Raw genomic sequence first — 273,946 nt, 5'->3', positions numbered from 1 at the left:
TCAGCGTGGATAGACAGACTGGCTTGAAAATCGCTGGGAGACGTCGGGGCCTGAGGCAGCTGGTGAGCTCCAGCCCCCGCCCAAATGATCTGCCTTTGAAATGTTTTATTTAGATGCCCTAGAGAAAACTGTGGCCCTGAGCCTCACTAAATGCCCATCCCGGGGCTCCCCTGAGCTCAGCTCTGCACCGCTGGCAAGGACACGTCTGGCTTCCCAACACGACGTCACACAAGTCCCCGGGCCTTGGCTCTGTGTGTGGGGCAGGACGCCGGGAGGTGGCACCTCTGCCCACGGACAGTTCACACCTCTGCGAGCCAGCAGCACCTCAGGGCGTGACACGCCGAGTCCCACACTCGCTCAGCAGGAGAGGCTGCAGCCTCCGAGCCCCGGGAGCACCCGTCCGAGCCCTGTCACCGAGGGTCCCTGCGGCTGGGAGCTGTGATCGCCGAGGGTCCCTGCGGCTGTCACTCTGTCGCGAAACGCACCTGCCCAGGCAGATTGCCCCAAAACTAGCTCTGCCCCAGCAAGGGGCAGGGGAGACTTTGTGGTGCAAATTTGGGGGCAGGTGGTTAAGGGGTTCCTGAGAGAGTCTCCCCCAAGGACCTTAGTGCTCCCGCACCAGACACCCAGCGCAGACCCTGGGCCGAGCCGCTGAGCCGCGGGGAGCTGGGTCTGTCCCATGCCCTGGGGCAGCGCTGGGGGGGGGGGCACTATCTTAGCGCTGCATTTCCTGCGCTGGGGTGGGGTGTTTCGCGGTTTGCAGAGTGTCGGGTTTCAACGTTCGAGGACAGGTGGCCCCGGGAGCAGCCTACACGCTCCTCTGCTGGGACACGGGGCCTAGGGCCCGGGTGAGGGGCTGGGACACGGGGCCGAGGGCCCGGGTGAGGGGCTGGGACCCAGGGCCTTTCCCCTCCAGGGCGCGCAGGCTACAGGCTGGCCCCAGAGCTGGGGGACGGGCTCCGTGGGGCAGAGAATGGGACATGGGGAATGTCAGCTTCCGTCCCCCTAAGGGGCTGGCACTGACTGTTCTGCCCTCCCGCCACCCCGCCAGGACACACTCAGGCTGTGGGGAGTGTGTCCGTTCTCAGCCCTCTGGCGGGGAGTGGGAGGGACCCCCCAGACCCTCCTTACTCACAGCCCCCTCCTCCATCCTGAACCACTTTCTTCACCAGACGGAAGAAGTCGGCCAGGTAGCGATGGATCAGCAGCTCCAGGTCCTGCCACCGCTTCGGGGTCAGGCCCTGCCGGGCCCAGGGCTGCAGGAAGCGGATCTCGCAGGTGCTGCAGGCCAGGGAGTGGGTCTCCAGGTCGCCCAGCAGGGCCGTCCCCCACATGTCCGTGGAGCTGGCGTTGTGGAAGACGGTGGTTTTAAGCACCCGGAAGGTGAGAGATGCTGGGGGGAGATGAGGGGAGGCTGCGGGGAGGCGTCAGGAAACAAGTGGAGAACAAGAGAGAAATTAATGAGTCTCCCGGGCTCCAGGATCTCCCCCCTCCTCCTTCACCCCCAGGAAGGGTCACTAGCCCAGCGTGGGGCCGATCCACATCGGCCCCAGTAGGAAATAAGGGCAGGGGGGGTCCCCACTTACCGGCCAGGGCCCCCCATGCCCAGGGGAGGAGCAGCAGAGGGAGCAGCAGCCTGGCAGGGGAAGGGGGATCCGGGCTGTGGCAGGCGTCAGGGCAGCGGGACGAGGGACCCGGGGTCGCCCACATGCTCGTTCCTACCCAGTGCACACGCGACTCTGCCCACTTCTCCCTCTGTCTGTCTCCCGCTCAGCTCCGCGCCCGCAGCTGCCAGCCCCGAGCCAATCAGGCAGGGTGAGCCGGGGAGCGGGGGCAGCGCGGGAGGGGGAGCCCCGGCAGCCAGGTCAGAACCAGGCCCTGTCCCAGGGTCAGTGTGTGTGAGACCCCCCCCCATCTCCTCCAGCCTGGGGTACCGCTGCCCCCCCCCCCGCAGCCCAGCCGCTAGCGCCGCCCTGGGGCCATGGGGAGCCCTGACTGCCCGGGCAGAGCCCCCTGCTGCCCCCCCCCTGCAGCCCAGCCCCTAGCGCCGCCCTGGGGGCTTGGGTATGGCAGACCGCCCGGGCAGAGCGCCCTGCTGCCCCCGGCTGCCCAGCCCCTAGCGCTGCCCTGGGGCCATGGGGAGCCCTGACTGCCCGGGCAGAGCCCCCTGCGGCTCCCCCCCCTGCAGCCCAGCCCCTAGCGCCGCCCTGGGGCCATGGGGAGCCCTGACTGCCCGGCAGAGCCCCTGCTGCCCCCTGCAGCCCAGCCCCTAGCGCCGCCTCTGGGGCCATGGGGAGCCCTGACTGCCCGGGCAGAGCCCCTGCTGCCCCCGCAGCCCAGCCCCAGCGCCGCCTGGGGCCATGGGGAGCCCTGACTGCCCGGGCAGAGCCCCTGCTGCCCCCTGCAGCCCAGCCCCTAGCGCCGCCCTGGGGCCATGGGGAGCCCTGACTGCCCGGGCAGAGCCCCCTGCTGCCCCCCCCTGCAGCCCAGCCCCTAGCGCCGCCCTGGGGCCATGGGGAGCCCTGACTGCCTGGGCAGAGCCCCCCACTGCCCCCCCCTGCAGCCCAGCCCCTAGCGCCGCCCTGGAGCCATGGGGAGCCCCGACTGCCCGGGCAGAGCCCCCTGCTGCCCCCCCACCCCTGCAGCCCAGCCCCTAGCGCCGCCCTGGGGCCATGGGGAGCCCTGACTTCCCGGGGACAGCACCCCACCCCCACGTCGGGCCAGATTCGTACATAGCCAGACTAGGCAGGTACCCAGGACTCAAATCTGGGGCGGGACCCAAAACGGTTGAGCCAGCGCCGTGGAGGGAAGGAGGCTGGGCAGCCGCAGACAGACCCACGCGTCCTGCTGGAGGAAGTCACGTGCTGTCCCTGTATCTCCGCCGTGGGGCAGGCACAGCGGGTCCCTGCACAGCGAGACAGCAGGAGACACTGGTAGCCGCCCCCGGAGCGCAGCGAGGTGACTGCAATGGGTTTCACACCGGTTTGCCGGCGGTGGTTGCACCACGTGTGCTCTGCAATGCTGATGCTGGGGCTTGTCTGCTTTTGCAGCAGGGGGCTTTGTTGTTTTGTCTTGTGTGGTTTAGGGTCGACACTGGAGCTCGGAGGCAGCAGGCAAATGACCCTCCTGTAACACACCAGCGTGTTCGGTCCCTGGCTCTTAGTGACAATAAGACGACACGGGCTGGTTAGTTCTGCAGTATCACTTGTTAGCACCAGGGCCGTGCACATTCTGGTTTCTCACCATTTCCGCACGTGGTTTCATGTTTGCGCTGACAGTTAACCGCCAGCCAGGCAAGCCAATACCCTTCGCCCCTGCTGCAGAGAGAAGGAAACGGGGAGGTGTCGTGACCTGCCCGAGGTCCCAGCAGAGGTCCCAGGTGTCCTGCTCCAGGCTGGCGTGGTGGCTGCACCACCGTCCCAGGCAGCCCCTGCACTGGAGGCTCTGGCGGCCTCTCCTTGCGCGCCCCTGCTCTGCAAGGGGAACCCTTCTGCCAGGTGGAGTCGGCAGCAAGACGACCAGGCTCCACGTCTCGGGGTTCCCCTTAACAATCCAGCCCAGAACCGGCTCCAGCCCCACCCAGATGGTGTGACGTTATTGATATAAATTGGGACCATATAGAACATGGGTTGCAACCAAGGTCCTGTAGTGGCACCAAATCTTAGGTAAAGGGGGTCATATAAGGTGTCTAAGACCAGGTTCTGGGTTGCTGGTTATGATTATGCTGTCTGTGTGTCTGTGTATCATTTTGTAGTTGAAGTTATAAGTATTGGCTCTGTACTGTCTGTATTTTGTATTATGCTCTGCCTCTGGGAAATATCCCAGACAAGCTGGTGTTAGCCCTGCCTAGCTGGCTTGATGGCCCATTAAGGACCATCAGCTACACAATTGACCCATGGAGAGAAGGCAGACACGCCTTGTGACTCAGCAAGGTATGCAGGGACTTGTCCATGTGACTGCAGACTCCATTTTGCTGTAATTTTCCACAGTAAGGACAAAGAGATTCTTACACCTGGAAAAGTCTATATAAGGCTAATGCCTCATCTCCATTTTGGTCTTCAATCCTGCTTCTGATCTCTGGAGGGACTTTGCTACAAACTGAAGCTCTACACAAGGGACTGAATGACCCATCCCAGCGGTGGATGTATTCCAGAGACTTGATTTGAACCTGCAATTTACTCCATCACTGCTGCAAGCCTGAACTAAGAACTTTGCCATCACTGTATGTAATTGATTCCATTTAACCAATTCTACCTCTCATCTCTACCTTTTTCCCTTTGTAAATAAACCTTTAGATTTTAGATTCTAAAGGATTGGCAACAGCATGATTTGTGGGTAAGATCTGATGTGTATATTGACCTGGGTCTGGGGCTTGGTCCTTTGGGATCGAGGGAACCTTTTCCTTTTACTGGGGTGTTGGTTTTCATAACCATTCATCCCCAGGACGAGTGCACTGGTGGTGATGCTGGGAGACTGGAGTGTCTAAGGAAATTGCTCATGTGACTTGTGGTAAGCCAGTGGGGTGAGACCAAAGTCCTTTTTGTCTGGCTGGTTTGGTTTGCCTTAGAGGTGGAGAAACCCCAGCCTAGGGCTGTGACTGCCCTGTTTGAGCAATTGGTCCTGATTTGGCTCTCTCAGTTGGGTCCCGCCAGAACCGCACCGTCACAGATGGGAACGTTCTGAGGGAACAGGGGGTTGGGGGTTGGTTTTGGTGGGAAAAACTGGTTCAGTCTGGTTTGAGCCAGGGAAATCCAGTGTCTTTAATAGGAAACAAGTCTGCTTCCAAAGATGGAGTCCGAGGGGCGCAGATGATGTGCTCCATATTGGATTTCATTAAAGCCAGTGACGTACATAACCTTTGCCTTAGACACCCTATGAAAACAGCGAATTAAACACATTTAAACAGGCCCAACGCAGGGAGCAGGGGGGTTACACTGGGGATGGGAGACTGCCCTTGCAGGAAGCTCCCTGAGCTGTAACCTGAGCCAGGAGGGGGTGGGGAGAAGTGACACTTTCTGCCTGGAGACTGAACAAAGGGAGGAGGAGCTGGGGGGAGGGGGGAGAAAGCGAAGAGAGGAATTTTTTTAGTTTCAGGTTGGGCTGGGGGGTGCAACGCAGGGAGCCCCAAGCTGGGCTCTAAGCTCCTGAACCCCAGAAGGACTCGATTGAGGGGTCCTGGTTGTGCCTCCAAGCTCTGCTGTAGCCTGCGTTCCTGTCGGCTAATAAACCTCCTGTGTTCCTGGCTGGCTGAGAGCCGCGGTGAGTCCCAGGAAGTGGGGTGCAAGGCCCTGACTCCCCCACACTCCGTGACACCCAGAAGCGCCTCTACAGCAACACTTAGTGTAAGGACGTCGCTCAGGAGCATGGATTAGTCCCAAGTCATTTCGAGTGTCGAGTTGGTCTCAGACAGAATCCCCGCTGGATAGAGGCTCCGCTCCCACCCTCTTTCCCATCCCATAGGGATTTGGCACCCCCACCGCCTGCTTAGCGAGTGCAGTGCCAGGTCTGCTCAGCAGAGATCTGCTGCCCTTTATCCATACCATATGGATAACCACACTGCAGGACCCCTGCAGTCAGATGTAATTGGTTTTATTAAAGCTAATGCTATAATTATCTCATACACAGGTTAAGGGAAGAGTGTGGGTACATCTGGGTGTGGTGCTTAAATTAGCCAAATGTACAAAGTTTGCTTTAAAAGTCATAAAACACATAATCTGCAATATCCCAATTAAGGTTCATGCATTTACACATCAGCACCCGACTCTTGGGGTACGTCTCTCCTAAGGAGTTTTGCTAAGAGTGGCTTGTGGACAGGAAAGGCAGCAGGGCGCGTAGCTTGTCCCTTGGTAACGGAGAATTTAGGGCAGGGTCTAGATGCCAGGGGGGAGCTCGTTCAGACCCGGCTCACACAACCTGCGCAGAAGCAAACTGTGCCCACAGGCAGGACTCTGTCTAGAGGGTTTTACTCCTCGGACGCGGGGATCGGTGAGCGGGTGGCTGAGGTGGGCAGTGACCTGCGTGACCGGCCCCTCCCAGCCACTCACCTGGTGCAGAGGGAGCAGGAGAAGCCGATTGGGCTGAGCGAGGAACAAGGGCTCCCTAAAGCCGAGTAAAGTGGCTCCCCCGTGTCTGCTCCCCTGTTTTGTCTAAGGAGCCCGTGTTGTACCCAGCCCGCAGCACCGCTCCTGGGAACCTGCCGGTATCTAGGGCCTGTTCTGGGGAGCCCCGTCCCCAAGGCTGCTGGGCTGCATCTTGACCTGCAAGTTATTACACGTGTTTTCCTGCTTTAGCTCAAAGGGAAGCCGCTTGGAGAATCAGAATTCAGGGTCAGGAGTTCATCCATTTCGGGTGCGTTTCTCAAGGGAGTTTCTCTCCATAGTTTGAAAAGGGGAAGTGGATTTGTTTCGTAACTAGAGGGGCAGTGACTGATTTGCAGGCACTTCACTCTGTGTCTGCAGCTCCCTGACGGTCCAGGCGTGTGTGGGACTAGCGAGGAGACCTCGGGTCTATGGGGGGGAGCCAGGGGCTGGGATTAGCCCCACACGTCCTGGGCGTGGGCTGAGAGAGGGGCAGGAAGTTCCTCCGTCGCTGGAACTTCCTTTGTGCCAGAAGGGGAAGCTAAAGTCAGTTGTGGTGAATCAAAATTCGAGTGAAACCCTCCAGTGCCCCTGGGTCATGGCCCCACTGGGGATCGTTTCCTGGGCCGCTGGCCCCATCTCGGAGCCGTTCACCTTTCTTAGTCCTCGGGCAGGTGAGGAGTCTGGGCGCCGGGACGATCAGCCCCAGCACGAAGGCCCCGACCCCCGTCAGCATCTTGCTCCTGGCGGAGTCGGACTGCGCCTCTGTGAAAACAGGAGCACGGGCGGTTTGGGCTGAGCCCGGCCTCTCTTTGCCTTTGTAATCATGTCCCTGCTCTCTGCCCCCAGGGGCTCTGACCCAGGCCCATCCCCCGAGGGGTGCCCCACACCCAGAGGCTCTTACCCCAGTGCACGGCGAGGGGCCCCCGCAGGCTGATGTGCTCCACCTGGCAGGTGTAGACGTCCCCGCGCCGGGGGCTCATCTCCAGCATCACCAGGATCTGGAAGGTCCAGTCTCCGTTCTGGAGCAGCTCCGTGGACACCACCCCGGCCGTCTGCTCCTGCCCGTTCTTCAGCCACTGGATCTCGATCCCCCCTGCCCCAGTGTGGGGGTCTCTGCTCACCTGGGGGCTCCATGCAATGAGCCAGGTGGGTTCTCAGCACCGTCAGTGTCACCAGCAGAGCCCCAGCCCCCGGGACCCAGCCAGCCCCCAGGGCTGCTCCACAGGGAAGGGGACAGGGAGACTCACCCAGCCCGAGAACTTCTCTGCCCAGCTCCGAGCACCAGCCCCCGGACGCTGCTCATCACCCCGGGGGGACCCCCAGCCCCAGGCAAGGGGCCAGGCAGCACCGGGCTCAGCTGCCCCCCTCCCCGAGTGTAGTGGGGGGGAGGGGACACAGGGTCCCAGCAGCCGCCGCTGGGCCAGGGTCCGGCACGGACAGGGCAGGAGTGAAGGGAAGCAGGGGAGACGCCAGGCGGGTTGGGTTAATTTAACCCTTTGGGTGCTGTCTCTGCCTGATCCACTCGGCCCCTCCCGGGCAGGCGAGGGGCCCAGACCCCTGGGCAGAGGGGGGCCCAGCGGATGGTGCAAGGGCGCCGCCCAGTGGACAGTCCCGGGAATGAAGGTGCTGCCCTGCCCGGGAAAGGCTGGCTCCTGCCCCAGACGCAGAAGGGGCTTCGTCCCTTTCAGACCCCTAGATCCCCAGGCCGGAAGGACCCTGTTCAGATCTGGGGCAGGCCCGGCTGGGCTGGGGGCCGATGGAGGCTGGAAGCCTGAAGTCTGCCCTCCCCCCGTCACCCACCAGCACAGCCCCCGCAGCACCCACGGGGGGAGTACCCGCTGGGCCAGAGGGGCCTGTGTGCACAATTGGGAGGCCCCCAAAAAAGGGTGCCCGGGCCCCGACCCTGCTCCCCGCAGGCGGAAGGGGTGGGGTGGAACCTCTGGCAGCACCACGGGCTCACGGCACTGACAGCCAGGCCGGGGGTAAGGGCGGGTGCTGGGCTGGTCACAGCCCCAGCGACTCGCCGGGGCCCTGCGGGGTGGTTAGTTCCCGGGGGAGCTGTGGGGACCCCCCGGGGCAGAACACGCTCACACAGACACACACAGAGCAGCCCGCAGGCCAAGGGCCCCACAGACCCTGCTGGGGGGGTGTATGTGTCACACCCGGGTGCGTGCAGGGGGCTGTACAGGGGCGGGGCCCTTCCCACACACCCCCCCCGCGCTGGGCACTGGGGCCCCACAGACCCTGCCGGGGGGGAGGGGGGATGTGTCACACCCCGGTGTGTGCAAGGGGCTGTACAGGGAACAGGGCCCTTCCCACGCTGGGCACAGGGGCCCCACAGACCCTGCCGGGGGGGGGGGGTGTACGTGTCACACCCCGGTGTGTGCAGGGCGCTGTACGAGGAGGGGCCCCGCGCTGGGCTCTGAGCTCAGCAGCGCTGGACCCCCGGGGCAGCCGCACACGGGGGCGGGGGGGGGCCTTTAAATTGTCCCCCCCCCCCATCAGCCGGCGGCTCTACAAAGGCTCCCGCGCCCCCGCCAGCTGCAGCCGCCCGCAGGCCGGGGAGGCCGGGCCCAGCCCCGGGACCTGGCGGGGGCGCGCGGCGCGGAACAGCTGGGGCCGGCCAGGGCAGGGGCGGGGCCGCGTGAGCACGTATGCAGATCTCCCCGCGAGCGGAGCATTGTGGGAACGGGAGCAGGCTGCCGAGCAGGGCTCCAATTGACCGTGCGGGGCTCGGCGGCGAGAAGGGTCCGAGCCCGGGGCCTGTCGGGGCAGCTGGCGGCGGCGGGGCCTGTGTGGGCGGGGCCGGCGGTCGGTCCGAGTCGGGCCCCACCGTGTGTTGAGAGTGTGGGGGGAGCGAGGGCGGGCGGCGGGCGGGCGGCAGGAACTCATACTTACCTGGCAGGGGAGATACCATGATCACGAAGGTGGTTTTCCCAGGGTGAGGCTCATCCATTGCACTGCGGGTGTGCTGACCCCTGCGATTTCCCCAAATGCGGGAAACTCGACTGCATAATTTGTGGTAGTGGGGGACTGCGTTCGCGCTCTCCCCTGGCCTCGCTGTGCAAAGACAGAATGAACATAGGAGGTTAGCGTAAGTGTCTGACTTTTTTACAGGCATTTTTTTACTGTTTGTTTGTTTTTTCTGTTTTGCTTTAAGACGTTTTCGACGCCTGCTCTCAACTTTTCCTGAACTTAAATCATTTCCGTGCACCTGCTGTCTTTGTTTTCAAATTGGGGGCTGGGATCTCTTGGGGGTTGTGAGCTGTCAGTCTTCACCCCAAATTCTGCTTTGTACCCAGTGTTTATAACGGTGTTAAATATACAAAAAAGTGTTTTTCGTTTCTAGGGGGCTCGCACTGAGACGTTTGCTGTTTGAAAGGGGTCACCAGTACAAAGTCTGAGACCCCCCTGCTTGTACCGCTCCCTGCCCCTTGCTGCAATGGGGGGCTGCGTACAGTGAAGCACAGACAAAGCTCGGAAGGCGGGAGGCGGTGTGTGTGGTGCGCTCTCATCTGCTCTGGTGCCTGGTGGGGGGCCTGCAGCTGATCTGTTCCTTTGCAAGTGGTTCTGGGTCCCCTACCTTGCCCCCCAGTCTGTGCACTATGGGGACTGACCCGTGGCCTCGCTCGCCCCAAGGAGCCCCAGCTGCTCCTCTGCCCCCTTCCCTGCCCATCCATCCCTCTTGGGCTCTCGCCCCTCTGGCAGAGCAACAGCCCCTCCAAACCCCGTCTCACCTGGCACCTGGCAGCTCTGCTCCAGGAGGGAGGTTCCCGGCCTGCCCCGTGCTGCCCGTTCTCTCTCGGGGCACGGTGGCGCTATGGAGACTGGGCCGGCAGAACCCTGTGGCGCAGGAGGTTTGTCTGTCTGTCTGTTGCTTTACCCCACCGCCTCCCCGAACACTACGCTGGGGGTGAGGCCGGGTAGCCGTGTCGCCCAGGAGCGGGTTTATCTTTTTCACACCCCGGCCGGAGGGAGCAATGTAGACGTGACGGTTCAGCAGGCACCAAGCCTCCGGGCTGGTCTCCTGGGGGGGGAACTGACATCAGCACAGCTCCGTCTGCCAGGGGTGCGGAGGGGAGAATTCTTCCATCGACCTAGCTCCCGCCTTTGGGGGAGGTGCATGTCCCACGCCGACGGGACAAGCCCGGCGAGCGTCTAGACTGGAGCACCGGGTTTCGGCGCCATCTGCCCTCCGCAGGGGCTGCTTCCCTTGAAGAGCGCCGGCCTGCGGGCCCCTGGCCGCCTTCGAAAATGTAGGGAAGGAACTGGAGGGAGAGGGTGACGGGTGGATTGCGAGGGAGGAAAAAGGGCCGGATCCAGGGCAGAGCAGGCGGTGGTTCCGGGTGGGGGGCTGCCCCCCCCCCCGGGGAAAAACCGCTCTGCTCCGTTACATGTTTCACAACGTTATCGCTGAACATGGATTTTTAAAATTACTCTAGGGAAATGTTTTCTTTCCAAACAGACTCCATCCCCAGCAATGGTGCAAATATGGTCTCCTGGCGCCCGGCTCCCATCACCCCAGTACCCGAGCATCTGCCTGATCCGCAGGGGAGTTCTCCTCCCAGACTCCTGCCAGGTCGGCAAGCGCCACCAGCCCCATGTCCAAGAGGGGGAAACTGAGGCCGAGAGAGACCGAGGCAGGGGCCGGATGCTCTCGCCCCCCTGGTCTGTCCTGCTCCTGGGTCGCTCCTGCTTCCCCGTGTCCTTTGTGCCCCTGCTCTGCTCGGGCCGCCGAGCCCGGTTCGGAACCGCGGCTGGGCTGGGCTGGGCCAGGGGGTGATGGAGGCTGGAAGCCACGTTGGTGCCCCCCGAGTTCTGGCCCCGGCACAGGCAGCCCCAGCAGCTTCTTGAGCTCCGGGCAGCTTGGAGGGGCCCTTGTGCTCCGCGCTGCAGGCCGCAGCCGCCCGGGGAGAGCAGAGCAGGCCCCGGCCCGGAGCTCGCAGCGCGGAACGTTAGGGGGAGATGCACGTGGCGGCCACTCCCCGCACTCCCGCCGGGCAAGGTGGGGAGCCCCTGCCTGGGGGCACTCAGTGGGGATCAGAGTCTGTGCTCTGTGGTGAAGGGCGCCAGAGGCAGGGAGAGAGATGGACAGAGCTGGAGACAGATGGATGGACAGAGCGGAGGACAAATCCTGTTAACATCTCCCCAGGGCTCAGATTCCCCTCCCCCCCACCCCCGGCTGTTTGCAAGGGATCGTTGCTCTGGGTGTATTTTAAAAGCCTTCACCAATCTCCCCCATGGGAGAAGCCGAGGAGCGAAGAGACGGACGCTGGCTGGATTATTTTATTTTAAATTAATTCTATTATTTAAGGTGTGGAGACACACAGGGGTCTGGGCCCTGTCGCGGGGTTTGAATCCCACACGAGCCCAGCGCCCCGGCGACGCTGCCCGTCCTGCAGCTGGGGACTGGGGGGGGGGGGGTCCAATTGATTTTCTCAGGGCCGCCAGACACACGTTTCATGGGGCGACTGTCTTGGCTTTTCGGGGTCTGACAGGCGGCAGGCGCCCCCGGTGCTGAGCTGGCGGCCAGTGGAATGTTTGTAAGTAATGTTGGAACTTGTGTTAATAGATCAGCTAGAATTTTGCTGCTTTTGGGGGTTGTTATTTTTGGTATCCTGCCCCCTTGGCTCCCCCCAGCCTCGGTCACCACCACCCGGTGCGTCATGCAGCCAGTTACACGGGGGTGGGGGGCGAGTGCTTTGCACCTGTTTTGTGCCAGCGAATCCGGTGCGGAGCTGGAACGCTGAGGCCGGTTCTGGTCCCCCGGGGCCGAGCGATGAGCCCCAAAGGGCTGCTGGGCCGGGCGGGGGCTGGAGCTGACCTAGAGGAGGCCGGAGGAGCTCGGCTGCCAGGGGCCCCCATCGCTCTGTAGCCAAGGGGGGTAAATGCCTGGCGGGGGGACGAGCTGCCGCAGTTATAGGCCAACGCCCGAGAACCAGTGGGGGGACCTGGCCAGGTCCAGGCTGAGGCCGGCACGTAGCCCGTTTCCAGCCCCCAGCGGAGGGAGGGGCTGGCGCAGCCGCCCGCCGGCGCAGAGCGGGGCAGAGACGTTCCTGAGTGTGGAGATGGAGCCAGACACGTCTGTGGCCGGGACGCTCCTGTCGGGGGCCTGGCGCAGGGATCCCAGAGACCCCGTCCCGCCCAGTGACAGGGACACGTGAAAATGGCCACGTGAGGGTGAATCGGGCCCAGCTACTCAGCGGGGTAAATCAGCAACGCCCCCCTGAGGCAACGCTGGTTTGCACCCGGGCAGGAGCTGCCCCAGAGGGATCCACCCTCAGCGTGGCGTCCAGCAGGGGCCCTGGTGCTGCATCCAGGGCCGGAATAACCTTTTGTGGGCCCAGCACCAAACCTATTTGTGGGCCCCCTTGGGAGCACTGGTGCTGGGGCGGGGGGGGGGGGTGGGGGCAGTCCCCAGAGCAAGGGGCCGGCCAGTGGCAATGGGGCAGGGCAGGGGTGGCCTCGCTACACCCAGCCCAGCGCAAGGGCACTAGTTACAAACCAGCAGTTGCAAGGCACACAGGGGCCTGCCCGGCCCTGTGCTGCCAGCCTGCCCTTCCTCGGGGTGGGCTATGCTGTGCCACACAGCCCCCCACCCCCTGCCCAACACCCCCCAACTCCCTATGGCCAGAGCCCCCGCAGACCCACTATGGCCAGAGCCTCCCCAACCCTGTCACAAATGCACAGCGCCCTGCGCCCACTGCCCTGCCACAACTGCCCAGCACCCCCACAGAACCCCGCTCCTAGTGCCCCAACACACACCTCCCGCCCCTCACAGCCCAGCAGCACCCCAGGCCCTCCAGAGACCCACTCCCACAAGCCCTGCCTCCTGGCCACACCAGCCCTGCTGGGAGGCGACTATCTGCCGGGCAGAGCCGGCAGCACAACCAGGGCTGGTTCCAGGGCGGGGAATCGCTCCGGCCCCGTGGGATCCCTCAAGACCCACTTCCCAAGCTCCTCAAGACACACCTGGCCGAGACTGGCCAGGCTCCTGCACCATCCCAGGCGGCTCCGCTCTGGGGAGGCAGGTGGGGCCCCACAGGTGGTGGGAAGCAGAGACTGCCCGGAGCTGGAGGTGCCCTGGGGTCCGGCCAGGGGGCAGAGAGACGCAGGGGGGTGGGACGACAAGGCAGAGAGGAGCTCTCAGCTGGCCGGCAGGCAGGCCGAGAGGAGCAAGTGGTGGGCGGGGGGGCAGGGAGCCAGCAAGCTGGCAGGGTCTCGGGGTGCAGTGCAAGCGGAGCAGGCCGGGGCTCCTTCTGAGCATGGGCCTGGCTCCATGGCGCCATAGTAAACCTGGCACTGGCTGCGTCAGACGGGTGCGAGGCCCAGGCAGGGCCCGCCGGGCATGTCAGAGCCAGGCAGCAGGATCCTGGTAATCCTCTGGGGGGCGCAGGTGTGTGCAGGTTGGCGGGGGTGGGGGCGCAGCTGCCTGGAGGGGTGGGGGGAGAGTCAGCCTAGGGTCCCCCCTAGGGAATATACACACACACACAGGGGCGGCTGTATGTATTTTGCTGCCCAAGCATGGCAGTCAGGCAGCCTTCGGCCGCACGCCTGCGGGAGATCCACTGGTAACAAGCCTTCGGCGCCCCCACCACCGAATTGCCGCCGAAGCCGCAGGACCGGCACCTCCCGCAGGCCCTCACAGCAAGCGGCAGGCCAGGCCAGGCACGCGCTGGTGCCTGGAGAGACCGACAGACAGACAGACGCCACTCTCTCTCTGGTGTGCTCAGGCCTCAGGTTGTGGGGACACGCCCGGCCGTGTCCCTGTTCCGGCACTGGGAGGAGCTGGACCGAGCTCCCGGAGGCTGAGAACGGCGGGGAGGGGATGCAGGCAGGTCACTGGGGGCTAGAGGCCCTGATCCTGCAAACATGCCAAATGACGAGCTGGTGAGCGACCCTGAGTTTGTGAGATGCCGCGTGTGCTGACGTGCTCTGCTGGTTTGGGGTCAAACTGAGCCCTCCATGCTACGTCCCCACGCCCCAGCAAGGGCCCCCCAGCTGGGCCCCGGCTGCCCCATCGCTGTGGGGCTTGGCGCTCTCCAGCTCTCCAGTGCCACCCCTTCCCCAGGGGTGGGCGGGGGGCGCAGGGGCTCCCTGGAGGAGAGGGGCCGACCGGCCGAGGAGCTGGGCTCAGAGGGGGCCAGGCAGGCGCCCAGCGCTGGTTGCGGTAGCAGCCCGGGGAGGGGCATTTGTAAGGGGTGTGAAATGTGACTGTTAATGGTCTCTGTGTTGGGGAGCTATGGGCCTGGGGCCAGGGGATCCCCGGAATCACATGATCCAGGGCTCTGGGGGGTTGCAGTCCCAGGCCTCTGAAATGTCCCCCGGGTTCTGCTCAGCCAGCCTGGCCTCCTGGTAACTCGGCCCTGGGGATTTCAGCCGATCCCTGCATCCGGCCTCGCGGAGCTTGTCCTGACTGGCTGTACGTCCTGCCACGTCCCAAGCTGGGCCCCCCAGACCGGCTGTGACTCGGCATCGCACCATCGGTCACTGCGGAGTGACCCCCGGCTGGGGACCCGGCCCTCCATAGCCAGTCCCTACAGCCACCTGGCACTGCCCTGGGCCCCGGCCTGCCCCCTGCTCAGCCTGGCCCCACCAGAGCTCCCCCCCCCATGGGCCCAGGGGACCCTGCCCTCTGTGACAGGTGTGGAGGTGGGGGAGCAGGGCTGTGTTTCCTCCTGGGGCCTCCCTATGTGTCTCCTCCCTGGGGTGAGGGTCTGTTCCCTGGCAAACGCCCAGCTATCAAGACAAGACCTTGTGGTGGTGACAGCCCTCACTGGGTGTGTGTGAGCTGGGTGGGCAGGGGGGAGAGCGCCTGACCCCCCCCCCGCCCCAGGGGGAGCAGCTGGTTTTTGCAGACCCCCCCCCGGATTCACCCCATGGCTGCTCACCCCCGTCCAGCTCTCTGGAGCCCCGTGGGGCAGGCTGTCGGCTCTGGGATGGGATTCACTATGGGTGTGGGACGGGGCAGGGGAGGTCCCTTGGGCTGGGAGCAGGGAGCAGCATTTGCTGACACCGTGGGGCCAGGGAGCGACCCGCGTCTGTCTCTGAGAGCGTCACCAGGGGCTCGTTCACACCCGCTCCATATAGCGCGGGGGGGGGGGGAATCCAGCGGGGGGGGGGTGCAGGATGGGCTGGATTGCTTGGGAAGTGCTTCACTCATGAGGGAGGGGAACGTGTCCTACAGACCCCCCCACACCCTCCATACACAGCCACAGAACCGGCCCTCAGGGAAGCCGGCCACACAGGGTCCGGCTTGGGCAGGGGTGTCTGTATCCGTGACCCGCAGCCTGTCCCTCCGTCTGCACCCCGAGCCTCAGCACCCCCAAACCCCCATCCTCAGCCAGGACCCCTCATTCTGCGCCAGCCCCACTCCTCTGACTGAGCACCCCAGACAGGCAGTCCCCATCCTTGTCTCTAGCACGTGGGTGGGGGGGGGGCTGGGAGCCAGGGCTCCTGGGTTCTCTCCTGCACTCTGGGAGGGGAGTGGGGGCTGGTGGGTCAGAGGAGGGGGGCCGGGAGCCAGGACTCCTGGGTTCTCTCCCCAGCACTGGGAAGGGAGTGGGATCTGGTGGGTCAGAGCAGGGGGGGCTGGGAGCCAGGACTCCTGGGTTCTCTCCCAGCTCTGTGGTTTTTGACAAGTTCTTCTTTGAGTGATTGCTCCTATCCATTCCAGTCAGGTGTGCGCGCGCCACGTGCACGTTCGTCGGAAGATTTTTACCCTAGCAACACTCGGTGGGTCGGCTGGGCGCCCTGGAGTGGCGCCACTATAGCGCCAGATATATACCCCTGCTGACCCATCCGCCTCAGGTCCTTCTTACCACCCGTGTCGGTCGTTGGAACAGTGGAGCGCGGCTTAGCTGACCTCCACTTCCCTAGCTACTCATAGTTTCTCTCGTTAATTCTTGTATATAGTTGTAGTTAACTTTATTCGGTTGTAGTATAGTTAGTGTATATAGTTCACAGGGGTTTGGGGATTATCTCCTTCCCTGCACCCGGTGCCGGGGCCTATGCCCGGTTCACAGGGTTTCAAACCGTGCTCGGCCGGCCATGAGCCGATGCCGACAAGAGATCCTCTTCTAAGTGCCTTGAGGAATCTCACCTAACAGATAAGTGCCGCATTTGTGAGGCCTTTAAGCCAAGAACAAAAGGGGAGCGGGACTTTCGTCTCAAGCAGCTCCTGAGGGAGGCAGCTCTTACTCCTCCGCTCTCGGCACCGAGCGCTGGTCAGTCTTCAAAGCGCTCCTCGGCACCGATCGCCGGTACCGCCCAGGCCTCTCGGCACTGGCTGTCGCCGCACCGACCTCCGCCGCACCGATCCTCCTGGAGGATGAAGAGGCACAAGACTCCTGCTGTGTCCGAGCCGCTTGCCCGCAGCCCGAGCGCCTACTAAGTCGGACCGCCCGCACCGATACCTGCCGTGGCACTGACAATATCGGCACCGTCAACGCCGGCCACGCAAGAGCCGTCGAGTCTCCCCTGCCCCATAGCCCAGCTCACTGACAGCCCGGCCCTGTCGCTGACCCCCAGGCTGGGGTGTCTGTGCTGCTGGGCTGCAGCCTGGGCTCACCGGGGGGACGGGAGCATCTCCCCCTCTGCAGCTGCCTCTCCCCTGGGACAGGGGCTTGGGGCTCCGCCCCACGGGCTCCTCCCTGTTGCCCCCACCCTGGGGAAGGAACCGGTCTGCACTGGGACTGGGAACCCACAGCCCCCCCAGGCGTCACCCCCACCCCCCGCGCCCCCCGCGGGGGTCCGGGGCGGCTCTAGGCATTTTGCCGCCCCAAGCACAGCAGGCAGGCTGCCTTCGGCACGGGGGTCCCCGGTCCGCGGATTCAGCGGCAGCCTGCGGGAGGTCCCCGGTCCGCGGATTTGGCGGCAGCCTGCGGGAGGTCCGCCGAAGCCGCAGGACCAGCAGACCCTCCGCAGGCATGCCGCTGAAAGCAACCTGCCTGCTGCCCTCGTGGTGACCGGCAGAGCGCCCCCCGTGGCTTGCTGCCCCAGGCACGCGCTTGGCGTGCTGGGGCCTGGAGCCGCCCCTGTCTGGGGTCCTGCCCCCCACCTCCCGTCAGATCCGGCCCGGCCCAGGGCCCTGCCCAGCACAACCCTGATCCCTCCAGCCGCTAAATGGCCCCACGCTCCCCCCAGCCAGAGCCCAGAGGGCCCAGTTGCCCCAGCCCTGTCCCGGCCCTGGGGGAGCAGTGAGCATGGAGCCGGTGGGGGCTGGGATGATTTATTAGGGTGCAGCAGTTCTAACAGCGCCGGCCTCTGTCCGGCTCACCCCAGGCTGCGGAACAGTGTCTCCCAAAGCTTCCCCGAGGGCCGCGGGGTCAGTGAGAGGGAACGTGGGGCTGGGCTGGGGCAGGGAAAGGGTTAACGCAGGAGGGGTCACCCCGGGGCCCTGCTGGGACTGAGGGGCAGGGACGGGTCCCCAGGCGGGGGCAGCGTGGGCTGGAGCCAGGCAGAGCGCGGGGAGCAGACGGGGACAGGAAGGGACCGGCCCCAGGTTCTGCATTCTCCGGGCTGGGCGAGGGGCTGGGACAGACGGACGGAAACTCCTGCCGGCCGGGGGATCCGATGCCCAGGATCTAACTCAGGAGCCCTGCAGGGAGAGGGGGGAGAAATCAGCCCCTGGCCGTGGGCCTGGCGGGACGGACGGGGGATTTTCTCTGCCAGGCCCCAGGGCACCCCAGGGACTCTGCCCGGCAGCCGCAGGGCTGGGGGATGCTCAGCAGGACCCAGGACTCTCTGCCCCCGGGAGCAGCTTGGGGATCGGTGTGACGAAGTGGGGCTGTTCTTACTGGGGGTCTGTGAGTGCTGTGTGCAGATCCTAAGTATCTAGCAGCAAAAGGCCGGGGCAGCCGAATGCCTGACACTCTGTCTCCTAGCAACTGATGGCCGGGCCCCTCCCTGCAAGGGTGCATCTAAAGGTGTTGGAGACAAAGGGGTCAGGTGACCTCCTGGCCCGGGAGAGAAGCGGAGCAGAGAGGAGGGGCCGGAGGGGGCTGGGCAGACTGGAGTTGGCTGGGGATAGAGGGGAAGCAGGGAGAGAGGGTCTGATCCCCGAGGGGGGCTGTGGGGCCCCAAGATGGACCTAACCGGGGGGATCCTGTTATCTGTGCCTGCAAGACCTGTGCTGGGCTGTGTTCCTGTCGTCTAAATAAACCTTCTGCTTTACTGGCTGGCTGAGAGTCCTGGTGAATCGGCAAGGAGCCCGGGGGTGCAGGGCCTGGCGCCCCCACACTCTGTGACAACGGCCTGAATGGGGACCGAGGGAGCCGCAGCCTCCTCCTCCACGGTGCCAGCGCCCCATTGCCCAGCTGCCCAGGGGCTGAGCCGGGCGGGTGTCACGGGCCGAGGGGCAGAAGCAGCCGCCCCACGGGCGCCCCAGGCAGCCTGTGCTCAGTGTGGGGGGAGGCGGGTGTAACGGGGGAGGGGGATTGAAATTACCTGCAGGTTGGGGAACGGGGCGCCCTGAAAAACAGAGAGAAACATGGTCAGAGCCCTGGGCGGGGGGAGCCGGTTCCTGGGGGTCAGAGCTCCAGCCCCTGCCCCATGGCATGGAACGCTCCCCACTAGGAACCCAGCCCCCCTCCGGCCCCAGACCTGGGGTTACCCTCCCCTGTTATTACTGTAAATCCCTGACCCACGATCCCTGCCCGGGGGAGGGGACAGAAACGCTCTGAGCCCCGGGGCAGGGGCAGCTCCCTGCACTGCGAGGGGTCGGGGTCTGTCCCACCCCGGGGGCTCGGCCGGGGGAGGGGAGAGTGGGAGCCCCCAGCCTGGCCCCGGGGCCCCGCACTGAGATCTCCCCACGGCCCCTGCTCTGTCCCTGCCCTAGGAGGGGGGAGGGTCTGACCCAGCCCCGGGCCCAGGAGAGGAGAAGCCGGGAGGCCCCTGCCAGACTCTGAGCAGCCCCTGCTGGGAGCCTGCAGCCAGGCCCGGATTCCCCTGAGCCCCCCCAGCCCCACCTCCCCCCAGAGACCCCCTGGTGCCCCGCCCGGAGCCGTTCACCTTTCTTATTCTTCAGGTAGATGAGGAGTCCGGGCGCCAGGAAGATCAGCCCCAGCACGAAGCCCCGACTTCGTCAGCATCTTGCTCCTGGCGGAGTCAGACTGCGCCTCTGAAACAGGGACATGGGACGGGCCGGGTCAGAGCCAGGGGCCCCCGGGCTGGGCTCCCGTCCGCACCAGTGACCGGTGCTGGCCGGGGCAGAGCCAGGGGCCTCCGGGCCGGGCTCCCGTCCGCTCCAGTGACCAGCGCCGGCCGGGGCAGAGCCAGGGGCCTCCGGGCTGGGCTCTGTCCGCACCAGTGACCGGCGCTGGCCGGGTCAGAGCCAGGGCCTCCAGGCCGGGCTCCCGTCCGTGCCAGTGACCAGCGCCGGCCGGGTCAGAGCCAGGGCCTCCGGGCCGGGCTCCGTCCGTGCCAGTGACCAGCGCCGCCGGGTCAGAGCCAGGGGCCTCTGGGCCGGGCTCTGCCTGTGCCAGTGACCAGCGCCGCCGGGCAGAGCCAGGGGCCTCCGGCTGGGCTCCCATCTGTGCCAGTGACCGCACTGGCCGGGTCAGAGCCAGGGGCCTCCGGGCCGGGCTCCCATCTGCCCAGTGACCGGCGCCGGCCGGGGCAGAGCCAGGGGCCTCCGGGCCGGGCTCCAAACTGTGCCAGTGACCGGCCCTGGCCGGGTCAGCGCCAGGGGCCTCCGGGCCGGGCTCCCATCTGTGCCAGTGACCGGCGCCGGCCGGGTCAGAGCCAGGGGCCTCCGGGCCGGGCTCCCGTCTGTGCCAGTGACCGGCACCGGCCGGGGCAGAGCCAGGGGCCTCCGGGCCAGGCTCCCGTCCGCGCCAGTGACCAGTGCCGGCCGGGGCAGAGCCTGGGGCCAGGGCCTGCAGGAGCAGCTGTGGGACAATCTGCCCCACCTCAGGGCTCCTCCTGCCCTGTGATCTCAGAGCTCTGCTCAGGCCCTGCAGCGGGAGGTTTCAGATCCCTGCCCATTGTCAGCATGAACCAGTCTAGCGCTGGGTTGTCTTGTGAGCCTCAGAAGTGGCCAATCCCTTTGTGTCTTGCTCAGTTCTTGGGCTCAGTGACACCCTGTGGCAGTGAGTTCCACAGGCTAATCACACAGTGTGTGGGAAACGTCCTTCCTTTTACCAGGTGTGAATTTGCCCCTTTCCATTCCACTGAGTGTCCCCTTGTCCCATTGCTGTGAGACAGGGAGAACAGACGCTCCCGATCTCCCTTCTCTAGACCAGTCGTTATTATGGAGACTTTTCTCCTCTCCCTGCCCCGTCACTCCCCCACTCAGGTTGTGTCTCCACGGCGTTTTGCAGCCCGTGGACGTGATCTCCCAGCCCAGGTTAATATATCATTTGCGTTAGCAGAGCTTGCGTGAGCATGTTAAAAGCGGAGTAAGTAGCTCTTTGAAGTTGCACCTTGGGCTGGGATCCAAGGGGCGGCTGATCCCCCCACGTGTCCCTGGAGATGAGATTCCCCTTCACTTCCTGTCCCAAGCGGCAGGGCAGTGCTGCTGTGGGGCTGTTAAACAGCGGCCGTGCCCCACCCCAGAGGGGGCTGCATTGCAGTGGGGGTGGGGGGCCCTGTGTTGGCTGGAGGCTCAGGCTGGGAAGTGCTGGGGGCTGGGGGGGCTGTAGAAACGTCCACTCAGTCTCACTCCCCAGGGCCCAGTGCTGCTGTGAGGGGGGGGCAGGCTGGGGGTCACATCCCAACTCTCTGCCCCAGGGGCTCTGACCCAGGCCCATCCCCCGAGGGCTGCCCCTGTCGGCTCAGGGGCTGCCCCACACCCAGAGGCTCTTACCCCAGTGCACGGCGAGGGGCCCCCGCAGGCTGACGTGTTCCACCTGGCAGGTGTAGACGTCCCCGCGCCGGGGGCTCATCTCCAGCATCACCAGGATCTGGAAGGTCCAGTCTCCGTTCTGGAGCAGCTCCGTGGACACCACCCCGGCCGTCTGCTCCTGCCCGTTCCTCAGCCACTTGATCTCGATCCCCCCGGGGTAAAACCCCGTCACCGAGCAAACCAGCAGGTGGGGGTGGGGCTGGGACCCCGATTTCGTGGGGGAAACTTTCACCTTGGGCTGAACTGGGGGGAGAGAGCGAGAGGGGGGCTGGGAAAGGGGCTGGAGACGGAGCAGGGCTCTGAGAGAACAGGTGCCCCCCTCCCCCAGGGCAGGCCCCAGCCCCCCTGTGCTCCCCCTTGTGGGCTGGTTCTCTCCTCCTCCCCATTGCCCTGGGACGGCTCCGGCAGAAAGGGCCTGGGGGGAGTCGTGTCCTGTTACCCCCCTGGGGACAGAGCCAGGGACTGTCTGATCCCTGGGGCCCAGGCAGACGGGGTCTCAGCCCAGGGACCAGGGGCTGCCCCCACCCCCCAGCCAGGGGACCCCGAGAGATTGGGTTGGGGGGAGGGGAAAGTTCTGCCCTGTTGCCTGGCCCCCCCCCAGCCCAGGAATGGGGGGTAGGAGCCGCAGCAGCCCCCTGCCCCGGGGCAGAGTTGAGGGTTGGGAAGCTGGGGCTGGGCCTTGGGGGCCTGAACCCCTTCAGAAGGGGGGGGCTGGGAATGGGGTAAGGGGCAGTGACACACCCAGACCGGTACGGGGCTGTGCTCTCTGCAGACAGGGGGTGCCCAGGCAGACCCAGGCTGGAGGGGTGGAGACACCCCCCATTACCCCACCCCAGCCAGTGCCTGGGCCCCTTCCCCACCTGCTGCTGAGTGACCCTGCCCCTGACCCCGCCGTCTGCTGCTCTCTTTGCCCCCCAGCGCAAGAGGAGCAGGGCCCTGCTCCCCCTTCCTCATCCCCGGCACAGCTCGGGAACATGGAGATAACGGGGGAGGGGCAGGAGGGCGGAGTGTCCGACCCCCTGGCCCCGCCCCCAGCTGCGTCCCACTCACCTCTCCTGTCCACGGTGAAAGGTTTGTCCACCCTGTAGTTGTGCCGGCACTTGTCCACTGCAGTCCGCGTGTCTGCCAGGATCGCCGGGTCCTTGTTCCAGCCCTCGGCCCAGCGCCGCCCCACCTCCGTCTCCCCCACCCACACCCCCACGTCGCTGTCGAACTGCACGAACTGCTGCTGGTTGTAGATGCAGTGGCCCAGGAACCGGACTCGCTCGGTGCCGTTGGTGAACTGACACTCAGCCTTGAACTGGAACAGGAACCGCTCTGCAGGGGAGGAGATGGGGATGGAGACGGGCTCAGATCAAAGACCCCCCCACCTGCCCCTCCTCCTGCTGCCCCCAGGGCTTGGAGCCCAGCCAGGACTGGGGGGAACAGTCAGAGCCCCCGAGACAGGGCCGGCTCCAGACCCCAGCGCGCCAAGCGCGCTCGTGGGGCGGCATTTTGCCGGGGGGACGGCAGGTGGCTCCGGTGGACCTCCCGCTGCCATGCCTGCGGATGCTCTACCGGAGCCACGGGACCGGCCCCAAGCACGGCCAAATTCCTAGAGCCGCCCCTGCCCCGAGAGCCCCCCACCAACCCTCCCGGACCCAGCGCAGCTCAGCAGGTGAGCAGGGGCATGTTGGGGGAGGGGAGTGACAGTAACACGGAGCCCAGACTGGAGGGCGGGGACACAGGACAGAGAAAGGGGGTATGGGAGACACTGAGCAGGGGTGACACCGGCACAGGCAGGACGGGGCTCCCCGGGGTGCTGGGGTCTGACCCCCCCTGGATACACCCAGCGCTGCCCAGGACGGGGCTCCCCGGGGCGCTGGGGTCTGACACCCCCCATACACCCAGCGCTGCCCAGCACGGGGCTCCCCGGGGCGCTGGGGTCTGACCCCCCCCATACACCCAGCGCTGCCCAGCACGGGGCTCCCCGGGGCACTGGGGTCTGACCCCCCCCCCGGATACACCCAGCACTGCCCAGGATGGGGCTCCCCGGGGCGCTGGGGTCTCTACTCACTTGGGGGCTCCGTGCAATGAGCCAGGTGGGTTCTCAGCACCGTCAGTGTCACCAGCAGAGCCCCAGCCCAGCGGCTCCCGGCCCCCAGGATCCGACCCACCCCCCACGCTGCTCAGGAGGGAGAGACCAGGAAACTCGTCAGAACCCCCAGACTGAGACCTTCTCTGCCCAGCTCCGAGCACCAGCCCTGGGACGCTGCCCACGGCCCCGGGGATTGGGCACCCCCAGTCCAGGGGCCAGGCAGCATCGGTGCTTGGCAGCATCACCAGTCGCTAGGCAGAGCCGGCACCAGCAGGGCTCGGTTCCCTACTTCGCCCTCGCAGGCAGGGCCGGCCCAGACCCCAGCGCGCAAGCGTGTGCTTGGGGTGGCGCCCCGCGGGAGGGCGGCAGGCAGCTCTGGTGAACCTCCCGCAGACGTGCCCACGGAGGGGCCGCTGGTCCCGTGGCTCTGGTGGACCTCCCGCGGGTGTGCCTGCAGGAGGTCCACCGGAGCCGCGGGACCAGCGGACCCTCTGCAGGCACGTCTGCAGAAGGTCCACTGCAGCCACGGGACCGGCGACCGGCAGAGCGCCCCCCCATGGCGTGCCGCCGTGCTTGGGGCAGCGAAATTACTAGAGCCGCCCCTGCCCGCAGGGGGCAGAGCAGGGCCTGGGGTCGGGCTGCAGGACCCGCCCGGCGCCTGCCATGGCCCCGGGGCAGCTGAAGAGCGGGGCAGGCCCAGGGACCAGCCCCCCCCAGAGCAGGGCCCCCAGCAACGGACCTGGGACCCTCCGTCCCCTTCCCCGGTGCCTCGACTCTCTGCTGCCGGCTGGGGTAGGCCGGGTGTGTGGGACATCCCTGGGGTTTATGTGTAAATTTAGTCCCAGGAAGGTTCAGGCTGGTCCCACAGGCCGAAGTTTTGAGCCCCACCCCCTCCACAGGCCTGAGCCCTGCCCCCAGGCCCCCCACCAGAGCGGGGGCTCAGTCTCCCTGGGTCAGGCACAGCTCAGCCTCAGCTGCTCCCACCACTGATCTCCTCAGGGCTTCTCTGCCCCCAGTCTCTGGAGCCCTCCCCTCTCTGCTGCCTTCACCCCCCACCCCGTGGGGCAGGGCTGGGCCAGTGTCCCCACGGCCCAGCTGGGGAGGGAGGCCCAGAGGAGTCAGTGACTGGCCCAGGGTCACACACAGTCTGTGGCAGGGCCGGGAATGACCCCAGGGCACTTGGGTCCCAGGCCAGCGCCTGAACGGCCAGACTGGGTCAGACCAAAGGTCCATCTAACCCAGTGTCCTGTCTGCCGACAGTGGCCAGTGCCAGGTGCCCCAGAGGAAATGAACAGAGCAGGGAATCATCAAGTGATCCATTCTCTGTCGCCCATTCCCAGCTTCTGGCAAACAGAGGCTACAGACACCATCCCTGCCCAGCCTGGCTACTAGCCATTGATGGACCTACCCTCCATTAATTTATCAGTTCTTTTTTTAACCGTGTGAAAGTCTTGACCTTCATAACTGTAACGAAGTGGGGGATTTTCTTATTTTTTTCTGTTTTTCCAGTGGTTTGCATGCAGATGGAGTGGGACTCAGTTTCCCTGAGTGTTACTGGGTTAACAAGGGAGAGGGACCTTAAAGACTAACAAATTTATTTTAGCATGAGCTGTGAGCTGCAGCTCACGTCTTCGGAGTTTGTTGTTACAGAGGCCAGTGGGAGGACAATGGGCTGCGGGGAGAGGACCCGGTGACCTGACCAGCTGGTTCCAGCCAGAGGGGCCAGAGGATGGAAGAGCGGCGAGGTGGCCCCAATGACCCAGTTTACGACCCTGTTTCCCTGGAGAGAAGCCAATGGACAGGGGGGGCCTGGGGCCGGGGGTATCGGAGGCCCAGCTGGGAAGCAGGGGGGCTCTGGGCTGGAGAGGGGGAGCAGGCAGAGCCCACCTGGCTGCAGGGGGACTGGGATGTGCTGGGCTGGGGGAGGCCAGGCCTGAGGCCGGAGAGTTTCCTGTGCTGGGTTCAACGCTCAATAAACCTCCTGTGTTACGCTGGCTGAGAGTCACTCTGGGCTAGAGAACAGGGCGGGGGGCATCAACCCCTTCAGGGATGGAGGCCCGGGGGGCCCAGAGCGAGGGGATTCCCTGAGGGGCCCACGGCAGAGACAGACATGCTGAGGCTCAGAGAGAAGCGGCTCCAGGAGGTGGAGGGGCCTGACCCCGGGAGAGAGCGGCCCCCCGAGAAGGGCTGTTGCACTGAAAGGGGCACCCCCATGGACCGCACTGGCCCAAGAGTGGGCACCATCTGTGAGTCCGTGACAATAACAACTTCTGGCAAGGAGTTCCACAGGTTGACTGTGCATTGTGTGAAGAAATACTTCCTTTTGTTTTAAACCTGCTGCCTATTCATTTCATTTGGTGGCCCCTAGTTCTTGTGTTATGAGAAGGAGTAAATAACACTTAGTTATTCCCTTTCTCCACACCAGTCATGATTTTATACCCCTCTATCATATCCCCTTTTAACGGAGTCCCCGGGCGATGCTCTGGAACTGCTCCCCACCAAGCCAGGCAGGACTCTGGGGAGCCTCCTCTCCCTCGGAGCAGCCTGTCTGCAGGGCAAGAAGCTCCCACGGCTTCACCTCCTGGGTCTCTCCTTGGAGCATTCAGCATCCTCTGCCCTCCGTGCGCTTCCCCCAGCGAGTCCGCCCCAGCGGGGTCCTGGGGGGGCCACAGGGTCCTGCCCCCCCACTTCGCAGTCAGACGTGACTCTCAGCCAGCCAGTAACACAGAGGTTTATTCGATGACAGGAACAGGGTCTAACACAGAGCTTGTAGGTATCGCAAACGGGTCCCCTCGGCCAGGTCCATTCTGGGGGGCAGTGAGCCAGACCCCCACGTCTGCCCTCACTCCTCGTCCCCAGCCAGCTCCAGACTGACACCCCCTCCCGCCCCTCGTCTGCTCAGCCCCTTTCCCGGGCCAGGAGGTCACCTGATCTCTTTGTTCACCTTTAGCTATTCCCTTGCAGGGGGGAAGGGCCCCGGCCATTTGTTGCCAGGGTGATTTATGCACACTGGCCTTTATCCCACCACCTAGAGACTTAAGAAATGCATTGGGGAAACTGAGGCACCTACACAGTATTCAGAGGAAACATTAAGAACAGTCCCACTTCGTCACACACCCCCTTAGTCGTCTCTTTTCCAAGCTGAAAAGTCCCAGTCTTATTAACCTCTCCTCATACAGCAGCTGTTCCATACCCCTCATCATTTCTGTTCCCCTTTTCCAATCCCAATACATCTTGTTTGAGATGGGGGCGAGCACATCTGCGCGTGAACACCGAGTGTGTTAGCCAGAGCGGGAGAGTTGGTGCTGCAGGGGCAGGGGACACAGACCAACGCACACACACGGGGCCCAGAACAGACCCCATCCCAGTCCCGCATGGATGGTCCCCCTGAACCCTGTCTGTGACTTGATGCTTATCCCAGCAGAGCTCTGGGGGTCAAGGGTGTGACACACACACCCCCCCGGGCCCAGTGCAGAGCTGGGTCGCCAAGCCCCCCAGGTGCATACCGTCCTTCTGCAGAACAGGGCATGTGTGAGCCGGGCGAGTGCCGTGCGGGGAGGTGCTGGCCCCACACTGGGGATAAACCCCTCCCGGCAGCGCTGCGTCCACACTGGGGCTGTGCAGCTCTGGGAGCCGGCGCCTGGCCAGGAATTTCTCCATCTCCTCTCAGAGGGGCTTGGCCCTGCTGCTCTGCCTGGTAACAGCCTGGTCGGTGCAGGGATTTCTGCCATTGGGTGCGGGCCCCTGGGCCGGGCTCCCCTGGCCAATGCCAGGCGCTGCCCCCCCCCCTGAGGGTGTGACATGTGCCCCCCCAGCCCCCCAGTGCTGCCGGCCCCGCGCCCAGCCCAGTGCCCGGGAGAGGAGATGGGTGCAGGACGGGGCGTCCCCATGGCCCTGCTGGCCCTGCTCACCCTGCTGGCCCTGCCGGGCACCGGGCGTGAGAGGTACGGGCGGGCGGGGCTGGGACACCTGGTTCCAGGGCGGGGGCAGCTTTTTCAGATCGCCCCCACCAGGGAAGGGCATGGGGAGCCGGATTGGGGTGGGGGCTGCAGGGAGGAGGGTCTCGCCTCACAGAGGGAAGGCTGCTGCGGGGGCAACAGGGTGATCGTGGGGAAGTTGCTGTGGTTTGGTGCAGCACAGCCCTGCCCATAGGAGTGCAGCCCCCCTTCCCCACAGGGACTCGGGGGCTGATCCCCCCCAGGGAGGGGCACCATGCACAGAAATGTCCTGCAGTTACAACCTCTAACTTTCCCCTGTACCACTCTGGGCTGGGGTCATGTCCCCTTCCCAAGCTAAGTGGGGATAGGCCTGGCCACTGCTTGGATAGGCCACCCCATAGTGAACAAATGAGCCAGGGGTGGGGGGCACAGTAGGGGCACTGTCCCCTCCCAGGCAGGACTGGCCCCAGTGCACCAGCGTGATGCCAGGGGTCCCTGTGCTCCCTGCGGCTGCTTTCCCCTCACACCGGGCATCCTCGTTTGAATGTCACGGCTGGGGGCTGCAGCCTCAGGGGAGGCACTCAGAGACCCGGTCCCCAGGAGTGGGGGCTGGTGCTGTGTTGATGCCCCATCTTCCCCACAGTGGACCACGTGCACTTCCAGGCGGAGTTCTACCAGCGGACGGACCAGTCCCAGCAGGGGTCAGGGGAATTTGTGCAGGGGTTTGATGAGGACGAGATGTTCTACGTGGACCTGGAGAGGAAGGAGACCGCCTGGCGCCTGCCCGACTTCAGCAAGTTCACCAGCTTTGATGCCCAGTTCGCCCTGCGCAACGTCGCCATAAGCAAGTACAACCTGGAGCTCATGATCGAGAGCACCAACCAGACGCAGGCCCAGAACGGTACGGCACCTTCCCTGCCAGGCCCCTCTCCTGGAGCCCTCCACCCCGCTCACCCATGGACCCACACTTCCTCATGCAGGCCTAGTACCAGCCCTCACCACAGACTACGCGTCCCCTCCCAGCCCTGGGAGGGCTCCGGGGAGCCAGTCAGCCGGGCCAGGGCTCTGCAGGGCAGGGGGCCTGGGCAGTTCTCACCCTCCAGGCTGGGGGCCCAGGGCAGCTCCTTTGCCGAGGGCTGTTCGTGGCCCCTGCCCAGCACCAGGCCCTGCCCCTGGGGGATTCTCTCCTCTGCCCCTGGTGCCCCCTGAGCCGTCAGTGCAGGGAGCTGGGACGGCCCCGGTGACACCCCCACAGTCCTGGGGAGAGACCCTGAGCTGGAGCCTGAGCACCAGGGACTGGCTGGCTCAGGGGGGTGGGGAATGGGGCAGGGGCCTGTCCCCTCTAGGGGGCGCTGGCTCCCACCCGGCCCCAGGGCGGGGACTGGCTGGCTCACGGGGGGGGGGAATGGGGCGGGGGCCTGTCCCCTCTGGGGGGCGCTGGCTCCCCCCCGGCCCCAGGGCAGGGACTGGCTGGCTCGGGGGCAGGGAATGGGGCAGGGGCCTGTCCCCTCTAGGGGGCGCCGGCTCCCCCCCGGCCCCAGGGCGGGGACTGGCTGGCTCAGGGGGGCAGGGAATGGGGCAGGGGCCTGTCCCCTCTAGGGGGCACCAGCTCCCACCCGGCCCCAGGGCGGGGACTGGCTGGCTCAGGGGCGGGAATGGGGCAGGGCCTGTCCTCTAGGGGCGCCGGCTCGATCCGGCCCCAGGGCGGGACTGGCTGGCTCAGGGGCGGGAATGGGGCAGGGGCCTGGCCCCTCTAGGGGGCGCCGGCTGCCCCGGCCCCAGGGCAGGGACTGGCTGGCTCAGGGGCGGGAATGGGGCAGGGGCCTGTCCTCTAGGGGTGCCGGCTCCCACCCGGCCCCAGGGCAGGGACTGGCTGGCTCCGGGGGGCAGGGAACGGGGCACGGGGCCTGTCCCCTCTAGGGGGCGCTGGCTCCCACCCGGCCCCAGGGCAGGGACTGGCTGGTGTTACCAACTTTCTAATTGCACAAAGCTGAACGCCCTTGCCTGTGCCTTGCCCAGAGGCCCTGCCTCTGCCCCGCTCTGAGGCCCTGCCCCCACTCACTCCAGCCCCCTCCTCCATCGCCTTGCCCACCCTCACCACTGTCACGGGGCTGAGGCAGCGGATGGGGTGTGGGCGGGAGGACTCCAGCTGGGGGGCAGGCTCTGGGGTGGGGCCAGAAATGAGGGGTTCAGGGTGTGCGAGGGGGCTCAGGGCTGGGGAAGGGGGCTGGGGTGCAGAAGGGTGTGGGCTCTGAGAGGGAGTTTGGGTGCAGGGGGCTGGCATGTCCAGCCTTTAGGCCGAGGTAGGGCCAGCCGGCTCTGAGCAGTGCGCACTGCCTGCACCCACAAGCACCCCCCCCCCCAGTTCCTGGTGGCCGCAGTTCCTGGCCAATGGGAGCTTCGGAGCCGGCACTGGGGCAGGAGCAGCACCCGGACTCCCTGTATCCACCCCTGTGCCTAGGGGGCCAGACATGGCAGCCGCTCCTGGGAGCTGCATAAAGCCAGGGCAGGCAGGGAGCCTGCCTAACCCCCGCCGTGCTGCCGATGGGACTTTAACGGCCCGGCAGTGGTGCTGACAGGAGCCGCTAGGGTCCCTCTTTGACCAGGCGTTGCAAACGAAATCCGGACACCTGGTCACTCGATGCCAGGCTGAGGGGCCGGCACTGGGACCCACTGATCCCAGTCTCCCCAGTGCCCCCTGAGGTGACCGTGTTCCCCGAAGACCCCGTGGAGCTGGGGGAGCCCAACGTCCTCATCTGCTTCGTGGACAAATTCTTCCCGCCCGCGCCAGCGCCACGTGGCTGAAGAACGGGCAGGAGGTGACGGGGCGCCTCCGAGACCGACTTCTACCCCGCCAGGACAACTCCTTCCGCAAGTTCTCCTACCTGCCCTTCCTCCCAGCCAGGGCGACTTCTACGACTGCCGGGTGGTGCACTGGGGTCTGGCCGAGACCTTCACGTTGCACTGGGGTGAGGCTGGGGCGCCGGGGGACCCTGATGGGCACAGGGCTGGGAGCCAGGACTCCTGGGTTCTCTCCCCGGCTCTGGGAGGAGTGGGGGCTGGTGGGTTAGAGCAGGGGGCTGGGAGCCTGGCCTCCTGGGTTCTCTCCCAGCTCTGGGAGGGTTGGGGTGTCTCGTGGGTAGAGCAGGGGGGGCGGGGAGCCAGGACTCCTGGGTTCTATCCCAGCTCTGGGAGGGAGGGGCAGGAACAGCCCCCCGCACCCCAAGCCCAGTCCCACGACCCCACTCACCAGAAACCCAGGTGGCCACCCCCCGCCCCGAGGCCCCCAAGCCCCCGGGGGGCGCCCAGGGCCAGGCCGGGGGCATCGCCGGCATCATCGCGGGCACCATCCTCATCATCAAGGGGATGAAGATGAACGCCGCCCGCAACCCGCGGGGCCCCTTGTGAGTAGCTGCTGCCCGGGGAGGCACCCGCAGCCCCTGGGCCCACCCAGCACCCACTGGGGAGACCCCCCACCCTGCTGTGCCCCACCCAGCCAACCACAGCCCCTGAGCCCACCCACACACCCTGGGGAGAGCGTCCAGCTCCTGTGCCCCCACAGCCAGCCACAGCCCCTGGGACCCCCCCAGTCCCACCCTGTGTCAATGGGAGACTCCTTGGGGTGCTGGGGAACGGCCCCGATCCCTGCCAGCCTCACGTCGGAGCCCAGGGCTCCTGGTAACTGACCCTCTTTGCCTTTCAGATAAACGTGGGGAGGAGCCGGGGGCCCCGAACCTCCCAGGTGCCTTTGTGGGACCCACTCGCAGCCCCCCCAGCTCTGCCCCCAGTGTCCCTGCTCCGTGCCCGTCGGTGCCAGCTGCTGTACCCCGGCAGGAGCCCCACGGCCCCGTAACCACGACACCCAACCCGTTAGAGACTCAGTGGGGAGCCGGCCCCTCGGGCTGCCCCTGCCTCCACTCTGGGCTTGGGGGGCACCTATCCCGGGAGAGGGCTGCTGCCCATGGGGCTGGGAATGGGGGTCGCCCCTCGTCAGGGGCCAGCAGGGGAGAGGGCTGCTGCCCCGTGCGGAAGGTTTCTCTTGACTCCAGTGGGCTCTGGGTTGGGCCCCAAGCCCGGCCCCTATTGGCCAGAGGCTGCTGTCAGTCACCCCAGGTAAAGCCCCTCCAGCCATTACCCAGCAGGCTTTGGCCCAGATTCGGCCATTCCCGGTCAATGGGGTCCCTGTGGGGCAGGATCGGGCCCATGGCTGGGGGTGGGGCAGCCGCAGCGCCCGGCTAAAGGCCCCATCGCCCCCGTGTGCGGCTCCTCCAGGGTCCAGCCCTGCTGAGCCCAGCGCCCAGCGCGGGGTCTGTGTGGGTCGGGCCCAGTCCCTGTACAGCCCCCACCCTGCCCCCCGGGTGTGTCACAGCCCTGCGCCCCCCCCCCCCATCGCTCTGCAGCTTTGCCAACAGCAAGAACGAGGGTTTGGGACGTGTCTGGGGTGTTGATCCGGAGTTATAATCTGGTCAGTCTGGGCCGTGCCCGCGGCAGCCTGTGTTATCCCAGCCCAGCCCCCGTCTGTCCAGGGGCTCTGGGGTACAACAGGAGTTAAGGGAGTTTGGTATGAGAGGCAAGGAAGGAGCCAGGACTCCTGGGTTCTCTCCCAGCTCTGGAAGGGGAGTGGGGTCTACTGGGGGAGAACTGGGAGTCAGGCTTCTGGGGTTCCCATTGCTGACACTGACTTGCTGCAAGTGGTGACACATCCTGAGCCTCAGTTTCCCCTTGTGTGACATATGGCCAGTTTCCTTATGCCGTAGTGGTGGGAGCTCTGGGGCAGAAGGATGGTCCATGGAGCACTTTGAGATTGTCCCTGTCACGGACTCACAGATGGTGCCCACTCGTGACCCCGTGCGGTCCGTGGGGGTGCCCTTTCAGTGCGACAGCCCTTCTCGGGGGCCACTCTCTCGGGATCAGGCCCTCCACCTCCTGGAGCCGCTTCTCTCTGAGCCTCAGCACGCCTGTCTCTGACGTGGGCCCTCGCTCTGGGCCCCCCGGGCCTCCTCACCCCTGAAGGAGATGATGTCCCCCCCCCGCGCCCCGTTCTCTAGCCCGGAGCGACTCTCAGCCAGCATAAAACAGGAGGTTTATTGAGAGTTGAACTCAGCACAGGAAACTCTCCGGGCCTCAGGCCTGGCCTCCTCAGCCCAGCACATCCCAGTCCCCTGCAGCCAGGGGCTCTGCCTGCTCCCCTCTCCAGCCCAGAGCCCCTGCTCCCCAGCTGGGCCTCCGATACCCCGGCCCCAAGCCCCTCTGTCCATTGGCTTCTCTCCAGGCTGGTCAGGTCACCGGGTCCTCTCCTGCAGCCCATTGTCCTCCCAGTGGCCAGAACCGGCTGTGTCACCTGAGCTGGGTCTCCGGGTCACCAGGTCACCAGTCACCGGGTCTCCGTCCTCCAAGCCATTGTCCGGGTCCCGAGTCCCTCTCCGGTCCTGTGTTCCAACAAACTCCCTCTCCTCCCTGGTTAAACCAGTAACACCCGGGGACACTGAGTCCCACCCCCTCTGCATGCAACCCACTGGGAAAACACAGAAAACCCCAAGAAACCCGCCCCCACTTCGTCACATCTCTCCCCCCCCTTCGTGGCTGAACGGAGCAGGGTCACTTAGCCAGTGACCTGGGGCATAGGCGGCAGGTTTGTATAATTTTTGGTGGGGCCCAAAATGGTGGTGCCCCCCCGCTCCCGCCCTGTAAGCCGATATAAAATGAAGCTACAACGTCAGTGCCACAAGATTACAAGGGTCAATTAAAAGTGGAAAGTCAGAAGCAGCACTTGCCTGCTTCAATATACAGTATTAAATTTTGTTGCATCTGTTGTGATGAAGTGGGAATGTTCTTAATATTTTCTCTGAATACTGTGTGGGTGCCTCAGTTTCCCCTGCAAGATGCCAACTGAAGGTGTTAGGGACAAAGAGATCAGGTGGCCTCCTTGTCCAGAAGAGGCACAGAGGCCAGAGGAGGGAGTGTCAGTTTGGAGCTGGCTGGGGAAATTGGGAGAGACCCAGAACTTGGTTCTGGGCTCCACCCCAAGATGGACCTGACAGAGGGGTTCTGTTTTCTGTACCAACAAGCTCTGTTTAAACTGTGTTCCCGCCATCTAATAAACCTTCTGTTTTACTGTCTGGCTGAGAGTCACATCTGACTGCAGAGTTGGGGTGCAGCAACCTCTGGTTGCCCCAGGACCAGCCTGGGCAGACTCACTTTGGAAAGTGCATGACGTGGAAGGGCATGCTGAATGCTCCGAGGTCAGACCCAGGAAGGTGTAAGCTTCTTGCCCTGGAGACAGTATGCTCCGAGAGAGGAGGCTCCCCCAGAGTCCTGACTGGCTTTGTATGGAGATGTTCCAAAGCATCACAGCATCCCCTTCCACACTGTGCACTTCCCAGAAGTCCGCACAGGCACTGACACTCCCTCCTCCGGCCTTTGTCTCTTTTCCAGGCATTAGGAGGCCACCTGATCTCTCTGTTCTCCAACACCTTCAGTTGGCACCTTGCAGGGGAAACTGATTTGGGAGAAATGAAGTAAAAGCTGCCCAAACCGAGCTTGAGCACTCCTGAATTTTGAGGTGTTCAAATCTGGAAGGCAGGTGCTGGGGGTGGGAAAGGGCTGTGGGCTCCATGGGGGAGCATGGCAGCAACTGTCTGGAGCTGCATGGAGCCAGATACGCTGGTCTGAGTGGCACAGTAAGCAGTTTGGGGGTTGGAGAAGAGGTAGGGAGTTCCGGGGGGCAGTCAAGGGACAAGGAGCAGGGGGAGTTGGATGGGGCAGAGGTTCAAAGGGGCAGTCAGGGGACAGGCAGCAATTGGATAGGCATGGGAGTCTAAGAGGTTTATCAGGGGACAGGTAGGGGTGCGGTCCTGGGGGAAGTTGGGTGGGGTCTCAGGAGGGGCAGTTGGGGACAAGGAGAAGGGAGGCTTAGATAGGGGCTGAGGTCCCAAGGGGCAGTTAGGGGCAGGGGTCTCGGGAGGGGTAATTGGGGAACAAGGACCAGTGGGGCTTAGATAGGGGTGGAGGTTCTGGGGGCAGTTGGGGCAGGGGTCTGGGAGGGGGCAATCAGCGGACAGAGGCTGGGATTCAAAGGGCTCTGGGCTGCTGGCAGCCGGGATCCCAGAGCCCTTTAAATCCCAGCCCGGCTGGGAGTCAGAGGACTCTGGGCTGCCTGCAACCGCAGGGAGCCCAGAGCCTTTTAAATCCCAGCCGGGGCAGGGAATCAGAGGGCTCTGGGCTGCCCACTGCGGGGAGCCCAGAGCCCTTTAAATCTCAGCCGCAGCTGGGATTTAAAGGGCTCTGGGCTGCCTGCACCCGCGGGGAGCACAGAGCTTTTAAAATCCCAGCCGCAGCCGGGAATCAGAGGGCTCTGGTCTCCCCGCTGCAGCAAGCAGCCCAGAGCCCTCTGATTCCCGGCCGCGGCTGGGATTTAAAGGGCTCTGGGCTGCCTGCAAACGCGGGGAGCCCAGAGCCTTTTAAATCCCAGCCGCAGCCGGGAATCAGAGGGCTCTGGGCTTCCCGCTGCAGCAGGCAGCCCAGAGCCCTCTGATTCCCGGCCGCGGCTGGGATTTAAAGGGCTCTGGGCAGCCCTGGCGGCGCTCCAAGCAGGGGAGAAAAAACATTGGTGGGGCAGAGCCCCTGCTTGGGATTTATTCATGGGGCTAAAGCCCCAGAGCCCCATATAAGTCGGCGCCTATGACCTGGGGAAGTTCAGGGCCCCGTCCCGTGATAAACTGTCGGCTATAACATTGGCCTCCCCCTCACATGAACCACCTCTATGTCGTACCCCTGGAAGAGCAGGTTCCAGCTCAGCAGCTTGGCATTAGCCCCTTTCATCTGGTGCAGCCACGTCAGGGGTGAATGGTCAGCGTACACGGTGAAGTGCTGCCCAAATAGACACGGCTGCAGTTTATTTGAGGGCCCACCCCATGGCCAGGCCTCCCTTCTCGATGGCTGCATGGTGCTGCTCCCGGGGCAGCAGCTTCTTGCTCAGGTACACGACGGGGTGTCTCTCCCCCTTAGTGTCAGTTTGCATCAGCACCGCCCCCAGCCCGGTGTCCGAGGCGTCGCTGAACACCAGGAAGGTTTGTTAAAATCCAGGTTTACCAGCACCGGGCCCTGGATGAGTGCCCCCTTCAGCGCACAGAGAGCCCTCTGGCCCTGCTCGGCCCAGACCACCTTGTCTGGCTTCCCCTTCCGACACAGCCCCGTGAGGGGAGCCGCCAGGGAGCTGAAGTGCGGCACAAACCTCCGGGAGTACCCGGCCATCCCAATGAAAGCCTGGACCTGCTTCTTAGTCTGGGGAGTGGCCAGTCCTGGATCGCCTCCACCTTGGCTGGCTCTGGCTTCAGGTAGCCACCTCCCCCCCCTTGTGGCCCAGTGTATCTATTGGGTGTCTGGGAAACGGGGCGGGCGAAGCCTGCCCCATGCTAACGGATCCCCCCCCCAGCCTAAGGGGAGGTTCCACAGGACCTCAGAAACCCACTAATTGCGGGGGACAACTAATAAAAGAACAGGGACAAGAGTGCGGTCAAAGCAGGGTGGACCCCTGCTCCTGCCCTGAAGGGGTTAAAAACAGCCCTGGGACGGGGCTGTGGCTGGAGAAAGCAGCTTTTAGGCTGGGCTGATTGGGGAAGAGGGTCCTGCCCCACTGCGCAGTCAGACGTGACTCTCAGCCAGCCAGTAACACAGAGGTCTCCAGCACCTTTAGCATCCCCTCGCAGGGGGGAAGGCCCCGGCCATTAGTTGCCAGGAGACAGGGCGTCGGCCATTTACGCACTGGCCCTTTGCTCTGCATCAATCTCACCCCCTGGGACGCCCTGAGGAGCCCCGATGTCCGTGTGATGCCCCAGCCCCTCCACCGGGTGCTGCTTGCCCCCCCCCCATCGCTAGGCGCTGCTGGAGTCTCACCGGCTCTGTGGTGCCAGGAGGGCCCTGGCTGGCGTCCCCCCATCCACAGGCCGGTGGGGGGGCTGCAGGGGGAGAGGCCAGAGGGAATCGGGGCTGGTTGGTCCCCATGGGGCGGGGGAGGGTTCCCCACACTGAGCCGGAGGCAGCCCCAGAGCCAGACGGGAGCTGGTAAAGCTGTGGAGACCCCTGCCCGGGTTCGACCAATCACCTGGGGAGAATGTTGTCATTCCCCCCCCCCTCCCACAGCTGTTCTCACCCCATGGAAACTGGGGGGTGGTTTTTGCTGGAGTTCAGTGCCAGTGACCCCGGCTGGGGACCCGGCCCTCCATAGCCAGGCCCTCCAGCACCTGGCGCTGCCCTGGGACCCGGCCTGCCCCCACTAGAGCCCCCCATTGCTGGGTGGGTGCAAGCTAGGTGGGCAGGGGAGAGCGCCTGACCCCCGCCCCAGGGGGAGCAGCTGGTCTTTGCTGAGCCCCCTGGATTCACCCCATGGCTGCTCACCCCCCGTCCTGCTCTCTGGAGCCCCGTGGGGCAGGCTGTCGGCTCTGGGATGGGATTCGCTATGGGTCTGTGCCGGGCTGGGATGGGGTGGGGGGGTCCCTTGGGCTGGGGTCCCTGCAGGGAGCAGCATTTGCTGACGCCCTGGGGCCAGGGAGTGACCCGTGTCTGTCTCTGAGAGCGTCACCAGGGGGCTCCGTTCACACCCGCAGCAGCACCCGCTCCGTAGAGCTGGGGGTGGGGGGGAGCAGGAACATGGTGGGGGGAAATCCAGCGGGGGAAGTGCAGGATGGGCTGGATTGCTTGGGAAGTGCCGCACCCATGAGGGAGAGGACATGTCCCACAGACCCCCCCCCTACACCCCTACACCCCCCATACACAGCCCCAGAACTCCCCCGCAACACTCCCAGAACCCACTCGCAGGGAAGCCGGCCGCACAGGGTCCCGCTTGGGCAGGGGTGTCTGTATCTGTGACCCGCAGCCTGTCCCTCCATCTGCACCCGAGCCTGAGCACCCCAAACCCCATCCTCAGCCAGGACCCCTCATTCTGCGCCAGCCCCACTTCTCAGAGCACCCCAGATGGACAGAGCCCCCAGCTTTCTCTCTAGCATGCGGGGGAAGGGGGACCTGGGGAGCCAGGCCTCCTGGGTGCTGTCCGGGCTCTGGGAGGGGAGTCGGGTCTAGTGCGGGGGGGGGGGGGGGGGCTGGGAGACAGGACTCCGGGGTCCAAATACAACCACAGCGAGGGGAGTGAGGGGTAATGGTTATAGCTGGCAATCCAGGACCCCTCGGTTCTCTCGAGCTCTGGGAGGGGAGTGGAGCTGGTGGATCAGAACAGGAGGGGCTGGGAGCCAGGACTCCTGGGTTCTCTCCCAGTTCTGGGATGGGAGTGGGGGCTGGTGGATCAGAGCAGTGGGGGAGGGAGGGCTAGGGGCCAGGACTCCTGGGTTCTATCCCAGCTCTGTGGTTTCTGACAAGTCCCTTGCTCTCAGTGCCCCCCCCTGTACCATGGGGTGAGGACACCGACCGGGGCTGCATTTCACTCGCAGTTTACTCCTCTCCAGTGCAGGGGGGGGGGCAGGGCCAGGCCCCGGGTGCCAGCCAGGCTGCAGGCCCGGGGGGGTTTCGGGTGGAAAGTCCCTGGCACCGCAATGACGCCCACCCATGGGAGCTGGTGTCTCACTGACGCACAAACAGGCAGCGAGGCTGGGCCGGGGTTAGCGCCTCCGGGGCTCAGCCAGTGGCAGCGCGGTGCCGACCCGGCATCACCGGGCGCTGGGCAGAGTCGGGCCGAGAGGGCCGGGGAGCAGAGTGAGCTGGATGCGGCTGGGGCCCTGGGGCTGGGGGCTCAGAACCATCCCCGGGGAAGTGAAACCAGGTGAGGGGAAAGCAGGCGTCAGTCTGTCCCTCTGTCCACCCACAGGCGGACGGGGTGTGAACCGACGTGGAGCGTTAACCCTTTCTGGGTCGCGGGGCCGGAGAAACGTCTCCACTGGGCTGTGGGCAATTGCACGGGGACTTTCACGCTGACACCGGATTGACGGCCCTGGACTGCCAAGGCCCCATGGCCCGGCCCCGGCCCCCTAAGCCAGCCAGTCCCCTGCCCTGAGGCTGGATCCGAGCCCCCAGCCCCCAAAGGGCAGAGGCCCCGTGTCCCATCCCCGACCCCCTGAGCCAGCCAGTCCCTCCCTCCTCCCCGGCCCCTCAATGCAGCCCCAGCGTCCATGATAGCTCCATGATAGTTAAGCTGTGACACAGACTGTGGTTAGCACAGCGGCAGGCGGTGAATAGCGGGGGGCTGTAGAGGGGGGGCAGAAGCAGGGCCGGGATGATCTGTGTGGGGCGCTGGAGGGGAGACTCCACGGCAGGGGGGCCCTTGGCCAGCAGTAGGAGCAGCAGGCCAGGCTCTGAGTGACTCACACAGATTCACGCCTCGTCCTGTGTCCTCCCGCAGGGACAGCCCATGGGAGCAGCTGACAGGACGTCCCCACGGCCTCGTCTCCCGCTCTCGGGACGCCTCCCCCAGGATCCCGGAGCTCATTGCACCCGATAGCACTGGGGCCAATTCCCACCGCAGAAATGCAGCCACCTCTGGAGTGGGGCCTGGAAGCTGGGAAACAGAACATGGCACTTTGGGACAGGAAGTGACGGAGACACCAGTACCCAATGGGAGCAGTGGGGGGACGGGCCAGGGGAGCATTAATGGCCACATGGGGGCTTGGGCTGGGGTTGGAGTCTCCCCTGCAGCCCTGGGGCAGGTGACAGCGATAGAGCAGGGCTGGGCTGCAGGGAGGGGGAATGTGAGCACCCAGCCCACACATCGCCCCAGAGGTTGTGGGATCCCCCATAGCTGGGACCCCACAGGATGTGGGCTCTGACTGGGATGGGGCTCTGGTATCGCTGGTGAGTCTCTGGGGCCCTGGGGGGACGGCGCTTTGACTCCCTGGGGGGTTCGGACCCCTGGATAATAACTGCCTTGCCCCATCCCTGAGCTGCTCCCCTGCCCCATAGCCCAGCTCACTGACAGCCCGGCCCTGTCGCTGACCCCCAGGCCGGGGCGTCCGAGCTGCTTGGCTCCCCTCCTGCAGCTGCCTCTCCCCTGGGAAAGGGGCTTGGGGCTCCTGCTCCCCATGGCCTCCTCCCTGCTGCTCCCACCCCTGGGGAAGGAACCGGTCTGCACTGGGACTGGGAACCCACAGCCCCAGGAGTCACCCCACCCCAGAGCCCCCCTCTGGGGTCCTGCCCCCTCCCTCCAGTCAGATCCGGCCCTGCCCAGGCCCCTCCCCAGCACAACCCTGATCCCTGCAGCCGCTGAATGGCCCCACAGTGTGTCTGGGGAGTCCCCTCCCCCAGGGCAGCTGCTGTGTGCCCTGCGTCCCCTCCTCCCAGCCAGAGCCCAGAGCCCCCAGCCCTGTCCTGGCCCTGGGGGAGCAGTGAGCACAGAGCCAGTGGGGGCTGGGATGATTTATTAGGGTGCAGCAGTTCTAACAGCGCTGGCCTCGGTCCGGCTCACCCCAGGCTGCAGAGCAGCGTCCCCCAAAGCTTCCCCGAGGGCCGCGGGGTCAGTGAGAGGGAACATGGGGCTGGGCTGGGGCAGGGAAAGGGTTAACGCAGGAGGGGTCACCCCGGGGCCCGGCTGGGACTGAGGGGCAGTGTTGGTGTCATTAGGCATAAATCTAGGTAACTAGGCCTGAATGAACCAAAGTTACCCCATGCCCTTCCATGTTTAAACTTTAATCAACCTAACAGGCCAGCAACAGAGAATGAAATGTGTAGCATCCTGCTTAGTTATCAGTTGCAACACTGCTTAAACCGGTACCAAAAGGTGATAATGAGGCCTGCATGGGGCAAAATAAAAAATCAATAATGAGGCCTGCATGGGGCAAGATAACAAATCGAAGAAAATAAGACAAGATAACGGTTCAAAGAAGAGTTACTTGTAGTAAGAGGAGGCCCTAAGATATAAACCTTGGTATCAGAGGCCTGGTATGAGGCCTGAGGCCTAAACTAAAGTAATGGTCAAGACTTTGCTAACATAAAGCAAAGTGAAGCTGTGAGCCAGAGGCAGGCCCTGCTCACAGAAGCTGGCAAGGAAAGGGCTGATGCTGCAAGAAGATCAGTACCTTTTAGGTACGTAACATTCACATACTTGCACATTCCACACAGATAACAAGGAACAGGCTGGCCCATCCCAATGACAGGGGCAAAAGGGTAAAATGATGGATAGAGTTGTGTCATAGGTCTCACCCCCACTTGGAGCTGTTGGGTTCCAATGTGGGGACCTGCCTGGTTTCCCTCTAAACTAAAATCCTAGTTTAGATCTAGTAAAAGCTGCCACCACTCAATCAGGAAATGTGGATTGAGACACAGTCCTTCCCCAAAATCCTAGGGGATTCCAAGAGCCGCAAATCCATGGAGTTCTTACACCCAGGAGAACTAAACCATTCCCCTGCTTCCTCCCCTCCCTTTTCCTAGGAGAGACACCGGGATTTAACTATAGAGGGAATCCTCCCCCTCCCCTTTCCCTGAGAATCCACCCAAGGAAAGACCAACCAAGTCCTTAATAGAAAAGAATTTATTAAAGAATAAAAAAGAAAAGTCACTGTCTTTGTAACCAAATTGGAACAATACAGGGTCTAAACTTATCAATCTCTGGAGAGAATTCCCCCTCCTTTCTTTCTCAGTAAAAGCAATACAGTACAGACTTAAAGAAATTCTATAGCAAAACACAGAATTGCAAACACAGAAATAAAAGTATAAGAATACTAGTTCCTGGCTAATACTCACTAGCTTGAATAGAAGAATTTGTTGCAGAAACCTGGGAGGACTTGATTAAGATGTCTGGACTCTCTTAATACCCAAGAGAGACTCTCTAAGAAAACAAAGAACAGGAAAAAAAAACCTCCACAGGGATTTGAAAATATTTGGTCCCTGATTGGTCCTCTGGTCAGGTGTCCACAGGTACTGCTTGTTAACCCTTTACAGGTAGACAAAAACCTTAACCCTTAACTAACTGTTTATGACAAGTTGTTTTGATCGAACCAACATGTACAAGGTAAAAGGCGGCACCTAAATACGTAGAAAGGTTGAACCGTGCTGCGTAGAGGGGTGGCCCCTCAATACATCAGGTGTGATGTGTAACTTGTTTGTACCTGTGTATAAGATGCATCCCTGGGGCGGTGTCTTTGTCCAGCCGAGGGGGCAGTGGAACGTCCCGCCACTGAGCTGGGTCCATTGCCAAGAGGCACTTTCTCGTAGTATGCCCTGAGTTAGGCTAAGAAACCTACAGGGAACTGCCATTGTGTCCGAGTTCACAATAAACCTAGTCGACGTGACTTTGCATCTTACTGGACTCTGTGGTTATTGGGGGTTCTCGTCGGGTCTGCTGGGTCAGCTCTCTGCAGAGCTGGGGCAGCACACAGAGGGAACTCACACACGCAGCCGAGTGATATCAACAAGGAGAAAGCAGAGCACCACACCGGTACCGCTCTGACAACACTGGTGACCCCGACCGCTGATCTGGTGAGTAAGCGAACCTGCCATGGTAAGAATCGCAATCCAACATGGCAGCAAACCTCGTGCTAGGGAGCCCCCTGACCTCCTCCCTTTTGAGCCCCACGGAGTTTGATAACTCCTGGACCTGCCGGATTGCCAGTAAAGGGGGTCCATATGAATTTAAAAAAGAGAGTGGGGAAACATGAACTGGCATATGTAGAGTGACGGTACAGACCGAGGCTCTGAGAAATAGTAATAAAAGTAAAAAAGCAAGAATTTTGCAACTCCTGTCTATGGCAGTGAAATGGCTTAAGCAGCATGCTGGCATGCTGGCCAAGCAAGTAACAGTAACAAAGAAAGAGTTAAAAGAATCCAAAGAAGCTACACAGCCCTGGAATGCTCCCACCCCCCTTGCAGGGTGGCAAGCAGCCCAGAGACAACCAGTACAGGAACAGAGTGAAACACTGGAAACAGCTGTAAGGAACCTACAAAAAATACATGTGCCGTCCCCTGTTATAAATATTGGTGGTAAACAGCAGGCTTCAGGTAGCTACTCTCTGCCTGAAGAATGGGGACAGAAATGGAAAAAGGTGGCCCTAGTAAAATTAAAACATGAAACAGGGTCCACTGCATTGCAACCATCACCTTATGATAAAAGCCAGGTTCCAGTTAAACTTAAACCGGAACCTAGACTGGTGCCTGTCAGAACGGGACAAGTAAGTGTACGGAAGGAAAGAGTAGCAAACAATACTCTCATTGAATTGGTAAATCAAATGAAGGAAAAAATGGAACAGTTCACAGAGCACATTAGAAGACAGGAGCTGCGACTCGATTGCAGGGAGTGAATAAAAAGAATTTCAAAGTAAAAACTGAAATTAAGTGGGTTAACACCTAAAATTGATGCATTAACACATGGAGCTGCCCAGAAACATTTAATTGCAGCAAAAAAGGGCACTCTTACTATCCATTTGGCATGCACACAAAAGCAACAGACACTGTGGGAACAAATTCAGGTTTTACAAGAGCAGGTAACTACCCCCAATCTCCTCTCACAGCCAGGATAAAAACGAGTGGCGGAATTCCCAACTGTGCAGGTTCCCAATTGCTTTAACCCATGGAACCACACTCTGCGCTCATATCTGAAAATATAACCTTCTTTTTCATATATTTTTACATATCCAGGGGCGGCTCTACAAATTTGGCCGCCCCAAGCAGTCATGCCCGGGAGGCGCCCCGGAGCCGCGGGAGCAGCGGACCTCCCGTTGGCTTGACTGGTGAGGGTCCGCTGGTCGCGTGGCTCGGCTGGCCCTCCCGCTGCTGCGGGCGGTTCTCTGGTCCGGCTGCTCCGCTGGAGCTGCCGCCGACTGGCCGGCGGGAGGCGCAGCGGAGCCGCGGGACGAGCGTCCGCAGTCATGCCTGCGGCAGGTCCACTGCTCCCGGGGCTCCGGTGGACCTCCTGCAGGCATGACTGCGGCAATTCCGCTGGCCCAGCCTGCCGCCCCCCCTGGGAAAGGGCCGCCCCAGGCGGGTGCTTGCCCCGCAGGGCTCTGGAGCCGGCCCTGTACATACCGGTTACGTTTTGTCTTTATATGTTTTCTCAGTTTGCTAAATTTGTTGCTGCTGCTTGTACTTTCAAATACCTTGATATAGTTAATCTCTCTTGGCTCAGGTCTCGCTACCTTCCTCGGTTGCTCTTCACAAACCCCCTTACCCCCCCCTCCGCCTCGCCTCACTTCGGCTCTCTCTTTTTGTTTTAAAATTTAAAAGTTATAGTTTTTACAGAAACCTCCAAAATATAAAGCAATTGAAAACAGAACAAAACAAGAAACAAAAAGAAAACAAGGTAAAAAATTTTACTTTAAACAAATCCAGTAAATTAATTATTTTAACCCTTCAGGAATGCAACAGCTGCAATTATTCCTAACTTTCTTGAAGATATGGTTGCCAAGCAACAAAAATGCACTCTCTGCTAACCACTAACTAATATTTAAAACTTGGGCTTTTCTTATTTCCATATAGCAGAGTTTTAAAATAATGTTAAATATAAAGTAATGCAAATTTCCTTGTTACCAAATTAATATAATACATTTGGCAAATATTAATTTTTTTTATCAAATTTATGCTACAAGTTTTAAATAAGGTAATAACTTGTTTATTCAACTGTTTAACCCTTTTATATTTTATTTTTGGTTGTGTTATTTTGTATAGTTATGAATAAAATTTTGGTGCCATTTGTTTTTAAATTGTAAGTTTGTCCTGTATGTCATGTGTGTGTCTTATGTCTATGTTGTGTGTGTCACATGACTATTTTTTTTTATTAAATTATTTTTATTTTGTTGCAACAAAAGTCAATTTTATACCCTTTTAAAAATATATATGAGATGTGGTACCACACTATTTTAAAATCATGGTTGGGGTGTAATCATAGTATTATTAGCACCAATTTTTTGTGCAAAGTTCAAAAAGGTTTCAGTTACAAATATATGTACATATATTTTTGCCTCAACAAATAATGCAATTGCAAACAAAAACAATTCTCTTTTATCAATCACAGTTTTGTTTTTTAAGTTTTTTTTATTGTTATTCAAAGAAAAAATGTAAGGGGAAACCTCAACATTAAGGTAAAGATAATATTAACAAATGTTAATTTCTTGTTTGGGCTTTTTATAAACTTGTTTGCTCTTTTAAATATAGTTATAAGAATGTCATAACCAACATGTTTTAAAATAACAATTTATTCATAAAGCTAATCAAACAATTTCAACAGGTTTCCACATTTTCAACAGGTTTCCACCTTTGGCTCCCAAACATAACAGAGCATCATGAAAGTATACCCTCAAATACTCTCAAAGTATTTGCATGTATCTGTATTTAAAATTTGTTTTGGTTTAATTTTATAGTTGGTTTAGTTTTATATACTTTTCTTTTGTTATGTTATGTTAATGGGAACAATGGTTGATAAGGTTTGTGCTTCTAAACAGTTAACAAGAGTGAAGTTGGTATCACAAGCAAATTAACTCTAGAAAGCTTGTTAAAATTATGTTACTAACTCTTTTGCTGAAACAAAGTGTTCAGCAAGGGAAAGCAATATACCTTCTTATGGAAGACTGTAAGCATTTGTTTTAGCTGTTAAGCATTATATTTACTATGAAATATTAGTAATGCACCCCAAATAAAAAAGAATGTCTATACAACAATTGTAAAAGTATAGCTTGTGTTATAAAAGACTAGTCCCTATTACATTGTTCTTATTACATTGTAAACAAAGTAAGTTAAAACTGTATATTAAGTTTGGGTTATTGAAAACAAAAAACAACAACAACAACAACAAAACTTTATTGTTAACTAACAAAAGTTGTTTAAGTTGCATCCCACAGACCAAAGACACCAGAAAATATCACACCCTGAAGATGCCAGTTCATATCTGTATACAGTGAAGAAACCCCCAAGCATCAAGAAAAGAAAAATGAAGTGTTTTATAAATAAGAGACTGGTTAATTACACCTCTATCTACAATATATGGACAATTAATTTAACAATCAGCTAAAAACCACTAGCTGGACCAGAAAAACTGTCATTTAATTTCAACTTGGTTACTGTGTAAAAACAACTGTATTATTATTATTATTGCTGTACTACTGCATTGTACTGGGGGCTGTACAGGGATGGGCCCCGCGCTGGGCTCTGAGCTCAGCAGCGCTGGACCCCGGGGAGCCGCACACGGGCGTGGGGGCCTTTAAATTGTGCCCCCACTATCAGCCGGCGGCTCTGCAAAGGCTCCCGCGCCCCGCCAGCTGCAGCCGCCCGCAGGCCGGGGAGGCCGGGCCCAGCCCCGACCTGGCGGCTCGCGGCGCGGAACAGCTGGGGCCGGCCAGGGCAGGGGCGGGGCCGCGTGAGCACGTATGCAGATCTGCCCGCGAGCGGAGCATTGTGGGAACGGGAGCAGGCTGCCGAGCAGGGCCCCAATTGACCGTGCGGGGCTCGGCGGCGAGAAGGGTCCGAGCCCCGGGGCCTGTCGGGGCAGCTGGCGGCGGCGGGGCCGGTGTGGGCGGGGCCGGCGGTCGGTCCGGTCGGGCCCCACCGTGTGTTGAGAGTGAGGGGCGAGCGAGGGCGGGCGGCGGGCGGGCGGCAGGAGCTCATACTTACCTGGCAGGGGAGATACCATGATCACGAAGGTGGTTTTCCCAGGGTGAGGCTCATCCATTGCACTGCGGGTGTGCTGACCCCTGCGATTTCCCCAAATGCGGGAAACTCGACTGCATAATTTGTGGTAGTGGGGGACTGCGTTCGCGCTCTCCCCTGGCGCGGCTGGTGCAAAGACAGAACGAGGATTTTCTCTGTGAGCTTCGCTGAGAGCGCGATGGCAGGAGCACGTCGCTGCTTCTCCTTAGAGCTTCCGCTCTCGGCGCTTTTCTCTCTGTTTCTGCTTACGCGACGTAGCATTACGGTGAGTGGCAGGATTTTTGAGGCGAGGGGGCCGCTTCTTCCACGGCACTAGCCGGGACAGGCGCTGCTCTACGGTGCCTGGCTCTGGCTTCTGGGCTCCAGCTTGGGCACGCTGCGGGGCGGAGGGGGAGTGAGGCACTTTCTAGAGGAGGAGGAGAGGGCAGGGCCACGCAGAGCGGCGGCCTTATGGTGGGGGCAGCACCCCCCAATTGTCCGGCCCAGGGTGAGCGCCGGGCGCACGGGCAGGCTCGTGGGCAGAGGCAGCAGGAGGGGGAACTCGGGGGTGGGCGCGCCAGGGGCGGAGGAGCAGCAGGAGAGGGGAAGCGGGGCGCTCCAGGGGCAGAGGAAGCAGCGGGAGGGAACTCAGGGGGTGGGCGCTCCAGGGGTGGAGGGAGCAGCAGGAGGGGGAGATTTGGGGGGGGGCGCTCCAGGGGCGGAGGGAGCAGCAGGAGGGGGAGATTTGGGGGGGGGCGCTCCATGGGCGGAGGAAGCAGCAGGAGGGGGGGATGCGGGGGGGGGCTCTCCAGGGACGGGGGCTCAGGGGAAGCTCAGGAAGTGAGAGCCGGGCCCCGCAGGGGCACCCTATGGAGGGCAGATTTCTGGTGGGGGGGGCGGGGGTGAGGGAAGGTCCCTTATAGAGGTGGGGGCCACCAGCGCCCGCCCCCGCCCTCCCTGTCCGCTCTCGGACTCTGCTGCGCCTTTGGCCATGGAACAGCGCCACCTCGTGGCGGTTTGGGGGCGGGCGCTAGGCCGGGAGGAACCCGAGGGCGCTGCCGGGGCGCCCCAGCCGAGGGGAGGAGGGAGGCGCTGCGGGAGGGGGAAGGAGCCTGGGGGTGAACCTGGCGGGTTGGTGGGTGTGGTTGGGAGAAGAAACCAACAGTTTATTGGGTCGGGGGGGGGGATTGTTAGGGAGTTGAGGGGCCTCCCCTGTCCCCACTGTGATTAATTTCAGCAGGGGTGTTGTTAAGCTTAAGATGAACAACAGTATTGCCGGTGTTGGGCCTAATCAAATGAGCTTCGCAAAATCATCTTTAAACCCTTTGCAAAATTAAGCTGCAACTTGTGGTCAAAAGATGCCTACAACCAGCCAACATTTTCTGTGGACTCGTATATGGTCTAGCAGGCCATGCCCCCGGGGACGGCTTATTGAAACCACCTTTGGAACTTGTGGTTCAAAAACACTGCACCAAAAATCTGATTCCTATGTGGGTTTGATGGGCGAGGCCCCATCGAGATCACCTCACCCACAATCAAGCCACTAACCCAGCGGAGACGGTGGGCTATCGAAGGGAGCTCTCTCCTTGAGCATCGTTTATAAACTAAAACAATAATTGGCTACAAACAAAGGAAACTGAAATTATACAGCCGTTACGCTGGGATTTCCTACCGTTAGTGTTTGACTTTGCAACCTTTTAACCTGATTTTGGTTGCCCTGCTTCAAAGCGCGGCGGGCAGATGAGATTCAATGTGTAGAACCTCGCAGGGGGGGGGGGTGTGTCTTGGTCTAAGAAGTTATTCTCTTTGATCGGTCTGACCCGCACCCCCTGAACCGAGGAAACCTGAGCTGCACCGACTATCTGCACCTGGCCAATGCAAAGAGCGGTCGGCTAAAGGGTAACGTATTCTCGGCCGGGTAAGGTTTTAAAGTCGAGTAGTCTGGCTGCATGGAGTATAAGGTAATGGAGAAGTCTGGGTTGCTCAAGCTTTTTTGATCTCAAGTTGTACTGATACTATAGTATTAAAAAATGGAGTGTCGGGATAATTTGATCTCGGATTATATTAATGCTGCAGTATTAAACATAGTAATAAAAGTTTACTTGTACTTGTGCTTGTCTTCTGTGTTGCATTTCTAGCTGTAAGTCATTCAAAGCCTTTCTTGAGGAATAATCAGTAGTTTTCATTTCTTTATACGGACACCACTGAGCCTCATTACATCTGTGTTGGGTGGTGGGAAGCAGCGATCACCCAGAGCCCCATTTGGGCCTTGACGTGTGTCCCCTTCTTCCCATATCTCTGTACCCATGTGGCCCAAAGTCCGTCCCCATCCCACCCCATCAGCCTCTGGCTCTAGGCATCTGACTCAAACCTTCCCCCGATCCTATAAACGATCCCTAGTCTCTGGGAGAAACAGGCACAGAGCCTGCTCCCTACGCTATAAAACAGTGGTAATTTTCTCAAGGGGGGAGGAATGGAAATGTTTTTCCTGAGGGGGACACTGATGAGAGAGCGACTGACCCCAAACCCTCTTAGGGGCAGGGCCCGATTCCGGGGAATCGGGGGAGTCGACTGAAGCCGGCCCTGAGTGCTGAGAGAATGTGGAATTGGTCAATGCTACTCCTGTCTGATGCGACAACGCACGGGGTCAGATGCCATCTGGTGGTTGAGGGACATCTACACAGAACACATCACTGGGCATTGGCAATACCGGGGGGGGGGCGTGATCTGGAATGCTGATGAGAAGCACGGCAAGGAAAGGTTTCAGTGTGGTAGCTGTGTTAGTCTGTATCACCAAAAAAACCCGAGGCGTCCTTGTGGCACCTTAGAGACTAACACATTCATTTAGGGATAAGCTTTCATGGGCTAAAACCCACTTCATCCAATGCATGGAGTGAAAAATACAGTAGGACGTGTGATAGACCCAGGCCAGTTGGGTACAGCAGAATAGCAGAAGGCAGATACACTGGCCACTGGATTAACAGTTTTCTGTTCCCTGACTGACCAGAGCAGGGACTGCTCCAGGCTAACGAGAACACCTGACTCTAATTAACCTGCAAATAGTCAGGTGAGGCCATTCAGTTAATGTGACCACCTGACTCTAATTAAGGCCCTGCTGATACTATAAAAAGGGCTCACTCCAGTCAGACAGGGGAGCCAGAGGAGAGGAAGTGCGGCTGAAGGGCCGGTTACTGAAGACACCCTCAAACCATCGTTAAGGGAGCCCTAAGGTGAGGGTGAAGAAGGGAGAAGCAGGAGAGCTGTGGGGAAGTGGCCCAGGGAAATGTAGCAACTCTGGCAGTGAAAGGTTGGCTGCCAACAACTGCTGCCATTAGGGTCCCTGGGCTGGAACCTGGAGTAGAGGGTGGGCCCGGGTTCCCCCCAACCCACCACTACAGGAACAGGTCCCGGGAGGGGAAGTCAGGTCCCTGTCAGGACAGGAGGCTGAACAGAGACTGTGGGAGTTTTCTCACCAACCTCCTTGCAGCCTATGATGAAAAGGGCTCAGTAGACTGTAACCCTGGCCCCAGAGAGAGAAGGGCTACGGGGAGGGTCACAGTGAGCCACTGAGGCAGCGTAAACCGCCTAGAAGCGCAGGTCCCACGGGAGCAAGGTCCGAGCTCTGCCACACAGGATATATATAAATACACAGAACATGAAAAGATGGGGGTTGCCTTGCCAACACTTAACGAGACAAACCAATTCAAGTGGGCTATTAGCAGCAGGAGGGACGATCACTTTTGTAGTGGTAATTGGGATGGCCCATTCCAAAAAAATTGGTAAGGCAACCCCCATCTTTTAATGTTCTCTGTATATATATGTACCTTCCTACTGTATTTTCCACTGCAGGCATCCGATGAAATGGGTTTTAGCCCACGAAAGTTTATACCAGGGGTCGGCACCTTTCAGAAGTGGTGTGCTGAGTCTTCATTTATTCACTCTAATTTAAGGTCTCGCGTGCCAGTGATACATTTTAACGTTTTTAGAAGGTCTCTTTCTATAAGTCTATAATATATAACTAAACTATTGTTGTATGTAAAGCAAATAAGGTTTTTAAAATGTTTAAGAAGCTTCATTTACAATTAAATTAAAATGCAGAGCCCCCTGGACTGGTGGCCAGGACCTGGGCAGCGTGAGTGCCACTGAAAATCAGCTCATGTGCCACCTTTGGCACGTGTGCCATAGATTGCCAGCCCCTGGAAGCCTTATGCCCAAATCAATTTGTTAGTCTCTAAGGTGCCACAAGTTCTCCTGGTCTTTTTACAGTAAGGAAAGTAACTAAAATACTTCCCTGATAAACTGTATTTTCTAAGTGGACACGTGACCCTAATTCTCAGTTACTGAGGGACACGCTCCACTCATTGATATATTTTGCTCTCTGTAGAACTCTTCATGAGCGATGTACCGGAGTATTCGCATTCTAAACTGGACTGTTCAATTTATTCACCCAAATGTGGGTTATTGCTGATTATGTTCTGTGTGTATCATGTGAGTTCTTAAAACAAACTTTGTATTGTGGATGATCTAATCCGACGTACGGCTACGCTGTTCTCAGCCTATGTATTACATCATTATTTTAACATTAGCTTTAATAATGTTTTACAATCTGTCTGGTAAGTTTAATATCTGATAGGTTCTCTAGCTGAGAGCTTTATATTAAACGGATTTTTTTAAACAGGGAGACAGAATAGGAGCTTGTTCCATCCACTCCGCGCAGCAGCCTGGGTTAAAAAGAAGAGGAAAAAGGGTTGTCACTGTTAGTTTTTAACATGACTCTGCGTTACTCTGCGTTGTTCTCCTAATGTGTTTTTCAGTGTATGGGGGCTGCTTCCCCCTTCTACTTTATGGCTGTTTGCAGGTCACTTCAGTGGCTGGTTATTCGTTTCCAAGCAGGTGCCCACCCCGCTCTCATCAGGGCACCTCCAGACGTGTGTGGTTTGGGGTCAGTCGCTCTCTCATCAGTGTCCCCCTCAGGACAAACATTTCCATCCCTCCCCCCTTGAGAGAATTGCCACAGGTTCAGCGTAGGGAGCAGGCTCTGTACCTGTTTTCCCCAGAGACTAGGGACCGTGTATAGGATCAGGCGGAAGGTTTGAGTCAGATGCCTAGAGCCAGAGGCTGATGGGGGGGGGGGCTTCGGGCCACACCGGGACAGGGGAGGACCCCCAGCCAGGGCTGCCGGGGGGGAGGGGGCAAGTGGGGCGATTTGCCCCTGGCCCCACAAGGCCCCCCCCTGAGAATACAATGTTCTATAGTATTGCAATTTTTTTTATGGAAGGGGCCCCCCAAATTGCTTTGCCCCAGGCCCCCTGAATCCTCTGGGTGCCCCCCCCCAAGAAACTGTTCGGTTCTTCTCCACCCACACCCACCAGCCCGCCAGGCTTCACCCCAGGCCCCGTCCCCCTCCCGCAGGGCCTCCCGTCGCCCCTCGGCTGGGGCGCCCCGGCAGCGCCGCCTAGAGTCAGCGAGGCCCTCGGGCTCCCTCCCGGCCTAGCGCCCGCCCCCAACCCGCCACGAGGTGGCGCTGTTCCACGGACACAGGCGCAGAGCCCGGGAGCGGACCGGGAGGGCGGGGGTGGGGGCGGGCGCTGGTGGCCCCCACCTCCTTTAGGGACCTTCCGTCACCCCAGCCCCCACCCCGCCACCAGAAACCTGCCCTCCATGGGGTGCCCTGCAGGGCCGCTCCCAATTCCTGAGCTTCCCTGAGCCCCGTCCTGGAGCGCCCCCGCATCCCCCTCCTGCTGCCCTCCGCCTCTGGAGCGCCCCCACATCCCCCTTCCTGCTGCTCCCTCCGCCCCTGGAGCGCCCCCATTCCCTACCCTCCTGCTGCTCCCTCTGCCCACGAGCCTGCCCGTGGGCCCGGCGCTCACCCTGGGCCGGACAATGGGGGGGGGGTAACTGCCGCCCCCCCCCCCGCCCTGTGGCCGCCGTTCTCTGTGCAGACCCTGCACCGCGGCTCAGTTGCAGACCCGCAGCCAGGCACCGGGTGCAGCGGCTGCTCTGGCTGGTGCCGTGGCGGGAGCGGGCCCCCCCGCCACTGGCCGCCAGCACATCGGGAGGGAGACGAAGAAAAGCGAGGAGGGAAAATATTTCAGGAGAAAAGAGCGACGTGCCCGCGGGTCTGTAACTAGGAGACAAGCGCTAGCGCGTAACGCGGCGAATCTCCTGATTGTGTCTTTGCACCGGCTGAGCCAGAGGAGACCCCGGACCCCGCCCTCGGGCCGCCGTCCTGCGCGCAGACTCTGCCCCGGCCTCCTCCCCCGGGAAGTGCCCCCGCACCCCCCCAGGCCCCGCAGCGCGGCCCGGCTGGAGACCTGAAGGCAGAGCCAGGCAGCCTGGGGCAGCGGCTGTTCCGGCGCGTGTCGTGGGGTGGAGGCCCCCTCCCTTTAATAACCCCCCGTCTCCTACCACTAGTTACCAGCCATAAAGCTAAGTCGTAAAAAGAGAAAACCGCGCACAGCAAAAGTCCCAGGGAAAATGAGCGACGTGCACCCTGATACCGCACCGGGGAGAACCCTCGTTCTGTCTTTGCACCACGGAGGCCAGGGGAGAGCGCGAACGCAGTCCCCCACTACCACAAATTATGCAGTCGAGTTTCCCGCATTTGGGGAAATCGCAGGGGTCAGCACACCCGCAGTGCAATGGATGAGCCTCACCCTGGGAAAACCACCTTCGTGATCATGGTATCTCCCCTGCCAGGTAAGTATGAGCTCCTGCCGCCCGCCCGCCGCCCGCCCTCGCTCGCCCCACACTCTCAACACACGGTGGGGCCCGACTCGGACCGACCGCCGGCCCCGCCCACACCGGCCCCGCCCGCCGCCAGCTGCCCCGACAGTCCCCGGGCTCGGACCCTTCTCGCCGCCGAGCCCCGCACGGTCAACAGGGGCCCTGCTCGGCAGCCTGCTCCCGGTCCCACAATGCTCCGCTCGCGGGGAGATCTGCAGACGTGCTCACGCGGCCCCGCCCCTGCCCTGGCCGGCCCCAGCTGTTCCGCGCCGCGCGCCCCCGCCAGGTCCCGGGGCTGGGCCCGGCCTCCCCGGCCTGCGGGCGGCTGCAGCTGGCGGGGGCGCGGGAGCCTTTGTAGAGCCGCCGGCTGATAGTGGGGGGGGGGACAATTTAAAGCCCCCCCCACCCCCGGGTGCGGCTGCCCCGGGGTCCCGCGCGGCGGAGCGCCGAGCCCAGCGCCGGGCCCATCTCCTGTACAGCCCCTTGCACACGCCCGGGTGTGACACATACACCCCCCCCCGGCAGGGTCTGTGGGGCCCTTGTGCCCAGCGCGGGGGTCTGTGTGTGTGTGTGTGTGTGTGTGTGTGGTTAGCACACATACAGATCCCCATCTCCTGGCACTGAAGTGTGTGTGTGTGTGTGTGTGTGTGTGTGTGTGTGTGTGTGTGTGTGTCCCCCATCTCCTGGCACTGAAGGCTCCAAGAGCACTTGCTGGATGCTGCCAGCCAGAAGCTGGGCCTGGCCGACCGGGGCTGGGTCCCTGGATAATCGCCCTGATCTGTTCATTCCCTGCGAGGTGCCTGGCACCGGCAGTGTCGGCAGACAGGACACGGGGCTAGCGGGACCCTTGGTCGGACCCAGTGTGGCTATTCCTAGGATTGTTGGTATTTTTCTACCCTGGAAAGAACTGTTGTGATCCACCCCATGCAGCGTGGGGCACTGCCCCCCGCCCCCAGCCCCAGTGCTGGCTGGTACCGGTACCTGGGCTTGGAACAGACGAGATTTTTTATCGGTAAATGTCAGTAAAGGTTGATTCTTCCCCCGCCCACCCCACCCCCGTGCTGGGATGCTGCAGGCTGGGAGCTGTGAACTGGCTGCACTGGGGGGAGATGGGAAATAGCTGAGGAGCATCAGACGGGTTTGTCCTGCGTGTCAGATGCCCCCCGGGAGGGAGAGGGGTGCCCCCGATTGCCATAGGCGCCGACTTATATGGGGCTCTGGGGCTTTAGCCCCATGAATAAATCCCAAGCAGGGCTCTGCCACCAGTTTTCTCCCCTGCTTGAGCGCCCCCGCGCTGCCGCCGCGCCAGGGCTGCCCAGAGCCCTTTAAATCCCAGCCGCGGCCGGGAATCAGAGGGCTCTGGGCTGCCTGCTGCAGCGGGAAGCCCAGAGCCCTCTGATTCCCAGCTGCGGCTGGGATTTAAAAGGCTCTGGGCTCCCCGCGTTTGCAGGCAGCCCAGAGCCCTTTAAATCCCAGCCGCGGCTGGGATTTAAAAGGCTCTGCGCTCCCAGTGCAGGCAGCCCAGAACCCTTTAAATCCCAGCCGCGGCAGGGAATCAGAGGGCTCTGGGCTGCCTGCTGCAGCGGGAAGCCCAGAGCCCTCTGATTCCCGGCCGCGGCTGGGATTTAAAAGGCTCTGGGCTGCCCGCCGCAGCAGGCAGCCCAGAGCCCTCTGATTCCCGGCGGCGGCTGGGATTTAAAAGGCTCTGGGCTGCCCTGGCGGCGGGCGGCAGCGGCGGGGGGGCGCTCCAAGCAGGGGAGAAAAAACATTGGTGGGGCAGAGCCCCTGCTTGGGATTTATTCCCGGCCGCGGCTGGGATTTAAAAGGGTCTCAGCTCCCCCCGGTTGCAGGCAGCCCAGAGCCCTTTAAATCCCAGCAGCGGCTGAGATTTAAAGGGTTCTGGGCTCCCCGCCGCAGCGGGCAGCCCAGAGCCCTCTGATTCCCGGCCCCGGCTGGGATTTAAAAGGCTCTGGGCTCCCTGCGGTTGCAGGCAGCCCAGAGTCCTCTGACTCCCAGCCGGGCTGGGATTTAAAGGCTCTGGGATCCCGCGGCTGCCAGCAGCCCAGAGCCCTTTGAATCCCAGCCTCGGTCCGCTGATGGCCCCCTCCCCAGACCCCAGCCCCAACTGCCCCCCAGAACCTCCACCCCCTATCTCCGCCCCACTGGTCCTTGTTCCCCAATTACCCCCTCCCGAGACCCCTGCCCCTAACTGCCCCTCGGGACCTCAGCCCCGATCGAAGCCTCCCTTCTCCTTGTCCCCAACTGCCCCTCCTGAGACCCCACCCAACTTCCCCAGGACCGCACCCCCTACCTGTCCCCTGATAAACCTCTTAGACTCCCATGCCTCTCCAATTGCTGCCTGTCCCCTGACTGCCCCATCGAACCTCAGCCCCATCCAAATACCCCTGCTCCTTGTCCCTTAACTGCCACCCGGAACTCCCTACCTCTTCTCCAACCCCCAAACTGCTTACTGTGCCACTCAGACCAGCGTATCTGGCTCCATGCAGCTCCAGACAGTTGCTGCCATGCTCCCCCGTGGAGCCCACAGCCCTCTCCCACCCCCAGCACCTGCCTTCCAGATTTGAACACCTCAAAATTCAGGAGTGCTCAAGCTCGGTTTGGGCAGCTTTTACTTCATTTCTCCCAAATCAGTTTCCCCTGCAAGGTGCCAACTGAAGGTGTTGGAGAACAGAGAGATCAGGTGGCCTCCTAATGCCTGGAAAAGAGACAAAGGCCGGAGGAGGGAGTGTCAGTGCCTGTGTGGACTTCTGGGAAGTGCATGGTGTGGAAGGGGATGCTGTGATGCTTTGGAACATCTCCATACAAAGCCAGTCAGGACTCTGGGGGAGCCTCCTCTCTCGGAGCAGACTGTCTCCAGGGCAAGAAGCTTACACCTTCCTGGGTCTGACCTCGGAGCATTCAGCCCTTCCACACCATGCACTTTCCAAAGTGAGTCTGCCCAGGCTGGTCCTGGGGCAACCAGAGGTCGCTGCACCCCAACTCTGCAGTCAGATGTGACTCTCAGCCAGACAGTAAAACAGAAGGTTTATTAGATGACGGGAACACAGTTTAAACAGAGCTTGTTGGTACAGAAAACAGAACCCCTCTGCCAGGTCCATCTTGCGGGGTGGGGAACCCAGAACCAAGTTCTGGGTCTCTCCCAATTTCCCCAGCCAGCTCCAAACTGACACTCCCTCCTCTGGCCTCTGTGTCTCTTCTGGACAAGGAGGCCACCTGATCTCTTTGTCCCCAACACCTTCAGTTGGCATCTTGCAGGGGAAACTGAGGCACCCACACAGTATTCAGAGAAAATATTAAGAACATTCCCACTTCATCACAACAGATGCAACAAAATATAATACTGTATATTGAAGTAGGCAAGTGCTGCTTCTGACTTTCCACTTTTAATTGACCCTTGTAATCTTGTGGCACTGACGCGTTGTAGCTTCATTTTATATCGGCTTACAGGGCGGGAGCGGGGGGGCACCACCATTTTGGGCCCCACCAAAAATTATACAAACCTGCCGCCTATGCTGATTGCTGAGGGCCTGAGCTGTGAAGGGAAGGGGTGGGGCAGCCCCCAGGCTGGGCCTGGAGCCGGGCCAGGCCCCATGGCTGAGGGCTGAGGGGGAAGAGCAGTCCTCCAGCCCACCCCACAGCTCCTGGGTGGGGAGAGCAGGCACTGAAACGGACCCCACCCCAGCACCCCCAGCCCAGCAGGGGCGTCTCCAGGGGCTTCACAGCCTTTCTCTGGAGAAGAGGGGTGCAATGGGGCTCCCATGGGGCAGAGGCTCCCTATGGCCAGGGCAGTGACCCGGCTGGGATCCCTGGTGGTTTTCTGCTCCGGGCGCCCCCTCGGCACCGTGAGGTCACAGGCCCTGAAGGAGTCGCCCCACGGCTGAGTTACTGACGCCTCCCCCAGGCCTCCCCGGCTCAGCCCCCCCCCCCCCACCGCGCTGGCTCGGGAGTCTCCTGCTCGGCACACGCCCAGGGCTCCCCAGCCGCCCACGGCCCAGCGGGGTCCTGCCCAGCCTCTGTGCCCCCGGCCCCTGCACAGGGACCCCAGCACCCACCCACCAGCTGCTCCAGCACCCACCCAGCCACCCTTGGCACCTCTTCAGCTCCCTTCCCTGCCCTCCAGAGAGCTGGGGGCTCGGGGTGAGTGGGGGCCGGGGCCCAGGGGGATTGTGGTGATGGGGGAACAGGCAGCCGGGGGCCCTGTCCCCGCTCACGGCTTGGCAGGCCAGTGGGGGACACAGAGACAGTGGCTGGGGTGGGTCTACGCGCCCCTGGCTGTGCCCGAGTGTAGACGCTGCCTGCGGGGAGGGAAGGGGTGTTTCAGTCAATGGCAGAGCGAGGGCTCTCGGGGTGCCCACGGGGGTGGGGTGAGTGATTGTTCCCCCACCCCAAACACCAGCTCCCCCTCCTGGCCCCCTGCAATGCAGGGCATCGCCCCCCATGCCAGCCCTGTCTGTCTCTCCCCTGGGGGGCAGGAGGGGGTGGGGCCGGGCTCTGGGACACCCCCTCCTGAGCCAGGGGCGGGATCGATGGGGAGACCCGGGTGCTGACTCTGCACAAAGGGCCCGTCTCCGCCTGCCCCGCGCCCCCAGCCCTGCCCCGAGCGCACTAGCAGGGGCCGCAGCCCCGGGTGTGCGACGCCGTGTAGCCGGGCCCAGTCTGTCCCGCTCCCCTCCCGGCAGCGGGGGCGGGTCCATTGGCTCTCCCCGCCCCCCCGGGGGTTGGGCTTCCTGGGTCAGCGCCGCTGCTGCGTCCGCGCCCCGCCCGCTGCTGCTCCCGGCCCGGGCGGGGGGAGCCCGGGGGCCGCGCTGGGCTGGAGCCGCCCCTGGACCGGGCAGCGCCGAGCTCCGCCGGGGGAGGGAGCTGCTGCGCCGGGCCGGCAGGTGCGGGAGGGGCCGGGCCGGGCCGAGCCGGGCGGGGGGGTGTGTGTGGGACGGGTGGAGGTGTGGGGGGGCTGAAAGGGGGGCGGGGAAGGCGCAGACCCCCACCCAGCTATGGAGAAGGACCAGCAGGCAGGGGGGTGACTAAGATCTGAACATCCCAGAGCCCCCCCCATGCCCCCACTGCCCTGGGGGTCTGGAGTGGGGCCAGTGAGACCCCAGGGACTGTGGTACCCCCTGGGGTGGTATCCCCTCCCTGCCCCCAGGTCACCCCGGGCCCATCCCGCCCGGTATCCTGCCCCCTCCCTGCCCCCCAGTCAGCCCCATGGGGCCCATCCCGCCCGGTATCCTGCCCCCCGGGTCAGGCCCCGTCCCCCGGAGCAGGCCGGGGCTGGGTTCAAGTCATGGGCCGTTCCCTGTAGCCGATATTCTCCTGCCGCGTCCCCAGCCCTGATCTCGCCTGTCCCGGCCCCCGAGCAGGATTTCTGATCCCTGGGCCGGACGCTCTCCCGGATGGAGCGAGGGGCAGAGCCGGGGGTCCCGGGTCCCCGGGGCGCTGAGGAGACCCCGAGAGACGCCCGCACAGGTGAGGAGTCGCTTAAACCAGCTCAGAAATTCCCCCCCGGCTTCCTGGGGCCTTTAAATCCTGGGCAGTAACAGAAGGGGCTTTATGGCCCGTCAGGGGCTGCCCCGGCCCCCTGCCTTTCCCCAACCCCATTGTATGTTTGTAAGTGTTTTTCTCTGCCCTGCCCCCGTGTGAGAGACCCGCACACCACAACGGGCAGCCGATTGTGCAGGGGCCGCGGCGACGCCGACTGGGCAGATGCTGCCGCGGGCGCGAAGAAAACGGGCTGGGGACACGGTTAGGAAATGCGGTTCCTTCGCTCATCCGGCCGGGACTCCCGCCCGGTGGGGCCCTGCAGCCAGCGCGGGCAGGGAGGGGATTTCAGGCTTCGGGGAGTAAATGCGGCTGGGGGGTTAATTCTGTATTGAGAGCAAAGCAGCTCATCAGATCAGATTAAACCCCAGGCCGCCGTCCCCCTCCACACGCACGTGCACAGAGGTGTGTTTACGTGCATAGTGCAGGGCAGTGGGACACGGACTCACACGCAGTGTCTCACGTGGTGAGTGTGTGCGCACGAAATCTCCCCACACAACCAATATCTACCACCTTACGCTCCGTTCTTTGTTGGATCTTATGACCTGGTTCCCAGCCCCGCCGCCTCCTTTCCCATTTCCGTGCCTCGGTTTCCCTGTTGTTAGGCAGATCCTGCACCGTGACCCATCTTTGCACAGTGCCTTGCGACCTCCAGAGGAACAGCGGCTCCGGAGCAGTCACAGAATCACTGCAGAGGCCTCGCGTCCTCCCCAGGCCTCAGCCCAGGGTTTGACCTCACCACGTTCCTTGCTTTCTCGTTTTGTACCTTATGGAGAACAATAACGTTTTGTGTGACGTGAGCATTAGCCCGGCCTGAGCTCAGGAGCCCATTGTGCTCGGAGCCGGACATACGCCTAGCGAGAGACAGTCCCTGCCCCGGGGACCCGGCCGCGTGAACGGCCAGCGAGAGGAGGGGGGTGAGAGCAAACAGAAGCCCAGGGAGAGGACGTAGCAGCCGGTGGCGGAGCCGGGAATAGAGCCCGGGACTCCAAAGGTGGAGGAGTGACTTGATCGTGGGGTTTCAGTCCCTGGGAGGGGGAAGGTCGCAGCTACTAAAGGGATCTCTGTCCGGGTCCGTTCTGGCCGTAGGCTCTGTGAGTCTGACCCACCAGACCACGCTGCCCCTCCGCACCCCTCACACCGGTACTTCCCCTGGGGTGACGCCTGGGGGTCGCTAGGACACTGACTAGTCACCCAGCGTCTCTGTCCGGCTGTGCCTGGTACCTGGCAGCGCGGTCGCTTTCATGGATCGCTCCCACACCCGCCCCGCCGACGTCCTGGGACTTGCGGGGGCGTTTTCTACGTACGGTACATTTCGAAAGCGCTGACATCTGCGCGTGAAGCTGAACCGCGGGGACTCCTGCAGCGCTCCAGTTAGGGGTGCGGGGACCCTGGTAGCCACTCGCTGCAGCAAAGGAGACGGGTCCAGTCCCATCCCTAGACCCTGCACTATCCGTCCATCCACCCCTGGATCCTAGTGTGTCCAATCGACCCCCGAACCCTGGGAATAGCCCCAAGTGCTCCCTCCGCTGGTGCTCAGGGCCCCTGCAGGCCCTCAGAGTGAAATCGACCTGACTCTTGTCAGTGTCACAGCAGCCCTGAAAACGGCCAGTGTCTTCTCAATTTCCTGCTGCTGGGGATCTCTGAGCAGCACCAGAGCTGCCTGTCTGCAGACTCAGGAAGGCAGTGCGGCCTCATCTGGCTCCCTACAAAACCAAGGGCCAGAAATGAGAGCTTGAATCCTGTGGGAGTTCCCAGCCTGGGGCCTCTCCTCCCACCAGGGGCAGTCACAGCAGCCAGGGGGTTTTTTACACCTCGGGTTTGTTCCCCTTAGCTGAGGAGTCCAGCGCAGGCAGTGACGGGTGTCTGGATTCTCTCTTTCTTCCAGCGCGTGGGAACGAGGAGGAGGCGACTCAGCCCGGGGTGGCGAATGAGACGCTGCCAGGAGGATCTGGAGGGGACGTTTCCCGGAGTCTGGAGCCGAGGAGCCCCACGGAGGAGAGTGGGGGTGAATACGCTCCCCGCGGGGGCGACACAATGGACCTGAGCGAAGCCATGGCCCGGCCAGGGCGACTCTACACCTGCCCGGAGTGCGGGAAAAGCTTCTCGCAGAGCTCGCACTTCATCCGGCACCAGACGGTGCACACGGGGGAGCGGCCCTACCAGTGCGCGGACTGCGGGAAGAGCTACCGGCAGAACTCGGACCTGGTGAGCCACCGCCGGCTCCACACGGGCGAAGAGCCCTTCCACTGCGCCGAGTGCGGCAAGCGCTTCCGCCAGAGCTCAGAGCTCATCATCCACCAGCGCAGCCACACGGCCGAGGCCCCCTACCCGTGCCCCGAGTGCGGGAAGCGCTTCCGCCGCAGCTCGCACCGCCTGGCCCACCAGCGCACCCACACCGCCGAGCGGCCCTGCAAGTGCCCCGACTGCGGCAAGGGCTTCCGCACCAACTCGGACGTGGCGCAGCACCGGCGCACCCACACGGGCGAGCGCCCCCACCAGTGCCCGGACTGCGGCGAGCGCTTCAGCGTGCGCTCCACGCTGGTCAACCACCGGCGGGTGCACACGGCCGAGCGGCCCTTCGCCTGCGCCGAGTGCGGCAAGCGCTTCACCCAGAGCTCCACCCTCAACCGGCACCGGCGCATCCACGTGGGCGAGCGGCCCTACCGCTGCCTGGAGTGCGGCAAGAGCTTCAACCGCAGCTCCAACCTGCTGACCCACCAGGTGCTGCACACGGGCGAGCGCCCCTTCCGCTGCCCCCGCTGCCCCAAGAGCTTCAACCAGCGCGCCAACCTGCTGACCCACCAGCGCACCCACACGGGCGAGCGGCCCCACCAGTGCCCCGGCTGCGGCAAGCGCTTCAGCCAGAGAGCCAACCTGCTGGTGCACCAGCGGCTGCACGCGGGGGATTGACCCCGGCCGGCCTCGGGGGCGCTCTAGCCAGCCGCCCGCTCGCTGGCGTCAGGCGTGGCCAATTGGGGACTCCTCCGGCTCGGCAGCCCCGGCAGCCCCGACCAGCTCTTCCGTCCGCCAGCCCGGCACAGGGGGACGGAGCGAATGGGCCAAAGGTGTTAACGTAACCCAGCCGCTGTCCACCGTTACCGTGTTAAACCCGGGCCGGGGCGGGGTGCAGAGACCGCCGCCCGCTCAGCCCAGGGCACACGCCGTCAGAGCCTGGGAACCGTTTCATAACGACGCAGCACGGGAGGCCGAGCCGGTAAAGCCTTTGCAGTGTGAAGTACGAAGCCACCAGGCCTTCCCGGTCGCAGCGTCCGCGGTCCCGCCGGAGAGAGGAAAGGCCCTTTGAGCGTCGCCTGGGTGCATCAGAGCTGGCAGTGACGGGACAGGAGGGAGCGGAGACGGGCTGGAGCCCAACGGCCGATCCTGTTCAGCCCAGGCGTTGGCTGGGCTTTGGCTGGAGCTGGGGGAGGCGGCCGTGTCCTGTGGGTCCCGCTCTCTGGCCCGGCCTGGGTGGACGTTTCTCAGGGTCGAGATCCCGGGGGCCGGGGGGTGGCAGCCAGGATGGGGAAACTCGCTCCAGGAGACCCATGTGGTGGTTTGGTTTTTCCCCCCAAAGTCTCTTTCTTTAAGGCCCCGCGAAGGGGCGGGAGGGGGAGGGGGTGGCCCGGCCCAGCCCCTCATCGTTATGTTCATCAATTAAATGTATTTCCATACGGACAAACTTCGTTAAGTGACTTCGTTCCCCCGTTTTCTTATTTATGAAGTTCAGATCTTAACACGCCCAGTCCCAGGGCCGTAGCAATCGGCCTCTTCGGTTCAGCTAATTCAGGTGCGGGCTGGGTTTTGTCACCTGCCTGTGACATCCGAGAGTCAGGATAACCTGACGGCGTTTTCGTGGTTACTTCCCAGGCAGGCCGACGTTATAAACCCAATTGTCCCATCAGGTCCCTGGGCTAATGACCTGACCCCCCCCCCCCCAGAAATCCCTTGGCCGGGGGCTGCAGGGGCTCTGTCCCGTACCCCGTCATTCCCAACAATTACAGCGGGACCCCGCGTATCCGATTGAACCGGGACCGGGGCCAGAAATCCGGATCATCAGGAGAATGGGCGAAGAGCTCTCCAGCCGCTGTTTGAAGACGTGGGGTTGCCTTTAAACTCACTGGCCCGTCCCAGAACAGCATTGAATCTCCCCCCTTCTTGCCTGCGTAACAGACCATGCAGACCCGCAGTTCTTGCAAACCGGGTTTTGTTCGTTTGTTACCAGGAAAGCCGAGGTGAGTTTTAAACAGTCGTACGGGTATCGAGCGTTTGTACCCTCCTCACCCTGTAACCCTGAACGGCACAGGGACCGTCGCAAAGTCTGGTCAGCGTCTCCCAAGGCACCATCGCTGGTAGCCGGTTTACACAACGTCACAAACAGAGCGATTCTAAAGAAATGCAAAACTGATCATCGTTACCAGGCATTAAAACGTGGCCCCCTCCTTAGTTACAGCTCCACGAACCGTCACGTCTTTCCTGCCCTGCCTTCTCGCCCGTCTCCCGTCCCTGCCGTCCGCCCAGTTCTTCACGTGCTCCGTCCCCGCCCTTGAGACCTGCTTCTCGCTGACCCAGGCTGTCACTGGCCGGGCAGTCCCACTGGAACGGGACGAGCGCCAGACACGTTGGCCCAGACCCCGAAATCTATTTACTTATTTCATTGTTGGTATTTTTGTTACTGTCCCTGGAGTCTGGCCCTTGACGCCACCTGGACCGAGAAATTTGGACTTTGGCAAAGTCCGACGACTGCCCCGGCTATGTAGAGATTAACTCAGCACGGACGTGGCCCCGAATTCCCCCGTCCTCACCCTACGCGGGGACCAAGAACTCCCCCATGGGGGAGGCTCATGGCATGGGACAGGGACTGACCGGAATGACTGTAACCCAAGGGGTGTGCGGTGTGGCTCCAGCTCACGGGAGTCAGAGCGACTCCCGCCCGGAGGAGACAGGACGGACGTTTCAATCCCAGTTCAGGAGAGACGTGTGACGATCTGCTAAGCAGGGGGTACGGCTCCCATCAGCCCCCCCCCTCCTCCTGCCTTTCCCATCAGCTCCCGCTCCCAGCCGCACTCCAAGCCAGGTCAGGGGAAAGGTGCTGAGCTGGGGGGGCTGGGCTCTGGCTGGGGGCCGGGAGCCGCAGGGCAGCTGGAGCGAAGCCCAGGGACGGTGCCAGGGCCGCGCGGGGAACAGGCTGCCGGGGGGTCCCAGCTGGGGCAGGTCTGCGGGGGACTCAGGGAGCAGCAGAGACCCGGAGCCGGGGGCCCCAGGAGAGAGACTCCCCGAGCCGGGCCCAGAAACCCACAGACACCAATTGGCTGGGCTGGCGTCCAGGCTGGAGCGGCCACCCCTGGCACGCAGCTGACAGGCCCCGACTCTCCACTGGGCCACCCCAGGGCCCTGAACCGGAGCCGCTATCGGTCCCCTGGAGCTGCAGCTGCCTCTGGGCCGGGGGGATCTGCCCCCCACCCTTTGCCGCCGGCCCCAGGAAATACCCCTCCCCCGAGCCGCGTCCCTGAGTGTTACTGGGACCCCCAGGGCTGGCGCCTACAGGGCCCCGCGGCTGATGCACCGACAGTGCTGGCCGCGGTGCCGCGGGGGCTGCTGGCGCCCCAGGGCTCAGGGTAGAGTAACCCCAACAATTCCAGAGCTCTCGGAGTCTTTCCCCAGTCGCCGAGGGACAGGGAGACGTGTGATGGCTGATGAAGTGAGCGCTTTGAGCGGGGGGGGGGGGGGCTGTCTCTTGCTATGGGTCTGTGCAGCCCCATGGGCATCCCAGTCTCTGCTGGGGGGTGTCTGTGCCTCCCCCAATGTTTATTCATTCTTGGAGGGGGAATCCACAGTGGGAAATTCCCCGTTAACCCTCCCGCAGCCGAGGCAGAGGCTCTGGGTTCAACGCCAGGCACAGGGAGGGGCTGGGTGAAAGTGAGGGATTGCTCTTTGGACCTGCTCCCCCACCAGTGCAGTCTCCCCTGTCCCTTCATCCCGGCAGGATCCCCATCCGAGCGCCCACCTGGGGGGAGAGACCCTACACGCTGAATCCTGCAGGGGACGGCCGGCGAGCGAGAGCGAGGGGGGGGATCCCCAGAAGGAGGGTCTGGAGCGAGCGGAACCGTGTGGGATGGTGCTGGGACAATCCCAGGGAAACGCGGCTGGGAGCCCCGAGGGTCAGCACAGCACAGACAGGCTGCACCAGTGCCAGGGGTGTGGGAGGAGCTTCCATCAGAGCACCCAGCTTACCAGACACCAGGCCGGCCACACGGGGGAGAGACCCCCCAAATCCCCCAACTGCGGGAAAGGCTTTGCCCTGGGCTCAGACATGACCAGACCAGCGTCGGTGCGTCCACACTGGAGCGCCCCTGTGTGTGCCCCAAGTGCGGGAAAGGCTTCGCCCTGGGCTCAGACATAACCAGGCATCGGCGCGTCCACACTGGAGTGCCCCTGTGTGTGCCCCAAGCAGGGGCGGCTCTAGACACCAGCGCGCCAAGCAGGCGCTTGGGGCGGCCGTTTCCCGGGGGGGCGGCATTTGGCTCCGGTGGACCTGCCGCAGGCATGCCGGCAGGTCCACCGAGCCGGGACGAGCGGACCTGCCGCAGGCATGACTGCGGCGGTCCCGTCTTCCCGCGGCTCGGTTGAGCTCCCGCAGGCGCGGCGGCAGGTCCGCTCGTCCCGGGCTCCGGTGGACCTGCCGCAGGCATGCCGGCAGGAGCTCAACCGGAGCCGCGGGAAGAGGGGACCTGCCGCGGGACCGGGGAAGGGCGGCGCAGCGCTCCGCGCTGCTTGGGGCAGCCCGATTTCTAGAGCCGCCCCTGGCCCCAAGTGCAGGAAAGGCTTCGCCCTGGGCTCAGACATAACCAGGCATCGGCGCGTCCACACTGGAGTGCCCCTGTGTGTGCCCCAAGTGCGGGAAAGGCTTCGCCCTGGGCTCAGACATAACCAGGCATCAGCGCGTCCACACTGGAGTGCCCCTGTGTGTGCCCCAAGTGCGGGAAAGGCTTCGCCCTGGGCTCAGACATGACCAGGCATCGGCACATCCACACTGGAGCGCCCCTGTGTGTGCCCCAAGTGCGGGAAAGGCTTCGCACTCGGCTCCAACATCACCCGGCATCAGCGCCTCCACACTGGAGCGCCCCTGTGTGTGCCCCAAGTGCGGGAAAGGCTTCGCCCTGGGCTCAGACATAACCAGGCATCGGCGCGTCCACACTGGAGTGCCCCTGTGTGTGCCCCAAGTGCGGGAAAGGCTTCGCCCTGGGCTCAGACATAACCAGGCATCGGCGCGTCCACACTGGAGTGCCCCTGTGTGTGCCCCAAGTGCGGGAAAGGCTTCGCTCACAGCTCCAACCTCATCCGGCACCAGAGCCGACCCACGGAGCAGGGAGAGCTCAGTGGTTTGAGCACTGGCCTGGTAACCCCAGGGTTGTGAGTTCAATCCTTGCGGGGCCACTTAGGGATCTGGGGCAAAAATCTGTCTGGGGATTGGTCCTGCTCTGAGCAGGGGGTTGGACTAGATTCCTCCTCAGGTCCCTTCCTACCCTGAAATTCTATGAAACCCTACAAGTGCCCAGCCCGCGGGAAGCGCTTCCAGGTGAGCTCCCACCTCGTCACCCACCAGTGCGTCCACACGGGCGAACGCCCCCACTGCTGCTCCGAGTGCAGGAAGGGTTTCAGCCGCAGCTCCCAGCTGGTCGAGCACCGCCGGACCCACACGGCCGAGCGCCCCTTCCACTGCCCCGTCTGCCGGAAAAGCTTGGGCCAGGTCTCAGCCCTGTTGGGGTCGGTGGGGGTGGAGCTGGCTGGCATGAGTCGGCTGCAGCCCCGTTGGGGTCTGTGTGGATTCACACTGGCTGGGGATCTGGCTCCTCTGTCTGTCAGCCCAGCCGACTGGCCAATCTCTGCAGGCACAAGCCAGCTGGGCTGTAAATGCTGGTTAGCGGGGCCGGGCTAGCTGGCGTCATGGTGGCTCACCAGCGTCTCAGCTGCACCGGGCCGGCTCCGTACGCTCCGAGCTGTGACGTTACCGAGTTTCTGTCCTTCGGTTGAGCTAGCGTGAGTGGGTGGTAACTGAAAAGCTGGAGGGAGAGGGGTGCAGAGGGGTGCGTCTGACAGGCCCATTGGAAGGGAGCTGAGGTCGCAGTGGGGTCTCCAGGGTGGGTCTCTGAGTGGGCGCGTCGTGTCATTCGCTCATTACACAGGAATAACCTGGGCCCCAAACACCCGTGTTAATTAACTGCACAGACACGCGGCCCTGGCTGGGTTAATAGAATCTCAGCGTAGGAAGGGACCTCAGGAGGGATCTAGTCTAACCCCCTGCTCAAAGCAGGACCCATCCCCAGATTTTTACCCCAGTTTCCCAAATGGCCCCCTCAAGGATTGAACTCACACCCCTGGGTTTCACTGAGCTATCCCTCCTCCTGGCAGCTTCTAACGCGCAGGGCACGGCGGGCGCTTCCAGAGGCTCCCGGGCTGGTTAAAGGGATGTTGCCCTATTCCCGGTGACACGACATGGACTCGTCAGCTCTCAGCCCTCGAGGGCCTCTGTTAATTGCTGTTCTATTACCAAAGCGTCTCGGGGACCACGGCCCCCCGCGCCAGTGACTGGCCACACCCCGTGGAGGAGACAGTCCGGCCCTGCTTACACTCTACACAGCCGAAGCACAAGTTCTCCCCATTCACAGGTAGGGAGATGAGGCACAGAGAGATGAAGTAACTTGCCCAAGGTCAGCCGGCAGCTCAGTGGCAGAGTCAGGAATAGGACCCAGGCATCCTGAGATACAGCGCAGTGTTTTCCCCACGCTACCTCCAGCACGTGGTTAACCCCCTAGGCCCAGCTCTGCGTTTCTCTGGCTCCCGGGTTCATTGGCCGTAGTGTCAGTCAGTAAAGCGCACAGCCGGGTCTCCTCTCGTTCAGGAAGGAAGGACGGGGCACGGGGCAGGGCCTGGGGCGGGGTTGAAATGCAGCATCCGGAACCAGGCCCCGGCACTCAGGGGCTGTTTGGGGTTTTCCTGCTCCGAAGCAGGAGGAATAAAGCGGCTTTGCGTTTCCCAGTCGCCCTGAGTCCTTTGCTGAGAGAACAGGAGTGTAAATGGGGCGACGGGTCCCCCCAGGAAACGCTCTTGAGGGGCTAATCGGCGTCACCGTATAACCTGCTGGTTCTGCTCTGTGACCCGCACAGGCCTGGAAGGTTTTGCCCCAAGGCTGAGTTACGGCTCCCTCCCCCGGGCGCTCCCTGCCTAACACGCCTAACGCCCCGCTACGCCGGCTGGGGAGTTCTTCCTGATCCACGCGCAGGCCGGGCCCATGGCCCAGCCAGGCTGGAGCAGCCCCCGCTGGGCTCCCCATGGCCTCTGGGCTCCCCCAGCCCCTGCTGATCCCCGCCAGGCCGGAGCAGGGGGGCTAAAGGGGTGTAAACGCCTCTGTCTCTCCAAGGGCCGTACCCGCCCCCGTTCCCAGCGTGTCTGAGCCTCGCAGGCTCTGGTGCAGGGACACTCAGACTGCGGCTCGCACGCCCCGAGCGCCTGTTTAACATGTCTCCTGCGGCCCTTTGCCGCGCCGGGTATTAAAACGCCCTGTGATTTAATTATTAATCTGTATCAGTTATTAACCCGTCAGGCTGCTCTGACTGTGTTCTTAACCAGGGACCTTATCAACGTGCAAGTTACTAACTTGTTTGTTGTGAGAATCACACACACACACAGACACACACCCACACACACACACACACACACCCCGTGACACTGCTTAACCATGAAGAGACTAGAGCAAATGAAACAAGGAATTCACACCATGGCGTGTGGGTCAGGCCAGTCCGAGTGTCACTGCTCTAACATATGTATCCAGCCCCCCTGCACGGCCGGGCTCTCACCCCACGGCCCGGCGGGACCCAGAGGCCGGGGCCTGGCTCCCCTGTGAAGAAGGGTGGTGGGAATCGCAGGCAGGTCTCCCAGGCGAGCGCCCTGACCCCGGGGTACCCGGGTGCCCGTCCAGCCCCACGTGGCCCCTCACGCAGGCAGCCCCGGAGCAGGCAGCTGGGGGGGGCTGCAGGACCGGGGGGATCGGGGAGCAGCCGGGGCTGGGCGGGCGCGTTGCTTGGCCCTGGTCCTGCTGGCTCCCCCCAGACACGGTCTGTGATTCCGGGAGCCTCCCGGCCCCTCCGGGAGTGGGAACGGCCCGGCAGAGGCGGGTCGGGGGGCGGGTCCATGTCCCCCCCCCCCATCCCGGGGCCTCGCCCCGCCCCCCCGGGGGTTGGGCTTCCTGGGTCAGCGCCGCTGCTGCGTCCGCGCCCGGCCCCGCTGCTGCTCCCGGCCCGGGCGGGGGGAGCCCGGGGGCCGCGCTGGGCTGGAGCCGCCCCTGGGCCGGCAGCGCCGAGCTCCGCCGGGGGAAGGAGCTGCTGCGCCGAGCCGGCAGGTGCGGGAGGGGCCGGGCCGGGCCGGGCCGGGGTGGGGGAGGAGGAGGACAGGTGGGGGAGGTAGGAGGGGATGGGGGCAGTGCGGGAGGGCCGGGCCGGGGCGCTGCGGGACAGCGGGCGGTGTGGGGGGCTGGAAGGGGGCGGGGGGGCGCAGACCCCCACCCAGCCATGGGGCAGGAGCAGCAGTCGGGGGGGGGTGAGTAAGATCCTAACAGCCCACAGCCCCCCCCGCATCCCTCCACCGCCCTGGGTGTCTGTAGGGGACAGTGAGACCCCAGGGGCTGTGGTACCCCCCTTCCTGCCCCCGGGTCAGTCCCCCAGGCACATCCCTCCCAGTATCCAGCCCCCTTCCTTTGCCCCTGATCAGCCCCTGGGCCCATCCCCAGTACCCAGCCCTCTCCCCACGCCCTGGGTCAGACCGGTCGAGCTCTGTATCTCCCCACCCCCTCCCGCGCCCTGGACCAGCCCGAAAAGTGGCTGCATTAGAATCCTGGACCCTTCCATGTAACAAACGTGGGGCTGCGTCCCCAGCCCTGATCTCGCCTGTCCCCGTCTCCCGAGCAGGATTTCTGATCCCTGGGCCGGACGCTCTCCCGGATGGAGCGAGGGGCAGAGCCGGGGGTCCCGGGTCCCCGGGGCGCTGAGGAGACCCCGAGAGACGCCCGCACAGGTGAGGAGTCGCTTAAACCGAGTCGGAAACCGGGGTGACCCCCCCTAACGTGGGTTGTCGTTGTTACTATTTGCATTAGCAGAGCTCGTGGGCCGGGACCCCGCCGTGCCAGGCGCTGTACGAACCCCCCCAGAGGCTGCCCCGCCCTGCAGAGCTCCCAGTCTGACTAGGTCGGACGGACACAGGGCGGGAGGAGAAACGGGCCCAGAGAGGGGACGCGGCTTGTGCAGGGTCACCCAGCAGCAGGGCCGGGAACAGAGCCCCGAGCCAGGGGACAGCTGCTGGCTCAGGCTGCCTGTTCTCAGAGACCCCCCCGCAATGGCTCAGGTGTCCTGGTGCCTGGGGTTTGTTCATGTGTCCGTCAGGCTAAATAGCCGCTTGGCTGCCCAACGCAGGGCAGGAGGTTTCATTTCTGTACCTTGCCTGGGACCAGATTTCTCCCACCTCAGCTTCTCACTTTGTGCTGCTTTGAAGTTCACTTCAAAAGCACCAGGAGGCAGCGTTGTCTAGTGGATACAGCACTGGCCTGGGAGTCAGGAGAGCTGGGTTGGGCACTGGCCTGCTGGGTGACCTCGAACCAGTCGTGTTCCCTCCCCGTGCCTCAGTTTCCCCGGTGTACAGATGGGGATAATGACCATGACCTGCTTTGTAGCCAGGGATTATTTTCTTTCTTAAAATCAGTGACAATTTAAGCCGGTGGGGGCCGCAGGGAGCTCCTGCCGCCAGGTCGCTGCCTGGAAATGTGATGGCCACGTGCTGCAGGAAGGGAGATGTCTCTGGCTAGCCACATCCCTAGCTCCTACCCCGTCCATCCGTCACCCCTAGATCCCAGTGTGTTTGTCTGTCTGTCTGTCCCCCGAGTGAATAGCTCAAAGTTCAGAGCCTCCCAGCAGGGACAAGGTGAAATTGACCTGATCTGGATCAGTCTCACAGCAGCCCTGAAACTGACCAGATTCTTGCCAATTTCCCTTTGCTGCTGCTGCTGGGGAAGCTCTGGGCAGCAGCCCAGGCACAGGCACTACCTGTCTGCAGACTCAGGAAGGCAGCACAGCAGCTGTGAACCGTCTCCCCCACCAGACGGGCTGGGAACGTCAGTGCATTGATTTTAAATGAGCGCTGAACCCTGCAGGGGTTCCCGGCTCCGGTCTGTCCATGAGGGGCGGATTCCCAGCCACAGGGGAATGTTCTTTGCTTTGCCAGCCCACTTTCCGAGCTGAGACTGACCCGTCTCTGGGTTCTCTCCCAGCAGGCGAGGGGCTGGTGAGCGAGACCGAGGAGAATCCCGAACAGGACGGTCCAGAGCCAGCAGAACTGTATGGGACGTTCCCGGGACGCTCCCAGAGTCCTCAGCGGGGAGCGGCCTGCGAGCGTCAGGATGACAATGCCACGGCGGAGAGACTGGGTGAGTCCGCGCCGTACGGGGCGGATTTCACAGGCCCCCACGGGTCCGTGGCCCAGCCCAGAGCCTCCCCGGGAGACAGACTTTTCACCTGCCCTGAGTGCGGGAAGGGCTTCGGCCAGAGCGCGCACCTCATCCGGCACCAGACGGTGCACACTGGGGAGCGGCCCTACAAGTGCCCCGAGTGCGGGAAGGGCTTCAGCCAGAGCTCGGACCTGACCACGCACCGGCGCGTCCACACGGGCGAGGAGCCCTACGCCTGCGCCGAGTGCGGCAAGCGCTTCGCCCAGAGCTCCAACCTGATCCGGCACCAGCGCACCCACACGGCCGAGACCCCCTACCGCTGCCCCGACTGCGGCAAGCGCTTCCGCCGCAGCTCCCACCTGGTCATGCACCAGCGCACCCACACCGGGGAGCGGCCCTACCGCTGCCCCGACTGCGGCAAGCGCTTCAGCCACAGCTCCCACCTGCACCGGCACCAGCGCATCCACACGGGCGAGCGCCCCTACAAGTGCCCCGACTGCGGCAAGAGCCGCGCGTGATGTCCTCCCTGGTGACGCACCGGCGGGTGCACACGGCCGAGCGGCCCTACGCCTGCGCCGACTGCGGCCGGGCCTTCGCCCAGAGCTCCACCCTGAACCGGCACCGGCGCACGCACGCGGCCGAGCGGCCCTACCGCTGCCCCGACTGCGGCAAGAGCTTCATCCAGAGCTCCAACCTGGTCACCCACCTGATCCTGCACACGGGCGAGCGCCCCTTCCACTGCCCCCGCTGCCAGAAAACCTTCAGCCAGAGCTCCAACCTCAGCCGCCACCAGCGGACCCACGCGGGGCGCCGGGCCCGCCCGTGCCCCGAGTGCGGGAGGCGTCCCGCGCGCGCCGGCCTGTCCGCCCACCAGAGACGCCACGCGGGGCAGGAGACACCCTCGCCACCCTGCTAGGGCCAGGTGGTCCCCCTGGTACCCGCCCACCAGAGACACCACACGGGGCAGGAGACGCCCTCCCCGCCCTGCTAGGGCTGGCTGGTCCCCCTGGTACCCGCCCGCCAGAGACGCCACGCGGGGCAGGAGACGCCCTCGCCACCCTGCTAGGGCCGGCTGGTCCTCCTGGTACCCACCCGCCAGAGACGCCACACGGGGCAGGAGACGCCCTCGCCACCCTGCTAGGGCCGGCTGGTCCTCCTGGTAACTGCCCACCAGACACCATGCGGGGGAGGAGACGCCCTCCCCGCCCTGCTAGGGCTGGCTGGTCCTCCTGGTACCCGTCCACCAGACACCATGCGGGAGAGGAGACCCCCTCTCACCACCCTGCTAGGGCTGGCTGGTTCCCCAGTACCCACCCACCAGACACCACACGGGGGAGGAGACCCCCTCGCCGCCCTGCCCAGCCAGAGTGAGGGGCGCTCCCCTATTCCCTCACACCTCTCCCAAGTATCTGGCCGCCCCATCCTTGCTAGCAGCTGATCAGACCCCTCCTCTGGCTCTGCCACGCCCAGGCAGCCCCATCGGCTCCTCCTTGCTGCCGAGTTCCCGACCCACCTGATGTGGCAGGGGGAGAAGGAACCTGCCACCCGCCCCTGCGTCTGGCCCAGCTGGAGCCGTGTCCTGTGGGGCGCTACCCTCTCCCCTCGGTGCTGCCCAGGGAGCTGGGCGCTGGGGTGGCTCGTGTGTGATGGGCTGTGCCGGGGTTTGGCCGGCAGGACGGCGAGCCAGCCCCCCTCGCTCTCATTTCCCCGGGTCTCCCCACGGAGCTGTGCACCCTGCCAGTGGTACCCGGAGCCCTTGTGGGGGGCTCCCTGCTGCCGGGGGGAGCTGGCCAGCGCCGTGGCCCCCTTCCCGGCTGTGTTTATGAGGAGGCGTTCCATTCTAGCTCCATGGATAAAGGCCGATGACGTCGTCCCGGGATGGCCGAGGCCGCCCGACCGGGCCAGGAGTCCAGCCAGGTCTCTCCTGCCCATCCCTCTGCCTCATTTCTCCTCTCCCCCCTCCCCGGAGAGTTCAGTGCTGGACGGACCCTGCACGTGATCAATAAACCAGGTAGCAAAGACCAGGAGTCGCTGCGTCGGGAAGCTCCGGGGTTTCTGTCGGCTGAGGGTGGGAGTCACGGACCGGGAGTGAGAGGCTGAGCCGGGTGTGTGTGTGTGGGGGGGGACTGGGAGTCCCTGATCCCTGCAGTGGGGGACAGGCAGGGGGCCGCGGGGTTTGTTTCTCAGACCCAGATGCCGGGGCTGTGAACATTGCGCTGGGGAGGGGTGGGAGGCAGCTGATGAGTTGGGCTGATGGCAGAGGGATGAAACAGGTGCCCCCGGGGGGGGAGGGGGTGTCCCCCGATTGCTGGGACCCTGAGCAGGGCTGAGGTGTCCCCCCCCCCCCAACTGGACCTGTAGCCGGGCCAGGCTTGTCACTGATGGGAAGGGAAGAAGTGGGGCGCAGCGCCCCAGCTGGTTCCTCCCGCCTGGGCAGAGACGGCAGAGACGGTCTGTCACCCCCCCGAGAGAGCTGGAGACTCCGGGGGGGTCAGAGCCTCTGCCGGGATTGGAAAGGCTGACGCCGCCTGTGCTGCTGGGGGGTGAGGGGTTCACGCAGCAGGGCCCAGTGGCTGCAGCATGTGCAGTGCCGGGGGAGTGGGGCTAGCAGTGCCCGGGGGCTAGCAGACTCAGACCAGGTGCGTGGGGCTGCGGCCTGAACCGCCCGGCAAGGGAAGCCGCTGGGGAAGGCGGCGTGAGGAGGGAACGAGCGTCTCTCCTCCGGCTCACGGGCGTCCGAGCAAGGCCTCTAGCTGCAGAGGGTCGCAGGCACAGCACACGTCCATCGAGCCAGACAGGGCCACTGTGCTCATCTGCCTGACCCCGGACAGCCCAGCCCGGAGACCTGCCCCACGATCACGAACGGGGCGGATCTCGGGGAAAAGCAGCCAGTCGCGAGTTAAACACTGTGGGGGTGGAGAATCACCCCAGCCCTTGGTAAATTGTTCCAGTGGGTCGTTACCCTCAGTGGGAACAGCGTGTGCCTCCCTCGCAGTCGGACTTTGTCTGGCTATAAAGTGACATGCAGGAAAAGAAGAAACCGTGTCTCATCACAGGGAAACCAGCCCCGAGTTCAGTCAGAGCGCTCGGGCACGGGCCTGAGGCCAGTGCGGAGTGTAAGATAGTCACACGTCCGGTGACTCTGCAGTTCAAACACCCACCACAGTTCAAGTCGGCCTGAAAGTTTTCTCAGGTTTATGCCCCACGACTGAGACAGACGTGAGGTTTGGCAGTTAGAGGGGAGCTTTGTGCTCTCACGTAGTGTCACATTACCAGGGAGAGATCTGAGCCAGCCTCTCTCTGGCAGTTCTCACACGTGCAGAGACCGGATGGCTGCGGGGTGGGGGGGAGAAACCGGGCAGAGCAGAGCCAGTGACGTAACGAAGTTGCTGGTTCTCAGTAGCACTTCACGGTAGGAGCTGAGTTTAAATAAGACAACACAGAGCTGAACCACTAAACAAGGAATCACTACTGAGCTCTCCCAACACGCAGGGCAGCCCCCGGTTGCAGAAATACCCAGCAGGACAATTGTGAGCCTACGGTTTGTTCTTTTAGCAACAGCAAAGTCGCTTCAGTAAGTTGGTCCGTTAGATCAGCCTTCTCCTACCGAACATGCAAATGTTATGTCTGTGCAATTACAGGGCTCTCCGGGTGAGAGACAACCACGGGGATTTAGGGCCAGCACTTTGTTACAGGGTGTTCCATTTACCCCTGCAACTCCGTCCAGATTCTTAGGAGATTTCAAATCTGAAGGGTATTTCAAGCCTCTATCTCCCCCCTCCCCCACCTTTTAGTGTGATTTTGCTCGGCATTTCTTTGGAACCAGGATATTTTACTGGTATCTGTGGACGTTGTTAAGTTGAAGAATTTCAGTGGAATGATCCAGAACAACGGTCTGGATTTCTGGGACACGAATCTGAACTACGAGGGAGGCCATGGTTCTCAAAAGAGAAGATTTGTGCTTTACAGGGATAAATTCTGGCTCCTGCAAAGCACAGAAATTCCCCGTGGAACCGTCGCAGTGAACACGGCCGGTGCACTCGTCCCGTGCTTTAGTTCACAGGGGGGTTCTCTCACCTTCCTTTGGTGTCCGGACTCTCCGGGCGCGATGCTGGGATGGGGATTGATTATTGCAGTTTTACACAGTTGGGTTTGGCTTGTCAGACAAGCAGTTTCTTTCCTCAGGTTCTGTGGTTTTGGGACTTCAGACCTGTAAGGCCCCAAACCCAGGTTCTCGTCCATAAAGGACTTTTAGTTAAAAGAGACGCCCTCTCGGGAGGGCCGAGTTCCTGACCTTGGCTTACGTACGAGGGCTCTTCCCGAGTCGGGAGCGAGACGCCCGGGCCTGCCAGACCTCAGGGGCTTTAGATGAAGGCTGCTCTCAGGGGAAGGGAGTCGGGTCTCTTAGTGGGGAGATCCAACAAACTGGGATTTTGCAACGTTTTGTATAGAGTTATTTTTCTGTTCAGTTGTATTGAGGGGCTGGCTCGGTTCCAAAAAACGGTCAAGTTATTGTGTCAATCATCGGCCATTGGGCAGGCCCGGATTTGGGGACAGGTGCAGATTCAGTTACAAATTGTAAATTTGTCCACTTGGCAGGTCAGAGTGTCACGGCATGTTTCTTACCCACCCAGCTGGCGTGCTGGATCCAGAAATATCCACCTTTCCAGGGCGTCCCGCCTCCCCTGGGAATTCCTTAGCGGCTTCTTCAGCGCTGTTAATTCAAATATACACTGACCGAGTCGTTCGGCTCAACTCTCTGTTGTTACTTCCTGCGGCATTTCAGCACAGAACGAAAGCTTCTGATGTAACGGGGTAATTATTTCCTGGGAGTTTTGCTTAATTGCAGAGTTTCAAGGTTTGTTCTTTGTTCTGCTTGTTCTTAACTTTAATTCGAGGAGAGGCCTTTCCATCCGTCTCTTAAGAATAAATTTTCCCCAATTTGATTCTAACTTTAAACAATTTGTAGGTTTATTATCGAAACAATCTCCTAATTCCCAGTAACTAAAATAATCTGGCTATCCCAGGCATTACCCTAAATAACTTAAAAACATTTGTAAAATAAGCAAAAATTGTATTTCTAACTCATAATGTTTAATATCACATTTATAATTAAAATAACAATTCCTGTATAGATCATTTCTAGATCAGTAGAATGTAAAGATACTTTTCTACATTAACTCTCCTACCAATACCAAACACTATTTCAAAGCTAACAAAAAAGAACAATTACAAACACAAATGTAGGTATATGTATTCAGGCAAATTGTAGGATTTTGTTACAAAAAAAGAATTGAGAGTTGTTGCCTTGAGAATTAAATTCTAATTCAAACCTGGGAACCTTGGTGTGAACTTGGACGTTAATTCACTTCTTGGCTCACATCTCAGAGTGTTTACATTACAAGAACGGCACCAGGGCCTGCTTTAGTGTAGAGAGGAGAGATCTGCCCAGCAGGAAGGGAATCTGGTGTAATAGCTGGGACCTCATCCCTCCTGGACCGTGGTGCCTTGTACGGCCGAGTCTTCGCTCCTAGGACTGTGTTTAACACTATGGCCTTTGTTTGTAAACTTCCATGCAGCTTTTCCGAGAGCGATGAACATGTTTGGTTTAAACAAAAACCTGACTGGAGCCTGTGATCGAATTGCATCTTATGCCCAGTTCGGTCGATGTTTTAGCCCAGGATCGTGGCTTCCGCGTAGGAGCTGTCCAGGCACAAGGGAGGGGTGGGGGAGTAACTGACTCTCTCGAATGCTGGAGCGTGGGGGTGTCCGGTTGCTATCTCGTCTCACTGCTCTATGCCGGCGTCAGAGAGAAGTGACTCAGTCCCTGGCTCCAGGGGCTCGGGCTCTGGCTCAGGAAGGAGGAGGGGAAAGGCAGCTAGTCTTTAGGACAGTGCAGGTTCAGGGAAAGGTGATTCTGCCCTTTAGCCTGGTCTGGGCCTGGTTTCGCGCCAGCTGTTCCATTAGACCGAACATCAACGCTGCCTGTTCAGGGGTGAGATTTAACCCTCTGGGCCTGACAAGGAGAAAACCCGGCTGTTAGCTGGCTCTGGGCCGGGCGAGGGGAGCGGTTCGTGGGGGGCTGGAACCCAGACACTGGTGGGCCGGGGTGCCGTGGGAATCAGTGCACAGCCCCACGGAGGAGGGCTGGGGGGATCCCTACCAGGGGGATGAGCTGTGGGATCAGGGCAGGAGGTGGCCCGTGGAAAAGCCTCCCCAGAGAGGCCAGGGGCTGCAGGGGCACAGACAGGCTCCCTGGCTCAGAGGGGCCTGGGAACCCGGAGCTGGGAACCCCAAGAGGGAAGGGTCTAGGCCGGGAGGGCCAACAGAGGCTATTTCATAGACTCGGCACACAGCGCCCCGGGAAGGGGAACGTTGCGCTGAGTACTCGGCAGCGAACGCGTTACTGGGGGAACTGGCAGGGGACTGAGGGCAAGGAGCCTGCAGGGCTGCGCTGTGCCACAAGGGGGCATGGCCCTGCCACAGGCCCATCTACCCCGGTATCCCGTCTCGGCCAGTGGCCAGTGCCAGCTGCTCCAGGTGTAGGGTGCCCCCTGGTGGAAAATTGTGGAATAACCTGTTTCTAGGGCTCAGTTTTTTAAAAACCACTTGGCGTTGGATGCTCTCCTTAGCCACAGGAGCGTCCAGTCCTGCTAAGCTCTTAGTGTCGGCTGCATCCTGTGGCAGTGAGTTCCACAGGCCAGTTGTGCACGGCATTGAAACAACAGCCTTTCCCTGGTGTTTTATGGCCTGCTCTCAGTGACTCTTGATAACCTAGTGCGACCTCCCGGTGGTTCTGGGTTTGGGACACAAATGCCCAGAACCAGACCCCTGACTGAGTTACTCCTTGTAACCCCTTGAGCTTCATCCTTAACGTGCCTGGTGTTCTCCCGTTTGCCACCCCCCCCCCCCCCCCCACAACAGATCCTTCACCCGGGGTTAACTCCATGGCTGAATTGCTTCTGCCTGGCACCGGGAGTCAGTGATGAGCCCAGGATGGGTGGAACCCAGGTCCCGGCAAGCCACTGACATGGCTTCGTAGCTGTGTGTTTCTGGCACAGGAACTTAGCCCAAAGGCGGGTGGGGAATAGGATCCGGCCCTAACCTCAGGAGACTCCGGTTCTATTCTCAGCCCTGCCACTGGGTGAACGTGGACACGGCATTTGCCATCTCTGTGCCTCAGTGTCCCCTGCTGCATCACTGTGCTGTCTGTGTAGATTGCCAGCTCCTTGGGGCAGGGCGTGTCTGTCCAGCGCCTGGCACCGGGGCCCTGGGCTGTGACTGGCTGGCCCTATTGTAATGCACAGGATGGAGGTTTCTGCAAACAGCGATGTGATCTCCAGAGCCCGTCTGCTAGTTACAGATGGGATGTTTGTACCCTGGAAATAAAGGCTTGTTTCATCGCTATGGCTACTTGTTATATAAATGCCTCAAATCTGGGGCCCAGTCCTGCAGCCCCTGGTCGGTTCTCAGCCCCTCCACAGGGCTTGTCACCCACAGATCTCCAAGCTCGTCACAGAGGTGGGTATTGTCATCCTTCTCCTACAGAGGGGAAACTGAGGCACGGAGCAGGGCCAGGACTAGCCCAGCTCCCTGGTGCAGTGAGCGTCTCTCAGAGCTGTGTAAAGGCTACTTAATTTTAACCCCTTCCCTAGCTGGATGGCCCAGCCCCCAGCAGCTCTGCCCCCCGAATTCACTGACCGCCCCGCTGAGCTGCCCTCCACACACAGTGACCGGACTGGGGGTGTCTCTGTCCCTGCTGGAGCGACGTCTCCCCTCAGCCAGTCCCTGCCGGGGGGGGGGGGGTTCCCCTGTCATGCAGCTTAGTCTGTTCTCCGGGCGCTTTGGGGCTGGGGGAGGAGGGATTCTCACCATCCCAGTGAACACGAAACCAGAGAGTGCAGAGCTCAGAGAGCTGCTCCTGGGGGTCTCCTCCCCGTGAGGGTCTGGGGAGCTTCGTCCCACGGCACAGACGGTGGATCGGGCGCTGTGGGGCGGGATGGGAGATTGGGGGTGATGAACGGGCAAAGTGCGCTGCTGAACGGGACCGTCGGGGGAGTCACTTACCTGGAGACTGGGTGTGAGTCCAGGGCAGAGACCCCAGCATCTCTCCAGTGGGCTGCAGGGTCTGGGCCAAGGGGGGATCCCGTCACGGGTGCAGGCTGCCTGAAATGGGGGCGCTGGGTGGCAGGGGACCCTCCCTGTAGGCTAAGGGCCCCCCGGTATTGCAGGACACAGGCCTGTGCATTCCTGCTGGGTAACATCGAAGGCTAAGCGAGCGCTGAGGGCTGGAGGATGCCGGGGGGTTAGTGTGAATGGGGCAGAGCGACCCCTGGAGCCAGGCTGGGGTTTGTACCCCGAGCTCAGATCTGGTTCACCCTGAGGCAGGGACGGGAGCCGGCCGGGTACGGCTGGGCCCAGAGCCGCCTTTCCCCCAAGGTCTGGGGGGTTGGATGGGGGGGTCGGTGCAGGCTGGTGCCCCCCCCCCGGGTGGGTTCCAGACCCTCTCGCCCTCCAGCACAGGCCCGGCCAGGTGAGCCGGGCGGCCGGCAGCACCGGGAGGGGGGTCCCACAGCACATGACGGGGAGGCTACAGCCCCGACCCCCCTGCTGGGCTGGGGGTGAGGAGAGCGAACCCCCCCCCCTCATGCCAATGGAACGAGGCTGAGCCTGGAGTGGGTCTGTGAGGGGCTCAGGAAACACCTGGAGGATGTGTGGGGGGGACGCTGCAGTGGAGAGGTGAGGGGGGCCAGGAACTGAGGGGGGGCCAGGAACCCAGGGGACACTCACCCCCATTCTGCCTCCAGCCTGCCCCTCCTCCCACCCCTGCCCCTGTGATCCTCTGGGCCCCTCACTCTGGGTCGCTGTGTGGGGTGAGGCCGGGGGGTGGTTGCTGGCTGGGGTACGAGGGGCGTTTGGAGGGAGGGGGTGAGCCCGGCTCATGGGTGATGGGGACTGACCCGTAACAGGGGAGGGGATTCTGGGATCCCCCTCACCCCCCTGCTCCCGGAGCCGGGCACCCCTCTGGGGCTGGGCACTGGGGTGACTGTCGCTGTAGAAAGACGCGCAGGTAGGGGGCCTGGGATGGGGGATCGTGAGCCGGCTGGGCCCTGCCACCCAGGGGGGCAGCATCCAGACCCCAGCGCTGTGAGACTGGCTGAGCCAGAGCCCCCGCGGGCAACTGCTGCTGGGCCAGACCCAGACACTGGGGGCCAAAGGCTGTTCCCCTCCCCTCCTGGCTCCCAGCCCCTCCCCTGCTCTAACCACTAGCTCCCACTCCCCTCCCAGAGCCGGGGAGAGAACCCAGGAGTCCTGGCTCCCAGCGCCCCCGCTCTAACCACCAGCCCCCACTCCCCTCCCAGAGCTGGGGAGAGAACCCAGGAGTCCTGGCTCCCAGCGCCCCCGCTCTAACCACCAGCCCCCACCCCCCTCCCAGAGCCAGGGAGAGAACCCAGGAGTCCTGGCTCCCAGCCCCCCTGCTCTAACCCACAGCCCCACCCCTCCCAGAGCCGGGGAGAGAACCCAGGAGTCCTGGCTCCCAGCCCCGCTGCTCCAACCCCCCAGCCCCCACTCCCCTCCCCGAGCCGGGGAGAGAACCCAGGAGTCCTGGCTCCCAGTCCCCCTGCTCTAACCCACAGCCCCCACCCCCCTCCCAGAGCCGGGGAGAGAACCCAGGAGTCCTGTCTCCCAGCCCCTCCCTGGCTGTAACCATTACACCTCCCTGCCCAGCCAGGTGTTTACCCTATGGGGGGAGGTGCCACCCTCTGGGACACTTTCACTTTCCGTCTCCAGCTGGCAGACGGGCTCTGCTGGGTCCCAGGGGATGGGGCAGCCGCTCCCTCGTGGGGCTTTCTCGGCTGGCCCAGCCCTTCCTGGGGCAAAGTCCCGGGGACGAGGCCAGGGACAAGGTGCACCCAGAGAGTCGCTCTGCTCGGGAGCCCAGTGGGGAGCGTCCCGGCCGATGTAGGGGGGAGAGCGACTGGGCTCAGCATGGCTGTGCCTGGCCCCCTCCCCCTCCTCCTGCTGGGGGTCTTCGCCATCCCAGGGGGCTGTTCCCGTGAGTATTGGGGTGCTACCCCCCAGCTCGGGGGGAGGGGCGGGATCCTGTGCTGGGGGGCATCGAGGGGGATGGGCCAGGGGGCAGGAAATGCTTGTATTGGGGTGAGGGGTTTGGGGGGATCGAATGCAGACCCCCCCCCAGGGCCCGGTTCTGCTCTCGGCCGCCTGGCTGTGAATCAGGAGTGAGCCGCTGAGACCGGGGGGTGTAAAACTAATGTGAGCCCAGAATCGAGCCCGGGTGGCTAGCTGGGCACTGGGACCCCCCGACCCCCATAGCCGGGCGTCCTGGGGAACGAGGGGGTGTCCTGGGGAGGAGTATGGCTGGGGAGTATGGCTGGGGGGCGTGGGGAATCCCTGCCAGTTGTTACGAGGGGAGGGGGGTACAGGGAACAGGGCTCCCCTCCCATCCGTGCTCAGTCTGTGTTTGTAGGAACCCCTGGTTCAGGGTCAGCCCTGCCCCACCTCCTGCCCCCCGCCATTAGGCATGTCACAACCTCTGGCTGTGCCTCAGTGTCCCCTCCCATCCCCCGCTTTGCCCCCTCCCTGTGGGACACTGGATTTTGCGGGGACGGCTGCTCCCCAGACACCCTGCCTAGCCCCCCCCCCGCCCCCCGTGGTTTCGATCCCCCGTCTGGCGAGCGCCCAGCGCGAGGTGGGTGAGGCTGCCAGACACTAATTGCTGCTGCTAATGAAGGTTTATGGGGACCAGAAGTCAGGATGAGGGGCCTGGTCATGCCAGACGCTGCGCAGACCCTGCTCAACTGAGATTAGCCCCCTCCCACCCCGTCACGCTGGGCACTGCATGGACCTCTGGCCCAGCAGAGAGTGAGGCCCCATCTACCCCCTCGCAGTATGGGGTGGGGTCCCGGCTCGCCCTGGGGGCTGGACGGGGAAGGGGGCTGCTGGCTGATGGGGGGGTCTCTGCCCCCCCCCCTGCAGTGTGGGGTGGGGTCCCGGCTCGCCCTGGGGGCTGGGCGGGAAGGGGCTGCTGGCTGATGGGGTCTCTCCCCTGCAGTGTGGGGTGGGGTCCCAGCTCACCCTGGGGCTGGGCGGGAAGGGGTTGCTGGCTGATGGGGTCTCCCCGCAGTGTGGGGGGGGTCCCGGGTCGCCCGGGGGGCTGGACGGGGATGGGGGCTGCTGGCTGCTGGGGGGGGTCTCTGCCCCCCCCTGCAGTGTGGGGTGGGGTCCCGGCTCGCCCTGGGGGCTGGGTGCGGAAGGGGGCTGCTGGCTGGTGGGGAGGGGGGTCTCTCTCCCCCCTGCAGTGTGGGGTGGGGTCCCAGCTCACCCTGGGGGCTGGGCGGGGAAGGGGGCTGCTGGCTGATGGGGAGGGGGGTCTCCCCCCCTCTGCAGTGTGGGGTGGGTCCCGGCTCGCCCTGGGGGCTGGACGGGGAAGGAGGCTGCTGGCTGACGGGGGGGGTCTCTCTCCGCCCTGCAGTGTGGGGTGGGGTCCCGGCTCGCCCTGGGGGCTGGGCGGGGAAGGGGGCTGCTGGCTGACGGGGGGGTCTCTCTCTCTCTCTCTCTCTCCCCCCGCAGACCCAGGCCCGCACTCGCTGCGCTATTTCTACACGGCAGTGTCGGAGCCCGGCCTGGGGCTGCCCCAGTTCACCGTGGTCGGGTACCTGGACGACCAGCTCTTCTTCCATTTCGACAGCGAGGGGAAGGTGGCCCAACCCCGCGCCCCCTGGATCCAGGCCGAGGGGCCCGAGTACTGGGACCGGCAGACCTGGATCGCCAAGGGCTGGCAGGAGGCCTTCAACGGCAACGTCCGCATCGCCATGGAGCGCTACAACCAGAGCAGGGGTGAGGGGCCGGGGCGTGGGGCCTGGCGGTGACCCCAGAGCCCGGGCCCTAGGAGGGACCCCAGAGCCTGGGCCTAGGAGGGACCCCAGAGCCCGGGCCCTAGGAGAGACTCTGTTCTGTCTCCATCCTCCATCCCTGGTCCCTGTGGTGACCCCAGGCCCAGTGGTGACCCTGTCCCATATCCCTGGGCCTAAGCATAAGAACATAAGAACGGCCGTACCGGGTCAGACCAAAGGTCCATCTAGCCCAGTATCTGTCTACCGACAGTGGCCAATGCCAGGTGCCCCACAGGGAGTGAACCTAACGGGCAATGATCAAGTGATCTCTCTCCTGCCATCCATCTCCGTCCTCTGACGAACAGAGGCTAGGGACACCATTCTTACCCATCCTGGCTAATAGCCATTTATGGACTTAGCCACCATGAATTTATCCAGTCCCCTTTTAAACATTGTTATAGTCCAGCCTTCACAACCTCCTCAGGTAAGGAGTTCCACAAGTTGACTGTGCGCTGCGTGAAGAAGAACTTCCTTTTATTTGTTTTAAACCTGCTGCCTATTAATTTCATTTGGTGGCCCCTAGTTCTTGTATTATGGGAATAAGTAAATAACTTTTCCTTAACCACTTTCTCAACATCACTCATGATTTTATAGACCTCTATCATGTCCCCCCTTAGTCTCCTCTTTTCCAAACTGAAGAGTCCTGGCCTCTTTCATCTTTCCTCGTATGGGACCCTCTCTAAACCCCTAATCATTTTAGTTGCCCTCCATCCCCCATCCCCAGGTCTGGCGGTGACCCTGTCCCTTGTTCCCATCCCTGGCAGTGACCCCGGGCCTAGCACAGACCCTCATACCCATGGTGATCCTGTCCCCAGACCTGGCAGTGACCCTGGGCCTAGCACAGACTCTTATCCCCGTGGTGACCCCGTCACCAGGCCTGGAAGTGACCCCATGCCTTGTCCCCATCCCCAGCAGAGACCCCCGTCCCCGGGCCCAGCAGGGACCGTAGCTCTCGGCTGAGCAGTGACCGTAACCCCAGTCCCAGCCCCAGCGCTGGCCGTAAGACTCCCCAGCCCTCGCCCTGCGCGGGGCAGTGCCCGTCACCCTGGGCAGAGGAGGAACCAGCCATCACCCCAGCCCCGGCCTCAGGGTACCCCCAGCCCCAGCCCCAGCGCTGAGCAGAGCTGTGACCCGGGCCCGACCCCTGGGCTAACAGTGACCCTTGTCTGACTCCTGGCTGAGCCGTGACCGGCCCCCGGCCCCAGGGCTAACGGTGATCCGACCCCGGGCCAAGCCATCGCCCCGACCCTCGTCCCGGCTGAGCCACGTTCCCAACCTTAACCCCAGCCCCCAGCCCCCAGCCGAGCCGTGTCCCCGACCCTCGCCCTGGCTGAGCCACGTTCCCAACCTTAACCCCAGCCCCCAGCTGAGCCGTGTCCCCGACCCTCGCCCTGGCTGAGCCACGTTCCCAACCTTAACCCCAGCCCCAGCCCCAGCCGAGCCGTGTCCCCGACCCTCGCCTGGCTGAGCCACGTTCCCAACCTTAACCCCAGCCCCCAGCCCCAGCCGAGCCGTGTCCCCGACCCTCGTCCTGGCTGAGCCTCGTTCCCAACCTTAACCCCAGCCCCAGCCGAGCCGTGTCCCGACCCTCGCCTGGCTGAGCCACGTTCCCAACCTTAACCCCAGCCCCCAGCCGAGCCGTGTCCCCGACCCTCGTCCCGGCTGAGCCACGGTCCCAACCTTAACCCCAGCCCCCAGCCGAGCTGTGTCCCCGACCCGCATCCCGGATGATCCCCGCTTCCAACCTTCACCCCAGCCCCCAGCTGAGCCGTGTCGCCGACCCTTGCCCTGGTTGAGCCACGTTCCCAACCTTAACCCCAGCCCCAGCCGAGCCGTGTCCCCGACCCTCGCCCCGGCTGAGCCACGTTCCCAACCTTAACCCCAGCCCCCAGCCGAGCCGTGTCCCCGACCCTCATCCCGGCTGAGCCACGTTCCCAACCTTAACCCCAGCCCCCAGCCGAGCCGTGTCCCCGACCCTCGCCCTGGCTGAGCCACGTTCCCAACCTTAACCCCAGCCCCCAGCCCCCAGCCGAGCCGTGTCCCCGACCCTCGCCTGGCTGAGCCACGTTCTCAACCTTAACCCCAGCCCCAGCCGAGCCGTGTCCCCGACCCTCGTCCTGGCTGAGCCGCGTTCCCAACCTTAACCCCAGCCCCCAGCCGAGCCGTGTCCCCGACCCTCGCCCTGGCTGAGCCACGTTCCCAACCTTAACCCCAGCCCCCAGCCCAGCCGTGTCCCCGACCCTCGTCCTGGCTGAGCCACGTTCCCAACCTTAACCCCAGCCCCAGCCCCAGCCGAGCTGTGTCCCCGACCCTCGCCTGGCTGAGCCACGTTCCCAACCTTAACCCCAGCCCCAGCCGAGCCGTGTCCCCGACCCTCGCCTGGCTGAGCCACGTTCCCAACCTTAACCCCAGCCCCCAGCCCCAGCTGAGCCGTGTCCCCGACCCTCGCCTGGCTGAGCCACGTTCCCAACCTTAACCCCAGCCCCCAGCTGAGCCGTGTCCCCGACCCTCGCCCTGGCTGAGCCACGTTCCCAACCTTAACCCCAGCCCCCAGCCGAGCCGTGTCCCCGACCCTCGTCCCGGCTGAGCCACGTTCCCAACCTTAACCCCAGCCCCCAGCCGAGCCGTGTCCCCGACCCTCCTCCGGGCTGAGCCACGTTCCCAACCTTAACCCCAGCCCCCAGCCGAGCCGTGTCCCCGACCCTTGCCCTGGTTGAGCCACGTTCCCAACCTTAACCCCAGCCCCCAGCCGAGCCGTGTCCCCGACCCTCGTCCCGGCTGAGCCACGTTCCCAACCTTAACCCCAGCCCCCAGCCGAGCCGTGTCCCCGACCCTCATCCCGGCTGAGCCACGTTCCCAACCTTAACCCCAGCCCCCAGCCGAGCCGTGTCCCCGACCCTCGCCCTGGCTGAGCCACGTTCCCAACCTTAACCCCAGCCCCAGCCCCAGCCGAGCCGTGTCCCCGACCCTCGCCTGGCTGAGCCACGTTCTCAACCTTAACCCCAGCCCCCAGCCGAGCCGTGTCCCCGACCCTCGTCCTGGCTGAGCCGCGTTCCCAACCTTAACCCCAGCCCCCAGCCGAGCCGTGTCCCCGACCCTCGTCCTGGCTGAGCCACGTTCCCAACCTTAACCCCAGCCCCCAGCCCCCAGCCGAGCCGTGTCCCCGACCCTCGTCCTGGCTGTGCCACGTTCCCAAACTCCACCCCCGCCCCCAGCCCCCAGCCGAGCTGTGTCCCCGACCCTCGCCCTGGCTGAGCCACGTTCCCAACCTTAACCCCAGCCCCCAGCCGAGCCGTGTCCCCGACCCTCGCCCTGGCTGAGCCACGTTCCCAACCTTAACCCCAGCCCCCAGCCCCCAGCTGAGCCGTGTCCCCGACCCTCGCCCTGGCTGAGCCACGTTCCCAACCTTAACCCCAGCCCCCAGCTGAGCCGTGTCCCCGACCCTCGTCCTGGCTGAGCCGCGTTCCCAACCTTAACCCCAGCCCCCAGCCGAGCCGTGTCCCCGACCCTCGCCCTGGCTGAGCCACGTTCCCAACCTTAACCCCAGCCCCCAGCTGAGCCGTGTCCCCGACCCTCGCTCCGCACTGAGTTCAGTAGCAACACAAGTGACTCGCCCTGGGGTTGTCTGCGGCGGCGAGGTCATGGGGGCAGCAAGGGACAGTGAGGGGCCGTGGGGGCAGCGAGGGGCCGTGGGGGCAGCGAGGGGCTGTGGGGGCAGCAAGGGATTGTGGGGGCAGTGAGGGGCTCAGGGGCAGTGAGGGGCTGCGAGGGATTGTGAGGGCAGTAAGGGGCTGTGGGGGCAGCGAGGGGCCGTGGGGGCAGCGAGGGGCTGAGGGGCCATGGCCCCGAGTCAGGTCTAACGAGCCGCGTCAGGCGCCGTGGCCGGATCTGCGGCCTCACCCGGCTCCGCGCGTCTCTCCAGGCCAGCACACCTTCCAGTACATGTACGGCTGCCAGCGGCGGGCGGACGGCGGCACGGGGGGCTTCCGGCAGTATGGCTACGACGGGCGGGATTTCCTCTCCTACGACACCCGCACCCACACCTGGGTGGCGCCCAGCAAGGAGGCCGAGGTCACCAAGGGGAAGATGGAGGCCGACCGGCACCTGAGCCAGCAGCAGCGGGACTATCTGGAGCGGAAATGCGTCGAGTGGCTGCAGAAATACCTGGACTACGGGAAGGAGACGCTGCAGAGGAGAGGTGAGGGGGGCAGGGAGCCCACCCGGGTGGGGGGACCCCCCTGCAGAGACTCCCCCACTCCCTGGCCTGTCTGAGACACGAATTATATTGACCAGGGCTGGGTTACAGGGCAAGATCCCCAGAGGTCAGCTGAGCCTTTTGGGGGGGTCCCCTTCTGTGCCATGCCGGCAGGGTGCAGAGACCCCTCCCCTGGCAGGTCCCATCTCCCCTGGGCTCCTGTGCGGGGCAGGTCCCTGTGGGGTGTTTCCCTGGCTCTGACCTCTCCTGCTTTCCAACGTCTGGACCATGGGGGGGGCTAAGGGACCCGGGTGCTGCTCAGTGGCCCTAACCCCGTGACTCCCCCTCTGCCCCCTCGTCTCCCCAGAGCGCCCGGCCGTGCGGGTCACCGGCAGAGACGCCCCCGGCGGCCCCACCACCCTCTGCTGCCGGGCCCACGGCTTCTACCCCCGGGACATCGCCCTGAGCTGGCTGCGACACGGGGAGAGCAGCGAGCAGGAGACGTGGCGAGGGGGGGTCCTGCCCAACGGGGACGGGACCTACCACGCCTGGGCCACGGTGGAGATCGACCCCCGGGAGAGAGGCCTGTACCGCTGCCGTGTGGAGCACGAGAGCCTGGCCGAGCCGCTCATCGCCGTGTGGGGTGAGGCTGGGTGTGTGTGTCTGGACGCTGGATGAAATGGGGGGGGGTGTCACAGGGCGACTGGCCCTACAGCCCCACTGGTAACACACTCCGCTTACCTCCCCAGGTGGAGAAAATGAGCGAAGCTGCAGGACAGGCAGGGCCTGTGGCTAGCGGGGGAGCTCGCTAAGACAGGAACCAGAGGGGAGGGGGCACCCTGGAAAGCCAGAGGGAGCTGATAAATGAAGCGGGGTGTGACCGCGGAGCCAGCCCGGGCGGGGGTGTGACTGTGGAGCCAGCCTGGATCCCAGCCGGGCCGGGGTGTGACCGCGGAGCCAGCCTGGGTCCCAGCCGGGCCGGGGTGTGACCGCGGAGCCAGCCGGGATCCCAGCTGGGCCGGGGTGTGACCGCGGAGCCAGCCGGGATCCCAGCCGGGCCGGGGTGTGACCGCGGAGCCAGCCGGGATCCCAGCCGGGCCGGGGTGTGACCGCGGAGCCAGCCTGGATCCCACCCGGGCCGGGTGTGACATGAGCCAGCCTGGATCCCAGCTGGGCCGGGTGTGACCGTGGAGCCAGCCGGGATCCCAGCTGGGCCGGGTGTGACCGCTGGAGCCAGCCGGGATCCCAGCCCTGGCCGGGTGTGACCGCGAGCCAGCCGGGATCCCAGCCGGGCCGGGTGTGACCGCGAGCCAGCCGGGATCCCAGCCGGGCCGGGTGTGACCGCGAGCCAGCCGGGATCCCAGCCGGGCCGGGTGTGACCGCGGAGCCAGCCTGGATCCCAGCTGGGCCGGGTGTGACCGCTGAGCCAGCCGGGATCCCAGCTGGGCCGGGTGTGACATGAGCCAGCCGGGATCCCAGCCCTGGCCGGGTGTGACCGCGAGCCAGCCGGGATCCCAGCTGGGCCGGGGTGTGACCGCGGAGCCAGCCGGGATCCCAGCCGGGCCGGGGTGTGACCGCGGAGCCAGCCGGGATCCCAGCCCTGGCCGGGGTGTGACCGCGGAGCCAGCCGGGATCCCAGCCCTGGCCGGGGTGTGACCATGGAGCCAGCCAGGATCCCAGCCCTGGCCGGGGTGTGACCGCGGAGCCAGCCGGGATCCCAGCCCTGGCCGGGGTGTGACCGCGCAGCCAGCCGGGCTCCCAGCCCTGGCCGGGTGTGACCGGAGCCAGCCGGGATCCCAGCCCTGGCCGGGTGTGACTGGAGCCAGCCGGGATCCCAGCCCTGGCCGGGTGTGACCATGGAGCCAGCCGGGATCCCAGCCGGGCCGGGTGTGACCGCTGAGCCAGCCTGGATCCCACCCGGGCCGGGTGTGACCGCGGAGCCAGCCGGGATCCCAGCCGGGCCGGGTGTGACCGGAGCCAGCCTGGGATCCCAGCCCTGGCCGGGTGTGACCGCGAGCCAGCCGGGATCCCAGCCCGGGCCGGGTGTGACCGCGAGCCAGCCTGGATCCCAGCTGGGCCGGGGTGTGACCGCGGAGCCAGCCTGGATCCCACCCGGGCCGGGGTGTGACCGCGGAGCCAGCCTGGATCCCAGCTGGGCCGGGTGTGACCGCGAGCCAGCCGGGATCCCAGCCCTGGCTGGGTGTGACCGCGAGCCAGCCTGGATGCCAGCCGGGCCGGGGTTTGACCGCTGAGCCAGCCGGGATCCCAGCTGGGCCGGGTGTGACCGTGAGCCAGCCGGGATCCCAGCCCGGGCCGGGTGTGACCGCGGAGCCAGCCGGGATCCCAGCCGGGCCGGGGTGTGACCCTGGAGCCAGCCCGGATCCCAGCCCTGGCCGGGTGTGACCGGAGCCAGCCGGGATCCCAGCCCGGCCGGGTGTGACCGCGGAGCCAGCCGGGATCCCAGCTGGGCCGGGGTGTGACCGCGGAGCCAGCCGGGATCCCAACCCTGGCCGGGGTGTGACCGCGGAGCCAGCCTGGATCCCAGCCTGGGCCGGGGTGTGACCGCGGAGCCAGCCTGGATCCCAGCCCGGGCCGGGGTGTGACCGCGGAGCCAGCCTGGATCCCAGCTGGGCCGGGGTGTGACCGCGGAGCCAGCCGGGATCCCAGCCCTGGCCGTGGTGTGACCGCGGAGCCAGCCGGGATCCCAGCCCTGGCCGGGGTCCCGGGCACTGAAACGTTGGCTGGGGGTGGAACGGGGTTGGGAACACGGCGAGCCTGGTGCCAGGCCCCTGTGAGTTAGCGGGAGTTTAACAAAGGATTGAAAAGGGAACGCGAGGCCTGGGCCCCGGGGAGGAGCGACGCTCGGGAAGGAGCAGGGAGGGGCGCCCGCTTCCCCTGGCCGCCGGGGTTTGCAGAATAAGGGACGTTCCCGGAACAGACTCACCGCGGGGTACGGCGCATGGGGCAGGGTAAAGAGACAGCCCTGGGGGGTGCGACTGGGGGATGGGAAGGACATGGTGTTTGGGGGGGTCTCTCACCCCCTGCTCCCTTGCAGAGCCCCCGTCCCGCTCGGCCCTGCTCCCTGCGCTGATTGGGGCCGTCGCTGTCGCTGTCGCTGTCGCTGCCCTGCTCGCTGGGGCAGCCGGGTTTGTTCTCTGGAGGAGGCGGCGCTCAGGTAATGGGGGGCCGGTGGTGCCACCTCTCAGCGTGGGGCGTGCGATGGGGCCCGGGGGCTGCAGCAATCTGGAGGGGGACCCCTGTGTTGGGGCTGTGTCACTGGGTGACTGCCCCGCGGGGGGCTGGGCCAGAGACCCCGCTGGGGGCTGCTGCGGGGCATAGCCAGAGATGGGGCGGATGGCGCTGGGTCTCTCTGTTCCCTTCCTTACGCCCGGCTTCCCCCGGGACACTGAGTCGCGCCCTGAGCCCCCGGGGTCTGTGCTGGGCCGGGAACACGGATCGGAGCCGGTTCCTGCCTCGGGAGCGGCCGCACTCACTGCGATCTGCCTTCTCTCTGCAGGGAAAACCGGAGCCGGATACACCCCAGCTCAGGGTGAGTGTGAGCCCGTCCTGGCTGCTGGCAGGTGTGGGGAGGGGGCACGGCCCAGCTCGGGAACCCTCCCCTGGGACCGGGCGCTAACACCCCATCGCCCCCTGCTCAGCCAGTCACCCGCAATCCCCTGTGTCGCGCGACGTGCTCCCGGCTCTGCGGGGTGCAGAGAGCTTGTAGGTACAGAGAACCGGACCCCTCAGCTGGGTCCATCCTGGGGGGCAGCGAGCCAGACCCCCACGTCTGCCCCTCACTCCTCCTCCCCAGCCAGCTCCAGACTGAAACCTCCTCCAGCCCCTCCTCCTCTGGCCTTTGTCTCTTTCCCAGGCCAGGAGGTCACCTGATCTCTTTGTTCACCTTTAGCTATTTCCTTGCAGGGGGGAAGGGTCCTGACCATTTGTTGCCAGGAGACAGAGTGTCGGCCATCTATGCACCCTGAAGACTTAAGAACTGCAAAGGGGAAACTGAGGCACCCACACAGTATTCAGAGGAAACATTAAAAACAGTCCCACTTCGTCCCAGCTGGCTCTGCCCGGGGCAGCTCTGGGTGATGCTGTTCCCTGTCTGGGGCAGGCTGGGGGGAGGTGAGCCTGGGGGGCGGGGGGAGGGTGTAATTGATTCCTAGGGAGACGTCTGCCTCGCCAGTGTTCAGGAGACACTAACCCCCCTTCTCCCCCCACAGAGGGCAACCGGGACTCCAGCTCCTCTCCGGAAGGTAAGGGGTTAATGATGGAGCAGGAGGGGTGACCCGTTAACCCTTCAGTTCCCGGTCAGAGGCCCCAGCAGGGAGACCAGGTGGGGGTGGGATCTCTGCGGGGGGTGTGAATGGGACTTGGCGATTCACCCCCACCCCCCCCAGGAGGGTCATCTGTGAGCAGAGCAGGTAACCAGGGGCCCCTCCTTTCCCCTCTCTGGGGCCAGGCTCCCCCTGGCAGAGCTGGGAGGGACGGTCCCTGAGATCCCACCGCTGGGGCCCTGCCACGTGGGCCCTTCCTCTCCCAGCCTCGGGGTCAGGGCCCCCCAGGCCGAGCCGGCAGCGATGGTCCCTGGGTCCCAAGGCAGCTCCCCCGGGAAGGGGTGGGTCTAACAGGATGGGTGGGGCTGGAACCCCTCCGAGGGGGGCCGTGACCCCGGGAGCACACTCACCCCCTGGGCTCGGAGACGCTGACCCTGTCCCCTTCTCCCCACAGCCAGCCACAAAGGATCCAGCAGGGGTAAGTGCTGGGTGGTCCAGCCCCCTTGGGGATCGGCTGCGGTCACAGAGACCTCTATGGGGAGACGCCTTCCCCAGGCCTGACCCGGGGTGCCCGGGACTCGGGTGGGGGAGGTTGTGTGGGGAGGGGGCTGCAGCCCGGCAATGTCTGAGGGCTCATTGTACCTCAGCCCCTATATGAACTGGGACAGGAGTGGGGCTGAGGATGACCCCCGCACAGCAGAGCTGGGCTGGGACCCAGATACCAAGACCCTCAGATCCTGACCCCCCCGGCCATTCCCGCCCCAGCTGGGGTCCCTGCGCTCCCCCACCCCATCCTCCAGCCCTGGTGCGTTAGGGGGATTGTTACCCCAGAACTGGGTCTGCCTGGCCCCGGCCCCTGCCCCCTTTCTGATCCCTTCCCATGGTCCCTGCCTGGGCTGGGCCATTTCTGGGCCTCCGAGACGTTCTGCTCACCCCAGTCTGATCCCAGTGGCGCGGGGTGGGGGGATCGGCCAGGAACCAGCCCCCGGCAGAGCTAACCCCCTTCTCCCTCCCACAGGCAGCGACTCCGGGTGTGACACCGGCTCGCTAGGTAAGTGGTGACTCCAGCCCAGGGCGCTGGCTGCTCTCTGGGCGTGCGGCTCCCCCCGGCCATAGGCCCAGAGCCCCCCAGGCCCTGCTCCTCTAGCAGACCAGCCTGGGGGCAGAGCGGGGGAGTCTGAGCGCCTACTCCCCGCGGTGGGGAGCAATGAACCCTCCTGGGAACTCCCTCCTCTTTCCCCCCCCCCTGCCCAGGCAGAGCTGGGAGCGACCCTGCTGGGTGTGGAGCGTCTCACCCCATCTGGCCCTGCTGCGGGGGGGTCTGGAGAACGGCCTGAGGGTGGGGGGAGCCCCCTCTCCGGTGTCAGCCCTGAACCCTATGAACAGACATGGCTCCTGCAGAGGCACCAGTAGAAAAAGGGGGTGCACTGGGGGGCACTGCCAGAAAAGGGGGGCATGGGGGCTGCCAGAAAAGGGGGGGCTCTGGGCTCCCCCCAACTCCCTGTATCTCGGTCCTGCAGGGTCGGCAGCCACAAGTGTGGGAGTGACCAGTCTCCATCCAGAAGCTCAGCAGCTCCTCGCAGTGGGTGTTCCTGCCCCGCCCGACGACGGGGACACCCCAGCGGGCATCGTCTAGGCTGGAGTCGTTCCTGGGGTCTCCCCCCCCCTCAGCCGCTGACTGCCCGTGTGACCTGGACTGAATCCCTCACCCTTTCCCTCTGCCTCAGCGCCCAGGCCCCGGGTGCGACGCTCGGCTGCCTCGCGGGGCCGTGGTGGGTTTGTGGATAAATCTCTGCATTAAGCATCTTCACGTAACTTTCCTATGCCTTTGTATTATGCCTCTGTTCTCCTACAACTCTGTATCAGATCCCTGTAAAGAAAACTTTGTACTGAGCCTTGGTATAATGTTAAAAAATGTCTTTTCACTAGGAGTAGAATAAGATCCGCCCCCCCTTTAATCAATTGCCCTGTTGAATGAGCGAGCTGTGAATGAGGAAGGCGGGAGCAGCACCTCCAGGCAGCTGCAGCCCTTGGAGAGGGGCTGGGAGCCAGCCCCAAGGACAATAAACGTGTCCAGTGGGCTCCCTAGGGAAGCTCAGACACTGACGGCCTCGGGGCTTAGAAGCCAGCACCTGCTTTTGGAAACACCCTCTGTGCAGCACTGGGACACCCCCAGAAGGAAGCAGCACAAAGGACCAACGGCCACAGACACAGATTTTGGAGCTGGTGCAGATTTGCATGAGAGGGAAGCTGCTATAAACGTGAGGGGTCTTGCAGAGCACCCCAGCTCCACCCCTCCCCCATCTAACTCACCTGGCCAGTGCAGGGGAGGGGAGCAGCTAGTTGGCAACAACAACAAGACAGAGTGTGTGTGTGTGTGTGAGTGTGATATAGATCATATCATACAGCTGACACAGTGCGGGTTGATAGAATCATAGACTGTCAGGGTTGGAAGGGACCTCAGGAGGGATCTAGTCCAACCCCCTGCTCAAAGCAGGACCAACCCCCAGATTTTTACCCCAGTTCCCCAAATGGCCTCCTCAGGGATTGAACTCACAACCCTGGGTTTAGCAGGCCAATGCTCAACCCCCTGAGCTATCCCTCCCCCAATAAATGTGGGGCTTTGCCTTATCCCCCCTGAAAAGATCCTGTGCAGCACTTTAAGTACAACAGGTTAAGTACCTGGGGGATCTGTCAGACTTACAGTGAAAGCTGCTGTGTGGGGCAGGGACCCTTTGATTTCTCAACCAGGGGACGCGCACCCCTGGGGGGTCACAGAGACCTGCCAGGGGGTACATCAACTCCACTGGATATTTCCCTAGTTGTGCAGCAGGCTACACAAAAAACACCCGTGAAATCGGTGCAAACTGCAGTTTCATACCGTGACTGTTTCCATGGCTCTGTGTAATGCACAGGGCACTGACATGTAAGTGCAATGTTTATATTCCAGTTAATTTATCTTATAATTATACAGTAAAAATGTACTACGGTATTTTTCACTCCATGCATCCGATGAAGTGGGCTGTAACACAGAATCATAGAATATCAAGCTTGGAAGGGACCTCAGGAGCCTCTGCCCACGAAAGCTTCAGCCCAAATAAATGTGTTAGTCTCTAAGGTGCCACAAGGACTCCTGTTCTTTTTGTGCATACAGACTGACACGCCTCCACTCGGAAATGTTTCAGTAACAGTGTGACTGTGACACGTCTGTATTTCATGTCTGATTTTTAAGTACTTTTAAGTGAGGTGAAACTCGGGGGACGCAAGACAATCCGCCTTCGGAAAGGGGGACACTCTGGAAAGCGTGAGAGCCGCTGGACTCGCTCGTGTCTCTGAATCCCTGGAATAAAGGCCCTGTCTCTGCTGCACCCCTCACCTGTTGGGTGTTTGCTGTGTCTGTCTGAGCCCGTCTCCCCACCCGGCGCCGGGCTCTGCTGCCCCCGCGAGCCGAACCGCCCTGCTGCTGAGAACTGAAAACTCCAGTCAAAGCAGGAGGATTCACAGGCCGAGGCCTGGGGCGTCCCCTGTTGGTGCCGTTGCAGCCGGGAGCCGGTAAAGCCCAATGGCTCCATCACATTTGAACGAATCTGGATCCTGTTTGAATCAGAGCTGCTCGCTCCAGAGCCACGTACAGACAGACCCGGCTAACACCGCACAGACCACGGCGCTCTCAGTCCCAGCGGCTCTGGTGTGACGTTATGAGTGTGATATAATATCTCATTGAAAGGTGACAGGGCCAGAAAGAGTTAATTAACTCATAGACTGACCTGACCCATGGGTGAACCTTGAGGACGGGTTAGGAAGATCTGTAAATGACTAGAGCTTTGAAATGCAAGTCTGCATTGGTAGAGGTAGAAGGGGAGATGTTTGCTCAGGTCTTGCGATGGCAGCAAACAAGTCTTGTCCATTGCTATAGTTTTAATTCAAAGATCAAAAAAGGAATATTAACATTTATGATGATACTTGAGTGAAATAGTGTTATTGTCTATGTGTCTCTGTGAAGGTTGTGCTAACCTGTATCTGAACTGTTTAATGGATAAATTACCCTGTGCTAATTGCCAGGATGTTTGGGAGAAGGAGTTGAGCCTATTGTTTTCTCAGGCCGAAAGGCTGCTGGAAATGTATAAGAAGCCTGGGACACGATCTTGCTTCATCTCAGATCTGCTTTGGGTTTCAAGAGGGGGAAACCTTAAGCCACAAGGATTGAGATCCCCAGTCACTGACCGGAGCCACCCTGAATATGGACATTGGACTATAACCTATGGACTATTTCTAAAAGGACTTTTGGCAACTACAAGCTCATCTCTGCTGTGTGTCTGAACCTCAAGAATTGAATTCAAGTCTGTCTGTAGATTAATCTTTTAACCAACACTCTCTCTCTTTTCTTTTTTAATAAATTTTAGCTTAGTTAATAAGAATTGGCTGTAGCGTGTATTTTGGGTCAGATCTAAGTTATAATTGGACCTGGGTATGTGGCTGATCCTTTGGGATTGGAAGAACCTTTTCTTTTATATGATGAAGTAAGATCCTCAGGAATCATCATCATATCTGACAGGTGTGTCTGGACGGAGGCCTGAGGCTGGGCACTTTAAGGGAACTGCGGGGTTTGGATTCTAAGTGACCAGTGAGGTGCTGTAGAAGCTGTTTTGTGCTGGTTGGTAAATCTAAGTATTGGAATAACCACCAGCGTTTGGGGTTTGTCTGCCTCGTTTGGTTTGCAGTTCACCCTGATTGAGTGACCTCAGCTGGCTCCCACGGGCAGCACCGTCACACTGGGTCTGTGCAGGGCAGAGACACCCCAGCCCCCCCTGCAGGGGCGGCTCTACCTTTTTGGCCGCCCCAAGCAGTCATGCGCGGGAGGCGCCCCAGAGCCGCGGGAGCAGCGGACCTCCCGTGGGCATGACTGCGGAGGGTCCGCTGGTCGCGCGGCTCGGCTGGACCTCCCGCAGCTGCGGGCGGTTCGCTGGTCCGGCGGCTCCACTTGAGCTGCCGCAGTCATGCCTGCGGGAGGTCCAGCCGAGCCGCGGGACGAGCGCCCCCTCCAGAGTCATGCCTGTGGCAGGTCCGGTCGTCCCGGGGCTCCGGTGGACCTCCCGCAGGCAGGACTGCGGCAGGTCCGCCGGCCCAGCCCGCTGCCCCCCCGGGAAAGGGCCGCCCCACGCGCGTGCTTGCCGCACTGGGGTCTGGAGCCGGCCCTGCCCCCCTGCCCCTCCTCAGACGGCCCTCAGAGCCGGACCCGGGGCAGTGCGTTCATTGCCCGTTTTGCAGTCGTGTCGGGGGTGCCCAGTGCAGGCGGAGACCCCCCGGCGCCAGGCGCTGCACAGCCAGTCCCTGCCCCAGGGAGCTGACAGCTCTGGGGAGAGACGCTCAGACGGGTTAACATCGCTGGTGTCAGCACGGTGCAGCCCTCGGCAGAGGAGGCTGCGCCCGGGGATCCTGGCCTAGCGATGCGTTAGCGGCATGTCGGGGCCTGTCTCAGCTCAGCGTGGGGCAGGTGTGGGCAGGATCCCCACGGATCCAGCCGGCCCGGGGCAGGGTGCAGCTCCCGGGGGGACTGGCACAACCGGCAGTTCAGCCCCAGCTCCCTGCCGCCTGGGTGTGACCCGCGCTGGGCCTGGCGGGCGCCAGAGGCCGGACAGCAGCAGCTCTGCCGTTCCCCCACGCTCCGGTCCCCATGTGACTGCCTCGAACTCGGCTGCTGGGGCACGGGCAGGGGCAGAGGAGGCATGACTGCGGGCTGCAGCGAGCGCACTGCGACTTCGCCATCCTGTCCCCCCCAGCCCCCGGCACGGGGAACCTGCGGCCCTGCGGCGAGCGGGGAGAGTTAAACACAGCCTGAGCCCCTGCGCCGGTCGCCTGGCCTGGGCAGGAGCCTGTCACCGCAGCCAGCCGCCCGCAGCGGGGCAGTGCCCACCGCACACAGTGCCGGCCACGGGGGACAGACACACCCCGACCCCCTGGGGAGCTCGCCCTGGTCGCTGGGTTCGATCCAGCGGCCTTCTACTGCCCACGGGGCAGACCGGGCTGGGCACGGGGGTCTGTGGGGCAGGGGGAAGGGCTCAGGAGGTCAGGCAGAGCCGCAGCAGGGCCGGCTGGGGGGTGTAACGAAGCAGAGTCTCCCCATAATCCACCAGGAGCTTTGTTATTCGCTGTTGAGTTTGTGTGGAAGGTGCCCGGATGCCAGGGTGATGGGCAGCAGGATAACCCCCCCGCGCGAGAGGCCAGGAGGCAGGGCCTGGAGCGAGGGGGGGTCAGTGGGGAGGGAGGTTTTGGGCAGGGTGCGGATTAATGGGGTGGGGGGGAGTTAAGGGAGCCAGGACTCCTGGGTTCTCTCGTGGACTAAGGCTCCTAAATCACTTTAGCTCTTTGGAAGATGCCCCTGGGCAGCGCAGGGGGCAGGCTGAGGGGCACATGGGTAATGTGAGCAGATGGGGAGGCTCATTGGGGTGCGGGGGACCCTGGTGTGTGTTCGTGACTCTAAACACAGAGGGTTCAGATCCCCCCATGTCTGTGACTCTGTAACTGAAGTGCGGGGGGGGGGGCCTGGGGCCCCTGTATCTGGGTGGGGATGGGGGCGGGGGGGTCCCGGAGCTGCCCCACCCCCAGCTGTGCCGGAATCTCACTTCCTCCCTGGCCCGGCCCCGTGGGTCTGTCGCAACGGGCAGGACACGCCCGTGGTGCCCAATCCCCGCGGGGGGGCGGCTCCCAGGGCCGGCAGTAGCGGCCCCCGCCCGCCCCACAGCACAGCGGGATCGCGACCCACACGGCATGGGGGGCCCAGGCAGCCTCCTCCTCCTCCCCCTCCTCCTGCTGGGGGGCGCTGAGTCACGTGAGTAGGGGCAACCGGGGGCTTAACCCCTCCCCCAGGACTGGAGGGTGGGGGCTGGGAGCCAGGACGCCTGGGTTCTCTGCCCGGCTCTGGGAGGGGAGTGGGGGCTGGGAGCCAGGACTCCTGGGTTCTCTGCCCAGCTCTGGGAGGGGAGTGGGGGCTGGTGGGTTAGAGGAGGGGAGTCTGGGGGCCAGGACTCCTGGGTTCCCTCCCTGGCTCTGGGAGGGGAGTGGGGGCTGGTGGGTTAGATCAGGGGGGCTGGGAGCCAGGACTCCTGGGTTCTCTCACTGGCTCTGGGGGACATTTCTCTGCTACAGGCACCGAGGGGTGCAGTGGTATATTTCCGGTGGTATTGGGGAGGGGTGGGAGGCACTGCCCAGGTGGGGGAGCGCCTGGCAGCAGTCTGGGGTCCCAGTGGATAGTGGGTGAGTTGTGGGGGGCCGGGAGCTCACTGGGGAGTTGGGGCCAGACCCACCCCCGAGGGTGATGTCACTGGGCTGGGGCCGGATGTGACAGTGACCCCCCTTCCCACTGTTTTCATCCCATCCCTGTCCCCCCTCCACTCTCCTTGCAGCCCTGTGCCAGGGCCAGGGAATCGGGGTTCATGGGCTGTGCGGAGGCAGGGCTGCCCTGCAGTGCTGGGGAAGGGAACTCCGTGTGTCTGTCTGTCCACTGGCTGTGTGTGTGTGTGTCCCCATCCCTCCCTCCCTGCTGGGCGTGTATGTGTGTGCAGCATCCGTGCACACACACCCTCTGCCCCATTTTCAGCACAATTGTTCACTCCCTACTGTGTGTCAGGTGCCCTGTAGTGCTCCCAGCTGTGGGTGATTCCCCGTTGGCTCTGTGCTTGAGGAGATGAGTGAGCCGTGTGTCAATCCCCCTTACAATTACATTTGGTTTTTGGGGGGGATCTCTGTGGAGCTGTGGGGAGTGGGGGCTGCTCTTCCGATGTTTGGGGAGGGGTTGCAGACAGATCCCGCTAACACCGCCGCTCCCCGCCCCCCCGCAGGGTCGCACTCCCTGCAGTACTTCCTGACGGCCATCTCGGAGCCCGGCCCGGGGGTGCCCGAGTTCACTGTGGCCGGCTACGTGGACGGGCAGCGCTTCGTGGAGTACGACGGCGAGGCCCAGCAGATGCGGCCCCGGGCGCCCTGGATGCAGGAGACCCAGCCCGAGGTCTGGGAGCGGGAGAACCACGTCCACAAGGTGCGTCAGGCCTGCTTCCGGGGCAAGGTGCGGAGCCACAGGCACCTCTACAACCAGAGCAGGGGTGAGTCTGCGCCCGCCCGCGGCCAGAGGGGCCGGGCACTGGGGGCAGGGGGGACGGAAGAGAGGGGACCTTGAGCACTGCTCTGGGAGCAGGGGCGGCTCTACGTTTTTGGCCGCCCCAAGCAGTCATGCGCGGGAGGCGCCCCGGAGCCGCGGGAGCAGCGGACCTCCCGCGGGCATGACTGCAGGTCCCGCGTGGCTCGGCTGGACCTCCGGCGGGTCCGGCGGCTCCGCTTGAGCTGCCGCAGTCATGCCTGCGGGAGGTCCAGCCGAGCCGCGGGACGAGCGCCCCCTGCGCAGTCATGCCTGCGGCAGGTCCAGTCGTCCCGGGGCTCCGGTGGACCTCCCGCAGGCATGACTGCGGCAGGTCCGCCGGCACAGCCTGCCGCCCCCCCCAGCCGCAGGGGACGCCCCCTAGATTTTGCCGCCCTAGGCACCAGCTTGTTTTGCTGGTGCCTAGAGCCGCCCCTGTCTGGGAGCCAGGACTCCTGGGTTCTCTCCCCGGCTCTGGGAGGGGACTGGGGGCTGGTGGGTTAGAGAGGGGGTGGGGGCTGGGAGCCAGGACTCCTGGGTTCTCTCCCCGGCTCTGGGAGGGGACTGGGGGCTGGTGGGTTAGAGAGGGGGTGGGGGCTGGGAGCCAGGACTCCTGGGTTCTCTCCCCGGCTCTTTTCCCCTGACCTGCTGGGTGACCTTGGCCAAGTCAGGGCCCCTCTCTGTGCCTCAGTTTCCCCTCTGGTTTCTTGTCTCTTTGCCCCGTGAGCTGTTTGGGGCAGGAACCGTCTCTCACTGTCTGTGCAGCGCCCCCAGCGGGCTGGGGCTCCCTCCACCCCTCTCTGTTCCCAGGAATGGCCGGATCGGAACCAAGGTCTGTGCAGTCCTGCCCGGCCAGGACCCCGCGGGGGGCAGATGAGGGCTGGCACTGAGGGGGCACAGGGCAGAGCTCTGCAGGCTCCCTGCTAAGCAGGGTCTGGGGGGGATCCAGGGAGGGGTCACAGACCCAGCAGTGGTCCTGGCTCGTGGGGTCCCCGTCCCAACCCCCCACCCCCGGCTCTGCCCCGCGCAGGCTTTCACATCTTCCAGTACGCCTACGGCTGCGAGATCCGGGCCGACGGCAGCACCGGGGGCTTCCGGCGCTTTGGCTACGACGGGGGCGACTTCCTGATCTACGACGCCACCCGGCACCGCTGGGAGGCTCCCGCCCGGGAGGCCGAGGCCACCCAGCGCCGCTGGAACGGGGACCCGGTCGCCCTGCAGTACTATCGCCACTTCCTGGAGCGGGAGTGCGTCGAGGCCCTGCAACGCTACCTGCAGCTCGGGCAGGGGGCGCTGGCCAGGCGGGGTGAGGGCAGGGGGCGCTGGGGGGTGGGGTGAGGGCAGGGGGCGCTGGCCAGGCGGGGTGAGGGCAGGGGGCGCTGGGGAGCGGGGTGAGGGCAGGGGGTCCTGCGGGCGGGGTGAGGCAGGGGTGCTGGGGGCGGGGTGAGGGCAGGGGTGCTGGGGCGGTTAGGGCCGGGGGCGCGGGCCAGGCAGGGTGAGGGCAGGAGGTGCTGGGGGGGTGAGGGCAGGGGTGCTGGCCAGGTGGGGTGAGGGCAGGGGCACTGGGGGTGGGGTAAGGGCAGGGGCACTGTCCAGGTGGGGTGAGGGCAGGGGTTCTGGGGTGAGGTGAGGGCAGGGGTGCTGGGGGCGGGGTGAGGGCAGAGGGCTCTGGGAGGGCAGGGGCGCTGGCCAGGCAGGGTGAGGGCAGGGGTGCTGGGGGTGGGGTGAGGGCAGGGGTGCTGGCCAGGCAGGGTGAGGCAGGGGAGCTAGGGGCGGGGTGAGGGCAGGGGCACTGGCCAGGCAGGGTGAGGGCAGGGGTGCTGGGGCGGGGTGAGGGCAGGGGCACTGGCCAGGCAGGGTGAGGGCAGGGGTGCTGGGGATGGGGTGAGGGCAGGGGTGCTGGGGCGGGGTGAGGCAGGGGCTCTGGGGAGGGCAGGGGCGCTGGCCAGGCGGGGTGAGGCAGGGGTGCTGGGGTGGGGTGAGGGCAGGGGGAGCGGGGGGGCGGGGTGAGGGCAGGGGTGCTGGCCAGGCAGGGTGAGGGCAGGGGTGCTGGGGGTGGGGTGAGGGCAGGGGCACTGGCCAGGCAGGGTGAGGGCAGGGGTGCTGGGGATGGGGTGAGGGCAGGGGTGCTGGCCAGGCGGGGTGAGGGCAGGGGTGCTGGGGTGGGGTGAGGGCAGGGGCACTGGGGGCGGGTAGGCAGGGGCACTGTCTAGGGGGGCTGAGGGCAGGGGGTTCTGGGGGTGGGGTGAGGGCAGGGGGTGCTGGGGTGCGGGGTGAGGGCAGGGGGTGCTGGGGATGGGGTGAGGGCAGGGGGCGCTGGGGGGGCGGGAAGATGGGTGCTAGGGGGGAGGACCTCCCTTGGGGCCATGGGCCTGGGGGGCAGGGACATCCCTGATGCTCCCCGACTTCCCATTTAGGGACACCCCTGCCCCAGGGATCCCCTGGCCCCTCACTCCGGGTCTGTGTCCCCATCCGGGCCCAGGGACGGGTGCTGGTAACGGCCGGGGGGACCCGGGTGCTGCTCACTGGCCGTGACTCCCCCTCCGCCCCCTCGTCTCCCCAGAGCGCCCAACCGTGCGGGTCACCGGCAGAGACGCCCCCGGCGGCCCCACCACCCTCTGCTGCCGGGCCCACGGCTTCTACCCCCGGGACATCGCCCTGAGCTGGCTGCGACACGGGGGGAGCAGCGAGCGGGAGACGTGGCGAGGGGGGGTCCTGCCCAACGGGGACGGGACCTACCACGCCTGGGCCACGGTGGAGATCGACCCCCGGGAGAGAGGCCTGTACCGCTGCCGTGTGGAGCACGAGAGCCTGGCCGAGCCGCTCATCGCCGTGTGGGGTGAGGCTGGGGGGGGCTGAGCCCCTGCGTGGGTGATGGGGACTGACCCTGTGATGGGGAGGGGGGCTATGGGGCACTGATGGGGAACTGAGTGACTGACCCCTGTAATGGGGGGTGGGGGGGCTATAGGGCACTGATGGGGGAGGGGGTGACTGACCCCTGTGATGGGGGAGGAGCTCAGGGGGGCTATGGGACACTGATGGGGAGGGGTGACTGACCCCGTGTTGGGGAGGATCCCAGGGGAGCCATGGGGCACTGATGGGGAGGGTGACTGACCCCATGCTGGGAGGGTCTCGGGGCCATGGGGCACTGACGGGGAGGGGGTGACTGATCCCATGCTGGGGGAGGATCTCAGGGGAGCTATGGGGCACTGACGGGGAGGGAGTGACTGACCCCATGCTGGGGAGGGTCTCGGGGGCCATGGGGCACTGACGGGGAGGGTGACTGACCCCATGCTGGGGAGGGTCTCGGGGCTATGGGGCACTGATGGGGAGGGTGACTGACCCCATGCTGGGAGGATCTCGGGGGCCATGGGGCACTGATGGGGGAGGGTGACTGACCCCATGCTGGGGGAGGATCTCGGGTGGGGGCTATGGGGCACTGATGGGGAGGGAGTGACTGACCCCATGCTGGGAGGATCTCAGGGGAGCTATGGGGCACTGACGGGGAGGGAGTGACTGACCCCATGCTGGGGAGGGTCTCGGGGGCTATGGGGCACTGACGGGGGAGGGGGTGACTGACCCCAGGCTGGGGGAGGATCTCGGGGGGGGAGCTATGGGGCACTGACTGGGGCGGGCGTGACTGACCCCCTGCTGGGGGAGGATCTCGGGTGGAGGCTATGGGGCACTGATGGAGGAGGGGGTGACTGTCTTCTCCCTGTCTCAGAGCCGCCGTCCGAGTCGCTGCTGGTCCCGGTGGTGGCGGGCGTGATCCTGGCTCTGGGGGCGGTTGCCGTGCTGGTCGGCCTGGCCTGGAGGAGGAGGCAGTCAGGTACGGAGCCGGGGCAGGGGATCCCCGGGCTGCCCCACGCCCTGCCCCACAGCCCCCAGCGCTGGCGGGGACACTGGGAGGGAGCCGGCCGCTCACCCTGGGGTGTCTGGTCCCCTCCCCGCGTGCTGGGTTTATCGGGGACCCCGAGCCCAGGTGTCCGTGCTGGGCCCCGGAGAGCGACCAGAGCCGGATCCTGCGCTCGCTGAGACCTGCCTTCTCCCCGCAGGGCCCAAGGCGGATCTGTACTCGCCGGCGCCGGGTGAGTGAGATGCCGCCGCGCTGGGCCGGGCGCTGTCCGTGTCCCCCTGCCGAGACCGGCCTGGCCTCGGCGCCGAGCTGTGCGGTGTGGGGCGAGCTGGGGAGCAGGGTCCGGGCACCACGAACGCCCCGAGGGCGCTGGGCCTGCCGGGACGGTCGCTGTCTGTGGGTCTCTCTGAAACCCGAACCCCACACCCAGTCCCCGGGGCCCCGGCGGGAGGTCAGCTCCCACACGCCTTCCCGAAATCAGGCGTCAGTGACTGCCGGGGGCAGGGGGATTAACCCCTGGAACAGCTGGTCGCGGGCCAGGGCAATTCTCCGTCTCTGGCAGGGCTTAGCTCACAGGGGGGGGGGGTTTGCTCCCAGATCTGCTCTGGGGATCCTTGTGGGGCCGGTCGCCTCCCCTGCCTGGGATGGTCCATTTCTTTGCCTCTGTGTCGCAATCTGACCAGCCCTGTTTGTTCCCCGTGGGGCGGGGAGGTGGGGGGCTGAGCCCAGGGGAGCGTAGCAAGCCCCACCAGACACTGACCCCCTTCCCTTCTCCCCCCACAGCCAGCGAGCATGGATCAGACAGCTCCATCACCGGTACGTGGGGGGGACTCTGAGCTCTGTGGAGACCCCCAGGCCCGGCCCCTCCGACAAACCAGCCCTGAGCTCCAGGCCGGGGTGCTGAGTGCAGGGCCGGGTCTGCGGCTGGGTCTGTCTCCCCTCTGCAGGGAGGGGTTCCAGGCAGCAGGGGCACTGGGGGGTGTCTGGGAGGGGGAGAGCTTGGGGGGTCTCTCTGGGGAATGGCCCTGGGGGAACCCCCCCACCAGCCCCTCTCTGACCCATACGGACGCGGCTTGGGGCAGACCCTGACTCTCCCGTGTCTCCCTCCTGCAGCTCTAACGTAGCCGGTCGGAGCCGGAGGAGACTCCAGACTGTGAAGACACGGACTGATCGGGGGGGCTCCAGCCCCCCGGCCCCTCCTCAGCGTTATCTCCCTGTTACTCCTGGCGTAGGGCCTCGGAGCTGTGCCAGGTGAACAGCCCCACGTCTCCTGAACCTCCCGCCTCCCTGGGACCCACTGCCGGGGCTGCCTGCCCCGTGCTCTGCGTGTCGGACACGCACTGGGCAGCCCCGATGGGCACGGCCAGCCCCATTCGCTGCGTGGTTTATTCAGAGTGTGAGCCCCTCGGGGCAGGGACCGCGGCCTCCTTATCTCTGGGGTGCACGGAGCCCCCGCCCAGCAGCCACTGGGGGAGGGCCGGGCACGTGGAAAACCGCAATTTTTGGCCCCAAACTGAACATTTCTGGCTGAAAACCACCAAATTCCACGTGCCGAAGCTGCTGCCGTCGCCCGGGGGAGCTGGAGTTTGGGTGCCCCGTGCTCCCACTCGCTGTAGGCCGGGCTCCCTCGGTGCATCATGGGAGTCCCTGCAGGTGGGAGCAGTGCGGTCTGGGAGCCAGGACTCCTGGGTCCTATTCCCAGCTCTGCCGCTGGCTTGCTGTGAGGCCCTGGGTGATTCCCGTCCCCGCTCTGTGCCTCAGTTTCCCCCTCTTGAAAACAGGGAGAAAACTTTACTTCCTGTCCTGGGGGGGCTTGTGAGGGTGCCTGTTACAGGGCCTTGTCCCACAGGGTGGGTGGGTGGGTGGGTGTGTGTGTGTGTGTGTGTGTCGCTCTCTCTCTCTGTTTAAAGCACTTTGAAGACAGTTTGTCACAGCACCCAGCAGTGGAGGGAGGAGGGTTCTGGTGCTGCCGGCACTGGGTGGACCTGCAGAACCGGGCTCAGACATTTCCCTGGCTCTGACCCGCTGCCGTCCCTACCCCAGCCCCAGGCACAAACTCCTCGCTGGGCCGTGTGCGTTGTCCCAGGGATACAGACACGGCCCTTCCTGTGCTGCCCTGGGTGTGTGTCCAGCGCGGGGGCTCCGTGGACCCTGAGCCTGCAGCTGCGGGTCTGTCCCGTGTCTGCAGCTGGGGGTCTGGCAGCTGCTGTGTGTGTTCTCGTCGGCGTGAGACGGACCCGCCAGAGACTGTTACGCTGCTGTTAAAATGAGCTTTTCATTCACTATAAACGTCTACATGAAATTAACCAAAGTGGAAACGACCCGTTTTTACCTCGTGGAAATGAACCGTTCGGCCGTGTCAGGCGATAACGGGGGACGGTTCATTTTGACGTTTTCCCACCACACAGTTCACTGAAATCGCCCTGTTCCCAGGAGTGTTTCCCTTTTCATTGGTCGCATTTCTCAATGTACCGAATCTTTGTAAGGTGGTTTCTAGCCCTGCTGGCACCTGGCAAACGCCACCCCACTAGGGGCTCGAACCCGGAGGGTGTTTAAACAGAACCAGGAGTTTGAAAATCCTCCGTGGTTTTTTTTAAGCTGATCACCCAGCTAGTGATTTCTGACCCCTCGGAGTTACGGATATAAGTGTTGCACCTCGGCGACCCCCCGGCTGCGCTCTCGGGGCGGGCTCCTCAGCGGTGGAGATCAGTGTGGCCACGCCGGGGCGATGGAGCTGAGTTACCCCAGCGGGAGTGCTGGCCCCTCGGTGCTGGTGACGCTCCATCTCCCCTGCGCGGCGTGGGCAGAGCTGTGTGTGCTGAGGGGCGCCATTGCAGGCTGGCTTTGAGGTTGGGTTTTCCTCCCCCAGGCCCGCTTGTCGCTCCCCGTCGCCCAGCCTGTGACGAAGTGGGGGATTTTCTTATTTTTTCCAACACACCTGTGACGAACTGGGAATGTTCTCAATGTTTTCTCTGAATACTGTGTGGGTGCCTCAGTTTCCCCTCTGCAGTTCTTAAGGATCTAGGTGGGGGGATCAGGGGGTGTGGTTGCTGCAGAGGAAGGGGCCAGTGCACCTAAATGCCTGACACTGTCTCCTAGCAACTGATGGCCTGGGCCCCTCCCCAGCAAGGTGCCAGCTGAAGGTGTTGGAGACAAAGAGGTCAGGTGACCCCCTGGCCCGGGGAAGGGGCTGAGCAGAGGAGGGGCCGGAGGGGTTTTTGGTCTGGAGCTGGCTGGGGACGAGGAGTGAAGTGCAGACGTGGGGGTCTGGCTCACTGCCCCCCAGAATGGACCCGGCCGAGGGGTCCGGTTCGCGGTACCTACAAGCTCTGTGTTAGCCCCTGTTCCTGTCATCGAATAAACCTCTGTGTTACTGGCTGGCTGAGAGTCACGTCTGACTGCGACGTGGGGGGGCAGGACCCTGTGGCCCCCCCAGGACCCCGCCTGGGCGGACTCGCTGGGGGAAGCGCACGGAGGGGCAGAGGAGGCTGAATGCTCCAAGGAGAGACCCAGGAGGTGAAGCCGTGGGAGCTTCTTGCCCTGCAGACAGGCTGCTCCGAGGGAGAGGAGGCTCCCCAGAGTCCTGCCTGGCTTTGTGGGGAGCAGTTCCAGAGCAGCGCCCGGGGACCCCGTGACAACACCCCAGCGCTACCGACGGTTGTGATACATTAGTCCGTCTTTCCTTAAAGCCCCAGCTCCTGGACTGACGTGACCAGGGCTGACCCTCACCTTGCATTTCACAAAACAGGCGTCTACCCCGTGCAGTTCCCGAGCATGGTGTGAAACCCACCCCTGGCTCACAGCCCGCCGGCCAATACAAACGCACCTTTGGGAACTTTTTACAAGCTCATGGTTTTGGGGGGCCGACCTCTGGGGTTCGAATGCCAGGGGCTGGCAACGCTGCACCCCCAGAAACGGACCCTGCCCTATGGGTGGGTTTCCAGCCCCACTTCCCACTCAGCATCCACACCCGCCCCATTGGCTGGTCCCCTATGCGGCTGGGCTCTTAGCTGACAGCTGTGGGGGCTGTGTAGGGCCCCCTACAGGAGAGCAGGGAGCTGCCTGGGGACGGGGTGCAAATCCCCTCGTGTCCCCGCAGGGCAGGGATCCTGTACGCCTGGGTCTGAGCTGCCAATTAACACATCGGCCGGGCCAGGGGAGGCTCCAGCCCAGCTGAACTGGCTCTGGGCAGGGCCGAGCGGCACAGACCCAGCTACTCCTAAGCAGAGGGCACTCTGGGAGCGGCTAATCCGGATCAGCTCAGCGCTGCGTTCACACGGCTCATGTTCGCTGACACGTTGCCCTGGTCCATTGTAGCTCATGCCGCTGCCATAATCCGCCCCAGCCCATGGGCCGCTCCTGCCAGTCGGGGAGGGGGAAGATTGGGGTTAAATACCCCCAGGTTCAGCCAGTCGGGGCCAGTTTGCCGCTCCGCATGGTATCGGGCCCAGGCCGGCAGCGGGGAGTCCTGGCGAGGAAACGGGGGCGGGGGGGAGCGATGCCAGCCCTGGGCCCGGCTGCCAGGGGATTTGCTGGCTGCAGACCCAGCAAACAACCCGCCCTGATTAGCCACTAGAAGGAGCCCGCAGCTGCTTTATCATGTGCCAGTGAGTCAGGCCCTTTCCGAGAAATCACCTGGGGGAGGAGAAACCTTCCCTGGCTGGGCTCCGGGGGTGCTGCTGCCTCGCTGGGCTCGGGCGCTGGGACAGAGAAATCCCCTGCCTGTGTGTGCCAGCCTGGGCCCTCCCTGCCCTGCCCTGCCCTGGGGCGCTCACCCGGGAGAGGAGAAACCTTCCCTGGCTGGGCTCTGGGGGGTGCTGCTGCCTCTCTGGGCTCTGGGGCGCTGGGACAGAGAAATCCCCTGCCTGTGTGTGCCAGCCTGGGCCCTCCCTGCCCTGCCCTGCCCTGCCCTGGGGCGCTCACCCGGGGGAGGAGAAACCTTCCCTGGCTGGGCTCCGGGGGTGCTGCTGCCTCGCTGGGCTCGGGCGCTGGGACAGAGAAATCCCCTGCCTGTGTGTGCCAGCCTGGGCCCTCCCTGCCCTGCCCTGCCCTGGGCGCTCACCCGGGAGAGGAGAAACCTTCCCTGGCTGGGCTCCGGGGGGTGCTGCTGCCTCTCTGGGCTCGGGCGCTGGGACAGAGAAATCCCCTGCCTGTGACCCAGCCTGGGCCCTCCCTGCCCTGCCCTGCCCTGGGGCGCTCACCCGGGGGAGGAGAAACCTTCCCTGGCTGGGCTCCGGGGGTGCTGCTGCCTCGCTGGGCTCGGGCGCTGGGACCGAGAAATCCCCTGCCTGTGTGTGCCAGCCTGGGCCCTCCCTGCCCTGCCCTGCCCTGGGCGCTCACCCGGGAGAGGAGAAACCTTCCCTGGCTGGGCTCCGGGGGGTGCTGCTGCCTCTCTGGGCTCGGGCGCTGGGACAGAGAAATCCCCTGCCTGTGTGCCAGCCTGGGCCCTCCCTGCCCTGCCCTGGGCGCTCACCCGGGAGAGGAGAAACCTTCCCTGGCTGGGCTCCGGAGGGTGCTGCTGCCTCGCTGGGCTCGGGCGCTGGAACAGAGAAATCCCCTGCCTGTGACCCAGCCTGGGCCCTCCCTGCCCTGCCCTGCCCTGGGGCGCTCACCCGGGGGCAGCGCTGGGGTGGGAGACCCGGAACCGGCACTAGCTGGGCATGGGGCATCGGGGGGCAAAGAGACAGGCTGAGCTGGGGGGGGTCATGCTGGTGCCCGGGGTAAAGTCCCCTATGGCTGCAGCGTGACCCCCCCCCAGCGAGTGGGGGCTGATGTTCCCCTGGCTCAGAGACTCCCGCTCTCCCCAGTGCCGGGAGGGGTCGGGGGCTCCCAAGTCTGGACAGTGCCCGGGGAAAGGCCCAGCGGGGTGAGCGAAAGCGCCCCCAGCCCGGCTGCGGAAGGGGCGGCTCGGCCGTGCTGGGGTCAGGCAGCCTGGGCCAAACGCAGCAGCCAGAGGGGATGGCTCGGGGCCGAGAGCATCGAGTGAGACCCTGAAACTGCAGCTTCCCCCCCCCCCGGCTGGCCCACCAGACAGGTCAGTGCGTGGGGGTCCCTGGGTGAGACCCGACATCCCCAGCCCCCTGAGTGGATATTACAGACCCCACACGGCACTTTCCACAGGAGCAGGGCTTTGCCCCACTGTCCTTGGCCAGCGTTTCCACTGTGCGTCTGGCTGATGCGCCCTTCCCCAGAGGTGGCTGCATTTCCGGGGGGCTGCGTGTGCTTTGTGAGGCCCTGTATGACGCAAGGAGCGCTAGCAATGGGGGGGGGCTGCGACCCTGAGCTACTTCTGCTGCTCTAAGGGAGTCGGATTTTCCATTGCGGTGACACCGAAAGGCCAGAGCCCAGCCGAGGTCCTGTTCTGCTGGGTGCTGGACAAACACATCGGCCTGACAGCCCCTGCCCTGACGAGCTGACCTAACGAGGAGGGGCTGAGGGGCTGCGGCAGTGGGTCGCGGTGTTGCCAACGCTCACAATTTTGTCACAAAGCTTGTGATATTTGGGGGTTTTGAGTAAAGTCCCAGCTCCTGGAGTCCTGGGAGTAGGGGAGCATTTCAGCGTGATTATTTGTTTTAAAGCAAGTGTCACCCTGGTGTTTGCAAAGAAAAGCTTAAAACCACAAACCCGAAAGATTCAGAAACCAAATCCCACCCCTCCATTTTTGTAAATCTCATGATTTTTTAGCCAATCTCATGATTTTTAGGGGGGTGTAATTCATGATGTTTTAATGTGTGGGGCTGGTTATTGTGCCGTGCTGGTCGGCTTGGCCTGGAGGAGGAGGCAGTCAGGTACGGAGCCGGGGATCTCTGGGTTGCCCCATGCCCTGCCCCCCAGCCCCCAGCACGTACACACAATAACCAGCCCAGGGCAGGGACAACAGGCGGGGATCCGGCTCTGTATGGCAGTTGAAATGAATTACTCAGCGGTCTGTACTGATACGCCTAGTAAGGAAGCTAGGTGTTAAAAAAAACCATTTCCTGACCCTTTGTTGTCTGTACTGTCACAGATTGAATCTGGAATGATTGTATTGTGTTGTTGTGAGAAATAAAATATGCAGAATTGTGAAATATTGTGTGCTGACTTTTCTATTTTGGGCACAGAATTCCCCCTGCAGTGATTTCCTTGCTAGGTCTCTGTGCTGCCTGCCTGGGCCCGGCTGCCAGGGATTTGCTGGCTGCAGACCCAGCAAACAACCCGCCCTGATTAGCCACTAGAAGGAGCCCGCAGCTGCTTTATCGCTGCGCCCCTGAGTCAGGCCCTTTCCGAGAAATCACCCGGGAGAGGAGAAACCTTCCCTGGCTGGGCTCCGGGGGTGCTGCTGCCTCGCTGGGCTCAGGCGCTGGGACAGAGAAATCCCCTGCCTGTGTGTGCCAGCCTGGGCCCTCCCTGCCCTGCCCTGCCCTGCCCTGGGCGCTCACCCGGGGGAGGAGAAACCTTCCCTGGCTGGGCTCCGGGGGGTGCTGCTGCGTCGCCGTAACCCAGCCTGGGCATCCATCCGGCCGGGCGGGGAGCTGGTGTCTGATGCATCTGGGACAGAGAAATCCCGTGTGCGTTAAACGTTGCCTGTGTGACCCAGCCTGGGCTTCATCTCCTGCCTGCCCTGGGGCAGCGCTGGGGTGGGAGACCCAGAACCGGCACGAGCTGGGCATGGGGCATCCGGGGGCAAAGACACAGGCTGAGCTGGGCGCGGGGGGGGGGGGGTGTCAGGTCATGCTGGTGCCTGGGATAACGACTCAGAAACCAAATAAAATGCCCCCATTTTTGTAAATCTCATGACTTTTTAGCCAATCTCATGATTGTTGGGGGGGTGTAATTCATGATGTTTTAACATGTGGGGCTGGTTATCGTGCGTACGCCTCACGGAAGAGGCGACTTCTCAAGAGGGGCCTGACGGAGCAGGTTGGCAGACTGGCTTGGGAAGTGCTGTGACGAAGTGGGGGGTTTTCTTGGTTTTTCTGTGTTTCCCAGTTGGTTGCATGCAGGGGGTGGGACTCAGTGTCCCCGGATGTTACTGGTTTAACGAGGGGAGGGGAGAGGGAGTTTGTTGGGACACAGGACCGGAGAGGGAACTCGGGACCCCGTCCGATGGCCTGGAGGATGGAGACCCCAGCGACTGGTGACCTGAAGTCCCAGCTCAGGAGTCGCAGCCGGTTCTGGCCAGTGGGGACAATGGGCTGCGAGGAGAGGACCCTGGTGACCTGACCAGCCGGTTCCAGCCAGAGGAGGCTGAGAGGAGAGGAGACCCAGGCCTGCCTGTTGAGGACCCTGTTTCCCTGGAGAGAAGCCAATGGACAGAGGGGGCTTGGGGCCGGGGATATCGGAGGCCCAGCTGGGAAGCAGGGGGGCTCTGGGCTGGAGAGGGGGAGCAGGCAGAGTCCACCTGGCTGCAGGGGGACTGGGATGTGCTGGGCTGAGGGAGGCCAGGCCTGAGGCCCTGAGAGTTTCCTGTGCTGGGTTCAACTCTCAATAAACCCTCCTGTGTTACGCTGGCTGAGAGTCACTCTGGGCTAGAGAACAGGGTGAGGTGGGGGATTGTCCCCTTCGGGGGTTAGGAGGCCTGGGGGGCCCAGAGCGAGGGGACTCCCTGAGGGGGCCCACGGCAGAGACAGACGTGCTGAGGCTCAGAGAGGTGCGGCTCCAGGAGGTGGAGGGGCCTGACCCCGAGAGAGAGGGGCCCCCCGAGAAGGGCTGTCGCACTGAAAGGGGCACCCCCCACGGGCTGCACGGGGCCACCAGTGGGCACCATCTGTGAGTCTGCGACAAGTGCTGATGAAATGCAATATTTCCCCCCACATCCTGTGTAATTACCTTGTGGAACTCCCTGCCACAGGATGTCACTGAACCCAAGAACTAAGTAAAACTCACAGAGGGACAGGCCACTTCTGTGGCTCACAGACTGCCCAGGGCTAGACCAGTTTATGCTGACAATGGGCAGGAATATCACACCTCGCGCTGCAGGGCCTGAGCCCATCTCTGAGATCACAGGGCAGGAGGAGCCCTGACATGGGGCAGATTGTCCCACAGCTGCTCCTGCAGGCCCTGGCCCCTGGCTCTGCCCCGGCCGGCGCCGGTCACTGGCACGGATGGGAGCCTGGCTCGGAGGCCCCTGGCTCTGCCCCGGCCGGCGCTGGTCACTGGGCAGCCGGGATCCTGGGCTAAGTGGACCTGGGGTCTGATCCAGTGCAGCATCCCTGTGTGCCTCGATAATAATCCCCTTTGCGGCTGCCCCTGCCCCGTGTGTGTCCCTGGGGGGGGATGCCCTGACCGTCCTCCCACCCCGACTCCTCACCCGCTCCAGGAAACAGCTTCAGTTCCATTCTCCTCCCGGTTAGAAAACGAGAGGGATCCCGGGGGCTTTGGGGTGCACAGTGACCCCGAGCTGGTGTAGGACCTGCACAAACACAACGCCGGGCACCCCCCGAGCCTGGCTGGGACTAGAGACTGTTCCACCAACACTGCGCCCCTCCGCACCCCAAATCTGCCCCTCCCGCACCCCCCTCGGTCAGCGCTCGCCGCCACCAGCCAGCTCAGCCTGGGCCGCCGCTCACAGCCTGGGCCTGAGGTGTCTTTCGGTGCCTCGGTACAAAAGGAGGCTCCCCCCCGGAAAACCCCCACTGCATGGAGAACTGGGGTGAGGGAGCTGCTCCCAGCCCCCTGCCCAGGCCAGAGCAGCCCCAGCTATGGGGCGTACAAAGGTGCCCCGGGGCTGGGGAACAGACCTGGGCCCGTCTATCCCAGTCTGGGGGTTGGCAGGTGTCGGGAGGGGTGATAAGCGGCTGTGGGGAGGGATCGCTCAGTGGTTTGAGCATCGGCCGGCTAACCCCAGGCTCCCTGGGAGGGACAGACGGGGGGAGCTGGGGTACAAATCTCTAACGTGGGTGTAAATCAGGATAACTCGTCATGGCTCCGCGCTGATCTACGCCCTCCAGGCCCCGTGTACCCCCCAATGAGTCCCACATGCCGCCTGCGCTCGGAGAGGTTTATTGGGTACAACAGAGGGGCCGGCCCGGAACTCATTCATCATAGAACTTGGGGATCTCGTCCCCCAGGAACACCTGCTCCACGGCGCCCGACTTGGTGATGGTGACGAGATAAATAACCCCCCCGCTGGAGCCGTCCCGGCTCATGGCCAGGGCAATGGCTGGGGAGAGAGAGGAGGGGTTAGTGAATCGGTGCCACCAGAGGGGACAGGCCCCGTGTCCTGTTCCCTGGACCCCTGAGCCAGCCGGTCCCCCACCCTGGGGCTGGATCACAGACAGCACCCCCCAGAGGGGACAGGCCCCCTGCCCCATTCCCTGCCCCCCTGAGCCAGCCAGTCCCTGCCCTGGGGCCAGATGGAAGCCGGCGCCCCCCAGAGGGGACAGGCCCCATGACCTGTTCCCCGCCCCCCCGAGCCAGCCAGTCCCTGCCCAGGGGCCGGATTGGGGCCACCGCGCCCTGGACCTGCCTAACCCCGCCCGGGGGCAGTTACCGTTCTTGGTGAACTGGCGACACTCCTCTGGACTCATCCCAGGCTTATAGGCTGCATCCACGTAGCCGTAAATGTAGCTGCTGCCGGAGCCGCCGATGGAGAAGGGGTGGCGAGTGAGCATCCCCCCCAGCGTCCCGTACACCTGCGGGAGCGAACACAGGCCAGGTGAGAGCCCCGGCCGGGCGGGGGCAGGGGGCTGTGTCACCGCGGACAGGGGGTGACTAACGCCGACATGCAAAGCACTGACTGCAGTAACGACCGGCCGTTCCCTCGGCCCCCTGCCGGGTCTCAGGGTGGGCGTCTCTCCTCGCCGCCCTGCATGGCACGGACACGCAGCCAGGCCTTGGGGCCTACCCAGCCTGCGGCCACCGGAGCCCCAACGGGGCAGGAGGTTCTGGGTTCAGATCCCCCTGGGGGTGCTGGCCTGGCTCCCGGTGGCTGGTGACCCACCCAGCGATGGCCAAGGGAGGGAACGAGGACACGTTAACGGGGCGTTTTTACCAAGCCTGGCCGGGCCGAGGGGCCACGGGGCCCTGCGGGAAAGTGACCGGGACGTACCTGGGTGAGGGGGGGGGGCTCCTTGCCCGGCTGGCGGGTGAGATGCGGCGCTCAGCCCCGCTGGGGGCGGTTAATGCTTCGCCCCCTTTCTGTCTGCCCGAGGGGGTCAGGCCCCTTTGCACCCTGGGGGCAGGCTGTTCTGGAGCATTAACTGGTTTGGATGGGACGCTGCAGGGAGAAGGGGATGGGCCGAGGGGAGGGGGTCACAGCACAGACACTGCAGCCAGGCTCTGTGGGGCGCCAGGCCGGTGGATACCGTAGGGGGCAGACGGACCCCCCCCCGGCTGCCAGCCCCCCCCAGCCTCACCTGCCCCCCTTTCTTCCGGTCCCATCCCGCCACCATGAGATGCGCCGACAGCTCCTCCTTGTACTTGTAGCTGACGCCTTTCACCAGGCTGGCGGCCGCCAGGACCAGCGGGGCCTCGTCCATGTCCAGGCTGGGGAGAGGAAGGGGGGGGGGGTGTCAGTGAGAACAGGAGGAGCCCCCCCCAGGGGCCCTGCGAGCTCCAGCCCCCCCTCCCCCTGCACCCCCAGGGGACCCCGCCCGGCCTCCCGCCCTACCTGTGCAGCTCCAGCTGGTAATGCACCATGTCCGCGACGGCCTGGGCGTCGGCGGCGGAGCCGGAGAGAGCGCAGTAAATCCGCTCGTGCAGCGGGGCCAGCTTATCGAAGACCCGGTTCACCACGGCCTCCCTGGGGTGGGGGGAGAATCCAGATCCCAGCGTGAAATCCAGAGCGGCGAGCGCAGAGCCGGAGTCAGACCCGGCGCCCAGACTCAGAATCCAGGACCTGCCCCATTCCCAGCCCCTGTGGTGGGGTGGGACACGCGCCCACCCCTGCTCTAGTGTAAGGCAGGGAAAGGGTTAACGGCCTGCAGACCCCCAATCCTGCTCCCCCTGCCCAGCAGAGAGAGGCTGCACCTGGGCTCTGAGCAGGGCCAGGCCTGGCTGTGGGTCGCTTCGCAGGAGAACCGGGGCTGGAACCCGGGGGGGTGTGTGGACGTTCTGGGAGGCTGCTCCCGGCGGCTGCAGAGAGCCTGGCTGTGGGTCACTTCGCAGGAGAATCGGGGCTGGAACCCGGGGTGTGTGTGGACGTTCTGGGAGGCTGCTCCCGGCGGCTGCAGAGAGCCTGGCAGTGGGGGGCTTCGCAGGAGAACCGGGGCTGGAACCCGGGGGGTGTGTAGACGCTCTGGGAGGCTGCTCCCGGCGGCTGCAGAGAGCCTGGCTATGGGGGGCTTCGCAGGAGAACCGGGGCTGGAACCCGGGGTGTGTAGACGCTCTGGGAGGCTGCCCGGCGGCTGCAGAGAGCCTGGCTATGGGGGCTGCAGGAGAACCGGGCTGGAACCCGGGGTGTGTAGGCGCTCTGGGAGGCTGCTCCCGGCGGCTGCAGAGAGCCTGGCAGTGGGGGCTTCGCAGGAGAATCGGGGCTGGAACCCGGGGGGTGTGTGGACGCTCTGGGAGGCTGCTCCCGGCGGCTGCAGAGAGCCTGGCTGTGGGGCCGAGGAGAACCGGGCTGGACCCCGGCGTGTGTGCGGATGCTCTGGGAGGCTGCTCCCGGCGGCTGCAGAGAGCCTGGCAGTGGGGGGCTTCGCAGGAGAACCGGGGCTGGAACCCGGCGTGTGTGTGGACGCTCTGGGAGGCTGCTCCCGGCGGCTGCAGAGAGCCTGGCAGTGGGGCCGCAGGAGAACCGGGGCTGGAACCCGGCGTGTGTGCGGACGCTCTGGGAGGCTGCTCCCGGCGGCTGCAGAGAGCCTGGCTGTGGGGGGCTTCGCAGGAGAACCGGGGCTGGAACCCGGGGGGTGTGTAGATGCTCTGGGAGGCTGCTCCCGGTGGCTGCAGAGAGCCTGGCAGTGGGGGGCTTCGCAGGAGAACCGGGGCTGGAACCCGGGGGGTGTAGACGCTCTGGGAGGCTGCTCCCGGCGGCTGTAGAGAGCCTGGCTGTGGGTCGCTTCGCAGGAGAACCGGGGCTGGAACCCGGGGGGTGTGTAGACGCTCTGGGAGGCTGCTCCCGGCGGCTGCAGAGAGCCTGGCTGTGGGGGGATTCGCAGGAGAACCGGGGCTGGAACCCGGGGGGTGTGTAGACGCTCTGGGAGGCTGCTCCCGGCGGCTGCAGAGAGCCTGGCTGTGGGGGGCTTCGCAGGAGAACCGGGGCTGGAACCCGGGGGGTGTGTGGACGCTCTGGGAGGCTGCTCCCGGCGGCTGCAGAGAGCCTGGCTGGGGGTCGCGTCGCAGGAGAACCGGGGCTGGAACCCGGGGTGTGTAGACGCTCTGGGAGGCTGCTCCCGGCGGCTGCAGAGAGCCTGGCAGTGGGGGGCTTCGCAGGAGAACCGGGGCTGGAACCCGGGGGGTGTGTAGACGCTCTGGGAGGCTGCTCCCGGCGGCTGCAGAGAGCCTGGCAGTGGGGGGCTTCGCAGGAGAACCGGGGCTGGAACCCGGGGTGTGTGCGGACGCTCTGGGAGGCTGCTCCCGGCGGCTGCAGAGAGCCTGGCAGTGGGGGGCTTCGCAGGAGAACCGGGGCTGGAACCCGGGGTGTGCAGACGCTCTGGGAGGCTGCTCCCGGTGGCTGCAGAGAGCCTGGCTGTGGGGCGCTTCGCAGGAGAACCGGGGCTGGAACCCGGGGTGTGCGGACGCTGGGAGGCTGCTCCCGGCGGCTGCAGAGAGCCTGGCAGTGGGGGGCTTCGCAGGAGAACCGGGGCTGGAACCCGGGGTGTGCAGACGCTCTGGGAGGCTGCTCCCGGCGGCTGCAGAGAGCCTGGCAGTGTGGGGCTTCAGGAGAACCGGGCTGGAACCCGGGGGTGTGTAGACGCTCTGGGAGGCTGCTCCCGGTGGCTGCAGAGAGCCTGGCAGTGGGGGCCGCAGGAGAACCGGGCTGGAACCCGGGGGGTGTGCGGACGCTCTGGGAGGCTGCTCCCGGCGGCAGCAGAGAGCCTGGCTGTGGGGGGCTTCGCAGGAGAATCGGGGCTGGAACCCGGGGTGTGTAGACGCTCTGGGAGGCTGCTCCCGGCGGCTGCAGAGAGCCTGGCAGTGGGGGGCTTCGCAGGAGAACCGGGGCTGGAGCCCGGGGTGTGCAGACGCTCTGGGAGGCTGCTCCCGGCGGCTGCAGAGAGCCTGGCAGTGGGGGCTTCGAGGAGAACCGGGCTGGAACCCGGGTGTGTGTGGACGCTCTGGGAGGCTGCTCCCGGCGGCTGCAGAGAGCGGGGCTGCGGGGGGCTGTGCAGGAGAAGCGGGGCTGGACCCCGGGGTGTGTAGACGCTCTGGGAGGCTGCTCCCGGCGGCTGCAGAGAGCCTGGCAGTGGGGGGCTTCGCAGGAGAACCGGGCTGGAACCCGGGGGTGTGTAGATGCTCTGGGAGGCTGCTCCCGGGGGCTGCGGAGAGCCAGCCACTGGGGGCCGTCGCTGGAGACCCGGGGCTGGAACCCGGGGGGTGTGGACGCTCTGGGAGGCTGCTCGGCGGCTGCAGAGAGCCTGGCAGTGGGGGCCGCCCAGGAGAACCGGGGCTGGAACCCGGGTGCAGACGCTCTGGGAGGCTGCTCGGCGGCTGCAGAGAGCCTGGCAGTGTGGGGCTGCAGGAGAACCGGGGCTGGAACCCGGGGTGTGTGTGGACGCTCTGGGAGGCTGCTCCCGGCGGCTGCAGAGAGCCTGGCTGTGGGGGGCTGTGCAGGAGAACCGGGGCTGGAACCCGGGGTGTGTGTGGACGCTCTGGGAGGCTGCTCCCGGCGGCTGCAGAGAGCCTGGCTGTGGGGGGCTTCGCAGGAGAACCGGGGCTGGAACCCGGGGGGTGTGTAGACGCTCTGGGAGGCTGCTCCTGGCGGCTGCAGAGAGCCTGGCTGTGGGGGGCTTCGCAGGAGAACCGGGGCTGGAACCCAGGGTGTGTGTGGACGCTCTGGGAGGCTGCTCCCGGCGGCTGCAGAGAGCCTGGCAGTGGGGGGCTGTGCAGGGAGACGGGAGGGGGGCTCTTGTGCGGCTGGAGAGCTCGGCTGGGCCCCGGGGGAAGCAGAGGGGCTGAGGACAGGAGCCAGGTGGACGGGGGTGGGGCTGGGACGTGCACCAAGTTATGGCAGGGTCTCCCCGACTCCAGACTGAGTGATCACATGCTCCAGTGGGAACCGGGACCCCCGGAGAGCAGCGACAGGGCAGCCAGGGGATGGGGAGAGGCTCCGACAGCCCCTCCAACGGCGCCCGGCCCATCCAGTGTCCCTACGCAGGGGAGCGAGAGAGATTCCCTCTATTCACCAGGGACCGGAACAGGCGTCCCACCGAGAAGCGATGAGGATGATCCGTGCCTGATCCGGGGCGAGCCGGCCCCACTGCAGAGCCCGGCCCCAGCGCAGGCCAAACCCCAAACACCAGGTGTGACCCCGGCCCGGAGGGGGTGACAGACACCCGAGGAACAGCCCTGCGCCCGGGATACAGAGCAGTGATAATTCCCCCCGATGCCCGTCGCACGGGGGCCTGTCCCCCGGCTGAGGCCCGGCACTTACCCCGCAGACACCCGGGAGTCGGAGCCCACCACGACCCCGCCGTCAAACTCCACTGCCATGATGGTCGTCTGGGGAAAGGGGGGAGATGGGTTCAGTGCAGGGACCCTCAGAGCCGGGGGAGACTGAGGGTCACCCCACGCCCTGCAGGGAGCCGGCACAGGGCACCCCCAAACCAGAGAAGACCGGCCGTGTTTGCATCCTGTGGGCTCCACACTGACCCGTCCGGCTCAATGGGGCGACAGGCAGGAATCTCGGCTCATGAACCCCACAGCACAACCCCCAGTGGGGCTGGAGGGGCTGCTGGCAGAGAGCGTAACTGGCCCACACACTGTGATGCTACTGGGGGGAAAGGGGAGCCAGGACTCCTGGGTTCTCTCCAGGCTCTGGGAGGGGAGTGGGGGCTGGTGGGTCAGAGCAAGGAGCCTGGGGGCCAGGACTCCTGGGTTCTCTCCCCAGCTGTGGGGGCTGGTGGGTTAGAGCAGGATGGGGCTGGGAGCCAGGACTCCTGGGTTCTGTTCCCGGCTCTGGGATGGGAGTCAGGGCTGGTGGGTCAGAGCAGGGGGGCTGGGAGCCAGGACTCCTGGGTTCCCTCCCAGCTCTGGAAGGGGAGGGGAGGGGGGGCTGGTGGGTTAGAGCAGGGGGAGCTGGGAGCCAGGACTCCTGGGTTCTCTCCCCGGCTGTGGGTGCTGGTGGGTTAGAGCAGCGGGGCTGGGAGCCAGGACTCCTCGGTTCTGTTCCCGGCTCTGGGACAGGAGTGGGGTCTGGTGGGTGAGAGCAGGGGGAGCTGGGGGGCCAGGACTCCTGGGTTCTCTCCCCGGCTCTGTGTGGGAGTGAAACTTGTTCCCTAGAAGCGAAAGCCCCTTATCTCTGACCCAGCCGGTCCCGTCCAGCACGTGGCTCCGTGGGATCAGAGCGGGGTGGCTCTGGGATCTGATCACACCTGGCAAAGGGCCTGTTATGACCTGTGACAAAGGCCTGGCAGCTGGGTACAGAGTCCTGGGGCTGGCAGAGCCGGGGGGGGGGGGGGGGGTTGGCTCCTGCACCTGGTGCCCGGAATGGGCAGGTGCTAAGGGCGGCGGCTGCGTTACCAGTACGGTGTGTTTACACCAGGGAGCGCCCAGCTAGGGCGCCAGGTTCGGGGTGATGGGGGGGCACACGGCACCTCCCAGCCAGAGCCCCCCATTCCCAGGCCACTGGTCTGACCCAGGCCACCTGCGCCACTGGGGAGCAACACGGAAATAGTCATTGGCAGGGGGGAGAGGCTATGCCTGTGTGGGCCAATGGTTAGGGCCCCCACCTGGGAGGGGGCGACCCTGGGTCCTGTCCCCCATTCGCTATTCAGAGGGCAACAGCTGCCAAGGAGAGAGGGAGGGAGCCCCCCACCCCAGAGCAGCCTGTAGCCCAGGGGTCAGGCCAGGGGTTCTCAAACTGGGGGTTGGGACCCCTCAGGGGGTCACAAGGTTATTACATGGGGGGGGTCACGATCTGTCAGCCTCCACCCCAAACCTCACTTTGCCTCCAGCATTTATAATGGTGTTAAATATCAAAACGTGTGTTTTTAATTGATAAGGGGGGGGGGGTGGTTGTGTTAAGAGGTTTGCTGTGTGAAAGGGGTCACCCGTACAGAGCTGGGTTAGAGCTCTCCACGGGGGAGACCCCCTGTTCAAACCCCTCCCCGCCAGGCAGAGGGGGGAACGGAACTGGTGTGTGCATGAACTGCGGGGCTGGAAGCTATGGGGGGGGCACCCCATGCCCCTGCTCTGGCTGGATTTGGAAAGGGACCCGATCCAATAAGCAGCCTCGGTGCAGGCCCACTGGCTCGGGCCCCACAGGTCACGTAGGCAGCTGAACGCTGCCCTGCCGGGTTCGCGGGTAGGCGGGAGCCAGGTGTCCGGGGGGGGGGGGGGCAGGGCACAGGCCCAGAGGCAGGAACTCCCGCGCCGAGGGGATGTTACCCTGAGGAACGCGGCGCCCAGAGAGTTTAGCGCCGACAGGGCGAGGCGGGAGATCGGTGGATCGCAGAGGAGCTGGGCCGGAGGGGCCCAGCTCGCGGGTTAACGCAGCCAAGTACTTTCCTGGATCCCCGGGGAGTCTCTCTCGCTCCCTAGTAGATTTTCTAGCCCTTTAATCCTTCTCATGGCTCTTCTCTGTCCCCTCCCCAATTTATCCCCAGCCTGCGGGCCCCAGACCCGGACCCAGGCTCCCAGCCGTGGTTGCACCGGGGCCAAATCCCGCGGGAAAATCCCCTCCCTGCCCAGCTCGAGATTCCCCTCGATCTGTCCCACTGGCCCCTCTGTCCACAGCGCGGCCCTGGGAGCTGCTGGTCAGCTCCTTAGCCACCACCATGGCCCCATGGCTCAAACACCTTCACTGACCTGCCTCCCTGTGTGAGGGTATTTCACAGGGGGAACTGAAACACAGCCAGGGACGGAACCCAGGAGTCCTGGCTCCCGGCCCCCCCACTCTAACCCACCAGCCCCCACTCCCCTCCCAGAGCTGGGGAGAGAACCCAGGAGTCCTGCCTCCCAGACCCCCCTCCTCTGCTCTAATTGCTAGTGCCCACTCCCCTCCTGCACCTGGGAACAGAACCCAGGAGTCCTGGCTCCCAGCCCCCCCTGCTCTAACCACCAGCCCCCACTCCCCTCCCAGAGCCGGGGAGAGAACCCAGGAGTCCTGGCTCCCAGCCCCCCTGCTCTGACCCACCAGCCCCCACTCCACTCCCGGAGCCGGGGAGAGAACCCAGGAGTCCTGGCTCCCAGCCCCACTGCTCTAACCCACCAGCCCCCACTCCCCTCCCAGAGCCGGGGAGAGAACCCAGGAGTCCTGGCTCCCAGCCCCACTGCTCTAACCCACCAGCCCCCACTCCCCTCGCGGAGCCGGGGAGAGAACCCAGGAGTCCTGGCTCCCAGCCCCACTGCTCTAACCCACCAGCCCCCACTCCCCTCCCAGAGCCAGGGACAGACCCAGGAGTCCCGGCTCCCAGCCCCCGCTCTAACCACCAGCCCCACTCCCTCCCAGAGCCGGGAGAGAACCCAGGAGTCCTGGCTCCCAGCCCCCTGCTCTAACCACCAGCCCCACTCCCCTCCCGGAGCCAGGGAGAGAACCCAGGAGTCCCGGCTCCCAGCCTCCCCTGCTCTAACCACCAGCCCCCACTCCCCTCCCGGAGCCGGGGAGAGAACCCAGGAGTCCTGGCTCCCAGCCCCACTGCTCTAACCCACCAGCCCCCACTCCCCTCCCAGAGCCGGGGAGAGAATCCAGCAGTCCTGGCTCCCAGCCCCCCCTGCTCTAACCCACCAGCCCCCACTCCCCTCCCAGAGCTGGGAGAGAACCCAGGAGTCCTGGCTCCCAGCCCCCCCTGCTCTAACTCCCCCCCCAGAGCTGGCACCACCAGACTGTGCAGCTCTTGGCTTCCACTGAAAGAACAAGTAAGTTTCTGGCTCTGGTGGCTTGAGAACATGTGGCCAACGGGAGCCGGGGGCCCGGAGGACACACGGACCCTCTGTCCATTAGCGTTTAACAAATCTCAGCATTTGTGAACGTTTCGGGCTGGCAGTTCTGCACGTTGGGGTGGGGGCATTGGGGGGTTTCAAGGAGGCACGTATGGGGGTGCAGCAGGGACATATGGGGTGCAGCAGGGAGACATGCGGGGTTGCAGGGGCACATGGGAGCCAGGACTCCTGGGTTCTATGCCTGATCTCTGGGGCGGGAGGAGGGTCTGCAGTAGGGGCATATGGGGTGCAAGGAGGGGCAGTGGGACACTGGCGGGAGGGTCCTGTAGGGGGAGCAGCAGGGAGGGGGCAATGGGGGGCAGCAGCGGGAGACGGGGCCGGCAGACACGAGGCGGAGGGGTGTGGGAGGGGGCACATGGGGGCAGTGGGGAATGGGGCCGGCAGAGACGGGACAGCGGGGAGGGGGTGGAAGGGCACATGGGGGCAGCAGGGGACATGGGGTTAGTAGCAGAGACGGGACAGCACAGCGGGGATGGAGGGGGCACATGGGGGCAGCGCGGGGAGATGGGGCCGGCAGAGACGGGACAGCGGGGGGATGGAGCGGGCGGCAGGTGGGGGCACATGGGGGCAGCGGGGGGACATGGGGTTAGTAGCAGAGACGGGACAGCGGGGGGATGGAGGGGGCACATGGGGGCAGAGCGGGGAGATGGGGCCGGCAGAGACGGGACAGCGGGGGGGGGGGGGGGGGATGGAGCGGGCGGCAGGAGGGGGGCACAGGGGGGCCGCGGGGGGAGATGGGGCCGGCAGAGACGGGACAGCGCGGGGTGGGTTGGAGCAGGCGGCAGGTGGGGGCACATGGGGGCAGCAGGCGGATCCCAGCCGACCCCCGAGCCCCTTTCAGGGTGTAAACGGGAAAAGTTCGCGCCGCCCGAAAGCGAAAGCGGCTCGGAGCCGGGCCGGGGGGGCTGGGAGGAGGCTGAAGCCGCCCGACTCCCGCAGCCCCCGGGGGCCCGAGCCGGGCACCGCCCCGGGGGGGGCCCGATCCGAGCCGGGCAGCCCCTAGGGCAATTCATGGGGCGCCCCCACTTTAACCCCCCCCCCAGATCTCCCCGCAGCGGATCCCTCCCCCGGCCCCACTTACCCCCGTGCGGACCTCCCCGTCCGCCCAGCCGGGCCCCCCGCAGCCCGCCATGGTGCAGCGACCCCGGGAGCGAAGCACCAGCGCCCGGGACAGCTCCGGGACCAGCCGCGCCTGCCCCGCCCTCCCTGCAGCGCCGCCCAGCGCCGCCAGGGGGCGTCCGGCACCCAGCGCCTCTGGGAACCTGTCCCGCCGCGCTCTGCCTGGCAACAGGTGATGCCCGGGGCTGGGGGGCGGGGCTGGGAGTCCCCCTCCCCCGCGTCCCAAACCGCTTCCCCCATCCATCATCTGCGGGGCCCTGACACCGGGTGAGGGGCGGGTGGGGCCCTGCCTGCCCCGGGCCATACAGGAACCGCCTGGGCGGCTGCACTGGGCAGGGGGGCTGGGCCAGGGGCCTGGCAGCTGTGGGGACCCCTATAGCCCTGCGCACCCCCAGCATCTCACTGGCTACAGCAGGGGGGTCCGGTCCCCTGGGGTGGGAGGCCCTGGGCGGGGTGCAGAGTGAGCTCACCCCACCTCACCCCATAGCAGTGGGGCTGGCTGGGCTGGGCTGGGCTGGCCCCACCTGTGCCATGGGGCTGGATGGGCTGAGCTCTGGGCTGGCCCCACCTGTGCCATGGGGCTGGCTGGGCTCTGGGCTCGCCCCACCTGTGCCATGAGGCTGGCTGGGCTGGGCTCTGGGCTGGCCCCACCTGTGCCATGGGGCTGGCTGGGCTGGGCTGGCCCCACCTGTGCCATGGGGCTGGACTGGGCTCTGGGCTGGGCTGGCCCCACCTGTGCCATGGGGCTGGCTGGGCTGGGCTCTGAGCTGGCCCCACCTGTGCCATGGGGCTGGCTGGGCTGGGCTGGCCCCACCTGTGCCATGGGGCTGGACTGGGCTCTGGGCTGGCCCCACTTGTGCCATGGGGCTGGGCTGGGCTCTGGGCTGGCCCCACCTGTGCCATGGGGCTGGCTGGGCTGGGCTGGGCTCTGGGCTGGCCCCACCTGTGCCATGGGGCTGGCTGGGCTGAGCTCTGGGCTGGCCCCACCTGTGCCATGGGGCTGGCTGGGCTGGGCTCTGGGCTGGCCCCACCTGTGCCATGGGGCTGGGCTGGGCTCTGGGCTGGCCCCACCTGTGCCATGGGGCTGGCTGGGCTGGGCTGGCCCCACCTGTGCCATGGGGCTGGACTGGGCTCTGGGCTGGCCCCACTTGTGCCATGGGGCTGGCTGGGCTCTGGGCTGGCCCCACCTGTGCCATGGGGCTGGGCTGGGCTCTGGGCTGGCCCCACCTGTGCCATGGGGCTGGCTGGGCTGGGCTGGCCCCACCTGTGCCATGGGGCTGGCTGGGCTGGGCTCTGAGCTGGCCCCACCTGTGCCATGGGGCTGGCTGGGCTGGGCTGGCCCCACCTGTGCCATGGGGCTGGGCTGAGCTCTGGGCTGGCCCCACCTGTGCCATGGGGCTGGCTGGGCTCGGCTCTGGGCCCCGGGACCTGGCCCCACCTGTGCCATGGGGCTGGGCTGGGCTGGCCCCACCTGTGCCATGGGGCTGGCTGGGCTGGGCTGGCCCCACCTGTGCCATGGGGCTGGCTGGGCTGGGCTGGCCCCACCTGTGCCATGGGGCTGGCTGGGCTCTGGGCTGGCCCCACCTGTGCCATGGGGCTGGCTGGGCTGGGCTCTGAGCTGGCCCCACCTGTGCCATGGGGCTGGGCTGGGCTCTGGGCTGACCCCACCTGTGCCATGGGGCTGGCTGGGCTCTGGGCTGGCCCCACCTGTGCCATGGGGCTGGCTGGGCTGGGCTGGGCTGGCCCCACCTGTGCCATGGGGCTGGCTGGGCTCGGCTCTGGGCCCCGGGACCTGGCCCCTGGGGTCTCAGCGCCACTCAGGGTCCGTCCACACGGGAATAAAAGCCCCTGGCGCAGGCAGCCGGGTTCGCTGAGTCGGGCTCGTGGGGCTCGGGGTGCCGGCTGCACGTGGCAGTGGGGACGATCCGGCTCCCCTGGAGGCCAGGGCCTGACGTCTCAGGGAGGGCCCCAGAGCCGGGCTCCAGCCCCGGCCCGAAATCCACACGCGATTTCTTGTCCCGCCAGCCCGAGTCAGCCGGCCCGGCCCTGAGACCTGGTGGGGGGGGAATGGGCCTTTGGCGCCGTGTGGACGTCCCCTCGGTCACTGAGCCCTGCCCAGGCCGCCCCCCGCCCCTGCAGACAGGCCCAGGCAGGCGTGACACCCACCAGTGTCCGACCAGCCTCCGGAAAGGTCCCCGGGGCCAGGTTGCAGCGCCGGTGCGGGGAGCCGAGCCCAGCCTCTCCCACGGGGCGGGAGCCACTTCGGCCTGGATGGGGGGGGGGGGGTCGAAGCGGGACACTCCAGCGAATCCCAGGACCCCTGGGGGCTCTGCACTGGCCGGGGGCTGGAGAGACCTGGGTGCAGCTCGGCCCCCAGCTGTAACCTGGGCCAGTAGCCCCCCCGGGGGGGGCAGCAGGGGTGTGACCATAATTCCACAACTGCCTGTGAGGTGCCCAGAGGCCACGGTGACGGGCGCGATGTGAGTCCCACAGCTACACGGACCTGCCTGGATCCCATGGCCTGGGGTCAGGCTGACCCCTCGCTGCACCGGGCTGGCTGGGAGCAGAAATCCCCCTGGACCCCCCCCCAGCTGCAGGTGCAGGGAGGGGGATCTGCGCCGTGGGGGGATTTATTATTTCATGCAACAGCAATTCACACCCAGCCTCTGCCCCAGGGTCACGGCCTGACCCCGGCGTGGGAATTCCCTGCCCCCCCCACCCAGTCAGCTGGGGAGCTGCCCCCCGCCCAGGGGGGGTCTCTGAGAAGGGGGGGCGCAGAGCCCCCAGCCCGGCTGTAATTGTGCGGACCCAGGGGGCGTCACTTGCTATGGGGGAGGGCAGCTCCCCCCATTATTCATAGGCCAACAGGCTCCATTATCCCCCCCCCCCCCAGCTCAGCCGGTTACGCGCTGGCTCATCCCATGTAACGCGCTATGGCCCCCCCGGGGCGGGCTCTGCGCTAATCCGGTTTCACTTTCACTTTCGGGAAGCCGCCTCCTTTCCCAGAAGCGGATCGGGGCAGCCGGGGGCTTCCCAGGGCGGGCGGCGAACCCGGTGCCGGACCCGCCTCTCTCCGCCTCCGCCCCCCAGTTCGCGGCCCCTCGCCCGGGCCAGGAGTTGCGGGCGGCGCGTTTCCACAGGCCGGCTGCGGAGCGGGGCCAGGAATTGCCCCCGGCGCCTGGGATTCGCTAGCCCCGGAGCAGCCTCATCCAGACCCCGGCCCGCACCGAGGAAAGCGGGAGACCCGAAGCGGAGTGGAACTGGATCGGCAGGACAGGTTCTGCGGTCACTCCGGCGCGGCGCTGAGCGCAGTGACCCGAGCGGCCGCCAGAGGGCGCCCCCGGCGGGGACCGGCCGCAGCTGGGACTAGGGGGATTTAGACACTCGCTGCTGAGCGCGGCAGGGACCGGCCGCTGCCGGGCCTAGGGGATTTAGACACTCGCTGCTGAGCGCGGCAGGGCCCGGCCCGGGCATGAAGCCGGCCATGGCCTGGCTCTCCCTGCCCCTGGCGGTGCTGCTGGATTTCCTCACCCTGCGCCTGGCCCTGCGGCTCTGCCCCCTGCTGCAGGCCTGGGACCCCCTGGCGCTGGCCTGGGGGGTGGCGCTGGCGCGGGGGGCACTGCTGAGCCTGAGTGCCCAGGCTGCCCGCGGCAGGGGGCAGGGGCTGCCCGGGGGCTGCGGGAGGCGCTGCTGCCCTGGCCGCCCTGCTCAGCCTGCTGCTGCCCGGCTACGTGACCCTGCAGGCGCTGGCCCAGCCCCGGCGCCTCGGAGCTGCTGCACGGCTGGGGCGAGGGGACGTCTTCGGCCTGACCTACGGCGCGGCGGGGCTGGCGGCCGCGCTCTGGCACCAGCTGTTCCCCGCCGGCAGGGGGGAGCCGGGGCCCTCGGCCTCGCTGGGCCGGCTGCTGGCCTGCGTGAGGCCCGACCTGCTGCGCTTCGTGGCCGTCGCGGGGTTCCTGGTGCTCTCCTCGCTCGGTGAGTCGGGGGACGGGGGCTGCGGGCGCGAGGGGGAGAGGCCCCGGGTCCAGTCCCTGCCTCCCTGAGCCAGCCGGTCCCTGCCCAGGGGCCAGATCGCACAGAAACCAGCTGGGTGTTTCTGGGCAGAGACTGTCTCTTCCTGTCTGTGCAGCGCCCGGCGCGACGGGGCCCTGACCCTGAGTCCGGTGTGCATGACTGGGCCCTCCGATGGGGTGTGTGTGTGTGTGTGTGTGTGTGTGTGTGTGTGTGCGGGGGGCGGGGGTCACAGGGTCCTGGGCCCAGTGTGAGTAGTGTCTGCACACTCACAGAATGAAGGCTGCACAAATATAGGAAATGACCCTGAGTGGGTGAGAGGTGGCCTCGCTGGACTCTAACCACCAGACCCCACTCCCCTCCCAGAACTGGGAGAGAACCCAGGCGTCTGGGCTCCCAGCCCCCCCTGCTCTAACCCACCAGCCCCCACTCCCCTCCAGAGCCGGGGAGAGAACCCAGGAGTCCTGGCTCCCAGCCCCGCCCCTCCCCCCACTCTAACTGACCAGTCCCTACTCCCCTCCTGGAGAACCCAGGAGTCCTGACCCCAGGTGCTGTTGGGTTGCAGGGGAGATGGCGATCCCCTACTACACAGGGCGCATGACTGACTGGATCGTGAGCGAGGACGACCCCTCGGCCTTCGTCCGGGCCATCTGGGCCAGGTCCCTCATCACAGTCGGCAGGTAGGGCTGGGGGAGCTGGGGTCACGGGGGTGGGGCAACGTGTATGGAGCATGGGGAGAAGAGGGGGGTCATGGGGGGTGGAGGGGAGCTGGGGTCATGTGTCCGGGGATCTGTATAACAAGATCCCTGCAGGAATTCAGGGGCATGTCTGGGGGATCGTGGCTGTGTTGGGGGGACAGGGAACTGGGAGGTAGGTCTGGGGCGATTCTGACTGGATTTGGAGGGCTGGGTGTTGGGGGCAGGTCTGGGGATGGTTGCTGAGTTTTGGGGCTTGGTGTTGGGGGCAGGTCTGGGGATGGTTGCTGAGTTTGGGGATGGGTCTGGGGATGGTTGCTGGGTTTGGGGCTGGGTGTTTGTGGGGGTGGGGAGTTGGGGGCAGGTCTAGGGGATGGTGGCTGAGTTTGGGGAGCAGAGAACTGGGGGCAGGTCTGGGGATGGTGGCTGGGTTTGGGGAGGAGGGAGTCGGGGGCAGGTCTGGGGTTGGTGGCTGGGTTTGGGGGCAGGGAGTCGGGGCTGGTCTGGGGATGGTTGCTGGGTTTGGGGGCTGGGTGTTTGTGGGGTGGGGAGTTGGGGAAGGTTTAGGGGTTGGTGGCTGGGTTTGGGGGCAGGGAGTCAGGGGCAGGTTTGGGGATGGTTGCTGAGTTTGGGGATGGGTCTGGGGATGGTTGCTGGGTTTGGGGCTGGATGTTTGTGGGGGTGGGGAGTTGGGGGGCAGGTCTGGGGGGATGGTGCCTGGGTTTGGGGGAGCAGGGAGGTGGGGGCTGGTCTGGGGGGATGGTGGCTGGGTTTGGGGGGATGGGAGTTGGGGGGCAGGTCTGGGGGGATGGTGGCTGGGTTTGGGGAGCAGGGAGTCGGGGGGCAGGCAGTAGCCCCAGCACTGACCACTGCCCCTCACCCCCACAGCGCAGTGACAGAGTTTGTGTCCGACTGTCTCTATAACGGCACCATGAACCGGATTCACATGCGAATCCAGAGCCGGGTCTTCAGCTCCGTCCTGCGCCAGGAGATCGGCTTCTTCCACACCAACCGCACCGGTACGGGACCCCTCCCCTGCCCCACAGACCCCCCTGCCTCTGCCCCACACTGACCCCACAGACCTCCCCTCCCCAGGGCTCCCCTGCATCCTGTGCCAGGAGATCAGCTTCTTCCACGCCAACCGCACTGGTATGGGACCCCTCCACCCCACAGACTGTCCCGCCCCTGTGTCACGGAGTGAGGGGGAGTCCGGGCCCTGCACCCCCCACTTCCTGTGATTCCCGGGGGCTCTCAGCCAGCCAGGAACACAGAAGGGTTATTAGCCGACAGGACACGGTCCCCAGCAGGGCTTGTAGGTACAGCCAGGACCCCTCAGTCAAGTCCTTCGGGGAGGGGGGGTGGTTCAGGGAGCTTAGACTCCAGCTTGGGGTTCCCTGCGTTGCACCCCCCAGCCCAAGACTGAAAAACAAAAACCTCCTCCAGCCGCTCTCTGCCCCTCCCCTCTGCTCCTCCTCCCTTTGTTCAGTCTCCCGGCAGAAGGTGTCACTTCTCCCCACCCCCTCCTGGCTCAGGTTACAGCTCAGGGAGCTTCCTTCCCATCCCCAGTGTAACTCCCCTGCAACCTTCCTGGGTCAAATCCGCCCTGCTCTGTCACACCCTGCCCCACACCGCCCCCACAGACACCCCCCCAGACTCCCCCCCTCCCATCCTGCACCAGGAGATCGGCTTCCATGCCAACCGCACTGGTACAGGACACCCCCCCGACCCCCCAGACCCCCCATCCCAGGGCTCCCCCCCACCCTGAGCCCCCTGCCCCACACCGACCCCACAGACACCCCCCCCAGATCCCCCCCTCCCATCCTGCACCAGGAGATGGGCTTCCATGCCAACCGCACTGGTACGGGACACCCCCGACCCCACAGACCCCAACCCAGGGCTCCCCACCCTGAGCTCCCTCCCCACACCGACCCCACAGACAGCCCCCAGATCCCCCTCCGTCCTGCACCAGGAGATCGGCTTCCATGCCAACCGCACTGGTACAGGACACCCCCGACCCCACAGACCCCAACCCAGGGCTCCCCACCCTGAGCCCTCCCACACCGACCCCACAGACACACCCCCAGATCCCCCCCGCCCATCCTGCACCCGGAGATCGGCTTCCAGGCCACCCGCACTGGTACGGGACCCCGACCCCACAGACCCCAACCCAGGGCTCCCCACCCTGAGCCCCCCCACACTGACCCCACAGATACCCCCCGGGCTCCTCCCCCTGCCCCAACCCACAGCCAGGCCCTGCCCCATTGTCACAAGCTCCCTCCTTCCTCTCTAGGGCTCCCCACCCCCACCCCCCCACTGGCCCTACCTGAGCAGGGCTGGCTGGCTGGGTACGCTGTGAATGAAGGAAGGATGGAGGGATGGATACGCTGTGAATGAAGGAAGGATGGAGGGATGGATACGCTGTGAAGGAGGGAGGGATGGATACGCTGTGAAGGAGGGAGGGATGGAGGGAGTAGGAACAAGGCTGACGTGTGGCTGGACGGGTCCCTGTGGAATCGCTCCAGGATCCGTCCCCCCCACTGACCCTGCCCCGCTGCCCCCGCCCAGGGGACGTCACGTCGCGGGTGACGGCCGACACGGACGCCATGAGCGAGGCGCTGAGCGAGAAGCTGAACCTGCTGATGTGGTACGGGATGCGGGGAGTCTTCCTCTTCGGCCTCATGCTGCAGGTGTCGCTGCGCCTGGCGCTCCTCACTGCCGTGGGGCTGCCCCTCGTCCTGCTGGTGCCCAAGCTCTCCGGGAAATTCCACCAGGTACCGCCCCTCCGCCCCACAGCCTGGCCCAGCCCCCCAACCTTCCCCCAGCCCCCCGCCTGCCAGCCTGTCCCCAGCCCCCCGCCCTGCTCAGCCCCCTGCCCCCCAACCTGCCCCCAGCCCCCACCCTGCTCAGCCCCTGCCCCCACCCTGCCCCCAGCCCCCACCCTGCTCAGCCCCTGCCTGCCAGCCTGTCCCCAGCCCCCACCCTGCTCAGCCCCTGCCCCCAACCTGCCCCCAGTGCCCCACCCCACAACCTGCCCCCAGCTCCCTGCCCCGCTCAGCCCCCTGCCCGCACCCCGCGCGGCCCCGCGTCCTGCTGGTGCCCAAGCTCTCCGGGAAATCCCACCCGGTACTGCCCCTCCCCCCGCCATCCTATCTCCCCCCCGTCCCCCACCCCTCCCATCGGCCCCCTCTGCACTGCTCCCCACGGCCCCTCCTTCCCACCCCCCACGGCAGCCTGTGGGTGCCCAGGATCCACACAAAATGGGCTAAAAACTGGCTAACTGATCGGTCTCCAAATGTAACTGTAAATGGGGAATCGACATTTGGGGGAGGGGGGGTTCTAGTGGGGCCCCCAGGGATCGGTGCTTGGCCCTGTGCTATTTAACATCTTATCCATGATCTGGAAGAAAACCTACAACCCTCACTGAGAAAAGAACAGGAGAACTCGGGGCACCTTAGAGACTAACACATTTATTTGGGCAGAAGCTTTCGTGGGCTAAAACCCACTTCATTGGATGCCTGGAGTGGAACATACAGTAGGAAGAGAGATAGACACAGAGGGCATGAAACAATGGGTGTTACCATACTAACTATAACGAGTGTAATCAATTAAGGTGGGCTGTTGTCAGCAGGAGAAAAAAAACTTTTGTAGTGATAATCAGGATGGCTCAGTTGACAAGAAGGTGTGAGTAACAGTAGGGGGGAAATTAGCAGGGGGAAATAGTTTTTACTTTGTGTAATGGCCCATCCACTCCCAGTCTTTATTCAAGCCTAATTTAATGGTGTCCAGTTTGCAAAATAATTCCAGTTCTGCAGTTTCTCGTTGGAGTCTGGTTTTTAAGTTTTTTTGTTGAATAATTGCGACTTTGAGGTCTGTTACTGAGTGACCAGGGAGGTTGAAGTGTCTCCTACTGGTTTTTGAATGTTATGATTCCTGATGTCAGATTTGTGTCCATTTATTCTTTTGCGTAGAGACTGTCCGGTTTGGCCAATGTACATGGCAGAGGGGCATTGCTGGCACATGATGGCATATATCACATTGGTAGATGTGCAGGTGAACGAGCCCCTGATGGTGTGGCTGATGTGATTAGCTCCTATGATGGTGTCACTTGAATAGATATGTGGACAGAGTTGGCATCGGGCTTTGTTGCAAGGATAGGTTCCTGGGTTAGTGTTTTTGTTCTGTGGTGTGTGATTGCGGGGGGAGTATGTGCTTCAGGTTGGGGGGCTGTCTGTAAGTGAGGACTGGCCTGTCCCCCAAGGTCTGTGAGAGTGAGGGATCGTCCTTCAGGGTAGGTTGTAGATCTCTGATGATGCGCTGGAGAGGTTTTAGCTGGGGCTGGAGGTGACGGCTAGTGGGGTTCTGTTACTTTGCTTAAATAAATGTGTTAGTCTCTAAGGTGCCACACGTTCTCCTGTTCTTTTTGCGGATACAGACTGACACGGCTGCTGCTCTGACACCAACCCGTACTGAGAGAGTCTGCAAATGACACACAAACTGGGCAGGGGTAGAAAAGAAAGTGTCGGGTCAGTGACGCGGGGCAGGTCGCTGGGTAAGCCGGGTGCAGGCAAACGATCCGTGTTTTAATTCGGCTCCGTGTACATGTACGGCTGGGAGTGAGGAACGCCGGCCGGACTCACAGGCTGGGGGCTCTACCCTGGGGGCAGCGACTCGGAAACAGATCTGGGGCTGGGCAGGGGGATGGAGGCGGACAGGTGCCCAGAGCCCCCTATTCTGACCCCCTGCCCCCCCCAGAGCCTGGCACAGCGGGTGCAGGAGTCCCTGGCCAAGGCCAACGAGGTGGCGGTGGAGACCTTCCAGGCCATGCCCACGGTGCGCAGCTTCGCCAACGAGGAGGGGGCCGCCCGGCGCTACGGGCAGCGGCTGCAGGAGACCTACCGGCTCAACCAGCAGGAGGCAGCCGCCTACGCCGCCTCCATGTGGACCAACAGCGTAAGGGGGCGTCACGGGGGCGCCGCGGCAACGGGGGGGAGGCGCCACGGCAACGAGGGTTGGAGGGCTGCCATGGCAATGGGGGTGCAGAGGCAGGGTGCAGCCGGGGGAAGGTGCTGGCAGACTGTACCAAGGGGGCAGGGGAGTGTGGTAACCCTGGGGGCAGGGGGCAGGGGGCACTATCCCTGGGGTGGGGGGGCGGGGCCTGGTATCCCAGGGCCGTGGCAGGGAGCGGGGGGGGGGGGTGTGTGATGCTCAGGGTCAGACGGGGTATCTCTGGGGGATGGGGAGGTGGCAGAGGGGGCCAGGGAAGGGCAAAGGGGCCCCCCCGGGGGAGTCAGGCTGGGCCCCTTCTCCCCGTCAGGGTGGGGTCCCCCAGCCTTGACCAAAGCTCTGAGCCCCCATCGCTCCCCCATAGGGTGGGAGCCCCCCAGAGCTCCCGGGGTGGAGGGCAGCCCCCCATTAACGCTCTGTCCCCCCAGCTGTCGGGGCTGGCGCTGAAGGTGGGGATCCTGTACTACGGGGGGCGGCTGGTCACCGCCGGGGCCGTCAGCACCGGGCACCTGGTCACCTTTGTCCTCTACGAGATGCAGTTCACCACGGCCGTGGAGGTGAGTGTGTGTGTGGGGGGCTCCCCCATTCCCAGGGGCTGCTGGCCACCTGCCTGGGGATGGGGATGGGGGCTATGGGGGGCCAGACCCAGCCCTGACCTTCCGTGCCCCCCAGGTGCTGCTTCCCATCTGCCCCAGTGATGGGGGGGTGAGTGGGGGTGTGGGGTGAGCTCACCCAGCCTGTCCCCCCCTGCCCCCCAGGTGCTGCTCCCTGTCTGCCCCAGTGATGGGGGGTGAATGGGGGCTCTGGAGGGAGCTCACCCAGCCCTGTCCCCCCCTGCCCCCCAGGTGCTGCTCCCTGTCTGCCCCAGTGATGGGGAGTGAGTGGGGGGCTGTGGGGGGAGCTCACCCAGCCTGTCCCCCCCTGCCCCCCAGGTGCTGCTCTCCGTCTACCCCAGCGTGCAGAAGGCCGTGGGCTCCTCAGAGAAGATCTTTGAGTACATGGAGCGGACGCCCCGGATCAGCCCCCCCGGGACGCTGGCCCCCCCTGCCCTGCGCGGGCACCTCCAGGTGCAGGACGTCTGGTTCTCCTACCCCGGCCGGGACGACACCCCCGTGCTCAAGGTACCTGGTGGAGGGACCCAGCGCAGAGTCTGGGTCAGGGGTGGGAATTCGGGGGATCCCGAGCAGAACCAAGGATGCGGGGAGCAGTAGCTGGAGGGGTTCTGGGGGCTGCAGGGAGGAGGATCAGGGGTCAGACTGGGGTTGTGGGGCAGAGCCAAGGGGAAGGGGAGGATGGGGTATAGGGGAGGGTGCGGAGGTCCCCCATGTCTAACCCCCCTCCCCTGCAGGGGGTGTCTCTGGAGCTGCGCCCCGGGGAGGTGACGGCACTGGTGGGCCCGTCGGGCGCAGGGAAGACGGCGCTGGTGGCCCTGCTGGAGCGTTTCTACGAGCCCCAGCGCGGCGCCTGCTGCTGGACGGGCGGGACCTGCAGGAGTACGAGCACCATTACCTGCACAGCAAGGTACCCCTGCCACCCCCACTGCTCCCCATCCCTACCTGCACAGCAAGGTACCCCCTGCCACCCCACTGCTCCTCCATCGCTACCTGCACAGCAGGGTACCCCTGCCGCCCCATTGCTCCCCATCGCTACCTGCACAGCAAGGTACCCCTGCCACCCCATTGCTCCCTCCATCGCTACCTGCACAGCAAGGTACCCCCTGCCACCCCACTGCTCCTCCATCGCTACCTGCACAGCAGGGTACCCCTGCCACCCCACTGCTCCCCATCGCTACCTGCACAGCAAGGCACCCCTGCTACCCCCACTGCTCCTCCATTGCTACCTGCACAGCAAGGTACCCCTGCCACCACCCCGCTTCCCATCGCTACCTGCACTGCAAGGCACCCCTGCCACCCCACTGCTCCTCCATCACTACCTGCACAGCAAGGTACCCCCCTGCCACCCCCTCCTCCAGCATCCCCTTCCCCCATCGCTACCTGCACAGCAAGGTACCCCCTGTACCCTCCTACCCCGCTCAGGTGTCTCCACACCCCCTGGCATGTCAGTGTCTGGGGCATCGCCCCACCTCCCTCCCTCCCCCCACGTGGGGCCGGGATCCCAGACACTGGGGAGGGGAAGACCCCGGCAGCAGGATCCTCTCGGGGGGCCCTTGCTCCAGCCAGCCCCACACTAGGTCCCCGGGGCCCCTCAGCCTCTGTCAGCCCCCCGTTAGGTGCGGTGAGTCTGTGCGTTCTCAGCCCCTCGATCTCCCGGTCCCACTCGATCTCCCCTCGCCCGCAGGTGGCGCTGGTGAGCCAGAAGCCGGTGCTGTTCGCCCGCTCGCTGCACGAGAACATCGCCTACGGGCTGGGGGGGCGCAGCCGCCAGGAGGTGACGGGGGCTGCCCAGCGCGCCAACGCCCACGGCTTCATCGCCCAGCTCAGCCACGGCTATGACACAGGTACTGAGCCCTATACACCCCCTTGGGACCCCTATACCCCTCCCCAGCACCCCAGGGACTCCCCCACTCCCCTGGGAACCCTAGACCCCTCCCCTAGTATCTCCCTGTGACCCCCAACCCCCCGGGACCCCAGCTGCCCCCTTCTCTTCCCCCCTGGCCACAGCACAGGCACCAGCCCATATCCCAGCCTATGACCCCCCAGTAAACCCTCTAGCAACCCCAGAACCCTGCCCCACAGGCCACGACACAGTAGCCAGCACCCAGCCCTGCCCCAGGGTGTGTGTTAGGGGGGATGGAGCAGGGGGTAGGGGGGCTACTCACACACAGGGCACTGACCTCCGCTCTCCCCCCACAGATGTTGGGGAGATGGGGGGGCAGATCTCGGGGGGGCAGAGGCAGGGGGTGGCCATCGCCCGAGCCCTGCTCCGGGACCCCCGAGTGCTGATCCTGGATGACGCCACCAGCGCCCTGGATACGGAGAGTCAGCTGCGGGTGAGTGATGGGGGGGTGGCAGGCTGGGAGTGAGGGGCAGTGGCAGAGCTGGGGGGAGCTCAGGGCTAGCAGGGGGTTGTGGGTCGGGAGTGAGGGGCATTGACAGAGACTCCATTGGCTGGGGCAGGGGTTGGGGGGAGCCGGTGAAGGGGGGTTCCCTACACAGCCCCCCATGAGGCTGTTCGTTACCCCGGGCGTCTGCCGTTGCAGGTGGAGAAGGAGATTTATGAGGGCGCCCGGGCCGGGCGCTCGGTGCTGCTCATCGCCCATCGCCTGAGCGCCGTGGAGCGAGCCGACCGCATCCTGGTGCTGGAGGACGGGGAGATCCGCGAGCAGGGCACCCACCGGGAGCTGCTGGCGCGCCGGGGCAGCTACTGGCGCCTGGCGCAGAAACAGCTCAACGGGGACCAGGGGGGCGGCTCCGAGGAGGGGCTGGGGGCTGGGGGGCCGTGAGGCTGGCACCGCGGGGATCCTCCAGGGAGGGGGGTTTCAGCCCCTCCTGCACGCGTGGCTCCTCCCCAGGGTGGGGGGGTTCTCAGAGCTTCCCCCCCATATGCGGCTCCTTCGCCCTGGGGAGCCGGCACAGGACACGGGACCAGAGGGTGCGCAGGGGGCTCCATCTCTGGACAAACCCCAGCTCCGAGACCCATCGTGCTGCAGAGACACCGGGGCCCTTCCCCAGCAGGGGGGCTGTGCTGGGGGAGCCGAGGGGGGCGAGCGAGGGGTGGGGCGGCTGGTGTTTGTCTGGCTTGTGTGTAATAAAGTGTCTGTTTTTTCATGAGTTTCCTGCCTGATCCTTGGGGTCTGCCCCCCCTTCCGCAGCACCAGGTCAGCCCAGGGCCCGGCCTCACATCCAGGCGCCTGGAACCCCCTGGGGGCAGGATCCCCCTTGGAACACGCTGCTGTGTCCCTCCCCCTGTGCCCTTGGGGGGGTCCCTGCCCACCGTGGGGGGACCCCAGGGTGCCAAGCAGCCCGTGCCAACTGCTGGGTCTGAGCGTTGCAACGCCCCAGGCTGGGCACAGGGCGGGGCAGTGCTGGGGGCGGGGAGCTGCGAACGCCCCGGGGCAGTGCCGGAGGGGGGGAGGTGTCATTAGCCGAGCCCCGCCCAAGGGGGGGACCCGCGTCAGTAGTTACCAGGCAGATCGGCCTGCCCCAGGTTAGAGCTGCCCCATCCCCCGCCCCCTCGTGTGCGCCCAGCGCCGGAGCAGCGCCCCTGGGGGCGGATGGGGGCAGCGCAGGGAGAGTCACAGCCCCCCCCCCCAACTGCTGTAGGGGGTCGCGTGGCCGGTCCGTGGCTGCTGGGAACCCCCTGCGCCCCCCGTGGAGGGATCCCTGCGCCCTTCGGTGCCACATTCCCCGCTGGCTGCCCAGGGCCCCGCCCCCCCAAGGACTTCCCTGGAGCAGCCTCTGGACTGCGCCCCCCCCGGACCCCCCTGCGCCCTCAGCCCCTCTCCATGCGCCCCTGGACCGTGCTGGCCCCCCCGCGCCTGTCAATGCCCAGATGTTCCCTCCCCTAAGAGCCCCCCGGAACCCGCCAGCCCTGCGTCCCCTCCGCCGGGACACCCCGCGCTCTCATCCCCTCCCCGTGCGCTCTCCGTTCGCCCCCTCCCCCAGGACTCCCCTGCGCCCTCAGCCCCGCTCCATGCGCCCCTGGACCGTGTTGGCCCCGCTGCGCCCGCCAATGCCCAGATGTTCCCTCCCCTACGAGCCCCCCGCACCCCCAACTCCCCCTGGCCCCCCCCTGCGCTCTCACCCCCTCCCACTGCGCCCCTCCCCAGGGCCCCCCCTGCGCCCCTCCCCAGGGCGCCCCGTGCGCCCCTCTCCAGCGCGCCCTTGGCCGGGCCGGGCGGGACGGTCCCTCCCCAGCTGCCGCTTTCGGTTTCTCTTCCCCCGCCGCTCAGAGCCGGGCGGGAGGCGCAGGAAGGCGGATGGCGCTGTTTGAAGTCTGCGGGGCCCCCCGGGGGGGCTGGGACTGGCCCCCCCCCGGAGCCGCCGCTGCGCCCCGGGGACCCGACCACTACAGCTTCGGCCTGCGGGCGCCCGAGCTGGCCCTGCCCAGGGGGGAGCAGGTCAGTGCGGGGGCAGGGAGAGGGCAGCGCCCGGGGGTAGTGCCCGAGGGGGCTGGGGGCTGTGCAGTAGGGGTGGAGGTGGGAAGTGGGGCAGTGCCCTGGTGGTGGGGCAGAGGAGGAAGTGCCATGGGGGGGAGGGGGTACTGCTCTGGGCAGGGGCGGGTAGGATGGGACCAATGCCCTGGTGGTGGGGCAGAGGAGGAAGTGCCATGGGGGCAGGGAGGGGGTACTGCTCTGGGCAGTGGGGCAGGGCTGGAGAGCCCCCTCACCATCTCCCAGCCGGCCCAGTTCCTGCAGACGTACTCGGAGGAGGGCCGGGACCGGGTGCGGATCCAGCTGGCCCACGGCACCACCACCCTGGCCTTCAAATTCCAGCACGGGGTCGTCGTGGCTGTTGACTCCCGGGCATCGGCCGGCAGCTACATCGGTGAGACCAAGCCCCCAGCTCTCCCCTCCTGGGCCACTTTACCCAGCCCTTCCCCCCGCCCCCACATCCCTACAGCCCCTTGGGCCTGGCTGGCTCCGTCCGCCCCTCCCTCATGTGGGGTTGTGTCCAGAAGCCTGGCAGGTGGGAGCAGGTGTCTAGAGCTCCAGCTCCCCACCCCACCCCGATTCCTCTGCCCAGAGCCTCCACCCCACCCCTTGGCCTAGACCTGACCCAGCTCGTGACCCCAAATGCTCTTGTAGCACAATGTACCTGGAGGATCAGACCAGCCCCCCCCCCCTGCACCCCCCCCGCCCCCCCCACCACGACACCCTCCCCCAGCCACCTGCCCGTGTCACTCAGGGCCTGTCTCTCCTTCCCTACAGCCTCCCTGGAGGCCAACAAGGTGATCGAGATCAACCCCTACCTGCTGGGCACCATGTCGGGCAGCGCCGCCGACTGCCAGTACTGGGAGCGGCTCCTCGCCAAGCACTGCAGGTGCCCGCCCGGGGAGGGGGGGGCAGGGAAGGGTGTGCAGGGCAGGGGACTTAGGAGATGGGGGCTCAGGGAGGGTCTGGGGTATGTGTGTGTGTGTGGGGGGGGTACTCAAGGAGGGGACCCCATAGTGGGGAGGGGTTTGAGGTGGAGAGCTCAGGGGTCTGGGATCCGAGACTCACCCCATGTTGGGGTCTGCCTCCCCCCACCCCAGGCTGTACCAGCTGCGGAACAAGGAGCGGATCAGCGTCTCGGCCGCCTCCAAGCTGCTGTCGAACATGATGTGCGAGTACCGGGGCATGGGGCTGTCCATGGGCAGCATGATCTGCGGCTGGGACAAGAAGGTACCGGCCCTTGGCCCTGTCCTGTGACCTCCAGTCCCGTACCCCCCGCAGCCCCCTCTGGGCCCCCTGCCCCAAGCCACAATGGGAGGGGGCTCCCAGGCTGCCTCAGTGTCCCATAGCTCAGCCCTCCCACGTCCCCATCCACTTTCACCTCTACAGGGGATTCCCCTGGCTCAAAGACCCCCTGACACCAGAGTCCACAGTCTCCCCATTGGGGCCCCCCTTTCCTTTGAGATTCAGGCCCCACAGAGCTTCTCCCCACCTCTGATCTGACCCCGGCAGCTCCAGTCCTTAGACTCACCCCCAGCCCCCACGCTGGTCCCAGCCACGTCTCACCAGCTGCCCCATCCCCGCAGGGCCCCGGCCTGTACTACGTGGACCATAATGGCACCCGTCTCTCCGGCTCCATGTTCTCCACGGGCTGCGGGAACAGCTACGCCTACGGGGTGATGGACAGCGGGTACCGGCCCGACCTGAGCGTGGAGGAGGCCTACGACCTGGGGCGCCGCGCCATCGCCCAGGCCACCCACCGCGACGCCTACTCCGGGGGCGTCGTCAACAGTAAGGCATCGGGGCTGGGGTGGGGCCCCTGGGGGTGAGCACCAGGACACCTGGGTTCCATCCCTCCTCAGGGATGAGCATCCTGCACTGCTGTCCCGGATACCTGGGTCCCATCCCCTCACTCTGTGGGGGGTGGGAGCACTGCTGGGCTCACCCTAGGGATGCCCTTCCAGACTCCTGGGTCCCATGTCTTTACTCCTTGGGGGCTGGAAGCGCTGTGGGGTCCCCTGCTGGCTGCCCTTGACCCTCCCACATCCTTCTCCCCCCAGTGTATCACATGAAGGAGGCCGGCTGGATCAAGGTGGAAAAGACCGACGTCAGCCAATTGATCCACGAGTACCTGGCGGCCAGGAAGTGAGACGGGCCAGCGACCGGGGGCTCCGGATTCAGGGATGCAGGAGACTCAGGGCCAGAGCGATGGAGGGAGCAGGGGATGCGGTTAACGGGTTTCTGTGTGTGATGCAATAAAGAGAAACAGTGAAAACTCCAATGTGTGGCGTTGATTTAAAGTGTCTCCCGGCTGCTGGGCCGGGAATGGGGGGGAAGGGGGATCTGGGTGGTTGATGAGGGGAGCTGCTTTTTACAATGAAGCAGAGGCAATGGGAGGCAGGCACAGAAATTCACAGGGGGTTAGTGCAGCACCAGGAAAACCAGGAACCATTCGCCCAGATCTGCCGGTGCCCCCCAACCCTGCGCTGCCAGCCCTGGGCTCCCTTCCCGCCCAGATCTGCCAGCGCCCCCCAGTCTGACCCTCCCCAGCTAGTGCAGCCTGGGGGTCCCCCCATACAGCTCTGCCCAAACTCACCCAGTTCTTAATGTTTTCTCTGAATGCTGTGGGGGAGCCTCAGTTTCTGGCTGACTCTCTGTCTCCTGGCAACTGATGGCCTGGGCCCCTCCCCTGCAAAGGTGCCAGCTGAAGGTGCTGGAGACAAAGGGATCAGGTGACCTCCTGGCCCGGGAAAGGAGCTGAGCAGAGAGGAGGGGCTGGAGGGGGTGTCAGTCTGGAGCTGGCTGGGGACGAGGAGTGAGGGCAGACGGGGGGGTCTGGCTCACTGCCCCCCAGAATGGACCCGGCTGAGGGGTCCTGTTCTCTGTACCTACAAGCTCTGTGTTATAGACCCTGTTCCTGTCATCGAATAAACCTCTGTGTCCCCGGCTGGCTGAGAGTCACGTCTGACTGCGCAGTGGGGGGGCAGGACCCTGTGGCCCCCCCAGGACCCCGCCTGGGCGGACTCGCTGTGGGAAGCGCACGGAGGGGCAGAGGATGCTGAATGCTCCCAGGAGAGACCCAGGAGGTGAAGCCGTGGGAGCTTCTTGCCCTGCAGACAGGCTGCTCCAAGGGAGAGGAGGCTCCCCAAAGTCCTGCCTGGCTTGTGGGGAGCAGTTCCAGAGCAGCGCCCGGGGACTCCGTGACACCCAGCACTGGGGTCTCACTGCCCACAGCTCCGCCAGTGCCCCTCAATCCTGACACTCAGCCCCCCAACTGATCCAGGCTCTGCACTCGAAGGGCAGCGAAAGGACCCCGGGGAGCCCAGCCCCATCCCCCAGGCGGGATCCCACCGGGAGCTGAGGTTTGAAGCAGAATCTCAGACACCCACCCAGGGGTGTGTTTAACCCGCGGGGATCTGACCTCGCCGGACCCGGACTCACTCGGCGGCTCTGTCCCGAGAGGCCTGGAGCTGAGCCCAGCCCAGGGACCCCTTTGATTGCCAAGCGCCTCTGTGTGCGGAGCCCGCGCCCCTTCCCCGCAGGGACCGAGCCCTGCAGGTGGGGGCTGCACGGGTCAGCTGGAGCTCATGGGGGGCAGGTCGGTCCCCGGCCCCTCCGCCGGAGGACGCTGCTGGAGCCAGGACACGTGCAGGGGCCGGATGGAGCCGGGAGCTGGAGCCGAGCGCGGCCGGTGCAGCCCGGGCTCCCCCTGGCGGCCGCAGCCGGCAGCAGCAGCGGGCGGGGCCCGGCCCGGGAATCCCCCGAAAGCGAAACTGGCTCGCGGGGTCCGGGCGCTGCCGCCGCGGGAGAAGGAGCCGGAGCCGGAGCTGCAGGTGCCGGGCCCCGGGGGAGCAGCGGGCGCGTAGGGCATTGCCGGGGATCGGGGGGTGGTTTGTTCCCTCCCCCAGAGCCCCAGTGTGTGGCGGGGAAGGGCGGGCTGCGCTGGGGTGGGGGCTAGAGGGGTGATGGGGGCTGGGGGGCATATCGGGGTGGATGGGGACGGGGGGAACCGGGAGTGGATCGGGGTAATGCGTGGGGGGTACGGGGGGGTGCTGGGTAGGGGGCCCAGGGGCGGCTCTAGCAATTTCGCCGCCCCAAGCAGGGCGGCACGCCTGCGGGAGTCCACCGGAGCCGCCTGCCGCCCTCCCGGGACCGACGGAGCGCCCCCCTGCTAGTAGGGGGCAGCTCAGGGGCATAGGGTGGAGATGGAGCTATTGGGGGTAGATTGTGACTGGGGTGCAGGATAGGAGAGATTCGGGTATGGGGCAGGGTTGGGGGACAGATTGGGGTACGGCATCGGGGGTCACCCAGTGCTGTGGGCCCCCAGCCCCCCTGCCTTGTATAACGCCCCTCATTCTTTCTGCAGACTAGTCTCCACCATGCCGCTGCCCCTCACCCTGCGTCTGGGCTGCCCCCTGCTGCTCTGCGACCTGGCCCTGCTGGCCCTGCTGGGCTGGGGCGTCCCCGCGCTGGCCCCCCTGGGGCTGCCGGCCACCTGGCTGGAGGCTGCTGTGCGTTTCCTGGGGCTCTGGGGGGCCTGGGGGCTGCTGGCCCCGGATCGGCCCCGCCTGCCCCCCCCCAGGGCCCTGGCTGCCCTGTGCCTGCTGCCCCCCCTGTACCTCACCCTGCGGCGCTGCCTGCCCCTGCCCGACGTGCCCCCCGCCCTGCTGGCCGGCGCCCCCTGGGCCTGGCTGCTGCTGAGCTATGGGGCCGTGGGGCTGGCCCAGCTCACCTGGGGGGCCCTGGGGCAGGGGGACAGGGCTGGGGGGCCTGGTGCTGAGGACACGGAGCGGGAGTCCAGGGCCACCCTGCGCCGGCTGGTGGGACTGTCCCGGCCCGACGTGCCCTTCCTGTCCGGGGCCTTCGTCTTCCTCGCCCTGGCTGTGATCGGTGAGTGGGAGTGTGGGGGGCGGATTCAAAGGCTTCGGGGGAGGGGGCTCAGGGTGTGAGCGGGGCGGGGGCTGTGTTTCTAACAGAGCCAGACAAAACCTTCCAGCCAGAGCCACGCAAGAGTGGCCCAGCAGCTCAGGAACTGGCCTCTAAACCAGGAGCCCTGGGTGCAAGTCCTGGCTCTGCCACAGAGTCCCTGGGTGACCTTGGCCCTGTCACTTGCTCCTACTGAGCCAGGGGTTTACACGCAGATGGGCCCTGGTAAGATTTATAAAAGCACCCTGTCTGCAGTGTTAGGTGCCTAAACCCCTTGGGAAATCTGGCCACTGAGTGGCGAGGCCGCTCTTGGAAGTGGGACTCCAGCACCCGGCTCATTGGGCGATTTGGGAAATGGTACCGAGCTGGCTGTGGGGTCTGTGCAGACGTGAGCATGCCCCCTTGCATGGTTCCCTGAGTCCCAGACCCAAGGCAAGTGCTGCAGGGAGCTATGGAGGGGCCTGGGGGATGGAGGGGTGTGCCTGGGGATGGACAGAGGTCGGCGAGCAGTTTGCAAAGGGTTCAGCGTGTTGAGTCTCAGTTTCTGGGTGGCAGGGTGGGATGTTGCATGAGAAAGTCTCCTGCTGGAGGATTCCTCTCCCTGGGGATCCAAGGAGACTCCCCCGCACAGGACGGCCCCTCTCTCTCACCCCCTGTCTCTGTGGTAGGCGAGACGTTCATCCCCTACTACACGGGACGTGTCATCGACATCCTGGGCAGCGCCTATGACCCGGATACCTTCTCCACCGCTATCGGCCTCATGTGCCTGGCCTCCTTCGGCAGGTGAGACCCCACAGCCCTGAGGGAGCCCCCCAGTGCCCCTGTGGGACCCCCAGCCCCAGGGAGACCCCCCAGAACCCCAGGAAAGCCCCATCACCTTTCCACTGCCACCCAGGACCCAGCCCTTGGAAGAAACCCTTCACCCTTTGCTGATCCACAGCCCTGGGGAGACCTCTTCTGCTCCCAAACCCCAGTCCTAACACAGGTCTCCCCCCACCTCACATGCTGCTCCCCCATGGGACCCCAGCCCTGCCCTGGGGTTCCCCAGCCGTGCTAGGCAAGGTGGGAGGATGGTGTATCTGGAACGGGCTCCGTATGAGGCGCTGGTTCCAGGGGTGGGATCAGTCTCCCCCATGTCTGTCTGTCCCCTCCCCCAGCTCCCTGGCCGCCGGCTGCCGGGGGGGGCTCTTCATGTTCACGTTCTCCCGTCTCAACATCCGCACCCGGTGCCAGCTCTTCTCCTCCCTGGTGCGCCAGGACCTGGCCTTCTTCCAGCAGGTCAAAACAGGTGGGTCCTCCCCCAATGACGTCCTCCTGCTTCCGCAACCCTAGCATCTACCCTATTGGCACCCCCTCCCCCATCCCCACCTCTGCACCAACCTCCAGCCTCTGCTGCACCCCACTACAGCCCAGCTCCCACATCCCCTGCATCGGCATCATCTTCCCCTTGGCACCTTCTCCCGGCCCTGCTCTCGCACCCTCCCAACACCCCCATGGCATCCCCTCTCCCTCAGCCCCCAGCATCGCCCTCCCATTCTCCCCAACACTCCTCCCCAGCATTCCCCCTGCCCCAGTCTCCCTCTATCCATGGGGCAGCCTCCCCTCCCCCCAGGTCTGGACATTAACACGGCCCTTGTTGCTGGCTGCAGCATTAAATGGCCCAGTGCAGCCCCACAGCCCCCTGTTCCTACCCAGCCCCCCCAGCAGCTCCAGGCCTCCCGGGGCAGATCCTTGTCTCACTGTGTCCCCTCTCCCCCCCCAGGGGAGCTGACCTCGCGCCTCTCCACGGATGCGGCCATGATGAGCCGCTCGGTGCCGGCCAACGCCAACATCTTCCTGCGCAGCCTGGTGAAGGCGCTGGGGCTGTACGGCTTCATGCTGGGGCTGTCCTGGCGCCTGACGCTGCTCACGCTGCTCGAGACGCCCCTCACCATGGCCGCCCAGAGCCTCTACGACGCCCGACGCCAGGTACGGGGCAGGGGAGACACCCCCGTGGGATGCTGGGGAGATGCCCCCACCCCTGGGATCCTCTGTCCCAGAGCCCCCTGGAGCTGGGGTGTGTGGTCTCTCTGTGGGGCTCTGGGGAGATGCCCCCACTGTGGGATGCTCTGGAGAGACACCCCCCCCCCCGAGATCCTGTGTCCCGGAGCCCCCTGGAGCTGGGGTGTGTGTGGTCTCTCTGTGGGGAGACCCACCCGCCCCTGAGATCCTGTGACCCAGGGCAGCGGGGATCCCAGAGGGAGTCGCCCTCCAGTGGGGGTGTTTCTGGAGGGTCCCAATGGGCTTTTCTTGGCCCGGTGCTGTTCAATATCGTTACTGATGATCTGGGCAGAAAGTTAAACTCATTGCTGGTCAAGTCTGCAGGGGACACTGAGCCGGGTGGGTGGTGGATACTGACGGGGACAATTACACACAGCCAGCTGGATTGCTTGGCTCACAGACCCCCCCGCCCTAGGACTCCTGGCCCTTCCCCCAGGGAGGAAATCCCCATCTCCAGATGCACATCCCAGGGGCTCCCGGCCCGTTTCCCAGGGAGGGGATCCCCCCAATTCACTGACCCACCAACCCTGGGGCTCCCAGCTCTGCCTTTGGGGTGGGGATCCCCTGGCTCACAGCCCCTCTGATCTCTGGGAGGTGAGCTTTGACATTCAAGGATGTCTGTGAGCTGGGGGCAGGGACTGCCGCTTTGTTCAGCCTCTGTGCAGCACCTGACCCAGCGGGGTCCCGATCCGTGAGGGGGGCTCCTGAGGGAACCGCAATACAAATAAATAACAGCAATTGTAACACAGCAAGGCTGCGTCTTCAGTACGGAGACTGTCGTCATAGCTGGGCCAGCAGAGCCTCAGGACGTGGACACTGACGGAAGGGGTGTTTCCGTGCGAGGAACGCCACCCCCATCCACAGTTGCCTCTACGCTGGGGGTTTTGCTGGCCTCGTTCTTCCCTCGGGGGAGGGAGGTTCACACCCCTGACTGATGTAACACTGCTGTGTAGACAGGCCCAAGGCCAACACCGAGGTCCCAGGGATGTGGTCACCCTTACAGGGTGGGGAGCTCTATCCGGAGAGCAGTGACCCTGGGAAGGATTTAGGGGTGATTGTGGACAAGCAGCTGGCCGTGAGCTCCCTGTGTGATGCTGGAGCTAAGAGGGTGATGGCAACCCTGGGCTGTATGAAGCTGCCTTGTCATGAGAGGCTGGTGGAGCTCTGTCTGCGTCGGTTAGCCCAGAGATGGGGCGGGGGGCTGGATCATGGTCTGTAAGTGCCGCGTTGGGAGGAGGTTTCTGCGAGCAGGTGAAGCAGAACAGAGCCAGTGGCTGGAGCTGAAACCAGACGAATTCAGACTGGAAACGAGGGGCAGATGTTTACCAGGGAGGGGATTAGCCACTGGACCAGCTGACCCAGGGACGGTGGATTCCCCAGCACTTGAGGATTGAGATTTGAGTAGCTCCTCAGAGCTCCACACCAGGCGGGTTACGGGGCTGGATGCCGGGGCCCGGGTGTGATTTGCTGGCCGGGGCTATGCAGGAGCCCAGACGTGATGGGCGGGTTGGTCCCTTCTGACTGTGAGGTCTCTGACCCCGCCCCCCCCCCCCAGGCCGTGCTGAGGGCGATCCAGGACTCCCTGGCGCGCTCTGGCGAGGTCGTGCGCGAGTCGGTCTCCTCCATCGAGACCGTGCGCAGCTTCGCCACCGAGGAGGAGGAGTCGCGGCGCTACGAGGCGGCGCTGGCCGAGACCCACCGGCTGAAGAACCGCCGCGACCTGGAGAGGGCGCTCTACCTGCTCTTCCGCCGGGTGAGCCGGGAGGGGACCCAGGCGTCCGGGGGAGGCAGCTGGGGAGCTGATGGGGGAGTCAGTGAGGACCCAAGTGTCCGGGGGAAGTGGTTCATGAACCAACGAGGGAGCCAGCAAGAGTGGGGCCAGACATCTGGGGATGGCAGCTCACCATCTGACTGGTGAGCTGGGAGCTGGGGACCCAGCCGTCCAAGGAAGGGGATTTGCTCTCTGATGGGGGAGCCTGTGAGAGGGTACCCAGGCATCCGGGCATGGCAGTTCCTGATGCAGTGGCTTAGCTGGAGAAGAACAAGGGACCCAGGTGTCCGGGGAAGGCTGATAGTGAGACAGTGGGTGAGCTGGGGAGAGGGGGACCCAGGCATTTGGGACTGAGGGGTGTTAATTATAGGTTTGGGGTGCCCCATGCCTCCCTGCCTGCTCCCCACATGACTCTGTCTCCCCCCCAGCTGCTGCAGCTGGCCGTGCAGGTGCTGATGCTGTACTGCGGGCACCAGCAGATCCGCGCCGGGCTCCTGACCAAGGGTGGCCTGGTCTCCTTCATCCTCTACCAGGGGGACGTGGGCAGCTACGTGCAGGTGAGGGGCCCTGCGCCAGGGACGGGGCCGTACTAGGGTCACAGTGACTGGTCCGTCATCCTCTGTTTGTGCATCCGCCCATCTCTCCCCACGCCCATCCATCCTTCCCCCAGACAACACCCATCTGTGCCAAACCAACCCTTTCTCCACCCATCTCATCACCCATCCATCCCTCCGTCCACATCCCTGCTCACTCCGTCCATCTGTCCCCACACTCACCCCCATAGGCGCCGACGTCCCCTCTGCCCCGTGGGTTCTCGACCCCTGCCCCTGCACCACTCTCACCCCGCCCCAATTCCACCCCCTTCCCCAAAGTCCCCGCCCCTACCCTGCATCTTTACCGCCTCCTCCCCCGAGCGCGCGGTGTCCCCACTCCTCCCCCTCCCTCCCGGAAATTCCTAAGCGCCGCCAAACAGCTGTTAGGCGGCGGGTGGGAAGCGCTGTGAATGGGAGGAGCAGGGACATGGCGCGCTCAGGGGAGGAGGCGGCGAGGTGAGGGCAGGGGCAGGGGGAGCTTGGCTGCCAGTGGGTGTGGAGCACCCGCTAATTTTTCCCTGTGGGTGCTCCAGCTCCGCAGCACCCATGGCGTCAGCGCCTATGCTCACCCCCCACCCCATCCATCCCTCTTCTGTCTGTTCAGCTTTCTTTGATTCCTTCCTCCTGCCCAGACCCTGGTGTACATGTACGGGGACCTGCTGAGCAACGTGGGGGCGGCGGAGAAGGTGTTCGAGTACCTGGACCGGGAGCCGGCCGTGCGCACCGACGGGACGCGGGCGCCGGAGTCGCTGCAGGGACACGTCTCCTTCCGCGACATCTCCTTCGCCTACCCCTCCCGCCCGGACCGCCAGGTCCTAAAGGTACCTGCAGCGGGGCGGCTACACCCTACCCCCGGCTCATAGCCCTTGGGGAGGGGATCCCCCAGCTCACAGACCCAGGCCTTTCCCCCGGGGGGGGGATCCCCCAGCTCACAGCCCCAGGCCTTTCCCCCGGGGGGGGGGGAATTCCCTGGCTCACAGCCCCCGGGGAGGGGATCGCCCAGCTCACAGCCCCAGGCCCTTCCCCCGGGGGGGGGATTCCCTGGCTCACAGCCCCCGGGGAGGGGATCCCCCAGCTCACAGCCCCAGGTCTTTCCCCTGGGGAGAGGATCCCCCTGGCTCCCAGCCCCTGTGATCCCCCCACGTGACAGGCACTTTGACACTCTCCCCGCTGTCCCAGGCCGTGTCCTTCGAGCTGCGCCCCGGGGAGGTGACGGCGCTGGTGGGGCTGAACGGCAGCGGGAAGAGCACGTGCGTGGGGCTGCTGGAGCGGTTCTACGAGCCCCAGGCCGGGGAGATCCTGCTGGACGGGGCCCCGCTCCGGGAGTACGAGCACCGGTACCTGCACCGCCAGGTGAGGGCAGCGGGGGCAGGGCTGGGCTGCTGCTCACTGGGTGTGACGAGCTGGGCAGGTCTCAGCTCCTAACGCCGCCCCCTCTCGCCGGCAGGTGGCCCTGGTGGGGCAGGAGCCCGTCCTCTTCTCCGGCTCCATCCGGGAGAACATCGCCTACGGGCTGGGGGGCTGCGGGGAGGAGCAGGTCACCAGGGCGGCCAGAGCGGCCCAGGCCTCTGGCTTCATCGCGGAGCTGGACAGCGGCTTTGAGACAGGTGAGTCACCACTGCCTGCGCTGCAAGGGCTTCTGGGAAATGTCCCCCCCCGTAACCAACTAGCCCCCACTCCTCTCCCAGAGTCGGGGAGAGAACCCAGGAGTCCTGACCCCTCCCTCCCTCTCTCTCTCTGACCCCCTGCAGACGTGGGGGAGAAGGGCGGGCAGCTCTCGGCAGGGCAGAAGCAGCGGATCGCCATCGCCCGGGCGCTGATCCGCCAGCCGGCCGTGCTGATCCTGGACGAAGCCACCAGCGCGCTGGACGCGGAGAGCGAATGCGCGGTGAGTGGTGGGGGCGGTGGGATCCGAACTCCGAGCCCGGCTGGACTGAGTGTCTCTGGTCTGCATCCTGTGCAGACGGATCCTAACGCGGCTCTGCTCCTCCCCCCAGATCCGCCAGTCGGTGCTGAGCCGGGGGCCCCGGACGGTGCTGGTGATCGCCCACCGCATGCAGACGGTGGAGAACGCCGACCGGATCGTGGTGCTGGAGGGCGGGGCCGTGGCCGAGGAGGGGACGCACGCCGAGCTGATGGGGCACAAGGGGCCCTACTACAGACTGGTGCAGAGAGACCTGGCCGAGTAATCCCCCGCCCCGCCCTGGGGAAGAGCCCAGCACCAGCCTTACGGCCCATCCCCTCCTCCCCCCGGCCCAGGGTGACATGGACCATCCTGACAGCGGCTGATTAGTGTGTGATGTCGGGTCACTGGTTTATCGCCTGCGTTGGGGTGTCGGTTCTGCGCAGGGAGTCCCGGGGGGGCAGGCGTGTTCGACTGGCTGAGCGCGAGAAGAGTGTTTTGTAAGATACATTAAAGAGGCGACACATCCGACTGGCGTCTGTGACGGTCTCTGGCTGGAAACGCCGTCGCTGGTCTCCTGGGCCAGCCCCGGGCTGCAGCGTTCGCTCGATGGAACCGTCCGTGGCTGTAACGCCCCACGGAACCAGTCGTGTTTAACGAAGAACGTGGCCTCCCCGTCAGGCTAGTGCTCGGTGACCCGCCCGGAGAGCTGGGAATTGCGGGTCAGTGCGTGGCTGGGGCTTGGCCCGGGCAGTGCCAGCGCACGGCTGCGGAGAGCCAGCAGGAGGCGCTCCAGGCTCCGAGCACGTGGGTCTGTCAGCACCGGGGCCGGGGTCACTCCGGTTTCTATCCCAGGCTGGCGGAGCAGAGCTGACCCTGGGGAGGGGCCGCAGGCCGGCAGGGGGTCACTGGGTCACAGACGCTGAAATGTCAGACAGGCCTGAGCGCCTGGGGGGTGAGACAGGCTGTTAACGATGGCGGCTGTGGGAACATTGACCGTCTCTGAGCTCAACAAAACTTAACAAGGCGAATGGAATCTCTCCGCTCCCCTGGGCCACTGGGCAACATCACGATCTCCAGAGGGGGAAACTGAGGCAAAGTAACAGGGAATGATTGTGTCAAAATGAGATAGCGAGTCAGTGGAGTCCCAGCTCCCCCATAACCCACTAGCCCCCCCACTCCCATCCCAGAGCCAGGGATAGAACCCAGGAGTCCTAGCTCCCAGCCCCCCGATCTAACCAATAACAATTCTTTCCTGAACCTCTGTGGACTAAGCCAGCAGAACCAGCACTGGCTCCTGCGGCGTTCGGTGAGGTGGCTGAAGGAGGGGGGAGCGGGAGGGACAGATTTGGGGTGCGGGGTGCAGTGTTTGTAGAACTGTCTCTCATACCAGCCCTGCTCTGGAGGATGGGCTTGTTGCTCTGTAACAGCAGTGGGGGGGCTGGTGGTGTTTTTGGGCAGGTCCTACATCAGCTCTGGGTCATCTTCCACCCCCAGAGCTGTGGCTCTGGGATTCTCAGTCAGTAGGTGAATGGAACCGAATCTGCTCCACTGAGCAGGGTGGGGAAGGGGGTCTGGGCAGCCCCCCAGGGACACACACCCAGGGGAGGGTGCAGGAGGTTGTTCTGCTTCCCCAGGGTAAAGGTACGAACGCCCTCCCTGGGTGTGTTGGCTGCCTGGGCCAGGGACCGCAGCAGAAGGAACGGGGCCCCGTGGCTGTCAGTCGCTCAGGGGGTGATCCCCGACCCCCCCACCCCCCAGTGTCGCCAGCGCTGTGTCACGGGGGCTGCTTCTGTCCGCTCTCCGGGAGGCGGAGCACCGACTCAGGTGCGAGACAGACGCTCTCCTGCCGGCAGAGGCGGTGCGTTCGCTCAGCGCCCCAGCAGAGCAGCTGCACCGGTGCCGCCCTGGCGGTGGGGACCAGCCGCAGTAACATTGACGGGAGGATGAAGCAAACGCCCAGCCCCCGCTGTCAGGGCTGCCTCCCAGCTGCACCAGCCCCTTGCCTAGGTCAGGGGCACAAGCCTGGGGGCTGGTAAATGCGGCTCCTGCTCTAGTTCCCCCTGTCCCCCCCCCACTCACCTGCCACCCATTAAACTGGACCCCAGGTGGGGGGGGGGGTGGTCCTCAGGTACCAGACTGGGCCTGGCCCGGCCCCCCTCCCCCAGAGCCTGTGTCTGAGCGAGACTCCCAAGGGGAGATTAGCCCTGTCCACACCTCCTTCCCCTCCCCTGCACCACCCCTGTCCACACACACTGCTGGTCTCTGCAGCCGGGCTGGTGTAACCAGCGCGGTGCATCGTTCCGCACGTGGCTGCAGTGAAATACAGCTCGGCCTGTACACATGGGGGATATGCACTGCCCGGTGTGAGCACCTTGCTAGCAACACACCTGTCCTGGCTATCAACTGAACTACCCCTGTCAAGCTGTCCCCCCACGCCCAACCCAAGCAGTGACACTGGTGCAAACCCCGTGAGACTCAGGCCTTAGCGGGCGAAGGTTTATCCCCCTGCGGGCGAGTGTCCCTGTGAAACCCCCAAGCCCCACAGAGCCCAGCACACGTCACACACCGATTTACTGGGGTGAGGGACATGACTGGTAACAGCGCAGAACCCACCCAAACCAGCGCCCGGTTTGATCTCCCTCCCCTCGGACCCTGTCAGCGACAGGGGGAGGGGGGAAAGGCCCCAGCTGAGGTGCTGATCTCTGAAGGATTCAGTCTCCCCAGCCGGCCCCACTCCTCTAACCCTGCGCCAGGCTGACAGAGCCCCCAGCCCCCACCCCAGCCCCATTCCAGGATCTGAACCCGTCCTAGCCTGGGGGGTCACTGTGTGCAGTGCCCAGGCTGCACGGCCCCACCCGGCGGGGCGTACTGGCACTACAGCCGTGGTGGCCTCAGCCTCCTGCAGCTCAGCCTGGCTCAGCCCCCATTCAAGGGGCTGCCAGCCCCGGACCCGGCTTAGCTGCCCCACTCCCCGCCCCTCCACATGCTGCCCCAGCTGGAGGAGGGGTTCAGGGGCTGGCTGCTCAAGGATTCATTTGATCCCGAGTTTAAAGGAAAGAGACCTGTGAGGAGCTTCCCAAAGCAGTAAGGGGTTTAGGAGCACCAGGCTGATTGACGATTCCTGGTATGCATGCTCCTAAATCCTTTCGGCACTCTTGAAACTCTCCCCGAGTCACAGGCCCTGTAATGTTCCTGACCTGTCATCTCTGCTCTGTGTCCGATGAGCCTTCAGCAGGGGCAGCTTGGCCTGTCCCAGGCACCCTGTTACTCGGGGCTGGGCGGCTCTGGGCAGCTGTGTCTCATCAGTGTCGCTGCTGCCCAGTCCCACCCCTGCCCAACACCCATTATTCACCCCAAACACGTCCGACCACCCCAAACCCAACGTACACACGCCAGCCCCTTCCTTCCAGGCCCCTGCGCCCCCCAGCACTGCCAGGCAACCCCCCCATTCTCTGACCCGCCACAGACAGAATCCTCCAAACGGGCTGGAGAGAGATTAAAACCCCAAACCTACATTTATTGTGTCCAACTGAAAATTGCCAAGAGACAGAACGTTACTATTTAAAACTGGTTTTAAAATCTTAAGCAAAAAAAAAATTACATCTCATCTGTCACACACAAAAATCAACCCATTTGGGAGCAGAATCGGCGCCAGCGTAGGCTTTGTCTACACGCAAACGTGCACCAGATCAGTTAGGGGACACTGATCCTGGGAGAAGAGGTGGCTTTTTCTGGTGTCGCTTGAGTCACTTGGGAATCAAAACAAGCCCTGTCTTACACCAGACTCAGTGTCCACACAGGGATTTAACTAGCCCACTTCAAACTCACACCTCTGTAGTGACACTGGTGCAAATCGCAATGTAGACAAGGCCTGACACTGGGGTGACCAGTGCCCTGACAGCAGGATTTAGCCCATTACACAGGAAGCTGCAGCAGCAAAAAGAACAACATCTTAACACCGTAATCACCACGGAAACAGAAAACGGGCTAAGTTACAATCAAAGCGAACAGGACAGTGTGTGCTGGGTACAGCCCATCGCTAACAATTCAGTCCAGCCAACCCTGGTTATTTTTCTATCCTCATCGATTTAAGTTTTAAAACAAGACAGTTCTGTAGCAATCAAACACTAAGCGACCCCGACCATCCCTGGCTGTCTGCAGCCACGGAGAGTTCAGTTCTCTCACAGGCGGGCGTTTGGCTCGGGTACAATCAAGGCAAAGGCTTTAAGCAGGTTGTGGAAGGTGCTGCTGAGCTGTTTCATTCCCAGGAGCCTGATCTGCTCCGGTCCCATCTCGTGTCTGGGATCCCCCAGCCAGGGCTGACGGGCTCCGTTACGCTGCAGAAATGAGACGGACAATCAGTGCTGGGGTCAAGGTGAGCAGACCCAGCAGTGCCAGTTACGGTACTGGGCTCACCTGGCGCTCGGGGTGAAGCTCTGGCTGGGTGCTACATCCCGCGCCGAGGGGGAGGAGACCGGAAAGCCAATCACTGTCCCACTGAGCGACAGTGACCACTGCTCCCGGTGCCCAGCACAGCATCTGTGACGCATCCCAGCCCCTTCCCCTAGAGCCAGGGACACCCCGACCCCCTCCCGGAGTCCCTGTGGCCTGGAACCCCTCCCTGCAGAGGGGAGATGCAGACCCACCCCCGCACTCAGCACCCCCACTGCAGGGAGATCAGGGCATGGCTCCCTGGGGCCAGCTGGTCAGAGGGTCAGGGCCTGGGGGGCTCTGGGCAGGGATCTACCCCCCAGCTGGTGTCCCCCTCACTTACCCTTGACACAGGTGTTGGATCCCTGGTCGCTTCCTAGGAGGGAGAAGGAGAAGGGGGGTGTTAGCGTCTCCGGCCCTGACCCCCCCCCCAGGCCCCTCGTGTCAGTGTTTACCCTGCTGCAGGGTGGGGGCGACGCTGCCCCAGCCGAGCGGCTGCACTTTGCCTGGTGTGAGGGACGGCGCAGTATGAGCCAGCGGGGGTCAGGGCTGGTCACTGCTCCCCGGGGCTCAGATCCCTGTGCCGCCTCCCCCGAGGACTTGGCCATATGAGGGTGGGACTCTCAGAAGCACCTTAGTGACTCAGGAGCCCAAACCCCATTGAAATCAGTGGGGCTGGGGCTCCTACATCCCATCCCCCACAGTGTAGGACACGTCCCACCAGCACCAAACCCCACTCCCAGCAGGATGGGGAGGGGTTAGACCCAGGCCAGACAGCGCCAGGGCGAAATGCTGCTCCGAGGGGTCAGACGCACCCCAACCCCACGGGAAACAAACACGGCTGGTCTGGCACAAGGTGTGCGGCCCCACCGACCTCACGGGCTGCCGCAGGAATTTCAACGCAGCCGAGGGGAGTTGGGTGCTGACACTCCCCTGACTCCCAGTAACTCCCCTGGGTTCCTCTGAACGCAGCCTAATCAGGGCTTGTCTACATGGGGAAATCGATCAGCGCAGCTGTGGCTGAGTAATTCAGCTCTGCCGGTCAATCTCCCTATGCAGCCAACCCCCCAATGTCACCGAAACAGCAGTGACCCCCCCACCCCACAGAGGGACCCTGGGGTGCGTTAACATGTCCTGTGCCTCCCTCCGAGGCCTCAGGTCCCAGCACGTCCCCTGGGCTAGCGTCACCCGCCCGTCACCTACCGGAGCTGGCAGAGCCTTCGTGAGCTGTGGGGGAGAAGGAAGCCGGGGTCAGTGTCTTGGGAACGCAGGGTCCCCATTCTCCCCGCCCCACACTGGTTATACACGTACACACCCCAGTGACTCTGAGCTGTTCTGCCCAGACACCATGGTGATGGGCGACCTACACAGAGCACCCAGGCACAGCCAGGGTGTCAGTGTCACTGCCCAGGACTGTCACTGGCCACTCCCGCTGCTGCAGCTCCCCAGCCTCCGAGAGGCTGTGGGGGGCTGGGGGAGGTCTCCTGGGACTGGCCCCAGGCTGCCACGTACCAGGTCACACAGTGACAGGGACCAGGGGGGAGACTCAGCACTTACCTGCAGCTGCTTTGTAGCCGCTGTTCTTCTTCTCTGCGGAGACAAGGCAGATCGCAGTGAGTGCGGCTGCTCCCGGGGCGGGAACCGGCTCCGCTCTGTGCCCAGGGGCCCGGCCCATCCCCGGGGCAGGGTGACAGGCTCTGTACCAACCATTTTCCTCCCTGGGTTTCAGGCTGGTGGCTCTGGCCCAGCCAGGGCCACACAGAGTTTTGGGGGCCTGGGGCAGAGTCTGAGGCCCCCCCAAAGGTGTAAAAACGAAGGGGGAGACTGAGATGATGAGGGGCAGAGAGTGACCCCACCCCACACTCATGCTGCCTCAGGAGTGCCTGTCCTGGGGGGCTGGGCCCGGCTCCCCACTCTTGGCCCTGCGACCTGGCGCACGGGGTCACAGCACAGACTCAGGTGTGGGGCTGTGACCCCACATGCCAGGTCAACACCGTCAACTTCTGCGGCTGGGGGGCCCAGAGCAAACTGCCCCTTTGTTCCCCATGGGGCAGCCCTGGGCCCAGCAGCAGAGCGGGGCAGCCACACAGCACTGCCGCTGGGGGCTGTAGGGTGGGTGCAGGGGCCCAGACAGGCCAGAGCAGGTCAGCAATCCCAGCCCAGGCTCTAGGGTGATGGGCACGTCACCACGGCCTGGCACAGACAGCGCATCGGTGCCCCACCCGGCACTTACTGAGGAAGACAACGGCTCCAGCGATGGCAGCGACCAGCACGAGAACCCCGATAACGACACCCACAATCAGCATCATGTTGGACTTGGGCCCTGAAACGGGAACGGGCCAGTGAGCAGGGGAACCTCAAACCCTCTTTCCCTGTTACATGGGGCAGTCACTCCGCCCCCACTGGAGCAACCGTAACCCCCCAAAACCTCCTTTCCCCATCCCAGGCCAGTCCCCCCCTTACCCCAGGGCACTCTCAGATCCTCCGCCAGGCTGGGGTGCTCCACGCAGCAGGTATAATCAGTCTCACTGCTGGGGTCGATCTCGATGGTGGCCCGGGTCTGGTAGGTCCCATCCCCGCTGGGAACAACCCCCCACTGGATCGTGTCCTGCGGCACGGCCACCCCCTTCCTCAGCCACACGACGGCCACGCTCCGCGGGTAGAAGCCGTGGACCCGGCAGGAGAGGGTGGTGAGCCCGTCCCGGCTCGGCCGGTCGCTCACCTGCGCCCGCGGTGGCTCTGGGGGGAAGGAGAGATGGAGTTAGCGGGAACTCCCTGAGCTGGATCCCTCGGGGCTGCATCAGCCGAGGGGCCTGGCCAGAGGGACAGGAGCTGGTTCAGCCGCGCTCTCACATCTGGTTCTGACACACGCAGCCCATGGCCACAGCAGGCACCCCGAGGGGCTCTGCTCAGCTGGGGGAGCAGCGCTGAACAAGGTGGCACGGGACAGGGAGACGACGGCGGCTCCTGCGGTGATTCTGGGGCCTCACCCGATGGGTGGGGACAGACACATCCCGCCAGGGACAACGCTCAGCATGATGGACGTGGGGGGGGCGATCTCTGCAGTGAGGATACACCCCATTCAGTGACCCCTGGGGTCTGACGTGCCCCCTCACCTCTCCTCTGCAGCGTCTCCTTCCCGTACTCCAGGTACTTCCCCAGCCACTCGATGCACTCCTGCTCCAGGTAGCCCTTCCAATACTGAGCGATGCTCCTGTCAGCATCCCATTTCCGTTTGGTGATCTGAGCCGCGTCATCTGCCGCCACCCAGGTCTCGTGGTCCTTATCGAAGCTGATGAAGTCTCGCCCGTCGTAGGCATCCTGGCGAAAGCCCCCAATGGAGCCGTCAGCCCGGCGCTCACAGCCGTACATCACTTGGACAGTGTGAAATCCTGAAACACACGGAGCCGGGGCCCAGGGCTGGGTCAAGGTTTGAGCCACAGGGAGCAGCTGGAGATTCTCCAACACCCCCAGGGCCCTGCGAGGGGGGCACCAGCCCTGAGACCCCCTGCTGGGGGCCTCCCACCCCCTGCCCCAGGCAAGGAGCAGTAGAGGGGAGTCCTCCAAGCTGCCTAGAGCGGCTGCGGGGAGCAGCCAATCAGGGACCAGCAAAGGAGGAGCAGCTGGACAGAGCCCCCCACCCCTGGAGCGAGGGCACAGGGTCCCTCTGCCCCTCCCCCCTCACACCGACCCCACCCAGCAGCGCCCCCGCCCCCCACGTGCCCGATGTTCCCAGTGTCTCCCTGTTCCCGTTTGCAGGGCCCAGCTCCAGGCGCCGCCCAGCGCCCCGGGGCGCGACCACGGCCCAGGAGCAAACCCCGCTGGTTCTGCCCCTTTTCAGCCTGGCCGCCGGCTCCCACCCCACGGGGCTGCAGCCGCAGGACGCCCTGTGCTAGGGTGGCTCCTATTTCCCTACAGCCGGGCAGGCAGCAGAGACACGGCCCTTGGCTAAGGCAGCCCCACGTGCCAGGGTTTACTGGGAACCCAGAGCAGGGCGGCCCTTGGTACATGGCTGCACCTGGGCTGCCAGGAGGTGGGGATGGACATGGGGGCAGGAAAGAGAAGCAGGGAGCCCGTGGGTGCACTGGAGGGGAGGGGGGGTGGGGCGGTATGAGAACAGCCCAGCCGGGGACCCAAGCACCCTCGCACGCCCCCAGCCCCACACAGAGAGAACCACAGTCTGGGCTGCGTGTTCACCAGTGACAGGCGATTTGGGGGAGGGGCCCAGCCGGGGACGCCTAGAAAGGGCCCAACGCCCAGGGAGAGCCCAAACAAGCTATCCCCACATTAGGAAACTGATTCTGACTGAAGTTTCCTCTTGGGGTTATTGGGGCCACAGCGCTGTCCCCCACCCCAGGCCAGCTGCAGCTGCATGGGCAGAACCAGACCCCCCAGGCACTGCTCGGGGAGGGCCTGGCTAGCTACCCGCAGAGCCTGCCTGCAGAGACAGCTCCCCGCATGGCCCAGGACACACGCCCCCGTGGGCAGAGAGTCAGGAATGAGCCTCTAGGCGTTACAGAAATAAACAGAGAATTCCTGCTGCAGAGGAACCGGGCCATGGACCCACCGGGCTTTTTATCAACTCAGTCAGAGAAATGCTCCAAATAGGGGAGTTGGTCGTGGACCGTGTGACTCGGAGAAAGGAAACGGTCAGTCTGCCAAGACATATTTTCCTTTTCTGTCCCTGCCACACGGGCAGAGACCCGTACCCCAGAGGATTCCCACAATGGGGAGCCATGAGGGGTTGGTCTGACAGAACGACAACCGGGGTGCTCAACTCCTTCTCTGCTACCGGCAGACCCAGTGCTGGGCCCTCTCCCAACAGCAGCGTGGGCTGGTGCCGGCATGTCCAGCTGTGACAGTGTGGGAAGGTCTGAACCGGGCCAGGCAGATCTCACCACACAGGGCAATACAAATCCTGCAACCCTGCAGGCTGTTGCTGCCACTCTCAGCAAGGGGGGTGGATGCCGGGGCGGCTCTGACTTTAGGCTGTCGGCTGCACCATCTCAGCCATCCTGGCATGGCAGATTTTGAGGCTGTTTGTCCTTTAGCTGTGGGATGGCAGAGAACAAACCGAGCCCTGGCCATGCACAAACCCCGTGTGCAGCGGATGTGGATCTTGAGGGCTCCATGAACACCCAGAGTTCTCAGAGCTCCTCCCTCGGTGAGATGGTGCTGGACAAAAGGAGGGGAGCCCCATTCCTTGGGCCCTGGGACAAACAGGGGTCATCTCTGGGATAAAAGCCGAGTCTCTGTCTGAACAACTCCCTGATCACTGGGGGAAAATGGCCACTAACCTTTCTGTAACCGTTGCCTGTCGAGATGTGCTGCACCCGTCCGTTCCCATGTAGGGGTGCGAGCTCCCCGAGCATCGCTGCTGGAATATTTCCCCTAGTGCTACCTGTCGGGGCGGCTCTGGCGCCCCCTGGTGCCGTGCGCTCATAGTGCCAGTATAAGGGGCCCTGCGGAGCCCGCACCCCTCAGTCCCTTCTTACCGACCGCTCCGAGAGAGGGGCCGGGGGTGGGTGTCTCATCTCAAAGAACAACAGTCACAGAAAGGTCAGTAACCGGCGTCCCTTCTTCGAGCGCTCGCTCGTCTCCCTGCCGATGTCGGTGACTCACAAGCCGCGGCACCGGAGTGGGGCCCGGAGTTCAAGGACAGGCTGACTGCTGTAGTTCTAGGGATTAATCTGCTGGTCCGTATAAATATCTCTCTCTTATAAATCTGAGCATTTGATGTAATAGGCTTATAGCTATAAATATAAATTTGGCTGTAATGCAAGAGACCTACAGGCCAAACCCCTGTCTGTTAAGCTAATGTGAAGTTAACACATTTTGGGACCCTTACCCAGAAATCAGTAAAATTAGACAAAACACCCACGCAGATGTCTAGAGACCTTTGCCTGAACCAATAACAGTAAAGGGTGGAAAAGCGGGATTTTTGCCCACAAATCTAACAAGTACACCACAAATGCGTACATACCTGTCACTCATACACACATACATACTAGCCTATGGGGTAAATGTACCCTAACATTTCTGTGGGGGAAGGATGAAATTTGGGCATAAGAGGAAGGAGTTCTGACTAATGCCCCGTAAAAAGGTGAGGCAGCTCGCCATTAGGCCGGCAATCTACCCACCTATCTGCTCCTGTCTACTCTTCATTGCCTCCACCTTCAACAACATATCGATACTACTCATCTACGATGGCTATTAATATTAATAGGCCGTATTTTATTTCTTTCAAACTGTAAGTGTAAAGGGATTTAATTTCCCTTATGTTTTATTTTAGTTAAGGCATACAGGTTAAGTTAAAGAAAAAACAGCTTTAACAGCCCTGCATTTAGCTTCCTCTGCCAGAGATGTGAAAACAGAAATTGCCACAGGAATGGCCCGTATCTTCCAACACCAGATTATTAAAACAGAGCGTGAGTATTAACCACGTTTGCAGCTTATTGTCATCTGTATCTCTCAAATAACCGTAATTCTAACTGTTTTACCATTTGCTTACTATTTCATTGATTTTAATAAAAGGTCTTTATGACGTGAGAGCTTCCTGTCATACCCCCTAAGTTCCTTTTATAAACTCTGTGAGGCCTGATTCAGGACGAAATTTATCTTCTGATCAAACAAACTGGCGAGCCAAAACCCATACTAATTAATACCCATAATAATAATTATTAAAAGTATTTATTAATTAAAAATTAATTAAATACAATTAAATTAAATCAAACACTACTAACACACCCCAAATCAGGCTATGCTGCAGCACAGCACGGCCAGAGCGTGCATCGTCCCTGGCTTGCTGAGTGATGGCCCAGCGCGCTGAGAACGTGTGCGCCGAGGAGCAGGTCGCAGCGCTGCAGCTATCCTGAGTAGGGACTGGCGCTAGAAAGGCCACTGAAGAGAACTGAGACCTTGTGATGTGAGCAGTGCCCTTTGGCAGATGGGGAATCCCTGTGAAGTCAGAAAACACCTGGACGCGCAATGTAACCCAAGATGAAATCCTCAGCGCGGAGATGGGAGCTCCCTCGTTCTTCCCGCTATCGCTAGGAAAAGCTGTGGGGATTTACGGGAAGGGTTTAGTCCCCGAATGTAAACTGCCAGTGCCCGTCTGACATCCAGCGAGTGCAGGCCTTGTCCTGCCCGGTCTGCGCGCGGCTCAGGGTAAAGCACTGGGAGAAAAATCAGCTGGTTCAAGTGGAACTGGGGACCCCACTTTTGGGAGGCACTTTGGATGTGGGCGTAGCTGGACTCTGTCTCTAAAGGGGATCGTGTCTGGGGGCTCCGCGGGGAGGGCTCGGATCTGACACTCGTCTGGCCGACGTGACGGGCACGGGAAAGGCGACCCTCCCACAGGGTGCAGCAGTGAGCATGGTGCTGGCAGCTCCAAGGCTGGGCCCGTCGGCTTTGTGAGGACAAGGTTCAGGTCTCGGGGGGATCGGTTCCTTCATCTGAGGGAAATACCCTCTCCAGGCCTCAAGCTGGTACGGTGAGAGCTGTGCCCAGATGATGTCTGGAAGGTGAATGTACCGCGGCCAGCCAGGCTGGAGAGGTCGAAGTCTCAGCCTCACGTGTCAAACCATGTACATGCCTGATGCCGTGTGGCCGAGGAGTCGTGACGGGTGTGTCTGCAGGGGGGTTATCAGGGCCCAGATCATACAGAAGCAGCAGTGCTCCAGAAGGGCCTTCGCTGACACCGAGTCGAGAACTGCCCCAACGAACTCTCCTCTTTGCACAGGAATAAGGGTCCATTTCTGTACATTTATCACCAGACCCAAAGCCTGGAAGGTGGATTGTCGGGCTCCACCTGATCAGCCAATCGTTGAGATATGGGAAAACACAGACTCCTTCTCAGAAAGGCCCCTACTACTGCCACACACTTGGTGAAGGCTGCCAGGGTGGCCGATAGACCGAATGGCAGGGCTGCGACTTGCTAATGGGTCTGGTTTACTGCAAATCTTAGACACCTTCTGTGGCCCTGGAAAATTGATATGTGGAAGTATGGACCTTTCAAATCGAGGGCAGCAGACCAATCCCCTGGATCCAGCCACAGGACGATGGAGGCCAAGGAGACCACGAGGAACTTCCACTTTCTGAGACAGCAGTTGAGCCGAGGCAGGTCTAGGGTTGGTCTGAGACCTCCCCGGCTTTCGAGATGAGGAAGTAACGGGAACAGAACCGCTTTCCCCTAGGCGGGTGCGGAACCTCTCCCATGGCTCCCATCCGAAGGAGGATTGTACCTCCTGCTCCAACCGATGCTTGTGAGAAGGGTCCCTGAAGAGAGACGGGGAGGGTGGGTGGGAAGGTGGGACAGACAAAATATACCTGGATTCCACTGTGTTTAGGACCCAGCACTCCGAGGTAAACGTGTTCCCAGGCGCTGAGGAATGGGACGGATGGAAGATACACAGGTGACTGGATCCTGGTGTGGAGGGACTGGTATGTCGTCCTCGAGCACCTTGTCAAAACGAGGGCTTTGAGGGGCCGAAATGACGAGGAGCCGACTGGGATGGCCCCAGGGAGGCGGAGGGAAGAGGGGGCCTGCACCCAAACCCCTTGTTCTGTCTCCTGCGCTGGTCGTGTCTGGGTGGTGGTGAACAGCATCACCCGTATTGCTAGGGCCTATGGGGCCTTCTAGCTCGTGCGGGCGAGTGCAGGCCCAGGGATTTCAGCGCTGCCCTAGAGTCTGTGAGGCCAGGAAGCCTGGCGTCTGTCTGCTCTGAGCAGAGCGAGGAACCTTCAAATGGGAGGTCCTGGGTCATCTTCTGCACGACCTGTGGAAATCCCAGAGAATCTAACCACGAGCTCCTGCGCATGGTGAGAGCCGTGGCCACTGGCCTGGCCACAGAACCTGCGACATCCAGGGCTGCCTCCGGGGGGCCCAGGCCACTGCTCTCCCTTCCTGCACAAGGGCAGGGACCTCCGGCCGGGCGCCCTGGGGGAGCAGGTCCTGCCATTTCTGCATCGCTTCCCACCTGTTAAAATCACGTGACCCAGCCAGGCCTGCCGGGTCGCTATGCGGAGCTGCAACCCCCTGGCCAGGGGGTTTCCTCCTGAACAAGGCCAACTTCTTGGGATCCTTTGTGTTTGCTGTGGGCCCCATTTGACCTTGATGGTCCCTTTCACCGGCGGCTGCCACCACTAGGGACTCGTGTGTGTGTGTGTGTGGGGGGGGGGGGGGGTGAGAATAAAAATTCTCAGCCCTTGGCAGGCACAAAATATCCCCGCTCCGTTCGCTTAGGAGGGAGGGAGGGAGGCTGGGTTCTGCCAGAGCCTCAGCGGGCTCCAGGATCACCTCATGTAGGGGGAGAGCGACGAGGGGCCTGCTGCCGCCCAGCTAGCCGGGAAGGCCTGAGTGACTCTTTCCCCACCTCCGCCTGGACGCCCAGATTTGAGCCACTCGCTTCAGTAAGTCCTGGTGGGCTTTGTGCTCACCCTGGGGTGGGGCACCTCTGGGGCCACCAGCGCCTCGTCTGGCGGAGCAGAGGCAGTGGGTAAAGCTGATAAGGTCTCTGCTCTCTTCTCCGAGTGGGGAACCTGCTTCAGTTGCTTGGTACCAGGATGGGCACCGGGATTTGGGTCTGGTGTCTCTCGGTGCGGTACCGGAGGGGCTCTGCTCCGAGGCCACTGAGTCAGAGCGCCTGGAGCCGGGGGAAACCCTGCGGGTTCCAGAAAGGGCCCTGCATGGGTGTCGGCCCCCCTGGTCCCAGTGTTCGGGGCCCCATCGCACTAGGTCCCTGCTGTGTAAGATGGCCACGGGGAATAGTGCGGATGGTCCTGAAGGTGTGAACAACAGGACCCCATGTCCAACTCCCAGGAAGAGGAGGAGCGAGGAGACCACGGCAGTGCCGACCCTCCCACTGTCAGTGCCGTGGGGACACCCTGGGTGAAGTGACCTGAGGGGGTTTCCCCTGGAGTCTCGATGCCGCTCTACGGCCGGGTGAAGTCTCTTGGCCACCAGATGGTGCTGGTAATGCCGAGTCCTGGACGTCCGGGGACCCTGGTACCGGCAGTGTAAGCAGGTCCCTAGCTGCCGCGTACGCCCCCGGGTGCAGCGTACGAAGTGTCTGGTAGGCTGCCTGCAGGAGGGTGGCACGTCCCTTGGTGAGGTATGCGGGACCCGCGTGGGTGTCTTTAGCGGCGGCTGCAGCAGTGCCGGCGAGGGAGAGCGGCCTGGCACAGCTCTCACATTGTCCCGGTCTCCTGGCCTGGCCCCTCTCGGTACCGGGGAGCGGCTCGTGTCTTGGTGCCTGTTCTTGGGCACCGGTGAAGAGGAGCGGTGCTGCGAGCCCCGACTGGCAGGACGCGGAGCTGCTTGGTGCCAAGTCCAATCTCTGCCTCAATGCTGCCTCCACCAGGAGAACTTCCAGTCCCGCTGCCCGGTCTGTCTGGGTGGGATTTGAATTCTGACAGCGACTCTTCCCGTGAGCGGCCCCCCCGCCCTGAGACAGCTCAAGGGCAGGTCGCTCGTTTCACAGGAAGAGCAGGGCTCAGAGCCTGGTGAGCGAGGCGTACCCTGCCCCGGGGAGTGCACAGCCTCTCCAGTCAGTGGGGAGGTGCCCAAGCACTCGCAGTGCTAAAAACGACTCCCAACTAACCAACAACACACGATGAACCGAGAGAAACCCACTAGAAAACCTGGCCGAAATGAGGAGGGAAGTTCCAGCAGCCGCTACGGGCAGTAAGAAGGAACGGGGTGGGGGGGTCGGCAGGGCCCCTTATACCCCCGCTGTGAGCACACGGCACCAGGGGCTGCCAGAGCCGATCCAACCGGTACCACTAGGGGAACAATTCCAGCCGCGGTGCCCGGGCGCGCGCACCCCTACGTGGGAAGGGACGTGTGCAGCACACCTCGAAGAACGTGCAGGACGGATCCTTAAGGGATAAGGCCGCAGCTCCTACACCCCCGGGTGCAGGGGAGGACGACCAGGGGAGGGAGGGCTACAAGGAGGGACTCCTTGACGGAGAGGAAACACTGGGACGTCGCCCTGAGGGGTTCAAAGGGGCCCTGAGTCAGGGTGAGAAGGTCCCAGGCCGGCGCTCAATGAGCCTGAGGGGGATGAAGCAGGGATGCAGCTGGGAGCAAACGCTGGATACCCCAGTACAGAGACCCCCTGCCTGCCCGGGGAGAGCAGCCACTCGACGTGACACTGAGACTGCTGAGCCCTGGGTCCGAACTCCAAGCCCTGCATTGGAGCCGGCAAAGAAGCAGAGAAGCTCCGTCTCCTGCAGCACGGCTTGGACTGCCCCCGGCTCTAGATCAGGCAGACCCCGTGGGAGGTTTCCCGGATGCCAGCGGGATCCCTTCCAGCCGAGGAAGGAGGGGCCCCTGCGGCGTGGGTGAGAGAGAAACGGGTCTCTCAGTGAGACTGGAAATTCCCTCGCTGGGAACAGGAGCACGTCTGGGTTCAGGCTCCCTGGCGCCTGAGCCAGCTCTGCCCCGCGTCGCTCGTCACGTCTCATTCCTCAACCACGCCGAGCTCGGCCGCACTGGGGGCTTCGCTCCACACAGGACATCAGAGGGTCGGCTTCCTCCTGATGGGGTGACAACCTCGTCCCGCCCGGTTCGCTGACGCAGGGCACTGCGCTGGGGTCGGGTCGGAGCAGGCGGTGGGAGCTGTTCACCCCTGGGGACAGGACCAGAGCTGGCAGCCAATCACCCTGCGCTGCACCCAGCTCATGCCAGGTTCCCTCCCCTGCTCCGTACTGAGCTCACCTCCACGCGAGCACACACACCCCTCCCCAGGCTGGCAATGCCCGTAGCTCTCTCCTGTCCAGCCTGGCTATGGGAAACACAAGCGCTGAGCCCCATCCGGGAGGTACTGAGGCTCCGGGGAAGCTGGACTCTCCTGTCCGGCCCAGTTATGGGAAATGACGGGTGCTGAGCCCATCCGAGAGGTGCTGAGGCTCTGGGGAAGCCGGACTCTTCTGGTCAGACGCAGGGAGGTGTGAGCAGGCAGGGACAGCGGGAACGACTGGAGCTCTCGTGTGCACTCACCGCAGTGTGTCCACACACAGCACACACCCAGCAGTGACACCGGGGCAGGCTGAGACCTCCTGCAGGCTGCTGGCCGTCCTGAGCAGAGCAGGGAATTGTCCCATCTCTCCTGAGCAATAACCCCTGTGAGACTGTGGGTCATTCCCACCCCCAGGCGAGCTCTGCCCAGGGTGGGGCCCAGGTGTCTCTCTTCCCAGCGCAGAATGAACCCGCGGTCCCGGGATCCGGAGTGCCTGGGAAGTGGTTCGTGCCGCTCACCCTCTGGCTGGAGCGTCGCTGAGGATGGCCAGAGGTGACCCCTCCCTGTCTGAGGGAAGCGACCCTGACAACGAACCCGTGGCAGGAACCTGGGGCTGCGGCGAGGCCGACGGGCGAGGAGCTGAACCGGACGCGCTGGGATGCAGAGGTGACACCGAGCTCTGCGGTGACACTGACGAAGGGGGGTGGGCCGGGCTGCGTCTCAGCTCCATGGAGCACAGACAGGCCCTTTGCGGATCACCGCCAGGGTGGGACTTAAACGTCTGTCTGGAATCGGGGCTGCCCGGGGCTCTCCCGGAGATGTTCCAGACCGAGCACGTCCCATTGCCCCGATTTCTCCTGGAGCAGGGCCAGGATGGAGCACAGGCCCTGTCCCCTCTCTGGGGCTGGGCTGGTCCTACGGGCCCCGTCTGCAGGAGATGGGGGACAGCCGCCTGCACCCCCCCCCTCCTGAGGGACCAGGGGAGAGGGAGAAGGGGCCAATCTGGGCAGAACCAGCGCCCACGCTCCCTGGACAGTGCAGAACTCACCTGGTGCGGGGATCAGAGAACAGGGATCCGCACACTGGGGAATACGACCCACCTGTGCGCTGCTCCGTCCCCGTCTGCTCTGGCAGCGAGTCACACGGTGTCTGGGACCAGAGGCTGCCTTGTGGGTGTGTGTCCCCCCAGATCAGCCACCTCTGGGTGTCGACACTTTCCCTGCAGTGCCCGGGACTGTCTCACCTGCTGCACGCCTGGTCTGGACGCTGGGAAAGCCGGCCTGGGTTTGGAGCGGGATTTACAGCCCCTCGGCGGCCTTGGCAGGAGCCAGCGACATCTTTGCTTTGTCCGAGGAGTCGCCCGATGCCTTTCCCACCGATTCCCCAGCTGGCATCATCCACGTGCTGGGAGGGGAGTTCAGGTCGCTATGGCCTGGCCAGCTGCCTTCAGCACCCAGCTGCACACGCCAACAGGTAACCGCACTGCAGCCCTGGCCCCTGCTGAGCCCCGCGGGGCGTCCAGAGGGGAGTCGGACCAGACGGCTGCTGCCAGGGGAGTCGTTCTGAGCCTCCAGACTCAAGCACTTGCTGTATGTGGGAGGGCCAGGTTCACCCAGGCCGGCCGGTCCTGCTGGGCAGAGCGCGGGATGCAGCAGGGCTCCGAGGGACGCTGGGGCTGCCTCGCGGTGTCTCCAGGGCGCGGTGTCCATCCTCCTGGTCAGGGGCCGTAGGATTTCAGTCTCCCTGCAGAGGCCCTGCCATGCCCTGAGCTAGGGGCGTCCGTGCTCCATCGACCTCAGGAGAGGAAATGAACTCTGGCTGCGGCTGGTGCTTAGCCCCCTGCTCCGTCTCTCGGGGCACCCGCTCCTCCCGGATCACGTCCGTCGAGGCCGCGCTGAGAGAAATACTGTGTGGGTTTGGGAACCGCAGGGGTAACACTGCTGAGCGGGGTCGCTGCTGTTCTGACCTGGCTCCTCCTCCTCTGTCAGACGTTCCCTCGGGCGGTCGCTCTGAACTGGACACCGCCCGCGTCCACGTGGCTTCAAAGAATCCCGCTGGAGGAGTTTCCTGCTTTCCCTCTCCCATGGCTCCTGCTCCGAACCCGAGCGCTGTCCCTCCTCCCGGGGGCACTGTGGGCTCCTGCGCCACCAGACCTGGATTCCTGCTTCCTTCCCTCGGCGCCGCCCTCCCTGGAGAATCGGCAGCAGCAGACTCTGCACCGGACCGAGCTGCTGGATCCTGCGCTGGGGTCTAGCTCCCCGGAGCTGCTCTGCTTTTCCTGGGGCCTTGGGGAGGAGGAGGCCGATGGCCGTGGGGACTGGTCCCCCTGCCCCGTGGCTGCTCCCCAGCGCAGTCTGAGGGTGACAGGACGTCTCTCGCCAGCAGGGCTCAGAGGAGGCCCTACCAGAGGGGGAGGGTCCTGGTCCCTGGGCCTGACCCCACTGTGTGCCCAGCACTGAGTCCCTGGCCCGTGTCCCCGGAGCAGGAGGCTCTGAGTCTGCACAGCGCAGGGCACCCCGGGGGAAGGTCACTACGGCGGGTCCGGGTCCATGATGGGAAATCCCAGGGGTCGACCCCTGTGCTGGACAGAGCCTGGCAGGGACCGGAAATCTCCCCCAGGGATCGGGCTCCAGCAGGGGAGGGAAGGCCCTGGGAACACGTCTGACGGGGTGAGGGGATGAGGTGCCCGGCCTGCGGCTTTGCTGCCCAGAGTCAGGCCAGGGGCTCCAGGATGGTCCCTGCCCAGCCGGCTCTGCTGGGACGTGCTGGGCGGCTGGCACAGAACACGCAGAGACTCCCAGCCAGGGGCCTGAGGGGTGTGTGTGTGTGTGTCAGGCAGCCCCACCCACCCCTCTCCTCCCCCACGCTGCTCTCCACAGGGGTGAGCGGGGGGGGGGGGGGGGTGTACCGAAGGGGTCTCGGAGGGACCAGGCCTGTAGCTCCCCCGTGTGGGTGGGGCCCAGACCCAGCTAGAGAGGCAAACTCTGTCCTGCTCTGCAGCAGCACCCTGGGGACCGTCCTGCAGCGCTGGGGGCAGAGCGGGAACCTGGCGGCTCCTCCGGGCAGCCACTGGCAGGTCCGGCTCTGCCTGGGAGCTGCAGCCCCTGGGGACGGAGCCGGGAACGCGCAGACGGAAGGAAATTCTGGTGTAAAATCCAAGGCTACTGAAGCCGATCTCACGAGGGGTCCGGGCCTGACGCAGGACGTCTGACCGCTCGGGGCTGGGGACGCTGATCTCCAGCCTCCCCTCCCAGCCCCCAGCAGCCGCCTCCCTGCAGGGCCCATCCCAATTACACCCCCACCTCTGCCCCCCACTGGCCCTTCCCTAGCCCAGGCCCCTTTCCTGGGGCTCCCTGGCCAGGAGGCGCCGCCCAAGGGGCTCTGCCCTGGGTGGGGGGAGAGGAGGCAGCGCAGGGGGAGGCAGCAGGGCCAGGACACCCCGGGGTGGGGATCTTAAAGCTCAGCGCTGGGAGCTGTTCCCAGGATGGGGGGTGTGAGTAGGGAGACAGTGTCTTAGCGAGGGGCCTGGGCCTTGAGAATGGGGGGCAGGAGGGGGAATGGGGGCAGGAGAGAGCAGAGCCCCCTCCCATATATCAGCAGCAGGCAGTGAAGGCCACCCCTGTAGCCCTGATTGCTAAGGGGGGGGGCAGAGAGGAGAACTGGCCTCTCCCCCGCCCCAGCCCCAATTGCTAGGGGGATGGGCAGACACCTGCTGGTGCCTCTCCCCCTGCAGAGCCCCGTCTGCCTAGCGAGCTGGCAGGGACGCCCCCGGCACCCTGCCCCCCCCTTGGGTGTAGGGCTGGCACCGGGGCCAAGAGCACCCTGTGGGGCAGGTGCTGCAGGACCAGAGCCCGAGCTCCGGGGCGCCTGGGTGCACACGAGAGGAGCTGGCGGAGGGGGGGAACCGCCTGCACTGAGCGTCCCGGCTGGGCCTGCAGCCCCCTCTCAGCACCGGGGATTATTGCCTCTTCCCCACGCTCAGTGTCACTCACTGGCCCCCTGGCGCTGCCCCAGTGCCAACCGCGGGGGGGTAGATCTGTGTGTGGGAGACACCGAGGGGGACCCTGCCGCCCCCAGTGCTGGGGGGGAGTTTGGGAGACTCAGATGGGAGCCCGGGAGACTCAGAGGGGAGCCCCCACCCAGGAGCTGGAGGGGGAGCAGGGGGATGTGGGAGAGGGTAGGAGGAAAATGGGGGGGGGGCAGAGGGCTATGGGAGGGGGTAGGAGGAATAGTGGGGGGGCTGGGGAACCAGGGGTAAGCAGGAGGCTGCAGAGTCACCAACCCTGAGAGGGGGGCAGAGGTGGCTGGACGTGGGGCTGGGAGCAAAGGTCTCGGGTGTTTGGGGAGGGGACAGCAAGAGAGTCACACGCTGGAGGGTGTCAAACACTTTCTGTCACATTAACCCCCCCAGCCTGCACCCCCCCCCCCGAGTCCCTCTGCCCCCCACGTTCACACTGACCCCGTGAGAAAGTGCCCCAGGGTCCCTCCATCCCCTCCCCCATTCACACCAGCTCCCCCCCCTTTGCAGCCCCTCGGGGCCCTTGTTCACAATGACACCCCCATGCGCCCCCAGTTGCATCCGTCCCCTTCCCCTCATGGGAACCTGGTGTTCACATCTACAGCCGTGACAATAACCCCTCCCCCGTGGGTTACCCCCACACCAACACCCCAGCCCCCTCCTGTGAGTCCTTCTGTCCCCTCCCCAATTCACACCGACCCCCGCGGGTCCCGCTCCCGCCCCCACACGCCGGCAGTGCCCGGCCCCCACTCACCCCCGCTCTGGTTGTAGCGCCCGCGCAGGGTGTCCAGGTCCACCTGGAACACGACCTGTGAGCCCTGTAAGCCCTGGGTCTGCCCGTCCCAGTACTGCGGCCCCTCGCTCCGCGCCATCCACTCCGCGCGGGGCTCCGCGCTCCGCCGCTCGCTGTCGTAGTCCATGAACAGCTGCTCGTCCACGTACCCGACCGTGATGAACTGGGGCAGCCCCGGGCCGGGCTCCGACACCGCCGTGTAGAAATAGCGCAGCGCGTGCGGGCCTGAGCCTCCGTCTGCGGGGAGACCGGGGGGGGGTCAGAGCCGGCCCCGGGCACCGCGGGGGGGAGGAACTCGGGAGCGGCCACGTGGGAGGGAGGTGCGGCGCGGGGATGGAGAGCGGGGGAAGGGGCAGGGGGCTGGACACTCCCCTGGAGGGAGGCGGGGCCATCGCACGGGACCGAGGGGCGGGGCTGCCCGCGGGCGGAGGCGGGGGCGGGGCAGGGGGCTGGACACTCCCCTGGGAACGGGGCGGGGGCAGCAGGGGAGTGTGAGGAAGGAAAGGGGTCCAGGGAGGGGCAGGGAGGGGTGAGGGATCAGGGTTGGGGGCATGAGGCGGAGAGGAGCAGATAGGAGGGGGCAGGACTGGGGAAAGTGAGGAGGGGCGGTCAGCACATTATCCCAGGAGCCGCCCCGGGCGGGGGACCCAAAGCTTGGCAGGGCTGCGGGGGCAATGCTGGATGGCTCATGAGGAGCAGTCAGAGAACAGGGCTGCAGGGGGGGTGAGGAGGGGGAGGTGGTTGGGGGGGGAAGGGCTGGTGGGAGGGGAATGAGGAGGTTATGGGGGAGGGCAGCACATTGTGCCAGGAGGAGCCCCCAGGAGAGGGTGGAGCAGGAGATGGGGGGAGGGGAGGTAGGAGATGCAGGAGCTGAAGCTTGGGGGAGTCTGCGGGCCGGGCGGGGTCCAAGCTGCAGGGGACAGGACCAGGGCCCCAGCTGTGCACACACTTGATCATTGATTCAGGCTGTGGCTGCCCCCCAGGTCCCCTGTAGGGATCAGGGCCCTGTTGTGCCAGGCACTGAATGAGCCCGGCCCCATGGAGCTCACAGGCTGATGCCCCGTCCCTGCTGTCCGGTTCACCGGGTCTGGGGGGAGAAGGGCTGCAGCTCCCAGACAAAGGTGGTGCAGAGACTGAACCCCGAGTCCCTTCACCCTGTGAGTGTCCCCCCAACATCAGACTCTGCTCAGGGGGTCGGGGCCTGGGGGTCAGGCTGATGCAGCTTGTTTGATCCCACTGGCTCCTCAGCGTGTCGGGGGCTCAGACCCTGCGGAGTTGCCATGGGGACCCTCCCTCCCCCACACAGCCCCACCGGAGCCTCCCTCACCTGAGTAACGTTACACACGGTGTCTGCAGGATCAGGGCCTTGTTCACTAGTGAGACCAGAGCCCCCCCGCGCTGGGTGCTGGCCACACGCCAGGGACAGCCCTGCCCTGGCTTAGCTCTGCCTGGTCTCCCCCAGCTCAGACATAACCGGACGCAGACGCCCCCTTTTCTTCCCCTCCGCTCCTCTGGCTGCTGATCGCCTTGTGTCCCCTCCCCCCACCCCTGTCAGCACCAGCCACTTTCCCTCTCACTCCCCTTTGTTCAGATCCCTGGGGCCCAATCCGGCGAGCAGGGCTGCAGCTGCTGCTCCTCTCTAGCCGACTAGCTATCCAATCAGTGGAGCAGGGGGACTGGCCCCACCATCCCCCACCTCCTCGGTGAGGGCTCCAACCACGTAAAAACGGCCACACTGGGTCAGACCAAGGGTCCATCTAGCCCAGTGTCCTGTCTGTGACAGAGGCCAGTGCCAGGTGCCCCAGAGGGAATGAACAGAACAGGGAATCATCAAGTGACCCATCCCCTGTCGCCCATTCCCAGCTTCTGGCAAACAGAGGCCAGGGACACCATCCCTGCCCAGCCTGGCTAATAGCCATTGATGGACCTGTCCTCCATGAACTTATCTAGTTCTTTTTTGAACCTAGTTATCATCTTGGCCTTCACAACATCCCCTGGCAAGGAGTTCCACAGGTTGACTGTGTGTTGTGTGAAGAAATACTTAAACCTGCTGCCTATTAATTTCATTTGGTGACCCCTAGATCTTGTGTTATGAGGAGGGGTAAATAACACTTTATTTTCTCCACACTCATCATGTTACAGACCTCTATCATCCTCCTTAGTCATCTCTTTTCCAAGCTGAAAAGTCCCAGTCTTATTAACCTCTTCTCATACAGCAGCTGTTCCAAACCCCTCATCATTTTTGTTCCCCTTTTGTGGAACTTGTTCTAATTCCAATACACCTCTACCCCGCTCTAATGCTGGCCTTGGGAGCTAAAAAAATCTTACTGCATTATAGGTGAAACTGTGTTACATCGAACTTGCTTTGATCTGCAGGAGTGCGCAGCCCCCCTCCGAGCACTGCTTTACCGCGTTATATCAAATTAGTGTTATAGCGGGGTAGAGGTGTAGATCTTTTTTGAGATTGGGCGACCACAGCTGCAGGCAGTATTCAAGATGTGGGCGTGCCATGGATTTATATAGAGGCAATAGAATATTTTCCGTCTTATCAATCCCCTTCTTAAGGATTCCCAACATTGTTCGCTTTTTTGACGGCCACTGCACGTTGAGTGGATGTTTCCAGAGAAACATCTACAATGACTCCAAGATATTTCTGGAGTGGTAACAGCTAATTTAGACCCCATCATTATATGTAGAGTTGTGAGGATATTTTCCAATGTGCATTACCTTTGCATTGATCAACACTAAATTTCATCTGCCACTGCTTGCATCCGAAGAAGTGGGTATTCACCCACGAAAGCTCATGCTGCAAAACATCTGTTAGTCTATAAGGTGCCACAGGATTCTTTGCTACTTCTACAGAACCAGACTAAGACGGCTACCCCTCTGATATCTGCCAGTTTGTTGCCCAGTCAACCAGTTTTGTGAGACCCCTTTGTAACTCTTTGCAGTCTGCCTGGGACTTAACTATCTTGAGTAGTTTTGTATCATCTGCAAATTTTGCCACCTCACTGTTTTACTCCTTTTTCCAGATCGTTTATGAATATGTGGAATAGGACTGGGCGCAGTACAGACCCTTAAGGGACACCACTATTTACATCACTCCATTCTGAAAACAGCCCATTTATTCCTACCCTTTTGTTATGAATAGTTAGTAAAGGGTTAAAAATAGTACCTGGTAGGCACCTGACCTGAGGACCAATCAGGGAAGAGAATTTGAAATTTCTAGGAGGGAACTTTTTCCCTCTGAGCCTGTGTTTTTTGTCTTTGGCCGTTTGAAGTTACAAGAGTCCAGATGTTTTAATTAAGTCTACCAGTTTTTACCTTTCTGAACTAATTTCTTTTAGTTAAAATAGTAAGTATTAGAAAAATACTTTGTGTTATTATCTAATAATCCTATGTTTGCAATTTTGTGTGTTTGTTATTAATTATTTTTAATTTTGCTTGTACTGGTTGTACTGAGAAGGAGGGAGGATTCTCTCCAGAACGTAGCAAGGTTATACCCTATGAGTGTCCAGCTTGGACTCATAGAGATTCTGTATTTTCTTGTTTTTCTTTTAATAAATTCTTTCTATAAAGATTTGATTAAATCCCTTCTACTGTGGATATAGGGGGAGGGGCTAAGACATTCTCTCTTGGTGGTGAGACGGCTTATCTCCGGCAGAGAAGGGAGGGGGGAAGAGACAGTTCCTCCTGGGTTTGATTCAAGCAGTGTGAATCAGGTATCTCTTTCCAGTGGCTGGGAGAGAGGGAGGGGGGAGGTTTCTCCTCTGTGAGTTAATCTGTATTTCCCCAGGGAACGTCTCTGGAAAGAAGGGAGACAGGGGGAAACAGGGGTGTCCCGGCCCACGTAATTGACCGAGGTGGTGGCAGCAAAGGGGAGACCTACCCTAGGATTTTGGGGTGGGGGAAGGCGTGCGGGTCCTCACTTTGAAACCCCCCAGTTTCAAGTGAGGGTAAACCAGGACACCTTTGTTTCCTCTTTTAACCAGTTACCGCTCCATGAGAGAACCTTCCCTCTTATCCCATGACAACTTTGCTTAAGAGCCTTTGGTGAGGGACCTTGTCAGGGGCTCTCTGAAAGTCTAAGTCCACTATATCCACCGGATCCCCTTGTCCACATGCTTGTTGACCCCTTCAAAGAATTGTAGATGATTAGTGAGGCATGATTGTGTTTTACAAAAACCATGTTGACTCTTCCCCAACAAATTGTGTTAATCTATGTGTCTGATAATTCTGTTCTTCACTGTAGTTTCAACCAATTTTCCTGGTACTGAAATCAGGCTTACAGGCTGTAATTGCCAGGATCATCTCTGGAGCCTTTTAAAAAAAATGGGCATCACATTAGCTATCCTCATCATCCAGTACAAAAGTGGATTTAAATGATAGGCTACATACCACAGTTAGTAGTTCTGCAATTTAATATTTGAGTTCCTCCAGAACTCTTGCGTGAATGCCACCTGGTCCCAGTGACTTATTACTGTTTAATCAATTTGTTCCAAAACCTCTTCTAATGACACCTCAATCTGGGACAGTTCCTCAGATTGTCACCTAAAAAGAAGGGTTCAGGTTTGGGAATCTCCTTCCCATCCTCAGCCATGAAGATTGATGCAAAAAAAAATTCATTTAGTTTCTCTGCAATGGCTTTATCATCCTTGAGTGTTCCTTTAGCACCTCCATTGTCCAGTGGCCCCACTGGCTGTTCAGCAAGCTTCCTGCTTCTGATGAACTTACATTTTTTGCTATTACTTTTTGATTCTTTGGCTAGCTGTTCTTCACATTCTTTTTTGGCCTTCCTAATTCTATTTTCACACTTCACTTAGAGTTTATGCTCCTTTCTATTTCCCCCCCCCCAATAGGATTTAACTTGTACTTTCTAAAGGATGCCTTTTTGTCTCTCAGTGCTTCTTTTACTATGTTGTTCAGCCAGGGTGGCACTTGTTCAGTTCTCTTAAATGTATACCCCAAATTAAAAAACACAGTAAGTTAAGTCTCTATTAGGGCATCTTTAAAAGGTTTTCATGCAGCTCACAGGGATTTCACTTTTGGGACTGTACCTTTTAATTTCTGTTTAATGAGCTTCCTCAGTTGTGTGTCGTTCCCCTTTCTGAACTTAAATGCTACTGTGGTGGCTGCTGTGGTGTTTTCCTTGCCACAGGGATGTTTAATTATATTATGGTCACTATTACAAAGCAGTCCAGCTATATTCACCTCTCAGACCAGATCCTGTGCTCCACTTAGGACTAAATCAAGAATTGCCTCTGTCCTTGTGGGTTCCAGGACTAGCTGCTCCAAGAAGCAGTCATTTAAGGTGTCAAGAAACTTTATCTCTGCATCCCATCCTGAGGAGACATGTACCCAGTCAATATGGGGATAGTTGAAATACACCATCATTATTGTGTTTTTTTTAAAAGTCTTATAGCTTCTCTGATCTCCCTGCGCATTTCACAGTCACTATCACGATCCTAGTCAGGTGGTCTGTAATCAGGGTGGACAAAAAAAATCTAGGATTAAAAAATAATAAAAATCAGATTTTTTTGATAAAATGCTTTTTTAGGAAAAACCTATCTAAAGATACATTACGGAATAGGGATTATGAATTCTAATTCTATACTTTGAGACGATATATTCATGTCATGTTTAGGAAAAGTTTTGTAAATTGAGTTTCAATAGTTCATGGATTAGGGACCCAATTTTAAGGGGCTCCAGGGGCTTCAGTATAAATTATTTAGGTTAAACTTTCGGTCTACCCAATGGGACTCAGCGCTCAGTCTAGAAGATACCAGCAGAGATGCTTAGTTTTGCACTTCTCACACCGTGGATTTGTGTCTCCAGAGATAACATTCTTGTTAACAGCAAAAAAAGTTTTTAAATATATTGAGAGAGGTGAGAAATAACAGACCTCAACCCTATTGTCCCTCTGCAAATTTGTGTACACAGCATCAATCCCTTACCTCTCTCTAAAAGTGCAAAGTTACAAAAAGTTCAATGAACAGAAGATTGTTAGGGGCGGAATAGATCTGGACAAGGAGAAGAAGTCTGGAGATAAACGTGAGAAAGAAGGGACAGGCGGTAGAAACAAAAGGGAAACTGTTTGAGCAGCATATTCCAGAAGTCTTGAGGTCTTTCTGAGTGTAGCCTTCATTGATTTGACATCTTCCATACCATTCTCTCACTAGAAGGGAAAACCTATAATGGCAGCAGGCTGTAAAAGAGACCCAGTTTGGGAATATTGTAATGAAGTTCCTCTACCTGTGGATAAGACAGGCATGCATGCAAAATGCAAACAGTGCAACAAAGAAATGCAAGGCCTGATTGCCTGAATGAAACAACATCATGAGAAGTGTTCCTTCTCAGGAGAAAGCTGCGTTGAAGATGATGAAAGGAACATGTCTGAACATGAAGGATCTTCAGGATGGTAAACTATTTCATACTTCATTCTTAAGGACTGCCTGTCTTCAGGACTATTGTTGAATTCTCATGTTTGAGCAAAAAAAATATTTTTTATACACACACACACACACACACACACACACACACACAGAGTGGCAGCTATCATCTTAGATGCAGTTCTGAAAAAATAACTAGCTGAAATAGGCAGATCTTCCTTTTACAATTTCACCTTTAAAGTAGTACTGAGTGACAGTGAATGCAATGAGTAATACTAAATGAGCAGTATGGTAATAATAATTAAATAACCGCATTGACTTATTTTGTGTAGGAGAATCCATCCTCAACATGCAGGATTCTCAAGACTATCCACCTTCAAGATCACCATCATTTTCTATAGTTCCAAAGAAATCTGCCAGTGACAGTGTTTCAGTCACATCATGTATGTCACGTAGCCACAGTATATCACCTGTGGCGAAAAGAAAAAAATCTCCATCATCCAAAACCAACCACAGATAAGTTTGTGATAAGAACCAGCAGATTACAAAAAGAGGTAACCGCATAAACAAACTGGACAATTTTTTCATCAAACAACTCTCCCTTCCGTATGACTGAGACCCCACACTTCATTAACATGGTTCAGTCATGAAGCCCAGGATACAGTCCACCCAACAGAGCAGATGTTGCAGGCAAATTGCTGGACAAAGTGTATGAAAGAGAAATTGAGCAGTGTGCAAACGGTCTAGAGGGTGAAATTGTTAACCTGAGTCTTAATGGGCAGAGCAATGTCCACAATGATCCTGTTGTATGTGCTTGTGTGACAACGGAAAAACAACTGATACATCAGGAAATGCACACGCAGCAGAATAATTACAAGAAGTAACAGTAAAAGCTATAACAAACTGTGGGGAAAAAAATTCAAATGTCTAGTACACAGCTTGGTCACAGACAATGCTGCAAATGTATCCAAGATAAGAAACTTAGAAGAGAGTCCCAAGCTAATAACATACGGTTGCAGTGCCCATTTGATGCACCTCCTAGCCAAAGACTTCGGTGTTCCAGAAATAAAGGCTAATGTTGTTGGAATTGCAAAATACTTCCATAAACAACCACTTTGCAGCAGCTACTTTGAAAAGAGTGAGAGGAACCAAGCTAACCCTCCCACAAGACGTGCGATGGAACTCAGCAGAGGACTGTCTGAGCACTATATCAAGAACTGGCCTAATCTGATGACAGTTTGTGAACAAAATAGTGATAAAATAGATGGCACCGTCACAGCCAAAATTCTCGACATTGGGCTTAAGAGAAATGTTGAACACATGCCGAGTACCCTGAAGCCTGTTTCTGTTGCCTTGAACAAAATGCAAGGAAATAGCTGTTTTATTGCTGACGCTGCTGAAATTTGGAAGGAATCATGTGAGATGTTAAAAAGAGAAATATGCAATGGGAGAGTTAAATTACAAGTATTAAAAAAACGAATGGGACAAGCACTATCCCCAGCTCATCTTCTTGCAAATATTCTCAATACTCAGTATCAGGGTCAAACCTTAACTGCTGGAGAAGAGGAGTTGGCTACGACATGGACATCCAGCAACCATCCCTCCATAGTGCCAACTATAATAAACTTCAGAGCTAGGGTGACCATTCAAGAAATACATGTTTGCTGATGATGTTTTAAAGAAAGTCACACCAGTGAACTGGTGGAAGTCACTTAAGCACTTGGATTCAGAGATGGTTGAAGCGATAATCTCACTTTTAACAGCAGTAGCTTCTTCTGCCAGTGTAGAAAGAATATTTTCTTCCTTTGCATTAATTCATTCCAAACTGAGAAATCGTTTGGGACCTGAAAAGCAGGAAAGGTTCTTTTTCTTTTCCAGATTATGAACAAAGAGGAAAACGAAAGTGCACATGACTGAGTTAGCTGCAGAAGCCAATATTTTAAATTTGGCATGTTGACCTGGCTGACACTCAATTTAAACTATTTTAGTTAAAAAATAGTAACAAAAAACAAACCTGATTTTAAAAACTTGAATGTTTAACTAAATTCAAAATTTATTCTTGTTTTGTTAAATTATATGTTTGCTGTTGAAGAAAAAAAATCCAGAATACATAACTTTGTTGTTTTAGTTCAGGGGTAGGCAACCTATGGTACACGAGCCGATTTTCAGTGGCACTCACACTGCCCAGGTCCTGGCCACCAGTCCAGGGGGCTCTGCATTTTAATTTAATTGTAAATGAAGCTTCTTAAACATTTTAAAAGCCTTATTTACTTTACACACAACAATAGTTTAGTTATATATTATAGACTTATAGAACGAGACCTTCTAAAATGTATCACTGGCACGCAAAACCTTCAATTAGAGTGAATAAATGAAGACTCGGCACAGCACTTCTGAAAGGTTGCCAACCCCTGTTTTAGTTAATAAATATCTCCAATTCAACAGGTTAATCATTAATATTCGGAGGATTTTCTTGCTATGCTGTATTAGGAGGAGAACATCACCAGACAGACATTTAAACTGTTTTATTTAAGTCACTGAGAGGTGAACTATCTGCTTCAATTATCTTTAGTAAATGATAACACCAAACAATCATTCATTTTCTGATATAGCTGTAAAACTAATCTGAAAAGTTTTCAAAATAAATCACTTTAAAAAATGTATAGTGTGTACCTTTTAAAAATGAAACCTACATCTATCTCTGAGTTGTGAAGAATATGTATTAAGGTTATAACAACCAACAAGAATGCACTTTTATTTAGAGTCTTCCTGACTAGTAATTTAAAATCATGATTTAAACCATGATTTAAATCCAATCCACCCTGTTGGTAATATATCCCTACTGCTACATCCTTATTATTCAAGTATAGAATTACTATCCATGGAGACTCTATGGTACAGTTTGGTTCATTTAAGATTTTTACTTCATTTGAAGCTATGCTTTCTTTCACACCTAGTGCCACTCCCCCACCAGCACGACCTGTTCTGTCCTTCCGATATATTTTGTACCCTGGTATTACTGTGTCCCATTGATTACCCTCATTCCACCAACTTTCTGTGATGCCTGTTATTAAATGAGGATATTGATATATGAGGCACTCTAGTTCACCCAGCTTAGTATTTAGACTTCTAGCATTGGTATATAAGCACTTTAAAAAACATTACCATTTTTTAGCTGTCTGCCATTATGTGATGTAATTGAATGGGACTCTTTCATTTGACTGTTTCTCATCAGATCCTACCTGTGTTTTGTCATCTTCCATCCTCTCCTCCTTACTAGGACATGGAGAATTTCCATTAACAGATCCTCCCCTAAGGGATGTCTCTGTCCGCACTACATGCTCCTCTGCACCTGTCGGCTTTCCCACAGCCCGTAGTTTAAAGGCTGCTCAACGACCTTTTTAACGTTAAATGCCAGCAATCTGGTTCCATTTTGGTTTAGATGGAGCCCACCCTTCCTGTACAGGCTCTGCCTTTCTCAAAAGTTTCCCCAGTTCTTAATAAATCTAAACCCCTCCTCCCTACACCATAATCCCTATACAATTGTCTCATCCAGGCATCAAGACCCTGCAGCCCTGCCTCTCTACCTGACCCTGCGCATGGAACTGGAAGCATTTCAGAGAATGCCACCATAGAGGTCCTGGACTTCAATCTCTTACCTAGCAGCCTAAATTTGCCCCCCAGGACCTCTCTCCTACCCTTCCCTAGGTCACTGGTACCTACACGTACCACGACCACTAGCTCCTCCCCAGCACAGCACATACGTCTGTCTAGATGTCTCGAGAGATCCGCAACCTTCGCACCAGGCAGGCCAGTCACCATGCGGTTCTCCCGGTCATCACAAACCCAGCTATCTATGTTTCTAACGATCAAATCTTTCATTACTAACACCTGTCACTTCCTAGTAAGTGGAGTTCCCTGCCCCAGAGAGGTGTCCTCAGTGCGAGAGGACACCACGGCATCGTAAGGAAGGAGGCTGCTGTGATTCATTCTCCCCTATCCTCAATTCTCTTGCCCCTCTGTCCCAATGCAAGGTCGGCTCCACCAGCCCCCACCCTGGCTCACCCCCAACATCTGCTTCCTCCATTCCTGCTCTCGCACTGCGGAGCGTCTCTGGCAGAAATCTCACAGCCAGGCTGACGTCCTCCACTACAGATTCGTTCTCTCTTCCCTCAGTTCTGCCATTTTCCTTGCTACACACCTTGACTTCTCCAGCCTCGCTGGATCCCCCACCCACAGTCCCAGCTGCCTCTTTTCCAACTTCGTCTCCCCTCAAACCTTACCCATCTCCTGCCCCCACTGCGCTCCGCACAGGATCTCTTCCCAGAAACATTTACACAGTTAAACCCTCCTCTCAGCTCCCCTTCCCACCCTACAATTCCTGCCTCCTTCTCCCTCCCCGCAGAGGCAGATGTTTCTCATCTGCTCTCCTCCTAACCCCTCCGCTGACCCCATCCCATCTCCTGATCTCCTCACCGCACCCCCCTCCAGCTGTTCCCCCTCACAACACAAACACATGTTAGTGTCTTCCATCTAAAAGACTTTTGGCTCTATTTGCCTCTCCAGCAACCTCCCCTTCTCCCTTTTATCTCTCAGCTCACTGAACGTGCCCCTGCAGTCGCTGTCTGGAGTGCCTGTCCTCCACTTCCATCCTAGTCCCGCCCCACCCCGGCTTCCACCCCTTGCGCTCCAGGGAAATCATTCCTGCAAAGCCTGTAACGACTCTTCCTAGCTAACACTCGCACTCAGTGCTTCATCCTCACCCTGCTTGGCCTGCCAGCCGCCTGACACCGATCACCAGGCTAACCTAGAAATCTTGTTTTCCTTGGCTTCCTGAGCTCTGTCCCCTCCTGGGTCTCTTCCGACCCCTCTAACCACTCCCTCACCATGTCCACCAGAGCATCTCCCCATCTCCCCTCCAGCTGTCTGTGGGGCTCTGTCCCCCCAGGGTGTTGTCCTGGGTCCCCTTCTCCTCTCTCTCTACATCTTCTCTCCGGGCAAAGTCACCCACAAATTCAGCTACCGTCTCCGTGCTAACAACTCACAGCTCTGCCTTCGTACTCCAGGCCTCTCTCCTTCTGTCCAAGCAACAATCTTGGCCTGTCTGAGGTCTCCTTGTGGAGGTCTCGTCATCAGATCAAGCTCAGTGTGGTTAAGGCAGAGTTCCCAATCTTCCCCCCACGGCCTCCCTGCTACCTCCGTTCTCAATCGCTGTGGACAACGCCAGCATCCAGCCCATCACTCAGGCCCAGAACCTGGCATCATCTCGGACTCACACCTCGCTCTAGGTCCTCGCATCCAGGTTATGGCTAAGTCTTGCTCACCCGTTCTGCAGAACACGTCTAAGATAAGGCCCTTCCTCTCCACCCCCACCGCTGAAACTCTCGTCCAGGCTCTCAGCATCTCGTGTCTCGACTGCTGCAACGGCCTTTCCTCTGGCCTAGACAAACGCAGTCTCACCCGCTGAGGTCCATTCACAACATGCTGAAAAGATAATTTTTCTAACTCGCTGATCGATGTCACCTCTCTCTTTGCATCCCGCCATTGGCTCCTTCTCCATCACACCAAACAGACATCAGCTGCCTGTCTTCAACCGTGAGGCCCTTCGCGGCCTATCCCCACCCTCTCTCTCATTTGCTACCGAAACGTCACCCCTCACCTCCGATCAGCCCATGATCCCAGCCTCCATCAGCCACTTGTTAAATCTGCAAACAAGCCCCTTTGTCCCGTGTCCCACGCTGCCCCTCACGCCTGTGAGGAGCTCCCCATAAACATCCACAAAACGACCTCGTTACCCTGCAAACCCTCCTCAACGCTCCCCTCTGCCAGGCTGCCTCAAAACCAGATAACGGTTGGGCCACTGAGCCCACGGCTGTCAGGCTGGCCAGTGCTGTCTCCTTGTTCCCTAGTAGTTCCCCACTGGTCTATATTCATCCCTGGTCTCATACTCAGATGGGACAGTCGGTGTATTCGGTGTCTGTGCAGCACCCGGCACAACAGGGGCAGGGACCATGACTGAGGTTCCTGGGCACAATACAAATGAGGATGAGGATGGCAGGGCAGGGAGCTTTACTTTTAAACTGGCTTATTTTTCCCCCCCATTAGAAAAGCCAGTTCTATTAACCCTGTTTTTCCTGAAAGACCCTGTGGGCAGTTGGAGAACTGGAGGGGAGGACGTGAAACCCAAAAAACTGCGAAAGGGGAAGGAATTATTATTTCAATTTATGGTAGCAGATTAGCTTTAATCATGCTGGGGCTCCACTGTACGGGGCGTTGTCCAGACAGAGCATGTGACAGTCCCTGCCCCAAGCAGCTCACACTCTGCAGCCAGATCCACACGTGGGTTTTGTTCTGATTTAAATATTTCAGTTGGGGGGGGGGGGATTTGTTTGTTTCTCTCTCTTTTTAACCGGAATAGTTAAATCAGCACCACCCCTCGTGCGAGTGCAGTTACACCAGTACAGCCAGGCTTTACACAACCTCCCGTGCGAGTGCAGTTACACCGGTACAACCACGCTTTACGCCAGCACAGCTTATTGCTGTAAATGTAGGGGAATCATCTGCCCCAGTGTAATTGTGTCCACACTGAGTGGTTGTACTGACTTAACTATGATCATGTCAAACTGTGTGAAAGTGGTACAAACACTGCATGTAGATCAGCCCTAAAAAGTTTATTCCACCTGTTTAAACTTTGTTAACACCTTGGTCTTGTCTACACACAACTGTACAGTACTAGTCTAAGTTAAGGTGTCAGTTAAAATAGATTTAGTTAACCCAGTGCAAAAGGCTGTGTGGACACACCTATTCTAGTTTAAGAGTGGCTTTTTTCAGTTTAGCTGAACTTGGTTTGGCCTTGTCCACAGGGAGAGTCGCACCAGTATAATTACATGTAAACTGGTTCAGTTAAACTGGTGCAAAGTCCCATGACTTTATAAGACACTCTTATTCGGATATAAGAGCAGCTTTTCTCAGTTAAGCTGCTATTCTACCAAAAGAAGAAGGTCCACAACGGGCCATGCACGGATTTCTCTAAACCGGTTTAAAGTTTGAAGTGTAGCAAAGTTCCTACTTAACCAAAGCACCTGTCAAGCAGCAGGAAGAAAAGCCGTCCTTGGGGAAGATTCAACACCCTATGGCCCTTCAGCTGAGGACTGAGAATTCCCACCCCAGGTGTCTGGTGCTCCAAGGAGACCTCCAGCAGAACAGGGCAGACGAGAGCGAGAATAGAACAAGCTGGGGAAAAAACCCTTTGGGGCCTTCGCTATTATTAGGAAGCAACAGAAAAGGACAAACCCTATTTTCCCCCCTTGTCAGGTCACCTCTGTCACTCAGGTGTGAAAACAAAAAAACCCACCCTCCTGAATGACTAAAGTTTTAATGGTGAAAAGTGCTGGTGTGGACAGTGCTTCATTAGGGGGAAGACGCTCTCCCGCCAACGAAGCTACTGCCCCTCGTTGGGGGTACTTTATTTTCTTTTGTCATCAGGAGAGCTCTCCCCTGGCAGCAGAGAGCCCCGACACTGCGTTCCCTACAACAGCCTGGCTGTGCCGCTGTAAGGTTGCCTAGGGTGACCAGACAGCAAGTGTAAAAAAATCGGGATGGGGTGGGGGTGGGATTAATAGGGGCCTATATCAGACAAATATTGGACTGTCCCTATAAAATCCAGACCTCTGGTCACCCTAGGAGTGCAGTGTAGACACAGCCTCAGTGACGAGGGCCTGGCCAGGCACGGCTGGGAGTTAGTGCTGGATTCAATGTCATTAAACAGAGCCAGACACACACTGATCTTCATTAATGCCCTTCTCTGCGCACACACACAGCCAGGGGCGGCTCTAGAAAGTAGGCTGCCCCAAGCAGCGCGGTGCGCTGCGCCGCCCTTCCCTGGTCCTGCGGCGGGTCCCCTCTTCCCGCGGCTCCGGTTAAGCTCCCGCAGGCATGACTGCGGGAGCTCAACCGGAGCCGCGGGAAGAAGGGACCCGCCGCAGTCATGCCTGCGGGAGGTCCGCTCGTCCCGGGCTCCGTTGACCTGCCGCAGGCATGACTGCGGCAGGTCCGCCAGCCCAGCCTCCCACCCTCCCCGGCGGCAGGGGACGCCCCCTCCATTTCGCTGCCCTAGGCACCAGCTTGTTTTGCTGGTGCCTAGAGCCGCCCCTGCACTCAGCCCTACAGGCCTCGGGCCAAAGCTCTGTGCAGCTGGAGTTACACCAGTGCTTGTGTGACCCCCACCCCAAAGACCTCCTGTCTCTTTGCTCCAGGGGCACCCACTGCACAGACCCCCACTTCCATTCCCAGCCCCTAATGTGACTCGACCCCGTGGGACCAGGCTACACTGGGGCCTAACCCTGGTTACATCAAACCAGCCTGGCACTGAGTGATGCACTTGAAACCACTTCAAACAAACCCCCAAACCCACCCCGCAGCCTCACCCAGCTGGCTACGGGCTGCGGAGCTCCCCGGGTCTGAGCTGCTGCCACCCGGGAACTCTGGGGCCAGGCTCGGGCCATGGGAGAGTCAAGTCCACGCCAGGAAAAGCAGGACGTGCCCCCGCCCCTCTCCCCGCACACCCCGTGGGGATCCCGAAGCTCCCACCCAGCAATCCCAGGAGATCCCAACAGCACAAAGGCAGCAGCTGGTCTGTGCTCTGCAACGGGCGCTCGCCCCCACACTGAGCCCTGATTAACGCACAGATCCTGGGGCTCCCACCTCTCCCCTGCCCTGGGCACACGGCCAGAGACGGGGCAGGGGGGTGACATCCCCTCCCTAGGACAACACCTCTAAAGCCTTGTCCCCGTTTACAGACCCATCGCTGCCCTGGGGGCGGCTGGCCTGGTGCGGACCCAGCTCAGCCTCGGCCGCACCTAGCCAGGGCCAAGCCCCGCTCAGGTCTAGACACGGGTTAAACCAGCACCAAGAACCTGCTGGGAGCCATTAAAGGGCAGAGAGTCCAAGGAGCCTCCCCCACCCCCCGTGTCACGGTGGGGGGTGAATTTACTCCCTGTGACTAACCCCCGGGGCTCTGCAGACAGGGGGTGTGGGGGGCAGGGGGAAGCCCCATCTGCTGGGAACGACCCAGCCTGGCAGCGCCTGGCGCGGGGGATCCCCACAGCCCCGGGGCAGGGCGGGCAGCGGGGACCCCAGACCCCAAATCCTGTTAGTCACCAATTGGCTGTATTGTTATTACTGGGCCGGGATGGTCCCTGGAGCCTGGACCTTGACCAAAAAATGTGACCCCTGAGCAAACAGAACTGCCCCCCCCACCCCGCCTGTGAGCCCGCGGGCCGCTCGGGGTGCGCAGCGCCGGGCACAGGGGGCCACGGTCCGGGCTGGGCGCGAACCCGCGACACGCCAAGAACCAGCCCCCGCCGGGGACAAGCGCGGGGGGAGGGTAGCCCGGGCGGGCACCGACCGGACCCCCCAGCCCCGGTCTGGGCTAACCGCCGACACCCCGCCCCCGGTCCGAACGCGGAGCCCCGCGCTGCTGACCCCGTACTCACTGACGTAGCCCCTGGATGGCCGCAGCCCCAGCAGCACCAGCAGCGGCGGCAGCATCGCCATGGCCCGGTCCGCGTCCCGCTCAGTCCCTCGCCGCCAGCTGAACCCCGAGACCAACTGCGCTCTGAGCCCGGCTCCCGCTGCCCGCTACTTATACCGCGCCCCGCCCCCGGCACGGATTGGCCGAGAGGGGAACGGGCCCGCCAATAGCCGCGCGCAGACCCGTCCGCGTCACCGGTCGCTGGGCAGAACCCGGCCGGGCAGGTTGGACCCAGGAAAGCGAAAGTCTGAGCAGGGATGAGCGCAGCGGGGAACCCCGGGCAAAGCCCCGCCCCCACCCCTAGGCCCCGCCCCCTGGTCAGAGCACCCCGGGCAGTGCCCCGCCCCCACCCGAGGCCCCGCCCCCTGGGCGGTGAGTCCCAGGCAGTGCCACGCCCCCACCCCTTGGCCCCGCCCACCCGCTGCCCCTCCCTGCCTGCAGAGCGCTCTTGGGTCACAACTTCAAACTTTTCTCCACAACCACAAGGGCCAGAAATGACCCTTTGACTAACACCAGTCGAGAGTCTCCACCGCTCACGTGACTCCAGGAGCTGGGGCTTTACAGACACACCAGTGATAGCGAGACCCACACTAGAGTCAGGAGAGGGGGCAGCCCTGGCAGGGGGATGCTGGCACCCACCTGGGAACAGCCAGGGCCCAGCCTTGGCCTCGCTACAGTCTCTGGGTGGGAGTTTGGCCCAGCTGAGAACTTGGCCCCAGGGCTTCAGTTACCAGCACAGCAATTAACTAACAACAAATTAATTCTCTGTCCATCACCAGCGCCGCCTCTAGAGATTTGTGTTTACATTTATTCTAAGGCCAGACGGCACCGTTAGCTAATCTCACCTGCGCTGCAGCTCCCAGGCCGGAGAGCTTACATGTACCTGGGTCTGGAGCCCAAGAACGTGTCTGTCACGCTAGGAACTTCAGGCACTTTATTAATGTAAACACCACAGCCCCCCTTTGCGGTGAGTGACAACACAACAGTCCCCAGCACGTCTAGGGGAGGAATAGCTCAGTGGTTTGAGCATTGGCCTGCTAAACCCAGGGTTGTGAGTTCAATCCTTGAGGGGGCCACTTAGGGATCTGGGGCAAAAATCAGTACTTGGTCCTGCTAGTGAAGGCAGGGGGCTGGACCCAATGACCTTTCAGGGTCCCTTCCAGTTCTAGGAGATTGGTATATCTCCAATCATCATCATAGAGCATCACTGCCCCATTGCACGGGTGGGGAGAGGCACAAAGATGACATCGTCAAAATCTGGACCCATGGAAAAGAAGCCCTTGAGGAATTCCACCAGGATTTCAACAATTTCCATCCCACCGTCAACCTCAGCCTGGACCAGTCCACACAAGAGATCCACTTCCTGGACACTACTGTGCTAATAAGCGATGGTCACATAAACACCACCCTATACCGGAAACCCACTGACCGCTATACTTACCTACATGCCTCCAGCTTCCATCCCGGACACACCACACGATCCATTGTCTACAGCGAAGCTCTAAGATACAACCGCATTTGCTCCAACCCCTCAGACAGAGACAAACACCTACAAGATCTTTATCAAGTGTTCTTACAATACCCACCTGCTGAAGTGAAAAAAACAGATTGACAGAGCCAGAAGGGTACCCAGAAGACACCTACGACAGGACAGGCCCACCAAAGAAAATAACAGAACACCACTAGCCATCACCTTCAGCCCCCAACTAAAACCTCTCCAGCGCATCATCAGAGATCTACAACCTATCCTGAAAGATGATCCCTCACTCTCACAGACCTTGGGACACAGGCCAGTCCTTGCTTACAGACAGCCCCCCAACCTGAAGCAAATACTCACCAGCAACCACACAACAAAAACACTAACCCAGGAACCTATCCTTGCAACAAAGCCTGATGCCAACTCTGTCCACATATTTATTTGGGGGATATCATCATAGGACCTAATCACATCAGCCACACTATCAGAGGCCCAATGTGATATATGCCATCATGTGCCAGCAATGCCCCTCTGCCATGTACATTGGCCAAACCGGACAGTCTCTACATAAAAGAATAAATGGACACAAATCAGACATCAAGAATTATAACATTCAAAAATCAGTCGGAGACACTTCAACCTCCCTGGTCACTCCATTACAGACCTAAAAGTCACAATACTCCAACAAAAAAACTTCAAAAACAGACTCCAAGGAGAAACTGCAGAAGTGGAATTAATCTGCAAACTGGACACCATTAAATTAGGCTTGAATAAGACTGGGAATAGATGGGCCATTACACAAAGTAAAAACTATTTCCCCCTGCTAATTTCCCCCCTACTGTTACTCACACCTTCTTGTCAACTGAGCCATCCTGATTATCACTACAAACGTTTTTTTCTTCCTGCTGATAAAAGCCCACCTTAATTGATTACTCTCGTCATAGTTAATATGGCAACACCCATTTTTTCATGTTCTCTGTGTATATATCTCTTCCTACTGTATTTTCTACTGCATGCATCCGATGAAATGGGTTTTAGCCCATGAAAGCTTATGATCAAATGAATTTGTTAGTCTCTAAGGTGCCACAAGTACTCCTGTTCTTTTTACAAAGAGGAAAGTGACTGATTTGCTATGTGACAACAGCAAAGGGGAACAAAATCTAGGAGTCCTGGCTCCCAGCTCTAACCTCCTGGACCCACTCCCCTGCCAGAGCTGGGAGAGAACCCAGGAGTCCTGGCTCCCAGCCCCCCTTACTCTAACCCACCAGCTCCCATTCCTCTCCCAGGAGTCCTGGGTCCCAGAACCTGCTCTAAGTGCGGGCACATAACAGTGACCCAGCCCCTGGGTTTTCTCTGTCTTTACAAGCACTGGGCTGTTTACATCATTTCTGGGAACTATTTTGGGTCTGTCTCCTCCCCTTGGGCGGGCAGCTCTGGGCGTGTGAAGTTTGTCCCGGGCTGCAGCACAGTCACTATGGGCGTTGGTATCGGTGGGGATTGGATCCTGCCATGGGCCAGTCTCTCCTGGGCTGGGGCATCAGGCTAAGGGGAGCCGCCCCCATCTGGGACCTCACCCCACTTGGGCGGGTCAGTGGGGGGAGTTCTCAGGGGCCGAGCCCCAATGCAGCTTCCTGTTTCCCAGCTCCCAGAGCTATCGGTGGATCCCCCACTTGCTTTCGGTTTCTGCTCTATCACAACAGGGCAGTTTGGACAGACCAGAGTCACCCTCCTGCCATGCACCACACGCCTCTCGCCCCGCCCCCCGCCATGCACTGCACGCCTCTCGCTCCCCACGGTCTCGCTCAGAGCCTCCCCCACACTGGCTGGGGGTGACGGTCTCTCACAAGCCAGTGACTCCCACACTTTATGTCTCCCGGGGGTGGCTCTGAGTTTCTGGCACCGACTCTACATGCAGGACATTTCTGGCCCCGTTCTGGGCCAGGCAGACATTTTGTGTGTCTGACGTGCGTGAGCGAACACAAGATGGCCGCCCCGATGGGGCTCCCCCTTTCGTCTGACGATCGCCCCAATCAGTCTGTCCCAGGCTGTGGATTAGCAGCTCAGGGCTGTGGGGCAGCCCCCCCAGTGCTGTTACAGAGCCTTGCCCTACGGCCCACGTTTTCAAAATGGCCTCCATGGCTGGACGTTTACATTTTTAGGTGCCCAGCTGGAGACACCTGGGCCCTGACCCTCGAGGGGCGGCGCATCCCCGGCTCCCTGGATTTCCCCCAGCATTGTGGGTGCCCAGCACCCCGCAACATCAGCCTCGGGCGGGCTCAAATTGTGCACCCAGAATAGGAGGCACCCAGAATCCCTCACCCCAGGGGCCTCCCGGCACAGAAAGGGGCTCAGCACCCCCCTGCTCTCCAGGGGGCCCCCACCGCCATTGGGGATCTAGGAGGTCGGTGAAGCCCTGGATCGGGTTCCCTAGGGAGGGGGTGGAATCTCCTTCCTTAGAGGTGTTTAAGATCAGGCTTGACACAGCCCTGGCTGGGATGATTTAGTTGGGTTTGGTCCTGCTTTGAGCAGGGGGTTGGACTAAATACCACCTGGGGTCCCTTCCAACCCTGATAGTCTATGATTGTATGATCTCGTCTCCCCCTCCCTGCTCCAGAGGCTCAGAGCTCAGAGGACGGGACATGTCCGGGTGGGTTTCTTTAGGAATCTGGAGTAGAAAAAAAACCTCCCTGAGGCCGAGACGTGGGCTAAGGAGGGGTGTGGATCCAGGACAGTCCCAGGTTCCCCCAACCAGGCCAGTAATTTACCGTTACCAAGCTGGGAAAGCAGGCTTCTTACCGGCCTCTGAGCCACGCTGGGGTGGGGGCTGTGACCACCCTCAGAGCAGTGCAGAGAGCACCAGAGCCCTCCAGGGAGGGGGTGTCCTGTATTCCCAGCCCCCTGTTCGCAGGGTGAGCTCCCCCCACTCGGGGGTTCATTGCTTTCCTGCCATTTCTGTGGTTCCTGTCACCCCCAAGGGCCTCACAGACTGTGCACAGCACATGCAGCCCCATGGAGATGCAGCCACCTCTGGGGAAGAGCTCATCACCCAGACACACAGGGGAAATGTCAGACGAGGTCTGTGGGGCAAACCCCTGCTCTTATGGAAAGTGCCCCACAAGGCCTTGGAGTTTAAGGGCTCCCCCAAGGCCCCCCCACATGATGACCTGCCAGGAGCTCCGTCCAAGGGGGAGGAAACGGGGATTCCCCCCTGCAGTGCCCGTGTGTCACCCTGATACTCTCAGCCCTGAATTGTCCCCCTGGCTGCTGTGAATACCCGTCACTGCCTGACCCCAGCAGGGACCCAGCACCCATTTAAACAGCCGGCCCTTTCTTCAGCGCTGCTGTCTCTCCCCCCGTGTCTGTGGGGCTGATACGGGGAGCCCAGGAGCAAAGATACAGGCTGAGCCAGGGGATTTCATCCTCGTTCCTCTCTCTGGCTCACCCTGCCGGGCCTTTTCTCTGTCAGTCTGGGCTCAGGTCCCCCTTCCCCTGTAACGCAGTGGGGAGACCACGTCTGGCTCTGGGACGGGGGTCCTGTCCCCCATTCACCAGGGGACACTCTGTGTTTGTGGGGACCTGTAGCCTGGGCACCAAACTGACCCCCCGGCCCCAGCTCAGCCTCTCTCTGCTCCTGGGCTCCCCATGCCCAGCTAGTGGGGGTCTCCCCTGGGTGCCGTTAATTATCCCGGGACCAGCACGGCTCCAGCACTGCCCACATCAGTGATCCCGTCCCACGGCCAGGCCCCCGTGCGCCCGGGGGACAGAGGTTCCCAGGCTGGGTCACACTCTCAGGGGATTTCCCTGCCAGGGGATTTCCTCTCCCTGCCACCCCCGGATCCCAGCTCCTCCCCAGCCGCAGCTGAGTCTGTGCTGAGCCTGCAGTGCCCCTGCAGCCCAGGGAGGGAACATTGCTGCCTCCTCACATGATTTCCCAGAAGCGGCAGCATCCGACTCACTGGGGCTGGGATTAGACAGTGCAGCGTTTCCTTGTTCGCTGCACCCGGCCAAAGAGCTCAGCTGGCAGCCGGGCCGGAGCAGGGCACGGGCAGCCGCAGGGCTGGGGCTGAACGGCCGTCAGGCCGGTCCCAAGAGGAGTTTGCAAAGTGACCCAGCCCTGCCCTAATCAGTTCCAGGCTGCGCCGGAGCCATGCAGCATTGGTGTGTGCGACACACACACCCTGCTGGGGTCACTGCCCCGTGTGAGCTGGGGTTAGCCACAGAGAATGGCCTATACACGGCCTGGCACGAGCCAGTAACCCGAACGGGGTCGCTCCTCCCTAGTCTAACCGGGATTAGCCAGCCAGATGCAATCGGATTAGGATTAGCTGGGGCTGGGATCTCTTCACCCTGCACAGAGACAGACTAGCTGGGTTTGGGCACGTCCTGGGCTGCCGTGTATCACCGAGTGTGTCTGTGCTGCTCTGGTCTGACTGTGTGGGGTACGAGTTATAATCAATGTTACCGAACCTCCCACTAGTGGGAAACAAAGGGATTTCCCCTCCTCCCCACCAGCATGACGACTCCATTAAATCCACCCGATAGCTATTCCCTGAGACCCCGGGACCCTACGAGCAGTGTCTGGGGTCTATTATGAAGTCAGCCGCTGTTGGAGCACGGCCCAGCCAATAATGGAGGGTCTTGGGGGGGGGGAAGGGGCACTGGACCCATGTGTATGGTGTGGGGAGAGGGAGTCTGAGAGCCTTTGAACCAAACTGTGAACCCTGTGTGTGAGGGAACCACTTCCAGCCAGGGGGTGCGGCAGCCCCCAGCTCCCCTAGTGCCAGCCCCTCTGTGTGTGTGAGCACAACAGGCAGTGGGTTAGAGTGGGATTCGCCAAGGCACCTAAACCCACTGGATTTCAATGGGATTTGGGCACTGGACTCCCTTGGCCCCCTTTTGTAAATCCCGCACTTCCCCCGATAGCCCCCGCCTTGGGGGGGCCACGCTTACCCCACTGGCCCAGGGCATGCTGGGATGTCCCCCCGCAGCACCTGGCAGAGCCCAGGAGAGGGTCAGTGACACACATGTCGCTGACATGCCCCGGATGGGTCCGAGCGGAGCCGTAACAAGGGCTTGTTCCTGCCCCGCGTGTGTCCCTGCGGGCGGCTGCCTGGAGAACAGCAGCCCCGGCCCCTGCAGCCCCCCGGCCCCTGCAGCCCCCCGGCCCCTGCAGCCCCCCCGGCCCCTGCAGCCCCCCACATACACCAGGACTTGGTCTGCAGCGATTCCAGCCCCGGCCCCTGCAGCCCCCCCGGCCCCTGCAGCCCCCCGGCCCCTGCAGCCCCCCGCATGCACCGGGACTTGGTCTGCAGCGATTCCAGCCCCCGGCTCCAGGGCAGCCTCCAGCCACTGCCCGTGTCCCCGCCTGACCCCTCCGGCCTGAGCCAGCCCTAGCGGGAGGGGGAAACGGGGCGAGCCCCTACCCGGTGCCCCCAGCACAGCCCGGCTTGTGCCCTGGGCTTCCTCCTCCGGCGTAACCAGGCAGGGTTAGTCCATTGCGCCCCAGACCCGCCCCGACCCCGGAGAACTGGCCCGAGCCGCGGGGCTGGCAGGGGACGAGCCCGGCACCAGGAGGGTTTTAGTAGGAGCCAGAGGCAGGCCCGGTGCAGCCCGTGGAGCTCCGTGTCCTGTGGCACCGCGGCTGGGAACTAGGAGCGGGGCCCAGGTGTAAGCAGCACCCGAGCGCTACCCTGGCACAGCAGCTCCCGGGCTGGGCCTGCAGCGCTCGGGGCCTGGGGCAGCGGATGAGACGCTCAGGGCCCGGGGCAGCGGGCGAGGCACTCGGGGCCCGGGGCAGCGGGCGAGGCACTCGGGGCCCAGGGCAGCGGGCGAGGCACTCAGGGCCCGGGCGGCGGGTGAGGCGCTCTGGGAGCAGGGCAGCGGGCGAGGCACTCAGGGCCCGGGGCGGCGGGCGAGGCGCTCTGGGAGCAGGGCAGCGGGCGAGGCACTCAGGGCCCGGGGCGGCGGGCGAGGTGCTCGGGGCCCGGGGCGGCGGGCGAGGCTCTCAGGGCCCGGGGCGGCGGGCGAGGCACTCAGGGCACGGGGCGGCGGTCGAGGTGCTCGGGGCCCGGGGCGGCGGGCGAGGCGCCAGGGCCTGGGCGGCGGCGAGGCGCCAGGCCCGGGCGGCGGGCGAGGCGCTCTGGGAGCAGGGCAGCGGGCGAGGCGCTCGGGGCCCGGGTGGCGGGCGAGGCGCTCTGGGAACAGGGCAGTGGGCGAGGCGCCGCCCGGGCAGCGGGCGAGGCGCTCTGGGAGCAGGGCAGCGGGCGAGGCACTCAGGGCCCGGGCGGCGGGCGAGGCGCCTGGGAGCAGGGCAGCGGGCGAGGCACTCAGGGCCCGGGCAGCGGGCGAGTCGCCGGGGCCCGGGGCAGCGGGCGAGCACTGGGCCCGGGCAGCGGGCGCGGCGCTCGGGGCAGCGGGAGAGGCGCTCTGGGCTTGGGGCGGCGGGCGAGGCGCTCTGGGAGCAGCCGGGTTAGTTCTCTCCCGGCCTGGCCAAGGATCGCAGCGCAGTGGCTGGGGCTGAGCCGGCTCCGGGGGCTTTGGGCTCCCGGGCCCGGCAGGTTTGGAGGGGGGGCTACGAATGGGGTGGGGGGGTAGCTTGGCTGCGTTTGTCTAAGCAGCGAAGGGGGGGAAGCTGTCCAGTCCTAGGGAAGGGAAACCCCCTGACATACTGGGGGGAAAGCAACGGTGCCCGCCCGCTCCAGCAGTGACCCGGCGATGGAGGCGGTGAAACATGAAACTAAAACCAACTGTTTTCTAGTTACAAATGTAAACAAACAGAAGAGCTGCCCCGTGGTGTTTGCCTGAGTGCCGGGCATTGCTGCTGTGCAGGTCATGAAAAGGGTGGTGCACAGTTAAAACTTCCCGTTCTGGTGATTTCTTAAGGAACAGGCGTTCATAGTCCGAACACAAACGCTCATGATTTAATTAGGAACAGAAACAAAATCCCTGATTGTTGGTGTTTCAAACAATTTTTTTTTTCTGAAGCCTTCCTAGTTCAAACGGATCTTATGATTAAAATAAATAAACGTTCTATTGTCGTTATTCTTGTTATTTACGTATTTTCCTTTTTTTTACACAGTAACTACTATGCAATTATATGGAGGGGGAGGCGCAATTTTATATTTTTGCCTTGGGCATGAAAATAGCTAGTTACGGCTCTGGGTCCGAGCCCGAGGCCCAGCTCAGTGACTATCAAGGGAGATTAACACTCAGTCCCCTCTGGTTACCTGTATCCCCTCGCCCGGCCGGACAGCGCGCTGCCTCTCTGGTTAGTGAGTAGGGGTAGGAAATCCGCTCAGGGTCTCTCCCTCTTCCTCTCCCCTCCTCCAATAGTGATGTAACCCCCCCCAGAGTCTGTCCCGTCCCCCTCTCAGGGCTGCGCTACGCAGAGATTCTGCACCAATGTAACGCTGGATTTCTGAACTGTAACGTTACATTGGTGCCTCCCCTAGTGTGGACACAGTTATAGTAACACTGCTGAGTTGGTACATTTGCCAAACAAGCTAACCCAACAGAACCCCTTTCACACCGACGTGCCTGGGTCCACATTAAGGAGCGGTGCATTGATTTAACCAGATCAGGTTAAAAAAACCCAGCTAGTTAAACTGATACAAAACCTGGGTTCAGCCCAGCTCTAATTCTCAGATACGGGCCCAGTGCTGCCAGCGCTGGCTATTTTATTGCAAATCTCACAGTATTTGACATTTCCCCGAGAGCCCCAGCTCCTGGAGTCATGGGATGATGTGAGAATTTCAGCTTTACAAAATGTAGATTTCTGGCCCCCACAGTTGTGGGGAAAAGCTTGGAAATGTGACAGCCAGAGGTTCCAAACCCAGAAGGCAAATTAAACAAACTCCTCACTTCTGTGATTCAAAGTCTCGTGATTTTTGAGCCAATGCTCTGATTTCTGGAGGGTGTAAGGGGCACCTGCCATCTGCACACGCCCCCGGCTGCCAAGTGCAGCTCTGCAAGTGCGCCTGTCCCAGCTGGGCCCTCAGGATGGTGACCGAGGCTTTTACACATTGAACAGCCCCCCCCCCCCGACCCGAGCCGCCCTTCCCCCAGCCCCTTGGCGTGGGGCAGACTCCATGTGAGTGTCTCAGCCCCACGGCCAGGCCCTTCGCCCCCAGGGCACAGCCACCCTCCATTGCCTCCCTGGGGCCAGGCCCTCACCGGCCCAGTGCAGCACCTCTCCCAGCCGCACACAGCTCCTGGCCGGCTGGGAAACACCCCCAGCTCCCTCCCCTGGAGCTCTCCTGCTCTGTTCCCTCGGCCCGTTCGCTCCTACTCCCCTTGGGAGCCTGTTCTCAGGGCCAGGGGCTCGTTAGCTAATTAGCTGCCAGAGTCAGGCCCAGCTGCACAAAGGGATTTAGGCTCCTCCCTTCCATTGCAATCCCTGGGGGAGCCGAGCTGTGGTCCCTGGCAGCCGGCTAGGTGGGGCTGGTTCTCCCCAGACAAGCCATCACAGATAGACCAGGCCTGACTCCCCTAACGGCTCAGCCAGCCTGGGAACGGCGCCTGACCGGGATCTGGGAATGATCTGGAGCTGGCCGGGCTCTGAGCTAAAATCCCCTCCGGTGTCGCCCCTTCCCCTCCAATGCTCCACGACGCACAGACAATCCCCCCCGGTCTGGGGCCTCCCGCAGGTCTAACCCAGCCCCTTTCCCCGGGCTTGGAAGGAGAATTGTAGCCCCGAGTCTTTGCCTGAGCTGGGGGCCCTCAGGGGCGGTTCAAGCCCCTCAGCCATCAGTCGTCCCCTGAGGTACCGGAGTCAGATCCCTCCCCCGTCGCCGTCAGTAACACGCCGCCCGTCCGGGGTGAGCAGAGCTTCCCCCTTCACGGCCATCACAACTGGCGGGTTGGTGACGGACGGGACTTGTTCCATGTTTGAGATTCACCTGGTTCCTGACGGGACGGACAGGCCGTTATTTCCCAGATTCCCCAGCCGTCTCCCCCCCTAGGCCGAGGTGTCCGTGCGCCATGGACAGCACCCAGCTGTTCCCGCTGCTGTGTGGAAAATACCCAACCCGGCAACTGCCGCCCACTGGCCTCCTGCCCCCGGCATGGGCAGCGCCAGCTACCGCTGACTGGCTGCAGCCTGAGAGCGCCTGAGCCCGCCCGACTGGAGACCCGAGCAAGGCCTGGAATGGGGCATCCCCCTGCCCCCAGGGGAGGGGAGAGCTGGGCCATTGGGTCTCAAACCCGGAGCTTCACAGGGATCCCAGGCGCCTTTTCAGTCTCCCCGAGCTGCTCACTGCCTGCAGCGTAATTATTGGTATCCCCAGAGCAGTACTTTGATAAGTGCAAAGTAATGAACATCAGACAACGTCATCCCAGCTATCCCCCTACAGAATGAGGGGGTCTAAATTAGCTGTTACCACTCAAGAAAGATCTTGGAGTCATTGTGGAGAGTTCTCTGGAAACATCCACTCAGTGTGCAGCAGGAGTCAAAAAAGTGAACAGGATGTTGGGAATCATTAGGAAAGTGACAGATAACAAAATAGAAAGTATCATACTGTCTCTATATAAATCCATGGGACGCCACATCTTGAATACCGTGTGCAGATGTGGTCACCCCATCTCAAAAAAGATAAATTGGACTTGGAAAAGGTTCAGAAAAGGGCAACAAAACTGACTAGGGGTCTGGAACAGCTGCCATATGAGGAGAGATTCATAAGACTGGGACTTTTCAGCTTGGAAAAGAGACGACTAAGGGGGGATATGACAGAGGTCTGTAAAATCATGACTGGTGTGAAGAAAGAAGATAAGGACGTGTTGTTTACTACTTCTCATAACACAAGAACCAGGGGTCAGCCAATGAAATGAACAGGCAGCAGGTTTAAAACAAACAGAAGGAAGTATTTCTTCACACAACGCACAGCCAACCTGTGGAACTCCTTGACAGAGGATGTTGTGAAGGCCAAGAATATAACAGGGTTCAAAAAAGAACTGGATACATTCATGGAGGATAGGTCCACCAATGGCTATTAGCCAGGCTGGGCAGGGATGGTGTCCCTAGCCCAGGGGTGGCTCCAGGCCCCAGCACACCAAGCACGTGCTTGGGGCGGCATGCCGCGGGGGGCGCCCTGCCAGTCGCCAGGTGGGCGGGTCCACCGGAGCCTCCTGCCGCCCTCCTAGCGACTGGCAGAGTGCCCCCCGCGGCATGCCGCCCTGCTTGGGGCAGCGAAATGTCTAGAGCCACCCCTGCCCTAGCCTCCGTTTGCGAGAAGCTGGGAATAGGTGACAGCAGGGGATGGGTCACTGGATGATTCCCTGTTCTGTTCATTCCCTCTGGGGCACCTGGCACTGGCCACTGTCGGCAGACAGGACACTGGGCTGGATGGACCTTTGGTCTGACCCAGTGTGGGCATTCTTACGTTATGTTCTTATGTTACCTGGAACCCCAGACTGTGGCTCTGTAGTGCTGGTCAGGCCTGCACAGACCCCAACCGAGACCAGGGCCCCGTCGCACCAGGCACTGCACAGACCCCTCATTGAGCCATGTGCTGTATGCACAGATGGGGAAACTGAGGCACTGAGAGATTCAGTGACCTGCCCAAGGTCACACACAGAGTCTATGGCAGAGCCAGGTGGTGAACCCAGGAGCCCTGAGCCCCAGGCCTGTAGCTTCACCACAGATCATGCCGTTCCTGGGCCACATTTGCAGAAAGGCTCCTGTAGCCTAGCAGGGAGGCGCCGTAGAACCGAAAGCCTCCAGGGCCCGTGCGTGGCTGGGCTGGGCTGAGGGGAGCCGGGGTCTGAGCCCAGACGGCAGGTCCCAGCCTGCAGCTGAGTCTGACTGGCCCAGGGAGAAGGTTCCTGCTCTGCACTGCGGTGCCGCTGGGGCAGTTCCCCCCCCTGGGGCAGGCGCTGCGGGCGAGGGGCACCAGGGTGACGCAGGCCAATGGCTCCCCATCCCCATCGGCCTGGTCCCCCCGCCCGGCACCTTGTACTGCCCGTGGTACACCTGCCCCTGCCTGCCACAGGCCCACACGACCCACTGCCGGGTGATCCTATGGGAGCCTCTGGGAGAGAGACAGAGCGCCCCCCACTGGGCAGTGCGGGCCATGCAGCCATCTCAGGCCCTCAGCCCCACGGCACAGACCCCACCCGACCCCTAGTGTGTTACCTGCCTACAGGGACCCCCACCCCTCACCCTGCCCACACGCCTGGTCCATTCCCTGGGCCATGCACCCTATTTATCCCTGCTGTAAATCCAGCCGCCAGCTGTGGGGCACTGGGGAGGGGGGACCCGGCTAGACAGCCTGGTTATTGGGGCTGCAGGGGTGAGGGGGTACCAGGGTAGATGGGCCCCTGGGTCTAACCCGGGGCAGCAGGGAGGGGGAGACTGACTGAGACAGACCCAGTGTCCAGTGTGTGTGGTGGGGTGTGAGTGTGTATCAGACTGGATGGGCCCAGGGTCTGATGCAGGGCAGGTGTGGGGGAAACCGGGGCAGCTGGGCCCCTGGCTCTGACCCGGGGCAGCAGGGCAGGTGGGGAGACACTGGAGTAGACGAGCCCCTGAAAGAGTTAATTACCTCACAGACTGACCTGACCCCCAGGTGAACTTTAAAGACTTTAAAGGTGGTTAGGAAGATCTGTAAATGAACAGAGCTGTGAAATGCAAGTCTGCATTGTTAGAGGTAGAAGGGGAGATGTTTGCTATGGGCTTGTGATGTCAGCAAACAAGTCTCCTCTATTGCTATAGCTTTAATTAAAAAATGGAATATTAACATTTAGGAAGATATTTGAGGGAATAGTATTATTGTCTCTGGGCTGGGCTACAGTACACACAGGGCCAGCTCTAAGGTTTTTGCCGCCCCAAGCCAAAAATTTTTTTTGGTGGAGTCTCAGGAGGGGGCTGTTGGGGACAAGGAGAAGGGAGGCTTAGATAGGGGCTGGGGTCCCAAGGGGCAGTTAGGGGCAGTTGTCTCGGGAGGGGGTAATCGGGGGACAAGGACCAGTGGTGCTTAGATAGGGGTGGGGTCCTGAGGCAATTGGGGCAGGGGTCTGGGAGGGGCAATCAGCGGCCAGGGGCTGGGATTCAAAGGGCTCTGGGCTGCTGGCAGCCGCGGGGAGCCCTGAGTCCTTTAAATCTCAGCCCCGGCTGGGAGTCAGAGGGCTCTGCGCTGCCCGCAGGCTTTGCGGCGGCGGCTGGGATTTAAAGGGCTCAGGGCTCCCCGCGGCTGCCAGCAGCCCAGAGCCCTTTGAATCCCAGCCCCTGGCCGCTGATTGCCCCCTCCCCAGACCCCTGCTCCAATTGTCCCTTAGGACCCCCACCCCCTATCTAAGCACCACTGGCCCTTGTCCCCGATTACCCCCTCCCGAGACAACTGCCCCTTGGAACCCTAGCCCCTATCTAAGCCTCCCTTCCCCTTGTCCCCAACTGCCCCCTCCTGAGACCCCACCCAACTTCCCCCCAGGACCCCACCCCCTACCTGTCCCCTGATAAGCCCCCTGGACTCCCATGCCTATCCAATTGCTGCCTGTCCCCTGACTGCCCCTCTGGACCTCTGCCCCATCCAACCCCTACTCCTTGTCCCTTGACTGCCCCCCAGAACCTCCTACCCCTTCTCCAACCCCCAAACTGCTTACTGTGCCACTCAGACCAGCGTATCTGGCTCCATGCAGCTCCAGACAGTTGCTGCCATGCTCCCCCATGGAGCCCACAGCCCTCTCCCACCCCCAGCACCTGCCTTCCAGATTTGAACACCTCAAAATTCAGGAGTGCTCAAGCTCGGTTTGGGCAGCTTTTACTTCATTTCTCCCAAATCAAATATACTGATCCACTGTAACTTGCTGTAGAAAAAGTAGGATAAAATTGAGCAAGAAATGCTTATTAGGACTGGAATTGCTATTTTCAACAGCCATTGCCTTTTTGTTTGTTTGAAAGGAAGACAGTGAAATTGCATTGGCAAATTCCCCATAGAAAGAAAGAGTGGAACAAAAGAATAATAAAGGCTCCTCAACTTTTCCTCATTTACAGAGGACAGTCTTATAATATGCATCCAGATATCCTCCAATCACACAAGCTGAAAATTGTTCCACTTTACTGCAGCTCTGTAACCATATGGGAACCAATCCTGTCTGTGTTTTGTGCACATCCAAAATTCCTGCTGAATGACCCGCCCTGGGAGCGAGATACCAGTGACCCAGGGCTGGGGCGGCAGGAGGTGTGTGGGGGGGCACTGGTGGGGGGATCCCAGGGCTGGGGTGGAAGGAGGGGGGGGCACTGGTGTGGGGAGCCCAGGGCTGGGGCAGCAGCAGGGTGGAGGGAGGGCACTGGTGGGGAGGAAAGGGGGAAGCCCAGCGCTGGGGTGACAGGGGGTGTGTGTGGGTGGGGGGAGAGCCCAGGACTGGGGCAGCAGGAGGGTACGGGGGGAGCCCAGGGCTGGGAAGGGGGACAGCAAAAAACCTAGAGCTGGCCCTGCCCACAACCCCCAGCTGTGTCCTTGTGTGTGTCTGTCTCCATCATCCCTGGCTGTGTCTGTCTGTCCCACAACCCCCAGCTGTGTCCTTGTGTGTGTCTGTCCCACAGCCCCCCCTCCCCAAGCTGTGTGTCTGTGTGTCTGGCTGCCCCCAGAGCTCACCGGCTGAGTCTGACAGCGACAGACGCTGCTGCTGCTCTGCCCAGCGCTGAGAGCCGCTGCCTGTGGCTCCCTCCCCCTCCCTGCTGTGGAGGCGTGGCCAGGCAGCTCCGGCACCGCCCCCGGCAGCTCCCATTGGCTGGGGTTCCCCACATTGCTGGTGCGGGGACCCCCGGAGCACAGGGCCTGGGGCCCAAACATTGGTGGAGCTGGGCCCACCCTCGGGATTATTGGTGGGGCCTGGGCTCCACGGGCCCATAGAACTCGCCGCCTATGGACCACGGGACCGTCCGCAGGCACTTATGCCCCGGCCGCGGGACCGGGGAAGGGTGATGCGAGCGGCGCGGCACACCGCCCTGCTTGGGGCAGCGTAATTTCTAGAGCCACCCCTGGGCATCCCCCACAACCCCATCTTCAGTGCTCCAAATGCACATGGAAGGCACAGGGACTAACCCTCAAACCTTGTACCCGGAAAGGGATGGGGATCTAGTAAAGAGGGTTCAGGCAGAGGAGTGGGTGTGGGGGTGCTTGGAGGCTCTACACTGGCAGAGAAGCGGGGGGTGATGTGCTTGCGGAGGAGGGTGGAGGAGGAGAGGGGGTATCAGGAGGGTTGCAGGAGAAGAGGTGCAGGGGGAGGGGGAGGTGCTGGAGGAGAGGGCTGGGGGAGGGTACAAGGGGAGAGGTGCGGGGGAAGGGAGGGTACAAGGGGAAGGGCTGCGGCGAAGGAGCGATGGGGGGAGGTACAAGTGGAGGGGCTGCAAGTGGGATGAGGGGTGCAAGGGCTGAGAGGGCAGGTGCTGACAGCTGCTTCCCCAGCCCCATGCAGGCAGAGCTGAGAGGACGGACACTGACCCCCAGGTGCCCAAGCCACAGGGTCCCCCAGCGGGGCAGTATCCCCCGCTCGGAGCCGGGCTCTGCCTCTCCCTGCCCAGGGCAGGCAGTGCGGGATGGAGGCAGGGGAGGTGCACGGCAGGCTGGGTCTGGGGGCAGGAGGGGGCAGCTCCCTGGCAGCTCGGGCTGCCCAGCCACTCGCCCTGTCAGAGCGAACTGGGATCCCACCCCCAGTCCAGCCTGGCAGCGCCCTGCACAGCCCACTCGGGTGGGGAAACGCCGCGCCACCCTGGGGAGACTCGGAGCAGAGCAGCAGCGGCAGCAGGACCCTCCCAGCATCCTGGGCCCCACTTCCCTCCCTCCCCGGCTCCTCACACCCAGGCTGGACTGCAGTTCAGGCTGCCCTGCCGCTGGAGAGCCTGACTCGAGCATCATCCCGCAGAGCTGAGCCCCTCTCGCCACCGCAGCCCGGGCCCAGCTCCAGGGATGATGCTTGTCCAGGGCCGGGGGGTTGGATAAGGGGTGGGGGCAGTCAGGGGACAGGGAGCGGGGTGGGTTGGATAGGGGAGTGGGATCCTGGGAGGGTGGTTGGGGGTCTCTGGAGGGGGCAGCCAGGGAGCAGGGGGGTTGGATGGGTCATGGCAGGGGAAGGGGCTGGATAGGGGTCAGGGCAGTCAGGGACAGGAGCAAGGAGGGCCCTGGGGGCAGTTAGGGTGGGGGTCTCTGGAGGGTGGTCAGGGGACAAGGAGCTGAGGGGGTTGGATGAGTTGGGAGTTCTGGGGGCTGTCTGGGGCGGGGTGTGCAGCGGGGTGGGGCCAGGCAGGGAACAGGTGGAGTTGTATGGGTCAGGAGTTCTGGGGGTCCGGTCAGGGGCGGGAGCAGTTGGATAGGGTGGGAGTCTCTCGGGGGTCTGTCTGGGGGCAGGGGTTGGGGCAGTCAGGGAACAGGTAGGTGGTGGGGTCCTGGGGGGCAGTTAGGGTCAGGGGTCCCAGGAGATGGTAGTCAGGGGACAAGGAGCGGGGGGAGGGTTGGGGGTTTTGAGGGGGCAGTCAGGGGGCGGGAAGTAGGAGGGAGTGGATGGGGGCAGGGTGGGGGTGAGGCTAGGGCAGGGCTCCCTGGGTGCACACCCTAATGAAATCTGCTGTGCATGCCTGGGCTTTCCATGTATTGAGTGCTGTGGGCATTTGCTGGGGGCTGGGTGCCAGGCCCATAGGTGCAGGTCAGCTGCTGGGCCAGCTCGGGCCCCATGCTCGCGAGTCTCATGCTGGTGCTGACGGCACTGGTGTTCAGTGGCTGGGAGCTTTGGTGGGAGCTGGGAAGATGGAGGGGGTTGAAGGCCTGACGCCTCCAGTCTGGCTCTGCTTTCACCAGGTGTCACGGGGTCCCCGGGCGCTGCTTTGGAGCTGCTCCCCACCAAGCCAGGCAGGACTCTGGGGAGCCTCCCCTCCCTCGGAGCAGCCTGTCTGCAGGGCAAGAAGCTCCCACGGCTTCACCTCCTGGGTCTCTCCTGGGAGCATTCAGCTTCCCCTGCCCCTCCGTGCGCTTCCCACAGCGAGTCCGCCCAGGCGGGGTCCTGGGGGGGCCACAGGGTCCTGCCCCCCCACTGCGCAGTCAGACGTGACTCTCAGCCAGCCAGTAACACAGAGGTTTATTCGATGACAGGAACAGGGTCTAACACAGAGCTTGTAGGTACAGAGAACCAGACCCCTCAGCCGGGTCCATTCTGGGGGGCAGTGAGCCAGACCCCCACGTCTGCACTTCTCTCCTCGTCCCCAGCCAGCTCCAGACTGACTCTCCAGCCCCTCCTCTCTGGCCTTTGTCTCTTTCCCGGGCCAGGAGGTCACCAGACCTCTTTGTTCTCCCTCACCTTTAGCATCCCCTTGCAGGGGGGAAGGGCCTGACCATTAGTTGCCAGGAGACAGTGTATCAGCCAGAAACTGAGCCCCCGCAGTATTCAGAGGAAACATTAAGAACAGTCCCAGTTCGTAACACCAGGGAGCAGGACCGGCTCTAGGCACCAGCAAAACAAGCAGGTGCTTGGGGCGGCACATTCCCAGGGGCGGCGCAGCAGCTGGTAGCAGTTGTGGAGGCGCAGCTGGGCCCGCCTGGCCTCAGCCGCACAGTGCAGGGTGCAGGGCATCTGCAGCACGCGGGCGCTGCTGACCACCTCGGCCAGGCTGTTGTGGGGTACCTCGCCCATGACCACCTTGTCGATGAGCAGGCGCAGCGCCCCGTAGCTCACCCCCTTCCCCACAGGATGTCCGGGGACAAGCACGCGCGGAAATAGTCGCCACCACCACCGACTTGTGGGCTCGGATCTGCCGGCCGGACACTTCGATCACCAGGTCCGGTTCCTGCAAGAGCAGCTGCTGCAGGCTCCAAGGCTGCGCTCCAGCCCATGGACAGTAAGTGCCAGGTGGCGGCCGGGCGATGTCGCCTCCTCCCGCCTTGCAGGAGGAGGCTGCCCCGGGATCCTGCTGCAGGGCTTTGTCCCGCGCCCCGAGTGAACTGAAGCACAAGGAGGAGCTGAAACCGCAGGGAGCTTGCAAAGGGAGCAGGGCACTTTCCCCACCCCTGCTCTCTTCTTCCCCAGCTGCTGCGCTCCCTTGCATGGAGCCGGGCTGCTGCTGGCTGCCCTTGCTTCTCTCCGCTTCCCCCAGAGCTTTCCCCGGTGGCCCTAGCTGCTGCTCTGCTTCTCCGCAGAGCCTCTTTGGACAGGTCTTTGCCTCGCTGATATTCACATCACCTGGATAAAGGACACAGGATAGGACTGGGCTCTCCATGGCTTTAGCAGAGGCTGGACCTGGCTAATGTCCCTCCCCCCCACACACACACACTCCCAGCTCAGCAGCACAGTCAGCCACGCCTTCGCCTTCCTCTTCTCCCCCACCCCACCCCACCCCTTTTTACTTTGTACCCTTTGCGGTTTAAGGTTGAACTTTACTGTGGGTTTTCCTTGCTAAACTCTCCTTCTTGGCACATGGTCAATTTCAGCCTTGTTTCCACGCCTGGACTCCTCTCGCATGCTGACAGCAGGAAGAGGTGTGGCAGCAGCCGTCCCTGCAGTCACTCGCTGCTGAACTGTCAGTGACACTCCTGGCCAAGCTCCATCAACTGGCAAAGCAAGCAGGGCCCGGAGCCCCTCCCAGGACACTCAGAGGAGACAGGAAGGGGCTGATGGGCAGCTGCAGGGCGATCGGTCTGTGCTGGTTTCCCTGGGACCCCTCCAGGCGCAGCATCTGACAGGCCCTGTTACACTGCACAAAGGAAGCAGAGAGAGAGTCAGGACCGATCCCAGAGCAGCAGCCGGGCAGAGAGGGGGCTCACTACAGACAGATGAGGGAACAGAGCTCCCTGCCCTGCTGGTTCTGCCCCTGTCAGGCCGTGAGCCCCCCTTTACCCAACAGCGTCACTCCCAGAGGAGCCCAGCTGGGGCAGTCCCAGGGCAGCCGGGCCCTGCACTGCTCCCAGGGGGCTCTGACCTTCGGGGAGATTGTCCACAGCTTCTAGCCTGGTGCAAGGTAACGAGGCAGCAGCCTTTGCGGACTGAGGGCTGGGTCTCCCCAAGAGCAGGTGCAGCAATGGGCCTCAGGGGGCCTCCTCTGGCAGGGGGTGTGTGTGTATAAGTTATTAACTAGTGGTTATAGATCAAATTGTGATCATAATAAATGCGGCATCTTTGCCTTGCCCCCTGAAACGATCCTGTGTAGTTTTGTCTGCAGAACATGTGGACGCTCTGAATTTGGTTTAAGAGCAGCCCACTGCATGAGTCAGTAAGGAGTCAAACTAAACGAGGGCACCAGAGTGTGTGCACTGTTGGTGTCCGTAGGCCTAAGTAAACCAAAGCTGTGACTCTGGGCCTGAGCAAGCAAAATGTGTAACTGTCAGCTGTCTTAGCTTACAGCTGCAGGACAGTTTGAAACAGCAAAAAGCGGCAGGGAGAAGGGGGAGGAAAGTCTGCATGCGTCGGTGCTGTGAAGGCCATAGATAAATATGCGAATGAGAACAGTTCTAACAAGCTACATTATAGTGTTAAGTGTAACTGTTGCAAGGGGGAGGGAGGAAGGGGGAAAAACAAGGGGGGTATAAATGCTGGGACCCCGCCTGCGTGCGGGTGTGCAGGATTTGAGATGCTTTTTCTCCCTGGCACCTTATTTGGGCTCAAATAAACGTGGTTTGCTTCTCCACCCTGGTGTGTTAATTAGTGCGACGCACACCGGGCAACGAACCCGCTGTTGCTCCTCCTCGGGCCCTTTGAGCCGGCAACAGCACTCTCCGACTCAAACTGAAATAACTCCACACAAGGGATCCAGCCACAGTCCCACTGTGGACTAAACCCGGAGGAGGCGAGATTAGAAACCGGTGACATTTCACAGGCCGGACACAGCTCTGGGGTCTGGTATCAGACCGATGGCGCACGCGAGGGACGTTCTGACGTTAGGGGCTGCAGAAGGCGTCAGTGTGTGACACACAGCAGGGTCCCCTCACCCCAACAAGAAGGGGATTCCCTGGGGTGTATTAACATGTCAGAGGGGAACAGCAGTAACTGGATCTGAAGAGGGAAGGGGGTGGGGTGTGGGGGGCATTAGCCAGTCCCGCTGCTGCCGCTCTCCAGGCTGTGAGAGTGGGGCTGGGTCTCCTGACTTGCCCAAGCTGCTGTACGCAGGGCAGCAGGACTGGCTGGCACAAGGTGCAGGGACAGCCACACGGACAGAGGCAGAAGTTTCCTCTCACTCACCTGGAGGCGAGTAGCCGGCTCCCTTTCTCCCCGCGGAGAGAGAAGAGGTTTCAGTGAGCGCAGCCGTTCTCAGGGCCGGAACCAGCTCCGATCTGCGTCCACGGGCTGAGGTGCCTGATACAGCCCCGACCCCTGGGCTCACAGACAGACTCAGGGCAGGGAACAAGATCATCACAGAGCTAACAGTCTCCAGTTCCTTCCTGCCCCAGGAGCAATTTCCATCAGGGTCTCTGGCTCAGGCCCCAGCGGGCGGTCACACTGCACTGACTCTGGGTCTGCATTGCTTCTGTTGTCCTGGGAGTCCAGAGCAGCCGGAGAATCTGCCCTCATCTGTCCAGAGCTGTTGCCTGACTGCCTTCTCCAGACGCTGACTCTGATTATCACACCCGCGACCAGGGTGAGGACAGCGCTAACTCCAACCATGATGGAGCTCAGCGAGGAGTTGGGCTCTGAAAGGGGAGAGGAGAGTGAGGGAGGGAACTGCTGAAAGCCTGCTCCCCACTTGTTGCCTGCGTCCTGCAGCCCCCTCCTGCCAGACTTCCCACCAGCTCCATGCAGTCGCATGCACTGCACCCTACTATGCCCTGGGACCCCGTTAGCAATCAGTGAATGTCATCGGTGCTTGTACAGGGCTGCCACATGCAAGGAGTTCTGCAAACGTGAACGGAGCCTCACGTCCTGTGAGGCAGGAGGTAGAGACGAGAGGTTACTAACCCTGTGCAGTCACTATAGTTCTTTGAGGAGTGTCCCTGGGATGCTCCACGGTGGGTGCATGTCTTCGATGGGAGATTTTCATTAGCAGTCTGCGCTGGGTGGAGATTCTCATGCCCCGCACTGAGGCTATAACAGGCTGTGCAGGCGAACCGCCATCCAGCCCTTCTCCCTGGCCAAGGCTCAGGAGGACACTTCGAACAAAGGCACTGACTCTGGGGTGCTTCTGAGGCTGTCGGGTCTCCTGTGTAGCTGCTCCGCGCTGATGGGAGAGCTCTTCTGTCAGCATAATTAAACCACCCACAGCAAGCGGCGGTAGCTGTGCTAGCAGGAGAGTGTCTCCCACCGACAGCGCTGTCCACACCAGCACTTCTGTTGGTGTAATTCCTATCGCTCAGGTGTGGTTTTTTTTCACACTCCTGATTGACAAAAGTTTTACCGACAAAAGTGCCAGTGTAGACGTAGCCTTGATCCTCGTCTGAAGGCAGGTATGTCTGGGAGAATCTCTCCTAGTATTTAATGATGTGTGCTGCACCTCTGCAGAGCAGGATGACTCCAGGTCTGCGGACCACTGAGGAATCACGCCTCGAGGTGGAAACTGTCGGACGGGGATGCAGCAGTCGACTGGTGCACAGAGAGAGGAGTTGAGTGACTGGGAGATTTATCGGTGGATAAAGAGCTCGGTGGAACAGGTAAGGAATCCTCACTTGCCTCAACCACACGGGGGCTATCAGAATGACTGATTTTGTTCACCACTCTGAGAATCAAAGGTGTTGGTGGAAAAGCATAAAACAACTTTTCTTCCAAGGGAGGAAGACTCATGACCTAACTGCCAGCTTGCACAGAACAGGTGGCATTTTCTGTTCTGAGCTGTTGCAAAGAGACCCCAGAAAACCCCAAGTCTGAAAAACGCTGACCAGGACCTGGGGATTCAAGCCTCATTTGTAGTCTCAGGAAAATACTCACAAAAGCACAGGCCATGACATTCTCTCTGCCTGTATTTGGCCATCAGCACCTGGTAATTTGCAGTGCAGAATTATCGAGTTGCCAAGGAATAAGGGTTTCTCCCCAGAAGGTCCAGATGTTTCTGGTCTTTGACAAATGGGTGGGGAATGAATGGGGTGGAATTATAACAATGTTGTTTAGCCCTTTCATTCACCACATCGACCAACCGACAGTTAGGTGGAGGCTAGGAGAATAAGAACTCAGAGTCCTTAGTGGGAACCTAATATTTTCTATCGTCTCTTTTACATGTGGGCGTTACTGTAGCTAGAGTTTGCCGAATGGTTTTTGCAGGGCCCAGGAGAGCCTCATGGACAGGCAGGGCAATGCCAGACGTATCCAACAGCTTGTGTTGGGATTCTCTGCTGGCCTCGAGAGGTATCCGTAGGGATCTGCCACCCACTTAATGAGGTCCTGGAACTGTTGAAAATCATCGGCCATCATGGGAGGAGGTGGCATTACCGCTTTATCCGGCGAGGAGATGGGAACTTGAGGGGCAGCTTCTTTGTCCGCCCAGGTGTCTTGGTCTTCAAATGTTCCCTCCTGTTTCTGGGGAGAAGCTTGGGTCTCCCATCACCCGGATGGGAAAGGGTCAGGGCCCTGGAGAACTGTCTGTGATAAGCTGCCCTGGGACCCCAACATGGCCACTGAGGACCATACGGGGCAGGGGTGGCATCCAGGGCTGCTTCCACCTGAAGTGCTGAGGTCCTCAAACATCTGTTCATCTGTGGGGTGGTTCTTGGAGTGTCCAGGCCCAACGGACACTGCTAAGGAAAATCTCCAGTCCAAGGTACACGGGGCACACCTGAAGTGCAGCACCCAGAGAGACACTACTTGAAGAAGAGCCAGTACTATTATCCCCATGTTAGTGGTGGGAAACCAAGGGACACAGAGCAGGACAGAGGAAAAGCCGGGGAGAGAACCCAGGAGTTCTGTTTCCCACCCTCCTGCTCTAACCACCAGCCCCCATTGCCCTCCCAGAGCTGGGATAGAACCCAGGAGTCCGGGCTCCCAGCCCTCTCTCCCTGCTCTAATAGCCCAGGCTGGCTTTCATGACAGCTCTCCTCCCCCTATGACATATTGTCACGGAGTGTGGGGGGGTCAGGGCCCTGCTCCCCCCACTTCCTGCGACTCACCGCGACTCTCAGGCAGCCAGTGACACAGAAGGTTTATTAGCCGACAGGACGCAGCCCCCAGCAGAGCTTTCAGGTACAGACAACAGGACCCCTCAGCCGGGTCCCTCTGGGGGGCTGGGAGCTTTGACCCCAGACTCAGGGTTCCTGCCTCTTCCCAGCGATTTCTGCTCGGGGTCCTTTTGTCACTCCCACGCTTGTTCCCAGCTTGACTTGCCTATTAAAGGGACACATTCCCCTTCCCTGATGAGCAGAAGAGAGACCTTTTGGGTTCTGCAGAGTCACCTAGTGCGACCAGACAGCACATGTGAAAAATCGGGACGGGAGTGGGGGGTAATAGGAGCCGATATAAGAAAAAGACCCAAAAATTGGGACTGTCCCTATAAAATCAGGACATCTGGTCACCCTAGAGTCACCCCCTAGGCTGAGCACTGCTGCACTCCTGGCAGGAGTGGGGGCCCCCAGGGTCCCAGAATAGCAAGTTCTCTCTGTCCGCTTCTGGAGGTGAATGGGCTGGGCTGGGGTGGGGCTGTGCTTGGCTTTGGAGTGGCGACAGGCCTTTTACTTTGTATGAACCCAACACATTCTCTTGTCTCTGTCACCCAGCACCACGTCCTTCTCTTCCCTTTCTCTGTCCAAGGGCCCTGGGAGCCGCCCAGAGCCCCCTGCCTAGCACCGAATGGACACTGCATTGTGGCACACACAGCACACCAGGACTCAAGCTGGGCCTTTCTGAAGTACGGTTTTGTGGAGAGGTGAGACCTGCCCTTTCGCTAAGCACCACAGTGAGGTAGGACACCTGAAGCAGGCGGAGGGAAAGGCTCCCACAAGCTATTGTGGAAGCAGAGCAGTGTGGGGTGGGGTCTCTCTTTGGGACAGTCCCTTTACCCTGTTTGTGTGGGACCCACACACAGAACAGGGATGGGGAAGACAAGTAAAACTCAGGGAATTGTGACTGTAAACGAGAACAACTGAGCAGGCCGGGGCGGGGGGAGCTCAGGAGAGGCCTGGGTGACTCGAGGTCCTGAAATTACCGCACACTCGTTTTTTACACTGACTAGATTTCTGGTGGATAATGTTCATTTAACACCCTCTCACACAGACGCTGTTCGGTTTCTGCATGCCAGGTAGGGCACCAGCACTGAGCAAGCCGGGGGCTGTGGCTGGAGGATCCCTGTGTCACAAACCCCATCAGTGTGACAGGAACGAGAGACCCTCCCGCCAGCTGGGGGGGCCCTTTATGTGACTGCCAACGGCCTTCTCCCTTCTGGGGGCAGATCCACCTTCCAGAAAGGGCGGCTGCTCCCTCCGACAGCCACAGTTCCAGTCATACAGGCTGGAACGAAGGGCTTCCCAAGACCTCCCAAGAGCGGTGTCTGGGGATGTCCGGCTCCCTCTGGACACACTATACCCTGGGATGCAGCCGACAGCCTCAGAGATGGAGAGTGAGGCATATTCCCAGCACAGCCGACATGTCAGTGCAAGGAGGGAGCGCAGAGATCCAGAGACCTGGCTCCAGCCCAGAAACCAAAAGGAGAATTTCCACCTAGTTAAAGAAGAGTTTGATATTGATTTGGGGGCGGGGGAGGGGAGGATGCCCCATATAGGAGCCCCTTTAACACCCTGGGCCTAGACCCAGGCAGGGGTCCTACCTCTAGCATCCCCTGGTCTGTCTGCTTTCAGGGCAATGGCCTCTGTTTCCCCACACCTGGTGTAGCCTCCTCCCCTCCCCCACCAGAGACACAACACACACAACGACACTCACTGTCCTTAACCCAAAAGAAATCACGGGGCTTCCTCAGGCTCTCGTGCTCCACTCGGCACCTGTACAGGTCTGTCTCCTTGGGATCTACCTCTGTGGTCACCCAGGTGTGGTAGGTCCCGTCCCCGTTGGGCACAATGCCCCCTCGCTGCGTCTCCTGGTCTCTGGTCTCCCCATCTTTCACCCAGGTGATGGCGATGTCCCGGGGGTAGAAGCCGTGGGCCCGGCAGGAGAGGGTGGTGGGGCCTTCGGGGGCTTCCTTGGCCAACACCTTCACTTCCGGGGTCTCTGAAAAGGCAGCAGCCCTGGCGTTAGACAGCGGCCCTCAAGCTGGGCTGCATGCAGCCGTTCCTGGTAGTCAGCAGAATGGAACGTTTTGAGCACAATGGTCGGGGGATTGGGGCTGGGACCAGAGGAGGGGTCAGTCTTTTGGCTGCTTCCCCCCCAGATTTCAAAGGCCAAGTACAATTCTCCCCATCCCCGAGACAGGGAGCACTGTGATCCATTCACCTACCAAAGCACTTTGTGACGTTAACAAGAGGCACGACTGAAACTGGATCCAGCCAGCCAGGATGGGTACCAGAGCCCGCTGAGGGACCATCAGGGCTCTCTGCCAGGACACATCGCTACCCTAGGAATGTACAATGTTACCTGGCTCAGTGCACAGACCCCCCCATCCTTAGCCTAAGCCGGAGCCACTGTGACCTGGTGCCAGGCAAGGTGAGTCTGGGGCAGAACCGGAGGTGATGTTCCGCTGTAATCCCTTCCAGCGCCAATAAGCAGTTTATAGTGAGTGGTCACACGTTTACACTGCGGGCGCTGCTGTGCAGGGGCTTGCCAGGGAGAGGAGGCCGGGGAGTGGGAGCTGGAGGGCTACTGGGACAGGCCAGCCCGGAGGCCTCGGCGGAGATACAGGAAAAAGGCCTGGGGAAGCCATGTGCAGGAGGTGCCCTAGGAAACAGGAGGACAGGGCGAGAGCTCGGGCTGTTACAGGTGGACAGCCCGACTGTACCCAGCCTTCCGCCTGTAGTAGGGGTGGGGTGAAGGAGAAGCAGTCAAGACGCTGACAGCAGGAGTGAGGAGGAAGGAAGGAGCTACGCAGTATCAGATCAAGGTTTAAGAAGACGGGTGACCCTGCTGGGCGGGTTTCTGCCCCCCTCACCTTTCCTCTGCAGAGTCTCCTTCCCGTATTCCAGGTACTTTCTGAGCTCCTCGACACAGTTCTGCTCCAGATACCGCTTGCCATCCTCTGCCAAGCTCCTATCAGCCTCCCACTTCCCCTTGGTGACTTGTGCTCCTGTGTCTGCTGCTGTCCAGGTCAGGGTCTCCTTATCCAGGCTGATAAAGTCTCTTCCATCGTAGCCGTACTGCCAGTACCCACCGGTGCTTCTGCCATCCAGTAACTCACAGCCAGCCATGAACTGCCAAGTGTGAAACCCTGAAACACACCCAGAGCCCCCCAGCATGGGGCAGGGTCTGAGACACGGAGCAGCTCGTCTCAGCTGTGTCTCTTCACCCGGAACACACGGGAACATCCCTCAGTGGAGAGGAAGGGGACGGGGCACAGGCAGGTCAGCACCCCCCTGTCTGGTTTCTCCCTTTTCCAACACTCCCACTCCCCACGTTGTCACTGGTCCCCTTCCTGCCGCCCAGAGCCCCTCTCTGCCACTCTTCTAGCCACAGTGCCCACCCCAGCTGGCGTCCCAGCTCCCGGCACCCCACTCAGCCCCTTCACCAGCCCCCTCTGCCCCAGCACCCGCCCCCTGTTCCATCTGCATCAGCCTTGTGTCCTTGCTGCCCCAGCTCCCCTTGCCCTCTTCTGCCCCTGCCCCCAGCGCTCCCTGAGGCTCTGCCACACTGGGCACAGGACAGGGCCTCCCCTCCTAGCCCCAGCTCCCTGGCTCTGCGCTCACACCGGGGGGGAGGGGAGGCACCCAGTAGGGAGAGGAGCCCCCTGCTCTGGGCGGAATCGGCCCAGGCCATCGCTGGCTGTACAGGAGCAGGGAGGCTGGGGGAATTCAGTGGGTGGGTAGCCACCCCGGGGACTCTCCCCGGGAACCTTCTGCACTGCAGGGACGTTACAGGAATTCAGAACAGTTTCGCCAGAGAGGCCCGGGGACAGTACCCGGCCGGGGGAGCCCAGCACAGGCATGTGGGGCCTACTCCAGCCCAGTCAGTGTCTGGTGTCCCAGTGCTGCCCCCAGGGCTGGCTTTGCAAAGGGGCCCTTCATGCACAAGCAGATTTGTGGCCAGACACTGGCTTTTTCCTAGCAGGGCCACGCCCGGGGCTCCCTGCTGAGGGGTGTGTGCAGGGGGGTGCACGGTTGCCGAGTGCCAGGCCCACAGGGCAGAGGGCGTCAGGAGAGCCAGCGTTGGCACAGGGAGGTCAGGCCATGAACAGTTTTCCCTCCTCCACAGGCAGGCGCATGGGACGGCTGCCGAGCTCCAAACAGCTCCCTGCATCCTCCAGAGGGGGAATCTCCCCTGGTCTGTGTCTCCTGAGCTCAGCACTGCGAGAACACTCAGCTCTCCTGAGAGAGACAAAGCCAACATACTCTGAGGGTGGGCTCTGCAAACCCGACCGGGGGCTGAGACACAGTCCCCATGAAAGGTAGCAGGAGCCAAGTGTCTAAATCCACCCCCTCCTCCACCAGGTATGAAAGTCTCCCCAGTCCCTGTGGCCCAGCCAGGTCATGCCCAGCACGGGTCCATATCAGGGGAACGTAGCATTAAGCCACCTTTGCTGCTCCTCAGTCTTGGCCTGGTGCTCTGGGCAGGGTAAAGCAGCTCTCACCGCACTGGCAGTGCCCACCGGCCCAGCCCAGCAGCCAGCTTCCCAGCCACAGACCCACCTCAGGGGCTGGGAGAGGGGGAGCTGCTACCCTGTCCCACGGGAACCCCCTCTGGCCGAGGGTGCCTGGGGAGAGTCTCACCGGGCTGGGAAGCTGCCCCAGCACTCATGATGTAGAATTCTACCGCCTGACAGAGATAAATGTAGCTCAGTGCCACCCCAGGGCTGCTCTATGGTCGCCTCCCTCCCACAATGGTCCCCTTGGGTGGCCTCCTGCCCCTTGACACCCACACTGCCCAGCCCCAGAACACCTGTTGACCCACATCCCCTGTGCTGCTGGCTCTGGAGATCTGGAGTCTCCCTCTCCTTCCTTGACAGCCAACCTTGCACCAGACCAAGCTGCAGGATCTGATGCCTGGGTTTAGCTCCCCGGAGCTGCTCCTGGTTTTCCTGGGGACCTGGGGAGGAGCAGCAGCCTGATGGCCGTGGGGACTGGTCTGCCTGCCGCAGCCCCCTCTACACACAAAGCAGGAGCCAGCAGGGGGCTGCACAGTTGCAGCAGTAGGATTTTCCCGCTGTACTTTGTATGATTGAGAATGAAGGATAAAGAATAATACTGTAGCAGGTATGACATGTACTGGGGTAGGATTTCCCCCCATCCTGCCAGCCACCCGTTCTGAACGCAGGAAGGAATGGGCCTAAGGGGCCATTGGTAGAGAGGCATCAGCCAGGATCTGTGTCTGGGCTGATTTCAAGGCCGGGACAGACGTTTTAAGGTCACCACTTTGTTGTAGGTTTAGCATGTTGAAATCAGTAAAAGAATGCCATGATCAGGGCCAGCTCCAGCGGTTTTGCTGCCCTAAGTGGCGGAGGAAAAAAAAACTGCGATCAGCGGCACTTGAGCGGCACCGGCAGCTCTACCGCCACCACTTCGTTCTTCGGCAGCAATTCGGCGGCAGGTCCTTCCCTCCGAGAGGGAGTGAGGGACCTGCTGCCAAATTGCCGCCAAAGAGCCCGACACGCCGCCCCTTTCCGCTAAGGCCGCCCCAAGCACCTGCTTCCTGCGCTGGTGCCTGGAGCCAGCCCTGGCCATGACTGTTTTTCTCTTGCATTGCAACTTGATGTTCCTGTTCAGAATGCTCTGTGTAAATCACTCCTGTGTTGTGTGTGAATGAGGAATGTGGGTGTTAAGAGATACGTGTGAAGGCCATCGCTGAACCAGATGTGCTAGAGAGGAACCGGAGACAGACGCAAGGGCACCAAGAGGCTGCAACACGCCCCTATTGACATGTCCCAGGAGGGCAGATTGACAATTCTAAAGATGAGCCAGGCGCCTATGAATGGGGACAAGACAGCTGTGATCAAACCCAGCCTGGGGTAACTCCCTGAGAGACTTGATTAAAGAACAAGATAAAGGATAAGGACAATTCAAGAAAACAAGCACTCGTCAAAGGACAATTCAGCACGAGGGTGCAGAACTCGCTGGTCCCAGTGAAGGAAAATCACTGTATAACCAGGGGGCCTTGCCATGAAACGTTGGGTTCGTCCTGCCAAGACTTCCCCGGAGCATCGTGTCTCGACCGACGGGACCCGGCTCCTCCCTACCCACAATCAACCCGGCTGGGCACTAGGCTGATCCGGCCTCTGGACTGGTCACGGTAACATCGACTGGCGGGACCGTGCGTGTGTGATTGGATGCAGATGCTAATTGTTGTATTTCCAATAAACGCGGCATGTTGCCTTTTCCCCTGAAAAGATCCCGTGTGCTTCTTCTGAGCATAACACAGTGCCCCTGACTGGTGGCAGAAGCTGGATCATGACGGCTCCAGTGCAGGCAGAAGTGTTGAGTCACCAGGAGCTGATGTTAATGCTGCTAAGATGGACTCGTGGTGGTGTCCCATGAGCTGGCAGCCCTGGGACTGCGACAGGAGGGGTCAATATGGGAGGACTGGGGCGGGAGGGGAGGCAGGGCAGTGGCTGGGAGGGGTCAGTACGGGGAGGGGGAGTCAGGCAGTGGCGGGGAGGGGGTGGCAGGCACAGAGGAGCAGCCCCCCAGCGCAGGGTTTGGGGTAGGCCAGCAGAGCCCCTCTCTCAGCACCGGGGAGGCCGGTGCCCGTAGGAGCAGGGCAGGCTGCACAGTCTCCCAGCAGGGACCAACGGGCCAGACTGGTCAGGAGGGGGTTAAACCAGCCCCAGAGGAGGAGCGCTAGGAGGCCAGACCCTGTCACCTAGAGGGCAGGGCCACAAGGACCCAGCTGTCAGGGGTCAGGCAGGGAATTAGCTCTCAGTGGTGGGTGGGGGGAGGCCTGAATGAGGAACAGCGACAGAGCTGGTATAACCAGGAGGAGTCACGGGACCGGGCAGTGACAGTCCCTGCTCAGGAAGGGCAGGGCAGGCACAGGGGGAGCAAGCTGTGACGAACTGGGAATGTTCTTAATGTTTTCTCTGAATACTGTGTTGGTGCCTCAGTTTCCCCTGTGCAGTTCTTAAGTATCTAGGTGGTGGGATGGGGGTGTGATTGCTGCAGAGCAAAGGGCCAGTGCACCTGAATGCCTGGCACTCTGTCTCCTAGCAACTGACGGCCTGGGCCCCCCCCTCTGCAAAGGTGCCAACTGAAGGTGTTGGAGACACAGAGGTCAGGTGACCCCCTGGCCCGGGAAAGGGGCTGAGCAGAGAGGAGGGGCTGGAGGGGGTGTCAGTCTGGAGCTGGCTGGGGACGAGGAGTGAGGGCAGACGTGGGGGTCTGGCTCACTGCCCCCCAGAATGGACCCGGCCGAGGGGTCCGGTTCACGGTACCTACAAGCTCTGTGTTAGCCCCTGTTCCTGTCATCGAATAAACCTCTGTGTTACTGGCTGGCTGAGAGTCACGTCTGCCTGCGCAGTGGGGGGGCAGGACCCTGTGGCCCCCCCCCAGGACCCAGCCGGGGGGACTCGCTGGGGGAAGCGCACGGAGGGGCAGAGGATGCTGAATGCTCCAAGGAGAGACCCAGGAGGTGAAGCCGTGGGAGCTTCTTGCCCTGCAGACAGGCTGCTCCGAGGGAGAGGAGGCTCCCCAGAGTCCTGACTGGCTTGGTGGGGAGCAGCCCCAGAGCATCGCCCGGGGACTCCGTGACACAAGCACAGCAGAGACACCCCCCCCCCCCAGGAACAGTCAGCAGCGCCCGGCACTGAACGCTTACGGATCACAACGTGCGACAGCACAATCCCGGGGCCAGGCCAGGGGGCTGCAGCCCCCCAGGGACCCAGCAGGAGAATGGCTCTTTGCCCCTCTATCGATAGCGTGCAGGGGAACCTGCCTCACCCGGGGGGACACGTGCTGGGGTTTGTGCTGCCAGCAGTCAGACAGCCGGGGAGTCTCTGCACGTCACAGGGGCTGATTCTCCGACCCGCCAGCCCGAGTCGATGTCAGACCCTGGTTCTGAGCAGGGGAGAGGAACCGACCCTCGATAAACTCAGACGGGAGACAAGACAAAACTCCTCCTAGGGAGGCTCCCTGCTGAGCGGCTTCTCCCCAGGGCTGGGTGAACGCAGGGCTGCCGCTCGCCTGACTGTACTGTGCCTCTCAGGACACCGGGTGGGTTTGGCAAAGCCCCAGCGCCTGGAGTCCTGGGATTAGGGGGAATCTCAGCTCTTCCTTACAGCCGTAAGTTCTAGCCCTCCTGGCGGCAGAGAAAAGCCTGGAAATTTGACCCCTAAAGGCACAAACCAGGAGGCAAATAAAAATAATCTCCAATATCGTTCCCCAAGAAACACTGATGATATTTAAGCCAAATTTAGGATTGTTGAGGCCTGACTTGTGATTTCTGAACCCTTGGGCAGGGCCTGTTGTTACTGGGGTTCCCCATCACTCGGTGTCTGTGAACTGAGATGGCTCAGATTCCAGCCCCAGCTCACCCACACACTGCAGGGTCTGACAGCATCGCTGTCCCAGCAGGGAGCCACGCACAGGATCCCGTGTGAGAGTCTCTGGCCTGGGGGACCAGGAGGCCGGACTAGCCAGGTCCGATGGGACCCTCAGGCCTTCACACCTGAGGCTCAGCTGAGAAATGACCACACAAAGGACGGCAGAGGCAGCTGGAACTGGGACTGGTAGCAGAAGTCTGGGGTGTTTGGGGAGGGGACAGCAAGAGATTCACACTTTGGAGGGTGTCAAAAATGTCTTTGCCATAAACCCTCCATCCTGCAGCCCCCCCATGTCTCCCTCTGTCTTGCATGTTCACATTGACCCTCGTGAGTAAATGCCCCCGTGGGCCCCCTCCATCCCCCACTGACTCCTTCCCCAAACCCCTGCCCCCAAGTCCCCGTGGCTGTGGCGGGGGGGGGGGTCTCACACTCACCCCTGCTCTGGTTGTAGCGGTTTCTCAGCGTCTCCACAGCATCTCTGAACCTGGCCTTATTGACCTGGAAGATCCGTGTCTCCCGGTCCCAGTACGCCGGGTCCAGGTTCCTCGCCATCCACTCTGTTCTGGGCTCCGCGTTCTTTGTCTTGGTGGTGTAGGCAATGACGGGCTGGTTGTCCACGTAGCCGGCCGCGATGAACTGGGGCAGCCTGGGGCCAGGCTCTGACACCCCCATGTAGAAATAGCGCAGCGAATGCAGATCTGGGGGGATAGAGAGAGTCAGACCCATCGGCACTGGCCCCAGCCCCGGCACTGGGCCCCGGCACTGAGCAGGACTGCCAGGACCCAGGAGCATGGGAAGGTGACTGCGGGGAGGGCTGGGCAGGGCCCACACAGCAGCAGGAGTGAGGAGACCCAAGGGAGGGCAGACCTGGGGGTGATGAAGGGATGGGGGACAGGCCATTTCCAGCCCCCCCCCTTTTCCCTCCTTACTCCCTCTCCTCCTTTGCACGGCCCTGCACCTAACTTCTCACCCCTCCATGCTGCTGTCGTCTCCCATCCACCCAGCTCCCGCCCTCTCTGATCTCCACTCCTGGACTCTGTTCCTTTCCTCAGCCTCCCACACTCGTGTTCAGTAATGTCAGCTTCCATGTCGATGGCCCATCTGAGCCTCTGCTCCCCATCTCCCCCCCGCCCTCCTGCATTCACCCAACTGCCCCGCTAACCAAAAGGGCCGTGTACGGGACTTGGCTTCACCAAGTCCTGCTCTCTGGGCTCTCCAGTGCTGGTCTCCTTCAGCATCACCCATCAGTCCCCTCACCCCAGCTCTGCTGTGACATCCAGTCCATCAGCATCGCCGCTCCGTCTCATCACCCTCAGTCCTCTCCTCCCCTTCTTCCATCGATATGGTGGTGATTCATCCTCCCGCAGCCTTCATTCTCTTGCCTCTCTGTCCCATTGCCCTGCCAGTCGCCCAACCCTGGCTCGCCCCAACATCTGCTTCCTCCATTCCTGTTTCATGCTGTGGAGCGTCTCTGCTACAGACTAGGGACCGAGTGGCTGGGCAGCAGTTCTGCAGAAAAGGACCTAGGGGTTACAGTGGACAAGAAGCTGGATATGAGGCGACAGTGTGTCCTTGTTGCCAAGAAGGCTAACGGCATTTTGGGTTGTATAAGTAGGGGCATTTCCAGCAGATCGAGGGAAGTGATCATTCCCCTCTACTCAGCACTGGTGAGGCCTCATCTGGAGTACTGTGTCCAGTTTTGGGCCCCACACTACAAGAAGGATGTGGATAAACTGGAGAGAGTCCAGAGGAGGGCAACAAAAATGATTAGGGGGCTGGAGCACATGACTTATGAGGAGAGGCTGAGGGAACTGGGATTGTTTAGTCTGCAGAAGAGAAGAATGAGGGGGGATTTGATAGCTGCTTTCAACTACCTGAAAGGGGGGTTCCAGAGGATGGAGCTCGGCTGTTCTCAGTGGTGGCAGATGACAGAACAAGGAGCAATGGTCTCAAGTTGTAGTGGGGGTGGTTTAGGTTGGACATTAGGAAAAACTATTTCACTAGGAGGGTGGTGAAGCACTGGATCGGGTTCCCTAGGGAGGTGGTGGAATCTCCTTCCTTAGAGGTTTTTAAGGTCAGGCTTGACGAAGCCCTGGCTGGGATGATTTAGTTGGGAATTGGTCCTGCTTTTAGCAGGGGGTTGGACTAGATACCTCCTAGAATCTTCCAGACCTGAGATTCTATGGTGGAAATCTCACGGCCAGGCTGATGTCCTCCACTACAGATTTGTTCTCCCCTCCCTCAGTTCTGCCATTTTCCTTGTTACACACCTCGACTTCTCCAGCCTCGCTGGATCCCCCACCAAGAGTCTCAGTTGCCTCTTCTCCACCTTCGTCTCCCCCCTCAAGCCCTCCCCACCTCCTGCCCCCACTGCGCTCCGCACAGCATCTCACTGGTTTCTTCCAGAGAAAATTTACAAAATGCAACATGACCGTCCAGCTCCCCACCTCCTTCAACTCCCACCTCCCTCTCCCTCATGGCAGATGTGCAGGGCTATTCCAAATTCACAGTCCATTTTAGTCAATTTCACACTCATAGGATTTTAAAAATCATAAATGTCATGATTTCAGCTATTTAAATTAGGGCTCTCGATTAATTGCAGTTAATTCATGCGATTAACTCAAAAATTAATCGGATAAAAAATTAATCGTGATTAATCGCAGTTTTAATCGTTCTGTTAAGCAATAGAATACCAACTGACATTTATTAAACATTTTTGGATGTTTTTCTACACTTTCCAATATATTGATTTCAATTACAGTACAGAATACTAAGTGTACAGTGCTCACTTTATATTATTTTTTATTACAAATATTTGCACTGTAAACAAAAGAAATAGTATTTTTCAATTCACCTCATACAAGTACCATAGTGCGATCTCTTCATTGTGAAAGTTCAATTTACAAATGTAGATTGTTTTGTTACATAACTGCACTCAGAAACAAAACAACGTAAAACTTCAGAGCCTACAAAAACAACGAGGAGTCCTTGTGGCACCTTAGAGACTAACACATTTATTTGGGCAGAAGCTTTCGTGGGCTAGAACCCACTTCATCAGATGCATGGAGTGGAAAATACAGGAGCTGGTATAAATACATGAAAAGATGGGATTTCTCCTGCTGCGTTCCTGCGTGTGCCTCCTCTTGGCCAGAGCTGCCTGCAGAGCAGACTCCATCGAGACCACGAGGGTGCTACAGTTACACTCAGCCCTTCCCTCTCTGGAGCGCCAGAGCCACGCCCTGGAGTTTCCTTCCTTTCTCTACTGCTCCCCGTCCCCCCGTAGGAAAAAGATGTAAAGGGTCCATGCTCTCTAAACCCCAAAGGGGTTACACAGCACCACTTGCTGAGGGTGCATTATGTTGAGAGGAGAGCTCTCTCCCATTGGCTTATAACAGCTCTGCAAGAGAGCTTACCGCTGTGCCTCTGTAAGCTCTCTATATAGCCACGGCCTTACAGCCGGAGTTCTGCAAACAGGAATCATGTCCCAAAGCCCTCCCCTGCCCTGATATGGGGGAATGAAACACACACAGCCTGGCAGCGCCTGGCACTGGGGATCCCCCACAGTCTGGGAGCCTCCTGGGGCAGCGACGGGCTCGTCAGCGTGTGCAGTGCTTGGCACAACAGGGCCTGGACCCTCGCCCGTCACTATGGCAATGTAACTGTTCGGTAACAGTAACCACAGTTCTGGGCGAGTGTGCAGCGTGGTTATCACTGTCAGTCGCCAGCCAGAACCAGGCTGAGCTCTGGTCTGAACGCAGAGCCCAGAACTGCCACCCCCACCTCCATCTCCCCCCTCCCTGCACCCCCATGGACTGGCTGCCCATTTCACACCCCAAGCCCAGCCTGGGGGCTTTGACCCCCCCCCCCCCCATACTCACCGGAGCCGCTCCCCTGGCTGGGCACAGCCCCCAGCAGCAGCAGGCGCAGTGCCAGGGCCATCACTGCCCCCATATCCATTTCAGGAATTAGCTCCTTCCCCCATCGTCTGGCTGGGACATGTGCAGCCAGGTGCCAGCCATCTGGTCCCTGCAGTGCGAGAACTGAAGCCAATGCCCAGCTACTAACAGTGGGAGCAGGGCTGAACCCTGGCCCCGCCGGGCCGGGCAGTTCACAGCGCCGGCTCCGCCAGCCTGGCAGGGTCCCTCTGGCCTCAAGTCAGTTATGAAAGTAAAACAATTGCTTGATCCCTGGCAGCGCTTTCATTACTAATTAGGAAGGAGCGGGTACCTCCCGCCTGCAGGGATTGGCTGAGAGGGGAATGTCCCCGCCAATAGCAACACACAGACCTGTCACTCGTCACCGGTAGCTAGGTAGGCTGGCCAGGGAAAGTGAATGGGTGCAGTGGGTGGGAGTTTGGCCCCGCTGAGAACTTGGCCCCAGGGGCTTTAATGATCAAGAGCAGCAATTAACTAACACACACATTCATTCTCTGCCTATCTCTGACCCCTCCTCTAGAGACATATTTATTACATGAATTCTAAGGCCAGACAGCACGGTGAGCTCATCTCATCCGACCTCCTGCAGCCCCCAGGCCCGAGACCTTCCCGTGACCCCTGTATGGAGCCCAAGAACCTGTCCTTCGTGCCAGGGTCTCCAAGCACTTTCTTAATGTAATGAATTAACCACCCCCGCCCACTCTGTGGTGAGGGATAAATGAGAACCCGGGGTCGGCACCCTGTGGCACGGGTGCCGAAGGCGGCACGTGAGCTGCTTTTCAGTCGCACTCACACTGCCCGGGTCCTGGCCACCAGTCCGGGGGGCTCTGCATTTTAATTTAGCTTTAAATGAAGCTTCTTAAACATTTTAAAAACCTTATTTACTTTACACACAACAATAGTTTAGTTTTATATTATAGACTTATAGAAAGAGACCTTCTAAAAACGTTAAAATGTATCACTGGCATGCAAAACCTTAAATTAGAGTGAATAAATGAAGACTCGGCACAGCACTTCCAAAAGGTTGCCAACCTCTGTGATAACTCCTAGCACGATGTGACAAAGTGGGGGATTTTCTTGTTTTTCCGTGTTTTCCCCAGTGGTTTGCATGCGGAGGGGGTGGGACTCAGAGTCTGATGCGGGCTACGAAATGGCCTCACAGAACATGTAGGCACCTCAGCCTCGGAGCAGGGACTATGCTGAACTGGGGAGGGTCGATGAGCTCCCAGCGGCAGCTTCCCTCTGGAGCAAGGGCCTGTCTCAGGTGGCGCAGTCGGCAACAGAAGGCGAGGATGTCACGCGCTGCCTGCGCTGCCGCCAGCGTCGACGGTATCCTCACCGAAGGAGAGGCACGCACAGAAGGGACCGCACTACTCCGCTCAGCGCGAGTCGGAGGTCTGGGTCCCAAGGGGGATTGTGGGTTGCTCAGCTCAGGTGCAGCCTCACCCCATCCTTCTCTCGGCGCTGCAGAGTCTTCTCTTGCTTCTTAGCAGGGGAGCAGTGCCGACCCAAGCCAGACAACTAACTAGAAAATCAGACTACTAAGAAGAGTTGTACTACTAAGGCTAGAAGTGCTGCAGCAGAGCTGGAGCACGAAGTTCCGACTACCTTCACTGGCGGCAAGAAGGCACTGAGGGTGGGGGGAGAGCGCAGCCCCCCCTTATAGCATGATATAGAGGCACCACTCCAGGGGTCGCAGTGGTGCTCCCCCAGTACAGGTATTGCTGAGCGAAAAACTTCCGGCACCGGTGCACGTGGCGAGCACACACACCAACTGTGGAATACACCGGAGCAATCACTCGAAGAAGAATTGCTTAATCTAGTTGCTGCCCAGTCTAATAGGGTTGAGAGTTTAGACTACGGGCTTATATTTTCTTTTCTTTTGGTAACTAACTCGGACTTTTTGCCTATCACTTATAATCAATCTTTTGTAGCCAATAAACTTGTTGACCTGTTTAACTTTACCAGTGAGTTTGCCTGACGTGACTGGTAAATTGCTCAGTTATCAAAGGCTGGTGTAGCTCCACTTTCCAGTGATGAAGTGGCAAACCAATTAATAATATACATGGCATATTCCTGAGATACAGTGCTGGGAGCTGGGGAGATCTGGTTGCTGCCTCACTGTGTCATTCATGAGTGGCTCTGGGAGCAGCCATGTTGTGATGAAGTGGTTTTTTTTTCTTGTTTTCTCTGTTTTCCAGTGGGTTGCAGGCAGGGGGCTGGGACTCAGTGTCCCCGGGTGTTACTGGTTTAACGAGGGGAGGGGAGAGGGAGTTCGTTGGGACACAGGACCGGAGAGGGGACTCGGGACCCCGGCCGATGGGCTGGAGGATGGAGACCCCAGCGACTGGTGACCTGGTGACCTGGTGACCCAGCTCAGGAGTCACAGCCGGTTCTGGCCAGTGGGAGGACAATGGGCTGCGGGGAGAGGACCCCGGTGACCTGACCAGCCGGTTCCAGCCAGAGGGGCCAGAGGACAGAAGAGGGGAGAGGAGGCCCAGGCGACCCTGTTTCCCTGGAGAGAAGCCAATGGACAGAGGGAGCCTGGGGCCGGGGATATCGGAGGCCCAGCTGGGAAGCAGCGGGGCTCTGGGCTGGAGAGGGGGAGCAGGCAGAGCCCACCTGGCTGCAGGGGGACTGGGACGTGCTGGGCTGAGGGAGGCCAGGCCTGAGGTCCTGAGAGTTTCCTGTGCTGGGTTCAACCCTCAATAAACCTCCTGTGTTACGCTGGGGGAGAGTCGCTCCGGGCTAGAGAACAGGGCACGGGGGGGCATCATCTCCTTCAGGGGTTAGGAGGCCCTGGGGGGCCCAGAGCGAGGGGACTCCCTGGGGGGGCCCACGGCAGAGACAGACGTGCTGAGGCTCAGGGAGGTGCGGCTCCAGGAGGTGGAGGGGCCTGACCCTGAGAGAGAGTGGCCCCCCGAGAAGGGCTGTCGCCCTGAAAGGGGCACCCCCCACTGACCGCACGGGGCCACGAGTGGGCACCATCTGTGAGTCCATGACACATGCAATTGTGAAAGTAGAATGAATTATATTGTAAAAATAAGAATGGATTAAAGAAATGTTGTATGTACCTTTAAGCAGAAATAAGAAATGTTGAAATACAGGTGCCAGGAAAAGAAACATTAGGCATAAACAATGGTGCTAATGGCGAAACGTTAACAGAAGATGGGTAATAGTTAGTAAGGAAATAAGCTATGCATGCCTAGCCCAGGTAAACTTATCTGATTCTGCTTCCTTTGTTATCTTGTTAAGTTCTCACCCTTTAAATAAGATAGTTTGTGTCTTGCATGGTGCTCACATTATCTGGGTGTTATTAGCAGAGCGCTGTGCTAATAAAACAGAGTGGTCTGACAAACTGTGAGTCCTGAGTCTAACTTTGACACAATCTAGCTGGGCGAGGGGGTTCCACATATGGTTATGCTGAGAGATAACAGCACCTGGAGGAGTTTGCTGCTTGTCACTAGCAGGGCACAGTGAGAGAGAACCCAGGCTGGAGAGAGTTCAGGGGGCACAACAGTCCCAGGCTGCACCCCAGGGGGATCCCATCACACACTGGTATTTATTGGGGTAAGAGAAATGAATGGTAAAAGCAGACACCCACTCTGGTCCCATACACCCACCCCGCAGAACCTGTTAGCTACAGGAAGGGATGGCTGCAGCTGAGTTGCTGCCCTCTGAAAAATTCACCATCTACAGCTGGCCTTGGGTCCTCTAACCCTGAGCAGGGCTGTTTCAGAGCCCCCCCAAGATAAATGAAGCGGGGGAAGGTCCCTTTTATGGACACCCAGTAGCTATAAAATCCCTCTTAGTAGCAGTTCTCTACTTGCTTTACCTGTAAAGGGTTAAAAAGTCTGACTGCTTGCATAGGTAAACGGAAGGGAGTGGTCACCTGGCCAAAGGAGCCAATGGGAAGGCTAGAACTTTTTAAAATTAAGAAAAAACTCCCCTTTTATCTGTCTGTTGTTGTTCTCCCGGAGAGAGGGAACAGAGCAGCAATGCTATAAGAAACTTGGGCCAGGTATGAAAAAAATCAGTATCCCTAGAAACTGCTCGTTTGAAACCCAGATACGTAAGTAGATCAGGGAATGTCTAGGAAGGCGCGATTAATCTCTTTTATTCCTTTATGGCTTGTGGATTCCTCTGTACTAACCCCAGGTGCTTTTATTTTTCTTGTAAACTTTAAGCTGGACCTCAAGAGAGCTATTCTTGGTGCTTAATCCTTGTAATTGCTCTTTTAAAAATCTATCAATAGTGTGAGTTTCCAGATGTATTTTTCTTTTTTATTATTAAAATTTACCTTTAAGAACAGAATTGGATTTTTGTGTCTTAAGAGGTTTGCGCACATGTTGTTTAAGTAGCTGGTGGCAACAGCTGATTCCCTCCCTTTCTTGGCTCTTCCCCAGGCATGTGTGCATGCATCTGAGAGAGAGAGAGAGAGAGAGAAAAGGCTTGAGGGTGTGCCTTCCTGGGCTCTCAAAGGGGTTTTGCACTTGGGTGTGGCAGCATCAACCCATCCAAGATCAGAGAGAAGCTGTCACCTTGGGGGTTTAATACAAGCCTGGAGTGGCCAGTATTAATGTTAAGAGTCCTTGCGGGTCCCCACCTTCTGCACTCAGAGTGGGGAATCAGTCTTGACACCCCCCATCTTTGTTACAGTATCGGAACCCTATTCTAGCCGGGGCTTACTGCGTGCATCACCCAGGCCATGTGCCCCCACTTGGGGCAATATGGCACTTGGATCCTAGAGCACTGGTGGCCACAACTTCCTGCATCTCATGCTGAATCCCTTAGGGGCTCTTGGAACTCTCCCTCTGGGTCAAATTCCCTGTAATGTTCATGACCCCTCATCTCTGCCCTGCATCCAATGAGCATTCAACAGGGGAAGTCTGGCCTGTGTCAGCCCATCAGTCACCCTGTCACTCAGGACAGGGCAGTTCTGGGCACCTGTGTCTATCAGCACTGCTGCTGCCCAGTCCCACCCCTGCCCAACACCCATTATTCACCCCCCTACCACCATCCCCTTCCTGCCAGGCACCTCTGGTTCCCCAGCCCTGCGATACGCCCCCATTCCCTGACCCACCACAGATACAGAATCTCCAAACGGGCTGAGGAGAGAGATTAAAAACCAAACTCATTTATTGTGTCCACATAAAATCGCCAAGAGATTAACAGTGTTACTATTTAAAGCAGTTGTTAAAACCTTAACCAATCAAAAAAAAATAAATTACATCCGTCACACACAAAATCGACCCATTTGGGAGCAGAACTGGTGCCAGCTTAGGCTTTGTCTACACGCAAACTTGAACCAGATCAGGTAATGGACACTGATTCTAGTTGAAGAGGTGGCTTTTTTCTGGTGTTGCTTAAGAGTCTCTCGGGAATCACTTTAAATTAAAAAAAAATGCCATTTCTACAACGGACCGTGTTGGTCTACACAGGGATTTAACTAACTCAGTTTAATTACACACCTTTATGGTTACACCAGTGCAAATTGTAATGTAGACAAGGAGTGACTCAGGATTTATTCCATTACACAGGAAGCTGCAGCAGTAAAAAGAACAATATCTTAATCACCACAGAAACTGAAAACTGGGGCTAAGTTACAATCAAAGCAAACAGAACAGTGTGTGCTGGGTACAGCCCATCGCTAACAATTCACTCTAGCCACCCCTGGTTATTTTTCTATACAAACAAGATCCTCATAGATTTAAGTTTTAAAACAAGCTAGTTCTGTAGCAATCAAACAATAAGTGACCCCGACCATCCCTGGCCGTCTGCAGCCACAGAGGTTTCAATTCTAAAGTGAAAGCCGCAGTTGCTGTCTCGCAGCCGGGCGTTTAGCTCGGGTACAATCAAGGCAAAGGCTTTAAGCAGGTTGTGGAAGGTGCTGATGAGCTGTTCCATTCCCAGGAGCCTGATCTGCTCCGGTCTCTCGTGTCTGGGATCCCCCAGCCGGCTGCACAGGGGCTGACGGGCTCCGTTACGCTGCAGAAATGAGACAGGGAGAGTCAGCGCCGGGGTCAGGCTGAGCAGACCCAGCGGTGCCAGCTACGGTACTGGGCCCATCTGGCGCTCGGGGTGAAGCTCTGGCTGGGCTGAGGGGGAGGAGACCGGAAAGCCGATCACCGTCCCACTGAGCGACAGTGATCACTGCTCCCGGCGCCCAGCACAGCATCTGTGACGCATCCTGACCCCTTCCCCTAGAGCCAGGGACACCCCGACCCCCTCCCGGAGTCCCTGCAGAGGGGAAATTCAGACCTGCCCCCGCACTCAGCACCCCCACTGCAGGGAGATCAGGGCAGGGCTCCCTGGGGCCAGCTGGTCAGAGGGGCAGGGCCCGGGGAACTCTGGGCAGAGGTCTCCCCCCACTGAATCCCCCTGGCTGGTCTCCCCCTCACTTACCCTTGACACCAGCATCCAATCCCTGATCTCTTCCTGGGAGGGAGAAGGAGAAGGGGGGTGTTAGCGTCTCCAGTCCTGATCCCCGCCCAGCTCCTCCTGTCAGTGTTTACCCTGTTTCAGGGTGGGGGTGACGCTGCCCCAGCTGAGCAGCTGCACTTTGCCCCGATGTGAGGGGTGGCGCAGGGTGAGCCAGCGGGAGCCAGGGCTGGTTACTGCTCCCCGAAGCTCAGATCCCTGCGCCGCCCCCCATTGGGGACTTGTACCTACGGAGGTGGGACTCTCAGGAGCCCAAACCCCATTATAACCAGTGGGGCTGCGGATCCTCCATTACCCCCTGTTCAGTGTGCAACACGTCCCGTCCCATCCGCGCCAAACCCAGCTCCCAGACGCAGCAGGAGGGGGCGGGGTTAGACCCAGGCCAGACAGCGCCAGGGTGAAATGCTGCTCCGAGGGGTCAGACGCAGCCCAACCCCACGGGAAACACACACGGCTGGTCTGGCACGAGGTGTGTGCGCCCCTACCAATGTCACGGGCTGCCGCAGACCGGGGCTGGGAATTTCAACGCAGCCGAGGGGAGTTGGGTGCTGACACTCCACTGACTCCCAGTAACTCCCCTAGGCTCCTCTGAACTCAGCCTAATCAGGGGAAATCGGCTAGCACAGCTGTGGCTGAATAATTTAGCTCTGCCGGTCAATCTCCCCATGCAGCCAACCCCCCCGTGTCACCGAAACAGCAGGGACCCCCCACCCCACAGAGGGAACCTGGGATGTGTTAACATGTCCTGTGCCTCCCCACCGAGTCCTCAGGCCCCAGCCCGTGCCCTGGGCTAGCGTCTCCCGCCCGTCACCTACCGGAGCTGGCAGAGCCTTCGTGAGCTGTGGGGGAGAAGGAAGCCGGGGTCAGTGTCTCGGGAACGCAGGGTCCCCGTTCTCCTCTCCCCGCCCCACACTGGTTATACACGTACACACCCCAGTGACTCTGAGCCAGTGTTGGTGTTTTGCTGTTGTGCCCAGACACCACGGTGATGGGCGACCTACACAGAGCACCCAGGGTCACTGGCCAGTCCCGCTGCTGCAGCTCCCCAGGCTCCGAGAGGCTGTGGGGGGCTGGGGGAGGTCTCCTGGGACTGGCCCCAGGGTGCCATGTACTGGGTCACACAGGGATGGGGGGTGTGTGTGTGTGGGGGGGGAGGGCTCAGCACTTACCTGCAGCTGCTTTGTAGCCGCTGTTCTTCTTCCCTGCGGAGACAAGGCAGATCGCAGTGAGTGCGGCCGCTCCTGGGGCAGGAACTGGCTCCAATCTGTGTCCACGGCTCAAGAATGTGGCGCCCGGCTCAGCACAGAGCTCTGGGACTCAGAACTGACCCACGACTGGGATCTGTATCACCTGCACCCCTCCGTGGCTTTCTGGTTGGTGGATGAGTCTGGCCCAGCCAGGGCCACACAGAGGTTTTGGGGCCTGGGGCAAAATCTGAAGGCCCCCCACTCTTCCAAGGGTGTAAAAGCACTTAAGGGAGGCCCCGGGGCGGGAGGGAGAACTGCGGAGTGGGCCCGCCCTGCACTCACCCCACAGCGGCGGCTCCTGTCCTGCAGGGCTGGACCCTGCTCCCTGCTCTGGGCGTTGCCACCTGGTGCACAGGGTCCCAGCGCCACTCAGGGTTGGTGCCGAGGGGTGATGCTGCCCCACATGCAGGTCACAGCACCACTCGCTCAAATTCCACAGGTTCGGGGGCCTCTCAAATGAGGCGTCTGGGGCAAACTGCCCCTTCTGCCCTCTGCCCCCCTCTCCCGTGGATTGCCCTGGGCCCAGCAGCAGCTCCCGTCACGGGGCGCAGTCACACAGGGCTCAGGCTGGGGTCTGTGTTACTGCCACTCTTAGGGGTGTGTGAAGGGACCCGGCCAGTGCGGAGCAGCCAGATGATCTGCCCCCAGCTCAGGCGCTAGGGTGATGGGCCTGTCACCACGGCCTAAGGCTGGCAGCTCCCTGGGACCCCACCCAGCACTTACTGAGGAAGACAACGGCTCCAGCGATGGCAGCGACCAGCACGAGAACCCCAATAACGACACCCACGATCAGCATCACGTTGGACTTGGGCGCTGAAACGGGAACGGGCCAGTGAGCAGGGGAACCTCAAACCCTCTTCCCCTGTTACATGGGTCAGTCACCCCACCCCCCATCGGTGCCCCATAACCCCCGCCCTCCCAGCCCTCTTTCCCCATCACAGGGGTCAGTCGCCTCGCCCCACATTGGAGTCCTGTGTCTCCCAAATCCTCCCACCATCAGTGCCCCATAACCCCACCAAATCCTTTCCCCATTACAGGAGTCAGTCACCCTGCCCCCACATTACTGCCCCATACCCCACCCGCCTCCCCTGCCAGGGCCAATCCCCCCCTTACCCCAGGGCACTCTCAGATCCTCCGCCAGGCTGGGGTGCTCCACGCAGCAGGTATAATCGGTCTCTCTGCTGCGGTCGATCTCGATGGTGGCCCGGGTCTGGTAGGTCCCGTCCCCGCTGGGAAGCACGTCCCCACGGTTTGTCTCCTGCGGCACGGCCACCCCCTTCCTCAGCCACATGACGGCCACGCTCCGTGGGTAGAAGCCATGGACCCAGCAGGAGAGGGTGGTGAGCCCGTCCCGGCTCGGCCGGTCGCTCACCTGCACCCGCGGTGGCTCTGGGGGGAAGGAAAGATGGAGTTACAGGGAATTCCCTGAGCTGGGTCCCCTGGGGCGACAGCAGCTCAGTCCCCTGCATGGGGAAACCCAACAGCTGAGCCCCCCCACGAGGCCAGTGATACATCCGACCTTGTTCAGACCCCTACGTCTGAGCCCTTCAGGGTGGCTGTGCTGTGGCTGCATGTATCAGAATCACATGTGAGAGCGTGGCTGTGCCAGCTATAGGCCAGGGCTGTGTTGCCCCCTGTGCTCCATTGCCAGGGTGCTGCCTGCTCTGGCCGGAAAGGATATGAGATACCCCCCCACATACCTCTTCTCTGCAGCGTCTCCTTCCCGTAGGTCAGGTATTTCTGCAGCCACTCAATGCACTCCTGCTCCAGGTAGGCTGTCTCTTGCTGAAGATAGGCCTTATCCTCATTCCATCTGTGCTGGGTGATCTCAGCCTCTCTGGCTGCTGCTACCCAGGTGTGGGTCTTTGTATCAAAGCTGAGAAAGTCTCCCCCATCATACGCGTACTGCTCAAACCCCCCAATGGTGCCATCATCTCGTAGCTCACAGCCGTACTTCACCTGGAGGGTATGAAAGCCTGAAAAGCAAACGTGGAGCTGGCTCAGTACAGGAGGCAGCTGCTAGTGATGAGATGCAGCTTCTTTCTGTAACACACACCAGCCCACTCCCTACCCCAGGGTTCTCCTCCTATATTGCTGGCTTGTGTTTTTGCTCAAATTGCCTTAAGTTCGCGCTACGCTGCTGAGTCCTGAGCCCCCAGACTCCACCCTGCATCCCCCAAGAGTCGCCCTCATGCTCTACTGCTGCAGGGAACCGACATGCTCCTGGGTGCTGTCCTCCATCCACTCTCTGCATTCAAACCAACAGCCCCCCAGCACCGATGAGCCTGCCATCAGTTAAGATGGCTCCCACTTCCCCTACAGCCTTTGTAGGGACAGCAGCACTGCCCTTAGCAAAGGTGGCCACCATCTCCCAGTGTTTTCCAGGGGACCAATACCAGGTGCCACCCTATGCGGGAAGGGACAGTATTGTTGTACTCAAAGTACTATACAGGATCTTTTCAGGGGGATTAAGGCAAAAGGCCACATTTATTAGTAATACAGGTATTAATTAATACTCTATGATATGCATATGAGATATCTCACAGTCATGCATTCACACACACACACAGACACAAACACACTCCGTCTTGCTGTTGTTACCAACTAGTTGCTCCCCTTAACTGCACTGGCCAGGTGAGTTAGATGGGGGAGGGGTGGAGCCGGGCTTCTGCCGATCCGGATCGATGCTCCGATGGTGACAAGACGAGACCCGGGGTCCTTCTGCAAGACACCTCACATTTATAGCAGCTTCCCTCTTATGCAAATCTAGACCAGATTCAAAATCTGGGTCTGTGTCCATTGGTCTGTGTCCGTTGGTCTTTGTGCTGCTTTTCTCTGGGTGTTGTCCCAATGCTGCTCAAAAGAGGGTGTTTTCTAAAGAAGGTGCTGGCTTCTAATCCCTGAGGCCGTCAGTATGTCTGCGCTTCTTTGCTGGGCCCACTTGACAAGTTGTATTGTCCTTTGCTCTGGCTCCCATTCCCTCTGCAATTGTTGTCGCTGTCTGGAGGTGGGTGTCTTCCAAGCCTCACTCATTCACACCTCATTCAGTCAATAGGGCAATTGATTACAGAGTGGGGGGAAGATCTTATTCTACTTCTAGCAAAAAGGCACATGTTTCTTTTACTTTAACTGTACTATTCTTAGGGGCTATAACATTTGATACGTCTGTTAGGCCTTGGCTACACTTACAAATTTGCAGTGCTGCAGCAGGGGGTGAAAACGCACCCTCTCCAGCGCTGCAAATTGCGGCGCTACAAAGCGCCAGTGTGGTCAAAGCCCCAGCGCTGGGAGCGCGGCTCCCAGCGCTGTCCGTTATTCCCCACAGGGAGGTGGAGTACGGACAGCGCTGGGAGAGCTCTCTCCCAGCGCTGGCGCTTTGACTACACTTAGCGCTTCAAAGCGCTGCCGCGGCAGCGCTACCGCAGCAGCGCTTTGAAATGCAAGTGTAGCCAAAGCCTCAGTCTATAAGGTGCCACAGGATTCTTTGCTGCTTTTATTTGATACAAAGTTTCCTACCAATTTTCTATATAGGGATCTAATACAAAGTTGTATGGAAATAGAGAGGCACAATACCAAGTGAAATAGAGAGGCCCAATGCCAAGTCATATGAAATACAAAATAACATCATGCAAGATGCAATGTAGATAGTTAATACAGAGATTTCTCTACAGTATGTGGGGCAGGGAGGGGAATCCCAGCCATCTTTGCATGCAGGAACTGTCTCTCCCTTCTAGGGACTTCACAGTCCCACCCCAGGATCAGCGGTGGCAAGTTCATACAATTTTTGGTGGTGCCTAGTATGGGTCCAAGTCTTGCCCCCCTCCCCACACCTGCTTTGTAAGCGGATTTATATTTTTTAAAATAATGTAGGAGCAGGGGCAGCCGGGGCTGCTGGGCACCAGGGGGCTGCTCTCTGCCCTGGTCTCTCTGGCCACCCCCCATCCTCCCCGCTGAGGGGCTGTTTGCTCCTACCCCTCCTTGTGCCTCCCCCTCCAGTGAACCACTCCGAGAGCGGGGCCGGGGGAGGTGGTGGTGGTGTGTCGGAATGGACGTGTGGCGCTCACCTCGAAGAACAACAGTCACAGGAAGGTCAGTAACCCTCGTTCCTTCGAGTGCTCGCTCGTGTCCATTCCAATTTCGGTGACTCACAAGCCGCGGTACCGGAGGGGGGCCCAGAGTTCAAGGACAAGCTGACGGCAGCACAGCACAGTCAGAGCATGTGTCGTCCCTGGCCTGCTGAGTGACAGCCCAGCGCGCTGAGAACGTGCGCGCCAAGGAGCAGGTCGCAGCGCTGCAGATATCCTGAGTAGGGACTGACGCTAGAAAGGCTGCTGAAGAGACCTGAGAGCCTGTGACATGAGCAGTGACCTTTGGCATATGGGGAATCCCCGTGAGGTCGGAAAACACGTGGGTGCGCGATGGAACCCAAGACACAATCCTCTGAGCGGAGATGGGGAGCCCCCTTGTTCTTCCCGCTAGTGCTAGGCAAAGCTGCAGGGATTTACGGGAAGGGTTTAGTCCCCGAATGTAAACTGCCAGGGCCCGTCTGACATCCAGCGAGTGCAGGCCTTGTCCTGCCCAGTCTGCGCGCGGCTCAGGGTAAAGCACTGGGAGAAAAATCAGCTGGTTCAAGTGGAACTGGGGACCCCACTTTTGGGAGGCACTTTGGATGTCGGCGTAGCTGGACTCTGTCTCTAAAGGGGATCGTGTCCAGGGGCTCCGCGGGGCTTGGATCTCTGATACTTGCCTGGCCGATGTGCTTGGCACCGGAAACGTGATCCTCCCACAGGGTGCAGCAGTGAGCATGCTGCTAGCGGCTCCAAGGCTGAGCCCGTCGGCTTTGTGAGGACAAGGTTCAGGTCTCGGGGGGAGGGGAAATCGGTTCCTTCATCTGAGGGAAATACCCTCTCCAGGCCTCAAGCTGGTACGGTGAGAACTGTGCCCAGATGATGTCTGGAAGGGGAGTGCACCGCAGCCAGCCAGGCTGGAGAGGTCCGAGTCTCAGCCTCACGTGTCAAACCATGTACGTGCCTGATGCCATGTGGCCGAGGAGTTGTGATGGGTGTGTCTGCAGGGGGTTATCAGGGCCCAGATCGTACAGAAGCAGCAGTGCTCCAGAAGGGCCTTCGCCGACACCGAGTCGAGAACTGCCTCAGTGAACTCTATTCTTCGCACAGGAATAAGGGTCCATTTCTGTACATTTATCACCAGACCCAAAGCCTGGAAGGTGGATTGTATGAGGTCGATGTCGGGCTCCACCTGAGCTCGGGACCGACCTGATCAGCCAATTGTCGAGATATGGGAAAACACAGACTCCTTCTCAGAAAAGCCCCTACTACTGCCATACACTTGGTGAAGGCTGCCGGGGCGGCCGAGACCAAATGGCAGGGCCGCGACTTGCTAATGGGTCTGGTTTACCACAAATCTTAGACACCTTCTGTGGCTCTGGAAAATTGATATGTGGAAAAGACGGTTACTCACCTGTAGTAACTGTTGTTCTTCGAGATGTGTTGCTCCTATCCATTCCATGTAGGTGTGCGCGCCGCGCGTGCACGGCATCTCGGAACATTTTTACCCTAGCAACTCCGGCGGGCCGGCTGGCGCCCCCTGGAGTGGCGCCGCCATGGCGGCGTATATATACCCCAGCCGGCCCGTCCGCTCCTCAGTTCCTTCTTGCCGGCTACTCCGACAGTGGGGAAGGAGGGCGGGTCTGGAATGGATTGGAGCAACACATCTCGAAGAACAACAGTTACTACGGTGAGTAACCGTCTTTTCTTCTTCGAGTGATTGCTCCTATGCATTCCAGTTAGGTGATTCCCAAGCCTTACCTAGGCGGTGGGGTCGGAATGAGACGTGGCGGAGTGTAATACCGCAGAGCCGAAGGCTGCGTCATCTCTAGACTGCTGCACCAACGCGTAGTGGGAAGCGAAGGTGTGGACTGAAGACCAGGTGGCCGCTCTACAGATGTCCTGGATGGGGACATGGGCCAGGAAAGCGGCCGATGAGGCGTGTGCCCTCGTGGAGTGTGCGGTGAGTCGGCACGGGGGAACGCGAGCAAGCTCGTAACACGTTCTGATGCAGGACGTCACCCAGGAAGAAATCCGCTGCGAGGAGACTGGCTCGCCTTTCATGCGGTCAGCTATTGCCACGAACAGCTGGGACGAACGCCGAAAGGGCTTCGTGCGGTCGATGTAGAACGCGAGCGCTCGGCGGACGTCAAGGGTATGCAGCTGTTGTTCCCGAGGCGAGGCATGCGGCTTCGGGAAGAAGACCGGGAGGAAGATCTCCTGGTTGAGATGGAAAGCTGACACTACCTTCGGGAGGAAGGCCGGGTGTGGTCGAAGCTGCACCTTGTCCCCGTGAAAGACGGTATATGGGGGACCCGCCGTCAGGGCGCGGAGCTCTGAGACCCGTCTGGCGGATGTGATCGCCACGAGGAAGGCCGTCTTACAGGTAAGATGGAGGAGAGAGCAAGTAGCAAGGGGCTCGAAGGGTGGGCCCATGAGCTGGGCGAGGACCAGGTTAAGATCCCATGTCGGAGCAGGAGGCCGCACCTGCGGGTAGAGACGGTCTAACCCTTTAAGGAATCGTGACACCATCGGGTTGGAGAAGATCGAGCGACCTCCTATAGCTGGTCGAAATGCTGACAGCGCTGCCAGGTGCACTCTGAGGGACGAGATTGCAAGACCTTGACCCTTGAGGTACCAAAGGTAGTCGAGGACAGTCTGGATGGGGGCCGAGAAAGGGTTGATACCTCTCTGGTCGCACCAGAGGGCAAAGCGCTTCCACTTGGCGAGGTAAGTAGTTCGCGTTGAAGGTTTCCTGCTTTCGAGCAGCACTTGCTGCACCGCTGCGGAGCAATCCCTCTCTGCGTCGGTCAACCACTCAGGAACCAAGCTGTAAGATGCAACGATTGCAGGTTCGGGTGACGAAGCCTGCCGAGGTCCTGGGTTATGAGGTCCGGCCACAGCGGAAGGGGAATGGGTTCCCGAACCGACAGCTCGAGCAGCAGGGTATACCAGTGCTGTCTCGGCCAGGCCGGAGCGACGAGTATGATGCGGGCTCTGTCTCTCCGGATCTTGAGCAATACTCGGTGGACGAGCGGAAACGGAGGAAACGCGTAGAGAAGAGGCTCTGTCCATGACAGGAGAAACGCATCTGAGAGGGAGCCTGGAGCTTGGCCTTGGAAGGAGCAGAACCTGTGGCATTTGCGGTTGGTCCGGGAAGCAAAGAGGTCTATCTGGGGAAAGCCCCACCTCTGGAAGATGGAATAAGCCACATCTGGGCGAAGGGACCACTCGTGAGAGGCGAAGGACCTGCTGAGGCGGTCGGCCAACGTGTTCTGCGCTCCCGGCAGAAAAAACGCTTCGAGGCGAATCGAGTGGGCTACGCAGAAATCCCAGAGGAGCAATGCCTCGTTGCAAAGTGGGGAGGACCGCGCTCCGCCCTGCCTGTTGACATAAAACATGGCTGTGGTGTTGTCCGTGTAGACCGCTACACAGCGGTTCTGCAGGTGAGCCCGAAAGGCGAGACAAGCGAAGCGGATCGCTCTCAGCTCTCGGACGTTGATATGGAGGGAGAGCTCCTGGGGTGACCAGAGACCCTGGGTGTGTTGGTCTCCTACGTGAGCCCCCCAGCCGAGCGCCGAGGCGTCTGTCGTCAGGGTGATTGACGGGCGAGGCGGGCGGAACGGAACTCCCTCGCAGACCGTTTCTGAGTCCAGCCACCAGGTGAGCGTCTGGAGAGCGGGCTTTGCCACCGTCACCACCATGTCTAGGGGATCGCGATGAGGACGGTACACCGACGCCAGCCACATTTGGAATGGGCGAAGTCGCAGCCTGGCGTGCGCGGTCACAAATGTGGACGCTGCCATGTGACCGAGGAGGCGGAGGCAGGATCGCACCGTTGTCGTCGGAAAGGCCTGCAGTGCCCGAATGAGGGAGGCCAACGTCTCGTGCCGAGTGCGAGGGAGGCACGCTCTGGCCAGATTGGAGTCTAGGACCGCTCCTATGAACTCCACTCTTTGCGCTGGAACTAGGAGGGACTTCTTGGTGTTGACAAGGAGGCCGAGAGACCGGAACAGATGTAGAATCTCGGTTACTTGATTCGCCACCAGTGCTTGGGAGCGGCCCCGAATCAGCCAGTCGTCGAGATATGGGTAGACGTGGATGCGACGACGGCGGAGGGCTGCGGCGACGACCGCCATGCACTTGGTGAATACCCTCGGCGCGGTGGAGAGGCCGAAGGGGAGCACTGCGAACTGGTAATGAGCTCCGTTGACCAGGAAGCGGAGGAAGCGTCTGTGGGGGGGGTAGATTGCCACATGAAAGTAGGCATCCCTCATGTCGAGGGCAGCAAACCAGTCTCCAGGATCCAGGGAAGGGATAATGGACCCCAAGGTCACCATCCGAAACTTGAGCTTGCACAGGTATCTGTTGAGCTCCCGGAGGTCTAAGATGGGACGAAGGCCGCCTTTCGCCTTGGGGATGAGGAAGTATCTGGAATAGAATCCCCTGCCTCGCCTGCTGGGAGGCACCTCCTCGATGGCACCCACGCTCAACAGAGACTGGACCTCCTGTAAGAGGACTTGCTCGTGAGAGGGGTCCCTGAAGAGGGACAGGGAGGGTGGGTGGGAGGAGGCGAAATGAACTGTAGGCGGTAGCCGTACAGGACCGTGCTGAGGACCCAGCTGTCTGATGTTACAGATGACCACGCCTGGAGGAAGCGGGAAAGGCGATCGGAAAACAGAAGGGGTGGATCCTGATTGGAGACAGGTGAGCGGCCCTCGGGCGTCTCGTCAAAAGGCCGTCTTTGGGACCTGAGGGGCCTTGGACGATCCCTGGGCTTGGTTCCGCCGCCCGCCCGATGGTCTGCGGCGGAAGGGGGCCGAGCGCCGATTGTTAGGCGGGCGAGGTCTGTTGTATTGGAAGGGGCGATAAGGTTGCTGCCGGAAGGGACGCCTTTGGGTGGCCGGCGTGTGCATCCCTAATGTGCGGATCGCCACTCTGCCGTCCTTCAGGGTTTGAATGCGGGTATCAGTCTTTTCTGAGAATAGACCCTGCGTCTCAAAAGGAAGGTCCTGGAGCGTGTACTGGACCTCCGGCGGCAGAGTAGAGGACTGAAGCCATGCAATGCGTCGCATGGTTACCCCTGACGCTATGGTCCTGGCCCCCGAGTCCGCTGCGTCTACCGCTGCCTTAATTAAGGTACGGGAAGCTAGCTTTCCTTCCTCCAGCAGTGCCGAGAACTCCCTGCGGGAATCCTGCGGGGTGAGCTCTGCAAATTTGGCTAGGCAGCCCAAGATGTTGAATGTATATCTTGAGAGCAAGGCCATTTGGTTGGCGATACGGAGTTGGAGGCCGCCCGCTGAGTAAATTTTCCGGCCTAACAGGTCCATGCGCTTGGACTCCTTCGCCTTTGGCGCCGCGGCGGGCTGGCCGTGTCGCTCCCGGTCATTGACAGATTGGACAACTAGAGAGTCCGGAGCCGGGTGAACATACAGGTATTCGTAGCCCCTCGGGGGGACCGAGTACTTCCTCTCAACTCCGCGCGCTGTAGGCGGGACGGAGGAGGGCGACTGCCAGATAGCGGCATTGTTTTTCTGTATTGTTCGAATGAAGGGGAGCGCTACCCTCACGGGGGCGTCCTCCCCCACCACGTCCGTGATGGGGTCCTCGACCTCCTGGACTTCTTCCACGGGTAGGTTGATGGCCTTAGCTACCCTTCTGAGAAGGTCCTGGTGAGTCTTGAGGTCGATCGGCGGGGGCTCCGACGGTGCCGCCCCTGCCACCGCCTCATCGGGGGAGGAGGATGAGGAAGGACCCGGTAGCACTTCCTCCGGTGCCTGCTCCGTGTCTGCGGGAACCGCGTCATGCCCCAAGTGCGTGCCGTGATCGGCGGCCTGTGGAGTGGGGGACGGAGGTGGCCTGCTGACAGTGGCTACCGGTACCGACCGCACCGAGCCTGGCTGTCGGGGCGGGAGGGGGGGCCCCTGTTCATGTTCGGCCCAAGGGACCCAAAATCCCCATTGCTGCGGTCCATGTTCTGGTGGGAGGACCCGCCCGGAAGTCAACTGCGCTGCCCCAGGGGCGGCGGAGGGCTCTCTTGATGGCCAGGAGGAGCGGTGGCCGGGCGGACGTCCGGTGCCGGAGTAAAGGGCCCCCGCGGTGCCGCCGGACGGTGCCGGTCGTCACGTGGTCTGGCCGGCGAACGGGACCTGCGCGTGTCGCGGTGCTGGGAGCTCGACCGGCGGTGCCGGGAGCTCGACCCCGGGAGCTCGACCGGCGGCCCCGGGAGCTCGACCTGCGGCCCCGGGAGCGCGACCTGCGGCCCCGGGAGCGCGACCGACGGTGCCGGGAGCTCGACCGACGGTGCTGGGATGCGGATCTGGACCGCGTGCGGCGGCGCCTGGAGCGACTACGCGACTCTCGACGCCTCTCGCGGTGCCTGGAGCCGGACCTGGTACGGTGCCGGCGACTCGGCGACCGGGACTTGGAACGTCGCCGGAGTGCGACCGGTACGCGACTGGGAGCGGTACCGGACTGCGACCGGCGAGGAGACGGGGAGCGTCGTCGAGACGTGGATCGTCGTGCCCGGTGCTGCGGAGAGCGGTGCCGTGAGCGAGAACGGGACCGCGACCTGGCGGCGGTGCTGCGATCGGCTCGGGCGCCCGGGGACGGGGGTCGCATTAGAAGTGGCTTCCCAATAGACTTGAGAGGCCGCACCGGTGGCACCGGCCGCTGAGCGCTTGCATCAGCGGTAAGTTCGATTAAATGTCTTGCCGTCGCGAACGCCTCGGGCGTGGACGGCAGCCTCAGCTCCTCGTCGGTGGGCACCGGGGAGCTGGGCGGTGCCGGACTCGACGGGCCCTGCGGCGCCGGAGTCGACGGCACGGTGCACGTTTTGTGCACAGCCTCAGCCTGCACCGTTACAGTCGGAGGCGGCTGGGCTAACGGTCTCTTTTGCTTATCCGAGACCGTCTTCGGCACTTTGCGCTTCTTTCCCGGGGAGACGGAGCGGTGCCGGGTCTTCGGTGCCGGGTGCCTCGCTGCATCCTCGGCACCGGGGCGGCTGGGTGCGGTCGGCGCGCCGCTAGTCAAGGCAGTCTTTGGCGCCGCCGGTGCTGGTGCCGGAGGTTGGAGGGCCGACTCCATGAGGAGTTGCTTCAACCGTGAGTCCCGCTCCTTCCTCGTGCGAGGCTTGAAAGCGACGCAGATGGGGCACTTGTCCGACCGGTGAGCCTCTCCAAGACAGCGGAGGCAGGCGTCGTGCGGGTCACTCACCGGCATAGACCGCTGGCAAGCCGCGCAGGGCTTGAAACCCGCCGGTCCGGGCATAAGCCCGCACCGGGGCGGAAGAAGAGGGCTAACCCCTCTAACTCCCTAATGAGTATTGTAACACTAACTATAGAACTATTAACAAAATTTAACAACTACGATAACTATATACACTAACTAACGGAGAACGCTAAGCTGTGGAGGACAGGAGAGCACTCCACTGTTCCTACTAGCCGTCACGGGCGGAAAGAAGGAACTGAGGAGCGGACGGGCCAGCTGGGGTATATAACAGGCGCCATGGCGGCGCCACTCCAGGGGGCGACCCAGCCGAGCCACCGAACGTTGCTAGGATAAAAATCTTCCGACGAACGTGCACGCGGCGCGCAAACACCTAACTGGAATGGATAGGAGCAATCACTCGAAGAAGAAGTATGGACCTTTCAAGTCGAGGGCAGCAGGCCAATCCCCTGGATCCAGCCACAGGACGATGGAGGCCAAGGAGACCACGAGAAACTTCCACTTTCTGAGACAGCAGTTGAACCGAGGCAGGTCTAGGATTGGTCTGAGACCTCCCTGGCTTTGGAGGTGAGGAAGTAACGGGAATAGAACCGCTTTCCCCTAGGTGGGTGCGGAACCTCTCCCACAGCTCCCATCCAAGGGTCCCTGAAGAGGGACGGGGAGGTAGACAAAATGTGGAGGCTATACCTGGATTCCATTGTGTTTAGGACCCAGCGCTCTGAGGTAAATGTGTTCCCAGGCGCTGAGGAATAGGACAGATGGAAGATACAGGGGTGACTGGATCCTGGTATGGAGGGACTGGTATGTCGTCCTCGAGTGCCTTGTCAAAACGAGGGCTCTGAGGTGCTGAAATGACGAGGAGCCGACTGGGATGGCCCCGTGGAGGAGGGGGCCTGCACCCAAACCCCTTGTTCTGTCTCCTTCTCTGGCCGTGTCTGGGTGGTGGAGAACAGCATCACCCGTATTGCTGGGGCCTATAGCGCCTTCTAGCTCGTGCGAGTGCAGGCCCAGGGATTTCAGCGCTGCCCTAGAGTCTGGCGTCTGTCTGCTCTGAACAGAGCCAGGAACCTTCGAATGGGAGGTCCTGGGTCATCTGCTGCACGTCCTGTGGAAATCCCGAAGATTGTAACCACGAGCTCCTGCGCGTGGTGACAGCCGTGGCCACTGGCCTGGCCACAGAACCTGCGACATCCAGGGCTGCCTGCAGGGAGGCCAGGCCACTGCTCTCCCTTCCTGCACAAGGGCAGGGACCTCCAGCCGGGTGCCCTGGGGGAGCAGGTCCTGCCATTTCTGCATCGCTTCCCACCTGTTAAAATCACAGCGACCCAGCCAGGCCTGCCGAATCACCACATGGAGCTGCAACCCCCCGGTGAGGGGGTTTCCTCCAGAACAAGGCCAACTTGGTAGGGGGGAGGGATAGCTCAGTGGTTTGAGCATTGGCCTGCTAAACCCAGGGTTGTGAGTTCAGTCCTTGAGGGGCCATTTAGGGATCTGGGGCGAAAATCAGTACTTGGTCCTGCTAGTGAAGGCAGGGGGCGGGCTGGACTCAATGACCTTTCAAAGTCCCTTCCAGTTCTAGGAGATTGGTATATCTCCAATTATTATTATTAATTTAGAACTTCTTAGGGATCATTTGCTGTGGGCCCCATTTGAACTTGATGGTCCCTTTCAGCAGCATCTGCCACCACTAGGGACTCAGGGGTGTGGGGGTGTGTGTGTGTGTGGTGGGGGGGGGGGTGAATAAAAATTCTCAGCCTTTGGCAGGTACAAAATATCCCCGCTCCGTTCGCTTAGGAGGGAGGGAGGGAGGCTGGGTTCTGCCAGAGCCTCAGCGGGCTCCGGGATCACCTCACATAGGGGGAGAGCGACTCCTGCGGGGCCTGCTGCCGCCCAGCTAGCCGGGAAGGCCTGAGCGACTCTTTCACCACCTCCCCCTGGACACCCAGATTTGAGCCACTTGCTCAGTAAGTCCTGGTGGGCTTTGTGCTCACCCTGGGGTGGGGGCACCTCTGGGGCCCCCAGCACCTCGTCTGGCGAAGAGAAGGAGGTGGGTAAAGCCGGTACGGTCTCTGCTCTCTCCTCCGAGTGGGGAACCTGCTTCAGTTGCTTGGTACCAGGATGGGCACCAGGATTCGGGTCTGGTGTCTCTTGGTGCAGTACCGGAGGGGCTCTGCTCTCTGAGGCCACTGAGTCAGAGCGCCTGGAGCCGGTGCCCTGAGCCGGGGGGAACCCCAGCGGGGTCCAGAAAGGGCCCTGCATGGGTGTCGGCCCCCCTGGTCCCAGTGTTCGGGGCCCCATCGCACTAGATGTCCCTGTTGCGTAAGATGGCCACGGAGAACAGCGTGGATGGTCCTGATGATGTGACGCGAGGAGACCGTGGCGGTGCCGACCCTCCTGGTGTCGGTGCCATGGGGGCACCGTGGGCGAAGTGACCAGAGGGGGTTTCCCCTGGAGAATGGTCTTGGTGCCAATCTACGGCCGGGTGGTCTCTTGGCCACCAGATAGTGCCAGTGATGCCAAGTCCTGGACGTCCAGGGACCCTGGTACCGGCAATGTAAGCAGGTCCCTAGCTGCCGCGTACGCCCCTGGGTGGATGGTACCGCGAAGTGTCTGGTACGCTGCCTGCAGGAGGGTGGCATGTCCCTTGGTGAGGTACGCGGGACCCGCGTGGGTGTCTTTAGCGGTGGCTGCAGTGGTGCCGGTGAGGGAGAGCGGCCCGGCGCGGGTCTCGCACTGTCCCGGTCTCCTGGCCTGGCCCCTTTCGGTGCCGGGGAGCGGCTCTTGTCTCCGTGCCCGCGGTGCCTGTTCTTGGGCACCGGCGAAGAGGGGCGGGGCTGCGAGCCCCGACTGGCGGGAGCCGCGCTCGGCACCGACCCGGAGCTGCTTGGTGCCAAGTCCAATCTCTGCCTCAATGCTGCCTCCACCAGGAGAACTTCCAGTCCCGCTGCCCGATCTGTCTGGGTGGGGGTTTGAATTCCTTGCAGGTCTGACAGTGACCCTTCCTGTGAGTGGCTCCCCAGCCCTGAGACAGCTCCAGGGCGGGTGGCTCGTTGGTGCCCCAGGAAGAGCAGGGCTCAGAGCCCGGTGAGCGAGGCGTACCCCACCCCCGGGAGTGCACAGCCTCTCCAGCGAGGGGGGAGGTGCCCAAGCACTCGCACTGCTAAAAACAACTTCCAACTAACCAACGACACACGATGAAACCAGAGAAACCCACTAGAAAACCTGGCTGAAGCGAGCAGGGAAGTTCCAGACACTGCCACGGGCAGTAAGAAGGAGCTGAAGGGCGCGGGCTTGGCAGGGCCCCTTATACCCCCGCTGTGAGCGCACGGCACCGTGGGTGTCAGAACCAACAACGGGCACCACTAGGGGAACGATTCCAGCCGCGGTGCCCGGGCGCGCACACCCCTACGTGGGAATGGACGTGTGCAGCACACCTCGAAGAACGTGCAGGACGGATCCGTAAGGGATAAGGCCACAAGCTCCTACACCCCCGGGTGCAGGGGAGGGCGACCAGGGGAGGGAGGGCTATGAGGGGGGCCTCCTTGACGGAGAGGAAACACTGGGACGTCGTCCTGAGGGGCTCAAAGGGGCCCTGAGTCAGGGTGAGAAGGTCCCAGGCCAGCGCTCAACGAGCCTGAGCAGGATGAAGCAGGGATGCAGCTGGGAGCAAACACTGGATATCCCAGTACAGAGACCCCCTGCCTGCCCGGGGAGAGCAGCCACTCGACGTGACACTGAGACTGCCGAGCCCTGGGTCCGAACTCCCAGCCCTGCATTGGAGCCGGCGAGGAAGCAGAGAAGCTCCGTCTCCTGCAGCACGGCTTGGACAGCCCCCGGTTCTGGACCAGGCAGACCCCGTGGGAGGTTTCCTGGGTGCCAGCGGGATCCCTTCCAGCCGGGAACGGAGGGGCCCCTGCAGCGTGGGTGAGAGACAAACGGGTCTCTCAGTGAGACTGGAAATTCCCTCGCTGGGAACAGGAGCACGTCTGGGTGCAGGCTCCCTGGCACCTGAGCCAGCTCTGCCCTGCGTCACCCATCACGTCTCATTCCTCGGGGGCTTCGCTCCACACAGGACACCAGAGGGTCGGCTTCCTCCTGCTGGGGTGACGACCTCGTCCCGCCCTGTTCGCTGACGCAGGGCATTGCGCTGGTATCAGGTCGGAGCAGGAGTTGGGAGCTGCTCACCCCTGGTGACAGGAACAGAGCCCGCAGCCAATCACCCTGCGCTGCACCCAGTTCATGCCAGGTTCCCTCCCCTGCTCCGTACTGGGGTCACCTCCATGCGAGCACCACCCCCAGGCTGGCATTGCCCGTAGCACTCTCCTGTCCGGCCTGGCTACGGGAAACACAGGCGCTGAGCCCCATCCGAGAAGTGCTGAGGCGCCGGGGAAGTCAGACTCTCCTGGTCAGACGCAGGGAGGTGTGAGCAGGCAGGGACAGCAGGAACGACTGGAGCTCTCGTGTGCACTCACTGCAGTGTGTCCACACACAGCACACCCAGCAGTAACACCGGGGCAGGCTGAGACCTCCTGCAGGCTGCTGCCCGTCCTGAGCAAAGCAGGGAATTGTCCCATCTCTCCTGAGCAATAACCCCTGTGAGACTGGGTCATTCCCACCCCCAGGCGAGCTCTCCGTGGGGTGGGGCCCAGGTGTCTCTCTTCCCGGTGCAGAAGGAACCTGCGGTCCCAGGATCCGGAGTGCCTGGGAAGTGGTTTGTGCCGCTCACCCTCTGGCTGGAGCGTCGCTGAGGATGGCCAGAGGTGACCCCTTCCTGTCTGAGGGCAGCGACCCTGACAACGAACCCGCGGCAGGTACCTGGGGCTGTGGCAAGGCTGACGAGCTGAACCGGATGCGCTGGGATGCCGAGGTGACACCGAGCTCTGCGGTGACGCTGACGAAGGGGGGTGGGCAGGGCTGCGTCTCAGCTCCATGGAGCACAGACAGGTCCTTTGTGGATCACCGCCAGGTGGGACTTAAACGTCTGTCTGGAATCGGGGCTGCCCAGGGCTCTCCCGGAGATGTTCCAGACCGAGCATGTCCCATTGCCCTGATTTCTCCTGGAGCAGGGCCAGGATGGAGTAGAGGCCTGTCCCCTCTCTGGGGCTGGGCTGGTCCTACGGCCCCCGTGTGCAGCAGATGGGGGACAGCCGCCTGCACCCCCCCCCCCTCTCCTGAGGGGCCGGAGGAGAGGGAGAAGGGGCCAATCTGGGCAGAACCGGGGCCCACGCTCCCTGGACAGCGCAGAACTCACCTGGTGCAGGGATCAGAGAACAAGGATCCACACGCTGGGGAATACGACCCACCTGTGCGCTGCTCTGTCCCTGTCTGCTCTGGCGGCGAGTCACACGGCGACTGGGACCAGAGGCTGCCTTGTGGGTGTGTCATCCCCCCCGCCCGGATCAGCCACCTCTGGGTGTCGACACTTTCCCTGCAGTGCCCGGGACTGTCTCACCTGCTGCACGCCTGGTCTGGACGCTGGGATCGAAGGCCTGGGTTTGGAGCGGGATTTACAGCCCCTCGGAGGCCTTGGCAGGAGCCAGCAGTGTCTTTGCTTTGTCTGAGGAGTCGCCCGATGCCTTTCCCACCGATTCCCAGCTGGCATCATCCATGTGCTGGGAGGGGAGTTCAGGTCGCTACGGCCTGGCCAGCTGCCTTCGGCACCCAGCTGCACACGCCGACGGGTAACCGCGCTGCAGCCCTGGCCCCTGCTGAGCCCCGCGGGGCGTCCAGAGGGGAGTCGGACCGGGCGGCTGCTCCCAGGGGAGTCGTTCTGAGCCCCCAGACCAAAGGGCCAGGTTCACACAGGCCAGCCGGTCCTGCTAGGCAGAGCGCGGGACGCAGCAGGGCTCTGAGGGACGCGGCGGCTGCCTCACGGGGTCTCCAGGGCGCGGTGTCCATCCTCCTGGTCAGGGGCCGTAGGATTTCAGTCTCCCTGCAGAGGCCCTGCCGTGCCCTGAGCTGGGGCGTCCGTGCTCCATCGGCCTCAGGAGAGGAAATGAACTCTGGCTGCGGCTGGTGCTTAGCCCCCTGCTCTGTCTCTCGGGGGCACCCGCTCCTCCCGGATCACGTCCGTCGAGGCCGCGCTGAGCGGAAGACGAGGCCGGTTTGGGAACCTCAGGGGTAACACTGCTGAGCGGGGTCCCTGCTGTTCTGACCTGGCTCCTCCTCCTCTGTCAGACGTTCCCCCGGGCGGTCGCTCTGAACTGGGCACCGCCCGCGTCCACGTGGCTTCGAAGAATCCCGGCAGGAGGAGTTTCCTGCTCTCCTCTCCCATGGCTCCTGCTCCGAATCCGAGCGCTGTCCCTCCCCTCGGGGGCACTGAGGGCTCCTGCGCCGCCAGACCTGGATTCCTGCTTCCTTCCCTCGGCGCCGCCCTCCCTGGAGAATCGGCAGCCGCAGACTCTGAACCGGACCGAGCTGCCGGATCCTGCGCTGGGGTTAAGCTCCCCAGAGCGGCTCTGCTTTTCCTGTGGCCTTGGGGAGGAGGAGGAGGCTGACGGCCGGGGGACTGGTCCCCCTGCCCCGTGGCTGCTCCCCAGCGCAGTCTGAGGGTGACAGGGACGTCTCTCGCCGGCAGAGCTCAGAGGAGGCTCTGCCAGAGGGGAGGGTCCCGGTCCCTGGGCCTGACCCCACTGTGTGCCCAGCACTGAGTCCCTGGCCCATGTCCCCGGAGCAGGAGGCTCTGAGTCTGCACAGCGCAGGGCACCCCGGGGAAAGGTCGCTACGGCGGGTCCGGGTCCATGATGGGAAATCCCAGGGGTCGACCCCTATGCTGGACAGAGCCTGGCAGGGACCGGAAATCTCCCCCAGGGATCGGGCTCCAGCAGGGGAGGAAGGGCCCTGGGAACACGTCTGACGGGGTGAGGGGACGAGGTGCCCAGCCTGCGGCTTTGCTGCCCAGACTCAGGACAGGGGCTCCAGGATGGTCTCTGCCCGGCAGGGGCGGCTCTAGGATTTTTGCCGCCCCAAGCAGGGCGGCACGCCGCAGGGGGCACGCTGCCGGTCGCTGGTCCCGCAGCTCCGGGGGACCTCTTGCAGTCATGACTGCGGAAGGTCCGCCGGAGCCGCCTTCCGCCCTGCCGGCAAAATGCCACCCCACGCGCGCGCTTGGCGCGCTGGGGTCTAGAGCCGGCCCTGCTGCCCAGCCAGCTCTACTGGGACGTGCCGGGCGGCTGGCACAGAACACGCACAGACCCCCAGCCAGGGGCCCGAGGGGGGGGGGTGTGTCAGGCAGCCCCACCCATCCCTCTCCTCCCCCACGCTGCTCTCCACGGGGGTAAGCCGGGCGGAGGGGGGGCACCAATGGGGTCTCGGAGGGACCAGGCCTGTAGCTCCCCCGTGTGGGTGGGGCCCAGACCCAGCTAGACAGGCAAACTCTGCCCTGCTCTGCAGCAGCACCCTGGGGACCGTCCTGCAGCGCCGGGGGCAGAGCGGGAACCTGGCGGCTCCTCCGGCAGCGACTGGCAGGTCCGGCTCTGCCTGGGAGCTGCAGCCCCTGGGGATGGAGCCGGGAACGCGCAGACCGAAGGAAATTCTGGTGTAAAATCCCAGGCTACTGAAGCCGATCTCACGGGGGGGGGGGGGCTGGGCCCGACGCAGGACGTCTGAACGCTCGGGGCTGGGACGCTGATCTCCAGCCTCCCCTCCCAGCTCCCAGCAGCCGCCTCCCTGCAGGGCCCATCCCAATTACACCCCCACCTCTGCCCCCCACTGGCCCTGCTCTAGCCCAGGCCCCTTCCCTGGGGCTACCCTGGCCAGGAGGCGCCGCCCAAGGCCCCACGGGGCTCTGCCCTGGGTGGGGGGAGAGGAGGCAGCGCAGGGGGAGGCAGCAGGGCCAGGACACCCCGGGGTGGGGATCTTAAAGCTCAGCGCTGGGAGCTGTTCCCAGGACGGGGGGTGTGAGTGGGGAGAGTGTCCCCCAACACCCCCTTAGCGAGGGGCCTGGGACTTGAGAAGGGGGGGCAGGAGAGAGCAGAGCCCCCCCCATATATCAGCAGCAGGCAGTGAAGGCCACCTCTGCCCCTGCAGCCCTGATTGCTAAGGGGGGGGGTGTGATGCAGTAGGGGCTGTCTGTGTGGGGGATGGGAGAGCCGGGGAGCACTTTACGTGAGGGACAGGACCTGAGCCAGGGAGGGGTGTCAGCACCTTTGCTCGGGAAGCTGGACAAAGGAAGGGGCCGGCTGGAGGGGTGAGTTAGTTCAGTTTTGGTTTGGAGCTAGGTGGGGGGAGTTCAGGGAATCCTAGGCTGGGATCCAAGCACCCTGAACCCCCAGAAGGGCCAGATTGAGGGGTCCTGGCTGTGCCCACGAGCTCTGCTGTATCCTGTGTTCCTGTGTCCAATAAACCTTCTGTGTTCCTGGCTGGCTGAGAGTCACTGGGAGTTCAGGAAAAGGGGTGCAGGGCCGGTGTGACGGTGCTGCCCGTGGGAGCCAGCTGAGGTCACTCAATCAGGGTGAACTGCAAACCAAACGGGGCAGACAAACCCCAAACGCTGGTGGTTGTTCCAATACTTAGATTTACCAACCAGCACAAAACAGCTTCTACAGCACCTCACTGGTCACTTAGAATCCAAACCCTGCAGTTCCCTTAAAGTGCCCAGCCTCAGGCCTCCGGCCAGACACACCTGTCAGATATGATGATGATTCCTGAGAATCTTACTTCATCATATAAAAGAAAAGGTTCTTCCAATCCCAAAGGATCAGCCACATACCCAGGTCCAATTATAACTTAGATCTTACCCAAAATACACGCTACAGCCAATTCTTATTAACTAAGCTAAAATTTATTAAAAAAGAAAAGAGAGAGAGTGTTGGTTAAAAGGTTAATCTACAGACAGACTTGAATTCAATTCTTGAGGTTCAGATACACAGCAGAGATGAGCTTGTAGTTGCCAAAAGTCCCTTTAGAAATAGTCCAGAGGTTATAGTCCAATGTCCATATTCAGGGTGGCTCCAGTCAATGACTGGGGATCTCAATCCTTATGGCTTAAGGTTTCCCCCTCTTGAAACCCAAAGCAGATCTGAGATGAAGCAGGATCGTGTCCCAGGCTTCTTATACATTTCCAGCAGCCTTTCGGCCTGAGAAAACAATAGGCTTAACTCCTTCTCCCAAATATCCTGGCAATTAGCACAGAGTAATTTATCCATTAAACAGTTCAGATACAGGCTAGCATAACCTTCAAAGAGACACACAGACAATAATACTATTTAACTCAAGTATTATCATAAATGTTAATATTCCTTTTTTGATCTTTGAATTAAAACTATAGCAATAGACAAGACTTGTTTGCTGACATCACAAGACCTGAGCAAACATCTCCCCTTCTACCTCTAACAATGCAGACTTGCATTTCAAAGCTCTAGTCATTTACAGATCTTCCTAACCAGTCCTTAAGGTTCACTCATGGGTCAGGTCAGTCGGTGAGGTGATTAACTCTTTCTGGCCCTGCCATCTTTCAATGAGATATTGTATCACAGTCATAACGTCACAGCCGGACTCCCCCACACTCCGTGACAGGGGGGCAGATAGGAGAACTGGCCTCTTTCCCCCCCAGCCCCAATTGCTAGGGGGATGGGCAGACACAGGCTGGGGCCTCTCTCCCTGCAGAGCCCCGTCTGCCTAGCGAGCTGGCAGGGACGCCCCCAGCACCCTGCCCCCCCCCCTTGGGCAGGAGGGCTGGCACCGGGGCCAAGAGCACCCTGTGGGGCAGGTGCTGCAGGACCAGAGCCCGAGCTCTGGGGCGCCTGGGTGCACACGAGAGGTGCTGCCTGCGGGGAGGGGAAATCGCCTGCACCAAGCATCACTGGAGGAAAATTTGGGGGCGGAGCAGGGGCTGGGGGCGAGGGTCGGAGGGAATCTGGGAGGGATAGTGGGGGGCAGGGGAACCAGGGGTAAGCAGGAGGCTGCAGCGTCACCAACCCCGAGCGGGCGAAACGGCCAGACAGACCCACACCCCATGGGAGTGTTTGTGTGTCAGGCCGAACTCCTGCTCCCCTCCGCTCTGAGCTGGGCACGGGGACTGGGGCCAGTGGGGGCTGGGCACTGCAGGACAGGCTGAAACCACCAAAACTCACACGCAGACGAACGGCCCCTGCCCTGTACTGCTGAGTGACGGGGGGACCCTGTCCTGACACCCGCCTGGTCCCTGCCCAGGGACACACGCCAGCTCCCTCGCCGGGCACCTCCCACCCCCAACACTGCCCCAGCCAAAGCCCCTCTGAGCCAGCAGCAGAGGGGAGGTGGGGTGAGTGCAGCTGGGCTGGAGATGGGGGGTGGAGCTCACCCCTGGGATCCCTCCCCCACCACTCACTTTGGGTCCCCTCCCCCTCTCCAGACGGCAGTAAGTGGGGTCAAGGGTCAGGCAGGAACTGCCTCTGGTGCCCCCCCCCACTGTTCCCCCCAGCCCCAGCCCCCCCTGCACACACCGTTCCTGGGGGATTCTCTGCCTCTGCCCCCATGCCGAGGCGCTGCAGTTACACCTTCCGCCCAGCAGGGGCTGCTCCGGTGCCAGAACAGCCAGCGGGGCTCCCCACCGCACCCTACCCCATAGCACCCTGCCCCAGTGCCCCACCCCACCCCACCCCGCCCCACCGCACCCGCCGTGGGGCCAGGCCGGGACAGCCGGGTGCAATGGGACCTTCGGGCCTTCGCACCGGTGCGGCTCTGCCTGGGACTGAGCACCCCCGGCCTGGGGGGCAGGGCTCGAAGGGGGGCAGAGGCGGCTGGACGTGGGGCTGGGAGCAGACGTCTCGGGTGTTTTGGGAGGGGACAGCAAGAGTCACACGCTGGAGGGTGTCAAACACTTTCTGTCACATGAACCCCCCCAGCCTGCAGCCCCCCCACGAGTCCCTCTGCCCCCCACATGCACAGTGACCCCCGTGAGAAAGTGCCCCAGGGTCCCTCCATCCCCTCCCCCATTCACACCAGCTCCCCCCCTTTGCAGCCCCTCGGGGCCCTTGTTCACACAGACACCCCCCATACACCCCCCCAGTTGTGTCTGTCCCCTCCCCCCATTCATACCACCCTTCCCCCCATGGGAACCTGGTGTTCACATCTACCACTGTGACACTAACCCCCGTGGGTCCCCTCCCAACCCCCAGTGCCTGCCCGCTGCGAGTCCCTCTGTCCCCTCCCCATTCACACCGACCCCCACAGGTCCCCTTCTCTGCTCCCCACTCCCCCAGTGCCTGCCCTGCTGTGAGTCCCTGCCCCCGCTCAGCCCGATCCCCGTGTCTGGTCAGGGCAGTGCCCGGCCCCCACTCACCCCCGCTCTGGTTGTAGCGCCCGCGCAGGGTGTCCAGGTTCGCCTGGAACAAGGCCTCCCAGCCCTGTGCGACCTGGGTCTGCCCGTCCCAGTACTGCGCGTCCAGGTTCCGCTCCGCCCACGCCACGCGTGGCTCCGCGCTCCGCGTCTCGCTGTCGTAGTGCACCGTGAGCTGCCCGTCCACGTACCCGACCGCGATGAACTCGGGCAGCCCCGGGCCGGGCTCCGACACCACCCAGAAGAAATTGCGCAGCGCGTGCGGGGCTGGGTCTGCGGGGAGACGGGGGGGGGGTCAGAGCCGGCACCGGGACCCGCGAGGGGGGGGTGTGTCGGGACTCGGCAGTAAGAGCCAAGCGGGAGGGAGGCGGGGCCATGCAGCGGCGAGGGGCCGGGGACGGGAGGGAGAGCGGGGGGGAGGGACAGGGGGCATGACACCCCGTGGGGGGGAGGCAGGGCTGGCCACGGGAGGAGGGTGGGGAGGGACAGAGAGTAGGTAGGAGGGTGGTAGCAGGGGACTGTGAGGAAGGAGAGGGGTCCGGGAAGGGGGCAGGGAGGGGTGAGGGGATCAGGGCTGGAGGGGGCATGAGGGGGAGGGGAGCAGAGCTAGGTGGGGGGGACAGACTGGAGGGGGAGCAGGGCGGGGAGGAGGGAGACCTTAGGGGAGGTCAGCACATTATCCCAGGAGCCGCCCGGGAGGAGGGAGGATGGGGCAGGAGAAGGGTGGGACCCAAACCTTGGCAGGGTTGTGTGTGTGTGTGGGGGCAATGCTGGAAGTGCCCTTGAGGAGCACGCAGAGAGCAGGGCTGCAGGAGGGGTGAGGAGGGGGAGGTGGTGGTGGGGGGGGAAGGGCTGGGGGGAGGGGAATGAGGAGGTTATGGGGGAGGGCAGCACTTTGTGCCAGGAGGAGCCCCCAGGAGAGGGTGGAGCAGGAGGAGATTGGGGGGTAGGAGATGCAGGAGCTGAAGCTTGGGTGGGTCTACGGGGGGGGGTCCAAGCTGCAGGGGACAGGACCCAGGGCCCCGGCTGCTCACACACTTGATCACTGACTCAGGCTGTGGCTGCCCCCCAGGTCCCCTGTAGGGATCGGGGCCCCTGTTGTGCCAGGCACAGCCTGAGCCCGGCCCCATGGAGCTCTGTCATAAACAGATAGTTAAGGGTTAAGGTCTCTTCCACCTGTAAAGGGTTAACAAGCTCAGTGACCTGACAAACACCTGACCAGAGGACCAATCAAGGGACAAGATAATTTCAAATCTCTGTGGAGGGAAGGCTTTGTCTGTGTCCTTTGTTGGGTTGCCGTTCTCTCTTTGGATCTAAGAGAGGCCAGACATATCTTCAAGTTCTCCAAAGTTTCCTGAAGTATTTTCTACTATCCAGTATAGTGAGAATTAGAAAGGCGGATTAGTCTTATACTTAATTTCTGCATTTGCAATTGTGTGTTGGCTGGAGAAATCTCTTTATTTCTGTTGCTGTTACTTTTGATTATTCTGAGAAAAGGGGGGGGGGGAGTCTCTCCAGTTTTAAAAGTTAGACCCTGTAATCTTTCCATCCTGGTGTTACAGAGATAATGTACTTTCTTTCTTTCTTTTAATAAAATCTTTTCTTTTTGGAACCTGACCGATTTCTTCCCTTGTTTGGAATCTCAGGGGAAGAGGAGGAGGAGGGGGGAAAGTGAATCCCTCTTTGTTTTGATTCAAGGAGTCTGAATCAAGGTATCTCTCCCAACGACTAGGGGAGGGGGGAAGAAGGTGGGGGAATGGTTTATTTTCCTTTGTGTTAAGAGCCAAGAAGTTTGGGTCTGTGTTCCCCAGGGAAAGGTTTGGGGGAACAGGGAGTGTGCCAGACACTGGAATTTCTAGCTGGTGGCAGCAAGAACCAGATCTAAACTGGGATTTTAGTTTAGAGGAGTCCATGCAGGTCCCCATCTTGTGGACGCTAAAGTTCAAAGTGGGGAATAAACCTATGACAAGCTCACAGGCTGATGCCCCGTCCCTGCTGTTGGGTTCACCCCACGGGCCGGGTCGGGGCCAAAGAGCGGCACGGGAGTGGCTGCAGCTCCCAGACAAAGGTGTTGCAGAGACTGAACCCCGAGTCCCTTCACCCTGTGAGTGTCCCCCCAACATCAGACTCTGCTCAGGGGGTCGGGGCCTGGGGGTCAGGCTGATGCAGCTTGTTTGATCCCACTGGCTCCTCAGCGTGTCAGGGGCTCAGACCCTGCAGAGTTGCCATGTGGACCCTCCCTCCCCCACACAGCCCCACCGGAGCCTCCCTCACCTGAGTAACCTTACACACGGTGTCTGCAGGATCGGGGCCTTGTTCACTAGTCAGACCAGAGCCCCCCTGCGCTGGGCGCTGGACACACGCCAGGCACAGCCCTGCCCTGGCTTAGCTCTGGCTGGTCTCCCCCAGCTCAGTTTAATGAGCTTCCTCAGTTGTGTGTCGTTCCCCTTTCTGAAATTAAAAGCTACTGTGGTGATTGCTGTGGTGTTTTCCTCGCCACAGGGATGTTTAATTATATTATGGTCACTATTACCAAGCGATCCAGCTCTATTCACCTCTCGGACCAGATCCTGGGCTACACTTAGGACTAAATCAAGAATTGCCTCTGTCCTTGTGGGTTCCAGGACTAGCTGCTCCAAGAAGCAGCCATTTAAGGCGTCAAGAAACTTTATCTCTGCATCCCATCCTGAGGAGACATGTACCCAGTCAATATGGGGATAGCTGAGATCCACCATCATTATTGTGTTTTTTAAAAATCTTATAGCTTCTCTGATCTCCCTGCGCACTTCACAGTCACTATCACGATCCTGGTCAGGTGGTCGGTAATCAGGGTGGATAAAAAAAATCTAGGATTAAAAAATAATTTAAAAAAAATCAGATTTTTTTGGTAAAATGCTTTTTTAGGAAAAACCTATCTAAAGATACATTATGGAATAGGGATTATAAATTCGAATTCTATAGTATGAGATGATATATTCATGATATGTTTAGGAAAAGTTTTGTAAATTGAGTTCTAATAGTTCATGGATTAGGGACCCAATCATAAGGGGCTCCAGGGGCTTCAGTATAGATTATTTAGGTTCTATCTACCCAATGGGACTCAGTGCTCAGTCTAGAAGATACCAGCAGAGATGCTTAGTTTTGCACTTCTCACACTGTGGATTTGTGTCTCCAGAGATAACATGCTTGTTAATAGCAAAAAATGTTTTAAAATAAATATATTGAGAGAGGTGAGAAATAACAGACCTCAATCCTATTGTCCCTCTGCAAATTTGGTTACACAGAGTCAATCCCTGACCTCTCTCTAAAAGTGCAAAGTTTCAAAAAGTTCAATGAATAGAAGATTGTTGGGGGCGGAATAGATCTGGACCAGGAGAAGTCTGGAGATAAATGTGAGAAGAGAGGGACAGGCCGTAGAAACAAAAGTGAGACTGTTTGAGCCGCATATTCCAGAAGTCTTGAGGTCTTTCTGAGTGTAGCCTTCATTGATTTGAGATCTACCCGTACCGTTCTCCCACTAGAAAGGAAAACCTATAATGGCAGCAGGCCTTAAAAGAGACCTAGTTTGGGAATATTGTATTGAAGTTCCTCTACCTGTGGATAAGACAGGCATGTGTGCAAAATGCAAACAGTGCAACAAAGAAATGCAAGGCCTGATTGTCTGAATGAAACAACATCATGAGAAGTGTTCCTTCTCAGGAGGAAGCTGCGTTGAAGATGATGAAAGGAACATGTCTGAACATGCAGGATCTTCAGGTTGGTAAACTTTTTTATTTCCTACTTCATTCTTAAGGACTGCCTGTCTTCAGGACTATTGTTGAATTCTCATGTTTGAGCAAAAAAAAAAAAGTTATATATCAATCACAGAATCTCAACTATCATCTTAGATGCAGTTCTGATAAAAAAATAAATAGCTGAAATAGGCAGATCTTCCTTTTACAATTTCACCTTTAAAGTAGTGCTGAGTGTCAGTGAATGCAATGAGTAACACTAAATGAGCAGTATGGTAATAATTAAATAACTGCATTGATTTATTTTGTGTAGGAGAATCCATCCTCAACATACAGGATTCTGAAGACTATCCACCTTCAAGATCATCATCATTTTCTATAGTTTCAAAGTTATCTGCCAGTGACAGTGTTTCAGTCACATCACGTATGTCACACAGCCACAGTATATCACCTGTGGCGAAAAGAAAAAAAATCTCCATCATCCAAAACCAATCACGGATAAGTCTGTGATAAGAACCAGCAGATTACAAAAAGAGGTAATTGATGAAAAAAATTGTCCAGTTTGTTTATGCAAACAACTCTCCTTTCCGTATGACTGAGACCCCACACTTCATCAACATGGTTCAGTCATTAAGACCAGGATACAGTCCACCCAACAGAGCAGATGTCGCAGGCAAATTGCTGGATAAAGTGTATGAAAGAGAAATTGAGCAGTGCGCAAAAGGTCTGGAGGATGAAATTGTTAGCCTGAGTCTTGATGGGCAGAGCAATGTCCACAATGATCCTGTTGTATGTGCTTGTGTGACAACGGAGAAACAACTGATACATCAGGAAATGCACACGCAGCAGAATACTTAGTAACAGTAAAAGCTATAACAAACTGTGGAAAAAAATTCAAATGTCTAGTACTCAGTTTGGTCACAGACAATGATGCAAATGTATCCAAGATGAGAAGAAATTTAAAAGAGAGTGAAGAGAGTCTCAAGCTAATAACATACGGTTGCAGTGCCCATTTGATGCACCTCCTAGCCAAAGACTTCGGTGTTCCAGAAATAAAGGCGAATGTTCTTGAAATTGCAAAATACTTCCGTAACAACCACTTTGCAGCAGCTGCTCTGAAAAGAGTGAGAGGAACCAAGCTAACCCTCTCACAAGACGTGTGATGGAACTCAGCAGTGGGCTGTCTGAGCACTATATCAAGAACTGGCCTAATCTGATGACAATTTGTGAACAAAATTGTGATAAAATAGATGGCACGGTCACCGCCGAAGTTCTCAACATTGGACTTAAGAGAAATGTTGAACACATGCTGAGTACCCTAAAGCCTATTTCTGTCGCCTTGAACAAAATGCAGGGAAATAGCTGTTTTATTGCTGACACTGTTGAAATTTGGAAGGAACCAAGTGAGATGTTAAAAAGAGAAATATGCAATGAGAGAGTTAAATTACAAGCATTAGAAAAACAAATGGGACGAGCACTATCTCCAGCTCATCTTCTTGCAAATATTCTCAATACTCGGTACCAGGGTCAAACCTTAACTACTGAAGAAGAGGAGTTGGCTATGACATGGACATCCAGCAACCATCCCTCCAGAATGCCAGCTGTAATAAACTTCAGAGCTCAGGGTAAACCATTGAAGAACTATATGTTTGCTGATGATGTTTTAAAGAAAGTCACACCAATGAACTGGTGGAAGTCACTTAAGCACTTGGATTCAGAGACTGTTGAAGTGATAATCTCACTTTTAACAGCAGTAGCTTCTTCTGCCAGCGTAGAAAGAATATTTTCTTCCTTTCGACTAATTCATTCCAAACTGAGAAATTGTTTGGAACCTGAAAAGCAGGAAAGCTTGTTTTTCTTTTCCAGATTATGAACAAAGAGGAAAATGAAAGTGCAGACGACTGAGTTAGCTGCAGAAGCCAATATTTTAAGTTTCTCCTGTTGACCTAACAGTCAATTTAATTTATTTTTTTTAAACAATTTCATTTAAACTATTTTAGTTAACAAAAACTAACCTGATTTTAAAAAACTTGAATGTTTAACTAAATTCAAAAATTTATATGCTTGTTTTGTTAAATTATAAGTTTGCTGTTGAAGAAAAAAAATCCAGAATACATAACGTTGTTGTTCTAGTTAAATAAAACAGTTTAAATGTCTGTCTGGTGATGTTCTCCTCCTAATACAGCATAGCAAGAAAAGCCTCCAAATATTAATGATTAACCTGTTGAATTGGAGATATTTATTAAGTCACTGAGAGATGAATTATCTGCTTCAATTATCTTTGGTAAATGAAATAACCAAACAATCCTTCATTTTCTGATATAGCTGTAAAACTAATCTGAAAAGTTTTCAAAATAAATCACTTTAAAAAAATGTATAGTGTGTACCTTCTAAAAATGAAACCTACATCTATCTCTGAGTTGTGAAGAATATGTATTAAGGTTATAACAACCAACAAGAATGCACTTTTATTTGAGTCTTCCTGACTAGTAATTTAAACCATGATTTAAATCCAATCCACCCTGTCGGTAATATATCCCTACTGCTATATTCGTATTATTCAAGTATAGAATTACTATCCATGGAGACTCTATGATAGTTTGGTTCATTTAAGATTTTTACTTCATTTGAAGCTATGCTTTCTTTCACACCTAGTGCCACTCCCCCACCAGCACAACCTGTTCTGTCCTTGCAATATATTTTGTACCCTGGTATTACTGTGTCCCATTGATTATCCTCATTCCACCAAGTGTCTGTGATGCCTGTTATATCAATATCCTCCTTTAATACGAGGCACTCTAGTTCACCCAGCTTAGTATTTAGGCTTCTAGCATTGGTATATAAGCACTTAAAAAAAATTACCATTTTTAGCCATCTGCCATTACATGATGTAATTGCATGGGACTCTTTCATTTGACTGTTTCTCATCAGATCCTACCTGTGTTTTGTCATCTTCCATCCTCTCCTCCTTACTAGGACATGGAGAATTTCCATTAACAGATCCTCCCCTAAGGGTTGTCTCTGTCCAAACCACGTGCTCCTCCGCACCTGTCGGCTTTCCCACAACCCGTAGTTTAAAGGCTGCTCAACGACCTTTTTAATGTTAAGTGCCAGCAATCTGGTTCCATTTTGATTTAGGTGGAGCCCATCTTTCTTGTACAGGCTCCTCCTTTCTCAAAAGCTTCCCCAGTTCTTAATAAATCTAAACCCTCCTCCCTACACCATAATCCCCATACAATTGTCTCATCCACGCATTGAGACCCTGCAGCCCTGCCTCTCTACCTGGCCCTGCGCATGGAACTGGGAGCATTTCAGAGGATGCCACCATGGGGGTCCTGGACTTCAATCTCTTACCTAGCAGCCTAAATTTGGCCCCCAGGACCTCTCTCCTACCCTTCCCTAGGTCATTGGTACCTACACATACCACGACCACCGGTTCCTCCCCAGCACAGCACATCACATACGTCTGTCTAGATGTCTCGAGAGATCCGCAACCTTCGCACCAGGCAGGCCAGTCACCATACGGTTCTCCCAGTCATCACAAACCCAGCTATCTCTGTTTCTAACGATCGAATCTCCCATTACTAACACCCGCCACTTCCTATTAACTGGAGTTCCCTGCCCCGGAGAGGTGTCCTCAGTGCGAGAGGACACCACGGCATCGTCTGGAAGGAGGCTGTTGTGATTCATTCTCCCCTACCCTCAATTCTCTTGCCCCTCTGTCCCAATGCAAGATCGGCCCCGCCAGCCCCCACCCCGGCTCACCTGCAACATCTGCTTCCTCCATTCCCGTCTCGCACTGCAGAGCGTCTCTGGCAGAAATCTCACGGCCAGGCTGACGTCCTCCACTACAGATTCGTTCTCTCTTCCCTCAGTTCTGCCATTTTCCTTGCTACACACCTCGACTTCTCCAGCCTCGCTGGATCCCCCACCCACAGTCCCAGCTGCCTCTTCTCCAACTTCGTCTCCCCCCTCAATCCCTCCCCACCTCCTGCCCCCACCGCACTCTGCACAGGATCTCTTCCCAGAAACATTTACACAACTAAACCCTCTCCTCCCCTTCCCACCCTACAATTCCTGCCTCCTTCTCCCTCCCCACAGAGGCAGACGTTTCACATCTGCTCTCCTCCTAACCCCTCCGCTGACCCCATCCCATCTCCTGATCTCCTCACCGCACTCCCCTCCAGCTGTTCCCCCTCACAACACAAACACACGTTAGCATCTTCCATCGAAAAGACCTTTGGCTCCATTTGCCTCTCCAGCGACCGCCCCTTCTCCCTTTCATCTCTCAGCTCACTGAACGTGCCCCTGCAGTCGCTGTCTGGAGTTCCTGTCCTCCACTTCCATCCTAGACCCTCCCCACCCCGGCTTCCACCCCTTGCGCTCCAGGGAAATCGCTCCTGCAAAGTCTGTAACGACTCTTCCTAGCTAACGCTCGCACTCAGTGCTCCAGCCTCACCCTGCTTGGCCTGCCAGCCGCCCGACACCGATCACCAGGCTGACCTAGAAACCTTGTTCTCCTTGGCCTCCTTAGCGCTGTCCTGGGTCTCCTCCTACCCCTCTAACCACTCCCTCACCATGTCCACCAGAGCATCTCCCCCCATCTCCCCTCCAGCCGTCTGTGGGGCTCTCTCCCCCAGGGCACTTTCCTGGGTCCCCATCTCTTCTCCCTCTACATCTTCTTTCCGGGCAAAGTCACCCACAAATTCAGCTACTGTCTCCGTGCTAACAACTCACAGCTCTGCCTTCGTACTCCAAGCCGGTCTCCTCCTGTCCTCTTGGCCTGTCTGAGGTCTCCTTGTGGCGGTCCCATCATCAGATCAAGCTCAGTGCGGTTAAAGCAGAGTTCCCAATCTTCCCCCCACGGCCTCCCTGCTACCTCCGTTCTCAATCGCTGTGGACAACCCCAGCATCCAGCCCGTCACTCAGGCCCAGAACCTGGCGTCATCTTGGACTCACACCTCGCTCTAGGTCCTCGCATCCAGGTTATGGCTAAGTCTTGCTCACTCATTCTGCAGAACACGTCTAAGATACGTCCCTTTCTCTCCACCCGCTCAGCTGAAACTCTCATCCAGGCTCTCAGCATCTTGTGTCTCGACTGCTGCAACAGCCTTTTCTTGGGCCTAGACAAACGCAGTCTCATCCCGCTGAGGTCCATTCACAACATGCTGAAAAGATCAACTTTCTAGCTCGCTGATCGATGTCACCTCTCTCTCTGCATCCCGCCACGGGCTCCTTCTCCATCACACCAAACAGACATCAGCTGCCTGTCTTCAACCGTGAGGCCCTTCACAGCCTATCCCCACCCCCTCTCTCTCGCTACCGAAATGTCACCCCTCACCTCTGATCGGCCCACGATCCCAGCCTCCATCAGCCACTTGTTAAATCTGCAAATCAAGCCCCTTTGTCCTGTGTCCCACACTGCCCCTCACGCCTGCGAGGAGCTCCCCATAAACATCCGCAAAACAACGTTACCCTGCAAACCCTCCTCAACGCTCCCCTCTGCCAGGCTGCCTCAAACCAGAAAACAGTGAGGCTACTGGTGCGACGAGCCCATGGCTGTCAGGCTGGCCAGTGCTGTCTCCTTGTTCCCTAGTAGTTCCCCACTGGTCTATATTCATCCCTGGTCTCATACTCAGATGAGTCACTCTGTGTATTGTGTCTGTGCAGCACCCGGCACAACAGGGGCCTGGACCATGACGGAGGTTCCTGGCACAAGACAATAACAAATGAGGAGGAGGATGGCAGGGCAGGGAGCTTTACTTTTAAACTGGCTTATTTTTCCCCATTAGAAAGGCCAGTTCTATTGACCCTGTTTTTCCTGAAAGACTCTGTGGGCAGTTGGAGAGTTGGAGGGCAGGACATGAAAAGAAAATGAGAGGGAAGGGAATTATTATTTCAGGTTGTGGTAGCACAGATTAGCTTTAATCATGCTGGGGCTCCACTGTATGGGGTGTTGTCCAGACAGAGCACGTAACAGTCCCTGCCCCAAGCAGCTCACACTCAGCAACCAGATCCACACGTGGTTTTTGTTCTGATTTAACTATTTCAGTTGGGGGTGAGATTTGTTTGTTTCTTTTTACTGAAATAGTTAAATCAGCACCACCCCTCGTGCGAGTGCAGTTACACCAGTACAGCCGGGCTTTACGCCAGCACAGCTTATTGCTGTAAATGTAGGGGAATCATCTGCCCCAGTGCAACTGTGTCCACACTGAGTGGTTGTACTGACTTAACTATGATCATGTCAAACTGTGTGAAAGTGGTACAAACAATGCGTGTAGACCAGCCCTAAAAAGTTTATTCCACCTGTTTAAACTTTGTTGTTAACACCTTGGTCTTGTCTACACACAAATTTACAATACTAGTCTAAGTTAAGTTGCCAGTTAAAATAGATTTAGTTAACCCAGTGCAAAAGGCTGTGTGGACACACCTATTCCAGTTTAAGAGTAGTTTTTTTCAGTTTAGCTGAACTTGGTTGGGCCTTGTCCACAGGGAGAGTCGCACCAGTATAATTAAATGTAAACTGGTTCAGTGAAACCAGTGCAAAGCCCCATGTAGACACTCTTATTCCGATATAAGAGCAGCTTTTTTCAGTTAAGCCACTATTATACCAAAATAAGAAGGTCCACAACAGGCCATGCACGGATTTCTCTAAACCAGTTTAAAGTTTGAAGTGTAGCAAAGGTCCTACTTAACCAAAGCACCTATCAAGCAGTAGGAAGAAAAGCCGTCCTTGGTGAAGATTCAACACCCTATGGCCCTTCAGCTGAGGACTGAGAATTCCCACCCCAGGTCTCTGGTGCTCCAAGGAGACCTCCAGCAGAACAGGGCAGACGAGAGCTAGAATAGAACAAGCAGGGGAAAAACCCTTTGGGGCCTTCGCTATTCATTAGGAAACAGCAGAAATAGACACAACCCCTATTCCCCCCAGCAGGTCACCTTTACTGTACCCAGCACAGAGGATTTCTCTCTCTCAGGTTATGTCTACACGGCACTTTCGTCATTAAAACCTGCGTCACTCAGGGGTGTGAAAACAAAAAAACCCACCCCCCTGAATGTCAAAAGTGTTAAATGGTGAAAAGTGCCGGTGTGGACAGTGCTTAGTTAGGGGGAAGATGCTCTCCCGCCAACAAAGCTACTGCCCCTCGTTGGGGTAGTTTTCTTTTGTCGTCAGGAGAGCTCTCCCCTGGCAGCAGACAGCAGCTACTCTGCATTCCCTACAACAGCAGGGCTGTGCCGCTGTAAGGTGTGCCTAGGGTGACCAGACACCTGAAGAAACTGAATGGCAGTACATTTAGAAGCAATAAAAGGCAGTGCTGATTAAGGACTTAATTAAGACACGGGTCACTTGCAGGATTCTCTGCACTTTGAAGTCTTTAAACCACGATTTGAGGATTTCAGTAGCTCATAGGTTAGGGGTTTGATACAGGAGTGGGTGGGTGAGAGTCTGTGGCCTGCGTTGTGCAGGAGGTCAGACTAGATGATCATAATGGTCCCTTCTGACCTTAAAGTCTATGAGTCTATGAGCACGTGTGAAAAATCGGGACGGGGTGGAGGGTAATAAGCGCCTATATAAAACAAAGCCTTGAATATCAGACCATCCCTATAAAATCCGGACCTCTGGTCACCCTAGGGGTGCAGTGTAGACAGCGCCTCAGTGACGAGGGCCTGGCCAGGCACGGATGGGAGCTGGTGCTGGATTCAACGTCATTAAACAGAGCCAGACACACTCTGATCCCCTCTGCGCACACCCCCAGCCCTACAGGCCCCGGGCCCAAGCTCTGTGCAGCTGGAGTTACACCAGTACTCAGTGTGACCCACCCCCAAGGGCCTCCTGTCTCTTTGCTCCAGGGCATCCACTGCACAGACCCCCCACTTCCATTCCCGGCCCCTAACATGACTCGACCCCGTGGGGCCAGGCTGCACTGGGGCCTAACCCTGGTTACATCAAACCAGCCTGGCACTGAGTGACGCGAGGGCAACCATGCGCCTGACACCACTTCAAACAAACCCCCAAACCCACCCCGCAGCCTCACCCAGCTGGCTACAGGCTGCGGAGCTCCCTGGGTCTGAGCTGCTGGCGCCCGGGAACTCTGGAGCCAGGCTCGGGCCATGGGAGAGTCACGTCCACACCAGGAAAAGCAGGACGTGCCCCCGCCCCTCTCCCCACACCCCGTGGGGATCCCGAAGCTCCTACCCAGCAATCCCAGGAGATCCCAACAGCACAAAGGCAGCAGCTGGTCTGTGCTCTGCAACGGGCCCTCGCCCCCACACTGAGCCCTGATTAACGCACAGATCCTGGGGCTCCACCTCTCCCCTTCCCTGGGCACACGGCCAGAGACGGGGCGGGGGGGGTGACATCCCCTCCCTAGGACGACACCTCTAAAGCCTCGTCCCCGTTTACAGACCCATCGCTGCCCTGGGGGCGGCTGGCCTGGTGCGGACCGAGCTCAGCCTCGGCCGCACCTAGCCAGGGCCAAGCCCTGCTCAGGTCTAGACACGGGTTAAACCCAGTGTGAAGAACCTGCTGGGAGCCATTAAAGGTCAGAGAGTCCAAGGAGCCTTTTCCTCCCCATGTCACTCTTGTCGGGGGGGGTGGTGGTGGAGGGATTTATCCCCTTCACTAGCCCCTTGGGCTCTGCAGACAGGGATGGGGGGGAGCCCCGCCCTGCCCCGAGCCCCGGGAAGGACCCAGCATGGTAGGGGATCCCCACAGCCCCAGGGCAGGGCAGACAGCAGGGACCTGCCGGCCTCAGTGGGACCCCAGACCCTGAAATCCTGTTAGTTACTGATTGGCACTATTGTTATTATGGGGCTGGGATGGTCACTGGAGTCTGGACCTTGAGCAAGAAATCTGAACCCGGACCAAACAGAACTGACCCCCGTGAGCCCCCCGGGCCGCGCCGGGTGATCGGCTGCGCAGCGCCGGGCACAGCGGGGCCACGAGCCTGGCTGGGCGCGAACACGGGACACGCCAAGAACCAGCCCCGGAGCGCGGGCGGGGAGATCCCGGCGGGGCACCGACCGGACCCCCCCCCCCGGTCCGAACGCGGAGCCCTGCGCTGCTGACACCCCCCCCCCCGTACTCACTGGCGTAGCCCCCCGGGCTGGCCGCAGCCCCCAGCAGCACCAGCAGCGGCAGCAGCGCCATGGCCGCCCGCAGGGGCTGCAGGGGGCGCTCTGCCGGTCGCCGGTCCCGCGGCTCCGGTGGACCCCCCACAGACCTGCCTGCGGGAGATTCACCGGAGCCGCCTGCAGCCCTCCCGCAGCGCTCCGAGCCCGGCTCCCGCCGCCCGCTACTTCTACCGCGCCCCGCCCCCGGCACGGATTGGCCGAGAGGGGAACGTGTCCGCCAATAGCCGCGCGCAGGCCCGGCTGCGTCACCGGTCGCTGGGCAGAACCCGGCCGGGCAGGTTGGACCCGGGGAAGCGAAAGTCTGAGCAGGGATGAGCGCAGCGGGGAACCCCGGGCAAAGCCCCGCCCCCACCCCTAGGCCCCGCCCCCTGGTCAGAGCACCCGGACAGTGCCCCGCCCCCACCCTGAGGCCCGCCCACCCTCTGCCCCTCCCTGCCTGCCGGGGGGCTCTTGGGTCAGAATTTCAAACTTTTCTCCTCGAGCCCCAGGGCTCGAAACGTCCCTTTGACTAACACCAGCCGAGAGTCTCCCCCGCTCACGTGACTCCAGGAGCTGGGGCTTTACAGACACACCAGTGATAGCGAGACCCACACTAGAGTCAGGAGAGGGGGCAGCCCTGGCCGGGGGACACTGGCACCCACCTGGGAACAGCCAGTGTCCGGCCTCAGCCTTGCTATCGTCGCTGGGCGGGAGTGTGGCCCAGCTGAGAACTGGGCCCCAGGGCTTCAGGTACCAGCACAGCAATTAACTAACAACAAATTAATTCTCTGCCCATCACCAGCGCCGCCTCTAGAGCCCGAGAACGTCCAGGTACCTCCATCTGGAGCCCAAGAACGTATCTGTTATGCTGGGAACTTCAAGCGCTTTATTAATGTAAACACCACAGCCCCCCTTTGCGGTGAGTGACAACACAACAATCCCCAGCGCGTCTAGAGCATCACTGCCCCCTTGCATGGGTGGGGAGAGGCACAAAGATGACATCGTCATCAGTTTAGCAAAAGTGAGCAGAGAAAAAACCCCTCCCTAAGGCCGAGACGTGGGCTAAGGGGGTGGGGGTGGATCCAGGACAGTCCCAGGTTCCCCCAGCCAGGCCAGTAATTTACCGTTACCAAGCTGGGAAAGCAGACTCCTTACCAGCCTCTGAGCCACGCTGGGGTGGGGGCTGTGATCACCCTCAGCGCAGTGCAGAGAGCACCAGAGCCCCCGGGGAGGGGGTGTCCTGTATTCCCAGCCCCCTGTCCACAGGGTGAGCTCCCCACACTGTGGGGTTCATTGCTTTCCTGCCATTTCTGTGGTTCCTGTCACCCCCAAGGGCTCACAGACTGTGCACAGCACATGCAGCCCCACGGAGATGCAGCCACCTCTGGGGAAGAGCGCATCAGCCAGACACACAGGGGACATGTCGGCCAAGGGCTGTGGGGCAAACCCCTGCTCTTATGGAAAGTGCCCCGTGAGGCCTTTAACCTACACCCATCAGACAGGCCTTGGGGTTTAATGGCTCCCCCTAGGCCCCCCACATGATGACCTGCCAGGAGCTCAGTCCAAGGGGGAGGAAGCTGGGATTCCCCCCTGCAGTGCCCGTGTGTCACCCTGATACTCTCAGCCCTGAATTGTCCCCCTGGCTGCTGTGAATACGCATCACTGCCTGACCCCAGCAGGGGCCCAGCACCCATTTAAACAGCCGGCCCTTTCTTCAGCGCTGCTGTCTCTCCCCCCGTGTCTGTGGGGCTGATACGGGGAGCCCAGGAGCAAAGATACAGGCTGAGCCAGGGGGATTTCATCCTCGTTCCTCTCTCTGGCTCACCCTGCCAGGCCTTTTCTCTGTCAGTCTGGGCTCAGGTCCCCCTTCCCCTGTAACGCAGTGGGGAGACCACGTCTGGCTCTGGGCCGGGGGTCCTGTCCCCCATTCACCAGGGGACACTCTGTGTTTGTGGGAAACTGTAGCCTGGGCACCAAACTGCACCCCCCACCCCCGGCCCCAGCTCAGCCTCTCTCTGCTCCTGGGCGCCCCATGCCCAGCTAGTGGGGGGTCTCCCCTGGGTGCTGTTAATTATCCCTGGACCAGCACAGCTCCAGCACTGCACACATCAGTGATCCCGTCCCACAGCCAGGCCCCCGTATGCCCAGGGGACAGAGGTTCCCAGGCTGGGTCACACACTGAGGGGATTTCCCAGCCAGGGGATTTCCTCTCCCTGCCACCCCCGGATCCCAGCTCCTCCCCAGCTGCAGCTGAGTCTGTGCTGAGCCTGCAGTGCCCCTGCAGCCCAGGGAGGGAACATTGCTGCCTCCTCACATGATTTCCCAGAAGCGGCAGCGTCCGACTCACTGGGGCTGGGATTAGACAGTGCAGCGTTTCCTTGTTCGCTGCACCCGGCCAAAGAGCTCAGCTGGCAGCCGGGCCGGAGCGGGGCACAGGCAGCCGCAGGGCTGGGGCTGAACGGCCGGTCAGGCCGGTCCCAAGGGGAGTTTGCAAAGTGACCCAGCCCTGCCCTAATCAGTTCCAGGCTGCGCCGGAGCCATGCAGCATTGGTGTGTGCGACGCACACCCTGCTGGGGTCACTGCCCCGTGTGAGCTGGGGTTAGCCACAGAGAATGGCCTATACACGGCCTGGCACGAGCCAGTAACCCGAACGGGGTCGCTCCTCCCTAGTCTAACCGGGATTAGCCACCCAGATGCAATCGGATTAGGATTAGCTGGGGCTGGGATCTCTTCACCCTGCACAGAGACAGACTAGCTGGGTTTGGGCACGTCCTGGGCTGCCGTGTATCACCGAGTGTGTCTGTGCTACTCTGGTCTGACTGTGTGGGGTACGAGTTATAATCAATGTTACCGAACCTCCCACTAGTGGGAAACAAAGGGATTAACCCTCCTCCCCACCAGCATGACGACTCCATTAAATCCACCGATAGCTGTTCCCTGAGACCCCAGGACCCTATGAGCAGTGTCTGGGGTCTATTATGAAGTCAGCCGCTGTTGGAGCAGGGCCCAGCCAATAATGGAGGGTCTTGGGGGGGGGGAAGGGGCACTGGACCCATGTGTATGGTGTGGGGAGAGGGAGTCTGAGAGCCATTGAACCAAATTGTGAACCCTGTGTGTGAGGGAACCACTTCCAGCCAGGGGGGGCGGCAGCCCCCAGCCCCCCTAGTGCCAGCCCCTCTGTGCGTGTGAGCACAACAGGCAGTGGGTTAGAGTGGGATTCGCCAAGGCACCTAAACCCACTGGATTTCAATGGGATTTGGGCACTGGACTCCCTTGGCCCCCTTTCGTAAATCCTGCACTTCCCCCGATAGCCCCCAGCCTTGGGGGGGGGGGTCCATGCTTACCCCACAGGCCCAAGGCATGCTGGGACGTCCCCCCGCAGCACCTGGCAGAGCCCAGGAGAGGGTCAATGACACACACGTCGCTGACATGCCCCGGACGGGTCCGAGCGGAGCCGTAACAAGGGCTTGTTCCCTCCCCGCGTGTGTCCCTGCGGGCGGCTGCCTGGAGAACAGCAGCCCCGGCCCCTGCAGCCCCCCGGCCCCTGCAGCCCCCTGGCCCCGGCACCCCCCGCATGCACCGGGACTTGGTCTGCAGCGATTCCAGCCCCCGGCTCCAGGGCAGCCTCCAGCCACTGCCCGTGTCCCCGCCTGACCCCTCCGGCCTGAGCCAGCCTGGGTGGGAGGGGGAACGGGGCGAGCCCCTACCCGGTACCCCCACCACAGCCCGGCTTGTGCCCTGGGCTTCCTCCTCCGGCTTAACCAGGCAGGGTTAGTCCATTGCGCCCCAGACCAGCCCCGACCCCGGAGAACTGGCCCAAGCCGCGGGGCTGGCAGGGGACGAGCCCGGCACCAGGAGGGTTTTAGTAGGAGCCCGGTGCAGCCCGTGGAGCTCCGCGTCCTGTGACACCGCGGCTGGGAACTAGGAGCGGGGCCCAGGTGTAAGCAGCACCCGAGCGCTACCCTGGCGCAGCAGCTCCCGGGTTGGGCCTGCAGCGCTCGGGGCCTGGGGCAGTGGGCGAGGCACTCAGGGCCCGGGGCGGCGGGCGAGGCGCTCTGGGAGCAGGGCAGCGGGCGAGGCACTCAGGGCCTGGGGCGGCGGGCGAGGCACTCTGGGAGCAGGGCGGCGGGCGAGGCGCTCGGGGCCCGGGGCGGCGGGCGAGGCGCTCTGGGAGCAGGGCGGCGGGCGAGGCGCTCGGGGCCCGGGGCGGCGGGCGAGGCGCTCTGGGAGCAGGGCAGCGGGTGAGGCGCTCGGGGCCCGGGGCGGCGGGCAAGGCGCTCTGGGAGCAGGGCAGCGGGCGAGGCGCTCAGGGCCCGGGCGGCGGGCGAGGCGCTCTGGGAGCAGGGCAGCGGGTGAGGCGCTGGGCCCGGGCGGCGGGCGAGGCGCTCTGGGAGCTGGGCTGCGGGCGAGGCGCTCGGGGCCCAGGGCGGCGGGCGAGGCGCTCGGGGCCCGGGGCGGCGGGCGAGGCGCTCTGGGAGCAGCCGGCTTAGTTCCCTCCCGGCCGGGCCAAGGATCGCAGCGCAGTGGCTGGGGGCTGAGCCGGCTCCAGGGGCTTTGGGCTCCCGGGCCCGGCAGGGTTTGGAGGGGAGGCTACGAATGGGGTGGGGGGGTAGCTTGGCTGCGTTTGTCTAAGCAGCGAAGGGGGGGAAGTTGTCCAGTCCTAGGGAAGGGAAACCCCCTGACATACTGGGGGGAAAGCAACGGTGCCCGCCCGCTCCAGCAGTGACTGGGCGATGGAGGGGGTGAAACATGAAACTAAAACCAACTGTTTTCTATTTACAAATGTAAATAAACAGAAGAGCTGCCCCGTGGTGTTTGCCTGAGTGCCGGGCATTGCTGCTGTGCGGGTCATGAAAAGGGTGGTGCACAGTTAAAACTTCCCGTTCTGGTGATTTCTTAAGGAAATCATAGTCCGAACACAAACGCTCCTGATTTAATTAGGAACAGAAACAAAATCCCTGATTGTTGGTGTTTCAAACAATATTTTTTTCCTGAAGACTTCCTAGTTCAAACGGATCTTATGATTAAAATAAATAAACGTTCTATTGTCGTTATTATTCTTGTTATTTACGTATTTTCCTTTTTTTACACAGTAACTACTATGAAATGATATGGAGCGGGAGGCGCAATTTTATATTCTTGCCTCAGGCGCAAAAATAGCTGGTTAGGGCTCTGGGTCCGAGCCCGAGGCCCAGCTCAGTGACTATCAAGGCAGATTAACACTCAGTCTCCTCTGGTTACCTGTATCCCCTCGCCCAGCCGGACAGCGCGCTGCCTCTCTGGTTAGTGAGTAGGGGTAGGAAATCCGCTCAGGGTCTCTCCCTCTTCCTCTGCCCTCCTCCAATAGTGATGTAACCCCCCCCCCGCCCCCGAGAGTCTGTCCTGTCCCCCTCTCCCGGCTGCACTACGCAGAGATTTTGCACCAATGTAACACTGGATTTCTGAACTGTAAAGTTAAATTGGTGCCTCCCCTAGTGTGGACACAGTGATATTAGCACAGCTGAGTTGGTACATTTGCCAAACAAGCTAACCCAACAGAACCCCTTTCACACCGACATGCCTGGGTCCACATTAAGGAGCGGTGCATTGATTTAACCAGATCAGGTTAAAAAAACCCAGCTAGTTAAACTGATACAAAACCTGGGTTTAGCCCAGCTCTAATTCTCAGATACGGGTCCAGTGCTGCCAGTGCTGGCTATTTTATTGCAAATCTCACAGTATTTGACATTTCCCCGAGAGCCCCGGCTCCTGGAGTCAGGGGATGATGTGAGAATTTCAGCTTTACAAAATGTAGATTTCTGGCCCCCACAGTTGTGGGGAAAAGCTTGGAAATGTGACAGCCAGAGGTTCCAAACCCAGAAGGTAAATAAATGCCCAATTTCTGTGATTCAGTCTCATGATTTTTGAGCCAATGCTCTGATTTCTGGAGGGTGTAAGGGGCACCTGCCATCTGCACACGCCCCTGGCCGCCAAGTGCAGCTCTGCAAGTGCCCCTACCCCAGCTGGGCCCTCAGGACGGTGACCGAGGCTTTTACACATTGAACAGCCCCCCCCCCGACCCGAGCCGCCCTTCCCCCAGCCCCTTGGCGTGGGGCAGATTCCAGGTGAGTGTCTCAGCCCCACGGCCAGGCCCTTCACCCCCAGGGCACGGCCACCCTCCATTGCCTCCCTGGGGCCAGGCCCTCACCGTCCCACTGCAGCACCTCTCCCAGCCGCACACAGCTCCTGACCGGCTGGGAAACACCCCCAGCTCCCTGCCCTGGAGCTCTCCTGCTCTGTTCCCTCGGCCCGTTCGCTCCTACTCCCCTTGGGAGCCTGTTCTCAGGGCCAGGGCTCGTTAGCTAATTAGCTGCCAGAGTCAGGCCCAGCTCCACGAAGGGATTTAGGCTCCTCCCTTCCACTGCAATCCCTGGGGGAGCCGAGCCGTGGTCCCTGGCAGCTGGCTAGGTGGGGCTGGTTCTCCCCAGAGAAGCCATCACAGATAGACCAGGCCTGACTCCCCTAACGGCTCAGCCAGCCCGGGAACGGCCCCTGACCGGGATCTGGGAATGATCTGGAGCTGGCCGGGCTCTGAGCTAAAATCCCCTCCGGTGTCGCCCCTTCCCCTCCAATGCTCCACGAGGCACAGACAATCCCACCCAGTCTGGGGCCTCCCGCAGGTCTAACCCGGCCCCTTTCCCTGGGCTGGGAAGGAGAATTGTTGCTCCGAGTCTTTGCCTGAGCCGGGGGCCCTCAGGGGTGGTTCAAGCCCCACAGCCGTCAATCGTCCCCTGAGGTACCGGAGTCAGATCCCTCCCCTGTCGCCATCAGTAACACGCCGCCCGTCCCGGGTGAGCAGAGCTTCCCCCTTCACGGGCATCACAACTGGCGGGTTGGCGACGGACAGGACTTGTTCCATGTTTGAGATTCACCTGGTTCCTGACGGGACGGACAGGCCGTTATTTCCCGGATTCCCCAGCCGTCTCCCCCCTAGGCCGAGGTGTCCGTGTGCCATGGACAGAACCCGGCTGTTCCCGCTGCTGTGTGGAAAATACCCAACCCGGCAACTGCCGCCCACTGGCCTCCTGCCCCCGGCACGGGCAGCGCCAGCTACCGCTGACCGGCTGCAGCCTGGGAGCACCTGAGCCCGCCCGACAGGAGACCCGAGCAGGGGCTGGAATGGGGCATCCCCTGCCCCCAGGGGAGGGGAGAGCTGGGCCGTTGGGTCTCAAACCCGGAGCTTCACAGGGCTCCCAGGCGCCTTTTCAGTGTCCCCGAGCTGCTCACTGCCCGCAGCGTAATTATTGGTATGGCCAGAGCAGTACTTTGATAAGTGCAAAGTAATGAACATCGGACAACATCATCCCAACTATCCTCCTACAGAATGACGGCGTCTAAATTAGCTGTTACCACTCAAGAAAGATCTTGGAGTCATTGTGGAGAGTTCTCTGAAATCATCCACTCAATGTGTAGCGGCAGCCAAAAAAGTGACCAGGATGTTGGGAATCATTAGAAAAGGGATAGATAACAAAACAGAAAGTATCATACTGTCTCTATATAAATCCATGGGACGCCACATCTTGAATCCTGCGTGCAGATGTATTTCTTCACACACTGCACAGTCAACCTGTGGAACTCCTTGCCAGAGGATGTTGTGACAGCCAAGTCTATAACAGGGTTCAAAAAAGAACTGGATAACTTCATGGAGGATTCAGTGGCTATTAACCAGGCTGGGCAGGGATGATGTGTTTCTTAACTAAGCACTGAAATTAAGAATTTGAACCCGAATTTCCCGGTAGAAGTTCCCCCAATAGTAGACAGAGCACACACAGATTAGCCAGACCAGGTGTTTACCAAAACACGCAGCGCAGCGCCAATCAGGAGGGAGGAAGAAGGGAGATTACGTTTTACGGTGCAGTACATGCGCATAATGGGATGATTTTTGAGCAATAAACAATTGGAAAACGAAAAAATGGGGCGCTCCCACTGGAAGATTGACGGACGAGCTGCTCATTTATTGCTACAAATGGTGTCCCTGACCTCTGTTTGCCAGAAGCTGGGAATGGGCGACAGGGGATGGATCACTTGATGATTCCCTGTTCTGTTCATTCCCTCTGGGGCACTTGGCACTGGCCACTATTGGCAGACAGGGCACTGGGCTAGATGGACCTTTGCTCTGACCCATTATGGCTGTGCCTATGTTATGTTCTTATGTTACCTGGAACCCTGGACTGTGGCTCTGTAGTGCTGGGTGACCCCAGACCCCGACTGAGATCAGGGCCCATTGTGCCAGGTGCTGCACTGACCCCCCCCCCCATTGAGCCATGTGCTGTATGCATAAATGGGGAAACTGAGGCACTGAGGTTAAGTGACCTGCCCAAGGTTGCACACAGAGTCTGTGGCAGAGCCAGGCAGTGAACCCAGGAGCCCTGAGCCCCAGGGCTGTAGCTTCACCACAGATCATGCCGTTCCTGCGCCACATTTGCAGAAAGGCTCCTGTAGCCTAGTGGGGAGGCGCCGTAGAACCGAAAGCCTCCAGGGCCCATGCGTGGCTGGGCTGGGCTGAGGGGAGCCGGGGTCTGAGCCCAGACGGCAGGTCCCAGCCAGCAGCTGAGTCTGACCGTCCCAGGGAGAAGGGTCCTGCTCTGCACGGAGGTGCTGCTGGGGCAGTTCCCCCCCCGCCCCCGGGACAGGCGCTGCAGGCGAGGGGCACCAGGCTGACCCAGGCCAATGGCTCCCTATCCCCATTGGCCTGGTTCCCCCGCCCGGCACCTTGTACTGCCTGTGGTACCCCTGCAGCCTGGCCATCGACACCCCCAGACAGCACTTCCCTCCGCTCTGCCCGGGCCAGCAGCAGCAGGGCGACGGTGGGTGAACCAGGCCCTGTGTGACGGCTGGGTGGGATCAGAGACACCAGGTTCCCCCGTCTCCCTGGGAGTCCGGTCAGAGACCCCCGCCCCTGGGTATGGCGGGACGGCCGGGAGGCTGCAGCTCGGCCTGAAAGCGGCGACTGAGGCAGGCTCAGCGCCGTGGGGGGAGGGGAGGTTTGTGACCATATGATTCGTGTCAGCAGCTACAGAGTGGGGCCTAGTGGGTTAGAGCAGGGAGGGGCTGGGAGCCAGGACTCCTGGGTTCTGTCCCCAGGTTTGCTGCCGAGTCAGTGTGTGACCATCGAGTCAGCTCCCTTTCCCCTCTGTGCACTGGGGACAAAGCTCCCCCCGCCCCCGGCTGGGACCCCCAGTGCTGACTGTGCACCCAGCGCCTCTGGAGGAGGCGGTGCCAGATGGGCAGAGGCCAGAGCAGCCCCCTGTGCACAGGGCCGGCTGG

General features: G+C 61.4%; 8 protein-coding genes, 3 non-coding genes and 4 pseudogenes across 14 annotated transcripts; 9 read left to right on the top strand and 6 right to left on the bottom strand.

Annotated features, from left to right (window-relative positions):
* Window positions 1-10, bottom strand: part of LOC120393320 — a 3,454-nt pseudogene extending 3,444 nt beyond the window's left edge.
* Window positions 11-8,970: 8,960 nt separating this feature from the next.
* LOC120393331 lies at window positions 8,971-9,134 on the top strand. Its single transcript, XR_005591997.1, has one exon. It is a non-coding gene; the product is annotated as a U1 spliceosomal RNA (small nuclear RNA).
* Window positions 9,135-17,284: 8,150 nt separating this feature from the next.
* On the bottom strand, window positions 17,285-26,662 carry LOC120393301 (annotated as a pseudogene).
* Window positions 26,663-26,823: 161 nt separating this feature from the next.
* On the top strand, window positions 26,824-30,348 carry LOC120393322 (annotated as a pseudogene).
* A 15,118-nt stretch (window positions 30,349-45,466) lies between these two features.
* Window positions 45,467-45,630, top strand: LOC120393330. The gene has a single exon (XR_005591996.1). It is a non-coding gene; the product is annotated as a U1 spliceosomal RNA (small nuclear RNA).
* A 6,402-nt stretch (window positions 45,631-52,032) lies between these two features.
* Window positions 52,033-52,196, bottom strand: LOC120393329. The gene has a single exon (XR_005591995.1). It is a non-coding gene; the product is annotated as a U1 spliceosomal RNA (small nuclear RNA).
* Window positions 52,197-57,025: 4,829 nt separating this feature from the next.
* Window positions 57,026-61,367, top strand: LOC120393294 (zinc finger protein 436-like). Its single transcript, XM_039517822.1, has 3 exons — window positions 57,026-57,116; window positions 58,377-58,498; window positions 59,660-61,367. Exon 3 carries the CDS (start codon window positions 59,809-59,811, stop codon window positions 60,682-60,684), a length of 876 nt encoding a protein of 291 aa, XP_039373756.1. The 5' UTR covers window positions 57,026-57,116; window positions 58,377-58,498; window positions 59,660-59,808; the 3' UTR covers window positions 60,685-61,367.
* Window positions 61,368-68,018: 6,651 nt separating this feature from the next.
* LOC120393327 lies at window positions 68,019-71,984 on the top strand (annotated as a pseudogene).
* An 8,143-nt stretch (window positions 71,985-80,127) lies between these two features.
* LOC120393300 (class I histocompatibility antigen, F10 alpha chain-like) lies at window positions 80,128-92,493 on the top strand. The gene is made up of 10 exons (XM_039517828.1): window positions 80,128-80,321; window positions 81,857-82,123; window positions 86,102-86,377; window positions 86,742-87,017; window positions 89,430-89,549; window positions 89,892-89,924; window positions 90,604-90,636; window positions 91,112-91,135; window positions 91,676-91,708; window positions 92,178-92,493. Exons 1-10 carry the CDS (start codon window positions 80,255-80,257, stop codon window positions 92,291-92,293), a joined length of 1,245 nt encoding a protein of 414 aa, XP_039373762.1. The 5' UTR covers window positions 80,128-80,254; the 3' UTR covers window positions 92,294-92,493.
* Window positions 92,494-97,377: 4,884 nt separating this feature from the next.
* Window positions 97,378-104,489, top strand: LOC120393328 (major histocompatibility complex class I-related gene protein-like). Its single transcript, XM_039517861.1, has 8 exons — window positions 97,378-97,486; window positions 98,496-98,756; window positions 99,819-100,094; window positions 101,352-101,627; window positions 102,513-102,617; window positions 102,844-102,876; window positions 103,428-103,460; window positions 103,758-104,489. The coding sequence occupies exons 1-8, from the start codon at window positions 97,426-97,428 to the stop codon at window positions 103,766-103,768; spliced, it is 1,056 nt and encodes a 351-aa protein (XP_039373795.1). The 5' UTR covers window positions 97,378-97,425; the 3' UTR covers window positions 103,769-104,489.
* Window positions 104,490-112,615: 8,126 nt separating this feature from the next.
* LOC120393325 (proteasome subunit beta type-9-like) lies at window positions 112,616-122,855 on the bottom strand. The gene is made up of 6 exons (XM_039517860.1): window positions 122,743-122,855; window positions 118,153-118,220; window positions 114,235-114,366; window positions 113,981-114,110; window positions 113,116-113,257; window positions 112,616-112,785 (listed from the first exon to the last, which is right to left on the bottom strand). The coding sequence occupies exons 1-6, from the start codon at window positions 122,791-122,793 to the stop codon at window positions 112,658-112,660; spliced, it is 651 nt and encodes a 216-aa protein (XP_039373794.1). The 5' UTR covers window positions 122,794-122,855; the 3' UTR covers window positions 112,616-112,657.
* A 3,798-nt stretch (window positions 122,856-126,653) lies between these two features.
* LOC120393299 lies at window positions 126,654-149,659 on the top strand. The gene is given in 28 exon segments (XM_039517826.1): window positions 126,654-126,755; window positions 127,357-127,471; window positions 128,375-128,505; window positions 130,052-130,257; window positions 132,239-132,436; window positions 132,919-133,047; window positions 133,423-133,611; window positions 133,839-133,950; window positions 133,953-134,011; window positions 134,789-134,948; window positions 135,304-135,440; window positions 135,651-135,889; window positions 137,753-137,937; window positions 138,321-138,432; window positions 138,644-138,773; window positions 139,130-139,334; window positions 139,604-139,688; window positions 141,826-142,433; window positions 143,138-143,252; window positions 143,627-143,757; window positions 144,232-144,437; window positions 146,065-146,262; window positions 146,709-146,837; window positions 147,506-147,694; window positions 148,053-148,226; window positions 148,321-148,480; window positions 148,625-148,761; window positions 148,871-149,659. Coding segments are annotated over 27 exon segments (4,626 nt in total). The 5' UTR covers window positions 126,654-126,755; window positions 127,357-127,361; the 3' UTR covers window positions 149,063-149,659.
* On the top strand, window positions 137,333-139,816 carry PSMB8 (proteasome 20S subunit beta 8). Its single transcript, XM_039517842.1, has 6 exons — window positions 137,333-137,510; window positions 137,790-137,937; window positions 138,321-138,432; window positions 138,644-138,773; window positions 139,130-139,334; window positions 139,604-139,816. Exons 1-6 carry the CDS (start codon window positions 137,370-137,372, stop codon window positions 139,690-139,692), a joined length of 825 nt encoding a protein of 274 aa, XP_039373776.1. The 5' UTR covers window positions 137,333-137,369; the 3' UTR covers window positions 139,693-139,816.
* A 2,610-nt stretch (window positions 149,660-152,269) lies between the features above and the next one.
* Window positions 152,270-264,699, bottom strand: LOC120393308 (major histocompatibility complex class I-related gene protein-like). Of its 2 annotated transcripts, none has more exons than XM_039517840.1 (9): window positions 264,616-264,699; window positions 251,798-252,067; window positions 230,941-231,216; window positions 230,354-230,629; window positions 229,964-230,053; window positions 229,163-229,195; window positions 228,809-228,832; window positions 153,554-153,586; window positions 152,270-153,116 (listed from the first exon to the last, which is right to left on the bottom strand). In XM_039517840.1, the coding sequence occupies exons 1-9, from the start codon at window positions 264,674-264,676 to the stop codon at window positions 153,112-153,114; spliced, it is 1,068 nt and encodes a 355-aa protein (XP_039373774.1). In that variant the 5' UTR covers window positions 264,677-264,699; the 3' UTR covers window positions 152,270-153,111. The 2 variants fall into 2 exon arrangements, with proteins under 2 accessions (XP_039373774.1, XP_039373775.1); XM_039517841.1 differs by lacking the exons at window positions 152,270-153,116; window positions 153,554-153,586 and adding exons at window positions 227,452-227,540; window positions 227,958-227,990.
* On the bottom strand, window positions 204,291-218,300 carry LOC120393307 (class I histocompatibility antigen, F10 alpha chain-like). 3 transcript variants are annotated; one of them, XR_005591991.1, is made up of 6 exons: window positions 218,052-218,300; window positions 212,086-212,361; window positions 210,927-211,211; window positions 206,316-206,764; window positions 204,522-204,834; window positions 204,291-204,323 (listed from the first exon to the last, which is right to left on the bottom strand). XR_005591991.1 is itself a non-coding variant. In XM_039517838.1 (4 exons), exons 1-4 carry the CDS (start codon window positions 218,287-218,289, stop codon window positions 206,487-206,489), a joined length of 1,077 nt encoding a protein of 358 aa, XP_039373772.1. In that variant the 5' UTR covers window positions 218,290-218,300; the 3' UTR covers window positions 206,115-206,486. The 3 variants fall into 3 exon arrangements, 2 of the variants coding, with proteins under 2 accessions (XP_039373772.1, XP_039373773.1); XM_039517838.1 differs by lacking the exons at window positions 204,291-204,323; window positions 204,522-204,834 and having other exon boundaries at window positions 206,115-206,764; XM_039517839.1 differs by lacking the exons at window positions 204,291-204,323; window positions 204,522-204,834 and having other exon boundaries at window positions 206,657-206,764; window positions 211,015-211,211.
* Window positions 264,700-273,946: the final 9,247 nt, after the last annotated feature.

The sequence above is a fragment of the Mauremys reevesii genome, unplaced genomic scaffold, assembly GCF_016161935.1.
Source record: "Mauremys reevesii isolate NIE-2019 unplaced genomic scaffold, ASM1616193v1 Contig18, whole genome shotgun sequence".
NCBI lineage: Eukaryota > Metazoa > Chordata > Testudines > Geoemydidae > Mauremys > Mauremys reevesii.
The sequence above is the reverse complement of the archived record's forward strand: the minus strand, read 5'-3'. Positions and strand labels throughout refer to the sequence as shown.

What these genes read in the sequence shown, in the direction of transcription:
- LOC120393294 (XM_039517822.1), top strand. Translation starts at nt 59,809, where the DNA reads ATGGACCTGAGCGAAGCCATGGCCCGGCCAGGGCGACTCTACACCTGC.
- LOC120393300 (XM_039517828.1), top strand. Translation starts at nt 80,255, where the DNA reads ATGGCTGTGCCTGGCCCCCTCCCCCTCCTCCTGCTGGGGGTCTTCGCC. An exon ending in CGGATACACCCCAGCTCAGG is followed by an intron (nt 89,925 to 90,603) that starts GTGAGTGTGAGC and finishes CTCCCCCCACAG; the next exon opens with AGGGCAACCGGGACTCCAGC. An exon ending in GTGTGACACCGGCTCGCTAG is followed by an intron (nt 91,709 to 92,177) that starts GTAAGTGGTGAC and finishes TCGGTCCTGCAG; the next exon opens with GGTCGGCAGCCACAAGTGTG.
- LOC120393328 (XM_039517861.1), top strand. Translation starts at nt 97,426, where the DNA reads ATGGGGGGCCCAGGCAGCCTCCTCCTCCTCCCCCTCCTCCTGCTGGGG. An exon ending in CCTCTACAACCAGAGCAGGG is followed by an intron (nt 98,757 to 99,818) that starts GTGAGTCTGCGC and finishes TGCCCCGCGCAG; the next exon opens with GCTTTCACATCTTCCAGTAC. An exon ending in TCTGTACTCGCCGGCGCCGG is followed by an intron (nt 102,877 to 103,427) that starts GTGAGTGAGATG and finishes CTCCCCCCACAG; the next exon opens with CCAGCGAGCATGGATCAGAC.
- LOC120393325 (XM_039517860.1), bottom strand. Translation starts at nt 122,793, where the DNA reads ATGGCGGGCTGCGGGGGGCCCGGCTGGGCGGACGGGGAGGTCCGCACG. An exon ending in GACTCCCGGGTGTCTGCGGG is followed by an intron (nt 114,367 to 118,152) that starts GTAAGTGCCGGG and finishes CCCCCACCCCAG; the next exon opens with GGAGGCCGTGGTGAACCGGG. An exon ending in TACCAGCTGGAGCTGCACAG is followed by an intron (nt 114,111 to 114,234) that starts GTAGGGCGGGAG and finishes TCCTCTCCCCAG; the next exon opens with CCTGGACATGGACGAGGCCC.
- PSMB8 (XM_039517842.1), top strand. Translation starts at nt 137,370, where the DNA reads ATGGCGCTGTTTGAAGTCTGCGGGGCCCCCCGGGGGGGCTGGGACTGG. An exon ending in CTCCTCGCCAAGCACTGCAG is followed by an intron (nt 138,433 to 138,643) that starts GTGCCCGCCCGG and finishes CCCCCACCCCAG; the next exon opens with GCTGTACCAGCTGCGGAACA. An exon ending in TCTGCGGCTGGGACAAGAAG is followed by an intron (nt 138,774 to 139,129) that starts GTACCGGCCCTT and finishes CCATCCCCGCAG; the next exon opens with GGCCCCGGCCTGTACTACGT.
- LOC120393307 (XM_039517838.1), bottom strand. Translation starts at nt 218,289, where the DNA reads ATGGGGGTGTCAGAGCCTGGCCCCAGGCTGCCCCAGTTCATCGCGGCC. An exon ending in CCGCTACAACCAGAGCAGGG is followed by an intron (nt 212,362 to 218,051) that starts GTGAGTGTGAGA and finishes GGTGTGTTTCAG; the next exon opens with GGTTTCACACTTGGCAGTTC. An exon ending in TTTCTTTTGGGTTAAGGACA is followed by an intron (nt 206,765 to 210,926) that starts GTGAGTGTCGTT and finishes CTCCCCTTTCAG; the next exon opens with AGCCCAACTCCTCGCTGAGC.
- LOC120393308 (XM_039517840.1), bottom strand. Translation starts at nt 264,676, where the DNA reads ATGGCGCTGCTGCCGCTGCTGGTGCTGCTGGGGGCTGCGGCCAGCCCG. An exon ending in TGGAGCCGTTGTCTTCCTCA is followed by an intron (nt 229,196 to 229,963) that starts GTAAGTGCTGGG and finishes TTGTCTCCGCAG; the next exon opens with GGAAGAAGAACAGCGGCTAC. An exon ending in CGAAGGCTCTGCCAGCTCCG is followed by an intron (nt 153,587 to 228,808) that starts GTAGGTGACGGG and finishes TCTCCCTCCTAG; the next exon opens with GAAGCGACCAGGGATCCAAC.